This window comes from Gopherus flavomarginatus, chromosome 6 (genome assembly GCF_025201925.1).
Source record: "Gopherus flavomarginatus isolate rGopFla2 chromosome 6, rGopFla2.mat.asm, whole genome shotgun sequence".
NCBI classification, from domain to species: Eukaryota; Metazoa; Chordata; order Testudines; family Testudinidae; genus Gopherus; species Gopherus flavomarginatus.
This window is the reverse complement of record NC_066622.1, coordinates 29,962,996-30,238,719: the sequence shown is the minus strand read 5'-3', so window position 1 is coordinate 30,238,719 and position 275,724 is coordinate 29,962,996. Positions and strand designations below refer to the sequence as shown.

Below are 275,724 nucleotides of genomic sequence, written 5' to 3'. Positions count from 1 at the left end.
GTGGGGCAGGGAGCGGTTCCCCTGCTGCGCCCCCTCTTACTTGCTGCAGGCGGCCCTCTCCACGCCCCCCTGCCTCAGGTCCCTCAGCCTAAATGCCAACGATGACCGGGGCAGCCGAAGATCCGGTTGCCACTGAAGGACCTGAAACGTTGCCCCCCAAATGCTAACGGTCGCCTAATGGGTTGCTCTGGCCCTGCTTTTGGTTAATGTTACTTGTGTTGAGTGTTTGGTCACCGTTTTAAGCTTTTTTCGTGAAGACTAAAGCAAAATAGGCATTAAACACCTCAGCCTTCCTGATAGGGTCAGTTACTGGCTCTCCTTACCTGCTAAGCAGACGGCCTACACGTTCCTTCATCTTTCTCATGCTCCAAATTTATTTAAGGAACCTCTTCTTATTGCTTTTATGTCCCTTTCCAGCTGTAACTCATTTTGTGCCTTTGACTTTCTGAATTTGTCTTTACACGTTTGTGCTGTTTGTTGTACTCCACCGTAGCCATTTGTCCATTTCTACATTTTGTAGAATTCCTTTTTGCTTTTTCAGGTGATGTAAAGAACTCCTGAAGGAGCCATTGTGGCCTTTGACTATTGTTCTCATCTTTCCTTTGCACTGGATAGTTTGCTGTTGTGCCTTTAATATTGCATCCTTGAGAAACTGCCAGATCTCCTGAACTCTTATCCCATAGATTTTCTTCCCACAGGACTTTATCTACCAGTCCTTGGAGTTTTGTGAAGTCCATGTTCCTTATTTTGCTGCTCTTACCTCTTCCTTTCCTTAGAGGTTTGAACTCATTTCCTGATCACTTTAACCCAAACTGCCTTCTACTTCTAGGTTTGCTACCACTTCCTGCCTGTTGGTGTGACTCGAGTCTACAATGGCTGTCCTGGTTACTTCCTCCTCTTTCTCAAACCAGAGCTGCCTAGATGATCTGATGGACCCTTCTGAATTCTTCAGAAATGGACCCAGCTGTGAAATTGACCCTGAGCTGGTCTCTTGCTCAAAGCAGAACAGCAGGTGTAATTCCAGCCATCAGCTCAGGGAGATCCTTCCCCCACGGGCAGGATCAAGGTCTTGGAGTGATGAGCAGTGACTGGCAGCAGGGGAGAATAGTGGGGGCTTTGATGGTAGCTAAGCTGTGTGTGTCCTCACCTGCCACTGAGCCACAACACTGACTTGTCCTCAAACGGGTAATTTGATCAGAGTTCCATGATTTTTCTTCCCCTGATACTGTTCAAATGTAACTCCTCCCAAAGCCATGCAGGGAACTCTGTATTGCAGCCCCCAGGGCTGGTAAGAGCCGAGATTGTGCCTCTTGCAGTAAGGAGGATTTGGGGGCACCTGCTGGATTATTGGGCTCTGTGGTGCATGGAGGGGATGGACACCTGAGGTTCCAGAGAGTCATCTTGCTCCACTGCACCCCCAAGGGATGGTGCTGCCTGCCACAGCTTGGAGGCCAGGTGGGAGTAGCATTGTGGGGGTGCACCCTGCTGGTAAAGGGGAGAGAGTGACTTAAGTCAGTGCAGCAGCTGTCCCCCGGGAGGATCCCCACAGCAATGATGGTGATGTCCAAGCTGAGGCTGTAGAGGGTGGTGTAGGAGCAGGTGCCATCTGGCTGGACTGGACGCAGTTCTAGCCCTGTGCTGTGCAGGAAGGCAAAAAGCAGTGGAATCTCACGCACCCGGCAGCCAGGGCCCTGCAGGGTGGAGAACTGAGGGCTAGCAGCGTGGGGGGTTCTCCCCAACTAATTTGCCACTGTGACGTGCAGTGAATGGGCTGGAGGCAGGGCACCCTGCACAGGAATCGGCTCAATACTGGTCACCCTTCCACTTGCCTGAGGGATCAGGTTACGATTGGACACTTACCTCTGGCTGCAATTGGGCTGGTACCAGGTCTTGCCCTCCAGGGATCAGACAGTACTGCCCCACACCCTGCAGCAATCAAGGCATTTCTCCCACTTCCCATGTGACAGAGTGGCAGCTGGGAAGCATCAGGAAGGGTGGTGCTTCCCCACTGCTCTGTGACTATCTGTCTGGCAGGTTGGAGGGGCCCAGGAACTCAGTGAGGGCGAAGGACTTAGGGTGCAGCACCCAGTTCTGCCACATGAGATCTGGGGGCACAGAGGGGAGGCTGGGAGAGGGGTTCTCAAGCACAGAGGAATTAACTGGGGCTTTTGGTCTTTGCAGAGGGATCTTCAGGAAGCTGGAGGCCTATGGGGGTCAGAAGGACTAGAAGGGAGAAGAGTAGGGACTGGAGGGATGGTCTCCACATGGAGGGGGCTTTGGAACTCAGGGGGTGATAGGAATGGGGGGGGACCAGATGTCTGAGGTCTGCAGAGGGAACGTAAGGGGAGGTTATAGACAAGTGCATCCTCAAGACATTCAGGGAGGCAAGGGGCAAAGCTAGGAACAAATCTAGGAATTCTGGTGTGTGTCGTCCCGCCCTGAACCACTTGATACCACTCCTGGGAATCAAACCCAGGAGTTCTAACTTGCAGCCCCCTGCTCTAACCACTCCACCCCACTCCCCTCCCAGAGCCAAGATAGCACCCAGGAGTCCTGGACCATCATTGGCAGTCAGGGGAAGGATCCAGTGGATTTACCAGGTAGCAGTCCTGCTGGTGGATCAGCAGCATCTGAGTGGAAGATACATCTGCAGACACACAAACGGGATCACCTGATTGGTTACCATGAGGTGGGCGAGCGGCAGCCAATGAGAGGGGAGTGTCACTCATTCCAGTGCTCCCCCCCCCCCGCCAGAAGGGGGCAGGGCAGAGCGGGGCAGAAGGAGGGCAAGGGAAGGACGGGGGTACAAAGGGAGAAGCAGTGGGTCACTGGGAGGTGTACAGGGGAGGGGGGAATCAATGTAAGGGTAGGTGGTTGGGGGGCTCTGTGGGGTGCAATGGGGGGAGGGTATCATTCTGGTGCTGCCCCCAGGGGGAAGGGACTAGAGGGTGGCACTGTAGGGTGTGTTCCAGGTGAGAGGGGAACAGCGGGTGTCACCCACAGGGGATGCTGGGAGCCTGTGCTGGCCTCAGCCCAGGCCAGTCGCAGCTGGCCCCCCTCAGGCCCTGGGATCTCAGGGTCTCAGTCCAGTCACAGCAGCCAGAGCAGTGTGACCCCCGCCTGGGCAAGGGCTTGCTCCCTGCAGCTGGAGGGAGACAACACAACAGTACTACACAGCAACATAACGATCTCCTGCACTACCACACTGCTACACAACATGCCAAAGCTATACAACCCCTAAACAACAAAGCACTACTACACAACTCTGCATACGACAACACCAGAACCTACTACAGTACTCCTACACAACATAAACCTATGCAATGCACCACACAGTGCAACATAACTACACACCACAACCACCACACAGCCCTGCTACATGACTACACAACACTATTATACCAAATGACACAATACACAACACAACAGTGCTGCACCATAACCCCCACACAACATCACAGTACTGCTATACATCCTCCTCCTCATGGGTTGAGGGCCTGCTCCCTGCAGCTGCAGAATGACAATGTAACACTGCTACACAACAACGCACCACAAAGCTCCTACATAACACAATACAGCACAGCTACATAAACATACAACTACTCAGCACCCACCCACACCCAATCAGCACATCTCTGCTACACAACACCACAATACCTCCACCAGCTGGAGAGAGAAAACACTGCAACAACACAAACACACCAGAACTCCCTACACAACACAACATCCCTGCCCTCCCCTAACACACACACACACACTTGGGCCTGACTCACAGCCCCGGGCTCCCCACTCACTGGAGACTGAGGCACCATGTTTTCTGAAGTGACTGAGATTTCAAACCTTTCTCACTAATGATCCCTCTGCCTTCCCACACAGGCCCTGGGTCTGGGACCCTTAAAACACAGCAACTGCTCAACTAAATGAGCCCATGTAGGGGGGCAGGAGGAGGGATTGGGGTCCTGAGGATAAATTGGGTCTAAAGCTGAGGCGTTGTCATGGTTGGGGGGCAGGGCTGTGTGGTGGGATGGAGGGGCAGAGTCAGAGGGAGCCCAGGGCTGGGCTAGCAGGGGGCTGCTTGTATCATGATGTAGCACAGAGCCCTCTGGTGCTGGGTACAATGAGCCAGGGGTGGGGCCCTGCACGGCTGAAATCTGTCAGGTGATTTGCTGTTTGCAAGCTCAGCGCCTGCACCTGTTCAAGGCCGTGGAGGACAGGGGACTGGGTGGGGTGGACTCGATGTCTCTGATCAGGTCCTGCCTCGCTAGCTAGACAGGCCACAGGGTCAGGGTTCAGTAGGGAGCATGAGAACGTAACACAAAAATGGCCGTACTGTGTCAGACCAAAGGTCCATCCAGCTCAGTATCCTGTCTGCCGCCAGTGGCCAAGAGGGGCGGGCACTCTCCCCTCACAGTCAGTGCTGGCCCTAGCCCTACTGCAGCCCCAAAAGGTGCTGAGCTGCCTCACCTCTCCAGTGCAGCGTTACCTGGAGGTCATGACTGTTCCTTTCCCCTGGACTCGGTGCAGACCCAGGCATCCGGGCCAGATTCCAGCATGGCCAGGCCAGGCCAGACCCGGACGGAGGTTCACTGTGCTGTGGCTTCCAGAAGCGTCTTTGCTCCTGAGGTCCCTGGAGTCTGGGGGACTGTTACTTTCCATGGGGAGAGGGGGAGAGGGTGGTCACCAGGGGCTGGTGCTTCTCGCTAAATATTGTAGATCAGATGAGTGATGGGAATTTATGGAACAATGCCCCATTGTCCCCAAATCTGTCCCCCTCCCGTGGTGCAGACCCTGAGGACACAGGAGCAGGTTTGAGGCTGCTTGGATGTCTGAAGTCCAACCCCCACACCTCGGATTCCCTCCCTCCCCCCACATCTGCTCCCCATCCCCGGATCTCACACCTGCAGTTCTTCTGCTCTGTGGTTTCCGTCACTCTTCTGCCTGCCTCTGCCCATATAACGCCCCCCCACAGGATGCCTGGGCAGGCACTGAGCAGCTACTGCCATGGGGCCTGAAGTCCTGCGTCCCTGCCTCCTGCTGCTGTGGATCTGGGTCTGTGCCCTCCCAGCTGGCTCTGTCCTGCCCTCTGAAATCAGCAAGGTAAGGGATGGAGGATGCACCTAGAGGGAGCAGTTTTGGGGTGGAGTGGGCCTGAACGCCAGAGAAGAACAGAGAAGACACCGAATGTCTCTGCCAAGAGCCACTAGCTACTGTGCTGAGACCCAGTGTCTTGGTGCATGTGTGGAGAATCCAGGGTCGGGGATTGGAACCAGCACCTGTGAGAGGGGAAGGTCATGTAGCCAGTCCCCACCACCATAGGGCAGTCTGTGCCTCACGCTCCTTGCACACTCCCCCATGCTCCACGTGTTCCCACACCCCTGACACTTAAACTGCGCACAGACACGAATGCCCACCCACCCAGACGGGCATGTCCCCCCCATCAGTCCCAGACAGCAGGCTCCACCCTACACCCCAAAGCTGGAATAGCTGAGGGCTGGGGATTGAGGGCCATGAGCAGAGCTGTGAGGGGGCGCAGAGCCCAGGGTTGGGCTAACGAGGCTGTGAGTGTGGATTGGGGGGCACCAGAAGGGCTGTGGGTGGGGGAGTCCAGTGGTAGGATAGCAGGGGGCTGTGGGTGCCGATTGGGGGCACCAGGGCTGTGGGCAGGGGAGCCCTAGGCAGGAGTAGCAGGGGGCTGTGGGTGAGGATGGGGGGGCACTAGCAGGGCTGTGGGTAGCTGGGGGCTGGGAGTGGGGCTTGAGGCAGGGGCACTGGCTGCTGGGACGCCCCTTCGCTCCCCACCATCCTGCCTTGTCCATTTCAGGCTGAAATGACTCGAATGTTCAAGGATTTTATGATTCAGTTCAACAGAACCTACAGGAGCCCTGCAGGTGACAGACAGGAGTGATTGGGGGGAGGGGGCTGTTGGTGTGGAGGGCAGGCGGCTCTCCCTGGGGGCTGTTACCATGGGGAGAACGTGGGGGCGGCAGGGAATGGATGGGGCTGAGGAGGGGGTGGACAGACCAGACCAACCCCCTTCTCCCCGCCTCTGTGACCAGCCACCTCTGAGCCCGACCTGCCCGCTGCTGGTCGAGTCACCTTCCCTGGGACCAGCATGCTCCCCTCCCCCTAGGTCCCGGGGGGGGGAGGGGCTCCGCTGCTGTTTCGCTCTTTCTGTCATTGGTGGTTTCACACCCAGACCCCAGGGCTCGGCTCTGTAGCTGGCAACGGAAAGAGGCGTGGGGAGGGTGGAAAATCCCCGCCCCAATTTGTTCTGGGGGATGGGGTAGGCAGGGTGTCTGATGCCACTGGCTGGGGGTGTCGTGCCCCCCCAGTGCCCGTGATCCCCCCATCTCCCTCCAGAGCAGCGCAGACGCTTCAGGATCTTCACACGGAGCCTGCTCGCGGCGCGGTGGCTGCAGGAGACGGAGCTGGGCACGGGGCAGTATGGGGTGACCCGCTTCAGCGACTGGACAGGTGGGGAGTGACCCCCAACGCCCAGCACCTTTGAGCACCGCATCCCTCTCCCCTGCAACTCTGCATCCCTCCCTTCCCCTACTGCTCTGCACCCCCTCCCATGCACCCCATCCTTCCCCTTCCCTCACTGCCCTGCGCCCCTCCCATGCAACCCCCTTCCCCTGTCCCCACTGCCCTGCACCCCTCCCGTGCAACCCCCTTCTCCTGCCCCCACTGCTCTGCACTCCCTCCCGTGCACCCCTCCTTTCCTGGCCCCCACCACTCTTCACCCCTTCTTACCCACCCTGCACCCCTTCCATGCATCCCCTCCAGTGCACCCCTCCTTTTCCACTCCCACTGCTCTGCACCCTTCCCTTCCCCTTCACCCACTGCTCTGCATTCCCTCCTGTGCACCCCTCCTTTCCCAGCCCCCACCACTCTTCAACCCCCTACCCACCCTGCATCCCTCCCATGCACCCTCTCTGCCCCCCCATTCTGCCCTCCCTTCCCCTGCCCCCTCCTTCCCTGCCCCACAGCTCTGAACCCCTCTCTTCTCCACCCACTGCTCTGCACCCCTTTTCCTGCCCTGACTGTTCTGCACGCCACTTCACCCGCTCCCACCGCTCTGTGCCCCTCCCATGCACCTTCTCCCTTCCCCACCCCCACCACTATGCACTTCCTTCCCCTGCCCCCAACTGTCACGGAGTCCCTGGGCGATGCTCTGGAACTGCTCCCCACAAAGCCAGTCAGGACTTTGGGGAGCCTCCTCTCCCTTGGAGCAGACTATCTTTAGGGCAGGAAGCTCACACGTAGCATTCAGCATGTGCCCCTCCGTGTGCTTCCCACAGAGAGTCCACCCAGTCGGGGTGCTGGGGAAGCCACAAGGTCCTGCACCCCCACCTTGCAGTCAGACGTGACTCTCAGCCAGCCACTAAAACAGAGGTTTACTTAGATGATAGGAACACAGTCCAGCACAGGTCTTGCCAGTACAGACAACAAGACCCCCCATTAGTTAGGTCCATCTAGGGCCCCAGGCAGGCCACAGCCCTGCTGGGAGGCCTGAGCCTCCTTGGGGCTCCTCTCCATTTTCCAGCCAGCTACCGAGAACTACCAACCCCCCCATCCTGCCCCTCCTCTCTGGGCTTTGTCTCTTTCCGGGGCCAGGAGGTCACCTGATCTCTCTGTCTCCAACACCTTTAGCATCCCCTTGCAGAGGGGGGAAGGCCTGGCCATTAGTTGCTAGGCGACAGAGGGTCGGCCAGAGCTGAGGCCCCCCCACAGTATTCAGAGGGACCATTAAAACCAGTCCCACTTCGTCACACCTCTCCCCCCTTCGAGACCGAACTGAGCAGGGTCACTTCAGCCAGTGACCTGGGGAAGTTTGAATCTACCCACGTTCCCAGGGATGCCCCAGCCTCCCCTTCCCCCTTCTGGGGGAAGAGTTACACCAGGCCCTTCCAGTTTCCTGCCCCCCTTTAGGTCAGGGTTGCTCAATGGCACCCGTAGTCTGCAGGTGGGAAGGCTTACGTGGCCCATGTCCTTTCCCCACCCCAATACCCCTGGGGTTCAAGCTGGGCTGGGGTCTTCTCCCAGCGTTCCAGTCTGGGGGGCTCTGATTCGGGCTCTCTTGGTTCAGAGACTCCCTTTTGACCCTGGCCCCGCTCTGGAAAGGCTCCTCTGTGCTAGGCAAGGGTTCTACAGCCATTTTCCCCTTGTCCCGGGCCTTCCTCACCCTGTGGCAGGGGTCACAGGATCGGCAGTACTGCCGAACATTAGTAAAGACTCCAGGCCAGTAAAAGTTCGGTAGCAGCCTCTGCTGGGTACGCCAGGCTCCCTGGTGCCCTGAGAGGGGGATGTCATGGGCCCGGCACAGCAGCTGGCGGAGATACTTCCGGGATACCACCAGCTGCCTCCTGATCCCCCCCGACTCCATTTGCCCCAGGGGAGCCCATTCTCAGTACAGGAACCCCTTCTCCCACAGGAACCTTTTCTGGCAACCTCCCCCCATGGTCTGTACCACATTGAGGTTGGCCAGGTCCCTTATCTTCCGCAAGGAGGGATCTTTCTGCAACTCGGCCTGAAACTCTCAGCACTGGGGCAGCGATGGACACCTGCTCTCTCTCACCGTCTGAAGCTGCAGTCTCCTTGAGCTGTGTTTCTGGGCGTTCCCTCCCCACCAGGGCAGGGTTCTGCTCCTCGGGCAAGGTACTCTTCTCGAGGTCAGGGCGCAGTGTCCCGTGCAGGCTTGGGCTATGGGTCACGACCAGGGCACCCTGGAAGTTGCTTGGCCAGTTCTGCATGCCCCCCATTAACACCTCAGTGGGTAAATGGGGGTGCACCCCCATTTTCTTGGGGCCCTCCTTGTCCCACCATTTCAAGTGTATTCTTGCCATGGGCACCTTGCATGGGGTTCCACCCACCCCCGTCAGGGTCAGATAGGTGTTGGGCATCACCTGATCTGGAGCTACCACCTCGGGATGGGCCGGCGTTACCTCAGCAGCCATGTCCCAGTATCCATAGACTTTCCTTCCATCCACCGCCAAGGCACTCATTTCGCAGGGCCCTGCGCCCACCCTGTAAATGGAAAACCTGATGTCCGGAGCATCCAGCTCTGCAGAGGAGGTGGCTTGGGGCCCTCCTCCCTCCTGAACAGTTGATAAGCTGCCAGCACCCCTTTCCTGGGAAGCCTGCTCCTGGTCCAGTTGGGCCGCTACCCTGTTAACCCTCTGTGGGTCCAGTTTGCTTGGTCTGTACCTGAGCCTGGGGCACTGGGTCTGTATGTGGCCTCTTTGATAGCAGCCCATGTCCCATTGGTCCCCCCGAACTGGTCGGTTGGCCCTGACGCCAGATATTCCCCTTAGGAGGGGGTTCTCCACGTTTTCCTTATGGGAGGTCCCAGGATCACACTCTTTCTGCATCATGGCAGGCCTGTTTCTTTGGGACTCCTCCCTGCCACCCCTGACTGGCTCTTCACAAACTCATCGGCCAGCCGCCCTGCATGTCGCGGGTTCTCTGGCTTTTGGTCCCTCAACCACAGCCTCAGGTCAGATGGGCACCGCTCATACAGTTGCTCCAGTACCAGCAGTTTAACCAGGTCCCCCTTCGTTTGGGCCCCATTGGCCCACTTGCCAGCTAGTTGCAGATATGAGACCTCAGGGGTTTTATCCTGACCCCGGAACCTTTCCCAGTACATATCAGGAGTCAGCCCAAACTCGCGCAGCAGGGCCTTTTTGAATAGTTCGTAGTCCCCTTTTTCCGCCTCTTCCAGTTGGCCGTACAATGCCACGGCTTTGGAGTCCAGTAAGGGAGTCAGATCCCGGAGCCTGTCCACAGGATCTACCTGGTGCAGCTCGCAGGCCGTCTCAAAGACATCCAGGATGTCATCCATGTCCTCCCCCTCCTTACGCTGGGCCAGGATGCACTTATCAAAGCTCTGCGCAGAACTGGTCCCCCCCTCACTCACTGCAGCCGGGTGCCCGCTGCCCCTCAGCCTCGCCAGTTCCAGCTCATGATGACGCAGTCTCTCTTTCTCCTCCCAGTCATGTTCCCTCTGTCTCTCACGATCCTCCAGCTCTGAGTTTTAGCTCTTTCTCCCATTCCAGCCGCTTCCACTCTACGGATGCCCAGCGTTGCTGGGACGATCCCCTGCTGGCTGGCGAGCTTCGCCTCTGCTGGCCAGGGGTGTCACAGTGCCCTCGGTATTCACTGGGCTCCTCCCCGCCCTTCCCCTAGGCATAGGGAAGCCCTCAGCCGCCGGCTGACCACTCCCAGCTGGGACAGACACTGGTGCCTGTGCTGCATCAGCCAGGCTGCTTCCCTCAGAGACAGGGATCAGTTCATTCAAGCAGTCTCCCTCCTCCAGCTGGGCAATCAGCTGGTCTTTGGTGATCCTCCCTCTGCGCAGCCCCCTCTGCTTGCACAGCTCCACCAGGTCGCACTTAAGCTGCTTGGCATACATCTTCCTGCTGGCCACTCACAGGCCTGGGTGCTCACTGCTCCCCACGGTTTCCAGGGAGACCCCTAGTGTGCCAGTCCTTCTTGAGGTCACCACCTCTCTGCCAGGGTTGAGCTGCAGACTCCTCCACCCCTGGGACCGCTCGCTATAATCCCCCAGGAGACCCTGTTACTGCAAAGTCCTTCTCACTAGTCACACACTCCCAGGGGTTAATCACCCCTAAAATCATCCCTTCGTTTTACTGTTCCCCAGTCACTTACTGCAGGAAGCTCTGTCCACAGAGTGCAGTAGATCCCACCACTGCTACCAGTTGTCACGGAGTCCCTGGGCAATGCTCTGGAACTGCTCCCCACAAAGCCAGTCAGGACTTTGGGGAGCCTCCTCTCCCTTGGAGCAGACTATCTTTAGGGCAGGAAGCTCACACATAGCATTCAGCATGTGCCCCTCCGTGTGCTTCCCACAGTGAGTCCACCCAGTCGGGGTGCTGGGGAAGCCACAGGGTCCTGCACCCCCACCTTGCAGTCAGATGTGACTCTCAGCCAGCCAGTAAAACAGAGGTTTATTTAGATGACAGGAACACAGTCCACAACAGGTCTTGCCAGTACAGATAACAAAACCTCCAATTAGTTAGGTCCATCTGGGGCCCCAGGGAGGCCACAGCCCCGCCGCTCCCCTCCATTTTCCAGCCAGGTTCCAAAAACTACCAAAACCCTGCTCCTGCCCCTCCTCTCTGGGCTGTCTCTCTTTCCCAGGCCAGAAGGTCACCTGATCTCCGTCTCCAACACCTTTAGCATCCCCTTGCAGGGGGGAAGGACCTGGCCGTTAGTTGCTAGGCGATAGAGGGTCGGCCAGAGCTGAGGCCCCCCCCCCCACAGTATTCAGAGGGACCATTAAAACCAGTCCCACTTCATCACACCAACCACTTCGCCCCCTCCTTTCCCCACCCCCACTGCTCTGCACTCCGTCCCTTCCCTGCCCCCACTACTCTGCACCCCTCACTCACCCCTCCAGTACTCCCTCAGTGCCATCTCCCTCTGGTTCCCCAGATGAGGAGTTCTGGGGGATGGTCCGGAGCTCCCCACCCCCCACCATGCACCAGGCCCCCCGGCTCCCAAGGAAGAAGCTACCCCCGTCCTGTGACTGGAGAAAGGCAGGAGCCGTGACCGCCGTGAAGGACCAGGTAGCTGTGGGAGCGATGGGTTGGGAACCCCCCCAGATGGGCAGTTAGTTGGGGCAGGACAGGGGGAGCCATGGGGCAGCTCAGTAACTACAAAATCTTTCCAACCCCCCCTCCCCACTGCTAACCCCAGCCACTGCCCCCTCCCTCAGTGGGGCATTGGGGTCAGCGCTGAGGCTGGGGAGAGCGCCCGCTCCTGCCCTGCAGCACAGCGCCCCCTAGCGCCATGCTGGGTCTCACTCCTGTCTCCACAGGGCGAAAAGTGCTACTCCTGCTGGGCCTTCGCTGCCGTCGCCAACATCGAGTCCCTCTGGAACATCCACTTCCACCAGCCCCGGAACCTCTCGGTGCAAGGTAGGGGCTGGGGGGAGCCCTGCTCCCTGGACTGGAACAGGGTGGGGCACCCCAGCGCTGCCCTGCTGTGTGCAGCAGCCCCACAGGCTGGGGTGAATGGGGCATAGAGGAGGGGGCGCCTGGGGCTTTTCTAAGCTCTGTCCCCTTCCCAGCCAAGGGGGGGGGAGAGGGAGAGAGTAAAGTATCCCCTTCACTTCCGGTCCCAAACAAGACATTACACAAAGTAAAACTATTTCCCCCTGCTTATTCCCCACCCCCACCCCCCAGTTCCTCACATCATCTTGTCAATTGCTGGAAATAGGCCATTTTCATTACCACTACAAACAGTTCGTTTTCTCTCCTGCTGATAATAGCTCACCTTAATTGATCACTCCCCTTACAGTGTGTATGGTAACGCCCATTGTTTCATGTCCTCTGTGTATATATAGATCTTCCTACTGTATTTTCCACTGAATGCATCCGATGAAGTGGGCTGTAGCCCACGAAAGCTTATGCTCAGATAAATTTGTTAGTCTCTAAGGTACCACAAATACTCCTGTTCTTTTTGTCCCAAACTGGGAGTTTGTAACCCTTGACCGGCCTGGGAGCAGGCTGGGTGTGTGGGGCATACGGGACCCTGTTTCCATGCATGGGGGTTCACATATTTGCACCCCATTAGCACTCACTGGGGTGGGGGGACAGTTCCACCACCGACTTGCCTCCTGGTAGGCTAGGATCCGATGACCAACCTCCCCCACCACCAGTCTATTATCAGCTGAGCCCTGCCTGTGGAACTCTCCCCGACCAGATGTTAAAGGAGGGGGTGGCAGGTGCTGAGTCTCTCCATCCAGGAGTGGGTTGATCACCCCGGTGGGAGCCACTGTGGGACATCTCGTCTGTCGGATGAGCCAGTGCCCACTGGTGTCTTTCCTGGTCAGTGTGTGCCACCCAGCAGGAGCAGGATCCCAGGGTGTGACTGGGGAGAGAGGGAGCTGGCTTGGTGCTCACTCACTTCTTCCCTTGCAGAGGTGTTGGACTGCAGCTGGTGCGGAGCGGGGTGCAAAGGGGGCTACGTGTGGGATGCTTTCACTACGATACTACAAAGGCGTACGTAGGCACTGGAGGGACATGGGGTCCTTTGCCCTGCAGACAACAAAGCCCCCTCAGCCCCTAGGACTGTCCCCTATTCACCCCTCACAACTGTTTACTGTGAGAATACTTTAGTGCATGAAGACTCACTCTGACTCATACTGCCCCCCACATCATGCCAGGCACTGCACAGATCCCGACCCAGATTGGGGCCCGTCACCACAGGTGCTGCACAGACCCCTTGACTGAGATTGGGGCCCTCAGCCCAGTCTGCAGCTCCCATCACCGGATGCTGCGCAGTCCCTGAGTTTGGGGTCCCCATCACGCCAAGTGCTGCATGGACCCTGACCCAGACAGGGAGCAATCTTCTCAATACTGTATACAGAAAGGAGACCCCTCTTCACTCCTAGACCCTGCTCTGGGCACACTCTGTGACAGGTTGAATTTGCGGGGACAGGGTTTACTCTGACTCTTGAGTCCAGAATGGGGGAAGGATGGAGCAGGGACTGAGGTGCTCTGGGCCCATCCCAGACTTTCACATACACTCACTCCCAGGTGGTCTGACCAGCGAGGATGCCTACCCCTACACAGGGAGACAGGAAACATGCGGCAACCTCAGTGAGCCGGCAGCCTATATCCAGGGCTTCCAGACACTACCTGGAGATGAGGAGGGTGAGTCCTGGGGGCAGAGGGGATGGGGTGGGGCCAGCGGGGAGTGTGCCATCCAGGGGGGAGTGGTGGGGGCAAAGGGAGCAAGTGAGAGCCAGTAGAACAGAATTAGGGGGTGACAAAGAGGGCTGGGGGGAGAGGGGGGAAGCAGGGCCAGGGTGGGGACAGAGCTGGGATCAAGACCTGGTCAGTTTCCAGGCAGCTGTGCACGGGCAGGAGGGTGCAAGGAGTGATGTGTGTAAAACCACCAAGGGGCTGGTTAGTTTCATGCTTCCCCCTGGGAGAGCTCTGAGCAGCAGAAGGGGAATGTGAGGGGTGCAGGGGGCCCAGAGGACACAGGGTGTGGCAAGGGCCAACGTAGCCAGTGTGTGGGGACAGCAGCAGGCTGGTAGGGCCAGTCCTGGGTCAGGGGTGTTTGTTCCTCAGTCCTCCTCCTCACCCAGCACATTTGGGTTTCCTCTTGTAGAAATAGCTGCACACATCGCAACCAAGGGCCCAATCACAGTTACCCTGAACTCAGCTGCCATGAAGGTACGTGCCTCCCAATTAGCAATGCAGGAGAAGCCCTCTGGCTACTCAGCCCATCCCATGATGACCCACCCACTAAGCCCCCCCCCCCCCCCCACTCACTTTCTGCTCTATTTTGTGCCTCTGCAGCATTATAAAAAGGGCATCTCCCAGCCCTTGGTGAAGAGCTGCAGTCCAGACCATGTGGATCATGTTGTCCTGCTGGTTGGCTACGGGCACGGTGAGTGTGGATGAGCGGTGCTAGGGCTTGGATTTGGGTGAGATGGGGTTAAATGAGCTGGGGGTTTGGTAGGGGGCTCAGCTGCCAGAAGCACTAAGAGGACTGTGCCTTTCTCTTCACCAACTCATTACAGCAGAGAAAAGGCGGTACTGGATCATCAAGAACTCCTGGGGGGAAGGCTGGGGAGAGAAGGTGAGTGGGGAGTGTATGGGGCTGCCCCATGGCAGTGCTGGCTGTGTGGGTGTGGGCTGGTTTTGTCTGAAGGAGGCAGCCTGCGATCCTAGAGACAACCTCTGGGTGGGGTGCAGGGACTGTTTATACAGGGATTCCCCCTGCCTAATGCTAAGGCACACCACTGCTGGGGTGAGGTGTGGGCTTTTATTATACCAGGGGTGGCCAACCTGAGTCTGAGCAGGAGCCAGAATTTATCAGTGTACATTGCCAAAGAGTGACAGTAATATCAGCAGCCCCCAATCAGCTTCCCCTCCACCCCATTTCCGTGCCTCCCACTCACCGGCAGCCCCACCGCCCAGCGCCTCCCCGCACCTCCTGATTAGCTATTTTGTGGCACGCAGGAGGCTCTGGGGATGAGGGGAGGAGTGAGGGCACTGCAGGTTGAGGGCAGGGGTGGAAAGGGGTGGAGTAGGGGCAGGGCCTGTGGCAGAGCCAGGGGTTGAGCAGTGAGCACCCCCCCACCCCCCCGCCACATTGGAAAGTTGGGGCCTGTAGCTCCAGCCCCGGAGTCGGTGCCTATACAAGGAGCCGCATATTAACTTCTGCAGAGCTGCATGTGGCTCCGGAGCCCCAGGTTGGCCACCCCTGTATTATACATTCCCTGGCCAGGTTCAGACCCCATTCCAGTTTGACACAAAGGCGGAGTGAGGGTACGTCTACACTTAAACCGCTACCATGAAGCAGCTGCACCGCCACCTCCACCAATGGCAGGGGTTCTCCTGTCCCTAAGTTCATCCACCTCCCTGAGAGGCAGGAGCTGGGCTGACGGAAGAATTCTTCCATCCACCTAGCGCAGGCTACTGTGGGGCCAGGTCAGCACTGCTACGTCTCCTGGAGTGTGTGGATTTTTACACCCCCGAGAGATAGAGCTATGGCAATGTCAGTTCCCAGTGTAGAGCAGCCCTGGATGAGGAAAGGCTGGCCGGTACCATCTGTCCCTAACACCGTGTCCCCTCGGCAGGGCTATTACCGTCTCTATCGTGGCAGGAACGCCTGTGGCATCACCATGTTCCCTATAACAGCCACTGTCACCCGTGTTGGGGCCCCGGGACATGAAGTCCACTGCCCTACCTGAAGGGGGTGCCGCTGCTGCAGAGAGCCTGTGGACTCCCCGCCAAGAGCCCTAACACCACCAAGACAGAAATAACTGGGGCCCCGGGCCTTCGTTGTGTGATGGGGGAATGAATTCGATACTCAGACTGCAATAGCTCCATCCCCACAGGTACCCAGAGCTGGGCTCGCCCCTTCCAGCAACACTGCCTCTATGTGAATGCTCCTTCCCTTCGCTGCAGCAGCGAAACGGGGCCGTGACACTGCCATTAAACTGCTTTTATGTGCTGTGTGTGGCCCCTTTGATTGGGGGAGGTTGTTTAATTGTTAACCTGAGTGTACCTCCCCCGCGCTACGCACTCCACACACCAGCACGCTCAGTATAGTAACAGTGCTGGCTTTATTGGGATGCTCTAATCACAGCTCAGGGGGTTTCCAGCTGCTGTCCCCAGGGCCATGGATGGGGGAGAAACACCTCTTCCCCCAGCAGCTCTTGATACCAAACCGGGCATAAGTCCTCCCCGCACCCCCTCTGATGGAAGGAGCTGGCCTGATCCCAGACAATGCCGCTGAGTCTGCACCCAAGGATGGGGGTGGGAACAGCAGCCCTGACACTCCCCTCTACATGGTCCCAAGTCAGCAGTGTGCACCCTGGGGGCAGCTGGTGGTTCACTGCACAGCAGGGGGCCTCAGCTCCCAGTCCTGGCTCTGATCCAGTGAGGGCTCCTATGGGATCTACTGCAGCTCTGGTCTCTATCGCCCCCCAGAGGCGGTTCAGGCAGCAGCCAGGCCCTCACTCACTGGCATGTTGATATGGGCAGTCAGCAAGGGCATTCTCTGGCCTTCCCGCAGTACAAACACCTGTAAGAGAGAAGACAGAGAGCCCAGCGCTGAGATGCAGCCACCTCTGGGGTGGGGCGCAGGGACTCTTTATACACGGATACCTCCCTTGGCACTGATATGCAGCCACCTCTGGGTCCTACCCCTACCCACGCACCCACACCAGGAGGGAGGTGGGAACATTTTAAAGGATCAGGCTTCTCTCTGGGGTGCGATGTCCCTGTACAAACCTTGATGACATCCGAGATCCCCTTGTTGCTCAGACACTCCACAAAGGTTTCAATGGGGTAGTTCAGTCCCGGGATCAGCATGGGGGCCTGCAGGGAGAGAAAGCTGAGTCAGTGAGAGTGCAAGGGTCTGTAGGGGTGGTCAGAGGTGTTTGGGGTGTGGGGGTACCTTGAAGAAGGCTCTCTTCATGGCATAGAGGCTCTGGTCATAGAGGAAGCTCACCAGCAGGTTGATGGAGGGGCGCCCAGCTGATGTGTTCTGAATGTGGAGGGTCAATTTGAAGGTGGGGCCGATGCCCTGGACCTGGGGAAGGGGGTGCAGGGTAGATCCTGAGCACAGGTTCAGTGCAAAGGGGAGAGGAGTCCTTAATCTCACAGCCAATCTAGCCAGCCTGGGGTTTGAGGAGGGGGGGGGGGGGGGTTTCTCCATCACAGGAGCCACAAGAAGGGACCCCTGGAAATCTGAAGAGATGATTGAATCCCAAATAACTCCCCCTCCGTTCCTGAGTTCAGCCCAGATCTGCTCACTGAACTAGACACATCCTCTCTGGCTTGGAAGCCTCCAAGCAATGGAGAGTTCCCTGCCCCCTGTTGTTCGAAGGGCAAATCCCTCTCCCTGTTAAACGCTGGCTGTGGCTGACAGTGGCTTCTGGCTCTTGTTCAGACTTTGTCTTCGACCTTCGTGAACCCCCTGCTCCCACAAATCCCCTCACCATGCAGAGAGACTGGGACAAGCCCCCTCAGGACCTCTCAGAGGAACTCTTCCACTAGGGCTCCCTGAGGCCCAGGGTTTCCATTGTTCATGGGGCTCCTCGCTGACCCCTCCCCAGTGGGTCAGTATCCTTGTGGAAGAGCAGCCCCCCAGGTGCATGCAGCATCCTATAATGGCCTCACAGGCGCTGCCTGCTCTGCTCCCAGCACCTCAGCCCTGTGCAGCAGAGAAATCAGATGCTTCTCTCCCACCAGTGACCCTGCCAAAGCAGGCAGCTTAGTCTGGTGGTTAGACCACGTGCTTCAAGCCTAGAGCCCTGCGGCGGGAGTGGGATCCCAGAGGGTCCCCCTGACATAACAGCAGGAGCGGCAGAAAAATTTAAGAAACAATGCGGGAGTAGCATTAAAAAAATAGTCTTTCCACATCACAAACCACAAGAATGCCCCGGCCAGCAGGTACCGCTCTCTGGCCGTCCAGCACTCCAGCTCTGAAGGCAGCAGAAGCGCAGAACTATGGGTGACAATGGGAAATCTCGCTGCCTGTGCCTGGGGATGGCTTCCTGTCCCCTTTGCATGATGATGCAGGGGCTTTCCAGCCATTTGCAGGGAGGGTTAGAGGTTTCTAATTCCTGTGTGTGGGGAAGGGAAGATGCAGCTGAGAGGGTCAGGGGGTTCCCATCCCATCGCACGGGGGTACATGGAGTGGATGGGTGCTGGTGGGGAGACATTTGCTGAAAGCAGCACATTCAGACATTGCTGGGGCAATTTCAGAGCCCTGCAATGGGACTGGGATCCCACGGGTCCTGCTGCCATAATAGCAGGAGCAGGATACAAAAATCTGCCCAGCCCTACACCCACTAGACCCATTCCCCTCCTAGAGCTGTGGAGAACCCAAGAGTCCTGGCTCCCTGCCTCCGCCTGTGCAATCTTTAATTTTCTCACCCCGTCTCCTACCTCCCTCCAAATGCCCCATACTCTTCTCATTCCAAGGGTCTGATGTCCCCATGAGCCACTCACCACTGCATTCATCTTAAGGGGCTCCTGCAGTGTGGATGTGACGGGCGCCAGGCTGGACTCCAGCGCCTTGACATAGGCCCGGGCTGCCATGAGCCGCAGCCGGTACAGGTCCATCTGGAACACACGGTGCATGGCTGGCGAGGGGTGAAGGGACAGCGAGGACAGAGTCAGCCTGGGGCCAGCAGCCAGACAACATGGGGGATCTCTACCAATCACAACGGATTTTGGCTTTATGCCTTATCTGCAGCACAGGGCCCTTTAGTGTGGCATCGCAGCACCAGGGTCAGCACTGAAGCCCTGCACTGCTCCCTGGAGCACTGGGGCACACTGATTGTGAGAAGAGAGTGTTCCCCACTGAATCCCCACCCTGCTCCCTGCAGCACGGCGCCCCCTGGGGCATTGGGGAAGCACTGACTGTGAGAAGAGTCCCCCTCCACTGAGCCCTCACCCTGCTCCCTGCAGCACAGCACCCCCTGGGGCATTGGGGCAGCATTGATTGTGAGAAGAGTCCCCCCCCACTGAGCCCTCACCCTGCTCCCTGCAGCACAGCACTCCCTCGGGCATTAGGCCAGCACTGACTGCAAGACGAGAGTGCCCCTCACTCAGCTGCCACCCTGCTCCCTGCAGCACAGCGCCCCCTCGGGCAATGAGACGGTACTGACTGTGAGAAGAGAGTTTCCCCCACTGAGTCCTCAGCCTGCTCCCTAGAGCACAGCATCCCCAGTGGCTGGCCAGTGCATTTGCACTGACATGCTGAGTTGGTAAGTAAATCCCAGTCCAGTGGCTTCTCTCTTTCTCATGGTTGATGCTCAGAGTGGGACTGGTGGCTCAAAGGCTGGGTGTATGGGCAGAGACCCATGGCTGGGGGGGGGCATGGGAAATGGTGGGAGATGCCCCATCTCACCTCCCAGCCCCAATCTCTACTCCCCCTCCTCATTCCCCTACACCTCCAGTTGCTCCATCCTCAATCTGCCCCAAGCAGTCCCCCTCCTCAACCCACCATTCCTGCCCTACTCACCCACGGCATTCTCACGCTCCCGCAGCGTCTGGTCCACGTACAGCCTGGTCTTCTTGGGCACGCTGAGTCGGATACTCTGGGCCACGGGAGGCCCCAGCGACGTGTCCTTCTCCTCAAACACGGCTGTGCGCTTCAGGATCTTGATGATCAGCCCCCCACCTGGGGGATGGGACCACCAGGAGAGAGTACAAATGGGCACAAAGGTCCTGAATTCCTTCTCCCTGGATCAGACCTGTAGGCCCATCTCCCACGGTGTACTGTCTCCAATAGTGGCCGGTCTCCTTAATGCCCCTTGCTGCACTGCACTGTCCCACAGGAGATGAATTCCTTCTTGACCCACCAGCTGAAGTCCAGCTGATGCCTAGATGTCTGAGGGTCGAATTTCTAACGTAGGGTCAGGGTGTCCTTACAGATGGGGCTGGGCAGGGAGAGCACACAGCCGGCAGCATCCGCTTCAGGGTGCATTCAGTATTGCACAGAAGCAATTGCATGGAACTAAAGGGTGCCCACCCGGCATGCCCCTTGCCTACCTTTAGTCGTCATAATCAGGGTGTTGTCCTCACGCCCATAACGGCCAAAGCAAATGCTGGTGACCACGTCCTGTGGCAGAATGGGGGGGGGGGGGGAGTAATGGGGCATCAGGCAGCTCGGCCAGTGCCCTGGCTCCCCCATAACCACCAGACCCACAATCCTGACTCCTAGCCTCCTCACTCTAACCCGCTAGACCCCACTCCCTTCTCAGAACCAGGGAAAGAACTCAAGAGGCCTGGCTCCCAGCCCCCTGCTCTAACCCATGAGACTCTACTCTCCTCCCAGAGCTGGGATAGAACCCAGGAATCCTGCATTAACCCTGGCACTGGCTTTGCTTGGTGGGGAGTTACCTGGGTGCGGATGACGTCCACAAGGTTTTTGTCCCGGTACATGTGCACCACCTGGTTGGCCAGACCTACCATCACGGCCTGGAAGCCGCGTGATTTCTGGTCTAGGAGGCTCATGGTCATCAGTGGGGCTGGCAGATAGACTGTCCACAGCTTCTTCCCCTGTAAGAGAAAGAGATCTGGCACTCAGATGTAGCCATCTCTGGGGTGAGGTGCAAGGCTGTTTATCTGCCTTTGAGGTGGGGCAGGGGGACTATTTATACAAGGATCTGTTGTGTGGCATCCCTGTGACACTGGGCCCCTTAGCAGACCAGACCTAGAATGGAGCCATGGAGAACTCTCGCTGGTCCCCCCAGGGAGAGGCGCCTTGGTAACAGGTGGTGTAGGGAGCAGATCTGGGGGCACATAGGTTCCAAGACCTGCCCTGCTGCCCCAGTGCCCCGTAGCGGGTGCCCTCACCCACTCCCACCTTCTGCGTATAGCCTTGCAGGGTTTCATCAGAGCAGCCGGCCACGATGTTCTTGTGTACGCGCACCAGCCCCACGGGCTGGGCACTCAGCTCGATGCAGTACTTGGGCCGCTTGGACTCCCTGGAGTGGGAAGGGAGGGCAGACAGGTCAGTGCCAGCCCCCCATAGTGCTTGCTGCCCCACCCAGCTCCCTCCTCGCACCCTGCCTTGTGGGCTCCCGTCACCCTCCCCCACCCCCTGTGCCCAGGGAATGGACACAGACAGGCCTCACCTGTAGGAATGTTACAGCAAGACCAAACCTTCAGGCACTGGGGCATGGGCTGAGCCCTTGCACGGAGGGAATCACCCCTATGGGAGAGTGCTACAAAGAGGTGCATTATGGGCAACTGGCACATGTTGGGCCACATATGGGTATCTGTTGGGCAGTGGGGCAGCAGAGAGGCAGAGTATTGGGATGGGCCCATAGGTCTGATCGGAGAGGGAAGGGAATACCAAGCTGGAAAGGACCATAGGTCTGATCGAGGGCGGGAGGGGGAGACATACCCGGTTCCTTATCTTATGTTCCTCAGCATTCCCCTTTGCCCCATTCCAGCCCCAGGCATCCCTCACGGCTGGCTGTCACCTGCGCAGGATGTAGATGCTCCCGTCCCGGCAGGCCACTGTGATCCGGTACTCCACATCGAACTGCCCCATCACGTCCAGGAAGGCTGGCACGCTCGGCAATGTCATCTGCAACAGCAAATGGAGAGCTGGGGCAGCCCCACACCCATGGGAACAAGCTATATATGAGCAGGGGTCCCTCGCCTGGTGCTGAGATGCAGCCACTTCTGGAGTGGGATGCAGGGACTGTATACAGCGACCCCCTCACCCGGCACCCCACTCACCTTGGCCAGGATAGTGAAGGCCTCAGGGTCCAGGATGAGGACATCAGCGCTCTCCGTCCCGATCACCAGGCAGCTGACTGCGTCTTCATCCGCCATGTTCTTCTTCAGCGTGCTCATGCAGGTGATGACAGTCTGGACAGGGAGATGGGCATAAGAGGAGCATGGACCTCCCCCTTCCCCAGTCCCCCTTTCTATTCAGGGAGGGCAGTGCCAGTCTCCCCAGGGCATGCTCGGAAGTAAGGGTACCTGCATGGCCCTGCTGGGACCCACTAGACATCGGTGAGGAACTGGCAATGCTAGAATACCCCCTTTTTCTAACCCCCATCACACCAAATCCCCTACTCTTGGAGAGTCCACCGGGGAGTTTCCCCCAGACCCAGGGCAGGGCAGGGACCCACCTGGCGCTTGATCGGTTGCCCCTTATGTAGGTTCACAAAATTCTCCATTTCTGGTACATCTTGGGCCAGGAACCTGGGGGTGGGGAAGACAGAGAAGGGGACTGTGGGATAGTGACACAGCCTGCTCTGGCCCACAGTGTCCTCCTACCCCTTAGAACAGGAGCTCTGCTGCTGAGAGCCTTCCAAGCTTTGGGAAAACGTCCTCGCTCCCGGGCTATGCTCCCCACACCACCTGCCTCCCCGACTGCCGAGATCCCTCCCCGATCCCCACCCCTGAGCTTGTGCTCCCCACACGACCTGCCTCCCCCACTGCCAAGATCCCTCCCTGACCCCCACCTCCCCGGCTTGTGCTCCCACACCACCTGCCTCCCCCACTGCCAACATCCCTCCCCGATACCCAGCCCCCAGTCTTGTGCTCCCCACACTACCTGCCTCCTCCGCTGCTGAGATCTCTCCCTGATCCCCACCCCCCGAGCTTGTGCTCTCCACACCATCCACCTCCCCTACTGCCGAGATCCCTCCCTGACCCCCACCCCCACAAGCTTGTGCTTCCCACACTGCCCGCCTCCTCCAGTGCTGAGATCCCTCCCTGATACCCACCCCCTGGCTTGTGCTCCCCACGCCTCCTGTCCCCCCGCTGCCAAGGTCCCTCCCTGATCCCCAACCCCCAGCCTGTGCTCCCTACACCATCTGCCTTCCCCACTGCCAGGATCCATCCCTGACCCCTTCTCACACACTCCCTTGGCCACCAGCCTCAATCTCCCTGCTCCAATCCCCTAAAAAAGCCAAGTTCCTAGAGCTCCCAGCCCACGCTTTTGGTGCTAGCCAGGAAATCGCTGGAGAGTGAGGTGCTCATGCCACTCCTTGCCCTCAGTGGTACCATATGGCCTTACCTCACTGATCGTACTGACAGGGGGATCTCCGCCTTCTCCCTGACACACACCAGGAGAGGAAGATGTTGAACAAAGAGGAAGACATTGGACAGAAACTCAGTACAATACATTCACCTTCACAGACCCTGCCATCCACAACCCAGAACAGAACCCAGGAGTCCTAATTTCCCACCCCCTCTACTGTAACTACTAGATCCCACTCCCCTCCCAGAGCTGGGGATAGAACCCGAGAGTCCTGGCTCTCAGCATGTCCGGCTCTACCCTCAAGGATCTCCCCCAGAGTCCACACCCAGGGATCGAATGTTAAATGCCTCTGGCATTAGCTCCCAGCCCTTGCTAAGCCAAGGACCAGGATAGAGTTTCAGGGATGTGTGTGGTGATGAGACAGTCCATGGAGGGAGGGAAGAGCCACTCACCGGATCCCCTCCAGCATTTCCTTCAGAGTCAGGGGGTCGATCATGTCCTGGAACGAGATGCAGATGGAGAGAGATGGGAAGGCACATGACTATAAGCTGGGAATAGAAGCCAGGAGTCCTGGCTCCAAGCCCCTCCATTTTAATCACTAGACCCCACTCCCAGAGCTGAGTCTGATGTGGAGTGCCAGGGAGGGGTGGGCCCATTGGTTTGAGGTAGGGGGCAGGGGTGTGGACAGGTACCCTGGGCTGGCCAAGCCACTCCACACCTGCTCACCTCTTTGGCCTGCTCCCAGACATCCTGCTCCAGGGGGTTGGCATCCAGAGGGGGCAGGGTGAATTTGAAGTAGGGCCGCAGGTTCTTGTAGACATAGACGAATGGGCCAGAGGCCACAGCCACGGCAGGCGTGCGTGGCTCATTCTGGTCCATCAGGAAGGTGGAGACGGCAGATGGCAGGTCCAACAAGGTGCTCTCACTGGCCAGCCCCGTGCCCTGGTACACTTTCAGCCTCATGGTGTGCCCAGCCATGCCCAGGTCACCCACCACCAGCTGGGGGGGTAGACAGAGACAGAAGAGCAGTGCTGGGGGGTCCTCACCTCCCACCCCAAGGCAGCTTCCACCTGCTGGGCTGGGCACAGGCACCCTCACTCCATTCTGCCCAGAGGTACAACCGGCCCAGAATGCTCACTCCCACCCCGAGACAACCCCTACCCTGAACAACCCCCTGCCCTCACCCCACCCCAAGATACACACACCACATCCAGATGCTGTTTGCCCCTGGCGGAGTAGCCAAAGCCAGGGTGAAATGTAGGGGATATCAGGCCCAAGGGGCTGCTCTGGGGGCGGGATGGGACCAGGCCAGCCTTCCTCACCTTGTACTCTCCATCGCCATGCAGGTCAGCCAGGGCTGGAATACAAGAGAGATGTGGAGTCAGCATCCCTGACAAGCTCCCCCCACACTAAGCAGGTCCAGCCATGCCCGGTATTTATATGAGAGACCAGGAGGACGCTCTGCCCTCCCAGTAAATGCTGACCGCAGTGCTCCAGCATGGTGTCAGGGGTCACTGTACTGCAGTACGTGTGTGGGGGGTGGGGGGATTAGTAGGAGGCGTTCTCTCCTCGCAGATGCGCTGCCTCATTCCATACCATCTGAGGAGGCTTGTGCTCCAGAGCCATGTAATAATTTGAAGGACTTTGAGATGAAAGCAGCTCTGGAAACATGGGGTGTAAGAGTATGACTGGGAGTCACCACTCCTGGGTTCTATCCCCAGCTCTGGGAGTGGAGTGGGGACTAGTGGTTAGAGCAGAGGGGCTGGGAGCCAGGACTCCTGGGTTCTATCCCCAGCTCTGTAAGGCAGACTAACTAACCACTATGCTCAGTAACCACAGGGCTGTGTCTATCACTGCTGTGCGTCCAGTTCCCCTCTGAGATGTTCTCAGCAGGGTCTCATAAAAGTCCATAGTGGCATGAAAGGTTGGGGGAGATGCCCTAGGGAAACCCCTGTAATGGGTGGTCCCCCACAGGCCCTAGCTAGCATGAGCCCAGCAGTATTAGTCATTATCCCTAGCAGCACAGCTCCTATCTAGCTCCCCCTCCCAGGGACGTTAGTGGTGGACATGATGAAGGCAAGGTGCCATAGAAGGGATTAGAGAGACAAGGAATTGGACCAACTTCTGTTAGTGAGAGAGACAAGTTTTCAAGCTACACAGAGCTTTTCCTCAGGTGTGGAGAAAGTACTCTGAAAGTCTCTCTCTCTCTCACCGGCAGAAGTTGGTCCAATAAAAAATATTCCCTCCCCCACCTTGTCTCGCTAATATCCCAGGACTGACACAGCTACAACTACACTGCAGACAACAATTAGAAGGGATTACAGAGGGCCCTGGAATCCGGGGCTGCTTGCTACGCACTGCAGTTAGTTATTTAATGGCGATCCGAGGCAGGCTGGGAACTAAGCTTCTAACCTCAGCTTTGGGAGGGGAGTGGGGTCCAGGAGGTTAGAGCTGGGGCCTAGGACTCCTGGGTTTATCCCCAGTTCTGGGAGGAGATAATGAACACAGTTATAAAGTTTTCTTCCCAGCACTATCAGGAATGCAATAGCTGCTTTCTAGTGGGTTCTCCTTGGAGGACCTAGAGATGTGGAGCTAGGGTTCTGTCACTGAAGGGCGGGAGGGAGAACGGGAGGGAGAACACCTTCCTGCCAACCAGGCATTAGGCCTCATAGTTAAATAAGAGTCAGACTGTCCCCTTCATTGCCTTTCCCTGCGTTTTTAAGTTCCACGTCCTGTTTGCTGTGGCTGTGCATCTCACACACTCACCTTGAGAGACAAGAGACTATGGAGAGAACAAGAGCTCCCGTCCCCGTGAGTGTTAACAAAAGCGGGTGGGTGGGAGGGTTAATTTTGTATTCCCAGGGTTGGGATGCCATGGCTCTGTACACAACTATGCTTTGCCATACGCCAGCACCACATGTGCTTAAGTGATCTTGAGAAGAGCTTCCTTTGCGAGGTACCTCACTAAGTTATTGATGGAGAATGTGGGGGGCAGATAAGGGAAGGAACTTATCTAAGCACCTACAGAGACAACACAGCAAGGGCAGGAACAGAATTGGATTCTCAGCACCCCACTGCCCACACATCATAACCACTGGAATAGAAACAAAAAGTCCTGATTACCAGCCCCCCTTCAATCTAACCACTAGCCCTCACTCACTTCGCAGAGCCAGAACTCCTGGCCCTTTCCCCCCTCCCTCCTCGCCTCTAACCACTCAATGGGCCTCACCCAGGAGAATCCCACTAGACCATTCCCCAGCTCTCTCAGCTCAGGGCACTTTTTGGGAGGATCCTGGACTTACCGATGCATGAGGAGAAGGTGTAGAGATTGGCCATGGGGTCGTAATGGGCATCCAGCCATTTGGAGTTGGCTTCGTTACTGGAGAGGGACATGGACAGGGTGGGGACACAAAGAGACAGGCAGACAGAGCAACAGTGAGAAACTGGGATATATTTCAATCAATCAACACATGGAACAGAAATTCCAGCTGTCCCAAACCTGCCCCATCTGCTCTAACCACTAGACCCCACTCCCCTTCTAGAGCTGGGATAGAACCCAGGAGTCCTGGCTCCCAGCCCTTCCCCTACTCTAACCACTGGACCCCACTCCCCTCCTAGAACTGGGATAGAACCCAGGAATCCTGGCTCCTAGCCCCTCCCCCCGCTGGGAAGAGGATCCCAGTCATTGCCACCCCCAGTTAACCAGGCCCAGGAAAGAGGGGTTTAGGAATCACTAACACCGCCCCTCCACCCACACACCTCTCGCTGCTGCAGGAGGAGGCGGCCGCCATGTCTTTCTACAGGACTGGCAAGATCCGTTGCTACGGCAACCCAATGGCTGTGGACGGGAGTAACGAGAAGACAGTCCCCTAGCCAGATACGGTGTCGCGCTCAAAAGGGTCCTTCCGGGGGAGACTAAGCCTAGCAACTCAGGGTTCCGGAAGGGTGAGGACTGTCTCCGCCCCGCCTCCCACCCCCAGTGAATCTGGGGCGCGCGGCGCCAAGGGGTGGAAGCAGAGCAGCTCCTGCAAGGGAGAAGTCACTCCAAGAACCTGACTTCCTCCTGGATCCAGCCTCCAAGGGAGATGGTTCCCCTAGGAGCCCTGCTGGGACCCCCAGTACAGGCACCAGTACCAGTGTCCACAGGAGGGGAAAGGCCCTGTATCCCATACCCCTGCACCAGCCAGTCCCACCCAAGCTCTGGGCCCACATCAGAGCCAGCAGCACCTTCCCCTGCCCTTAAGCCAGCTGGGCCACTCTCCTTTGAAAATGAGAGACTGAAATGCACTGGTTTGGGTCCTGGAGATCCAGGCTGAGCTGAGTCCCCGGCCCAGATGCTTCATATGGTTCTGCAGGAAGAAGATCACCCCCTGTGACATGATAGGAAAGGGAATGAACAGGGGGATTCAGATTCCATGGCCAAAACAGATGACCTCACCCATTCAGCCCAACCCCTCCAGCACACACTGGCTGTATCATTTCTCCCAGTTTCTGGATTCAAGTAAGATGGCTCATTAAAGGCTCCAAGCGATGGTGAACCCCTCCTCGGGGAAGCCCTTCGAATGGCTGTGGAAATTGCATATGAGGTCAAGGTTAAATTGATCTAAATTCAACTTCCAGCCATTGGGTCTTGCTATGTCTTTGCAGCTGTGGTGAAATGTCTCCACTACCTGCTCTCTTTTCCAAGTGCAAGTACCTGCACCCAGTGATCAAGTCAGCTCTCACCCTTCGCTTTGATCAGCTGAATAGACTGAACCCAGCATGCAACCCTGGCTCATTTTTGTGGCCCTCCTTTGAACGTTCCACACCCTGCTGGAAGTGTGTATGCCCGAACTGGACGCAGCACTCGAGCAGCAGTCACACTGACACTGGGGGCACAGGCAAGCCCATTCCCTGCTACCCGCTATCCCGGCTCATACACCCAAGGGTCACGTTAGCCCTTTTGGCCACAGTGCTGCACTGAGAGCTCATATTGAGGCAATTATTTTTTATGCCAGCTACATCCTTTTCTGAGTCACTGCCTGAACCTGCACTGTTGGCTCCCAGACATATTACCTTGAATTTGTTGAAATTTCTCAGAGTTCTCTGGGAATGCAGTGGGGTCTAGTGGTTAGAGCAGGGGGAACTGGGAGCCAGGACTCATAGGTTCTATGCCCAACTCTGGCAAGGAAGTTGTTTTGGTGCCCTGTGCTGGTGGAAGAGAATGGGAGCCAGGACTCCTGGTAGAAGTTGGGGGTGAGGGGTGTCAGACATTAAGGTCCATTAAACCTACTGCCATTTTGCTGAGGCTGTGGTGAGCCCCATAATGTTCATGTGGGACGAGCTCCCCCACCCTTGTTTGACACATCGGACGCAGCAGAAAGAGACGAGAGGCAGGTACAAAAGCTGAGTGTATTGAGTCCCCTGTGCAGTGGGGGGGTTGGGTCTCCCTGTTCTCAGCCCTGGCTTGCCCAGAAGTGGGCATCGGCATCCGACAGCTCCAGCAGATGGCGCTCCAAGAGCTCAGCATCCTCAGGGAATCGCTCGGAGAAGGAGCGGATCAGTCCAGCTGCAGTACCCTCGTACTGCACCAGCGTCACATCCTCGCCTGCGGAGGAGGGGGGAGACAGGGTCATGGCATTGCCCTCATCACAGCCCCCCACCTCACCGCCATCCCCCTCCTTTCTCTCTCTCACTCACACACACACACACACACACACACAGGTCATGTCTCATGTCCTTGCCTGCAGAGGGAGAGGGGATGAGACGGGGTCACCGTGTTGTCACCACACCCTGCTCCATCACAGCCCTCTGTATTGCACCCACCCCTTGCTCCTGTACCCTTCCACCTGCCCCTACACCTTGTTCCCCATGTCAATCACTCCTCATGGGCTCCAATCTTAGCCCACCACACTTTCTTGGCACCCTCTCCACCCCGCACCAAGGCCCCACAGGTCTGAACTCCCAGCTGGCTTAGGACTGGGGTAAACCAGAGCTCAGTTACCCTAGGGGGGCAGCTGGGTTGGGAGTTGTGGGGCAGAACTGTACCCGCCACGCGAGTGTCACCCCAGAGCAGAGTGCATGAGGGAATCGGGGGGACCCCATACACTCCAGGCAGTGTTACCCCGTAGTGAGGTAGATAGAAGGCTGGGCAGTGCCAGGGGATTCCATACCTTCCAGGCGGGTGTTGGCCTGCACAAACATCTTGCGTGCCTCCTTGCGTAGCAGCACAGTGTCACGCAGGCTCAGGAAACGCTCAGGCCCCTCATCTGTCACGGCTGAGAAACCCCCGTAGAGCGCTCGGCCCCCCGCCACATCCGCCGTCGACTTCAGCACCTGCAGCACAAAGGGGGCTGAGACCCAGCCAAGCCCCCCCTGGCAGAACCGCCCCATGCCCCCACAACACAGCCATGGCCCCACCACCCCCACTATGGTCCCCCTCACAAAAACAAGCACTGCCTCACGGAGCCTCATTGTTGAGTAGCACAGCACCCCCATTGGGGCCAGCACTGACTGTGAGAGGAGAGCGCCCGCTACTGAGCCCCCAGCTTTCTCGCTGCAGCCCTGCCCCGCCTCACCTGCAGCCTGCGCAGGAACCGCTCAATGGCCGGCTTCCCCACGGGCAGGATCTTGCTGCGGTCAAGAGTGATGAGTGCATCGGGTTTGCCATCAGCGCCTGTGGTGTGCTGCAGCGACACCAGCCCCTCGCCCGCCTCCAGCAGCACCCGCAGGATCACGAAGCGTGCCTGCATGTGAGCCTGGGGGAGAGCAGCAAGGTGCAGTGATGAGCCCAGGAGTCCTGGCTCCCAGCCCCCCTCCCTCTAATCCACTAGATCCCATTCCCCTCCCAGGGCTGGGATAGAACCCTGGCTCCCCCTACACACTACAGCCCTGCCACCCCCACCCCCTCAGAGAAGTTAAAGGCTGCCCTGCCTCCTTTCAAAGGGCCAGTGCCCTGTCCTCCTCTCCCCCAACTCACCTGGTGCCAGGTGCCGGTCTCAGGGGTGTAGAACTCCAGCCCTAGCAGCCCGGCCCGCACCATGTTCAGCCAGTTGATGTAGATCACGTCTTCCGCATCCTCGCCTTCCAGCTCAAAAATCCTGTGGGGGGCAGGAGGGAGTGAGGGAGGCCCACTGGGGAACCCCCAACCTCCCATTCCCCCACTGGGGGGATTGTTGCTGAATTCCTGGACCAACTGTCCCAAACTCTGCAGGGTACCCCCTCCTTCCCCCCAGCCATGACCCCTCAAAACTCCGCAAGGTTCCATCTGTGATCCACCCCCGATGAGCCCCCTGAAAATATACCAGATCCCACACCGTAGACATGGGAACAGGTGATGTGTCTGGATGTGGGGGGCCTGGATACAAAGGCCAGGGGGGGACGACACTTGCTGACAGTGGGGGGCAGCAACAAGTGCAAGGACACCCCCCCCGAGGTATCTGCAGGAGAGCAGCATTATCCTGAGCCGCATACCCGGCCATCCTCCAGCCTCCCCACACTGTCTCTCAGTCCCCAGTGACAGCCCCCACCCACCACCCTGTCCATACCCAGGTAATATAACCCTTCCCACGACAGCCACCCCCACCACCCAGGTGACCCTCCCCATCCGCCTGCTATCCCCAGCCCTGGCGATAGGCCTTGTCCCCCTCACCCAGGCCCCTCACCGGAGCACGTCCTTGTTGAAGCAGAGGTAGAGCCCCACGCACTCGGCCCGACACTCCTCGTAGCTCGATGCGATGGTGGAGAACTTGCTGTCCCACGTCTCGCCACCCTGGTACCAGCTCTGGATCTGTGGGAGGGGAAAAAGTTAGGGGGCAGAGCCGGCACCTGAGGGAACCCCATAGGCAATGTGAGGGGCAGGGCTGGGGGGCTGGGACTGATATCCAATGGGACCCTATAGGTAATGTGGGGAGGAGGGGTCTGGGGAAGACACGCATGGGGACATTATAGGGGTTGGGGAGCAGGGCTGGCAGGTGGGGGGCACCCCAAGGTGATCACAGATATTCAGTGTAAGCTGGCTTTGCCACTTCCCTTCCCCCATTAAGATCATTGCTCTCCCCACCCTCCTCCATTACCATCATTTCCCCTCCCAGCCCTCTTACCAGTTCCCCCGTCTCCGGGTTGATCACAGCCTCTCTGTCAAAGTTGCAGGTGCCCTTCTCCTCCTGTGGAACAGGGGAGATGTCAGCATCCACCCTCAGCCAGCACTGCCGCGCCGCAGCAGCCGAGCTAGTCCATGGGAAGAAGCATCATCCCAAACACTGTGTACAGGGCTCCCTGCCTGCAGCAGAGATGCAGCCTCCTCAGGGGTGGACCACAGGGGCTGTTTATACAGGGATCCTTTCCCCCTCCCCCCATCCCCTGCCAAGGGGGTGCTTACCTGCACAAAGAGCTTCCCACTGCCGTGCCCCAGCAGCTCGTGAAGCCCGACCTGCACCTCAAATGATGGCCCCTTCCACTTAATGTACAGGTCCTGCAAGAGACCCACAGCCTCAGCCAGCTATGGTGTGCGGTGCCCCTTCCTCCCAACCCACAACCCATGCTACCTCAGCCTTGGTCTTCTCCCAAACCCTCCCAGCTCTGCCAGTGCCCCTCAATCCTGACCCACTGCCCCCCTGCTATCCCAGCCCTGAGTTCCCCTGACCCCCACAGCCCTGCCAGTGCCCCTCAATCCTGACCCATTGCCCTCCTGCTATCCCAGCCCTGGGTTCCCCTGACCCCCACAGCCCTGCCAGTGCCCCTCAATCCTGACCCACTGCCCCCCTGCTATCCCAGCCCTGGGTTCCTCTGACCCCCACAGCTCTGCCAGTGCCCCTCAATCCTGACCCACTGCCCCCCTGCTATCCCAGCTACAGGCTCCTGACCAGCTCTCCCAGCGCCCCTCAGTCCCAACCCAGAACCGCTGCTATCCCAGCCTTGGGTTCCTCTGACCCCCACAGCTCCACCAATGCCCCTCAACCCTGACCCACAGCTCCAGGCTCCCGCACACCTTGTCCTCCTCAGTGAGGAAGGTCAGTTTGTCCTTCTGGGTGGCATAGCCCACTGACAGCATGTTGCCCAGGGACACATTCTTGAAACCTTCCGTCTGGCGGATGTCGTCATCTGGAGAGGTGGGGGAAGCAGACACTCGGCTCAGCCCCCCTCCATCTACCCCACACTGTGGCCCCAAACCTTCTCCCTGCAGCACAGCCCCTCTTAGCACTGCACTAGGGTCAGCAGCGACTAGGAGAGGGGAGAAGCAGCAATGAGTCCTGTGGCACCTTATAGACTAACAGACATATTGGAGCATGAGCTTTCGTGGGTGAATATCCACTTCGTCGGATGCACTAGGAGAGGGGAGAGTTACACTCCCAGCCAGGAGAGGATGAACTGCAGTGATCTGACCTCTCCAGGAGATGAACCTCCCTAGAAGCTGCTGTAGATTGTTCCAGGGAAAGCTGCCAGGGAAGATGTCATTATTTACAAACACTTTGGCTTGGAGAGCTTTAGAGGACTGTCACATGGAGGAAGGAGGACTTTTATACCAGCCAAAGGATGGTCTGCGACTCTCTGGGCATTTCTGGGACAAGTCGCAGTGAAACTGCAGCAAAATGTCGACTTGCTTTAATCAAATTTGTAAACCATTGCAGGAAGAGTTGGAGGATCAGGGACTATCTACGTTGCTGGCATTACAAGATAAGATAATCGCTGCAGCAAACGGGGAGCAAACAGAAACAACTGAAGAGGAGACAATTCAGACACAGAGTGCTGAAATATTTAAATGGCTTGAAATACAGTCTTAGGAAAGCATGAATGAAATTAACAAGTCAAACCCCTGTGGAAAATCTGCCACCCCCAGCCCAGAAAATAGAACCAAGTCTAAGGAAAGATTTTAAAAAAACAGGGCAGACTGGGAATGCCAACCAAGAGGACAGGCTAAGCCTAAACAGTCTGGCTTATCAAACTGAAAGTGGAATTCAAAAGGGGTACGCTGAGGAAGAGACAACGGAAGCTGTGATCAAGGCAGTTTGCCCAGGACTAAGCTTTAAGAGTTACTTGGAGGGAAAAACTAATCAGAGCCTGTCAAAACTGGTATATTAAGGTCCTATTACCAGGAAAAAGATGCAACTGAACTTCCCCGGCAGCTCTCAAGAGCAGCACAAGATGACACATCTCAGGATTTGCTACTCCCAGCCCTTGATCTGAGACAGAAAATATTGTCTGCCTCACAAGAAGCTGATTCTCACTGAAAATATGATGATGTGCTACAGACATGACTTTACTGGAAACCATGCTACCTGGTATTACTTGAAAAATCCAAAAGCAGGTAGATCAAGAACCACATGAAGAGATGGGACATTGGAGGAGCAGAGCACGTAATCAGTCTTGCAAGAAATTGGTTTTATGGGCCACAGATGAAGACAGACAGACATTGTCCCTAGAGTCTGTCCATGCGACAAGCAAAAGAACCCTCACTAGCCTACCAGAGCACCATTAACTCACAGTTACAACAGAACCACCTGGGCTTGTATCAAGAGACTTCTTGCATCTAGACAGAAGCAAAGAAGGATATGAATATATCTTAGTCATGAGGGATCACTTCACTACATATGTCCAAGCCTACCCTCCCACCACTGAGTCAGGAAACACCATGGCAGACTAGATCTTCGGTGACTTCGTTTTAAAATTTGGTTTTCCCAAAAGGATCCAAGAGGCAAAGTTTGAAAGTCATTTATTCCAAAGGCTACAGCACTACAGTAAAACAAACTTCTTACACAACTCCAAAGCATCCATGGGGCAAAGGACATGTGGAAAGGCTGAATCAGGCTCGGCTGGGTAGGTTGAAAACCTTGCCGGGAGAACAAAAGTCAAATTGGTAGGATTCCCTTAATAAGTGATTTTTGCCTATAACTGTACATGAAATGAGCTACTCCGTTCTCATCCTTCTGTTTATTATAGGGAAGTTCAGCATATTTGCCCATTGACATTGCACTTGGTTGACCAATAAACTCTCAGTCTGCACCTGGGAACTGTAAAGATTATGTTGAGAAATGGAAACAGCAGACAAAAGAAGCTTACAAGCCAGCATCAACATGTTCTCAAAAATCTGCTACTCACGAAAGGAATCACTGTGATTAGAAAGCGCACGGTGCTGCCCTCTTGCCAGGCATACCAGTACTCGTCCAGAGTCTCCCAAAGAGAAGGGGACCAGACAAATTAAGATTGTAGAGGGAAGATAAAAAATCATGTAGTACTTCACAGGGAAGGGGACAGTCTAGTCCAGAGGTAGTCAGTTATATTTTGGTCAAGGTCCAAATTTCTTGGTCAAGGTATAGTCAAGATCCAGACTCCAGGGAAAATAATAAAACCCAACAACAATAATAGTGATAATAAGTAACTAAAAAGATGTTGGGGTCCATTCAAAAGCATCTGGCGATCTGGACTGGGCCTGTGATCCACCTGTTGACTACCCCGGTCTAGTCTATGAAGCACAAGCAGAAGACAGGAAAGGAAGTGTTGGCAGTGAAGAACCCTATCTTCTACTTCCCTGTGACTTCCCCTTGGATGTAACACCACTACAGAAGACACACAGGACAAGGCAAACTAACACCGAGGGAAATTAAGATGAGGACAGGAATTCGGACTCCAGGGACTCTGAAAGTGAGAGTGAAGATGAACTACATTGCTGATGGTATCCGATGCTGCCCACGGCACAGAGACTCTGAATCCACAAATATTTCTTCCCCAGCTTTGAAATGAGGATCCCGTTGACCCTGTACGTTTGGAAACTGCTAGTTACAATGATGGGACACTTGCAACAGCCGCTGAACAATGGGATTATCAAAATGTGACCATGGAACCTGAAACCAGCAGTGCCCCGGAGGACAGATCGCTGACACACAAGGTCAGCTGACTAGGAAAAGAGCCTCGCAGATGCCGATATAGGAACAGCTAGGGCACCTACTTATCAATGTCTAAATCCAACTATTGGACCGGTGAATGCACCAGGAGGGTGTCCTCGTGTTTGTCACATGCCATACCCAGTACCTATTCCTTCACCTTATCCGGCATTCTATCCAAGACTGACGTAGGGGATATTGACTCACACTGTGGATGTTGATCTACAGCGTTTCATGGCTCTGGATAGTTTGTAATTCTGTTAATTTAGTGTGTTTGCCTATGTAGCTTGCCATATGCCCAGTGACTTGGAGTTACACGGTGATGCCACCGATCACACAGGAACTGTTATTCCATAAGATATGAACATCTTTGGGGGCTGAAGGAAGGACGACCAGCAAGTGTGAAAAATTGGGACAGGGAGTGGGGAGTAATAGGCGCCTATATAAGACAAAGCCCCAAATACCAGGACTGTCCCTATGAAATCAGGACATCTGGTCACCCTAATTGAAGGTGTTCAGAACTGACTATTCCGTTGGACAGCGGAACTAAAATTGCTGCAGAAACTTTCTGCTGAATGTGAAATAAATGGGAGAGAGCTGCAGAAGGTCTCACCGTCAATCCCAGAACTTGTGACTGACGAGAGGCTCAAATGACAATGACAGTGATGTGCTGGGACTATTGCTAATAACTCAAACGGATGGACTGGGTTCTATTTTGCTCGGGAAGACATTACATGAACTGGAGGGAGTGCAGTACTCCAAAGGGAATGACAGGGTTAGAGTTGCCTGTGCCATGTCCCTTTAAAGACTGAAGGTCTGCCAAGGGGGTCCAAAGAGGAAGCTCTGGTTACAGCAGCAGCAGCATCTGTGCTCTGAAAGTACTGAGCAGTAATGGGGCTTGTGCAACGTGTGTGGCTGTGTCTGGGTTTTGATACAAAGCTTAATAAAACTCCAGTTTTAAAGCTGTCCCTGGACTGGAGTGTAACAAAAGCACCTATTGTACCCTCTACCCTGCTCGCTGCAGCACAGTGCCCCCTAGTGCTGCATTGGGGTCAGAACTGATTGCAAGGGGAAAACACCCCCTACTGAATCCTCTCTGTGCACAGTGCCCCATAGGGCCTTGCTAGGGCATTGAGGCCAGCACTCACCATGAGGCGAGAGCATGTCAAGGGGACAGACCAGTGGGCCTTACATGTGGTCCGGTCTCCCACCCCAGTGACTGGGACGCAGATGCACGGGATTGTGGATAGTGCCAGGGTGGAAGAGGATTGTGGATAGCTCCTGGGAGGCATCTGGAATTCTGGGAAGGGATGCAGGAAGGGAGGATTGTGGGTAGCCCCCGGGGAAGTGCAGAGCACTGTGGGCAGGGCTGCAGGCACAGAGGATTGTGGGTAGTGCTCACAGTTGGGGATGTTGATGCCTGCCGGGATCCCACTGCCTGCGAATGTCAGCACGTCCAGTGAGGTGAAGTCCGGCGTGAGGAAGGTGTCCTTCTCGAAGGCACGGGGCCAGGGCAGCTCCAACAGCAGCTGCTCAGCCGACTCCACCAGCTGCGCAAACTTGGCGCTCATGGCCTTGTTCACGACAGCCACAAATCCTAGGAGGGGGAGAGCGGGTGCTGTGGACGGGGCTGGCTAGTACTGCCCCGCCCCTGCCAGCCAGCCACCCTCTGCCCACCACCACCATACCCCCCCCCAAGCCCTCTGCAGAACGCAACCCCACACAAAACACCTCAACAGTCACACAGAACTACACCCCTCCCCTACAACTCCCACAAAGCAATTACAATATATGACCACCATCTCCAAAACACAGCTAGAGTATACAATTGCAAGGGACACACAGCCACACCCCCCACTGAAAGAATGACACTACACGACCACACAACCAACTCCCCCCAGCAGTCAGCCACACCCTAACAGTTACAGTACAAAAGCATACCCAGAAAAACAAACCCACACACACAGCCAACCCATCCCCTCCCTCCCACTACTCCAACCCCACCTGGTCCCCCAGGGTCCTTTGAGGCTGGGATCTGAGGGCCTCATGTTTTACCTTCAAATTCCCCCCGGGAGCCATAGGGGTCTCGGTAGCTTTCAATAAAGCCGATGTAACTGGGGAAGGAGAGAGCACATTAAATGGCCTGGCCTGCCTGGACTGGGGGGGCTCTAAGAGACAAGCCTCTTGGTTCACTGATCCCAGGAGGCGAATGTCCCTATCAACAAACTCCCTTCTCTCCCAGCCCCTGCCCTCCTCCCCCCGGGCTGGCACCTGACTTCTCTCAAAACCCCTGGCTGCCAACCCTCCCTGCTCTAACCCACCAAACCCCACTTCCTTGCCACACCTGGGGACAGCTGGTTCCCCGCCCCTACCTTTCGACAATAGGCCCCTTGTCACGGATCCAGCAGCGGGAACCTTCCTTGTGGGCCGCAATGGAGCCCTGGGTGAAGCTACGGATGTAATGCTCCAGCATGTGCTCCTGGTTGGTGTTGGCAGCATGAGTCTGGGAGAGAAGAGGGGCAGACACCTAGATCATCAACGACTATTTATCTGGCTTCAGCCCTTCGTCTCCCCACCCCCCAATAAATTCCTCTGCCCCCATCACCATCTCAACCCCAGAAAGTGAGAACCCAGGAGTCCAGGTTCTCAGTCCTTTGTCCCTAAGACTATCTTCTCTCTCTGGATATAAAACTAAGGTTTCCACTTGGTGGCAGAGTTAGGGTTTAAAACATAAGCCATTGGGAGAGACCTCCTTCCCCCCCACAACAGAGCCCTTCACAGCTCAGTGCACACACAGGGGGCGGCAGGGGGACACATGCCTTGGTGCGCTGTAGGTTCTCCACCACTCTCTCCAGCAGGGGTGTGTAGTCCCCACGGGTCACACGGAACGTGCAGCCCTCAAACTCAAAGCTGCGTAGCTTGGGGGCCAGTTCCTGGTCGACGGGTGCATCTGGGGAGAGACCCAGAGAGACAGATAATTCAATGGGAGAAGGGAAAGAGTGGGGAGCACAGGCTGGGAGCTAAGCATGGGGGTGGGATCCAGGCAGCAGTGAGGGGAGACTACAGGCTGGGGGATTGGGGAGAGATCCAGGCAGAGTGGGGAGCACAGGTCAGAGGAACTCAGGGAGGTGGGCACTGGGGGGAGCACAGATCAGGGGGATCCAAGCAGTGAGGGGCAGAGAAGGGGGAGTCTTACCAGTGCCCAGCACTGATGCCAGCCGCACCTCATAGCATGTCTGCCCTGCCTTGTCCTTCTCCTTGAAGAGCCGTGTGTTGTAGGCACTGATGTTCTGAGAGAGAAGCGGAGATGGTGTTGGAGGGGGTAGGAGATTTACCCCATCTGACCCCCCACTTCAGTGACACCCTACAACCCCATGTAGAGGCACTGGAATCAGTGTGGGGGATGGGAAACCTGGAGGGCGCAGACCCCAGGTCATCTGATGCTGGGCACTGCCCTATGGGCACAAGGGCCGTAGCAATGCAGAGGCAGCAGACACACCCCACGGAGGTGGTCAGGCTTGGGGCTGCCCTGTGCGGGGCTGTCCGGGGGGACCCGGTGAGATGTCCCATGTCAGCGCGCCAGCAAGTACCTGAGAATCGAGAAATTTCTGGGCTAGCTGGGCATCCTCCAAACAGCAGTTCCCAGAGAAATAGGTGGTGATGCCCTGAGGGGGAGGGCATGGTGTTACAGAGAGACTGCTAATCCCCCCTCCCCGCCACCGAGACCATTCACTCACCCCCTCTCCGCTGCCAGCCACGCCCACTGACCCCCATCTCCCTGCCATCAGCCACGCCCACTGAGACACCCCCCATCCCCCTGCCACCAGCCATGCCCACTGACCCCTCCATCACCCTGGTGTCAGCCATGCCCACTGAGACCCCCCTGTCTCCCTACTGTTAACCACGTCCACGGAGACATAGCCCCCTGCCACCAGTCAAGCCCACTGATCCCGTCTCCCTGCCATCAGCCACGCCCACTGACCGGCCATCTCCCTGCCACCAGTCATGCCCATTGACCCCGTCTCCCTACCACCAGCCACACCCCCTAACCCCTTATCTCCTCCGGCAGCCAGGGCAGATAGAAATTCATTTTTTAAATAATTTTTTAATTTATATCCAATTTTTGATCATGATATCCATTTTTCTTTCCAAAGAAAATAAGAACATAACAATAGCCCTCCTGGGTCAGACCAAAGGTCCATCTAGCCCAGTATCCTGTCTGCCGACAGTGGCCAATGCCAGGTGCCCCAGAGGGAATGAACAGAACAGGTTATCATCAAGTGATAACCTGTTGCCCATTCCCAGCTTCTGGCAAAAAGAGTCTAGGGATACCATCCCTGCCCATCCTGGCTAACAGCCATTGATGGACCTTATCCTCCATGAACTTATCTAGTTCTTTTTTTAAACCCTGTTATAGTCTTGGCCTTCACAACATCCTCTGCAAAGAGTTCCACAGTTTGACTGTGCATTGTGTGAAAAAATACTTCCTTTTGTTTGTTTTAAACCTGCTGCCTATTCATTTCATTTAGCGACCTCTAGTTTGTGTTATGAGAAGTAGTAAACAACACTTACTTCGGGCTTGGCTACACTCGAAACTCCAAAGCGCTGCCATGGCAGCGCTTTGAAGTGTGTGTGTGGCCGCAGCGCCAGCGCTGAGAGAGCTCTCCCAGCGCTGCACGTACTCCACCTCCCCATGGGGATTAGCTTGCAGCGCTGGGAGCCGCACTCCCAGCGCTGGGGTAGTGTTTACACTGGCGCTTTACAGCGCTGTATCTTGCAGCGCTCAGGAGGGTGTTTTTTTCCACACCCCGAGCGAGAAAGTTGCAGTGCTGTAAAGCGCCAGTGTAGCCAAGGCCTTTCTCCCAGTCATGATTTTATAGCCCTCTATCATAGCACCCTTAGTCGTCTCTTTTCCAAGCTGAAAAGTCCCAGGCTTATTAATCTCTCCTCACAGTGAAGCTGTTCCGTACCTCTAATAATTTTTGTTGCCCTTTTCTGAAACGTTTCCAATTCCAATATATCTTTTCTGAGATGGGGCAACCACATCTGCACACAGTATTTAAGATGTGGGCGTACTATGGATTTATATAGAGGCAATATAATATTTTCTGTCTTATTTTCTATCACTTTCTTAATTATTCCCAACATTGTTTGCTTTTTTGATTGCTGCTGCACAGTGAGTGGATGTTTTCAGAGAACTATCCACAATGACTCCAAGATCTCTTTCTTGAGTGGTAACAGCTAATTTATACTCCATTATTTTATATAATTGGGATAATGTTTTCCAATGTGCATTACTTTGCATTTATCAACATTGAATTGCATCTGCCATTTTGTTGCCCAGTCACCCAGTTTTGTGAGATCCTTCTGTAGCTCTTCACCGTCTGCTTGAGACTTAACTATCTTGAGTAGTTTTGTATCATCTGCAAATTTTGCTACCTCACTATTTAATCCTTTTTCCAGATCATTTATGAATATGTTGAATAGTACTGGTCCCAATACAGCCCCCAGGGGACACCACTATTTACCTCTCCCCAGTCTGAAAACTGATCATTTATTCCTACCCTTTGTTTCCTATCTTTTAACCAGTTACCAATCCATGAGAGGACCTTCCCTCTTATCCCATGACAACTTACTTTGCTTAAGAGCCTTTGGTAAGGAACTTCGTCAAAGACTTTTTGAAAATCTAAGTACACTGTATCCACTGGATCCCCCTTGTCCATGTGCTCATTGACCCCCTCAAAGAATTCTATTAGATTGGTGAGGCACGATTTCCTTTTACAAAAACCATGCTGACTCTTCCCCAACAAATTATGCTCATCTATGTGTCTGACAATTTTGTTCTTCACTATAGTTTCAACTAGGGCTGTCAAGTGATTAAAAAATTAACTGCAATTAATCGTGCTGTTAAACAATAATAGAATACCATTAATGTAAATATTTTTGGACTTTTCTACATTTTAAAATATATTGATTTCAATTACAACACAAAATACAAAGTTTACAGTGCCCACTTAATTTTTTATTACAAATATTTGCACTGTAAAAACACAAAAGAAATAGTATTTTTCAATGCACTTAATACAAGAACTGTAGTGTAATCTCTATCATGAAAGTTGAACTGACAAATGTAGAGTTATGTACAAAAAACCTGCATTCAAAAATAAAACCAATGGAAAACTTTCAAGCCTACAAGTTCAATCAGTCCTACTTCTCGTTCAATCATTTGAAAAAATTCGTTTACATTTGCAGAAGATAATGCTGCCAGCTTCTTGTTTACAATGTCACCTGAAAGTGAGAACAGGCGTTCATATGGCACTGTTGTAGTTGGCGTTGCAAGATATTTACATGCCAGATGTGCTAAAGATTCATATGTCCCTTGATGCTTCAACCATCATTCCATGCTGATGACGAGTTCTGCTCGATAATGATCCAAAGCAATATGGATTGATGCAAGTTCATTTTCACCATCTGAGTCAGATGTCACCAGCAGAAGGTTGATTTTCTTTTTTGGTGGTTCGGGTTCTATAGTTTCCACATCAGAGTGTTGCTCTTTTAAGACTTCTGAAAGCATGCTCCACACCCTGTCCCTCTCAGATTTTGGAAGGCACTTTAGTTTCTTAAATCTTGGGTCAAGTGCTATAGCTATCTTTAGAAATTTCACATTGGTATCTTTTTCCATTTTGTCAAAGTGTTCTTAAAACAAACAACATGTGCTGGGTCATCATCCAAGACTGCTATAACATGAAATATATGGCAGAATGCGGTTCAAACAGAGCAGGCGACATACAATTCTCCCCCAAGGAGTTCAGTCACAAATTTAATTAACGCATTATTTTTTAATAAGCGTCATCACATGGAAGCATGTCCTCTGGAACGACGGCTGAAGCATGAAGAGGTATATGAATCTTTAGCGCACCTGGCACGCAAGTACTTTGTGACATCATCTACAACAGTGCCATGTGAACCCCTGTTCTCACTTTCAGGTGACATTGTAATTAAGAAGTGGGCAGCATTATCTCCCATAAATGTAAACACACTTGTTTCTCTTACCGACTGGCTGAACAAGAAGTAGGACTGAGTGGACTTGTAGGCTCTAAAGCAGTGATAAGCAAACTACAGCCTGGGGGCCGGAGCCATTTTAAGGCGGCCCGTGAGCTGCATCAGTGGCTCGGCCCCGTTCCAGCTGGGGTGCTCGGTCATGGCCTCACCATGCAGCTTGGTCTTGCTCCGGTCGGGGCCACACCACGCTGCTCCCAGAAGCTGCAGCATGGCCCTGCTCCAGCTCCGCACAGGAGCTGGAGAAGGGACTTGCCACTACTTCTGGGAGCCACTTGTGGTAAGCACCACTTGGAGCCTGCACTCCCTGAGCATCTCCCCACGCCCCAACCCCCTGCCCCAGCCCTGGTCCCCTTTCCACTCTCCAAACCCCTTGATCCCAGCTCGGAGCACTCTCCTGCACCCCAAACCTCTCATCCAGCCCCACCCCAGAGCCAGCACCCCCAATTTTATGAGCAGTCCTGGCCCGCCATACAACTTCTATTCCCCAATGTGGCCCTTGTGCCACAAAGTTTGCCTACCCGGTTCTAAAGTTTTAAACATTGTTTTGGTTTTGAGTGGAGTTATGTCACAAAAAACCCTACATTTGTAAGTTGCACTTTCATGATAAAGAGATTGCACTCACTACTTGTATGAGATGAATTGAAAAAATACTATTTCTTTTATCATTTTTACAGTGCAAAAATTTGTAATAAAAAATAATATAAAGTGAGCACTGTACACTCTGTATTCTGCGTTGTAATTTAAATTGATATATTTGAAAATGTAGAAAAGCATCCAAAAATATTTAAATACATTCCAATTGGTATTTCTGCTGTTTAACAGGGCGAGTAACGGCGAGTAATTTTTTTGAATTAATCGCGTAAGTTAACTGATCATATTAGCTATCCCCCAGTCATTTGATTTAAATGATACAAAGTACAGTTAATAGTTCTGCTATTTCACATTTGGGTTCCTTCAGAACTCTTGGTTGAATACCAGCTGGTCCTGGTGACTTATTACTGTTCAGCTTATCAATTTGTTCCAAAACCTCCTCTAAGGACACCTCAATCTGTGACAGTTCCTCGGCTTTGTCACCTAAAAAGAATGGCTCAGGTTCGGGAATTTCCCTCACATTCTCAGCCGTGAAGACCAATGCAAAGAATTCATTTAGTTTCTCTGCAATGACCTTATTATCCTTGAGTGCTCCTTTAGCAGCTCGATTGTCCAGTGGCCCCACTGGTTGTTTAGCAGGCTTTTTGCTTCTGATGTACTTAAAAAAAAACCATGCTATTAACTTTTTGATTCTTTGGCTAACTGTTCTTCAATGTGTTTCAAATTCAGTTTGAACTCCTGACAGGCTCTGGCAAGGCCAAAACTTACTGCAAACCATTAGAAACACTGAAAGAAATACACAATAATAGGATATGCTGCATGGATGAGCCTTCCTCAGATCTTTAAGGGGGGACGTGCACGGCTTGTGTAATTATATGAGCAATTGGGGCTAAACCATCTTCAACGGCTGAGGATGAGTCAAGCTTTATACATGTCACAACGGTCTGCGTGTCCTGAGGCTGGAGCAGAGAGAGACCTGGGCACACCATTAGTTTGACAATGAGCAAACTCTGCTATCTGCATTACCTCAAACCACAGCTCTTTCAGTTTCTATTCTGCACAAAAGCTTCCACCTTAATTTAGTGCTCTAGTTCAGCGTTTTTCAAAGTTCGAGCTGGGTCACAGAATGGAAGGCACTGGGTCGTTCTGGTCAGCACTGCCGACCAGGACATTAAAAGTCCTGCCAGCGGTGCTGCCCAGCTAAGACAGGCTAGTGTAGGGGTTCTCAAACTGGGGGTCAGCACCCCTCAGGGGATCAGGAGGTTAGTATATGGGGGGTCGCAAGCTGTCAACCTCCACCCCAAACCCTACTTTACCTCCAGCATTTATAATGCTGTTAAATATATAAAAACATGTTTTTAATTTATAAGGGGGGGGGCACACTCAGAGGCTTGCTATGTGAAAGGGGTCACCAGTACAAAAGCTTCAGACCCACTGGGCTAGTGCTTACCCGTTCTGACACTGCGCTGTGCCCCAGAAGTGGCAAGCAGGGGGTCCGGCTTCTAGGCAGGGGGGCTCCGGGGCTCCATGCACTGCCCCTGCCCTGAGCACCGGCTCCACACTTCCACTGGCCAGTTCCCAGCCAATGGGAGCTGGGGGAGGGGTGGTGCCTGTAGGCAAGAGCTGCGCAGAGCCACTTGCGTACCTCTGCCTAAGAGCTGGACTTGCTGCTGGCCGCTTCAGGTGCAGCATGGTCCGCAGTGTGAAGACTGGCGGGAAGCCTGCCTCTCCACCCCAGCTGCGTTGCTGATCGGGAGCCACCAGAGGTAAATCTGTGGCCCAATCCCCTGCCCCAGCCCTGAGCCCCCCACCCAACCTGGAACCCCTTCCTGCACCCTAAACCCCTAATCCCTGGCCCCACCCTACAGCCTGCACCCCCAGTCCAGATCCATGACACCCCCGCATCCCAACCCCTGCCCTGAGCTCCCCCAAACCCAGAGCTCTTCCAGCACCCCAAACTCCTCATCCACAGCCCCAGCCCAGAGCCTGCATCCCCAGCCCAGATCCCTAACTCTCTCCTGCACCCCAAGCCCTGCTCCAGCCCACAGCCCCTTCCCACACCCTGAACCCCTCATTCCCAGCCCCACCTCACAGCCCTCACCTACACACCCCAACCCTCTGTCCCAGCCCTGAACCCCTCCCACACCCCAAAGCCCTCATCCCCAGCTCCACTGGGTCACAGGCATCAACAATTTTCTTTAATTGGGTCCCCAGAAAAAAGTTTGAAAACCACTGCTCTAGTTCAACCAGGAATTAATTCAGGCCAGTCCTGTGGCCTATGTTATACAGGAGATCAGACTAGATGACTGCAGTGGTTCCTTGTAGCCTTAGAATTCATGAATCTATAAATCAACCTGTTTGGTGATACTGGTGGTAGAATCTCTGTGCCTAATCGGGTAAAGAATGTCAGTGAATCCAAACGGCAAAAATTAAGATGTTTGTACACTAATATGAGGAGCCTAGGGAACAAAATGGAGGAACTAGAGCTACTGGTGCAGAAAGTGAAACCGGATATTATAAGGATAACAGAAACATGGTGGAATAGTAGTCATGACTGAAGTACAGGTATTGAAGGCTACCTGCTGTTTAGGAAAGACAGAAATAAAGGCAAAGGTGGTGGAGTAGCATTGTGTATCAATGATGACGTTAACTGTAAAGAAATAAGTGATGGAAGAGTCAGAGAGACAGAGACAGAGTCTGTCTGGGCAAAAATCACATTGGGAAAGAAAGCTACTACAGCCTCCCCTGAGATAGTGCTTGGGGTGTGCTACAGACCGACGGGATCTGATTTGGATATGGATAGAGACCTCTTCAATGTTTTTAATGAAGTAAACACTAATGGGAATTGTGTGATCATGGGAGACTAACTTCCCAGATATAGACTGGAGGACAAGTGCTAGTAACAACAATAGGGCTCAGATTTTTCTGGATGCAATAGCTGATGGATTTCTTCTCCAGGTAGTTGAAGAACCAACAAGAGGGGATGCCATTTTAGATTTGGTTTTGGTGAGTAGGGGGGACATCATAGAAGAAATGGTTGTAGGGGACAACCTTGGTTCGAGTGATCGTGAGCTAATTCAGTTCAAACTAGATCGAAGGATAAACAAAAATAGAACAGGGACTAGGGTTTTGATTTCAAAAGGGCTAACTTTAAAGAATTAAGGAAATTAGTTAGGGAAGCGGATTGGACTGAAGAACTTGTGGATCTAAAGGCGGAGGAGGCCTGGAATTACTTCAAGTCAAAGTTGCAGAAACTATCAGAAGCCTGCATCCCAAGAAAGGGGGAAAAAATCATAGGCAGGAATTGCAGACCAAGCTGGACGAGCAAGCATCTCAGAGAGGTGATTAAGAAAAAGCAGAAAGCCTACAAGGAGTGGAAGATGGGAGTGATCAGCAAGGAAAGCTACCTTATTGAGGTCAGAACATGTGAGGATAAAGTGAGAAAGGCCAAAAGCCATGTAGAGTTGGACCTTGCAAAGGGAATTAAAACCAATAGCAAAAGGTTCTATAGTCATATAAATAAGAAGAAAACAAAGAAAGAAGAAGTGGAACCGCTAAACACTGAGGATGGAGTGGAGGTTAAGGATAATCTAGGCATGGCCCAATATCTAAAATACTTTGCCTCAGTCTTTAATGAGGCTAATAAGGAGCTGAAGGATAATGGCAGGATGACTAATGGGAATGAGGCTATGGAGGTAGATATTACCACATCTGAGGTAGAAGGCAAACTCGAACAGCTTAATGGGACAAAATCGGAGGGCCCAGATAATCTTCATCCAAGAATATTAAAGGAACTGGCACATGAAATTGCAAGCCTATTAGCAAGAATTTTTAATGAATCAGTAAACTCAGGGGTTGTACCGTATAACTGGAGAATTGCTAACATAGTTCCTATTTTTAAGAAAGGGAAAAAAGGTGATCCGAGTAACTATAGGCCTGTTAGTTTGACATATGTAGTATGTAAGGTCTTGGAAAAAAATTTCAAGGAGGAAGTAGCTAAGGACATTGAGGTCAATTGTAATTGAGACAAAATACAACATGGTTTTACAAAAGGTAGATCGTGCCAAACCAACCTGATCTCCTTCTTTGAGCAGGTAACAGATTTTTTAGACAAAGGAAACGTAGTGGGTCTAATTTACCTCGATTTCAGTAAGGCATTTGACACGGTTCCACATGGGGAATTATTAGTTACATTGGAAAAGATGGGGATCAATAAGAATATTGAAATGTGGATAAGGAACTGGTTAAAGGGGATACTACAACGGGTCGTACTAAAAGGTGAACTATCAGGCTGGAAGGAGGTTACTAGTGGAGTTCCTCAGGGATCAGTTTTGGGACCAATCTTATTTAACCTTTTTATTACTGGCTTTGGCACAAAAAGCGGGAATGTCCTAATAAAGTTTGCGGATGACACAAAGCTGAGAGGTATTGCTAACACAGAGAAGGACTGGAATATCATACAGGAAGATCTGGATGACCTTGTAAACTGAAGTAATAGTAATAGGATGAAATTTAATTGTGAAAAGTGCAAGGTCATGCATTTAGGGATTAATAATAAGAATTTTAGTTATAAATTGGGGACACATCAGTTGGAAGTAACAGAAGAGGAGGACGACCTCGGAGTATTAGTTGATCACAGGATGACTATGAGCCGCCAATGTGATATGGCCATTAAAAAAGTTAATGCGGTTTTAGAATGCATCAGGCGAGGTATTTCCAGCAAAGATAAGGAGGTGTTAGTACCGTTATGCAAGGCACTGGTGAGACCTCATCTGGAATACTGTGTGCAGTCTGGTCTCCCATGTTTAAGAAGGATGAATTCAAACTGGAACAGGCATAGAGAAGGGCTATTAGGATGATCCGAGGAATGGAAAACCTGCCTTATGAAAGGAGACTCAAAGAGCTTGGCTTGTTTAGCCTAACCAAAATAAGGTTGAGGGAGGATATGATTGCTCTTTATAAATATATCAGAGGGATAAATATTAGGGAGGGAGAGGAATTATTTAAGCTTAGTACCAATGTGGACACAAGAACAAATGGATATAAACTGGACACTAGGAAGTTTAGACTTAAAATTAGACAAAGGTTTCTAACCATTAGAGGAGTGAAGTTCTGGAACAGCCTTCCAAGGGGAGTAGTGGGGGCAAAAGACATCTGGCTTCAAGACTAAGCTTGATAAGTTTATGGAGGGGATGGTATGATGGGATAGCCTAATTTTGGCAATTAATTTGGCAACTGATCTTTGATTATCAGCAGGTAAATATGCCCAGTGGTCTGTGATGGGATGTTAGATGGGGTGGGATCTGAGTTACTATAGATAATTCTTTCCTGGGTGCTGGCTGTGAGTCTTGCCCACATGCTCAGGGTTTAATTGATCACCATATTTGGGGTCGAGAAGGAATTTTCCTCCAGAGCAGATTGGCAGAGGCCCTGGAGGTTTTTCGCCTTTCTCTACAGCGTGGGGCACGGGTCACTTGCTGGAGGATTCTCTGCAGCTTGAGGTCTTCAAACCACAATTTGAGGACTTCAATAACTCAGACATAGGTTAGGTGGTTGTTACAAGAGTGGGTGGGTGATATTCTGTGGCCTGCATTGTGCAAGAGGTCAGACTAGATGATCATAATGGTCCCTTCTGACCTTAAAGTCTATGAATGATTTATAATAACCAATGAGAATAAACCTCTCTTTAGGAAAACAACTAAAAAGTACAAAGGCAAAACAAGATGACAATAGATTATTTAAATCAAGGTTTCCTACTGGCTGATTTAAATCATTATTCAAGTCAGTGGTTTAATCACGGATTTAAATCAATCTATCCTGGTTGCTCCCAACCCTCACCCCTCCTCCAGACCAGAATAATCATGTGTGTGTGTGTATGTATGGAGCATTACCTTCTCTCTAAGCCCCAACTGTCTCTGCTGTGGGTCCAGCGAGAACATCAGCTCCCCACACCTATCCCACAGTGCCTTCATCTCCTCCGGCTGCTCTTGGAATGCCTGGCTCTGCCAGATCAGCTGCTGGAGCTTGTCCTAGGGGGAAAGTGGGTACATGGACTGAGCTGTGATGGAGGGGGGAATAAGAGGGCTGGAGCCATGGGGTGAGGGAGGGCCAAACAGCCTTCCTCCATGGAACATTCAACTCAATCAGGGACCTGCCCTATAGCCAATGAGAGGGAAGGCATCTGGCACAGAGCTCTTGGCAAGAGGATGATGCTGTGACTAGGGAGCAGTGTCTCCCCATGGAAACTCCAAAACATGTTCCATCCCCATGACTCTGGCATGTGGTCCCTCCCTCCACCCCTTGCGTCCACAGACTCACCTTGGGCAAGTTGGGCACAAACTTGGTGTCCCCAAAAGATTTGTAGTTCCCCATGTTGGAGAAGATGCCAGCAGCATAAACGAGGACCGCCTAGGTGGGAAGAGGAATGATCAGGGTCCAGCCAGGCACTCCAGTGCCAGGGAGAACCCAGGAGTCCTGGCTCCCACCCTCCCTTCCCCACACTCTAACCTACTAACACACAATCCCTTCCCAGAGCCAAAGAAACCCAGGAGACCAACCTCCCAGCCCCTCCCCAGTGCTCTAACCCACTAGACCCCACTTCTCTTCTAGAGCTGGAGACAGAACCCAGCTATCTGGGTATGGTGGTACCTGGTACTCCTGGTCAGTGAGGCCAGTGGAGCGTGCCAATTCCCCCAGCTGGTCAGGGTCCTGGGCGCGGAAGAGGCGGGAGAGCAGCACATAGATGGCTGGTGCCTCAGGTGAAGTCTGGAGCAGCACAACCAGCCCCCCATACCAACAAGCACGTGACAGGTAGTGGGCGTAGAGCCGCTCGCTCCGCAGCAGCAGCCGGAAGGCCTCGCTGCAGTCCAGGAGCACCAGCCCCACATCATTGGGCAGCACGTACTGCGAGTCCACCATCTTGCTGGCCAGCCTGTGGAGAGAGCATGGGTGCCCCTCAGTCCCAACCCACAGCCCGTGTTCTAACCACAAGACCTCACTCCCCTCCCACTTCCATATTCATCCCTAGGCTGATTATTCCCCCGCATCCCATAACAGCTACAGCAGAAGGTCAGCAAGGACAGGCAAGGCTATTGCCCCACAGCTGAGCCAAAGTGGCATGTGAACAACCAGGGACACAGCCACATGCACAACCACATACTCATCACAACCACACACTCATGCAATGGCCTATCTGACTGACCAACGCAACCACACAATTGCCCTCCCAAGCACAACTGTACAGTGACACATCCACCCCAAGATGCAGCACCCGAGGAGGCTAGGTAAGGGATCCTGTATAAACTGCCCCCATGCCTCACCCTAGAGGCAGCTGCATCTAAGCATCACTCCGCCACCCGATGACAGTGCCGTCATTGCACGGGGCACCCTTATACTGCAGCAACATCTGCACCCACAAGTGCCTGCACACCCTAGTGCACGTCCTCCCACTCCCCCTGTGCCCAGCCCCCAGCTCACACCTGGTGCCTCCGCAGTCTGGGCAAGGCCTATGCCCCCTGCACCGCGGGGGGGCCTTCACCACCCCCCAGAACTCCCACTGCTCTGAGGATTCCCCCCGAGACTCCCATGCACGCCCCTCCCCCGGGCAGGGTGCGCGAGACCCGCCCTGCACCCAACTCACGCTACGGCACGCGCCCAGAGCCCCCACCTGCCGCCACTTCCGGCTTGCAGACCCACCCCCAGCGGCTTTCCATTCATAACCTCGGCCCTCACCCACCCACCAATCCGTGCGCTCTGCGGGGAGACGGACACTCTTTCCAGCCAATCGAGCTTCGGGATGGGGGAGGACTTCGCTTTCCGAGCTCCTCCGCTGCCACACGCGTTACGGTAAAGCGCTGGTCGGTGATCTGCCGCCTCAGGTGCTGTTGTCATGTAACTAACGGGAGGGGAAAGGTCTCAAATCCCATTGCCCACCCCCGAACCTGCCAGTCCACCTGCCCTAGGGCTGGATCGGGGTTGGTTCCCTGAGAGGGGAAAGGCCCCGGCTCCCATTCCCGGACAAACCGGATTGGACCCTGCTTTATTTTCCCAGAAGGTCAGGGCTGCCCCCGGGGGGGGCAAGTGGGGCAATTTGGGAGCCCCACGAGAATATAGTATTGCAACTTTTTTTTTATGGAAGTGGCCCCCGAAATTGCTTTGCCTCAGGCTCCCTGAATCCTCTGGGCAGCCCTGCAGAAGATCAGAAGGGGGTCAGCCTGATGTTTAAGTGCAAGTGACTTTTCCAATTTTCCAGAAAGCTAGCAACCAAACCATGCAGCGAGAGTCTATGGACGGCCTGTGTCTGCTGGCAGTTTTACAGGATTATGATTATTTATTATGAGTGTTACCACAACCACAATGCCTAGGAGCCCGGTTCTCAGACAGGACCCCATTGTGCTAGGCATTGTACAAATGCAGAACACACAGACCTGGCTCCGGAGAGTGGCCCTACAATCTAAGTACAAGCCAGGAGACAACAGAGGGATAGAGAGACAGAGATGGGGGAGCACAAGGTAACAGTGAGACAATAGTGGTCAGCATGAGAGGCTGTCTGGTCTCAGCACACCAGCAGCCTCACCCCTGTCAAGTTGTTTCTAGGTGTCACCGCTAGTGCAGCTACCTCTGGTTGGGGAGTCATCCAAGCCACTCCTCTTCTTGTCTTCGCTGGTTCATTAGTTTCCTCTTCTTTCTAGTTTATATTGCTTGATAACTGAATCCAAGGTCCAGTGTAATCCCATCACATCTTTGGTCCCAGAAAGGGCTCTATATGGCATGTGCATCTGGCTGCAGGTTCACGTTGGCAATGTCAGCAACAACTTTGGATAACAGGAGCTGCTGCCGCTGCAACTCCTGAACTGTCCCAGCCCAAGCCCAAAGCAAAGGAAAGTGGCTCTTAGCTCCATTTCTGGTCATCCAGCCCCAGTGATGGAGCTCTCAGGACTTGATGCTCTGGGGACTTATGTGAAGCTGGTCCAGTGTACTCATCAAAACACAACACAAATTCCTGCAGGCATGTCTGCCACTGTTCTGTTCACCTGCTCCATCAGTGCCTGTACCAAGAGCAATATCAACCAGGCCTTTTCCTCTCCAAAAATTCATTTTCAGCATAATGCTGCTACCAATACCAAGATAGAGCTTAGCTTCTACTCCTTGGGATATCATGCACTGTATCATATCCCCTTTATATATAATATAAGTTTGAGTTATAAAATAATCCATAGCTCTTATATAGCACTTTCAGTCAGTGGATCTCAAAGCACTGTACAAAAGAGGTCAGTATCATTATCCCTGTTTTACAGATGGAGAAACTGAGGCACAGAGCAAGGATGGGTCTGTGACAGAGCAAGGATCAGAACTCAGGTTTCTTAAATTGCAGTCTAGTGCTCTAGCCAGTGTTCCACCCTGACTTTCAGGGCTGCAGGGAACCTCTATGCAAATATCATAATTAATCTAATTAACATCTCTTCTCCTCTTCCAGAGCCAGGAATAGAACCCAAGAGTCCTGATGACCATCCCCTGCCCACCCCCCAACACACTATACCTAGGGCTGTGAGTCTGTCACAGATTCTGAGACCTTCTGGGATCTCTGTGACTTCTGCAGCAGCTGGTGTGGCTGGCCTGGGGGCCACCCAAGAAGCTCAGGCAGTCTGTGGGCCAGCCACACCAGCCACTGCTGGGGCAGTCTCGAGCCACTGCACACCCACCCCCGAATAGCAGTGGGGGTCCCAGCTGCATGCCGCTGTCCCCCCCACAAGCACCAACGTGTTCTTGAGCTGCCACCCCCAGAGCACCCAAGATTTACTCAGGGATATGTAGTACAAGTCAAGGACAGGTCACAGGCCATGAATTCTTGCTTACTGCCTGTGACTTGTCCATGACTTTTACTAAAAATACCCATGACTAAAACTTAACCTTAACTATACCCCATTCTCCTCCCAGAGCCAGGGACAGAACTCATGTGAGGGGAGTGGAATCTAGTGGTTAGAGCAGGAGAGGCTGGGAGCCAGGACTGAATATGGCAACCCCAGAAGAGAAAGCGATTGTAGAGAGTGATCTTTTTAAACCTGGAAACAAGAATCAGAAATGGAAATAGATAATTATGTTAAAGAGCTGAGAACACATGCATCCATATGTAACTCTGGAGACACTAAAGATTCCCTAAGTAGAGACAGGATCATTTGTGGGACACATGATTCCAGTGTACTGGAAAGATTGTGGAAAGGAACAGCTCTAACCCTAGAGAAACGCCTCCAAACAGCAAGGGCAAATAAACTGTCTGGGGAAGGAGCAAGACAGTGACAGTCACTGGTGCAGACCAAGTACACAGGCTCAAGCTAAAGGAACCAGGGAAGCAGGACAGAGACACAGAGCCAAGAAAGCAGCCATCATGGTCCAGTGAGTGGCTTGAAAGGCAGAAAGGAAAATGCCCAGCCTATGGACAATGGTGCAAGGGATGTGGAATATAGAACCTCTTTATCTCTCAATGCCAGTATGTGTAGTGACTGAGGATGTGGAGACTTCCAGTGAGGAAGAGGAGATCTACAGTATGACTTTAGCAGGTCCAGAGACACTCACTCAATGTCCATGCACTGCACATGCCATATTTGCAACTATGCTCTTGGATCGACAACCAGTTGGACTCCAGTTGGACTGCAGAGCCAGCTGCAATGTAATCCCAGTAACAATGAAGAGTACCAATATTAAACTGGAGGAATGTGACTAAGTGCTGGAAATATACATTCTGAGGCTAGTGGACAAATGCAGGTGCTTGCTAAGAAATCCATGAGACAAGAGACATTGCTTGGAGCTCACAGTAGTTGATATACAGAAGCATCACCCGCTGCTGGGCAGTACAAGCCATGGATCTGATAATAGCACAACATGGGAATACCTTCAATGTGAGAGAGGAGGGAGAACAGTCACTGGGAGCCCTATCCAGCACTATATCAGAATATCTATATAATAAGATTCCACAATTGTCATGTGTGTGTGTATCACTTGGAGGCCTAGACTGTCTGTGGAGTCAGCGTGAAGGGATGGAAGCAGCTACAAGCAGGCTGTGTGCTCTTTGGGTTCAGAATATCACCAGGTTTGATCATCACTGGTTTTCAGTTTGTCACCATCCATTTGTTAAGTTCTCAGCCATTTTGACTTTACAAATTACACCTGTATTGTGTACAGCTACAGTAAGGCATGCATCCATGCCAGGCCAAGAGTTCTGGATCATTGTCAGATCAGAGGTAACTCAATCAATCACCACCTTTGCTCTACAGCTAACTTGCATGCAACAGTTTCATTGGTCGTATGAGGGAGATGGCACAGATGATACCATCTTGGTCCTCTGCAACACCTATGTGACAGCATGGGCTTTCGGCAATTAGGAAAGACATATCTCAGGGAGATGGACACCAAGTGGGCAAGCTGAAAATAGAAACAGACCCTCATGTGCAGCTTGTGAGACAACCAAAATGCAGAGACCACCTTCTGTAGGTGAAAGAGACAAACTTCCAAGCTACATTTGCATTTGTGTATCTCAACACTTGTCTCTCTCACCAACAGAATTGGGTCCAATAAAAGATATGACCTCACCCACCTTGTTTCTTTAATCTTCTGGGCCCAACACAGCTACACGAACACTGCAAACAACACTGCATGGGATGTCACAAATAGGTTCTGCTGTAAAAGCAGCAAAGAATCCTGTAGCACCTTATAGACTAACAGGCGTTTTGGAGCATGAGCTTTCGTGGGTGAATATCCACTTCGTCAGATGCATGTAGTGGAAATTTCCAGGGGCAGGTATATATATATGCAGGCAAGCTAGAGATAATGAGGTAGTTCAATCAGGGAGGATGAGGCCCTGTTCTAGCAGTTGAGGTGTGAAAACCAAGGGAGGAGAAACTGGTTTTGTAATTGGCAAGCCATTTACAGTCTTTGTTTAATCCTGAGCTGATGGTGTCAAATTTGCAGATGAACTGAAGCTCAGCAGTTTCTTTTTGAAGTTTGGTCCTGAAGTTTTTTTGCTGCAGGATGGCCACCTTAAGGTCTGCTATAGTGTGGCCAGGTTCTGCTGTGTTGAGCTAAATAAGCTCTCCAGCCACCTTGCCGCACCTTTTGGCAGATACTGCAGGGTCTGAAGGCCATTGGCGTCAGCCCCAGAGGTGTTCCACCATACACAGATAAAGATGAATGAATCACTGGCCTGGAAGTTGCTGGTTGCCTAGGGACCAGAGATCATGACTCGATTACATTCAAAATGGGCAAACAGAAAATAGTCCCAACCAGGAACATAAACTTGATTCTTCAGAAGGGCTAATTTCCCAAAGTTGAGGAACATTATATGTGAAATTGATTGGAAGGAAAAATTCAGATGACAAAAATGCAAATGAAAACTGGAAGTTCTTTAAGAAAACAGATCTTTTAGAAAAACATCCAGTCTTGATTTTAAAATCGTCAGTGATGGAGAATCCACCACAGCCCTTAGTAAATTGTCCTAATGGCTAATTACTCTCACCATTAAATATTTATGCCTGATTTCCAGTCTGAATTAGTCTAGCTTCAACTTCCAGTCACTGGATCATGTTCCCTTTCTCTGCTAGATTGAAGAGCCCATTATTAAATATTTATTCTACATGTAGGTGACTGAGATCAAGTCACCCTTCAACCTTTGCTTTGTTAAGCTAAACAGATTCAGGTCTTGGAGTCTCTCACTGTAAGGAATGTTTTCTAATCCTTAAATCATTCTTGTGACTTCTCTGAACCCTCTTCTATTTATCAACATCCTTCTTGAATTGTGGGCACCAGAACTGGACACAGGATTCCAGCAGGAATCTCACCACTGTCCAATACAGAGGTAAAAGAACCACTTTACTCCTAGTCGAGATGCCCCTGTTTATGCATCCCAAGATCAGATTAGCTATTTTGACCACAGCATCACACCGGTAGCTCATGTGAGGCTGATTACACACCACGACCCCCAAATCTTTTGCAGAGTCACTGCTTGCCAGGATAAGAGTCCCCCATCCTGTAAGCATGCTCTTTGTTCCCAGATGTATACATTGACATTGAGCTGTACTGAAACACAATTTGCTTGCTTGCGCCCAGTTTACCAAGCAGTCCAGATCACTCAGAATCAGTGACTTGTCCTCTTCATTACTTATCACTCCCCCAATATGTGTGTCATCTGCAAACTTGATCAAGTCTAGGAACGAGGGCTGCAGGCCACGCCTACAGAATGGGGACTATATCCTGGAACGATTTAGGGGTCTCAGTGTACCCGCAACTCCACATGAGCTCCCAGGGCCATGCTGTGGCAAAAAGGGCCAGTGCGACCCTTGGCTCTGTAGACCAGGGCATAGTGACTAGGAGCAGGGAGGGAATTTTACCTTTGCATACGGCACTAGGGAGATCAGTGCTGGAATGATGCGTCCAGCTCATGAGGAGCCACGTTTTAAAAAGGGTGTTGAACAATTGGAGAGAGTGCAGAGAAGAGTCACAAAAATGATCAAGGGGCTGGAGAAAGTGTCTTAGAGTGTGACTTAAAGAACTCCATCTGTGGAGCTTCTCAAAGAGAAAGTAGAGAGGTGACTTGATGATGATGTCACAAGGAGACAATTCTTATTACTAAAGGGTTCTTTAGGCTCCTGAAGAAAGGCAGGAAAAGAACCAACAGCTGGAAGCTGAAGCCAGCTACACTTCCCCCTCCCAACACCCCCAGGGATGCACTGCCCCCATCCCAAGGGACGGCCCTGGGTTGGGCTGGTGGCCATTCAGTCCTCAGCTTCTCTATTGGGCCTGCCCACAAAGGAGAGGGTCCTGCTCATCTGAACCAGCCAGTCCCGCACCCTGGGGCCAGACTGAAGCCGGTACCCCCTTTAGGGGCAAGCTCCCGTGTCCCATTTCCAGACAAAGCCGGTGCCCCAGTTTACTTCACAAGTCATTGCTCAGAGAGGCTGAGCTCTGTGTTATCCAGCTTTTAAAATGCAAATAAAGGCCTGGCTGGGGGACCTGGTTGGAATGGGGCGAGGGGCTGACCATAATGGGGGCAAGGGACCCAGCTGGGAATACAGCTTGGTCTACAGAAGCAACAAAGGGTGTGGCCTTGCTTTGCATGCCCAATAATCAGAATCCCAGACAGTGCTCTTTGGGTCTGGGACTGTCTCTCACCATGTGTCTGTGCAGCTCCCAGCCTGAGGGTGCCCTTATCTCTGCTGGGGTCTGTGCAGTGTGATGGGGTCCCAATCTCAGCCAAGGTCTGTGCAGCACCTGGCACAACGAGGCCCTGATCTCAGTCAGGGTCTGTGCAGCATCTGGCACGACGGAGCCCTGATTTGAGTCAGGGTCTGTGCCGCACCTAGTGCGATGAGGCCCTGATCTCAGTCAGGGTCTGTGCAGCACCAGGCACCATGGGCACCGATCTGAGTCAGCGTCTGTGCCGCACCTAGCGCGATGAGGCCCTGATCTGAGTCAGGGTCTGTGCAGCACCCGGCACGATGGGCCCTGACCTGAGTCAGGGTCTGTGCAGCACCTGGTGCGATGAGGCCCTGAACTGAGTCAGGGTCTGTGCAGCACCCGGCGCCATGGGCCCCGATCTGAGTCAGGGTCTGTGCCGCACCTAGCGCGATGAGGCCCTGATCTGAGTCAGGGTCTGTGCCGCACCTAGCGTGATGAGGCCCTGATCTGAGTCAGGGTCTGTGCAGCACCCGGCACAATGGGCCCTGATCTGAGTCAGGGTCTGTGCAGCACCCAGCACGATGGGCCCTGATCTGAGTCAGGGTCTGTGCAGCACGCGGTGCGATGGGCCCTGATCTGAGTCAGGGTCTGTGCAGCACCTAGCGCGATGAGGCCCTGATCTGAGTCAGGGTCTGTGCAGCACCCGGCACGATGGGCCCTGATCTGAGTCAGGGTCTGTGCAGCACCTGGTGCGATGAGGCCCTGATCTGAGTCAGGGTCTGTGCAGCACCCAGCACCATGGGCCCCGATCTGAGTCAGGGTCTGTGCCGCACCTAGCGCGATGAGGCCCTGATCTGAGTCAGGGTCTGTGCAGCACCTAGCGCGATGAGGCCCTGATCTGAGTCAGGGTCTGTGCAGCACCCGGCGCCATGGGCCCTGATCTGAGTCAGGGTCTGTACAGCACCTGGCGCAATGGGGCCCTGATCTCAGTCAGGTTCTGTGCAGCATCTGGCGCAACAGGGATGGTTTGAGCCACTAGCTGTCACAGAATAAATGTAACTCCCCTCCGCATCTCAGGGACTGAGCCCAGGATCCCTGTCTGAGCTAAAGAACCGGCTGTGGCAGCTCCAAGGCTACAGGCCACTCATAAACCTTTTGATGGCTCTGACCACTAGGAAGAGCCAGAGAGCCACACACAGGATTAGCGTGGGACACACCAGTGACAGCAAGAGTCAATTGTCCCCAAGAACCTCTTGTTCCATATCCTGCTCCATTTCAAGGCCAGAAACGGTTGTTCCGACTCCTGCTCACCCAGGCTGACAATGCCCCCCAGCCACTGAGTGATGGAGCATCAACCAGCTCTTCCCCATCTGCCCCTCTGTTCCAGGCCAATCGTGACCAGCATCGGCTCCCGGCTCTGGGGTTCTGGCTCGGCCTTTGTCTGTGGGATGGAGGAACCCTTGCTCCCAGAAGGGGAGGGGCAGAGAGACTGGGATTGAGCCCCTTTGGGATCCTCCTTCAGAGGAGCTCTTCCAAGGGGCTCCCTGAGTCCAGACTAGCCTTGTTCTCATAGGTCCTCTCTGACATGTCGTGCCCCACAACTGCAGTGTGCAGAGGGGACCTCCCTCTCCCCACTGGTTATACACCCAGGGCTGCCTTAGTTCTCAGCCCCTGCATCCTGCAGGGAGCGCCTGGCCAGCTGGTTTCCTCCAGTACTCCTGGGTCCTTGCTAGGGCAGCTGCATCTAGAGGGCTGCCCACGTGAGCCACGTTCACTAGCAGGAGCTGGGCTGACATCACTGCCCCAGCCTGCCTCTCAGGACCCTTGGGCACTAGACTTAGGGACTCTGAGGAGCTGGGGCACCCATTCTTGGGGCTCCCATTTCTCCTTACCTGTGGGACTTCTTGCAGCAGGGGGATTGGCTGGGATAATAGCCTGCAGGGGGCATGCCATTGCCCCTGCTGGGGCAGGGACGGATACTGGGCTGGATGCGGGAGGAGACAGGGACCTGCACAGCAGGGCAGGGCAGTTGGGTCCATCTGTCCATCTGGGGGCAGGCAGGAAGTGACACACGGACACACCCCTGTTTAGTCTTTGTAGATAGTTTCCTCCTCCCCAGGTTTTTTGCTGTTTTATTGGTCACTCACACTCAGTCCATGGGCACCCCCGCGCACCTGCCCCAGCCCCTACTCTGTCCAAAGAGCCATGCCATGTCCCCCCGCTCAGGCCACAGGCTTCACTTCGCCACACGCACACACATGCTTCGGCCACAGGCTCCTTCTCCACTTATGCTCCTGCCTGGCTCCCCATTCAGTTCACAGCCCCTGCCAGGTACGCTGGCTCAGTCCATGGGCCCCGCCCCTGCTGAGTCCCCGGGCCCCACCCCACCCCATCTGCTTAGTCCACATTCCCCTGCTGAGTCCCCAGGCTCAGTCCATGGGGCCCTGGAAGATGAGACGCACAAATCCCCGCTCGCCTGTGAGCCAGGTGCCGCAGAAGGGGCAGGCAGCATGGAAGGCATGGGTGCCGTGGGGCAGCGGGATCTGGGCCCAGTACTGCACAGTCTTCTGGGAGCAGACGTGGCCGCAGGGGCAGAAGGCATGGGTGGGCCGGCCTGCGTCCAAGTACAACCCGGCCTCGCAGCCCAGCCAGAGCGGCACGTAGGGCCCAGCTCGGCGGCACATGGGGCACTCCCGCTCCATCCCCCCCTTCTCCTTGCGAAAGCCCCAGTTGTGGTAGCCATGGACGTGGCCGCAGTTGACATAGACCCAGGGCTGCTGTTTGTCCACTACTCCACGCTGGGCCAGGCTGGGGAAGGCCAGCGTGTTGAAGCCCACGGGGCACTGGGGGCGGGCAGCATTGGTCTCCTGGCGCAGTGCCTCCAGCTGCTTGAGGGTGGGCGTCAGCAGCAGCCCCGCTGTGGTCCGCCACAGCAGTGTGGCCCCGCACAGGTCGATGAGCGAGCCGTCCTGCAGCACGTTGGACTCGGTCTGCACCTGCAGGACATAGAAATCGGGGTCGGGGAGCCAGGGGCGTAAGAGCATCAGTTCTAAGGGGGGGAGATTAAGCTGTGGGGGCTGGGGAGGGGAAAGGGGGAAGTCAGGCCGGAGGGGACGGACCAAAGGAGGGAGATATCTGCTCCAGACAGGTGGGGCAGGGTCAAGCTGGAGGGGCATTGGGGGAAAGATCACCAGACTGGGGGCATGTGGGGGAGGGGGCTCAGGCTGGGGGAGGACACAAGGCCAGGGGGCATGACACATGAGAGGGCAAGAGCACCAGGCCAAAGGGCTGGGGGTTTGTTCCAAACCAGGGGCATCCCTCTGGGCACTGAGTCCATCCGGGATTGGCAGGGGGGAGGTTTCCTCTATGACCACCAAGGGGACCAGGGCCTCCCACAGACCTATAGTCAGGTCCCTGCAACCCCCTAGCTGGGTGTGGGGGCACCTCCTGGACAGGAGGAACCTCTTGGAGGGGTGGGGCAGGGGCCCCCCTATGGCAGTGAACAGGGGCCCCCAGCAGAGTGTTGGGGGCCCCAGGTACCAGCTTCCCCCAGTGCAGGTTGGAGCTCCCTGGGCAGTGCAGGGAATGGAGGACCCCTAGGAGGGATGACATGGGCCCCACGTACCAGCTTCCCCCGCTGTTGCGCGGAGCGGCTGTCGCGCAGGGCGTACACATTCCCACACACCGAGATCTCACGCCAGACCCCGGGTGCTGAGTCCTCATTGAAGCCCCCTATGGGGTGCATCACCAGCACCCCATTGGTCGTCAGCCCATCCATCAGCCCGTCCGGCGTCCTCCACTTGGCCGCCCTCTCCTGCCAATGAGAGCAGCCAGGGGTCATGGCAACATGGGGGAGGGGCTCCTTACAGCTCCTCCCCTGAGTCCCCCCATCTGGACCCAGCTCCTTGTTCCCCCCCCAAGTGGGCCATCTGCCCCATTCTCCTCCATGCCCAACACTTGCACCCAGCACCCCCCAAGACCCAGAGGCTCCCAGTACCTTCACCAGGGCCAAATAACCCTGTTACTCATGGGTCCCAGCCCCCCGCATTATTCCCAGTGATCCAGGGTGACGGCGCCCCTTACAGTCCATTCCCCAGGGCTTGAGCCTTGCTGTCCCCCGTGCTTGGACTCCCATCATACCCAGGAGAAGACCCTCAGCCACAGGGCACCAGCCTGGACCAGCACCCTGCCCAGCGATGACCCATGGCTCCTGCTCCTCCTCCAGTATTTCCTTGGGGTTCACAGCCACTGAGCACAGGGACCTCAGGCACCTGTTTCCCTGAACAAGTGCCCTGAGAACCAGCTGCCTTGGGGCTGGATTGAAGCCAGCACCATCTAGAGGGAAAGGCCCTGTGTCCCATTCCCTGACCCCCGAGCCAGGCAGTGCCCCTGCTCTGGGGCTGGATTGCAGCCAGCGCCCCTGAGAGGGGAGGTCCCCTCTCGACACTGTCAGGACTCACTCACTCCAAGGAAGATGTTGCGTGAGGAGTCGAAGCCTGCGGCATAGATCCGGGCGGTGTAGGGAGGGCTGCGCTCGCAGATGATGCGGCAGGCATAGCGTGAGATAGTGCTTTGGGCCGACTGCCCCTCACTGGCGCAGCTGCCCCCAGGTGCCGTGTCCGTCACCACAAAGTCAATCATGTTCTCCGTGGAGCGGCCAATCTGTACAGACACTAGTACTGAGCGACCAGCTTCCTCCTGCCCCCTCCAGGCTGAGATGCAGCTACGTCTGGGGTGGGATGTGGGGGCTGCTTATACAGGGATCTCTCACCTAATACTGACATGCAGACACCTCTGGAGGAGGGTGTGAGGGCTGTTTATACAGAGATCCCCCTCACCTGGCACTGAGATGCGGCCACCTCTGGGGTGGGCATGGGGGCTGCACAGCAATAATGCCCAACAGTCTAGGAGAGGACGTGAGTGAGAACTGCAGGTGGAGGCTTCAGTGAGGCAAAATGAGATCCACAGAGTCTGAGCCAGACAAGGGCTTTGATGGGCACAAAGTGGAGGCTCTAGCCAAGCCTTGGCTCCTATCCTGTACTGCCTGCTGTTGCCACAAGGGGGCACCCTGACCCCAGCCTGGGTTAAGCAGTGGTGGAAGGCGCAGTGGCTGAGCTAAGATGTCATGGGCAAGTGGCCATGGGGAGGAGAGGGGGGAAGCCACAGTGCATTGTGGGTAGCTGCGGTGCAGTACCTGGAACATGTCCGTATCACAGTCATGAGTATATTCCACAATCACGGAGTGGCTGCGGGACAGCGTGTAGGAGATGCTGTGCTGGCCCTTGTTACTGAGTGCCTGGGGGAGCAGAGAGCATTACCTGAGCCAGATGGCCCCAGCACCACCCCCATGCCCCATTCCCTGTCCCCCCAAGTCAGATCAGAGCTGGAGCCCCCTAGCAGGGAAAGGGCCTGTATCCCATTCCCTGTCTCCCCCTCCCCACCCCTCCCGAGCCAGCCAGTGTCCCCTGCCCTGGCGCCCCCCAGTGCTGTGTCTATATGCAGTATCTCCCCTTGGTGGTCAAAGCAGGCAGCAGCACTGCCTGGGAGACTGCTGGAAGCCATGGCCATGGGGCAGTGGTTGCAGGGGCATGGCTCACCTTGGAGACAAGGGGGGTGGAGATGTGGTGTATCACGTCTGGCTTCACCCCATTGGCCTTTGGCCTCTTGAAGAGTGCGATGCGGCTGCGGCGTCGGCCCTTGTCCCCACTGGCCAGGGAGCCATTGTATCTGTGTGTGTGGGGAGGTTAGTCCCATAGAGACACTGTCCCACACCACCCTCCCCACCTGAGCCAGCACAAGGCCCAGCCCCGACCCTGCCAGACACTCCTCTCTGGGCCCAGGATGGCAACACAAGCAAGAGAAACCAGGTGTCATGGCAGTGCCAAACCCCTCCCCTGGGGCCAGCACAGCAACATCAATGAGCAAAGAATTCTGAGATAGCCGGGAATGGGTCTGGGAGCCCAGCCCTGCCTGCTCCCTGACTGGCACCTTAGCAGCATACAAAGTGTTAAACAGTGCTTCTAAGGAAGTCAGCAGTCCTAGCACCACCAAACACATGTGGTGCTGGGTGTTGCACAGACATACAGTGAGAGAGAGTCTCTGCCCCAAAGAGCTCACAGTCTGAATAGCCAAGGAGTGGGAGGGAAACTGAGGCTCCAAAAGGGGATGAGACTTGCCCAAGGTCAGTGGCAGACCCAGGAATAGAACCCAGGTATCCTGAGTTCTGTCCAGGCAAGGTGCCCACTTCAGCTGGATCTGTGTTACCAGAGGGTTCTTGTTTGCCTCATCCCTCCATAATAAACCAGCCCCAGCATCCCCAAGTGACCCTAGAATAACAAACCATCGTGCACACCGAGCACCCCTGGAGATGCTACAACAAGCTGGCCTGCACAGCCCCAATGCTCCTAGAGACTCTAGACTAACAAATCAACCTGCATATCCCCATGGCTCCCCCCCATCAGACCTCATCCCTGATCCCCACTCACCCCAGCACAATGAGCTCTCCATACTTCACAGCCTCTTTGTGCAGCAGGGAGCCCTCTCCAGCAGAGGGGAAGATCCGGGAGCCCTTGGGGCAGGATCGCCGCAGATCCAGGGACTGGGAGCTGACGGCCTCGGGGCTGCCCTCCAGCACCATCCTGCAGAGAGAGAAGAGGGGATGAAGTGGTAATTAATGCAACCTGGGGCTTGGATCCCATCTCTCTACCCTTCTGTCCATCCACCCCCCTACACCCCCATCTAGTTGTTGTTCCAATGGTTAATTACCTTCACTGTTAAACATTTGCACTTTATTTCTGCTTTGAATTTGTCTAGCTTCAACTTCCAGCCCTTGGTTCTTGTTAGATTGTTGGCTGCGAGGCTGAAGAGCTGTCTATTATCACATTGCTGTTCCTCACCTAGGTACTTCTAGACTGGGGTCGTCACCCCTTAACCTTGTCTTTGTTAAGCTAAACAGATTCTGCTTATGGAGTCACTCACTACAAGGCCTGTTTTCCAGCCCTTTATTCATTCTGGGTGGCTCTTCTCTGAGCCCTCTCCAATTTATCAGCATCCCTGATATGGGCATCAGGATTCCAGCAGCAGCCACACCAGCGCCACACATGGAGGTAACAGAACCTCCCTTTGCCTATTTCCCTCTCTCTCTGTTTACACATCCCAGCATCCCCTTAGCCCTTGTGAACACAGCTCATGTTCAGCTGATTATCCACTATATTTGGATGGGTGGATGGTGTGTGTCTGTGGGGAGGAAGGAAGTGGGTCCCAACCACAAGGCAGGTAAAGTGTTAACCTCCCCGCCCCTTTCTCCTCCCACTTCCCCTATGTCCAACAGGAACACAGAAAGCTGGGCAGCTCAGGACTCTGCCCCCTCCCTTGTCCATCCCCACCCTGACATTGCCATGACAATGACCCTAACACTTAACCTCTTGTCACTATGGCAACACTCCTGAGCGCTCCCAACCCCATGTTACCATGGCAACACTCCTGATTTCTGACATCCACCTGGCATCATGGTGAGGCTCCAGACCATAACAACCCCATTGTTTCCATGGCAACATTCCTGAACTGGAATCCCTGTCATCACAGTGACATTTTAGATCTTTAATAACTCTCTTGTTACCAGGAAAACACTTTCCCTTCAGTTGGTCCCCCCCCCCCTCAGGCCGGGTCAGAGCCTGCCCCCTAGAAGGGAAAGACCCCACATCCTATTCCCCCTCGCCCCCATACCAGCTGATCCTGGAGGCCAAAACCCTCCCTGCTCTGAGTTGCCCCTATGGATTGCCACGGGTTGCCCATGTGCAGAGGCCTGTGCAGCCCCCAGATGCTGGCCCTCTGACCTTCCCCTGCGATGGGATCCATGGCACACAAGGCCAGCTGTGCCAGGCAGTGAAGCCTAAGCAAGGCAGGAGAACCTGGGGAAGGAACGAGGATAGAGAGTTTTCTCATCCCCTCAGAGCAGCATAGGATGCAGGGGACGCAGAAGGAATTGCTGGTCTGTGGGGTTCCCTGAGATGTAGGGGCAGCTGTGGGCATTGAGGCTCGGGATGTGGGTAGCTGCGGGGACTCATCGGGTACCATAATGCAGTGCCTCCTAACCGTCATCCCACCCAGCCCAGGGACAGGAGAGGCCCAATGGCTGGGAGGGAGGGCGAGAGTCTACGGACTGGTTTCTTCAGTCTGTACATAGTTGTATGAGGAGAGGAAACATCCGTTTCTAATATCTCAGCTGTAACATCAACCATCCACACACACACCTGACATGACACACAGACACCCCCGTCACTACACACAGACACACCTGAAATGACACAAAGACACCCCTGGCATCACACACAGACACCCCATCACCATACACAGATACCCCGTCACTACACACAGACACACCTGAAATGGTGACGCAGACACATACCCCTGACACTACACAACTGAAACGGCAGACATAGACACACCTGGCAACACCACCTCTGCCACCACACATACCCATCCCTTACACACATGCAGGATAAACATCCTTCACCCCACCCCCTTTGGAAAGCAAGAAGCCAAACAACCCTCACCAAAACAACACAACAATTCCTGGTCTCATCACAGGGAGAGACATCTTAACTCCACAACACAACCCTATCCCAACACACACACAGGGCTGCAAGGGGCTCCCCACAGGTGCACAAGGACAACACAACCTCTTTTCCCCAAACACAAACAGACAGGGAAGGGGTAAGGGCTGTCTTCCCACCCAACACAACTCCCAAACACACACAAACGGCAGGGGATCCCCTTCCAACACAACGCCACCACAACTCCCTCCCAGCACACACAGGAAGGGTGAGCAGGCGCTTCCCTTCCCACCAACACAACCCACATGGAGAAGAGCAAGGGGCTCCCCTCCCAGGCACCGCCCCCCAGCAACACAACCGGCTCCCCAAACACACACAGGCAGGGAGGGAGCGGTGGCTGCTGCAGCTGTTGGCAGCAATTGCCTGGGAGCCAAGTGAACCCTGCACCTCCTCCAGCCAGACACAGACTGCAGCCCCGGTGTGGGTGCGCAGAGAGCCACAGATGGGTGTGTGTGTCAGGGGTGAGATAGGAGGGAGGGGAGCCGGGATCAGGGGCTGGGGATTAAGTGACTGGGGGCTGCTGGGAGGCGAGAGGGGGTGTAGCTGTGGAGGTGTCCCTATCTGACACACTGTGTACAAGAAACAACCCCCTCCCCTCCAGCCAACAAACGCGCGTGTGAGTGAGACAAGGAGGGGAACTGATGGTGCAGTCAGATCTCAAGGAGAGAGAGAGAAACCGATGGAGTGTGTGGGGATAGATAGATAGATAGATGGCTGTGGAGGGAGGGATGGATACAGGGCTGTGGAGGGAGGGATGGAAGGATGGTTACAGGACTAGGAAGGGAAGGATGGTTACAGGGTTGGGGAGGGAGGGATGGTCACAGGACTGAGTGACACTGAGGTTCTCATCTCCAGCCGCCCCTCTGCTTCTGTCTCCCCATATTTAATAACCCAGGCAGCCCCTCGCTTACCCCTCGGCGCGGCCCCAGCTCCCCCGCAGCCTGGCTCAGCAGCCGCCTGCGTCGCGCCGCCAGGATGAATAGCCCTGCATTGCTGCTGTCTCCGCCGGCAGTGCTGGAGCGGAACTGCCCTCCCCCCGGGGCGGGGTGTGAGCGGGGGAGGCCCCGAGACCACCACGGCCGCCCCCGCCCCTCCCTGCCCTGCTCCCGGCTCCCCCCCACTGCATCGCAGACAGGGATCCCCCCAGCCACGCGTGCACCCCCTGCCCGCAGCCGCTGCGTCACTCGTGGCGGGATGGGGCGAGGCCCTTTTATTACTATGCAGGTGCGAGAAGGGATGGAAAAGGCTAGAACTAGGGGGGAAGGAGGGGATCGGAGCCGGAGAGGGGAGGCTGAGCCGATCGGAGGAAGCAGCGCCGGATGAGGGCACTGAAGCTGGATTACAGTTGGATCGGGGGCTGAGCTGATCCGGAGGAGGGAAGCTGGGGGTGGGGGTTACAGCTGTATTGAGGGAACTGAATTAGGGGACTGAGCTGATCAGAGCTGGATGAGCGGAGCAGAGCTGGACTCAGGGGCAAGGCGCTTGTTGTGGGTTGGGGGGCATGAGAGTCTGCATTGGTCCCCCCTTCCGTGGGGGGCGGTATAGGGACCCTCCCCCACACACTAGGAATTCCCCTTGGACTTCGAACTGGGTTTCTGCCCTATCTCCACTATGGGGGCCTGGGGAGACATTGAGGGGCCATTGGCCTCTGCAAACTCTTAATTGTGCCTCAAAATTTCCTTGGCCTCTTGTATCCTTCTTTGCCCCTTAGGAGCAGGACAGTGAAGGCTGGTTCAGGGGCCAGGGCACTGGCCTGGGGTCACTTCCTTTCCCCACCAGCCTCCTGGTGTCCCCTTGGCCAAGTCACTTTTTTTGCCAGATCTATTCTGGGTTGGTTGAATGATTGGTTCCCCTCCCACACCACCCCCATCTTCCTCTGAAGCATCAGGGCTGGCCACAGCTGGAAACAGGACACTGGAGGGTGAGGAAAAGTGGATGCTGGGCTCTGAGCCTGTTCACAGAACCTTTTCTCTAGCTGCCAAGCGGGTACTTGCTGCCCAGTTGTTCAGGGTTCAGCTGATCACCGGGCTGGAGGATGGGAAGGAATTTCCCCCCGGGTCAGATTGGCAGGGACCTTGGGCGGATTTCACCTCCCTGTGCAGCACGGGGCACAGGTCACCTGCTGGGGTCCCCTGGGCATGACTCACCTCAGCAATTCCCTGCCACTGCAGGAGACCCGGCATTGAGGGCCCCTCAGCCTCACAACAGGTTAGTCTCTGAAGACTGAAACGCTTTGGTTTAACTAAGGGCTTGGGGCTCAATAGAGCGGGAATTAGGTGAGCTTTCAGGCCTGTGTTGACAGGGGAGATCGGGCTGGATGATCTGTCAGTCCCTGCTGGCCTTAAGCGCTAGGAATCTAGAGCCTCGCGGGTATGTCTGTACAGCAAGCAGACGCCCAGGGGCCGCAGGCCTGTAAACTTGCTGGGCAGACATTCCGGCTCCAGCTGGAGCCAGGGGAGCCTCCCCCTCCTGGGGTCCCAGAGCATCGGCTTCAGCCCAAACCTGAATGTTTACACAGCAATTTTACAGCTCTGCAACCAGAGCCCCAGTAGCCCAAGCCAGCTGATGTGGGCCAGGCCAGGGTGTGTAGGGTGGGCCTCACTTCCCTCTCTGTGCAGTGGGCTCACAGCGCTGCCCTGCCTCCTAGGGGAAGGGGGGAGAGAGGTGCTGAGTCCCTGCCGTGACGGGGGCAATCCAGACAGCCTGACCTCTCCCCCCTTGACCCAGTGACTGCCCCAAGAAGCAGCCCCCTGTCATGAGCCGCCAGGAGTCCCCGGGCTGTCGCTGCGTGGGTGGCTCTAACTGCAAGGTTGGTACTGAAAGCAGCTTTTCCCGCGGAGGGAGAGGCAGCGGGGACCCCGCTTTGTCCCCGCCCACACACTTTTTGAGTCTCCCCAGCAGGGGGCAGCAGCGCTTCGGACACAGACACACCCCGCCCCCGACGCGGTCCCAGCCCAGGACGTTACATCAGCGGGGCTGGTTTCCTGCGCTGGGAGCCGGGACACTGGGCTGGTACAGCGGTTCCGTGGCTCAGACGGCGCAGGGCAGCGAGAGGCGAAGCCCCCATGGACAGCCAAGGCCGCAGGGTGGTGGTGTGCGACAATGGCACGGGGGTGAGTGTGCAGCCCCAGCCCCAGCCCCGCCCCTGGCTGGGTGCACGGGCGGCCGTGAGCCGCGGCTCGGGACCTAGACCCAGCCCAGCCCCGCTGCCCCCGCGTTTCGGGGTGGGGATCGGGCCCCGGGAGGAGCAGGGGGATCGGGCCTTCCCACTGGCACCGGCAAGAAGCAATTGGCTTAAAGGGTTTTGCAGCCGCCGGAAGAGCCTCGCCCAGCTCCGCTCCCCGAGGTGCGGGGTCCCGGGTCTCCAGTGAGGGAGGTGGAGGAGCAGGTGGAGTAACTATGGGCCAGGGTGGCCTGTGGGGGCGGTGATTGTTCTGGCTTGGCCGGCAGTTCTCCTGGCCGGACAGGGTTCGCCCGGCGGTGCTGGCCTGGGTGCGGAAGGGGCCCAGCGACTCCTCCAGCATCGGCGCTTCCGGCTTGCCAAGTTCTGTTTCTTATTTGCATTACGGTGGGAACTGCACTCCCAGCCTGAAATCAAGGGCCCTTGTGCCAGATCTACTGACCAAGCTTAGAGCCCCCTTGTGCCCGGTGCTGCCCAGGCACTCAGTGAGAGACAGTCCTTGTCCTGCAGAGCTCGCCATCTAAATAGACAAAGGGTAGGAAGGGAAACTGAGGCAGGAAAAGGGACTTGCTGGGTGTCACAAAGCAGCTCAGTGGCAGAGCCGCGAATAGAACCCAGGAATCTCAGCTGTCATCCCACCCTGACTCATCCCCTCTGCTGAATTGCTTTGTGTAGGGGGAACTTTGTGTATTCAGTATAAGCAAGGCACCTGCATTGGAGAGAGCAGAGCATTAGTACTGCTAGACAAGGCAGTGGTAAGACCACATCAGGGATACTGTGGTGCGGTTCCGTTCACCCGGGAAACTGGCTCCTAGGCTGATCAGAGGAATGAGGAGCCGCTCTTAGGGGAGGAGCCTGAAAGAGCTGAGTCTCTTCAGCCTAGGCAGAGAAGGGATCTGGGTGCTCCCTCTAAATACATGGCAGGAACCCCCAAGGGAGAAGAGCTATTGAAGTTTTAAGTTGGCACAAGAACAAATGGGGTTAAACTGGCTAGGGATCAGCTGAGGCTAGAAGGTTTGTGCCTCTCACAGGAGGGAGGTTCTGGAATACCTCCCCCAGCAGTGGGGGGGGGGGGCAAACACCCCTCCTGGAGCGAGATTCTCAGGGCAGGATGGAGGGGGGGTGATGACCTCTTTGGCTAGCAAGTCTCCTTCCAGTCCCGTCTATCCCTGTAGAAGAGTGGGCTCACCCTGGTACTCCCCCTTGTGGACAACTGAGGGGTAACAGCTCTTTACTTCCTACTTCCCCTGCCCAAGCTTTGGTGGAGTTTCCTCTTCTCACCTCTCAGCTGGCTCACACCTCGGTTCTACCCTTTTTGGGTACCAAAAGCAGTCCTCATCCTTATGCTGAATCTTTGGCACTCAACTCCAGGCCCTGTGGTCCCTACAGCCCTGTACACCAGCCTCTCATCCAGTCACCTTTATCCCCTTCTCAGAGGCCTCACACTATCTCCCCCAGGGGCTGGTTGGAGGGCCCAGGCCCACCCTCTATGTGCTGGGTTCAGTCCAGCACATAGCACATACAGCCAAGCTCTGTGCTATCAGATGCCTTGTCATCATCTCCTCGGTCTCTATCCTACCCCTTAGCCTTTCTTCAGGCCCCATCCCCAGCTCCCCTCTGGGCTCCTTAACAAGCTCTCAGGGCTGCTCCCAGAGATCTGGGCCCTACCCTTAGGTCAGGTCAGCCACATGAACTCATAGACTCATAGGTCAGAAGGGACCAATCTGATCATCTAGTCTGACCTCCTGCCCAAGGCAGGCCACAGAACCCCACCCATCCAATTTTATAACAACCCCTATCCCAGGACCGAGTTATTGAAATCCTCAAAAATGGTTTGAAGACCTCAAGCTGCAGAGAAACCACCAGCAAGCGACCCGTGCCCCACGCTGCAGGGGAAGGCGAAAAACCTCCAGGGCACCTGCCAATCCGCCCTGGAGGAAAATTCCTTCCCGACCCCAAATATGGCGATCAGCTAAACCCTGAGCATGTGGGCAAGAGTCACCAGCTAGCACCCAAGAAGGAATTCTCTGCAGCAACTCAGTACCCATCACATCCAACATCTCCCCGCAGACCATTGAGCAGACCTGTGTGGTGGTAATTCAAGATCAATTGTCCAAATTAACGATCCTATCATAACATCCCCTCCATATACTTATCAAGCTTTGTCTTAAAGCCAGGAAAGTCTTTTGCCCCTACTACTTCCCTCGGAAGGCTATTCCAGAACTTCACTCCCCTAATGGTCAGAAACCTTCGTCTAATTTCAAGTCTAAACTTCCTAATATCCAGTTTATACCCATTCGTCCTCGTGCCTACATTAGTACTAAACTTAAATAATTCCTCTCCCTCCCTAACGTTAACCCCCTTGATATATTTATATAGAGCGAGCATATCCCCCCTCAGGCTTCTTTTGGCCAGGCTAAACAAGCCAAGCTCTTGAACTTGCATGAATCTGGTGCCCTCCAGGCACCCCTATCCCCAATCAGATCCTTACTAGGCTGCTCAAGGCACTCTTTCTTCTCTCCCCCACCCCCACCAGGATGTAGAGTTCTTCCCCCTTTTTTTTAGCTCCACCCCCCCCTTCCTCTTTTCATAGCTCCATCGGCTCCTCCCCAGCTGAACTTGATCTTCACTGAGGCCTGGCCCACCTTCCAGGTCCAGCCAGCTGTGTTAATTGGGCTCTCAGGCCCACGTTAACCCTTTCATCACCTGTGTGGGGCAGACCCCCACTTCCATAGGCATTCCTCTGCCTGTCTGTGAAGAAGCCTCTGTGTGTGATATACATTACAGCAAACATCAGAAGAGCCTTTTCTTCAATATTTCCAAGCGAGAAACTCCTTTTAATCTGCTTCATTGGAGAGCTTTGCCATGAGGTCAAGGCTGAGAGAAGGCAATGCTGGTTCACACAAGGCGTATTTAACCTGTGGGACTCACTGCCACAGGACATTGTTGAGGCTGAAAACTCAGCAAAGTCCAAGAAGGGATTGGTCATTTCTGTGGAGAAGCAGAATCTGCAGAGTTGGAATTGTTGATGCTGACAAAAATCCCGGCAGGGGATGAAACCTCAGGCTCCAGGGCTTGAGCTAATCTCTACCCATTAGTGAGAGAGCAGGGGGAGGCTAATGTGAGGCCATTCCCCATTGCCTACTGCAGGAGTCTTACATCTTCCATGTGAGTTCAGCAGGTTAACAGCTATGCTGTGTGTTCGACAGGGAACTCCGGCGCTGCGCGCTGGGTCTATCCAAGTGTTTGTCGGAAGTGTCTGCAACCTGGCTGTTCTCAGCAGGGCCCCGATCTCAGCTCCCTGCAGCACCCAACACAAGGGGTCCCAATTCAGCCAGGGGGGAAGGGCTCTGTGCAGCATTTGGCACAATGGGGCCCTGATCTCAGTTGGAGTCTGTGCAGTGCCTGGCAGGATGGCAGCCCTGCCCACACTTGCTGACTTGCGGGTTAAACAGGAGACAGGCCTGCATCGTGCCAAAGTGGAAGGTAAATTGGAAATGAAACATGAAGCAAAACCCCCTTTGCAGGGAGGACGCCAGGAGAGCACCTGTAAAAGGAATCAGAAGTGAGATTCCTCTCTAAGGGCTGTTGCTCAGAGGCTTTGGCCATGCAGAGTCTGTAGCCAGAAGGGGAGATTGCCCAGAAATACAGGGTGCTGCCAGGAGCGATAGGGCCAGAGGGGATATGCCTGTCTCCTGCAGGCTGGGTCTGCGGGTGCCTCTCCGCTGATGCGACTGCATATGTTGTGCTAGCAGAAGCAGGCTCAGCTCTTGCATTTCCTCTTTCTCTACATCCGCTCGCTTGCTGCAGGTTTCACACTCCCACAGCAGGCAGGACCAGTCTGCCAGTGCTTCTGCTATGATTGCTTGGGCCTGCTTTTCAACATGAGGCAGAATTAACCTGCAAGGTGTGTCCAGTGGCAGAGGGCTCCACAGGTTAATGGGAGTGAGGAAGGCCTAGGGGACACTCTTGCCTAATCTGGGAAGCCAAGGAGCATTGGGTGAAACTTACACTGCTCAGAGGGAGTAATGGGTCCATTGCCTGCCACCCTGGAGGGCCCAGTCCCCTGGGGCAGATGAGAGGATCAGGCCCAGTGCTTTTACACAAACTCTAACTTGCAGAGCTCGCTGTCATTGGGTGTTCAGGAGGCCTGTCTTGGAGAGGTGACAGGGCACTGAGATGGGTAATGAGGTCATCCACAGATCGGAACAAAATTAAGTAGTGTGGTTGAGTGGATAGTGGGGATGGGACTGGGACTCAGGACTCGAATTGTAGCTATGCCACCATCTTCCTGTGTGACCTTGGGTGGGAGCTTTCCCCTCTTTGGGCCTCAGTTTCCCCCGTCTGTTCAGACAGAGCTCTTCGGGGCAGGGACTTTCTCTCACTGTATGTCTAGGTAGTACCTGGCACGATGGGGGCTCTGCTCTCACTTCTGAAGCACAGAATGCGGTGAGCGCCCCTAAAGGACTCGCACACTATTTAAAAGGATATTGTCTTAGGCCATTACAGCAGGGGTTCTCAAACTTTTACTTTTGCAGGCCACCCCAACATGCTATAAAAACTCCACAGCCCTCCTGGGCCACAACAACTGTTTTCTGCAGGGCTGGCATTAAGGGGTAGCAAGCAGGGCCATTGCCTGGGGCTCCACTCCACAGGGGCCACCGCAAAACTAAGTTGCTCAGACTCTGGCTTCAGCCCTGTGTGGTGGGGCTCGGGGCCCCAGGCTGCAGTACCATGCGGCAGAGCTTTGACTTTCTGCCCTGGGCCCTAGCGAGTCTAATGCCAGCCCTGCTTGGCAGCCCCCTTGAAACCTGCTTGTGGCCCCCCAGGGGGCCCTGGACCCCTAGTTGAGAACCACTGCTTTACAGGGCCTCTAGGCACTACCCTAATACTCCTAATAGCAGGGCATACACATCTCCCTGCATGGGGATACTGGTGGATCCTCTCCCTTGCCATGGCGGTGGGGGGGGAATGGGGAGCAAGGGAGTGATGAGTGTCTACAAAAGCAGAAGTGTCACTTCCTCTAGACTCTGCACCCGAGGCTACTTCCCTTCATGGCTGGGGGGGAGGGAGGTGGGCCTAGTGACCCTGTATGCATGTAGCACCTCCTGCTGGCGCTTGGGATGCAGACAGAGAGGGTCAGGCCAGGCCAGGGGGCATTGGACATAGTTCTTTGCCGCAATTTGGCTCCCTCCCCCTGGGGGAGGTGTGTCTGTAGCTCAGGGCTGTGCCAAGAGGATTTGGGGCTGAGGGGAGAAATTCTGTAGGGATTTAAAGAGTGATACTTCCAGTGACCACCTTGCCTGGTATCCTTCTGCTCCCTACCCCCGATCATCCTGGTGGGCCCAGCTAGCCTGGGACCCCCCCACCCCACCTCAGAACACCCTCTAGGTATTGCAAGGGTAACGGTAGCAGCCAGGTGGCCGCAGCATGTCACTCCCTTAAGCCAGCTGGATGGAGGAATGGAGCAGTTCTCCCCCCAGCCTGGCCTGTCCCCAGGTCGGCAGGATCTTGTGTGGCTAGGCGGAGATGGGGGGGGATTGTCACCTGATTCATTTCCCTCTCTCTCTCTCTCTCTCTCTCTCTCTCCCTCCCCCCCTCCAGTTCGTTAAGTGCGGCTTTGCCGGCTCCAACTTCCCTGAGCACATCTTTCCTGCCCTGGTCGGGCGCCCCATCATCCGCTCCACCGCCCGCGTGGGCAACATCGAGATCAAGGTCAGGCTCTGGCAGGGGGGGCATGTCCCACAAGGGTCAGGTAAGGGGAGGGGGGTTTTGAAGGGGAGCCTTTCCTTGGAGGGAGGGGCCCTGGCCTCTGGTGGTGGCTTACGCAAAGTGCTGGTGTCTCAAATCTGCCCTCTGCCCATCCCAGGACCTGATGGTAGGGGATGAGGCCAGTGAGCTGCGCTCCATGCTGGAGGTGAACTACCCCATGGAGAATGGCATTGTGCGCAACTGGGACGACATGAAATACCTGTGGGACTACACCTTTGGGCCCGAGAAACTCAATGTTGACCCCCGCAGCTGCAAGATCCTGCTCACTGAGCCCCCCATGAACCCCACCAAGAATCGCGAGAAGATCATTGAGGTCAGGCTGGGCTTTGGGGCGGGACTGAGGGGCATCAGCACAACCTGAGTGGAGGAGGGGCTGTGAGGTGGGACTGAGGGGGATCAGCACAGCTCGAGGGGGGGGAGGGGGCTGTGGGGCAGGACTGAAGGGCATCAGTACAGCCTGGGGGGTGGGGCTGCGGGGCATCAGCACAGCCAGGGGATGGGGACCTGCAGGTTGGGATTGAGGGGCATCAGTACAGCCCAGAGGGGATGGGGCTGCAGGGTGGGATTGAGAGGCATCAGCACAGCCCGGGGGGATTGAGGGGCACTGGCAGAGCTTGAGGGACGTTGGTGGGGAGCCCAGGGCTGAGTCGCAGGGGCAGGAGTTTGGGGCTGAAGGGAAGTGGCGGGGCTGTGCCCATGATTTCTCCTCTCCCCCCAGGTGATGTTTGAGACATACCAGTTTGAAGGCGTGTATATCGCCATCCAGGCCGTGCTGACTCTCTACGCCCAGGGTGAGAGGGCGCTGGGGCTAGAGTGGGGGTGGGGGGCATGAAGGGGAATGGAAGGGATGGAGAAAGTGAGGTATGGGAGGGCCAGAGGGGGAGGGTGCGAGAGGTCTGGGGAGAGGAGGGCAGAGTCAGGGGCAGTAGAGAGAATGCAGGGGAAGGTATTACAGTGGTGAAATCTACCCTGCCATATGGCAGGTGAGTGAACTAGTTGCTCGGGTTGCTGGCCTGGGGAACTTACTGCCAGTGGATGCCCTGGAGGCTGAAAGCTGAGCAGGGTTTGGGGTGGGAAGTGCAGGGAATGACCAGGGGGCCCTGCTTTGGGAGGGCGGGCAGGGGAGACATCCCCTCTGGGCATGTTATTTCCTGTTTCACCACTAAGGGGCCATTTTCACCTTTCCTCTGAAGTGGCCAGTCCTGGTGCCTTTGGAGGTGGGATTCCAGGGTAGATGGGCGTATTGCCTCTCATCACAGTAACCTCTCCTTCCCATTTCAGGCCTGCTGACTGGGGTGGTGGTGGACTCTGGGGACGGTGTGACCCACATCTGCCCTGTCTACGAGGGCTTCTCCCTGCCCCACCTCACCCGGCGGTTGGACATTGCAGGACGGGACATCACCCGCTACCTCATCAAGGTGAGAGCCGGATGAGGGTGTGTCATAGATTTGCTAGCTGCCCGTTGGACTGCTGTGAGGGGAATCCACGCCCCAGCGTTCCTGGATGTCTTACACCTCATAGACTCATAGACTTTAGAGTCAGAAGGGACCAATATGATCATCTAGTCTGACCTCCTGTGCAAAGCAGGCCACAGAATCCTAACCATCCACTTCTATAACAAACACCTAACCTATGTCTGAGTTATTAAAGTCTTCAAATTGTGGTTTGACGACCTCAGGCTGCAGAGAATCCACCAGCAAGTGACCCATGCCCCACGCTGCAGGGGAAGGCGAAAAACCTCCAGGGCCTCTGCCAATCTGCCCCGGAGGAAAATTCCTTCCCGACCCCAAATATGGCCATCAGCTAAACCCTGAGCATGTGGGCAAGACTCACCAGCCAGCACTCAGGAAAGAATTCTCTGCAGTAACTCACATCCCATCCCATCTAACATCCCATCACAGACCACTGGGCATACTTACCTGCTGATAATCAAAGATCAATTGCCAAAATTAAGCTATCCCATCATACCATCCCTTCCATAAACTTATCAAGCTTAGTCTTAAAGCCAGATATGTCTTTTGCCCCCACTATCACCTTGGAAAGCTGTTCCAGAAATTCACTCCTGTAATGGTTAGAAACTTTCATCTAATTTCAAGTCTAAACTTCCTAGTCTCCAGTTTATACCCATTTGTTCTTGTGTCTACATTGGTACTAAGCTTAAATAATTCCTCTCCCTCCCTAATATTAATCCCTCTGATATATTTATAAAGAGCAAGCATATCCCCCTCAGCCTTCTTTTCGTTAGGCTAAACAAGCCAAGCTCTTTGAGTCTCCTTTCACAAGACAGGTTTTGCATGCCTCGGATCATCCTAGTAGCCCGTCTCTGAACCTGTTCCAGTTTGAATTCATCCTTCTTAAACATGGGAGACCAGAACTGCACACAGTATTCCAGATGAGGTCTCACCAGTGCCTTATATAACGGTACTAACACCTCCTTATCTTTGCTGGAAATATCTCGCCTGATGCATCCTAAAACTGCATTAGCTTTTTTAAAGGCCATATCACATTGGTGGCTCATAGTCATCCTGTGATCAACCAATACTCCAAGGTCCTTCTCCTCCTCTGTTGCTTCCAACTGATGTGTCCCCAATTTATAACCAAAATTCGTATTATTAATCCCTAAATGCATGACCTTGCACTTTTCACAATTAAATTTCATCCTATTACTATTACTTCAGTTTACAAGGTCATCCAGATCTTCCTGTATGATATCTCGGTCCTTCTCTGTGTTAGCAATACCCCCCAGCTTTGTGTCATCCACAAACTTTATTAGCACATTCCCGCTTTTTGTGCCAAGGTCAGTAATAAAAAGGTTAAATAAGATTGGTCCCAAAACTGATCCTTGAGGAACTCCACTAGTAACCTCCTTCCAGCCTGACAGTTCCCCCTTCAGTACAACCCATTGTAGTCTCCCCTTTAACCAGTTCCTTATCCACCTTTCAATTTTCATATTGATCCCCATTTTTTCCAATTTAACTAATAATTCCCGATGTGGAACCGTGTCAAATGTCTTACTGAAATCAAGGTAAATTAGATCTACTGCATTTCCTTTGTCTAAATAATCTGTCACCTTCTCAAAGGAGATCAGGTTGGTTTGGCTCCTGGAACCTAAATGGAGTCCAGCCCCTGTCCCGAGGTGTGAGCTTTCCAGGCCCAGCTCAGCTCTCGCAGGAGCCCCATGGCAGCTGTGAAGCAGATATCACACCTGGCCCTCACCCCAAGACTCACCTGCTGCTCTTTTACCTCATCACACGCAGCAGAGAGAGCTCAGATCCTGCAGACCCGACCTCCTGCCTGCAGCACCTGCCGCTAGCTCCCCTTCCCCGGGGAGGCCTCCACCCAGCTGGGCTCAGGCAGGCCCCTGCCTCAAGGCTACTCTGTCAAAAATGGCCCAAACCTCCCAAGCGCTCAGCTCCTCCCCTTTATAACCTAACCCTGCAGCCTCCTCTGACAGGTGACTCCCTCATCAGCTGCACCAGGTGAATCTGGCCCAGTGACCTCGCTGCCCAGGCCACCTCCCCCCGCTACCCAGCTCTCCTGGGGGGGGTGCGGGAAGTCCGCTGTCTAGGACGAGTCGATTGCTGTGGCCGAGTGCCTCCCGTCGACGCTGCTCTGTGTTACCCCTTTGCCCCGGCCTTTGGACTCTCCGCCCACCGTGTGGGCGAACACGGTGCCGCGCAAGTGAAAGGCTGCACCTCAAAGAGAGCGTCCTGCATGGGAAGGAGCCAGGTAGCCAGTACCTGCCCCCACTAGGAGTGCCTAGATCATCCCCAGATCCTCACAGGAGGCCAGAGTGAGGGGTGGCACCTTTATGGGAGGGGGAGGGGCCTCAGCAGCTCCTGTGACTATGGTCTCCCCCTCTGGCAGTTGCTGGTACTGTAAGTTCCCCCGATGACTCTGTCTCCCCCTCCTGGCAGCTCCTGTTGCTGCGGGGTTATGCCTTTAACCACTCTGCGGATTTTGAGACGGTGCGGATGATGAAGGAGAAGCTTTGCTACGTGGGGTACAACATTGAGCAGGAGCAGAAGCTGGCTCAGGAGACCACAGTGCTGGTGCAGTCCTACACGGTAAGGGAGCTGCCAGGGGTGTGTTTCTGCTTGGTGGATGGGTGGGTCACTCCTTCCCCATTGAGAGACCCTTGCTGGGATGGTGGGGACCTTAGCATAGTGAGGCTGGGAGTTAACACCCCATTGGGATGCCTGGGGCAATTCGCCCACTTCAAGCAATCAGCTCAGGCTCTCCACAGACTCAGACAGTGTTGCTGATGGGCTCTCCTTCTGCTCCCCCCCAGCTGCCGGATGGGCAAGTGATCAAGGTGGGGGGTGAGCGATTTGAGGCACCTGAGGCCCTATTCCAACCCCACCTCATCAATGTGGAGGGTGTAGGTGTGGCTGAGCTGCTCTTCAACACCATCCAGGCAGCTGATATCGACACCAGGTGAGCAAGGGGGAGGGAGGTGGAGCCTGGAGCCCTTCCCCTGACACTGGGCCGCTGCAGGGGAGCTGCCGCCCTAGAAGGCAAGACCATTGGTGGGGATTTTTGTTGTGTGTGTGTGTGTGTGTGTGTGTGTGTGTGAGAGAGAGAGAGAGAGATGGTAGGGGAGGTGACGGTATTATTGGGGATTGAGAGGTTGTTGGCGGATCCCAGGGGGCTGATTGGAGGGGTTTGCTGGGGAGATCCTAGGGTGTTGGGAGGTGAGTGGAGGCAATCACTGGGGTAAGCCTGTTGGGGGGGGGATCCTGGTGGAAGTTGTTTGGGGGTTGAGTGGAAAGCTGGGAGGGTGAGTGGAGATCCTAGGGGTGCAGTGGGGCTGAGCCTTGAGGACCCCTCCCATGGGGTGTTGTCTGTCTCACTCCATCTCTCTCCCCAGGGCAGAGTTCTACAAACACATTGTACTGTCAGGCGGTTCCACCATGTACCCGGGCCTGCCTTCCCGGCTGGAGCGTGAGATCAAACAGCTCTACCTGGAGCGGGTGCTCAAGGGCGATGTGGAGAAGCTGTCGGTGAGTGGGCACCTTGTGGGGTGCATGTGCACTGCCCCACTAGACCCTAGCTCTTGCAATAGGCATGGGGCCTACAGTGTCCTCCCTGGGTGGTACAGGCCAGCTCAGCTCCCCTGTGCCATCCACAATCCATTGCAGCTGACCTGTGTGGGGGGCCAAGGAGGCCCCTGCTGTGTGAGGGGGATTTGCCCAGGGCTGATGCAGGGGTTCAGAAAAAGCTCTTCTGGCCTGAAAATCCAGGGGTGAAATCCCGATCCCATTGACCCTATGCCTGAGACCACTTGGGCTCATCTCATAGCCAATGGGGCAGAGTCTCTTCTCCTGGCTCTGGGTTTGAATCCTGGGGATCCCGTTTTTAATAAATGGTCTTCTCTCCCCCTGCAGAAATTCAAGATCCGGATTGAGGACCCACCGCGGCGGAAGCACATGGTGTTCCTGGGAGGCGCTGTGCTGGCCGACATCATGAAGGACAAGGATACCTTCTGGCTGCAGCGAGCCGAGTACCTGGAAAAGGGGACACGCATCCTGGAGAAGCTGGGGGTCACTGTGCGATAGGGATGCCCCCATCTCCTCCCCCCCCCCCCCCCGCCACTAGCTCAGCTGCCCCATCTCTTCATTAACCCTTTCCTCCCTGTCAATATCACCTTGATTCTGCCTTTCTAATGGACCAACCAATCACAGGGCTTCTTTTGGGAACTTTTTTTCTCGAGGGGGAGGGAATAATCATGGTACCAGGGGACTGGGTCCGGGTGGGGTGGGGTGGGAAAGGGAGGAGGTGTCTCTCTCATAGGCCCAGGGCACTCTTGGTCCTCATTCCTGAGCTCTGCCCTGGCCGTGCCAGTGACGTCTTTCCTCCCCCTAGGGGCCAAGCAGGCCCCTGCAGCAGTCTGCTAGAGACAGGAGGGGGTGGGGTTCACACAAAGTTGTTTCGGGCTGGATCTCAGGGAGATGCCCCTGCTGGGGAGGGATCAGTGAGGCCAGGTAGTCCCCCACTCCCAAGCCTGGCTAACACCCTGGGAATGTGCTGTAGGGACCAGGGGGAGGGGCTAGCTCACTCCCCCCCCCAATCCCTGTGGGATTGGCCCTGGGGAAGTAAATAAGGGAGTGTTGGGGGGGAAATTTGAGGGAGGAACAAAGGGATCAATGACACCCCCCAGCATCAATGACACAACAAACTGGATTGGGATGGGGGAGGGGGTGTAGCCAGGGTCAGGGGGTGGGGCCCCAACTAGCCCCACCCTTTCCCAAGCACATGGCTGGCCCTAAGGGGTTATTCACAAGCTTTGCAGGAGCCTGACTGCATTGTGGGAGGGGGCACTTCTTTCCATGGCCCCCTCTCTCCACACTGCAATGCTGGGGTGCAGACATGGGGGAGTGTTTGCTGGGCCTGGGGCAGGATTCCCATGCAACGCATTCTCTGTATTAAACGTGTTGGAGGAAAATCACCCCTGCACACGCACAAACCTGTAAATGGGTTTTTTACCCAGATTTTTAAATTGTTTTTGCTTTTTAGTGTCTCTCTGTCTCCTGTCTCTGCTGGGGAGGGAGGGGTGAGGAAAAGCGTATGTCCCAGCTCTGGTTCAACCACAGGCTGGCTCAGATAGGGGGCCTTTCCCCTCTGTGGGGTGCTGGTCCCTGTTCTGTGGCCCGTAAGTGGATTGACTGCGGGGGAGGGTCCCAGCCCAGCTCCTAGTAGGGCCAAGCAGCGATGTAACCGTGAGCGGGCAGGAGTCAGGCCTCAGGGTGGCTCCCCTGCTTCCTCCATACACATAATGGGAGATTCTCTAGGCTGGGGGGTGCTGTGATGACACAGAGTCCCTAGGGCTGCCAGGCGTGGGGCACGGGGGCATGTCCAGGTCTGGAACCCTGAGCCCCCCATAATTGTTTCCTGGGCAAGGGGACCTTTTTAAGTGTGTGACTGGGGGTGTGGGGAGGGAGGGATGTTTTTCTGATTACTGCCAGCCACAGCCATTGGGTTGCCATGGCAACAGATGCCTGCTGCAGCTGGGGTGAAAGTGACTGATGGAGGGGCCCTCAATTTATGTAGGAAGTGCCCAGGCCCTCAGGTCCCCCTGTCTTGCTCTGCACACAGGGCCCCTGTGATGAAACGGGGAACGGCATGTGTGTAAATAGACTCCTGGAGCCTATCCCCAGCTCTGGGTGGGGTCTGGTGGTTAGAGCAGAGAAGATGGGACTCCTGGGGTCTATCCCAATCGAGCTTTGGGTGGGGAGTGGGATCTGGTGGTTAGAGTAGTGGCGCCGGGATTCCTGGGGTCTATCCTGATCGAGCTCTGGGTGGGGAGTGGGGTCTGAGGGTTAGAGAAAAGGACCTGGGGCTCCTGGGGTCTATCCCCAGCTGTGGGAGATGCTCACCCAGCCCCCAGTGTGGCCCTTCATCTAAAGGGTCAATCTGAGCATTACCTGTCCCGTCCCCCCCGTCCTGTGCTGTGGCTCAGGTCCATGGGGTCTATCGGGGCTGTGAGGTCCTGGGTTGGCAAGGCCATGGGGACGACAAATGCCAGGAATAATCCTTGTTGCTACACGGGAATCCTGCCTGCCATTACAGACCATAGGGCCTGGGCAGTGTCAGCCCCAGGCTGCCAGGGGGCAGCACAGGCCTTCAAGACTAACTATGTCGGAGTGATTTACATGTACATTTCCCTGCCTGCCCCATGGTAAACCTGGAGTCACTGAGTGCAGAGGTTGCCAGCTCTGACCGTTAGACCCCACTGCCCTCTCAGAGCAGGGGACAGAAGCCAGGAGCCCTGACTCTCAGTTCCTCACATTGCCACGAGGTGGTGCTCAACCCACATCACTGCGCTAGGATCCCTCTATCCCAGCACAGAGGCCCCTTAGTTGGGGAGCCCCTGTCCCCGCCCACCCCGGAGCCTGGAACCAGGGCAGAATCACCCCCCTCCCTCAGTACAGAGCCTCCCCCCGCCTGGGAGAGTCCAGAGAGGGAAGGAAAATGGGGGAGGGGCTGGCCCCCTCCCTCCCCTCCTTCCTTCCTTCCTTCCTACAGGGATTGGGGCCGGGCGGGGGGGGTCAGTGTCTCCCCCAGCAGATCCAGCGGGGCCCAGCTCCATCAGCCACAGGCCAGTGTTTCTGGAGTCTCTTAAAACAACTAAGCAGAAACCGGGGCGGGTGGGGTGATTAGAACGGGGGGGGGGCTGTGGGGGCAGGAAAGCTCCCATAGCATCTGCCTGGGATGCTCCCTCAGCGCCCCGCGGGGCCGCTAGCACGGGGTGTGGGTACTATCTACAGGGCGGGTACTCCTGCCCCAACAGGGACAAGGCTAAGACCCAGAAAACTCACCTCTCGGCGGGCGCTGGATCGGAGCCAGGGTGCGGGGGGGGGAGGGGCTGTGCCCCACCCCCCCACCTCCCTGACCCAGCCATTCCCCCCAGCTGGGGCTGGAGGGGAGCGGAGCTGGCGCCCCCTAGTGGGGAGAGGCCCCGCGTCCCCCCCGCCCCCCCTCCTGGTTCCCACACACAAGGAATTCCATGCATTTCCGCGCTGCGTCTCCATCCGACCTGCAGCCCCCGCGGCTGGGCCCACTGTACCGTCCCCTGCTCGGCTCACACCACACACACCGAAACACACAACCCCCCCGCCACAAAGCCCGCCAAACACACACAACACCCCCGCCCCCCGGTGCAGAGATGCTCACCACGACCCCAACACGCACACCTGGTTCACAGCAGAGACAGCTGGGATCCCTGCCCCCTAGTCGAGGCTGCAGGCCGGGATTCCTGTTTTGCAGAGCTCCGACCCTTCCCTGTGTCCCCTCGCCTGGCCATGGGAGGGGTGCTCCAGAGCCTAGCGAACCTGAGCTGCTGGCCTCGGCCTCCCCAGGAATGGAGTCCCCTAGGGACTGCCAGTTGGCTTAGCAGACAGGGTGAGCAGGTAGGAGTGCGTGGAACAGCACGTGTGCAAATGCCCAGGGGTGTTCCCACAAGTGAGTGCACATGTGCAAATGCTCAGGTGTGCATGCACATGCATGGCACACACATTTGTGAGTGTGGGAGCAGCGAAGACAATGTGGTGGCACGGATGTGTGGCAGCATGGGAGGATGCATGTGTATGTGCAGGTGTGCAATGGGATGATGCTCACCCCAATGTGTGTATGATGAAGTGAGGAACACGTGCATGAACAGGAGGGTATGTATGCACATGCACAGGAACATGCATGCACGGGAGGGTGTGTGTACAGACAGGTGTGCGTGCCCAGGAATGTGTGTACACACGGGGGTATGCTTTCATGGAAAGGTGAGAAGGGACAAGAAACAGAGCTTGCACAGGAGAGCTTTTGTGTGTGTGTGTGTGTGTGTGTGTGTGTATGCCAGGGCCGCCCGGAGGGGGGGGGAGTGGGGTAATTTGCCCCAGGCCCTGGGCCCTGCAGGGGCTCCCAGGAGAGTTTTTTGGGGCCCCTGGAGCAGGGTCCTTCACTTGCTCCAGGGGCCCCGGAAAACTCTCGCGGGGCCTGGGCCCCCGGAGCTTCTGCTCCTGGTCTTCGCCAGCGGGGGAGGTCCTTCCACTCTGGGGCAGAAGGACCCCCGCTGTCGAATTACCGCCAAAGTGGGACCCGCTGCCGAAGTGCAGCTGGATCTTCGGCGGTAAGTTGGCAGCGGGGGGCCCTTCCATTCCAGGACCTGCCGCCAAAGTGCCCTGAAGACCCGTGGCGGGGCCCCCCGCTGCCGAATTACCGCCAAAGACCCAGCTGAACTACAGCGGCGGGTCCCTCTTCTGCGGTAATTCAGCCGCGGGGGGCCCCCCGCCATGGGTCTTCGGGGGCTTTGGCTGCGGGTCCCGGATCGGAATGACCCTCCGCCTCCGAATTACTGCCGAAGCGGGAGCCCCTCGCCGCTGAAGACATCAGGCCCCCAGAATCCTCTGGGCGGCCCTCATGTATGCATGCACAGCATGAACACACAAGTGTGCACATGTGCATGCATGTCAAACTAAGCTGCACATGGGGGTACTCACGTGTGGGAAAGTGAGGGCTAGGAACAATTCTGGTCCCTCTATGTCCCCACCCCCCACGCTCTCTCTTTCTCCCATGCAATGTGCACCTTTGTGTGCACTCACTCTCCTGTGCATGCACACCCATGTGCACACTGACTTCCCCCATCTGGGACCAGCTCCCCGTGGGAATCGCCCTGAACAGCATGAGGGCCTGGAGAGGATGGCGGGGAGGAAACTCACACTGAGCCTCTCCCCGCTCCCAGCAGGGCATGGGGGCGGGGGGAGTGAGGAGCCAAATTCCAGCCCAGTGTTCCAGCCTCCAGGTTTCTGGAACAAAGGGCTGAACTAGGTCCGGGTAGCAGTGTATGCAGAGTGTGTGTGTGTGTGTTGTGTGCATATGCACGTGTCTTTGTATGAGTGTGTCAGTGTGAGCCGCAGCATATGGTCACTGTACACACCCATTCTCTGCAGATTCACTGTCTGTCCCTTTCAGCAACTACTAAAGAAAGGCAGGGTGGTGGGGTGGGGAGTCTGGACTCCTGGGTTCTAGCCCCAGCCCTAGAAAAGTGGGGGTCTAGTGGTTAGAGCAAGGGGGCTGGGAGACAGGACTCTGGAATCTATCCCCAGCCCTAGGAGGGGAATGGGGTCTAGTGGTTAGAGTGGGGGGGGGGGCTGGGAGCCAGGACTCCAGGGATCTATCCCAGTTCTCGGAAAGGAGTGGGATTTGCATTTCTCATCCAGCTGCACACAAGGGAAGGTCTCACACACACATACCCTGCCTCCATCCTCTGGGTCAGGCCATCCAGGATCCCCCCAGCTGCCCCTCCCAGCTTGTATCCCCCTCTCCCTGGGCCTGGGACCAATTCTTTGCCTTACAAGGGCAGGGGCGGGCACTGTCCCATCCTGCCCCTCCCCACCGAGGGGAAAAGAAGGGCAGGGGCTCCGTGCGGAGGCGCAGAGCCGAGCAGGCAGCCGTGGGCGCCAGGACGATGCTGCGTCTCTGGCTGCTCCTCACTGGGTTGGTGGGGCCAGCGCGGGGCACCTGGCCAGGGCCCGAGGCTGCCTGGCCGGGGCCCGAGGCTGCCTGTGGTCCTGAGGGCTGCTACGTTGTCTTCTTCCAGCGCCGCAGCTTCCTGGAGTCCTGGCGGAGCTGCCGGGAGCGTGGCGGGAACCTGGCCACGCTCAAGCGCCATGAGGAGGCCGCCCAGGTAGCAGAGCTTCTGCAGGCCACGGGCCCAGGTACAGGGCAGCAGCGGCTCTTCTGGATCGGGTTGCAGCGCCAGCCACGCCAGTGCTTCCCCCAGCGCCCACTGCGTGGTTTCACCTGGACCACCGGCGACCAAGACACGCTCTACACCAACTGGGCGCAGGCTGAGCCGGCTGGGGGCACCGCTTGCTCGGCCTCGCGCTGCGTTGTGCTGAGCTACGGCCCGGCCATGCAGGAGAATTTCCAGTGGCTGGAGGGTTCATGCACCCTGCCCGTGGACGGCTTCTTGTGCCGCTTCAGCTTTGCCGGCATGTGCCACGGGCTGGCCACGGAGGAGACAGGGCCCGTGAGCTACACGACGCCCTTCGGCCAGGTCAGCAGCACCCTGAGCCACATCCCCTTTGGCACGGTGGCGTCCGTGGCCTGTGGCGGCGCAGCCCCTGTCTCGGTGCTGTGCATGCAGCGGGACGACGGCTCCGTGGGCTGGTCCAAGGAGGAGCCCCTGTGCGGGGAGGAGCAGGGGGACTGGTGTGAGGGTGACAATGGGGGCTGCCAGCAGCTGTGTGTGGATGAGGGTCCCAGCTACTCCTGCGAGTGCCACGCTGGCCACGCCTTGCTGCCCGACGGGCGCTCCTGTGCCCCAGCCGATGGCTGCCAGAATCACCCCTGCCAGTTTGAGTGCGTGCCAGGAGAGGACGGAGGGTACCGGTGCTTGTGCCCCGTGGGCTACATTTTAGCCAGCGATGGGCACGCGTGCGAGGACACGGATGAGTGTGCCACGGGCCCATGTGAGCAGCTGTGTGACAACTTCCCTGGCGGCTTCCAGTGCCGCTGCCAGCTGGGCTATGAGGACGACGGGGCCAGGGGCTGCGCCGACCTGGATGAATGCAGCTCCGCCCCGTGCGAGCACCAGTGCGAGAACACTGAGGGCTCCTATCTGTGTCTGTGCCACCTGGGCTTCAGCCCGGCCGAGGAGGCACCGCAGCACTGTGTCGACAACGATGAGTGCCAGATCCCCGGCGTCTGCCAGCAGATGTGCGTCAACTATGTGGGCGGCTTCGAGTGCTACTGCACCGAGGGCTACGAGCTGGAGGCTGACGGCATCAGCTGTGCCCCTCTGGCAGAGCCCCCCGTGCTGGCCACCAGGCAGCAGACCTTCTACCCACACTTCAGGGACCAGCAGGAGTGGGGGGCGGAGGTGCTGCAGGTTTTGGGGACGGACGAGCCTTTCAGCCTGACCCAGGAGTTCCCCGACCCCACTGCTTCCCCCTCTGATCTCTCTCCTGCAGCCCCACACCCCAGCACTGGCCATGCAGCCCCTCGCCCCTCCACTATCCCACCAGCATCCACCACCAGCCCCCTAATCCCTTCCACAACCACTGGTCCCCCAGACCCCACCATCAGCCCCCCAATATCTTCCACAACCACTGGTCCCCCAGACCTCACCACTGGCCCCCCAATCCTCAGTAGCACCACCCTGATCCCTCCCACATCCACTGCTCCCCCAGAGCCCACCAATGGCCCCACAGTTCCTCACACCAGCCCTGCTATCACTCCCACAATTGGTCCCCCAACCCCCAGCCCCAGCCCCCCAAGCTCCAAATCTCCAAGATCCCCTGGTGCTCCTGCCTCACCTTACAGTGTGGGGGAGGGGGACCCTGCTGCAGATAGGGCCAGGGCGCCACTGCCCCCTTCGGAAGACCCCAGCACCTCTCCAGGTGGGGAGCGGGCACGGAGGAAGCGAGATGACCGGTGGCTGCTGGTGGCATTGCTGGTGCCCCTCTGTGTCTTCCTGGTGATCATGGTGGCGTTGGGCATCGTGTACTGTACCCGCTGTGGCGCCAGGGCCAAGAGCCGCAGTGTCACACAGTGCTACCGCTGGGTCACCAGTGCGGGCGGCAAGGGTCCCCTCCACCCCCCTGCAGGGGCCCATCTGACCACCTGCCGGACCAGCGTCTGAGACTGTGGGGGCCCAGAACACAAAGGAACCAGGACTCGCCCCCCCATCAGCTGGGAGATGAGACCCCCCTGGCTGGGATGCCAGGACTGGCCTGCCACCCTCCCCAGCTGAGACCCAAGAGCCACCCCGTAGCCCCTGGCTGGGACATGGAGGCCGACGCCCTGACTGGAGCAAGGGCCCTGCAGCCACCCTGCCCCCTGGCTGGGACATGGACCCCCATTTATTTCCCAACTCCCCAGCTGGAGCATGGTCCCCCCACAACTGTCCTGCCTCCATCAGCCTGGAATTGCGCAGTGGCTGTCCTGGAGATGGAATTACCCTCACCCCAGGGCTGGCACTAGGTCTAGGACTGGGCCCCACGATCCAAGGCAGAGACATGGATCCCCTACACCCTGCCTGGGAAACTGCCCCCCCCCCCCATATCAGGGGTGGGTTTCTCCTTATCTTGCTCCTTGGACTTCTGCTGAATGGACACAGGAGCCGCCTCCACTGCTCTGGGGCCCCCTCTGATTGTGGGGAACCTCTGATGGGACCCACTGCTACCCCCACCCAAGAAAAGCTTCAAGAAACTGACAGGGATGGAGAAGTGCCTGCAGGACTTGAGAGACCTCTGGAACTGGGGGTCACAGAGCCAAGAGGGGAGGGAAGTGGGGGCCTGGAGCTAGGGGAAAGGGGAGTCATGGGGGGCTCAGGATAGGGGTTGTGGGAGGTCTCAGGGAGAGAATGTGGGGGGCCTCTGAGGGCGTGGAGGTTCAGGGGGCCTCCAGATGCTGTTCCATTCTTAACGTGTGTTGCTCTCACAATAAAGGGGTGGAGCCCGCACTGCCTGCAGCTGGACAGCTTTACTGGGGTGGGGGCTGGGAGTCAGGACTCCTGAGTTCTGTTCCCAAACAGTTTTACTGAGAGGGAGGGAGTCAATCCCTGACTCCATGATGGAAACCTTGGAATTGGCATTGTGTGAGAAATCTGTGGGGTCATTGGCTACTGAGCCCCACACTCAGCCCCCTGGAGATCCAGGACTCCTGGGTCGATACTAGCCCTGGGAGGGGAGTGGGGACTGGTGGGTTAGAGTGGGGGGGGAGGCCACTACTCATGGGTCTCCCTGGGAGCAGGCAGGGATGTTTGAATCTGCTGTTGCCTCTGTAATTAAAGCCCCTGGTGGCAGGAAGCTCCCTGTACCAACTCCCCTCTCCCCTGGGGCTTTCCCACCAAGTGAGCGATGGTCCCCCAGAGTCTGTGTCCCACTGGGGTGGGCTGAGACATGGCTCCCCCACTTAACCCTTCACTAAAGCCAGGAGCATGCCACTCCCCTGTCCTGTGGTAAGCTGGGCTGTCTTCAGCTCTTACACTAAGCGGGGGCAGGTCTGTGGAGACCTCCAGGAGGTTGTGAGAAGAGGTTGAGGCTCACTTCCCGCCCTAAAGGATCCTGCAATGAGCAGTTACCCAGTCGCTGCGCCTCACTCCAGAGGTGGCTGCATCTCTGCGCTGGGTGAGGGATCCCTGCCCCATGCTCAGCCCCAGCAGTGGCTTAATCTCAGTGCCAGGTGAGGCGTCCCTGCATAAACAACCCCCAATGCGCCACCCCAGAGGTGGCTGCATCTCAGAGGCAGGGAAGTGATTTCTCTGTGTACAATGTGTACAAACCATTAGTAAATATTGTAAACTGAGTCTGGCTATGGATTAAATGTTCTACAGCTTCTTAGGTGGGGAAATACGCCTTGTTATCCCAGCCTTGGGCTGCTCCCTCCCCCTCTGCCAGTCCTGACCCACAGCCCTCTGCTATCCAGGCCTGGGCTTCCTCAGCTCCAGCCCACTGTGCAGTGAAGGGTTAATACTGCAGGGGCCCAGAGAGCCCCCCACCCCAGCCGGATGGGGGAAGGTTTCCTGGGCTCCCTGCCCCAGAGCCGCCCGACCTGTTAGCACAAACTGGAAACAGACTCTGGCCTGACGCAAACACTTGGCAAACAATGGCCCCTAGGCACCTTGGGGGGGGGGCGGAATGGGAGGGGTGCTGGGAGCATGGGGGGGGGGCCGGGAGAGGAAGGGGGCAGGGGGGAAGGGAAGGAGATTTTGGCTCCTTCAGCTGATTGAGTTTCCCAATGTCTGTGCCCAATTGAACTCCAGCTCCCCCACGTGCCAAGACACACGGACACCCAGAGACATTTCCGTACACTGACCTCCCCAAGACATGCTCACATGCAATATACCAACATGCACCCACACACACCCAGAGACACGTGCACCCCACCCTGGAGACACATGTGTGCACATGCTGGTGCGAGCATTCACACACAGACATGCACATACAAACATGCACACATGCCAGCGTGAACACACATGCACTCAGACATGTGCTTTTCCCCCCTCGAGACACATGCACACACACACACTGGTGCAAGCACACACACACACACACACACACACCCCGCAAGGTGAACACCTTCACACCTGAGCTGTACATGTGTTCACGCACCCTCCCCCCTGCTGATGGTTCCCCCCATGGATTTCCCTGGGTCGGGCCTGAGCAAACGCTATAAATGTGACAGTGAGCAGGCTAGGCGGTGTGTGCGTGTGTGTGCGCATTGTGTGTCTGTGCAAGTGTTAGTGTAAGTGTGTGCTTGCCCTGCCCCCTGCTGGCTGGATCAGGGAGCTGCACAGGCCCTGGGCCCTGCTGGGGGGAGCCGGCATCCCCCAGCTATGGTCAACTAAGGGAGTTTGCAGCCTTCAGGTGCCGACAACATGGCACCCTCACATGTACCCCCTCCTGACACAGCCTGCATGTGGGACAGGCCTGGGATAGCAGGGGGCTGTGGGTCAGGCATAGGGGGCACTGGCAGAGGCAGAGTTGTGGGGTGGGGGCAGGACTGACTCTGCATGTTTATGGGGGGTGTATCTGGGGGCAAGCAGGTTGAACCCCAACATACTGTCCCCCCACCCCCTTTCCCCCAGTTCCCTGCGTTTGTCCCCCACCGCCCAAGATGGACAGGAATGTGCCGAGGAGAGGGGGGAGTGTTGAGAAGGGTTAATTAGAGCCAGACGGGCGGAGAAGCCAGAAGAATCCCGGCTCTGTGGGGCCTAATGAAGAGCAGATGGGGCTGTGTGGTTGGGACTGGGACCCCTCCATGGCCTAACTCCCCTCCCCCCTATAACATGGCCCCCCATTGTCCCAAAGACCCCTCCTGGCCTCCCCCACAGCACAGCCCCCGCCCTTAGCCTGGCACAGCCCCACTATCCACTCCTACAGTCCCCTGCCTCCCCCATCGACCATGACACCCCCACTCTGCCCTCACCATTCACCCAGCACAGAGCCAATACTTGCCCCCAGGGCCCCCACCCTCCAACACCATGGCCCCCCACAGCACTGCCCTCCTTCAGTACAGGCCCCCATTCCTTGATACCCTTTCTATGGCTCCTTATAATCCCTGCCCCCAGTTACCCCCAGCCCATTGTCCCTAATCCTTGTCATCCCCCCTGTGGTGACCCCAAATCTTTCCCTCACCGAGACCCGCAGGGTCCCCCCCCCAAGCACTTGCAGAGAGTGACCCATACCGCTGCTCTGCTCTTGGGGGACAGGGTGTCCTTCACCAGCAGCGGGTTTAAAGGGGTTCTGTCCCTGTTCACCATGGTGGGGAGCTGCTTGCCCGGTGGCCTGGCAGAAACGTGTGCGGGAGGATATCCTCATAGGAACATAAAGGGCCGGGTTGATGCTCGTGCGGGCACATCATGAGCACGAGGGGCTGGGCAGACGACCGTGTGAGCGGGTGCGTCGTGAGCATGAGGGGTTGGTTGGATGTCCATGAGGGCGGGTGGATCGTGTGCACAAAGGGCCGGGCAGACGCCCGTGCAGGTGGGTGCATCGTGTGCAGAAGGGGCTGGTCAGACGTCCGTGCGAGGGGGTGTGTCATGAGCACACGGGGCCAGGTGGATGCCTGTGTGAGCGGGTGCGTTGTGAGCACGAGGGGCCGGGCAGACGCCTGTGATGGCAGGTGTGTCGTGAGCACGAGGGGCTGGGCAGACGCCTGTGATGGCAGGTGTGTCGTGAGCACGAGGGGCCGGGCAGATGCCTGTGAGGGCAGGTGTGTCGTGAGCATGAGAGGCCAGGTGGACGCCCATGTGGGCAAGTGGGCATGTCAGGAGGAGCAGGGCCGTAAGTGTGACCATGCAGAGATCTCACACACGTGCAGAAGCCTGAGGACCCATGTGGTCCCCAAGAACTTGTTCTGAACATGTGACCTGGCTCACCCCAAGTCACTCGTGACCCCTGGCTGAGGGGTGCAATAAGCCAGCCTGCAGCCCCCCAGTGCCCCTCCCCCACTGCATGGACACACAGACTGCCTGGGCTGCTCTTCTGCAGAAGCCTGAGGCCTGCCCCAGCAGTGGGGGTGGGGAGCAGTGATCCAGGTCGGGCAGGGGGCAGAGCTGAAGGGGGGGCTGGGAAAGGAAGTGCTGGGACCACCCAATGAGTCCCAGCCATGACTCAGCAGTGGGAGCCAGAAAGAGGCACAGAGGAACTGGGGAAACCTCCCCCCCAGCTCTGCCAATGCCCCTCACTCCTGACCTTCAGCCCCCTGCTATCCCAGCCCTGGGCTCCCCCCTAGCTCGGCAAGTGCCCCTCAGTCCTGACCCAGAGCCCCCGGATATCGCAGTCCTGCCCACCTAGCTCTGCCAGTGCCCCTCACTCCTGACCCACAACCCCCTGCTACCCCAGCCCTGAGCTGCCCACCTGAGGCAGAGACCCAGGTAGGGTAGCCTGGCCCATCCCTGCGCCACAGGGTGGATGGTCCCTGGAAATCAGCCAGGCCCAGGCCTCAGGCTTCTGCAGAGGAGCTGCCCAGGCAGTCTGTTTGTCTTGGCTGGAGCTACAGCCCCCTCTCCCCCCCAAGCTTCCTGCCACCTCCCCCACAGAGCGGAGATATGGGGGAGGCACAGGCTCATCTTACAGGATCCCAGAGTGGAGATAGCAGGGGTGTGTGGATTGGGATTGAGGGTCATCAGCACCACTGGGGGAGGGGGACCCCAAGAGCTGTCTGAGTATGGGGGTACAGGAGCCCTTGCTGTGCCCATCACTCTTGTCCCAGCTCAGCACCACTGCCGGGGAAGCATGCAGGGTGAGTGTGTGTTTGTGAGTTCATAGGGTGTGTGTGTGTGTGTGTGCTGGTTCTGTGTGTGAGCCTGATGGGAAAAGCAGGTTGGTTCGGTGTGAGCGTGCCCAGCCAGGTGCAGGGGAGTGTGTATGTGAGTGCAGTGAGTGTGCACAGCCAGGTGCGGGGGAGTGTGTGTGTGTGTCAGCGCAGTGTGAGTGTGCACAGCCAGATGCATGGGAATGTCGGTGTGTGTCAGTGCAGTGTGAGTGTGCACAGCCAGGTGCGTGGAAATGTCCATGTGTGTCAGTGTAGTGTAAGTGTGCACAGTCAGGTGTGGGAGAGAGTATGTATGTGTCTGTCAGTGCAGTGTGAGTGTGCAGGTGGTTAGTGCCTGTGCACAAGTGTGGGTGTGCACCTAGCTGGCTGTGCGAGGCACACACAACTGGTCAGAGTTTGGCTAGCCAGCAGGGGGCTGTGGTGGTAGGAGGGATGCAGGCGGTGGGGGAGGGAATCAGGGGCTGGTTCACGCCTGTGAGGGCATGTGGGAGTGAGTGTGAAAACAGGCCCTGGACACAACAGAAGGGAAGCTGAGTGACCCCAGCTCTACCCTCCCCTCCCTTATCCCCAGCTCTGGGAGGGGAGTGGGATCTAGTGCGTTAGAGGGGGAGGTCTGAGACCCAGGACTCCTGGGTTCCCTCTGGCTCAGGGAGGGTCTATCTTTTGTCTCAGCCATGGCTCAGTGACAGGATCGCTGGTGGGGCAGGAGCAGGCACTGCCTCCTTAGGATGAGGGGGATTAATGAGCATCCAGCCCCCATCCCATCATAGGGACTGCAACTTACCCGCTATGGGGGAGGAAGGGTGCAGTGGGTACTGGGGGAGGTGATAGTATGCATGGAGGGGAGATGGGGGCTGACAGAGGGGAAGAGAAGCCCAAAGTGAGGCTGAGAAGGGCTGGGCACGCTGCCAGCTCCCACTTTGTACTGTCCCGTTTGACTGCGTTTAACCCCCTCGGCTCAGAGCTAAGGACGCTTCTGCTAGCCCTCCGTCAGGCTTTGTTTTTGTAGGGTCTCTCAGAGATCAGCGTGTCATGGTGGGATATCTGAGGGGCAGTAGAGCTGTGGGGGAGCCCAGGGCTGGGACAACAGGGGGCTGGCGGTTGGGACTGAGGGGCAGCACTGAGCTGGGGATTGAGCCCCTGCTCAGGAGAAAGCGCTGGCTCTGCAAGGAGCAAGACCTATTCTCTGCTAAACCCATTTCCTGTCACAGCCCTAGGGGACCCGCTCCAGTGCCTGGTGGAGCCATCAGCAGCCAGAGGGGGGCACGAGCGCCATGTGGCACTGTGCCCCCACTGCTGCCCCAGATCCCAGCAGCCGTGCAGCCATCCTGTCCCCTAACAGCTCGCCCCACCCCTGCACTGCCCACACGCTGCTCACAGGGGGTCGCCCAACCGAGCTGGAACAGAACCCAGGAGCCCTGACTCCCAGCCTCCCCCCCACTGCCTCTCACTCCAGCCCTGCAGCCCAACCCTGCCTCTGTCCTGTCTCTGTCCCTTCTCTGTGGGAGGGATGCAGCTGTGATGGTCGGAGGAAGGAGGAGGCTCTGGGGAAGCCCCCCCCTTGTCTATCTCCGGGTGGGGGGGGGGGAATATTTGAGGCTTGACAGTCTGGGAGGAGCCAGGCTAGGACCTGCACGTCACCAGGAAAGTATCTGAGCAAAGAGCCAAAGGATGGGATGGGAGAGCAGGGCCAAGCTTTGCATGGGACATTGGGGCCTTTCCCCTCCAGGGGGTGCCAGCTCCCATCTGACCCCAGGATTTGTGTGTGTGTGGGGGAGACTGGCTCCCAGGGGATGGGGAATGGGATATGGGGCTTTCTCCCTCTTGGGGTGCTGACTCCAATCTACCCTCCTCTTAGAGGAGAGCCCCTGGGGCAGGGCGGTGTGGTGGGGGCAAGAGGCCTGTGAGTGGCTACAGGTGAGACCCAGAGGTGCTGGAACTAGGGGTGCTGCAGCACCCCCTGGCTTGAAGCGGTTTCCATCATACCCAGGGGTTAGTTTGGTTCAATGGCTCTCAGCTCCCCCACTGTACAAATTGTTCCAGTGCCCTTGGTGAGACCTGGGGGAAACTCCCCCTGGGAGCCAGGCAGACCTGGAGACTGAATGTGTCTGTTTGTCCCCTTTGAACGTGCCCTGTTCTTGTATGACACAGCCCTGGTTCTGCTCAGCTATCCCAGCACCTCCAGGCCCAGAGACCTGCTCCCAGCCTTCACGGGGTTGGCGTGCAAGGGATACAGCATGTTCCCCACAACTAGTGCACTGGGCAGGCTAGTGCAGGTGAGAGTGCGTATCGATGAGCGGCTCTGTGTCCATGTTGGTGTACATGTATGCACGGGTGTGTATGAGCAAACACTGCATTAAACATCCCCTCCCTGCCTGTAGCTGGTCACACTCACATGCGTTGCCATGCTAACCAGGCCGACGAGTTGAAAGGGGCACTCGCAGCCTTGCCTCTCCCACATAGAGCCAGCACCGACCTGGCCCGGACTCCTGGGTTCTAACCCAGCTCTAGGAGGGGTGGAGTGTTAAGGGGAGAGGTGGTTCAGGACACCCCAGCACCCCAGGGAAAGTGAGTCATCACAGCAGGAATGTGATGGGCTCACGCGTTCCTCGCTCACACCCACCCCACCCGACACAAGCCGGCTGGACCCACAACAACATCTGGATCTGCTCAGCAGCTGGAGCGCCCATGGGGGGGCGGCAGCAGCAGTGAGAGCAAGGATGGGATTGTGCCAGGCTTTGCTGGGCCTGGAGCTCCCTTCCTCTAACCCAAGCTGGGTCAGTGCCCCCCAGAACATACTGGGTGCCACTAACTGGGACTCTCCTCCATATGGACCCCTTCAGAGCTGACTGGGAGTGAAATAGAGTCTAATATCACAGAGCAGGGACTGGAACCCAGAAGTCCTGCTCTAACCACTGGACCTACTCCCCTCCCAGAGCCAGGCATAGAACCCAGGAGTCCTGGTTCCCTTGAAGTACTAGGCCCCACCGTTTTCTTCCTGCAGTCCAGTGGTTTGGTCCCTAAGCCCTGTGCAGTGTGGGACAGACCCTGCTTAGCAGCTGGGAGAGCGTGGTCCAGGCTCGATTCCCAGCCCCCTGGGGTCCGAGTTCCCAGGGAATGTGGCCCCAGCAGGAAAGGAAAGCAAGCAACCTCTTCCCAGAGTGGATAAATATAGCTCAGGGGTGGGCAGGGGGTCACAGACAGGAAGGAACAGGGTGGCAGCTTCCGGCCAGCCCTCTCCGTCCTTGAGTGACCCACAGCGACACCGACACAACCCCATGATTCCTCCTCCCACACAGGCACCCAGCATCTGGGCTGCCAGGAGCTTGCTGAAACAGAGGGGGGATACAGCAGAGACAGGAACCGAGACTCCCTCCACCCCCGCAATAAACCCTTTGGGGCCCAAACCAGACAGTCCTTCCATCCTGTCCCACAACAGCTCACTCCCCCCCCACAGAGTGAAAGGACCTGTGTCCCATTCCCCACAGATGTAGGGGGCTGTCTCCTTGGCGGGGGCAAAGTTGTGGTGGGACCGAGGGATGGGAGAAGCAGGGAGTGAGAGGTGAGGACACAGAGTTCCTCCCCCACACTGCTACCACTCACCAGACCACCCACCCCTCCCCATAGCCTGGTGGGGGAGAGACATACAGAGCATCTTCCCCCACAGCCCACATACCCCACTGGCAGGAAACCTGCCCCCCCCCAGCACACCTGCAGGAACCCCACATCCCTAACCACACAGAAGACCCTCTAATACTCATACCTCCTCCCTCAATCTAATGTGCCCCCTCCCCACCCTGCAGGAACCCCCTCCACCCAAAGTGTCCTAGTCTCACCTGCTCAGAGCAACACCCCCACAGCCCTCCCCACCCCTCAGTCACCCTCTCCCTACTCTCCAGCCATGCAGGGCCCACTCCAGGAGGCACAAAGGTGGCTACTGCCCCTGTGGAGGGCAGATCCTGCATTGCTAGGGACCAGGCTGTGACCTGGCAAACTTGCCTCTTATGGGGCAAATGACCCCATGTGCCATTTCCCACCCCCCCGAGCTAGCCAGCCAGTCCTGTTCCCCCTTCTGTCCCCCAGCTTGGGCTGGATGGGAGCTGGTGCCAGAGGGGAAAGGCTCCACAGTGCAGGGTGAGTGCAGCAATCAGGGGTGGGGAAGAGCTCCACACTCTCTCACACCCCACATGAGCTCACAGCAGCCCCAGCTGCTCCCGGCCCCGCTGGCCCATGGACAGGCTGACGCAAGGGCAGGGAATTGGGGCCGGAGCATGAGGGTGGGTGGGACGGGGACAGGGGTCAGTGCCCAGGGATAGAACTGGGCCAGTCACGGGGCGTCAGCTGCTGTAGCCGGTGCTGCCAAAGATCCTGCAGCCTGGCCCAATGCACAGCTCTGCCGATGCTCTTCCAGCCCAGCTTGCAGCCCCTCTGTATCCCAGCCCCGGGCTCCCCTCCAGCTCCACCAGAGCCCCTCAATCCCAGCCCCGGGCTCCCCCCCAGATCCACCAGAGCCCCTCAATCCCAGCTCCGGGCTCCCCTCCAGCTCCACCAGAGCCCCTCAATCCCAGCCCCGGGCTCCCCCCCAGATCCACCAGAGCCCCTCAATCCCAGCTCCGGGCTCCCCTCCAGCTCCACCAGAGCCCCTCAATCCCAGCCCCGGGCTCCCCCCCAGATCCACCAGAGCCCCTCAATCCCAGCCCTGGGCTCCCCTCTCAGCTCTACCAGAGCCCCTCAATCCCAACCCCAGGCTCCCTCCTCAGCTCCTCCAGAGCCCCTCAATCCCAGCCCCGGGCTCCCCCCTCAGCTCTACCAGAGCCCCTCAATCCCAGCCCCGGGCTCCCCCCTCAGCTCCTCCAGAGACCCTCAATCCCAGCCCCAGGCTCCCCCCCCAGCTCCGCCACAGCCCCTCAATCTCAGCCTCGGGCTCCCCCCCAGATCCACCAGAGCCCCTCAACTCCTGCCCCGGTCCCCCCCTCGGTTCCGCCAGAGCCCCTCAATCGCAGCCCCGGGCTCCTCCCCCCCGGCTCCACCAGAGCCCCTCAATCCCAGCCCACAGCCTCTGGGGTCCCAGACCTGGGCTGTCTCCCCAACACTCCAAATTCATAACTGAGTTACAATCTCACTGATTCAGGATACGGGTGGAGTGATGTTGCCCCCTGCAGGCGTGATCGTAGCACTACACCTGGACTCTATTCAGTTAGTTCAATGATGAATTTAACATTTCAATTAATGTCTTTTGGGTGCCGGTTCCCACCGGCTGCCTCAGGAGGGCAGGGAATGAGATATGGGCCTTTTCCTTCGGGGGAGCACCAGCTCCAATCCAGCCCCAGGGAAGGGGACTGGGTGACTGGCTCAGGGGCACAGACCACGACCATGTCTTTCTGACACCAAACCACTCCAGGACTCCTTCAGGCCCTGCTCTTCACACAGTGGATCTCCTCAGTAGAACAATGTTGGGAGCGGGGGCACACACAGAGGCTGATTTTGTAGTGATACAGTTATCCCAGGACAGCCCCTCAGGTGGATCCTGTTATCCCAGGATAAAGGTGCTTTAACCCCACTTATCTTATTCTCTTGTGTACAGCTATCCTGTATCCTGGTACAGCTGCACCCTCAGCAGGGGCAGGAAGTATCCTAGTGCTGAAATGAGACCGGGAGTGCTCCAGCCGGACCACGTGTGTGCGCTGACTGGCTTCTACGCTGCCGTACCTATCCCCAGGACCTTAGGGAAGCCATAAAAAGGTTCCTTCCTTGGACAGCAGCTGTGGGCTTTTGCGAAGTGCTGCCCCAGGCGTATTCCACTAGAGGTGCCCCTGTGCCACAGTCCTCCCAGAACAGATATTTTTGCCAGCAGCACCCCTCTGGTCCACACCTGCACCCCAGCTACCCCATGCCCCGTTTCGAGGCCACAGGAGGTGGAGTGGACCAGTGCCTTCACCATCTGGGCTCCCAGAGCAGACAGCAGGCTCCACAGCAGAGGGGAAGGGGGGCAGGATGTAGAACAGACACAGGGCCAACACATTGCAAAGAATCCCTGCTACTGCAGATAACTGCCCTATCTTCTCAAGTGCTTGTCCCAATGCATGCTACATTCCAGGGACCTCCCAAGCAGGGCTCTGAGCCCTGCCTGCCACCGACAGGAGAATCACCTGCCCAATCTGCAGTACCTGGGAAGGGTATGCATAGAGCCCCATGTGGTGGCTCAGCTCCGGGAAAGCTCCTCAGGTGGCCCACAAAGGACACCTTGAGCCCTTGTCAAATGAGCTCTAACCATGCTTGGAGGATCTTGTGTGGCAGCCTCAAAACACGTCAGATGCAGCTCAGACCCCATTCCCCCAGTCAACGAGACAGACTGGCTCAGGGAAGCCCTTATGGTTTTTTGTCTGGAGGGAAAAGGCTAAAGGTCTCCAAACCCATGACGTGTGTAACTTGGCCTCACCCGTTTGCGTGACATTTCAGATACCACACAGCATTACAAGACTCACCACCGCAGAACAGCCCCTCACAGCGAGGCCCTGCATGGCAGCACACTCTGCCTCAGTTTCCCCACAACAATCTTCAGCCTACTCCAGCCATACGGATGACAGGCTGCAGTGACGTGACCTTCCACTAACTCATTAAGAGACATCCATCCTGTTCTGGGACTCAACATCCAAAACAACCCCCCGACCCCCAATGAGCCTTTGCCCCAGTTCCCAACTGGATCCACTCCTTCCTTCTCAAGGGATCTGTCCTCTTTCCTCTAATTCACATACACTTCTGCCCACCTGCTGTGCTCAGCTTCCAGGCCAGCCATGCTTCCCATCTGCCCCCATAGCCCCTCTTGGGGTCCTCCCCAAGCAGCCACACCCAGACACCTTGCCACCGCCGCCACCTTACGCTCCACTCTGCTCTGCTGGGCTTCCTTCGTCTTAAGTCCCACACACAGCAGGCTGCAGGTAACAACAGGACTGACTGGCCCAAAGCCTCCTGGGCCTTAAAGGGGCAGGTCCTCGTGTGCCACTTGGGTAAATGGATGGCGTGAGTTGGATTGATGGCATTCAGACACAATTCTGGGTATGAACTTAGGGTGTGACCTGAGCCAGTCCTTGTCTGGGAACAAAACTGTATAAGGAGGGTCAGCTGTAAAAGCCCGTAGTTCCCCCACCATTCCTGCTGGTATTATCGCTTCAGGACAGGGGGCTTTCCTGGGTAAGTGAAGAAAAGAGCATGGTTCAAAGAGTGACTTAATCAGACCTGTTCACACTGCACTGAGGTCCCAGACTGGGGCAGGTTCCACTCCAGGTGCAAATACTCTCAGGGAAATGGGGAGTTGGTATAGTGGGAGAATACCAACAAAATGTCTACATGGCGGTGGGGGGGCACTGATCGCTGCCCAGGGCACCTTGAGAGAGCAGCATCAGAGACCCAAGTTCTTCAGCAGTCGTACAGAGTGCAGACTGTCAGGTACCTGAGACTGCCCGGGTACAAGCTTGAGCTGGTCCCACCAAGCCACAGATCCTTTCCACTCGGAGCTGCCCACTTTCCTCATGGAATCAGCCTGTGGAACTCATTGTCGGGGATGTTGTGAAGGCCAAAAAGATATCTAGGTTCAAAAAGAAATAGGTACGTTCATGGAGGATAGGTCTATCAGTGGCTATTAGCCAAGAAGGTCAGGAACACAGCCCCATCACATGGGTGTCTCTAACCTTCTGTTTGCCAGAAGCTGGACTAGGCGACAGCGGATGGATCACTTGATAATTGCCGTTCTTTTCATTCCTACTGACACATCCGGCACTGGTCCCTATCAGAGACAGGCTACTGGGCGAGGTGGACCATTGGTCTGCCCCAGTGTGGCCCATTCTTATGCAGTCCTTTCTACTGCTGAGCAAGAGAGTTTGTGTCCCTGATTGTGCATTGCCTATTCTTTCTAGTCCTGACACTCAGCCAAGAACCAAGTGTTCAGGTGGAGGGAGGACAGCTTGGGGGAACGAGCCCTTCTCTTGTTCTGTGAGAGGAGCCCTGGCAGCAGAAGGAATGGGATGGGACAACAAGTGGACAAACCAAGAGGATCTAGGAACCACTACTGCCTTGGCCGTCTGGGTGCCAGTAGGAGAACTATCACGTTGTCTTGTTTGCTGTGTCCTAGTACTATGGGAAGCTACGGGGTGGGTGGATTGACATCTGTTGTGGACAAGGGGATGGAAAAGAGAGGAGCTCCCTAACCCTGCTTGTTTATAGCGTGGTCATATTGTCTGTGGTGATGGGAACGGACTGGTTGGAATGGCCGGTCTGGAGAACATGGCCGTCTTGTGCCCTGATCTGAGTTCCAGCAGAGCAACTCTTCTTGCCCTGAACTACATGGTGGTCCAGGTGAGCTCCTCAATTGAGCACAGATGCCTCCAGCAATATAGTTCCTGTCGGAAGGGCTGGGGCGAAGGAGACTCCTACCCAAACTGCAGCCGAGTGCTTCCCCAGCTGGGAGAGGAGGGAACCCTGGGTGTGAGTGTTCCCGTCCAGTCTGGGCTGCGGGCTGTCCCCAGCTGAGCTTGCATGCAGTGTAGATACAGTTTGGCAGGCGGCGTCACAAAAGCGCAAGAGGCTGCGTGGCCCAGCAAAGTCCCGTCATTGTGGAGCAAAGATGATGGACGTATCAGTCATGGGCCAAGTCCGCGCCAGCAGCCCTAGAATCCACCTAGCATGGCTTGGCGGGGGCTGAGGACTTCGGCCAGCCTTCCGGCAGCATCCCTGCCTTGTGCCAGGCCCCGCAGTAGCTCATGAGAGACTCCTCAGCCCGGCAATAGAAGTGTTCAGATACAGCCTAGAGGGAAAGGATCTGACTCCAAATATTTCCTTATCCCGAGCAGGAGGGTGGGGGCCTGGCCTACCCCTCAGAGAGCTCAGCACCCAAGGACGTGTCCCCTAGATGGGCCCCCGGGGTCTCATCTGGGCCACTGTGGGGCACTGTGTGGATTAGAAGGACCCCGGGGACGGAGTAACAGGGGGTATGGGGAGCATGAGTCCCTGTCCCGGGAGCGCTGGGATACCCAAGAGAACCGCTCTGAACTCATGTCTGGGGCTGGGCTCTAGGACAGCGGAGTGATGACTCAGGGCCCTTCGGCTAGGAGTCAGCCGATGACTCATGACTTGTCTGTCTCCAAAGGGGGGGCAGTGCTCAGGCCAGGGGGACCTGGCCCCACAGCTTGTGCCAGCTCCATGCAGTTAGTGGGGCCCATCCCTCCAGTCTGGCTGCCTCCCCCATCCCCACACTCCTCCTCATCCCCCGGAGCCCTACTTCCCCCCAAAAGCCTCACATTCTGCCAGACTCCAGGCCAGTGCCCCACTCAGTGCAGGCAGCTGCTGCCTGTGATGTGCTAAGCAGCAGCAGCAGGGGCCACCAGTGTCCCCCCTGTGCCTGCCCCGCCACATGGACCTAATTTCCCTCCCACTGGGTTCTGCCCCGGGTGCTACGCCCGTCCCTGAGGCTGTGGCATTGCTGCAAGGCCCTCGCCCGACAGCGGGGAGCTGGGCGCAGAGCCTCGGTGTCCAGCCAAAGACAGAGCTGGGCACGGCACCTTGGGGGAAAACCGCAGTGAAACCCTCCAGGGCGCCCGCTTCACAGCTTGTGTTGGCCGAGCTCATCGTCCCGGCCAGGGCTCCTGGCATTCCTCTTTCCCCTGTCCCCAGCTGCCGGGGTGCCACCCTCCATCCCCCTCTTGTTCACAGATTCCCTGCTCCTCCCCCAAGCTCCTCATTGCCAAGGGCTATCTGCTCTCCCTCCCCCATACCAGGGGCACCCATTCCCCCCCACCATGGGCTCTGTCAGTTCCCCCTCCCCCATACCAGCCCCCCCCCATCATGGACTCTGTCAGCCCCCTTCCCCCATACCAGGGGCCCCCATTATCCCCCCCACCAAGGGGTCTGGCTGTCCGCCTTCCCCTCACACCAGAGCCCCCTTATTTCCACCCATGCCAGAGGCACTTCTGTCCCCGCTCCTCTCCCACCATTTTAATTTCTTCTCTGTCTGTCCAGGAGCTCAGCCACACAGGTTGTCAATGTCTCAAACTCCACCTGGAGGCTGGGCAGAGCTGAGAAGCTGTGGGGTGTTGTGCTGGAAGGTGTTAATCGTTGTCAGCAGCAGAGGGGCTTGAAGCTGTGGCTTTGCTATTGGATGCCAAGGTTCCAGGGGCCTCCCATTTTCCCCTTTTGGTTTCTCTGATTTTCATCAACATCCATCAGCTCTGGCCCATTGCTGCCTAGAACGTTCCTGGAAACATTGGAATTGATTGTATGCAGTGTTCAACAGTTATCTTGTTACAGATAGAGACAGCTAAACAGATTGCACGTTGTTCGGCCAACAAAGCAGACCCTACGATAATATGAACAGGAGAGTTTTGTGTTCCAGAGCATTGTATTTATCAAAAACATATATTTAGAGTTTCAGAAAATAAATTAAAAAAAAACCAAACAGACTCGAGTTAAAAACAAAGAATGTCACTCTTTGAACAAAGTAATTTTTTTTTACAAATAGTAAATAAAGTAGGTCCTACAATAATATTGATACAAGAGCATTTTGTTACATAACTCCTTTTCTTGTAATATATGAACTTCGTAAATTTGAGGCCTCAGACAAACAGACATGTTGCTTTTGGGAGAATAAAAAATGAAAGAATTTTTCCCCAAAGAAATATTTAATTAAGTAGGCCCTACAAAAATAGCATCAGCAGAAGAGGTTTTTGTGCCAGCAAATCCCCCTGGTGTATGTACATTGATCCTCTGTGTCACTAGAGAAAGAATCTCTCTCTCTTGCTCTCTTTTGGCATTTAACTGACATTTATCCTAATCAGGAGTGATTGTCACAAGCTGATACTCCCTGCCCCACCCCCAGAGAGTGAGGAAAAGGCTCCCCCAGAATCCCTTCCCCCTGAGAGTAGAATAGGGAGGGGATACTTGGGACAGACATCCCTTCCACACTGCTGCAGGTCTTATTCACCCTGTTTTACAGAAGGGGAAACTGAGGCACCAAAGAGGGACGTGGTCATAAAGCCAGTCACAGCAAAGCTTGGACTAGAACCCAGGAGACCTCACTCCCTGCCCCGCTGCTCTAATCTATTAGACCCCACTCCCCTCCTAGAGCTGGGACAGAACCAGGCATCCCAGGTCAGAGGGGTTCGTCCAGGTCGATAGCCCCTTCGCGGAGCAGCCTGTGTGTGGGTCCCGGCCCGGGTCCCATCTCCTTGGGGTGGCGGTGCTGTGCTGGCTGCTCCTGGGGCTGGTGATGTCCCTCAGGGTGCAGAGGGAGACTGTTGTCTGTGGGGTGCCCCCGCAGCTGCTCCGCCATCCCCTGGGCTCCCAGCGCAGGTGTGGTGGAGTGGCACTCACTGCAGGGGGCCTGGGTTTTCTCTGGCTGTGGGTCCTGGAAGGCACAGCAAGTCAGGGACTGAGTGGGCATGTGGGGGGGAGGAGGGAGGAGGGACTAAGAGTTGCAGGAATCAGTTGGGATGGGGGCAGGGACTGAGTGGGCACTGAGGCAGATGGGGATGACATGGGGGATAGGGACTGAGCAGGTGCAAGGGGTGATGAGGGGGACTGTGCAGGCAGCGGGGAGAGGTGACCAAGGGGATAGGGATGGAGCGGAGAGTAGACAGGGGAGGGTTGGGGAGGGGGCAGGGACTGGGTGGGTAGCAGGGAGGGGAGGGGGCAGGGACTGGGTGAGCAGCAGGGAGTCCCCGTCAATGAATCCCCCCAGAGCACCTCCCCACATACCTGGCACGGGCTGCCAGGGGGCTGCCCTGACGGGCTCTGGTGCTGCCAGCTCAGGGCTTTCTGGACATCGGGGCGCAGCTCCCTCAGCTCCTCTTCATGGAAATGCCCCAACAGTGCCAGGCTGGCCTGGAGAGTGGTCAGGTAATAGCCCCCTGGGGGAAGATGGGGCGGAGATTGTCAGGCCAGAAGGGCCCATGGGGATTCTCTAGGCTGCCCCCCTCTCTGCACAGGGCTGCCCTGAATTGATTCCTGGAGGAACTAGCGCAGACCTCAGAAAAACAGCCCACCCTGCTTTAGACACTGCCAGCAAGGGAGAATCCACCCCTTGGGAGGCTCTGCCCCTGGTGAATTCCCCTCACTTACAAATGTCCACCTTATTGCTGGTCTGAATTTGTCCAGCTTCAGCTTCCAGCCCTTGGTGCTTGCTAGGCCTTTGGCTGCTAGACCGAAGAGCCGTCTGCTCTCCCGTTTCTGTTCCCCACGTAGGTACTTAGACTGGGATCACTCCGAGCCTTTTCGCTGTTAAAGTGAACAGATTGAACTCCTGGGGTCTCTCACTCTGAGGCACGTTCTCTGAGCCTCTAGTCATGCTCGCGGCTCTTCTCTGAGCCCGCCAATTTATCAGCATCCCTCTTAAATTGTGGGCACCAGGACTGGACGCAGGATTCCAGCAGCGGCCGCACCAGCGCCACACACGGAGGTAACAGAACCTCCCTTCTCCTAGTCAAGATTCCCCTGTTTACACACCCCAGGATCACATTAGCCCTTCTGGTCACAATCCCGCACTGGGAGCTCATGTTGAGATGATTAGGTGGGTTCCCCCTGAGACGTAAACGGACTCAGAGAATTTCCTCTCTAGGGGGCACCATCTCTGATCTGGCCCCAAGGTGAGGGGACTGGCTGGCTCAGGGGCACAAGGAAAAGGGGTAGTGGAGGGCCTAGGGGTCTCCCTTACCTTCTCCCAGGAGCTGGCTGGGCTCCATCAGCTCCATCATGTACTCAGCCTCCATGAGCAGCTGGGGCAGGTCGCACTGAGCCAGGATGAAGCTCAGAAACGGCAAGAACTCGTCCGCCCCATAGCTCCCATCTGGGGGGAAGAGGGGACAAGTGAGTGGGTGCTAGTAGGGATGTAGCAGGAACATAGGGGGGATCAGGGGGGGTCCTGGCAGTAGGGGAGGCAGGCGGCATTGGGAGCACGAGCTGAGGGAGGGGGGATCCCAGCAGCAGGAGGGTGGGGGCAGCATGGAGAGCACAGGCTGGGCAGGGATGGGGGAGGGATCCCAGAAGCCTGGGAGGCATGGGGTGGGGTGCACAGGCAGGGGGATTGGGGAGGGAGGGGTGGGGGGGCACCAGGATGGCTATGTGAGGTGGGGGAGGGGCACAGAGGTCGGTTCTGGGGGTGGGCAGGTATGAGGATGGGGGGAGGATCAGGATGTTGTGGGAATGAGTAGGTTGGAAATGAGGGAGGGGGGCCAGGCTGGATGATATGGGCATGGTGCTGGGGAACAAGGGGCCATATTAGGGTTGCCCGAACTTGGTGACAGATCTATGGCTGCAGAGATGCCCTCTTAGGCCTGGGTGCTGGGCAAGGAAGAGCAGGGGGTTGGGGGAGGGCAGGGGGGCCATGCAGGCTAGGCTGGTCGGGAAGGCTGTGTGGGGGCTCCCCATGGCTCTGCATACACTTTTGCAGCCCTGCAGGAGCAGCATCACATGGGCAAGGGAGGGGAGGGAGGAAGGAATGAAGGGATCCATACCCGGGGCTGCCCCCATGGCTCGGTAGACACCCTTGCAGGCCTGCAGCAGAAGTGTCACCTGGGTGCTGGGCGAATAGGCACGCAGAAGCTGCAGCAGTTTGCGCCGTGCCCGCTGGGTGTCATGGGGGCTAGGCAGGGTCGCCCGTGCTGGGAAGGCACCAGGGCCCTGCTCCCGCACCAGCCGCAGGTTCTCCCGGAGCTGGCCCAGGGACCCATCTGCCACGCGTAGCCTGCGCAGATGGGTCGCCAGCACTGGTTTGAGAGGCTTCAGCACACAACGATGTAGGGCCCGTTCCAGCACAGCGTCTGTGGGGTAGGAGTGGGTTACGTGGGCTAGGGACAGAGCCAGGAGTCCTGGCTCCCAGCCCCACTGCTCTAACCCACTAGGCTCCACTCCCCTCCCTGAGCTGGGAATAGAACCCAGGTGTCCTGGTTCCTCCCCTGCCCCCAGCTCTAACCCACTAGATTGCGTTCCCCTTCCTGAGCTGGGAATAGAACCCAGGCATCCTGGCTCACCCTCGCCCCAACCCCCTAGACTCCACCCTTTTCTTATAACCCAGGAGTCCTGGCTCCCAGCCACCCCTGCTCTAACCACTACACCCCACTCGCCTCCCAGAGCCAGGGACAGAACCCAGCCCCACAGCTGTAACCCAGTAGACCTCATATCCATCCCAGAGCTGGGAATAGAACCCAGAGATCCTGGATCCCTCCCCCCAGCCCCACTCACCCAGCCTGTGGTCAGGCAGCAGCGTGGGGCTCGGCAGCTCCAGGGCTGGGCTCTGCAGCAGCTGAGTCTTGGTGTGGGTCAGGAAGGTCCGGATGGGGCTCAGCAGCTCATGGCTGGACTGCCACTCCCCCCCGCCACCCCTCACTAAGGTCAGGAAATCCTGGACGCTGGCTCCCAGCCTGGTGCTCCGGTCCCGCGCCAGCCGCTCCACGGCCCGTGCCAGCTGTTTCTCAGGGGCCAGCACTGCCAGGACGGCATCGCTCATGGAGCGCAAAGGGGTACGGGGGCGGCGCTGGGCAGGAGGTGAGGGGGCTCGTGGACCCCCACTCCCCTCGCTCTCTGAGCCACTGGGGGACCCGCTGTCCAGCTCCTGCAGGGATGGGAGGCTGACCCCAGCTGGCTTGGGATTAAGGGGCTCCCCAGCCCTCTGGGGCACCCGATACCCTGATATGCTGAGGAGTGAGTTCTGGCCCGGCTCTCGGCGCGGGGTGGGGGGCATCCCTGTCTGGCTGGAAGGGATGGGGGGCGGTGGCTTGGGGGGTGGTGAGAGAGGGCTGGAGGTCTCAGTGGACACCCGCACTTTAATGCTGCGCTTGAAGTCGTCCCGCCGCAAGCCCCCATCCCTGCTCTGGAACAGGGGGTTCAGGAAGCCCAGAGCCCCATTGCCCAGGCCACAGTCCAGCTCCCTTGGGCTCCGTGTGGGGATCGCACCCAGCTGGCCAGCTGCAGGGGCAGCATCCCCACAGAGTGGGGGCTCAGGCGGCTCCGGGGGGTCCTTGGCATTGAGAGAAGAGCTCCAGAACTCTGGGGGGGTGGAGGAAACGAGGGGTCAGCACTGAGGAGAGGACATGGGGCCTTTCCCCTCTAGGGGTCACTGGCTCTGATCCAGCCCCAACATGGGGCACCTGGCTGGCTTGGAGCGGGGATACGAGCCTTTCCCCTTTAGGGAGTGCCGGCTCCAATCTGGCCCCAGGCCAGGGGGAGGGGAACCAGAGAAGAAAGGGAGGGGAGGGATTTCCCAGCTACCTGGGAGGTTCAGGAAGGAGGTGCAGGGTGATGGGGAAGGGGAGTGGCTGTAGGGATGGGGGCAATGGGGTGGAAATGGGGCACAGAGAGAGGACGGGCAGGGAGGGACCAGGGGGATTGAAGCGAGAGGAAGGATCAGGGAGAGGAGTGTAGGGACCACTGCGATGTGTGTGTGGAGGGGGGCTGAGGAAGGGGTCCAGGGGGAAGGGCTGTGGGGGGGTATCACTCACCAAGCCCCAGGTGGGAAATGGCCTCCAGTTCCTTGTGCGACACGGCCTGCTGGATGGGTTGGGGCAGGCGTAGGGCAAGCGGGAGAACCTCCCTAGGGGGACAGTGCATCAGACTCTAACAGCAGTCCCAGGGCTCCCTCCTCCCTCAGGGACATTCCCCTAATTCCCTTCTGTCCCACCCCTACCCCCAAGGGCACTCCCCCAATTCCCTTCTGTCCCGCCCCCTCCCCCAGGAGCACTCCCCCAATTCCCTTATGCCCCTCCCCCTTGGGCACTCCCCCCAATTCCCTTCTGTCTTGCCCCCCAGGGGCACTCCCCCAATTCCCTTCTGACCCCCCTCCCCCAGGAGCACTCCCCCCAATTCCCTTCTGCCCCTCCCCCTCCCCCAGGAGCACTCCCCCAATCATCTTCTGTCCTTTGCCCTCTCCCCCAATTCCCTTCTGTCCCACCCTCTCCCCCAGGGCTGCCCCAACGCCCTCTGTCCTATAACCCCTCCGCTGTCCCCCACTGCCCCGGACACTTCAGGATCTCAGTCTACTGGGAGCAAGGGAGAGCTGGAGCTTGGGGGCTCAGATTTTGGGGTGCCCCTTGTCCTCCCACTCACCGGCTCAGGCAGTAGAAGGCCACCAGATGCAGCAGGTCTGGGAAGCTCCAGGATGAGCCCTCTAGAGAGATGCCTGCAAAGAGAAGGACCCTCAGACCCTGCGGTGCTAGGAGGCGCTGTCCCCTGGCAGTTAGTACTTGCCTACTGGCCAAGTGCAGCGCTAGGGGGCACCATGCTGCAGGGAGCTGGGGGGCTCAGTAGGGCCCCAGACACAGGGCTGTGTGTAGGCGTGGCGCTCCCTGGGGGGCACAGGGCAGTGCAGATGCACTCCTACCTGCTGCTCTCTCCTGCAGGGAGTAGCTAGCGACGAAGGCCGGGGCCAAGTCATCTAGGAGGCGCAAGCAGAGCACCCGGCATCGGCGTGTGTTTGATTGGCGCACCAGGAATGTCTGGGGCAAGAATGGGGCACCCGTCACCAGGGGCTACGCAAGGGCTGGGGACTTGGAACATTTCCCGATATTCACCCCCTTCCCTGCTCAGCCCCATGGACCCATCCAGTGTAGGATTCCCCCCCTTCATCCGCCCCATGGACCCATCTAGCATGGGTTCTCCCCATTAGACCCATGGACCCATCTAGCATGGGTTCCCCTCCCATTAGACCCAGGGACCCAACAAGCATGGGCTCCCCTCATTAGACCCATCTAGCATGGGTTCCCCCCCATCCGCCCCATGGACCCATCTAGCATGGGTTCCCCCCATTAGACCCATAGACCCAACCAGCCTAAGTTTTGTCCCCCATCCCTAGTCAGAACAATGGACCTATCCAGCCCAGTATCATTCCCCTCCCCAGATGAGCCGCAGGGGCTCATCCTGCATGATACCCACCCCCCATCAGCCCAATGGACCCATCTCTCCCAGTATCCAGCCCAGCAGGGCAGAGGCACCCCTGAGCCCTCACCCCTGGGGGCTCACGCTGCAGGATGTGCAGGGCGGTGGCAGAGTTGAGGCTCAGCTGCAGCCAGACAGACTGGGTGAGGAGCAGACGATCCAGGAGGCTGACGTTGTTCAGAGACCCCCGCGCTGGCCTGGGCTGGGGGAAGGCGTGTGGGTCTGGGACATCGTACACAGGGCCACACCCCAGACTGAGGAGGGAGACAGAGCTGTGAGGAGGGCAGGGGGCCCTTAGCACTAAGGGCCAGAGCATGGAACCCAGGAGTCCGGGTTCCCAGCCCCACCTGTTTTAACCCACTACCTCCCCCCCGGGACAGAACTCAGGAGTCCTGGCTCCCCCCACCTCCATGTCCCCAGGCCCCTCTGCCATACCCGTCCGGCTGGTCCGGGGGCTCCATCTCGGCTGGGTGACCAGGTTGGGGAGACGGCCTCCCTCTGCCAGAAACAGGAGCTGCTGTTAACCCTTAGCGGACCCTCCCCCCCGCTTCCCCGGTGCCAACTCCTCTGGGCCCCCCAGGGGCGGCTGAGTGCGGGGTAGCCCGGCCCAGCCTGACGCCAGCCCTGAAACGCTACCAGGAAGCTGCAGGACGAGCAGGAAAGGGCACGACTCAGACCCACGTGGCCCTTGCTGGGAATATGCTTCTCCCCAGGGCAAGGAGCCCTGGCGAGGCGCTGAGATGCAGCCGGCTCTGGGGTGGTGCGCGGGGGCTGTTTGTACCGGGCGGGGATTGCTACACAGGGCGGGCTGCGGCAGCGGCTACACAGTGCCCCGGCTCCGCGGGACAGGGGAGCGGTTCGTGCCGGGACCAGGAATGCGCGCGGCGGCTCTGACTCACCGTCACACCCAGCCCTGGCACAGGGCTGGGCCGGGCTGAGCCAGCCCCAGGCAGGGACAGACGGGCTCCCCGCCGCGGCGCAGTCACGTTTCCAAGGCAAGGCTCTCGGGGCTGGCACAGCCCATGCGGGGGCGCAGATCTAATCAGCCAGCAACCCAGCCCCCGGGGCAGGGGGAACCGAGGGGGACAGACACCAGCCTCCGAGCTTGCCCATTTTGTACAGGGGTAAACTGAGGCACGGAGAAGGGTGCTGCTCAAGCGAGATGCGGATAGATCCCAGGAGGAGTGGTTCTCAGTCCCTCTGCTCTACCCCACTAGACCCCTATCCCTGAGCTAAGAATAGAACCCAGGCGTCCTAGCTCCTAGCCCCCTGCTCTCACTCACTAGACCCCTCTCTTCCCAGAGCCAGGCCTAGAACCCAGGAGGCCTGGCACCCAGCACCCTGCTCTAAGCACTAGAGACCCTATTCCTCTTCCAGATGGGAGAGAAAGGTCAATCTCAGGGCTGCAGGCCAGGTGTGTAATTACGTGTGTATAATCACAGGGAAATGGAGGGGGGGAATTAGCAAGAAATGGAAAATCCAGCAGAACCAAACCAGATCCCAGCTCCCCTCCCCGATCTCAGCTCCCTCCCAGATCCCACCCTCCATCTCAGCCCCCCTACTCCCAGATCCTGAGCTATAAATAGCTGCTGGGCTGCTCCCTCCCTCCCAGGAGTGAAGTTTTGATGTGAACGGAGCTGACATCACGGCTCGGCCTGTGGGAGTCCCCAGTGCCCCCCTCCCACTCCCCCAGTGCCCCATCCCAATGCCCCCCACCGCAAGCCCTTACCTGGCAGTGCCCCCTTCCCACTACCCCTTCGCTGCCTGCAGCGTTGTTATTAATTCATTATTCCCTTCACTCTCACGTTGCACTCAGATGCACTGGGCTCTGAGCATGTCTGGGCCGCCAGCCAAACCTGGCAGCTGCCTAGCCATCCCCAGACACCAAGGGTCCTGGGCACCATCCCCCAGGGACTTGCTTTATCCTGGGTTGTATATCTGTCCCCAGCCCCCACCCAAGAGCCTGCCCAGATGCCCTATCCCCTCACCCTGACATCAGGGAGGCTTTCAATACAGGGAGGAAAACTGAGGCACAAACAGGGAAGGAGACTCTGCCACAGTCAGACAGCCAACTGTGAAGAGAACCTAGGGGTCCTGGCTTCCAGCCAGAACCCCCCTCCCCAAGCCAATGGACCCCACAGTCCTTCCAAAACTGAGGATAGAACCCAGGAGTCCTGGATCCCAGACCCCAATCAGCTGGGCATGTAGAGAAGAGAGCTGAGCCATGGGGAGGGTAGTGGGGTGTTGCAATCCAGATCAGTTCTCTGCACAACTCTGGGGTGGCAGGCTAAAGCCCCGATGTGGGGAGGGGCTAGTACAGACCCGCTGTGGGCAGTTGGCAGGAGGGTTTGAAAGTCCACTACAGGGCAGAACCAAGGAGACTGGGGTGAGATTCCCAGGTTTGTGATAGATCCGCCCACTCACCCTAAGGCCCTTGTAGTCTCTCCAGAGCCTGTGAAGTTGGGGTGCAGCTCTGGCTGGGCTCATGCAGAAGGGAAGGGAAGGGATCCCCCGTTCATCTTCCCCCTTGCTCTGCTGAGGAGAGATGGAGGGGTGCAGGCAGCTGCGCTTCTTGGTGTGCTGGGAGAGGCGTTGGAGAATGGGCACGGCCCAGACATCAGGCCCCCAGGCTGTCAGCCACATGAGCAGATCCCAGCAGTATGGTCTGGCCAGGGCCTGCGGGGGGGGGGGGGGAGGGCCTGTCTTTCCCGAGGGGAAGGAAAGCTGGAGAAGGGGCAACAGTGCAGGCTGGGAGAGTTGTGGGGGAGGGGGTGTCACAAAGGTGCTGCCACTTGAGGGAAAGAAGCCAGGGTGTGTGTCCCAGAATCAGAGCTGGTTGGAGTTAGGGGGTGCCCTGATGCTGCAGTGACCCCCCCCAAAGGGGTTGTGGCCAGCTGTTCTGGCGGGGCTCAGAGACAAGGGACGGCGCACACAGCTTGGAGGAGGCTTAGAGCTGGGAACCCTCTGTGCCCCAGCAAGGGGACACCCCTCTCACCCCCCATCTCCATCCCACCCTTGAGCCGGAACGAAGCTGGCGTTCCCTAGAAGAGAAAAGCCCCATGTCTCACTCCCCATTCCCCAGCATACACTGAAATGAATCAAAGGGCCAAGATTTTGTATGTTTCACTTGGTTTTTGATGTGAACGCTTCCAGGGGGCTGGCCAAGGCCCAGGGCTTTTCCTGCTGAAGCCCCAGGAACCAGCACCCCTATTTCCCTGGGGGGGCACAATGGCCCCAGGCACCGGGGTTTACGTGCCAGCCCCCCAAGATTGCTACAAATACCAGAGTCCTAGCGAGGGAAGCGAGCGGTGAAGCCTCGTGCTGGCCTGTCTGCAGGGATCTGAGGCGGGAGCGCTGGCCATGGGAACACCCCGCCGGGCAGGGCCCCAGCGTCCTCTCCATCTGAGTCCTAGTGCAAGGGGAGAGCAAGTCCAGCCACTCGGTGTGCCGGGGAGGGTCCGTGGGCCGTTGGTTTCCAGGAGGAGGCCTGTGCCAAGCCGCAGGGCTGAGCCACGAGAGGGCCCGCTCAGGCCTTGCGCACCGAGTACTTGCCCTTCTGCAGCTGCGAGACGTAGATTTTGGTCTTGGTGCCATCCTCCCGGCGCAGCCAGACCTCCCCAGTGCTGACAGCCGTGATCACTGCCCTGCGGCGGAAAGCAGAGGGCACAGTCAGTCCCCCCGCCCTGCCCTGGGACTGGATTGGAGCCAGCACTCCCTACGGGGAAAGGCCCTGTATCCCATACCCTGCCCCCTGAGCCAGCCAGACCCTCTGCCCTGGGGCTGGATTGGACCCAGCACCACCCTAGAGAAAATGGCCCCCTACCACATTCCCTGCCCCTGAGCCAGCCAATCCCCCGCCTTGGGGCTGGATTGGAGCCAGCACCCCTTGTAGAGAGAACAGCCCCCTAATCCCACTTCATGCCCTCTGAGCCAGCCCCCTCCATAGAGAGAACGGCCCCCTATCCCATTCCCTGCCCCCTGAGCCAGCCCCCCGCCATAGAGAGAACAGCCCCCTATCCCATTCCCTGCCCCCCGAGCCAGCCAGTTTCCTGCCTTGGGGCTGGATCGGAGCCAGCACCCCCCATAGAGAGAACAGCCTGCTATCCCATTCCCTGCCCCGAGCCAGCACCCCCATAGAAAGAATGGCCCCCTATGCCATCCCTTGCCCCCCAAGCCAGCCAGTCCCCCGCCTTGGGGCTGGATCGGAGCCAGCACCCCCCATAGAGAGAACAACCCGCTATCCCATTCCCTGCCCCCGAGCCAGCCAGTCCCCCACCTTGGGGCTGGATCAGAGCTAGCGCCTCCTCGAGGGAAAAGGCCCCGTGCCCCATTCCCTCCAGCCAGCCAGTCCCTGGCCACTCACTGCGCGGGCGCCTCGTCCCCGACCTCCAGGATGACGCTCTGCCCTTTGCTGTAGATCTCACCCTCGTAATGCAGCCGCCCGTCCTCGCAGCGGGCTGAGAACTGGGCCCCCGGCTTCTCCACCTTCACCAGCACTGGGCGGAAGGAGGTGGTCAATGCTAGGGGGGCAGGCACAGCCCCACATACTGGGGAGTGGGACCTGCCCTGAGGATGGGCCCTACTGGCAGCTGCAGGGCCAGGTTAGCTAATGTCCTGGCTGAGGCAGTGGGGGAGACCAGAGTTGGCAAGGGGGATCTGTGCAGGGTGGTGGTGAGCAGCAAGATGGCAGGCAAGGAGCCATGAAGGGGCAGGAGGGGACCGACTGGGATTCAGGGGGGCCCAGGTCAGAGCCAGCACCCAGGTCAGAGCCAGCGCCCTTAGATGGAAAGACCCTGCACCCCACTTCCTGAACACCTAGCCAGCCACTTCCCTGCCCTGGGGCCCGACTGGAGCTGGTGCCCCTAGAGAGGAAATGCCCCATATCTTATCCCTTCCCCAGCTCTTACCATCTGATTTTCTCTTCTGGGGCGACACGGCTGCTTTAGCCTGTAGGGAGAGACGACAATTAAAGGGGCTTACACAGGAAGCGCGCTCCACCCCCTCTGCTGCTCACAGAGCTATGCAGACCCCACCCATGCTGATCCCCCAGGAAGGATGGCAGCATTAGCCTGTGAGACAGATGGGGAAACTGAGGCACAGGGTAAGGGACTCACTCAGCATCAGTGAACAGAACCAGGGAGTCCTGACTCTCAGCCCCCACTCTCCGCCCAGAGCTGGGGATAGAACCAAAGAGTCTTGGTTCCCAGCCCCACCCTCCCCATCACTCTAGCCCACTAGACCCCCCCACTCTACTCCCAGAGCCATGGACAGATCCCAGGAATCCTGGCTCCCAGCTCCTGGCCCAGCTATGCAACTGGTGACTTTTTAAAGGGCATATTAAGAATATATATGAAAATAATCTCATTTCCATATGTTTGATCCCAAACGGCAGAGCTAGGAAGGGGGATTATTATTGTGCAGAACAACTAAAAGTGTGTAGGAAGAGTGGTTATTAAGGGACCCAGGCAGCCTGTGGGACAGCCAGGGGACATGTGTTTGTGGGAGGGGCTTAAGGGACCCAAGCATTGTGTGGGGTGGCCAGGGGTATGTGAGGCAGTGGGGGTTATTAAGGGACTCAGAGGTCCTGCAGTGTCGCTGAAGGATGGGCGGAGGGGGATGGGTTTCAGGGACTCAGGCATTGCGGGGGTGGCCAGTGGTGTGCGAGGGAATGGGGGTTATTAAGGGACCCAGGTGTCCTGTGGGTCAGCCTCACCTTTTTGATGGCCGTCCAGTCTTCCAGGATGTCGATGTCCCGCAGCATGTAGACGATGTAGGGGCGTGAGGGGCACGTTAAGGGCATGTAGCCATACGCAGCCATGGTGATCATTTAGCCCCATTCCCTCCCACACCAACTTGGGGAGGGGGCAGCATCAGGATGGGCGGCAGGAACAGTAGCAGCCAGCCAGGCAGGAGCCAACAGCACTCCCTGCCACAGGGCACCACAGAGAGGGGAGCCCCGGGCCAGACATCCCAGCCCTTCCTTTCCCCAACATCACTACTGGGACTGGAAGGGTCGGGGCCAGGGCTGATGGGACGTCTGGCGGGATGGGTCTGTTCTGGGGGAGGAGATACCAGCATGGCCAGTGGGGGGATACTAGCAGAGTGTGTGTGGGGGGGGACCCCAGCATGGTCCCTGCCCCATGCCCCGCAGAGGGAGGCGATACCAGCGTAAGGATATCAGACACAAGTGGCGCTTTCTTCCTCTTGGCGGGCCGGAAGGGATCCCACTTCTTGAGGCTGTTTTTGGGGCGCAGCTTGTCGTCCCACCACTCTAACCCAGGAGGAGAGGACAACGGTCAGAGAGGACAGTCCCTCCCACCAGGCTGGGGGAGGGGTCTGCTTGGCAACAGCCTGCTCTCTCCCCCCCTCCACACCACAGGGATGCCTCTGGGGGGCAAAGGGGACTCAGTCCTCTCTCTCCACTGGGGCTGCCAGTGCAGGGGACATTAGTGCCCTCTGGGGACAGGGATGAGGGGAGTGTTTTGTGCCAGGAGTGAGGGGGCAGTGATCCTGGGGACTGGGCTGAGACCCAGCAAATTCACCTCACACATGGAACAAAGGAACAGCTAGAAAGCGAGAACAACACTAGGATACTGGGCAGGATGGACCCGTTGGTCTGATCTATGGGCTGCAGGGACCTTGGACAGGGCTGCCTTTGTAATGGGGATGCAGGGGTGTGTGACACTGAGGACTGGGGGGAGGGACCCTATGGGGGGCAGAAGCAGTGTGGCAGGGGACATCAAGCTGGGGATGATTGTGGGAGCACACTGAAGTGAAAGCAGGTTAGAGGCACCCTGGATGGCCAGGAGGCAGAGAGATGTGGAGAACGGCAGTGGGGGGAGGAGTTAGGGGAGGCCCCGGGGCTCACTGACCTGAGGTGATGTCGATGCTCTGCCGATCATCCTCCAGGCGCTGGATTCGCTCCAGCAGCTCGCTTTGCATGTTGTCGTAGAGCAGCAGCTTCTCACTCTGTGTGGACAGGACGGAGTTGGGGGGTGCAGCCAGGATGGGCCCACCCCCTTAGCACAGAGAACACTAGGGAGGCCCTGGAGGTGCAGCCAGACCCGATCTCATCCCCACGTTGTGGGCTCCCACCTGGCTCGTTTGGTCCCATTCCTGGCCCCCCTGCAGTAGCTGGTGTCACCCACAGGTGCTCCCTGGGAATGCTGGGGGTGCAGAAGTCAGCCACAGGGCTCAGACAGAATGCGGCATCTGGATGTGGGACATGGATGGAGGGTCTGTGGCAGCAGGGCAGTCCATGGGGCACCTCAGGGGCAAGATCAGGGGGCTCTGGCAGGGAGCCCCGTGGACTGGGGAAGGGTAGATGGGGGCCTGCAGGGGACCACAGCAGTGGGATTGGGGGGGCTGGTAGGAGTAGAGGGGGGTCATGGGGGCCCTCACCTCCAGGTGCTGGCGTGCTCCCTGCAGCTCACACTCGTGCTTGTTCCTGACCACCTCCAGGCACAGCCCCTTGTAGATGCCTGCAAGAGGGGGGACCAGTGACCCCTGCCCACCCACCAGCCCCTCTGCCTCCATGTCCAGCCACAGCCCTGCAAGATGCCCACCTTGGCTAACTCCAAGCTTCCCAGGAGGCTCCAGGTCCAAGTCCCTGCCCTCCTACCACCACCAGTCTGGGTCCCGCCAGCCTCATGCCATCACTCCCACGACCCAGTGAAATTCCTGCCCTCTGGGCCCACCCCTTCCTCCCACAGGTGGGCCTTGCCCCCACCTGCCTGAATCTCTACCCCTGAGCCCCCTCCCAGGGCCTGCCTGCCAGCACCCTCCTCTGAATTCCCATCCCACCAGGCCTGAGTCCCCCACATGCTTCTCCTGAACCCCCTCTCCCCTGCTTCCTCCTCCACAGGCTCCCCCACCTGCCACCCATCCTCCCCTCTCCTGAGCCCTTCCCTCCCCCAACCTCTGGGCATACTGGATCTGGGCCCTGTCATTTCCGCTCCAAGCCCAACTGCCCCCAGCTTCTGAGCCTTCAACCCTTGCTGCTCCCTTAGAGCTGGTCACTGCCCTCTGAGGCCTGCCTGGACGAGGACAGCCCAGGGGACACAGCCACCCTCTCCCCATGCCCTGGTACTGAGCCCTGGCACCCCAACTCCTTAGTGGTGCGACCAGTCCCCTGTGGGGCAGCAGGGAATACAGTGAACACATGGGCAGGGCCAGGAGCTCACCAGCCACCTCGATGCGGATCTTCATGTTGTTCTGCAGGACACCCAGGGGGTCGAGGTACTCAACCGCCCGCCCCGACGCCACATCCTCCAGCTTGGCCTTCACCTGGTTCAGCCGCTCCTTGAATAGCCTGAAGGGTGCACCAGCAGAGACTGAGCACAGCCCTGTCCACTCCACCCAGTCCTGCCCATCATGGTCCTGCTCTGCCCACCCCACCCAGCACAGCATAGGCCTGTCCAGCACCATCCAGCCCACCATGTCAGCCAGAACTGAGGCAGCCATCTCTGGAGTGGGGTGCAGGGGCAGTTTATTCCAGGATCCCTCGTCTGGCACTGAGATAAAGGCACGTCAAGGGTGGGGAAGCCAACAAGGGACTCACTTTTCCTTGAGCTCAGAGAACTGCTTCTCCAGGTCACACATCTCATCCAGGCACTCGCTGCGGCGCCGCTCACAGTCCTCCTCGTCCATCTCTGTAGGGCACAGCACATGTACCTTCCAGCCCATGCTCACCCATGGGCATAGTGCCACACACAGACCACCCACGGAACTGAAGCACACAGAGTCAGGACACTCACCCAGGGGCACACACACAGCTTGGGGTAAATAGAACCCAGGAGCCCTGGTTCATAGGCCCGTCTCCCTATAGCCCACTAGACCCCACTCTCCTTCCAGAGCTGGGAACAGAACCCAGGAGTCTGGGGAGAGGACACCAACTTGGCTGGGCCATGGCTCTTACCCAGGAAGCAGGGCCACCCCCAAGTACCGCTCTGTGATGAAGTGCCAAGCCCCTCCCCATATCCCCTTCCACACCCCAGTACCTGAGCTTTCTTCCTCTGATTCAGAGGGGCTGGCACTATGCTCCTCCTCGCTCTCCTCCTCTTCGCCATTCAGCTCAGGTGCCGAGTCCCCATCCCCCTCCATCTCCTCCGCCTCCTTCGGCGCCGGGTGCACCGGCATGGGCACTCTGGGTGATCAATGGCAGGGATTATTGCCAGGTGATCTGGGAGGGTCCTACTTCACTGCACCCCCCCACTGCCCTCCTCCATCACATGCAGAGCAGGGGGGCCTGGACAGGGACAGCTGCCCCCCAACCCATGGGACCCCCTGTGTGCCCAGAGCATAGATCTGGACGGGCAGCTCCAACCTCCAAGCCCTGCCAATGTGTAGCCCTCAGCCTCAAGGCCACCTCAACTAGTGGACCCCAGTCTCCATAGCCCACTGAGCCCCCAAGGCTTCCTACTGGCCAAGGAAGTAGCTGTCTTCTCCAAAGGGAATAACAATGAGACCCAACAACTGGTTCCACCTGTGGGTCCTGAATACATATCACATGGGGCTAGATCAGAGCCAATGCCTCCTAGAGGAGGCTGGCCCTGTGTCTTATTCCCCCTCCCCCCCCACATCCTCAGCCAGTCAGTCCTCCTGCCATGGGGCCAGACCAGAGCCAATGACTCCTTGTTCTCACTGCATTGTGATGTGCAGCCACCTTGGAGGGAGTCCCGCAAAGCCACCCAGTCACTCTGTCAGGGAGCGAGGTGCTATCAGCTGGTAGCTGCTATTGCAGTGGTGTTGTGACATGTGATATGACTGCAGAGATGGGTGCTAGCCTCATTGGAGCCAGCACGGTGACCCCCGTGTTCCACTGCCGTGAGCCTGGAGCTCCCTCCTCGCCAACACAGCAGGGATCTGACCTCCAACAGCAGGTCCCAGTCCAGGCCCATGGGGCACCGAAGCTAGCAGGCTGGGAATACAGGCAGACAGTAACAGAACCCAGGAGTCCTCGCTCCCAGCCCTCTGCTCGCTCTGTAACCGTGGTCTGACCCAGCTCCCAGCTGGCTTTATTGGTGCACGTGCAATGCTGGGGGACGCTCTCTTCCCCCCACCCCTTGATGGGGATGGGATATCTCATCTTCTGCTCACTTGAGAGCACTGAGGAACATACCAATGCTATAACTTCCCCCCCCAGTTGACATAGTCTGCTCTATTCCCGTTTTGCGGAAGGTACCACTGAACCCCTCACACAGCAGGAGAGCACAAATCACCCCTCCCCCCACGAGATGTCTTGGTCTCTCCCAGTTCCTTTGAGTTTGCTTTGGAAGGTGCCATTCAGGTTCTCATGATGGGGGACAGCAGGATATAGGGCGCCCCTTCCCAGCCTACAATGGTCTGCACCCCCAGTTCGTTTCAAACGGGGAATGGATCACTGAGTACCCACAATACGGGGCCGCAACCCTCCCCTTTGAGTTGCAATGGTCTGGGCCGGCCGCCACTGTAAGTTCTCCCCCTGGGGTTGCAATGGGCCGGCCTGCTCTCCCTTGATCTCAATGGGGATGGAACCAACAAGCTCCAGAAGCAGGGGAGGCAGCGAATTCCCCCCTTGGGCTGCATTGCTGTAGCCCGGCTTCCATTGATCTCAGCTGGGAATACACCACCCAGCACCCCATGGAGGGAGGCTAGGACGAATCCTTCTCCCGCTGCTCTGAGCCCCACGTACCTCGGGGAGCCCAGGCCGGCGGCCTCCCTCCCGTAAGCGCTTCGCTTCTCCGTACCCGGAAGCTCCACAACTACTGGCCCCGCCCCATCCTCTGACAGCCAATCAGGGAGACCAGTTAACCAGAGCGCCGTTGCCTCTATGGTTCCCTGCTGCCCACTGCGCTGGGCCTTATGGGCTAGTGGAGGATGGGGCATGTTCCCATGGCAACAGGAGGCACACAGCCTAACGTGAGGTGAGCGACATTCACCCAAAGTTGGGCTAAGGGGAATCCCCTGAACTGGTGTTGCCATGGCACCTAGTCTTGTGGTTGCTATGGCACCTGCTTGTGACACATCACCATGGCACCCAGTTGGGTTGTTGCCATGGTACCATGGGACCTGCTGACTCCTGGACAATGTCATCAGAACCTGGTGCAGCACCATTGCTGCATTGCCAGAGCACCAGTCGTGGCACTGCCATAACATTTGGCACCCAGTCCCAGTGCAGCCTTAGCACAGTACCTCTGGCCCTTTGCCATGGTGCCCAACTGCAATGCTGTCATGGCACCCATGGGACTGCCCCCATCACCCAAGTATCTGGAGAGAAGCCAGGGCTGTGTGGCTTTCAGCTCCCCTCTCCCCATCCTGGGCAGGATGCGGTGCATTCGCAGGAGGGTCCCTGCTTTGGCACACTGAGAAGTCAGCACCACCCACCAGTGCCATATCTAGTGAGCCAAGCCCTGTGCGGGATAGACACGTTCCAGCCACTGCCCCCAGCACCACAGAAAGGACCCACAGCAGGACACAGCCATGAGGAGATGCCCCGGCCTCCACAGTGTTTATTGTTCTAACCCAAGGCTCACACTCAGGGGGACTGAATGCCAGGCCATTTCCTACAGTGGGGTAAGACCACTCTGCCAGTCCCATCCAAGCAGCACTGAGCATCTTCATAAATTAAGCCTCATGCCCCCTGCTCTCAGGAGGTAGGTCAGTGCGTTAATTCCCACCTTACAAAGGGGAAAAATTAGGTGCAGAAAGGGGAGGGGACTTGGTGGAGGGCAAATAGAATCAGTGACAAAACTGGGAACGGAACCCAGGGGTCCTGAATTTCAGCCCTCATTCTTTAATCATTAGACTCTCCTCTCCTCTCCTAGCAAGGGAAAGATCCCACAAGTCCTGACTCTCCACCCCACTTCTTTAATCCCTATACTAGCTCCCACCCCATAACCACCTACATAAAGGGAGAGGGGGCTGCTGAGTCCAGAACAGCCCCTTTCTCCCTGATCAAGGAAGGAAAGAATCATAAGGGAGGTGCGGAGGGAGGAAACAGCTGTCCTCTGCCCACACAGGCAGCACGCCGGGGGGAGGTCCTAGGTTCTGACAGCCTCTTGTTCAATAGGAAACTGGGGGAGGAGAATGCTGAAGTATTCTGGGGGACGGGGATACAGGAATCCATGACCCCAGCAACAGGTTGGGGCAGGTGAAGGATCCAGTGTGATATGGCTGGAAAGATTCCCCCCTAACTATAAACCTCTGTCCAATGTGGAGTTAATGACTCAATGGAAAGGAGGGGGCATTCCAAGCCCAGATTGGGCAGGGCCCCCCCAAAACACTATGACACCAAAGCGACAGATGAAGGATCACGGGGAAGGCAGGTCTGAGGAGCTGTGCCGGAGATGGCAGGACCATCAGCACCGGCTCGGTGAACCAGGATACTTCAGCTTCAGCTCCTGCTTGAACTGGCGGAAGAGCACCTTGTTGCGCTGATTCTCGGCATCCTTCTGTGCATGGAACTCGCTCGGCACCTTGAAGCCCTTGTGCACCAGGAAAGCATTGTTCAGCACTGAGAAACTGTACCCGGCCACATGGAGCTCACATGCCTGTGAAAGGGGACACGAGAGCTGTGAAGGAGAGACCAGGGTAACCCCCACCAGACTCCAAAGTGTCTCACACTCTGTTACATTGAGGGCTGAAAAGCAGCCATCTCCAGAGTGGAGTGTGGGGGTTGTTTATACAAGAATCCCTCATCCAGCGCTGAGATGCAACCAACTCTGCGGTGCTGGGGCTATGCAGCTGCCTCTGGGGTGGGGCACTAGAGCTGTTTTATACCGGGATCCCTCACTCAGTACTCCGATGCAGTGTGGGATGTGGGGGCTATTTTACAGCTTCACCAAACACTACAGTTCAGGACAGGAAGTGGAAATTCTCCACTGGATGGGAGCTGTAGGAAAAGGGACAAATGGTCATTAGTAAGCACAAGGGGCCAAGGCCCATTTTACATCTCATTGGACAGATGCCACATCAGGGTGTACAACACCCCCTGGTGCAGCCCTGGGTATTGGGAACAGCACTGACTGCAGGGTGAGATCACCTCTTACTGAATCCCCCACCCTGCTCCCTGCAGCACAATGTCCCCTACATCGCGGTGCTGCCCCTTCCCACTAGCCACCTAGTACTCTTGAGCTAGGCCTGGATCAGGGCCAAAGCCCCCTTGCAGGGAAGGAAATATTCACTCCTCACACCCTGCCCATGTGTCTCACGGGGCCATGTTTGGGTGCTCTCTATGAGGCTCAGTGAGCATGGCCTGAGGTGCTCAGTGATCACCAGATCACCTGGCTGAGACTTCCCAGACCTGTTTCACCCGCGGGTCACACACGCTCCATCTCTTGGGGTGGCTGGGCATATATCTGCAGCTGGCTCCCATGGCACAAATGCCTCCCCAGCCGGTGAGGTAGGTACCTGGCTGATGCGGTTGAACCCATACTGCTTGAATCTTTCATCATACGGTGGCACAGAGTTGGCACTGATGTAGAAGGGTTCCCAGGGGTCCCTCCACTCCACGGTGTAGGCAATATTCAGGGAACTGCCCAGAGGCAGGTTCAGCCAGCGTGAGTAGTTGGTGGGGGCCTGGCAGCGTGGGCAGAGCTCCTCGTAGAATGGCCGGATCTCCCCTACCTGATACAGCTGCAGCAGCTCGGCCTTGGCACCTGGGAGGCGCCGGGTGTGCCGGATCTCAAAGGCGGGCACCACAAAGACATCTGGTGGCCCCTCAGCACCCAAGGCTGCAGCCAGTGCCAGGAAGGCCTCACGCAGCCCCTCGCTGGGCAGCATGTCCACGTCCAGCACGAGCGTGTAGTGCCCAGTGGCTGCGCCCCGGGCCACATTGCGCAGCAGGTTGTTGGGGTATGAAGCATTGGCGCCCAGGGCATAATTACGCCGGCCCGCCCCAGCCCGTGCCAGCTTGACAAAGACATCCCCACAGGCCTTGAGCCGGGCAAACTCCGCCCGGTCCTCCAGCTCGGGGAAGGCGGCCAGGTCCCCCGAATGGCACACCAGGTGGGCACTCACCAGCTGCCGCACTGGCCCGCACAGCGCCCCCAAGGCGTAGAGCATCAGCGTGGCCAGGCGCACCTCGGCGGGGCCCGGCGCAAAAAGCGCCACGGAGACCGGGCCCTGCCAGCGCCCCACCAGCTCCTGCAGCTGGTGCAGGTTGCTCAGGCTGGTGTGGGTGGCGAGCACCAGGTCGGGCGTTCGCCCCGCCCGCTCCGGGGGCCCCAGCATGTCCGTGTAGATCCGGTACTGCCCGCTGGCATCCAGCCGCCCGCCGCTGGCCAGGGCGCGCTTCAGCTGCTCCTTCTGCTGCTCGCTGGGCCGGCCGGGCGCCTCCCCCCGCCGCCCCCCGAACAGCTCCGAGTAGCGGGAGCGCTGCTGCCGGCCGTGGAGCCCCGAGAGCAGGGACAGGTAGAGCAGCTGCAGCAGGGCCGCCAGCGCCAGCGCCCACAGCAGCACCTTGAAGAAGGAGCATCTGGCGGGGCCCTGCATGCCGGCCGCGGCCGGGGCTCCCCGCTCAGGCCCGGCGCGCTGCGCCCATGCTCGCCGGCGGGGACCGGCGCAGGCAGCGGGCGGCTGCAGCTCCCAGCCCTTCCATGCAGCCGGCCGGGTGCTGGGAACGGAGGCGCCCGTCGCTGCGGCAGCGCGCCACCTGCCCTAGGGAGGAGCCACTGCAGGCCGACTCGCCACTGCGCCCCGCCCGCCGGGGACACGGGGGCGCCTCGGGGGTGTCGGGAGGTGGTTTTTGGACCATTGCACGGGACGGGCTCACGCGCCCCTGGCTGCATCCGGAGCCCAGCTCGGATGAGGCAAGGGGGGGACAGGGAGGGGGGGTGTCCAAACAAGGGGGTGTATGCAAAAGGCATTGCAGGGGGAATCAACCCTCCCCGCACACAGACCCTTCCTGTGCTGTGCACGCTTGTCCTCGCGCACATACACTCAGGGGTATGGCTGGGATGGCAGAATGAGCCCAACATGACAGACGAGGTGGCCGAGTGGTTAAGGCGATGGACTGCTAATCCATTGTGCTCTGCACGCGTGGGTTCGAATCCCACCCTCGTCGGTCCCTTTTTGGGAAGAAGAGGAGGGTTAGCAGTGCATTATTTTCTGGACTGGTTCTGGAAGAAAGGTGGGGGTGGGGGCTGTTCGTAGCCTTAAGGGTATGAGAGCAGCGTCTGCTATTCAACTTGAGTCTCATAATTCCTCCATTCATGCAATAAGGTCTTCTCAGCCCCTGGGGTTAAGGCTGGTGGGAAGGGCTGTGTGCAGTAAAATCTCCCCTCAGTATCAGGGGGCCCAACGGGTGGATTTGAGGTGGGCGAAATGACACAATGGAATCCCAATAACCCACAGTACATTGAATGGGGGAGTCGTCTACTGAGTGGTGGTCTGGGAAGTGTATACGACCCCCCAATACACTGCCCTAGGATATGAAAGTGAGCTAGCTATTCGTGGGGGGCAGGTCGGGCAGCCAAGAACCCCTGCTTAGATGCAGGCAGACGGCAGGGGATCTGTCATTCACTGGAGGGGCCGAATTGGACACCCCTGGATGGGATGGGTGTGCCTCCTGAGTGGGGGGGGAGGGAGAAATCCCCACTCAGGACTCGTTTTCCAGAGGGGGCTGCAGCACATGGATGAAAGGATCAGCCTGAGGGAAGGGAGCCCCCAAGAGCCAGAGGGGTTGGTTTTGGACAGGAAAGCTGGGATTTGGGGCTGTCATTAATGTGGCACTGAATGACTAGTGTCCAAGTCCCTAAGTCTCAGCGCAGCACCCACACATCAGCTGTGTGCTTTAGTCCCCTTGAAGTAGAGGCAATTTAAGCATAATTGGGCCTCAATGTGTCCTCCCCCTGGACAGATGTGGAAACTGAGGCAGATTGCTGGGGGGGGACTCACTTAAACAATCAGTCGCTGAATAGGGACTGGAACCCAGTGAGTCCTAGCTCTCAGCCCCTCTGCTTTAACCACTAGCCCCCACTCTGCTCCAAGATCTGGGAACAGAAGTCAGGAATCTATTTTCCATGTCAGAGTTTGTGGTTATGTTAAGTACCGCATGCCAGGGGGCACATCCCTCCCATGGACTCCCTCTGAAGCACCTGGCATTGGCCACTGTTGGCAGACAGGATACTGGGCTAGATGGACCATTGGTCTGACCCGGTATGGCCGTTCTTATGTGATGCTTTGCTTCAGGCAGTGCCATCATAGAACTACACCATTCCCCATCACCTCCAGTCCACTCTCAATTCATCACAGATCCTGGAGAGGGACCAGACCAGCAGCCCCAGCATGGGATATCCCCTCTTTCCTGCAGGAGCCCCATCTGAGGGAAGAAGGTTGGGGCTTGGGGTCTGTTGAGGGGTATGGGGCTGGTGTGGGGGTGGTATGAGCCCCAGTGCTGCAAGGAACAGGGCTGAGACCCAACAGACTCACTCTCCCAACAGGGTGGGCCGGATGAAACTCAGATTGTCTGGAGGTTGTCAGGAGGTTTAGTCCAGCAAACAGCAGAAGATTGGCAATGAATTGGGCTGAACAGAATAGGGGCCTTGGGCAGTATGAACTAAGAGGAGCCCAAGGGTACAGCTGGCATTGAGGTAGCTCCACCTGTGAATATTTGTTGCTTCATTCATAGGTTCATAAGAGTTTAAGGCCCAAAAGGGCCAGCTGATCATCTAGCCTGACCTGCTGTATGGCCCAGGCCAGAGATTGTCACTGGGACCCCTGCCCTGAGCCCGGTCACTTGGGTTTAACTACAACATCTTCCCCAAATGCAGTCAGTCTGGATTTGAAGACTCCAGGAGCTGGAGAATCCACTACTTCCCTTGGCAATTTGTGCTGCTGGTTAATCACCCGTTCAGTTAAAAACTGGTGCCTTATTTATCCTTGGAACACGTCTGGCTTCAGCTGTCACCCCTTGGTGCTTGTTCTGCCTTTCTCCACTAGCTTAGAGAGCCCATCAGTATTAGGTGTCTTCTCCCCAGGAAGGTACTGAGACACCTAGATCAAGCCACCTCTTGATCTTCTCTTTGAGAAGCCAAATGGATTGAGCTCCTTACATCTCTCGCTACAGCATTTTTTCCATTCACTTGTGTTGCTCTTTTCTGCGACCTCTCCAATTTTTCAACAGCTTTTTTATAATGTGGCCCCCAAAGCGCCATTAGACGCATAGACTTTAAGGTCAGAAGAGACCATTATGATAATCTAATCTGACCTGCACAATGCAGGCCGCAGAATCTCACCCACCCACTCCTATAACAAACCTCTAACCTATGTCTGAGTTACTGAAGTCCTCAAATTGTGGTCTGAAGACCTCAAGCTGCAGAGAATCCTCCAGCAAGTGACCCATGCCCCACGCTGCAGAGGAAGGCGAAAAATCTCCAGGGCCTCTGCCAATCTGTCCTGGAGGAAAATTCCTTCCCAACCCCAAATATGGCGATCAGTTAAACCCTGAGCATGTGGGCAAGACTCACCAGCCAGCACCCAGGAAAGAATTCTCCATAGTAACTCAGATCCCACCCCATCTAACATCCTGATTAGTACTTGGCATTTGGTCCCCAGAAAGGTATTTACAGACTGTAATCCAGTCACCTCTCCTTTTTGGTAAGATGAATAGATGGAGCTTTTTAAGTGTCTCTCTCTAATGATTTTTCACACGCCTAGGTGACGTAGCTGGGTCCATCTAATTTTCTAGTGGAGACCAGCCCTTAGAGTAAACAGGCCCAAGACACTAGCCCGGCATCTATAAAAGTGATTCTCCAAACCATCTTCAAGCACTGGCAGAGCCTGTCAAGCATCCTATCTCCAATTGTGCCTGATCTCTGATACTGGGGGTGGGGGTGGAGGGGTGAATGATGCATCAGGGGGAAAAAATTCCCTTCTTGACACCTGCAGGGGACCAGCTGAAGCCCAGAAGTATGAGATTTGATTAGTCAGTGTCGGGGCTGTGGGTCTATGGAGCCATGTAGGTAGCTGGGCAGGTCTCTGATTGGAGCTGACGAGAGCCAGAACTGCTCCTTGGGAGGAGGGATTACCCTGGGGACTAGCTAACCCTTCCACTAGATGGCGGGTGTGTATAATGTAAATAACTCACATGGAACAGCCCTGGATCTGCATGGCCCGGACAGCTGCTCCTCCCCAGCGTAGGGGGTGGGGGCAGCAGTGGTGCTGGGAGAAGGGGGAGATTTTTACACATATAATGACACCCCCCCCCGCAGTAGCTCAGGCAAAACCAGCAGCTCAAATTCCATTTCACTTCCCAGCAAAGCTGCTGCACAGGATGGCACATATCCACACCCAGCCCCACGTCGCTATGGGATGGGAGTTTGTGGGGTGGGGACTGTGCACCTACAGAATACTGCCCGCTTAGCCTTGGTTTCCCAGCCATCCCACAATTGCTCTCAGCAGCAAATGGGGAGTTAACACAAAGAGGCCAAGACAAATCCTTCTAAAAAAAACTCAGAATACTTTTATTGAAAAAATGAAAATCAAACTTATTAAAAAGAGCCAAAAGCAGGCAATGAAATACAATAAAACAGCCCCCCACCCCCAGCCCCACGCACACAATAAAGCCAAAGGAGAAAAATGCCACCATGTCCTTCTCTCTTTCACGGGGATTTCTATAGCTCCTGCCACCATGATATCTGGGTGCTTCGCAAAATGAACTGAATATGTCTTCGTGCACTAGGGAGGCCAGGGCAGTGCTAATGTCTCCATTGTACAGATGGGGAAACTGAAGCACAGAGAGGCTAAGGGACATGCTCAAGGTCACACAGGGAATCCAGGGCACAGCAGGGAACCAAAGCCAGGTCTGCTGAGTCGCCAGACCTGCCCACGAGCTCTTCCAGTAGCACAAAACTGCCTACTAGCAGCTGGGCCATGGCTACTGAGGCCTGCTAGAGGAATCACTCCTTTGGCTCGCGGATCTAACCACCATAAGGTCCTAAAGGTGGAGAGAAGAATCTGGGGGAGACACAAAGGGATGGAGGTTCCAGTGGAGAAATTAACCCTTGACACACTAGAGAGTTAATAACAAAAGAGGTTTCTTTTCCCTTCTCAGGGCACTGCCGGGAGGGGATGTGCCAGCCCTGGGGGTGCTAATGGAGACCTGGCTGGCAGGCTCAAGAACTGGGGCCAGCAGGGGTTGAGGAGGGAAGCCCCTTATCCAGTCCATGAGATTATTGTCCTTCAGCACCTTCCACTAAGGGACAGAATGTGCATCAGTTTCCCCTAAAGTGACCGGCTCTCAGCCCCTCCCCAAGCCAAGAGTAGAACCCAGGAGTCCTGGCTCTCAGCCGCACCAACTCTAACTACTATCATTTATCTAGCACCTAAGGCAGGGTGGGGGTTCTCAAACTGGGGGTCGTCGTGAGGTTATTACATGGGGGCGGGTCGTGAGCTCTCAGCCTCCACCTCCAGCATCTATAATGGTGTTAACTACATAAAGTGTTTTTAATGTATAAGGGGTGGGGGGTCGCACTCAGCAGCTTGCTGTGTGAAAGGGAAGTTTAAGAACCACTAACCTAGTACACACTAGGCACTTCAGAGCACAGACAAGACCTTGCCCCAAAGCATTTACAATCAAGTGGCCAGCTCGCGCCTCCCAGAGCTGGGGACATAACCCAGGTGTCCTTGCTCCCATCTTCTGTCCTACCCATTAGGCAATATTCCTTCTCAAGGGCAGTAGCCGCTGTCCAGGAGCTAGGACCCATGTGGGGGTCAGGAGAGAGGAGATATTTAACCCTTTAGAGCCCAGCCAACGTTCTGGCTTGGATGTGCATTTCTACAGCAGAGGCAAAGCCCCAGCAACTCTTGCGGTCCTCCCCTTCCTCAGCCCCAGGGCGAAGGGGCAGGAGTTGGAGACAGAACCCAGGAGTTCTGGGCTCTGTCTGACTCTCCAGGCAAAGTGGTATGCTGTGGTGTCCCTTTGTGTAGCCCATGACACCGCGCATGGGGCTCAGCCCCGCACCTGGGCTCAGGAGCCAGCCAAAATCAGCCCAGGAGCCCCACAGATAAATACATTAAAACCCCAGATACTTCTTTACATTAACCCTTTCCTTCCCCACCACACCAGTCTATAGACATTCCCTTTGTTGGAATTCATATAGAACAGTGGTGGGGAGCAGAATGGGGCTGGGGCGGGGACAACCCCTGATGGCAACCCCTTGCAACAGGAGACTAGGGGGGTAGGACACTAATCTTTACACCCATCAGGCTGAGATGATGCCCATGGAAAAAAAGGAGGAAGTCAAGAGGTACCAGCCCCCCTCCTATGCAAAGCCTCTCCATCCCTCCCATTGTAAGCCCTCCAGTTTGATGGGGTGCACTCAGACGAGCTGCTGAAGATGAAGGGATGGATCTGAGGGGAGCTCACAGCAGGGCCTTGAGGAGGAAGGAGAGCACAGCCCCACACGACAGCCCTAGTGCCAAGAAAAAGGTCATGATGGCTCCAGCCAGCTCGCTCTCCTGTGGCAGCACTTGCCTATGGGGTGAGAGAGGAGAGTGGCAGGGAGGACACAGCTGAGAACCACACACACCACTCCCTAACATGCAGAGAAACCCAGCACTGAGATGCAGCCACTTCTCGGATGGGCTGTGAGAGCTGTTTACATCAGGCTCCCCCTCCTGGTGCTGAGATGCCACTATAAGTGCACTGGGAGAGCGCCCCCTACAGACCTCCCCCTGCAGTGCAGCACAGAGCCCCCTGGCAGCACCCTGTGGTCTTGGGAGAGCACCCTCTAGAGACCCCCCACCCTGCTCCCAGCAGTGCAGCGCAGCGCCCCCTAGCAGCACCCTGGGGCATTGCGGTCAGCACTGACTGCATTGGGAGAACACTCCATACTGAGCCCCCCTGCCTGCCACTCACTTGGGGGCGAGACACATGGTGAGCGAGACGAAGTAGCCATTGGAGAGCGAGAAAGGCAGCATGAAGAGGATGAACCAGGCATCATGGTGGAAGAGCACGGGCAGGCGGGTGCGGGGCTCGGCCTGGCACAGCATCAGCAGGGGCACAAACAGGAAGCGCAGGCCCACCAGCGGGAGCAGTAGCCATAGTCTCTTCTCTGGCTGGAGAGCAGCAGGGGGAGGAAAACCCTGCAATCATGGGCTAATTCCCCACGCAGACCAGTGCAGGATTGGGCCTCCCCATCTATTCCCCCCAATATCACCCAATCCATAAAGCCCTCCCTTTGCCCCAGGGGCTCACCGCCCATGGAGGCTGCTGATTCCCGCCCTCCCTGCCAATGAGTGCAGAGCTTGGCCAGGGGCTGGGTGTCCCCCCACTCACCCAGAGGCAGTATAAGGTGATGCTGCGGCCCAGCCAGTCCATCATGTTGAACAATAGGAAGCAGCAAACAGGGGTGAAGAACTCACCTATGGGGGAGGGGAAGAGTTGGGGAACAGGACATGAGGCTTTCACCTCTATGGGGCGCCTGCTCCAAACCAGCCTGGGGCATCAGCAACCACAGCACCACCCACAGCCAGGGATTCACTCCAGGAGTCCCGGCTCCCAGCCCCCCATGTTCTAACCATGGGACCCCACTCCCTATACTCACTCCATTGCTTGCTCTCTGAGGTGCTGGTGACGGTGGCAGTGATGGCAGGGAACACGGACAGGGTGACAGTGAAAACCATGACAATGCAGAGTGCCAGCAACCAGATCTGTGGGGGGGGTGGGAAGACAGTCAGAGCCAGCTGGGCCCCACCTCCAACAGCTCCAGAACCCCTCACTGAGACACAGCTGCCTCCAGGGGGTAAGGCAGGGGCTGTTTACCCAGGGATCCCTCACCTGGTGCTGAGATGCAGCCACTTCTGGGGTGGGCAGTGGAGGCTGTTTATACTGGGACCCCTCACCTGGTGCTGAGATGCAGCCACCTCTGGGATGGGGCACTGGGGCTGTTTATAGCGTACCATAGGGACTCTTCCTCCCACCCCCTTTACCTTTCGGAGCACATTGAACACTGAAGGTCTCTCTGGTCCCGGCCCCCTGTTTTGGGCACTGGTGGCTGTCCCATTGTGCAGGGCGAAGGCTCCCTTCCCGGAGCTCTCCACACTGATCTCCTCCAATGTCCTGAGCGTCCCGTTGGCCATTCCCAGCATTGGCTTCTCCGGGCCCTGTGGCTCCTCCCCAGGCCTCTCCGACTGGTCCCCACTCTGTTCCTCTGGGGACACAGGGAAGGAAGGCAGTGATCAGAGATCCCGGAGGTCTTCAGCCAGCCTGGGCATAGCCAGCGGTTTAGACGCCACCCACAGCAGTGTGAGGGCGCATGGGTGTACTGGGGGTGTGAAACCTCACACGGTGTGCAACAGGGTCTGTGTGCACAGTGTCAGCCTAGCACATGGGCACATGAGGAGCAGGGCAAGATGGGTGACCACAGCACATGGGCGTGAGTGGCCTCACCTGCCCACTCCCACCCTGCCCACCAATGAGCCCTCTCCTATGCTGGGGGCAGCGAGGTGTCCCCCTGCACCAAAGGGCCCCACAACTCCCCAGGACCTTGTGTACCGGGGCCCAGCAGGCCAGCCTTGGTCTCCAGCTCATTGTGTGGGTCACGCTGCCAACTCCGCTCCAGGTAGTGACGGAAGAAGGCCTGCAAGGGGCGACAGGACAGGAGGGGGGCTGTGGAAGGGGCACACATCTGACCCAGGGCATCACATCGATGTCCCTTCAATCCCCTATTACTAATACACAGTCCCCCTGGCTGCTACACACTGACCCCCCTCCCCCAAACAGTCCTATCACTCAGCCCCCCCCAGCCCTAAACTCCTCCACATGGGTCCAGTCAACCCGCTAGCTGGGGACACTCCTGGGACACTGCTTTTATAGGCCCCCAAACCTCTGAGGCCTGCCAACCCCCCCCCCCCCCCACACACACTGCTTGCATCCCCAGTCAGCTTGGAGCCAGCGCCCCCCAGAGGGGAAGTCCCTATGCCCCATTCCCCACCCCGGCGGTGCAGCATCTCACCATACGGGGCAGCACCAGATAGCAGACAATGGACGTCAGGGTCCCGACACAAGGGGTGATGAAGTAGCTCAGGGCAGACGTCTGCGCATCCGCACCACCTGAAACAGCCAGCACAGCACGTGGAGCAACAGCGCGTGGACAGCACGACCGGGTGCCAACCCCAATGTCCCAGTGCAGCACTAGGGGATGCTGTGCTGCAGGGATGGGGGGGAATCAGTAGGGGGCGCTCTCCCCTCACAGTCAGTGCTAGGGGTGGGGCTCAGTGGGGGGAGCAGGAGAGGGGCTGCAGGTGGCAAGGCAGGTCCCTGTCATACTCACTAGCCATGGAGAGCAGCATGGCACTGGTGGCAAAGGTCCCGGCCATGCCCTGGCCGCTCAGGAAGAGAGTGCTGTAGCCCTGGGGCAGGATGCCCAGCTGCCCGAACAGGCTGCCTTGCAAGACTGCGCAGAATGCTGGGTAGAGACACAGTAGGTCAGAACTGCCCCCACCACCCAGGGACCCCCAGTGCCATGGGAGGGGGAGGGGATGCTGAGCCCAGCACAGGGGCCTGGCCAGGGAAATCAGAGCAGCTGCCATGGGGGCATCAGGCCCAGCAGCCCCCTCCCCGCCAGTCCCCTGGGAGTTAACCCTTAGCTTCCCTCTCAAACAAAAAAATACACCATGCCCTCACTGCCCCCTCCTCCACACAGTCATCAGTCGCGCCTCAAACGTGGGTGCACGACCCCATCACGGACCCCGCAGCCCTGTTCTGGCTCCACTCCCCCTGCATTCAGTGGACTGAGGGTCACTGTATTTGGCCCCGTGGGGGCACTATGGAAGGGGAATCTTTGCAGACCCGCTCCCCACCCTCCCAAGCCAGCCAGCCAGCCAGCCCCTGGCCTTGGGGCCCCCGAGAGGGGAAAGCCCCTATGTCCCATGACCCGGCCCCACTCACAGTTAATGAACCATACAGAGCTTATGGTGATGGAGAAGAAGCTGTGGGGGGGCATTTCCACCCTGACCAGCCCGGCCGTGAGGATGAAGAGGAGGAGGATGCCACTCATGCTGCCGAGTACCCGCACCTTGTCCGGGATGCTGCAGGGGGAGGGCGAGCAGGTCAGAGCCCGAGGGTCTCACCCATCACTCCAGGGCTGACTCAGCGTTGGGCCGCTGGTGCCTTATCACCCCATCAGCCCCGACTGCAGGGGGGTCAGCTCAATGGGACTACAGCGGTGTGCGGGGGGAGACGGACCCTCTGACTTGTCTGCTAGACTCTGCAGTGGGGGTGGGGCACTGGCGCTGTTTATAAAGGGACCCCACCCACCCCGGTGCTTAGGTTGTCAGGATTAGAAGTCCCTGGAACTGCAGGGGGCTGCAGGTCAGAGCTGGGGGTGAGTGGGGGAGCCCCAGGCTGCGATTGCGGGTGGTGTGGCTGTGGGTCAGGACTGAGAGGCACCAGCAGAGCTGCAGGGTTGGTTGGGGAGCCCCGGGCTGGAATCACAGTGGGCTGGGGTCAGGACTGAGAGGCACTGGCAGAGCTGGGGGGTGGGTGGGGGAGTCCCGGGCTGAGATCGCAGGGCTGGGGTCAGGACCGAGAGGCCCCAGCAGAGGTGGGAGCTGAGTGGGTGGGCTGGGCTGGGATCGCAGGGCTGGGGTCAGGACCAGGAGGCCCCGGCAGAGGTGGGAGCCCTGGGCTGGGATCGCAGGGGGCTGTGGGTCAGGACTGAGAGGCACTGGCAGAGCTGGAGGGTTGGAGGGGGGTTCCCTGGGCTGGGATCGCAGGGGGCTGTGGGTCAGGACTGAGAGGCACTGGCAGAGTTGGCGGGGGCGGGCTGGGATCGCAGGACTGGGGTCAGGATTGAGACCCCAGCAGAGCTGAGGGGTGGGGGGCCCTGGGCTGGGATCAGGACTGAGAGGCACTGGTAGAGTTGGTGGAGGGGCAGGCTGGGATCAGGACTGAGAGACACTGGCAGAAGTGGGAGCCCCGGGCTGGGATCAGGACTGAGAGGCACTGGCATGACCGAGGTTTCTCACCATTGGTAGAGGAAGGAGTTGAGCAGGGTGAAGAGCAGCAGCGGGAGCTGTGAGAGCAGCGTCAGCCAGTTGTTGAAGTTGAACTCATCGCGGGCTGGGTCCTGCTGCGTCCCAGAGCTGTTCCCCTCAAGGCCCACGGTTGAGCTGGTCCCCACAATGAGCCGGGCCTGGAAATACTGTGGGGGAGAGACGAGGTGAGATGGGGCTGGAGCCATGCTGCCCATACACCCCCAGGGGCACCTCCCCCACTGAGCCCCCCACCCCTGCGCCCCAGCAAGACCCCCACATGCAGGGCTGCACCCCTGTCCTGGGTTCTGCTGCGGAACTATGAACCCCCTGCCCCCCCAGGGCTCCCTCTCCCTTAGCCCATCACCCCACTTCCCCTCCTCCTCCGCACCGTACCTGCCCCTTGCCTACCCCAGCCCCCTAAGCCCTTTCCCCAGCACTCCACCTTCCCTTGCCTGCCCCCAGAGCCCCATGGCACTCAGGGGCGGTACCGGGATGGCTGTGATGAAGAAGTTCCAGGGCAGGAGGGTGCCCAGACCCAAGATGAAGAAGATGATTCCCACAGCATGAAACCTGAGGGAGAGACACCATCATGATGGGAACAAGGCTTTCCCGCTCTAGGGGTCACTGGCTCTGACCTCACACCAGGCTGGAGGGGGGCAGGGGAGGACTGGCATCTAGGGCATTTCCCTTCTGTGGGCACAGAGGGGCTCAGTCTTGGGAGCACATTCAGCCCGCAGTCAGCCAGCTGGGGCTCCCTCCAGGGGGCCTGGGCTGAGGCCCAGCAAACTTGCTTCAGATGGGGCCCCGATTGGGGATGGTTTCCATTTAGGACCCAGCTATGTGGGGTGCAGGGACTAGAACCCTTATATTCCTCCCCCCTCTAATCCAAGTTACTTGCCAGCCACCTGACTGGCATGGAGCCAGCCCCTCCCCCATTCTCTGGCACCCTCCCCACCTTCCCTTGCCCCTCACATCTGGACAGGTAAATCTCTTTCTCAACTTGGAGAGCTGCAATTCTTCACCCACTCCTCCCCTAAGCTGCACCCAGAGTTGGATGGGGTGGGGACTACACACTGCCTCATGTCAGAGATAGGGATAGAACCCAGAGCCCCCTGGCTGGCTGCCTCCCAGCCCTCCCCCAACCCACCAGACCCCACTCCCCTCCCCGAGCTGGGGATAGAACCCAGAGGCCTGGCTCCCAGCCCTCTCCCCACCCCTCTGCTCTAACCCACCAGACCCCACTTCCCTCCCAGAGCTGGGGATAGAACTCAGAGTCCTGGCTCCCAGCCCCATCTGCTCGAACCATTAATCCCACTCCCCTTGCTCTGCAGTCATTTCTCATTAGCTCCAGGGAGCACTGACTGCATAGCTAATGGGAGTCCCTGCCCTGGGGGCCTGCAGGGATGGGTGGGGTGGTGGTGTTAGGCTCCCACGGGGGAGGGAGGAAAGGCATGGTCTGGGGCTCAACCCCTCCTCCTGCCCCCACAGGAAGTGTGAGTGCCTTGGTTTGACTAAGGGATTATCGAGTGGGCAGGGTGCTCAGCAGAACCTCCCCCTGCCCCCATCTCCCAGCCTGTTCCTTTACTCTCAGGGTGTCCATGGGGCAGCCCCTTTCCCTCCCCAGCCCACACATGAACCTGGCACAGAACCCAGGTGTCCTGTCTCCCAGCCTCCCCAACCCAAGCCCCATAGGACACAGCCCCTGGGGGATGGTGGTCCCAGAGCAGAGCCCCATAGAGGGTGCCCAGGGTCTGTTGTTTGCAAAAGGGGGCTGCCACTCACTGGTCCTTGGGTGTGTCCTGACGAGCCATCTGGGTGCTGGGGAGGGGATGTTTCCGGGCCTTGTGGGGAGGGAGGAGGCAGTGGACAGCCCTGCCTGGTTCCCTGCAGCACCTAAAACAAAACACTCTTATTAACAGGGAGGGAGCAGCCCTCAACTCAGGAAGGAGCCCTGGGGGATGGAAAAACACAACCCATGGAGCGGGGATGGGCTTAAGGAAAAACCTGCTCATACAGGGGCCTCGCAGGGAGGCTCCCAGCTCCGCTGTGGAAGGCAGGTGAAGACGGAGGCCAGGTAACTCCAGGAACAGAAAACAGCCCTTGGGTCCCCACATACCCTCCCAAAGCCAGGATAGACCCCAGGGCTGGGACAGAACCCAGGCCCCTGCCCCTAACTCACTAGACCTCACTCCGCTCCTCAAGCCGGGAATAACGCCCAGGAGTTCTGGCTCCTGAGTGCCCCCTACTGAGCAACCTGCAGCACAGCACCCCCCAGCTCCGCACTGGGGCATCGAGATAGCACAGACTGTGCTGGGAGAACACCCCCTACCAGCCCTCATGCACTCCCTGTGGTACAGCACCCCCAACACTGACACTGAGGGGAGAATACCCCCTACTGAGACCCTGCCCTGCTCTCTATAGTACAGTGCCCCCTAGTACCAAACAGAGAAATTGAGCCAGCAGTGACTGAGGGGAGAGAGGCCAATGCAGCACCCTAGCACCAGGCCTGCTTGTGAGATACTCCACTGCTCAGTGGGGTGAGCATACTGTGGGTCAATGGCGAGGGGGGAGTGACTGAGTGCCTCCCAGCACTGGCAGCAGTTCCAGCCCAGGCTTTATTCTATACAGAGCTCCTATTACCTACCAGGAATCGGCAGGGTATTCCCCTGGCAAACAGCCACAAGCCCCTTCCCTAGCCTAAGGGCCCTGCCTTTGCTTGAGGCATCTGAAGCACAAAAGAAATGTCCCAGCCTTGTCCCGGGTTGTGTCTGTGGTGGTAGTGGTGGGGATGAGGCTACAAGCAGCTTTCGCGGCTGTCAGCAGGTTGGGGGTGACCTGGGTTTCCCTTTGACCAGCTAAACCAAAATATCACTCCAGCTTGCACCATCTAAACTGAGGGCTTTAACAGGAGACTCGTCTGCACTTTGAAATTTATCAAAATCTCTTTGGGACTGCTCAGCCAATGGTCAAATTAGAGACATCAGACCAAACTGGAGAATTCCGTAGGGAGGGTTGGGTGCCTGACACTTCCCATTATAGGACGCTATTATTACGTCCTTAACTTTGCTAGACTTTAACCAGACAGGCTGAAATTTCACAAATGGGGCATCAGGCCAAATTTTTTTGGAAAATTTCAGTCAAAACAGTTCTGCCATCTCCAAGAACGAGGTTAGGGAACAATGCATAGTTTTGCCCATGTTAATTATATATATATTTTTTCTGGAGACCTTTACTTTGGCTCCAGCACCCCCATGCTTTGCAGCAGGGACTCTGGCAGTGTGGGCTGTGCCTTTTACAAACCCCATGAAAATCCATCCACCCAAATTTGAAAATCTTGCAGTTCACATGTGCTCAGTAGAGACTCCTTAAAGCTTAACTAACATTTCTAATGAAATTTCTGACGAAGTGGGTATTCACCCACGAAAGCTCATGCTCCAAAACGTCTGTTAGTCTATAAGGTGCCACAGGATTCTTTGCTGCTTTTACAGATCCAGACTAACACGGCTACCCCTCTGATACTTAACATTTCTAAGAATCCATCCTCACTGGGCATGCTCCATCTTCACAGAGGGCTTGAGTATTCTCCCTCCAGCTCAGGTCTATGGGGCAAAACCAGACCTTTTCCTAGAAGGGCTGCCCTGAGCCAAGCATGGACCTGAGAGCCTCTCTCTCTTTTGCTGTCAATGAGCCCCTTACTGGCACCCAGGCAGAGCAGAAGAGTAAATCATCCAATTCAAATACAGAGGGGACAAGATCCAGATCAGGGGGAGGGAAAGGAGTAGACTGTGACAAGGAGCTGGAGATTGAGATCAGAGGTCTGCGGAGTGGAGATTGGGACTGACTAGGTGAGGCGAATGGGAGTGGGACAGGTTGGAGGGGAGGGGACAGAAGGGGCCAAGCTTGGGGACAAGGGGCAAGAGCCTAGACCACATTCCTCACTAGAGCTTGGAATAGAACTTGCGAGTCCGGGGTCTGCTGACAGCTGTGGAATGGGGAGACAGCTGTAAAACACTGGCAAAGCATCCCACTCCCCTGGGCCATGTAAAAGAGACCAGGTATCGATTACTCAATGAGCTCAAGGGTCAGAGACTCCCTGCTGATGACTCATGTGGGTGGCAATAGGGTGCCACATGATAAAATCTGCGCTTTTTTTTTTAAAACCTAGCAAATTGCATACAACAAAACTATGTGAAAAGAACATTAGCAGGGTTGGAAAGTCAAGCACTCAGAAGTTAGGAAGTGCCAGAATTAAGGTTGCCTGTGCAGCCTCAATTCAGCCCCTTGTGTGTACTGCATCCGATAGTCTTAAACCACAGTCTGTTTGTCCACTCAAGCCCCTGCCTCATTGAGCGCACAGGCCGGTCCTGCTCTGGGGATGAATTAGAGGTGTGCAGTGAAGGAGGCTGTTGTTTGTGGGACCCTGTCTCCTTTGTTGTAGTGGCTGGCAGGTGAGCAGTGCAGGAGGCAGGGGGCTGCACGCAGAGGGAGGTGGGACTCATGATTCAAGTAGGTGAATGCGGCTGTGGAGCACTGGCGTCTACCCCTGCCTCTGCCACGGAGTTCCTGTGTGCCGCTGGGCAAGTCACTTTATCCAGACTTTAGCGGTCACTAATGGTGTGTGTTCCTCGTTCTCTGGGTGTCCGGCTTGAGAGCCTGGGGTCTGATCTGTAGAGCACTCACCACGGCAATTGAAATCAGAGGGAGCTGGGCTTTGAACATATGTTGTGCTATGTAATGCTAATAGCACTGAAGAAACAGATTGTAGCTGACTCAGACTGGGGACCCAAAACTAGTGGATATACTTGACCTTAAGCTCTTAGTGCCTCACCTGTAACATAGGGGTAATACCCGCCTCTTGCTTATAGAAGTGTTGAGAAGATAAATTCATTGCTATTTGCAAAGCTCTCAGGTACTTTAGTGCTGAGCACTCTAGAAAGGCCTAGGAGGAAATCAGTAATTCTGTATTCAGGGCAGGGGCTTGGTGGTGTACCCCGGAAGAAGGCCTGGGCACCCACTGAACAATGAGGAGGAAACAAAATATTGAAGAGCTGCTTGTTCGAACGGCCAGAGCTCACCTGAGCACTGAATGAAGCAGGGTCCTGTGGGAAAATAAATAGCATGCGGTCATGGAATTAAACCCTGTAACATAATGCAGCCACACAGGAGGGCTGGATGCTTTCACTCATAGGGTTTGTGTTGCTTTGATGCTGTGGGTCTTGTTAAAGTGATGTGCCTCGTGTGGACGCAGCTGTCCTGGTACAGAAGTGTATCTAGCACCCACATGGTGTCCCATTTTTGAACAATGACATTGATTGAAATTAAATTTAAGTAGCATTTTCTGCAGTTTCTCTCCAGGAAGAAGAAAAATACCAGAACTTCACCCCCTCACACTCTCCCAAGTCATGGCCCTATACCAGGGGTAGGCAACCTATGGCACGTGTGCTGAAGGTAGCACTCAAGCTGATTTTCAGTGGCACTCACACTGCCCAGGTCCTGGCCACCGGTCTGGGGGACTTTGCATTTTAATTTAATTTTAAATGAAGCTTCTTAAACTTTTTAAAAACCTTATTTACTTTACATACAACAATTGTTTAGTTATATATTATAGACTTATAGAAAGAGACCTTCTAAAAACGTTAAAATGTATTACAGGCACGCGAAACCTTAGAGTGAATAAATGAAGACTGCACAGCACTTCTGAGAGGTTGCTGACCTCTGCCCTATACCATCACGCACACACTCTGTAGCTACACACCAACACTCCCATCTTCACCTACATGCTATGACACCCCTCATTGCCCCCCCAACCTCCCCACAAGAGGGGAAACAAACCTCCACCACAATCCAGCCATCCCTCGCTGCAGAGACCCCTGAATGTGATCCTCCAACTGCAGACCCCCCTACGTCCAATCCAGTGACCCCCAGCACCGCCACTACCCTGTCTCCGGCTCAAATGCTTCTGCCCCCTTACAAAGCCCCCAAGATCACGCCTGGAATGTGTCCTCCTGCCCCCCCGCAGGGCTGCCCAGTGCAATCACACGTGGAAACGGAATCGCTACATTGCGGGAGGCAGCGACATTGTAGCTGGCGGGGAGGGGGTCTGCACCGGTATGTTCCCTTCGCACCAGCCCCGCCAGCGGCCCCCGAGGCCGGCCGGGCCCCCGCCCGGGGAGTGGGACGCCCCCGGGGTGGGAGAGAGAACCGATCAGCTGGCTGAGGCTCCAGGGCCCTGCAAGGCCGATGCGGTTTCACCTGCTAGCGCGGCCCGGTCTCCATGCGGCGGCGGCGGCGGGTCTGCGCCGGGAACAGCCCAGCAGCGCATTCATCCGCCGGGGCCTCCTCGCCCCGCCCCGGGGCCCCCCAGAGAAGGGGACGGACCCCCGCAGCCCTTCCCGCCTGGCGGGGGCGCCACTGACACCCCCGGGACACGCAGCAGCGGGGGGCGGGGCGCGGCAGGTTCAGCCTGGGCTAGTCCCGCTCCCCCGCGGATCGCCCCGGCTCCTCCAAGGCGCGTCCCAAAGGGTCACGGGGCGCGCGGAAGCACCCCCCCTCCACGGGTAAATCTGACGCTGCCCGTCCCGACTCAGGGGAGAGAGAGAGGGAGCTGAAGTGGAAGAAAATCGGGTTTAGCAACGTGGTCCTCGGATCGTGGAGAAGGGAGACAGGTCCCTGCTCTGGGGTGCTGCCCCCACCCCGTGCCCGGCTCGCAGGGGGGTCCCTGCTCTGGGGTACCGCCCCCAACCCATGCCGATCGCAGGGGGGTCCCTGCTCTGGGGCGCTGCCCCCACCCCGTGCCCGGATCGCAAGGGGGTTCCTTTTCTGGGGCGCTGCCCCCACCCCGTGCCCGGATCGCAGGGGGGTCCCTGCTCCGGGGCGCTGCCCCCCGTCGCCCGGATGGCATGGGGGGTCCCTGCTCTGGGGCGCTGCCCCCACCCCGGTCCCGGATCGCAGGGGGGGTCCCTGCTCTGGGGCGCTGCCCCTCCTCGCCCGGATCGCAGGGGGGGTCCCTGCTCTGGGGCGCTGCCCCCAACCCGTGCCCGGATCGCAGGGGGGGTCCCTGCTCTGGGGCGCTGTCCCCCTACGCCCGGATTGCGGCGGGGCTCTGGGCACCCCTCCCCGCCTCCGCCCGTGGTGCACAGAGAGGCCCTGTTCCTGGGAGGCGAGCAGACCGTCTCAGGAGCTGGGCAGTGCCAGGTGCTCACTCACCTTCTCTTGTTGCACTTGGAAATTCCCGCTCCCGCCAAAACATGGAAATCGGGGCGGGTCCAGGCTGCATTCTCCAATCACAGCCTGCCTACCCCTGCGACCCCTCCTTCTCCAGTCACATCCCACTCCCCTGCAAAGCCCTTCCCACTATATCTCCCCTGAACGCCCCCTTTCCAGTCACACGCTGCTCCCCCTGTGGCCCAGGCTCCGGCTGGGACTCTGGGCAACTGGGTCCCTGCCTGGCTCCACCATTCCACCTGATTGTTGACCTCAGGCAATTTCCTTCCCCCCTCCGTGCCTCAGTCCCACCCTTGTCTATCCAGACTGTGAGCTCTTTGGGGCCAGGTCTGTGTCTCTGATGTGCCCATGGGGCCCCAGGTTTTGCTGGGGGTTGCTCTGTGCAGCACCTAGCACAATCTTAGAAATGTAGGGCTGGAAGAGGCCATGAGAAGTCAGGTAGTCCAGCCCCCTGCGCTGCAGCAGGCCCCAGGGAACCCTGACTGTCGCTCATATCTGCTTGTTCAACCAGGTCTTAAAAATCTCTAGAGATGGGGATGCCACAACCTCCCCGGGGGACCTGTTCCAGGGCTTAACTAGTCTTGGGTTAGCAGGTTTCCCCAAATGTCAAACCTCAATCTCCCTTTCTGCAAACTAAGCCAATTAGTTGTCCCATCCTCAGTGCCCATGGAGAACAATTGAACACTATCTATAGCAATTTATCTCCAATTTGTCCACATCTTTCCTGCTGCACCCAGAACTGGACACTGTTCTCCAGCTGAGACCTCCCCAGTGTCCAGCAGAGTGGGGCAGTTACTGCCCATGTGCTACATAAAACACTCCTGTTAATACATCAGGGTTGGGGCAACACCCTCAAACACCCCCCCCCCCGTGGCACAACACAGCCTTGCAGAGGCACTGCCCTCTATTGCGCCCCTCCCACCTCTGCTCAGAAGCCACTCTCCCATGGAATGTTTTAAACAGGGGTTCCCTTGGGAGGGGTCTCATTTCTTACAGTATATCAAATTAGTCCTTTGCCACTCAGGTCCCAGCCTTGTTTCTGGGCTCCCACAGCCCTCCTTGGGGTCTGACTGATCATTCAGGCCAGCTGCAGCCTTCAATCATCCTCTTTGTACAGCCTCTTTTAATCCTGTCCTTTCCCGCAGGGCTGGGAGAGGTCACAAGCAAGCAGGTATCTCCTAGGGATGTCTCTTTCCAGCTGTCTGTTTCTGCGCCCACACACAGCCCCTGGGCTCTCCAGTGACTCTTCCTTTTTATCTCCAGGCCTGCAGTGATTTTTTTTAAACTATCTGTGTATTTAGGTTGGAAGTTTTAACAGGCCTACAAATCCTTGCCATGTAAGTATCAGAAACCAAACAATCATTACAACAGTTAGCTTTTGTTAAGAGACAGTGTACAGGACTGTAGTCATCAGATCTTTCTATTTAACAGTGGGTTACCATATTATAGAGTGGCTTTGCTACCACACCTGGGATATGTCCCTTCTAGTGATAAACAAAGTGAAATCTCTGTGCACACATATTTAACTGACCAGGCATGTCTATCAAATGTTAATAGTCACAACATTTGGACCAGCATGCTGAGGTTTCTTTTGCAGGTAACTTTTGCAGGTGACTTTGTCTGAGCATTGAATAAAAAGTAGCCAAATATCTATCTGTTCTCTTTTGCTGGGTATGTATTTGGTGTGTTAATTTCCCTCTAACCTCAACCTCCCATATTGTTTGATAAGTTCCTGGAGGACAGGTCCATCACTGGCTATTAGCCAAGATGGTCAGGGATGGAGCCAGGTGTCCTTAAACCTCCAGAAGCTGGGATGGGGGATGGATCACTTGATAATTGCCCTGTTCTGGTCATTCTCTCTGAAGCATCTGGCATCAGCCAGTGTAAGGAGACAGGATAATGGACTAGATCAGTGGCTCTCAACCTTTCCAGACTACTGTGCCCCTTTCAGGAATCTAATTGGTCTTGCATACCCCTAAGTTTCACCTCATTTTAAAACTACTTGCTTACAAAATCAGACAAGGGTCACAGCACACGATGATTGAAAAACAGCTGACTTTCTCCTTTTTACCATATCATTATAAAATTAATCAACTGGAATATAAATATTGTACTTACATTTCAGTGTACAGTACACAGCAGCAGTTCTCAAATTTTAGTAACCTGAGGCCCCACATTTTAATTTAAAATTTTTCATGAGCCTCCTGCTCAGCCCCAGGCCCCAGGCCCCACCCCTGCCCCCTAAGGCCCCATCCCTGCCCCTCCTCTTCCCTGCCTCTTTCTGCCTCCTCCTCCAAGCCTGCCCATCCCCACTCCTCCCCCTCCCTCCCAGCACCTCCTGCATGCTGCTGAACAACTGTTTCCTGGTGTGCAGGAGGCAGGGGGAGGAAGGAAGAGGAGTTGAACAGTGAGGCTGGCGGACCCCTTGGAGTACCCTCACAGACCACCAGGGGTCAGTGGACCCCAATTTGAGAAATGCTGGTATATAGAGCACTATAAACAAGTCACTCTCTGTATGGAAGTTTAATTTGTACTGCTAGTACTTTTTATGTAGCCCGTTGTAAAACTCGGCAAATAGCTAGATGAGTTTCTGTACCCCCCGGAAGACCTCTGCTCCCCCCAGGGGTACACATACCCCTGGTTGAGAACTACTGAGCTAGATGGATCATCGGTCTGTCCCAGCGTGGCTGTTCTTATGTTCTTAATCATTCCTCTGTGATTCGGCGAATTTGCTTTTTCCAGTTAGAGGCCACCAATAACCGAGGATCTAGGACAGGGGTCGGCAACCTTTCAGAAGTGCTGTGCCAAGTCTTCATTTATTCACTCTGATTTAAGGTTTTGTGTGCCAGTAATACATTTTAATGCTTTTAGAAGGTGTCTTTCTATAAGTCTATAATATATAACTAAACTATTGTTAAACATCAGAGGGGTGGCCGTGTTAGTCTGGATCTGTAAAAGTGGCAAAGAGTTCCATAGCACCTTATAGACTAACAAACGTATTGGAGCATGAGCTTTTGTGGGTGATTACCCACTTCGGAAGTCGGTATTCACCCACAAAAGCTCTTGCTCCAATACGTTTGTTAAACTATTGTTGTATGTAAAGTAAATAAGGTTTTAAAAATCTTTAAGAAGCTTCATTTAAAGTTAAATTAAAATGCAGACCCCCCCAGACTGGTGGTCAGGACCCAGGCAGTGTGAGTGCCACTGAAAATCAGCTCGTGTGCTGCCTTCGGCATGCATGCCATAGGTTGCCTACCCCTGATCTAGGAGCCGATGAGAGCTTAATTCTTCATTTCTTCTTGTGTGGCCATTTCCACTAGGAGGAGCATTACCAAACAATCGCTTGGTAATAAATACAGGCCTGAACTGATTTTAACCAAACAACCTATCAGCCAGGTGTCTAAACAGGGGAGGTGGGCTGAATGAGTCCCAGGTGGCACTGGACCCATTACTCGTAAAGGAGCCAGTCAGCTGGTGACAACATTCCAGAAAAAGATTTGCCTTTTTCAAAACAGCATCACACTGTTGGCTCTTATTTAATTTGTGATCCACTCTCACCCTCTGATCCTTTCCAACAGTACCGCTGCTTAGCTGACGAGTCCCATGTTGTAGCTGTACCTTTGCTTTTCCTGCTTACATGTGATACTTTGTACTTGTCTTTACTAGATTCCATCTTGTTGATTTCAGACCAATTCTCCAATGTCTCAAGATTATTCTGACTTCTAACCTTGGCCTTGCAGTGCTGGCAGCCCCTCCCAGCAACTTTTATAAGCATACTCTTCACTTCACCAACCAGGTCATTAATTACAATATTGAACAGTACCAAGCCCAAGACAGACCCCGGAGGGATCCTACTTGATATGGCCTTGCAGTCTGACAGTAAACCATCAAGAACTACCTTTCGCGTACGGTCTTTCAACCAGTTGTACACACCTGCCTGATAGGAATCTCATCTAGACCATATTTCCGTAGTTTGCTTATGAGAATGTCTTTACTAACACTCAGATATTGCATGTCTACTATTTTTCCCACATCCACTTGGCTTGCTATACAGCTCCTGCGCTCCACCCAAGAGGCATCTGCATCTGGGTGATGTGGGATGGGTCCCTACAGAAACAGCTCCCACATTCCACCCTAGAGGCAGCCACGTTTCAGCACTGGGTGAGGGATCCCTGTATAATCAGCCCCTCCCCACCCCCACCCCAGCCCAGGAGCAGCTACATCTCAGTGCCAGATGAGGGAATTCCGATATAAACAGCTCCTGTGCTCCACTCCAGAGATAGCTGTATCACCACAGCCACAGGTTAGCAATCCCCCACCTAATCCATGTGCTGAGGGCGGAGACTCTAACTCACTAACTTGGCATTAGGCCACCATGCCTTTGGTGCTGCTGACATGAGGGCTGATGCACAGCAGAACAGGTCTAGTTTCACCTTGCAGGGGGCAGCAGTGCTGCTAAGATGGGGTAAGGGCGAGGAGGTCTTGGTCACCACCATGCCATGCCCTGTAGCAGAGAACCAGGGAATCCTTGCTCAGGCTCACAGGATATGGGGATACCTGGCATAATAGGGGCCCTGATCTCGGGGTCTGTGCAATGCGCAGCTCCATGGGGGCTCTGGGCTCAGTTGAGGTTTGTGCAGCATCTGGCCCAACAGGGCTCTGATCTCAGTCGGGGTCTGTCCAGAGCCTGGTGCAATGGGATCCCCAATCTTGGTGGGTGTCTGTGTAGCTCCTGGCACAAAGGAGGCCACCGATCTCAAATGCAGCCCAACAATACAATTACTCACCCTCTCCCGAGGAGACAGCTTAAGAAATGCCCCACGTCACTTTTGTTAATTTCAGTTTTATTACAAAGATTTTGGCATTACAAATGCACTCACAGCGACACACACCGAAGAACGACTCCACGTTGTCCATGACCTGGTGCACAATGATCCATATATATAATATAGAGATATATGTACAGCGATGGACACAATGATCTTTTTTGTTTTGAAAAAAGAAATCCCGTCATTTTCCTTTACAAATATACATGTGTCTTACAATACTCCACATTTCGGCAATGTGCGAATTGGTAAAGAGTTAGAGGATTCAATCCTGATACTTGAGCGTAGACAACTCTACGGTTAGCGACAATGGCGCCTCTCTGGGCGTCACATCTTAACATTTGTTTATTTTTTTTATCAACACCCCAAAAAGAAAGGAAAAGGGGGGGAAAACCCATGCATCCTGATGTCTCACAGTATATCCCTGTCATGGCACAGAGACTGCGCCCAACTCAGGATCCCACTCTGGAGAAGTTAGAAAATCATTCTTGTGGTTTTTTTTAAAAAATAAAGATCTCTATATATTTATATCTATAAACATTTCTGTTTTACACTGGTATATTTCACCGTGCCCCGCCCGCCCCAGGTGGGGGAGAGGGGTGCTTTTGGTGCCAGGAATCATTCCGAGTAGCTCACTCTGGTGACAATGTTAAGCTCTGATCTGGAAAATGCTTGCAGGGGATTATTCCAGCCAGGGTGAGTTAACATTCATGGATGACATTTCAGAATGAAACAACAATTCAAATGACTCCTGCTGAACAACGATCTCACTCAACGCTGAGAGTCTCAAAACTAGACCAGGGGCTGGAATGTCAGTTCCTTCGGGTAATGACTTCTTAGGCCCAGATCCTGTCTGACATGGATAACACAGGCTGGAGAATTTCACCCCATTACCCGAGCACTGAGTCCAGTGATTTGTGGTCAGGCTAGAGAGAGTCACCCAATCTGGGTTTACAGCCCACATGATGGAGAGTCCATCACATCCCCAGGCCATTTGTCAATCACCCTCCCCACTTAAACATTTGCCTTTTATGCATTGTTCAGCTGCCCCTGTGCAAGAGACTGTGATCAAGCCAGCTTTGACAGTCTCAGCCTAGAATCCCAGCAGAAGCCTCATGGTGAAATGGACGTAGCCACAAACACTGTATTTTGCCCCGGCAGCTCTGAGAAAAATCAGAGCTGGGCCAGTTGAATCTAGGGATTTTTGTTTTTGGTCAGGAACAGAAATGCAATTGCCAAAAAAACACCTGAACAGCCATGGGCCCTTACTGCGGTAGGTTAGATACCACCTACGCTTACCATTCTCTAGGGGTTCAGAGGGGTGGGGAGGCCAAAGCCAGGCCCACCCATGCCTTGTTCCAACGCTGGGTTGAATGCACGTGGGGGGCAGGCCTTGGGGAGAGGCGACCGTAGTATTTCTTATTAAATTACATACATATACTCACTACGAGTGAATACAGTTCTATGTGTAAAGCCACGTACAATGGTCCTTTCAAGAGCTCTGGTTGGCAACTCTAGCTTCGACAGCATGATGGTGGTCTTCTCTTTTGGGGGGGGGGGTTATAAAAATGCTAGTTCTTCACCCAAAGCTCACCCCAGGGATGCCCAGCCTGGCGCCCCCTCTGGATGTGCACGGAGTCAGGTCTCAGCTTGAGTATAGGTGAAAGAAGCTCCTCAAAATATGACAATATGCCATACTTGGTGAAGTAAGTCACAGACTTATTTCAGAACGAAGGGTCACTTTCGCTTCCATCTGTGGGGAGACACAAAGCAAAGGGGATCGGGGGTTAGAGGGCACGGGGCATCCCAGCCAGCACCCACCACAAAGACAGACCGTGCTCTCCCCAACCACTGTCAGGCCTGACGGAGCCAGGACCAGCCTCCTCATGGATCTCCACTAGAGGGCGACCTGCTCCACAACTTTCCTCCCAGGATAGCTCCCTGGGAGAGGTTATTCTCCCCTACTTTCACAGGGGGGAAACTCACACATGCAGCGTGACAGAATCGGGAGTAGAACCCAAGAGTCCTGATCCTATACTCTAACCACTAGTCCATGTTCACTCAGTACTGGGAGCAGAACTCAAGGGTCCTGGCTTCCAGCTTGCCTGCTCTAACTCACTAGATCCCACTCCCCTCCCGAGCTGGGATACACCAGGAGTCCTGGCTCCCAGCCTCCTGCTCTAACGGCTAGTCCCCTCTGAGCTAGGATAGAACCCAGGAGTCCTGGCTCCCAGCCTTCTGCTCTAACTGTTAGTTCCCTCTGAGCTGGAATAGAACCCAGGAGTCCTGGCTCCCAGCCTCCTGCTCTAATGGCTAGTCCCCTCCGAGCTGGGGGAGAACCCAGGAGTCCTGGCTCCCAACCCTTCTGCTCTAACAGTTAGTTCGCTCCGAGTTGGGGGAGAACCCAGGAGTCCTGGCTCCCAACCCTTCTGCTGTAACCCACTAGAGTCAGGCCCTCACTCTCTAAATCCCTTGCCAGCCCAGTTGCTCATGTGCTGTCCCCAGGTGGAAGCACCATGCAATGTTGGCCTTGGGATGAATGCCCCAGGTTAGTGCTCAGGACACCTGGGTTCAGTTCCCAGCTCCATGGCTGCCTCCCCATGTGACACTGGGCAAGTCACTGACTCTTTTGGGGCCTCACTTTCCATCTGTAAAATGGGTAGGATAATCCTGCCTATGTTTAGAGCTTGTGAACTTGTTGGGACAGGGACTGTGTCTGTGCAGTGCCCAGGCTCACGGAGACCCTGATCTCGATCAGGATTGGTTCAGTGCCTGGTGTGACCGGCTCCCGATCTCATTCTAGCTGCCTTACATAGTGTCCTGGTAGCAGTTTTGGAAATGGCCACCCAGCTGAACTGGAGCCGTGGCAAGTGTAACCGGGGAGGGGCAGGCTACGTTTTGGAGGTCAGGGGGCAGCATGCGTGTGCCTTAACTGATGGCAGATGTGCTGCAGTGCAGGGTTGCCCCCCTGGAAGAGTGATGTGCCCCATGGTGGGGGCAAATGGGTGGCCAACAGGGGATCCCTACAATCCATATCCATGCAGCCTGAGCTCCTGCACTGACCCCCCACCCCCAGCTGGCACTTCCTCTGCCCCTTACCTTCATGGAAGCTGTCTTGCAGGTGGCTCTGGAGTTGATACAACTCATCTAACCCATCACAGGGCGACCTTGAGGCACATGTCTCAAAGACTGTTTCATAGGAGGCCAGTTCTTCCAGAAAGCACTGCTCTTCTGGAGACAGGTCCGTGGAGGGCGAGGGAGCCAAGGTCCCACTGCCGCTCTCTTCGGCGTCCAAGCTTAGTGGACTACTGACGTTCCCACCACAGAAGTGGTGGTGGAGGGGGCACCGGACACCGGCGCCACTCTTCTCGAACAGAGAGGTGGACAGGTCCTGGAGAAGGTTCTCCACGGAGTCCTCTTCCAGGAGGCTCTCCTCGGGGCAGGAGAGGAAGGAGAAGTCAATGCTCCTCCAGCTCTTGAGGGGCTGGAAGTCCAGGCAGGGGCTGGGCATGCCGGCCGGCAGGGAGGAGCTGCGGCTGATCTGGTCTTGCTTTGCCTGGAGGGAGAGCTCCGTGGAGTGGAAGGAGCTGAAGTCTTCAGCCAAGCTGCTGATGTGCCTGGCCAGCAGGTCAATCTCAGTCTTTTCTTTTTCAGAATATCTGAAGAAGGTCTGTTTGATGGGTGAGGCCTCCGGGGTGAGCACCCCCTCGGGCACCATGGGCACATCAATATAGAGGGGGGCTCTGACCTCCGGCAGCGTCATGACGGTGCAATCCCCATTACCGGGGCTGTCAGGAGTGGGCGGCAACTTCTCATAGAGAGCACTGCAGTTCTCTGGAGGGTAGAGGAGCTCGGAGGAAGTGGTGGTGGGAGGGGAGGTGGCTGTGGTGGAAGGGTAGGACTCCTGGGTCCCGAACATGAAGGTGCAGCCCTGGTGGGGCGTGTAGGGAGGCGTGCAGACAAAGTCCTTGGCGGAGCCACCTGGGTTGTCCCTCTGGAAGGCTGGCTCGTAGGCAGTGGGGAAGAACACGTAGTTGAACTCGGTGTCTTTGCCTGGCTGGCCCTGGGTGGCACTGGGGGCCTCCTCCACGGAGGAGAGATTGCCCGGCTCCATGGCCATCGATGCTCCCTCGTGGCTCAGGCTGGTGCCCTCTGCATACTCCAGGCTGGCAAAATCGAAGGAGGGCACTGGGGCGGCACCGGTGGGTGTGCTGGACAGGGGTGTGAAGACCTGGTCAGGGCTGGAGAGCTGCGTCGGGGACAGCAGCCCCTCAGAGTAGGGCGGCGCGGCACTTAGCACGTAGGCCACCTGCGGCTCCTCCGAGGCCAGCTGCTGACGCAGGCACCAGGCTTCTGAGTCACTGGCAACCAAAGGGAGGCAGGGTTAGTGCTGGAGCTGGCAGGAGTGATCCCCCCCAGCCCGGGGCTCTCCAGTACATCCACCTGTTGCACCAGACACACAGACCGGGCTCTGGACAGGGAGTCAGGACACCTAGGTTCTATTCCTAGCCCCCGACCCTGGGCAGGCCTCTTCCTCTGTCTGGGCCTCAGTTTCCCTTCACACCAGCTGTCTATTTAGACTGCAAGCTCTTTGGGTCAGGGACCGTCTCTAGTGCTGGGTCTGATCTCTGTCAGGGGCTATGCAACACCCGGCCCGATGGAGTCCCTGACCCTGCCTCGGGCTCCTGGGTTTTAGCCCAGACCAAATTAGGACCTGATCCCAGAAGCTGCTGAGAGCCCAGGACCTTCAGTCTGGCTTGGGGCCCTGTAACCCAGGAAGAGGCTGGTTGCATGTAGATACCTGATGATGTAGTTGTGGCAGGTGATGGGGATCTCAGCACTCTCCATGCGTGCCAGGGAGTAGATCCAAACCCAGTTGACACCATTCTTGGTCTGGAGTCGGACTACCATTTCCACCTGGGGCTCACCAGCATCGCCCACTGCAGGAGGAGAAAGAGGGCAGGGGGGTTAGTGTCATGGATTCTCAGGAGCCCAGCCCAGCCCTCAGTCGCTTGTGGGGAGTGGAGGGGATACTCACACAGGCGGCAATGCTGGGCTGAGGCATGGCTCAAGTCCTCTGGGTGCATCAGGCTGTACCACGACCGGCATAGGAGCTCACTCTTCTCAAAGCCCAGATGGAAGATCACACTGCGGGGGAGCCAAGCAGAGGAGATCATTGAGCATGCACAAGGAGTGGAGAACGACCCACAGAGCAGCACCGAGCTGGGACTCAGAACACCTGGCTTCTACTTCTGGCACTGGGAAGGGAGTTGGGTCTAGCGGGTTAGAGGTGGAGCCAGGACTCCTGGTTCTCCTCCCCGCTCTCCCATTCCACTGGAGCCCGTCCTTCCCATTCTTGCTGCCTCTGTTTCCCCTCCTGATCTTTGAACAGACGGAACAGGGATTGCCTCTCATTCTGCATCTGTGGATCTCCTGACATGATCAGGGTCCCTGACCTGGATCAGGGGCCCATCTATCCTGGTACCCCATCTTTTATAGCTGCCCAGAGCAGGGTTAAAGGTACCCCAAAGATATGGGGTAACCACTCCCTGATTTTATTCCTAACCCCCTCACACAACTTATGCCCTAAATCAGGACATGCCAGAAGGTCCATCCTCCCCCTGTGCTGAAAGCTGAGCCCCTCCTCACCTCTCTGAGATGTCCAGGATGGCCAAGTCCTTGGTGTGCCGGCTCTCAAAGGAGGCCAGGAAGAGTGAATTGTGGCTGAGCCGTGGCTTGGGCTCTAGCGGGGTGCAGAAGGCCATGAAGACGGGGTTGGTGGACCAGTAGGAGCCGGGCGGTGGCTGATGGAAGCGGCCTCGGATTAGCACCAACTTGTTCCCCGCACTCTGGCGCCGCACGGTCTTGGAGGTGTTGAAGTGGCACCGGAACAATCGGTCTGGAAATCAGCAAGGGGAGAAGAAGGTGAGTGTGTGTGGCAAATGTAGGGAGCCTGGGCACGCAGGGAGGGAGAAGAAGTTAATGCACTGGGGAGTGTCACCTCCAGGAATATTAGATTAGTACAGGAATGAATCGATCCTCACATGCCCATCTCTAGCTATCCACCCAGCCTTATATAAACCCATCCACCCATCGAGCCACCCATCCATCTCCCCCTCTCAGATTTCCATAGAGGCTGCACTCTCTCCCATTTCTCTGTCTATTTGCATACTCTGCATGGATGTCTCTACCCTCTGTCCCTCCTTGGCTGGCCACTCAGATGCTCCTCTCTGCTCTTTCTCAGTTTTCATGCTCTTCCCAAGTGGCATTGGATGCAGAATAATTTCAATGCAAGCCCCACTCACACAGGGACCCACCTGTATCAGTCGGGGAGGGCAGCGCCAGCTGATTCCTCATCACAAAGTGGTCGGTGGGGTCAATGATGTCATAAACACTGTCTCCTTGGGCTACCAGGTCCACCTGGGGGTGAGGTAATGGCGAGATGTTAGCTCATGCTGCCGTGCAACACAAGGAACAGGCTGCTCGGAGCTGAAGCCCTAGGGTTGGCAACACACATCACTGTGCCAGGATTTCTACGTGGTCATATAACACAGATCGGCATTTGGCAGGTAGCTGTGTATTTATGCTCCACAAGCTATCAGTGTCTGTGTTAGAAACACTGCTTAACAACAAGCACAGGGGAAATACACAGTGAGAACCTCACTGGTTAACTCTAGAAACAGTCATTCCTCTACCTATCCATCCCCATATCTATCTATTGATCCATTGATCTCCACATGCATCCCTCTAGCTATTCATCCATCCCCATACACATCCCCTCTCTCCCCCAGCTCTGTAGTATGTACAGGAGCGGAAGAGTCGGTGTGTGGATAACCACCACCAGCCACCGGCTCGCCGGAGCCCTCACCATCGAATGTCCCAGGTGCTCGGCTACGTTCTCCGAGACGTAGATCAGCTTCCCTTCACCGGTGAACGCCAGGAGGAAGCCTGGGAGCGTCTGCAAGAACTCTTCCAGGTCCTGGGATGACAGCAGGCTCTCCAGCCCTCCTAGGGCACCTGTTGTGGAAGAGGAGGGGGAATCAGGATACAAAGCCATTTCCATGCATTGCAGCCCGGCAGTACCATGGACAGCGACTCGCTGCAGCCACTGACTGGGGAGTCTGCACCTTCAGAGCCGTGGACAGCCACCTGGACGCAGTGCCCAAGGCCATGTAGCTTCAGCACCACGGACAGTGCCACGAGCCTTTTACCCCTACCCCAGCCACACTGGCTGGATGCGCCCCATAGCCAGACACCCACCGGGCACTGGTGTCTAACAGGTGTCTGTCCGGGCACATTGGCTCCTCACTTCTCCCTGCCCAGTGCCAGCCAGACAACGTGCCTCTCTCGCTCTCTCACACACACACTCTTGGGGCTGGTTACCTTTGGCGAAGAAGATGGACTTGCGGGTGTAGATACACGCCAGCGACATGATGTGCAGGTAGGAGAGCCGAACTTTGTCCCCTTCCGGGATGGGCAGCAGCTCCTTGAGATTGCGAATCTCGGCGTTGATCTGGTCCCGCCGCGCCTTGGAGGCGCCCTTGGTGGAGCGGTACATCTGGGCTTCTCCACGCTCGGCAGCGGTCGGTCGATCGGTCTGTCTGGCTGGCTGTATGGCTCCCAGATTCCTCCCGGCAGATCTGGTTGAGAGCCTCAGCCTGCATCCCGGCTTTTATAGGCTGCTGGGAGTGTGGGCACTGGCATGGCAAGGAAAGTGGGGCGGGAAGATTTGCTCAGATCAATGGAGAGACATGGCTAGGAAGCTGCTCCCCCCTCCCCTCTCCCCCTTCCTTCTATGTGCTGGGGAGCCACACGTCACCCTCTCCTCAGTGACGTGCTCAAGTGAGGGAGGGGGAGTGGAGGAGGCAGGCACAGAAACACACTGCACCGAATTAGGAGAAAAGCAGCCAGAGAGAGACTTGACTGTTGGAATCACATCTAGCTCCAGGCTGAGTCTGCCCCTGCTCCTTCCCAGAGTCAAACATTAACTCTTACACTGACTTCTTGGTGAAGTGTTCTGTAGGGGAATCTAATTTAATCCTATCAATCTATCCATCCCCCTTCCATCTATCTACCCCTCTATCTATCCATCCATCCCCTTCCATCTATCTACCCCCAATCCATCCATTCATCCCCCTTTCATCTATCTACCCCTCAATCCATCCATCCATCCCCTTCCATCTACCCTTCTCTCCATCCACCCCTTCCATCTATCTACCCCCTATCCATCCACCCCTTCCATCTATCCACCCTTCTCTCCATTCATCCCCCTTCCATCTATCTACCCCTCTATCCATCCATCCATCCATCCTCCTTCCATCTATCTACCCCTTATCCATCCGTCCATCCTCCTTCCATCTATCTACGCTTCTCTCCATCCAGCCCTGCCATCTATCTACCCCTCTATCCATCCACACTTTCCATCTACCCCTCTATCTATCCATCCATCCCCTTCCATCTATCTGCCCCTCTATCCATCCACCCCTTCCATCTATCTACCCCTCTATCCCTCTTCCATCTATCTACCCCCTATAAATCCACCCCTTCCATCTATCTACCCCTCTATGGATCCATCCATCCACCCTTCTATATATCCATTCCCCTTCCATCTATCTACATAAGAATGGCCATACTGGGTCAGATAAACAGTGGCCAATGCCAGGTGCCCCAGAGGGAATTAACAGACAGGTAATCATCAAGGCATCCATCCCCTGCTGCCCATTCCCAGCTTCTGGCAACAAATACTAGGGACACCATCCCCTGCCCATCCTTGCTAATAGCCATTGATGGACCTTATCCTCCATGAACTTATCTAGTTCTTTTTTGAATCCTGATATAGTCTTGGCCTTCACAACATCCTCTGCAAAGAGTTCCACAGGTTGACTGTGTGTTGTGTGAAAAAAATACTTCCTTTGTTTTAAACCTGCTGCCTATTCATTTTTATTTGGTGACCTCTAGTTTGCTTGTTATGAGAAGGAGTAAATAACACTTTCTCCACACCAGTCAGGATTTTATAGACCTCAGTCATAGCACCCTTAGTGGTCTCTTTTCCAAGCTGACAAGTCCCTGGATTATTAAGCTCTCCTCATATGGAAGCCATTCCGCACCTCTAACACTTTTTGTTGCACTTTTCTGAAACTTTTCCAATTCTAGTATATCTTTTTTGAGATGGGACGATCACATCTGCACACAGTATTCAAGATGTGGGCATACCATGGATTTATATAGAGGCAATATGATATTTTCTGTCTTATTATCTATCCCCTTCTTAATGATTCCCAACTTTCTGTTCACTTTTTTGACTGCTGCTGCACATTGAGTGGATGTTTTCAGAGAACTCTCCACAATGACACTAAGATCTCTTTCTTGAGTGGTAACAGCTAATTTATACCCCATCATTTTATATGTATAGTTGGGATTATGTTTTCCAATGTGCATTACTTTACATTTATCAACATTGAATTTCATCTGCCATTTTGTTGCCCAGTGAGCCAGTTTTGTGAGATTATTTTGTAGCTCTTTGCAGTCTGCCTGGGACTTAAGTAGTTTTTTATCTGCCCCTCTATCCATCCATCCCCTTCCATCTACCTACCCCCTATATATCCATCCATTCTGATTCCATCTACCTGTTTATCCATCCATCCCCTTCCATCTATCTACCTCTCTATCCATCCATCTCCCTTCTACCTATCTACCCGTCTATCCACCCATCCATCCCCCTTTCATCTATTTACCCCTCTATACCCATCTCCATTCCATCTAGTAGATCCCCACTCTATCTACCCCCTTAGCTATCCATCCCTATGCCATCCACCCAGCCCCATACCAGCCACCCATCTATCTAGCCATCCATCCATCCATACATTGCTATCTAATCTAAAATATGCAAACATTGTCTCGAGGGATATGTTTGATACATTCTTTTAAAAAATATCTTTTTGGTCTGTAAACAACTAACTCCATTTGATGACTGCAATGGTTTTCCTTTTCTTTGCCTTTCCATACAGAGGGCTTGTATTAAGCCCCCCCTCCACCCTGTCCAGGTAGCATGTATCTTCAGAAGTTAAGAGCATTTCCACAGGGCGATGCTGGGCGAGTTTGGAGGGTTGCTTTTGCTAATCTTAGTGCCATTAAAATAATGTTTTTCCAAATGGGATAAAAATAAAGCCAACTTCTGAAAAGTCCAAAGAAGACCCACACCACTCTGTGTGTGTGTGTGTGTCGCATTGTTAGGAGAGCAATTGTGTCAAATGCAAAGCGACAGAGCTGAAGTGCCACGCTCAATGGAGTAACCTAAATTGGGTAGCTAAGTTTTGCATAATCTCGTCTTCCATATTAGGAAAGAAAGTACTGAGCTGACTAACCCTTCGCTGCCCAGAAAGCCTTTGCACCTGTTTTGGAAATCTATTACAGCTAATTGCACACTTCTTTGATTTCTAATGCTGCAGAGAACTGGGACATCCATAGCACCCACATGAGGGCTGCTGTCTATGGGTCGTTTTACACTGCTTTCCTTATTTAGGCAGTTTAAGGAATGATACAACTTTCCAAAGTCACCTTTTAAGGGCTAGGCCTTGGCTCTAGTTTCTCAAATGACCTGTTCACTGCAAAGTACAACAGCAAGTCTCAGCAAATTCCCTGTGCAGGGATGGGGCCCTCTGGCAATTCGAGCCTATTGCAGAATTTCTCCACTCTTCTGTTTTGTAAGATGATAGTTTAGTTAAACCTGGCATTTCCAGAGCTGCCAACAGAACCCAGGAGTCCTGGGGCTCCCAGCCCACCCTGCTGTAATCCACTAGAGCAAGGGAAGGGGTGTCTATTGGGATAGAGCAGGGGAAGCTGGGAGTCAGGATTCCTGAGTTCTATCCCTGGATTTGAGAGGGGAGAGGGGGTCTAATGGGTTAGAGCAGGGGGGCTGGCAGCCAGGATGCCTGCGTTCTATCCCTGGTTCTGCAAGCCAGGATGCTGGAACAATTTGTATAGTGGGGGTGCTGAGAGACATTGAATCAAACTGTAAACCCTGGCTATAATGGAGACCACTTCAAGCCAAGGGGTGAGGCAGCTCCCCTAGTTCCAGCATCTATGTCTGTGAGCAGTGTGGGATCTAGTGGTCGAGGGGGGGGTGTCTGGGAGTCAACTTCCTTGGGTGTATTATAGGACGCCATTGATCTGAGTTGTGGGAAGACAGCCACCAGCTTTCTATCCTTTAGGAATGCAATGCTATAAATAGACACAATGGGAGCTTTTTTATGTTTTTGGCTCGCAGCACCGACGTCAGCCTGTTATCTAGGGCTGTGCCCTAGCAGCATAACCCAGCTCAGCTCAGAGCTGAGTGGGCGCATCATGAATTAGAAAAAAGTCTTTGGATTGTGGGGGTGGACCCACAGCCTTAGCTCCTATAAAAGGAAAGAGCTGAGCACTGGGAGAGGCAGCCTGCGCCCTGCCAATGCCGCATGGCTGCTTTCAGCCTAGGCTGAGAAAATCTATTTTGGGGAGTCTCTGACTTTAGGAGAAGGCACAAGAAGGATGCGTGGCAAGTAAACAGCACCTTTCACCCAGTGCCTTGGTAAATGAAATGACCCAGGGATAGAACCCAGGCGTCCTGACACCCCCAGCTTCCCTGATCTAATGCCCTAGACCTCACTCCCCACCCAGAAGTCCCGACCCCCCTAGCTCCCTGCTCTATATACCCGACATGACCCCTACTGGAATTGAAGCACAGGGCACTAGAGGTTAACCTCTTGTCTTCTTACTATGCAGGGTGTGGGCAAGGGGAAGAATGGCATGTGCCAGCTGGTTCCAGCCCAGTCCCTCCAGAGGGTGAGTGAGTGGCTCAGGAGCACTGGCTAGGAGCTCCAGGTGATGATGTGCTGTGGGGCAAGCCCAGGGCACCCAGCCCAGGGCCAGCTGTGGTGCTGATATGGCCCCATGTCTCTTGGTCGAGCTGCAGGACCAGATCTTGAGCTGGGGGATCGGTGTGGTTCCCTTGGGGTCATCACTTTGCACCAGCAGGGTTGGGCCTGTGGTAGGCAGTGAGCTATTGGATGGGGGCTGGCCCAAGAGGACCTTAAAGCTCTGCTGACACCAGAGCAGCATTCGGCATCCCGGGAAAGGTCTCCAACCAGGGGCAGTGCCAAAGCAAGACCCCAAGACCACCTGCCCAGAATTTGGGCTCTGTGGCCTGTTCAGCCTCTCTGCTCATCTCCCACAGCCCACCTCCCCTCAGCCAGCCACTCCTGCCTGCCCAGGAACTTGATCAGAGCTGGTGACCCTAGAGGGAAAAGGCCCTATGTCCCATTCACGGAACCTCATGCCCAGCCAGTGCCCCCAGTCTGCAGCCAGATCGCAGCCAGCGCTGCCTAGAGGGGAAGGCCATGTACCTCATTCTCTCTCTTTTCTTTTTGCTATGGAAAGGGCAGGCTCCACACACCATCGTCCACGGAGTCTCAGGGCCAGGATTCCTTTCCAGGAGCCATTTTACCCCTAAAGGAAGAGCCCCAACCCCACCAGTGTCCCTTTTAACCCTGTGCCCTCTAAGTCTAAACACAGGACCCCACCTAACCCTGCTGGGAGCCCCCCACCCACATGAGCTGCTGTGTTTGCAGGCTCTCTCCCCCCTGCCCCCCAGCCCCCCTCTGCCTGCTGCCTCCCACTGGATGGGGTGCAGTGCTATTGCCCTGCAGCCTTGACCTGAAAAGGCCCCCCTCTTCCCAATGAGCTGAAAACCACAGCCCATCTTCTCTCTGTACTCATCTCTAGTATGTGTGAGGTGCGGGGGGGGGCGGGGGGTGGCACGGCCCTGCGGGCAGGTGGAAAGGGGGCTTCGCTAGCTCTGCTCCTCAGCTGTGGCTGGAATCTGGGAGCCAGATGACTCAGAGTGCATCACTGCTGCGTCACCTCCTGGTGGAGAGAGGGGACCAAGGGTGGGGTTGCTGATCCCAAGCCCATCTGTTCTGGGAGCCTGCTGGGCCCTTTCATCCCCCTCCCCCCTCGGTGTTTCATTCAGTATCTGAATCAAGCAACTAAAAAGAGAAACCTGGAGGCTAAAAATAGCTCTGGAGTCCGTGTGATTTAGAGAGTGGCTCAGCAACTCAGCCCCGTAACAGCCAGTCCCTGCCAGAGCCAGGCTGGGGGAGGGATTAGGCAGTGCCAGCCAGCTGGCAACAGGACACGGGGACATTGCCTTCTCTCCCAGCCAGACACCAGAGCTCACACCAAGGGGAGTTCAGCATGGTCAGGCATGGACCTCGTGCACTGACATGGAATGACTAACAGTGACACACGCTCCACTAGGAACCAACTCACCAACATGTAGTAGCACACACTGACACACAAGCTGTCATGCACTGACATACAACACATGCTGAGAGTCACTGGCTTGTGAGTCATCACACAGACACATACCCATATGCCGGCCATTACATGCCACCACACAGGCACAGGCAGGATGCTATCCCCACACCCACACATGCTTGTAGCACCATAGAAATGACAGGCCCTGTATCCCACACCCCCGCCGACCCCCCCGAGCCAGCCAGACCCCCCTTCCTGGGTCTGGATCAGAGCTGGTGCCCCCTAGTGGGGAAAGGCCCCATATCCCATTGCCTGCCCCCGAGCCAGCCAGTCCCTGGCCGGATCTGGGCTGGCACCCCTAGAGGGGAAAGGGCCCATGTCTAGGCCTTGGCTAGCTCTACCTGGGAGCTGCCCTCATTTCCGGACTCCTTTTATCAGGCGCTGGTGAATGTCCTGATGCTGCTCCAGTGCTGAGGACGATTTTCCAGGTAACTGTTTCTAAATGCAGCTTGCAAGTGTCCCGTCCGAGTCAGAACCCAGGGAGAGGACAGATTGGTGGGAGCGCATGTTAGTTGAGCAAGGGCGTAGACACAATGGCAGTGAGTGGATGCTGTGAAGAGGGCATGTGGAGGGGGGACAGTGAATGTATGGAAAGGAGCCATTGTGTTAACCTGCTTAAATAAAATCACTTCCTGCCATTTTCCACCTGTTGCTTTTGATAACACACCATGAGCGATTTCTACTCCCCTGTCCAGCCTGCCAATCTCCCATCTCACTCAGAACCCCTGCATGATATGGGGGGCTGGCTGGCTGGCTCAGGGGAATAGGTTCACTCCCCTCTGGGGGCACTGGCTCCAATCAGCCCCAGGGATGGGGACAGGCTGGCTCAGGGGGGACAGAGAATGGGGTACAGGGTCACTCCCCTCTGGGGGCACTGGATCCAATCAGCCAGGGATGGGGACAGGCTGGCTCAGGGAGGACAAAGAATGGGGTACAGGCTCACTCCCCTCTAGGGGGCACCTGATCCAATTGGGCCCCAGGGAGGGGACTGGCTGGCTTGGGGGTTTAGGAATGAGCTCTGGGGCCTGTCCTTCCTAGAGCACCGTGACTGTGTGCTTTCTATTAGTGGTTTCAGTGGGTTCTGTTTCCAGTTCTGGGGCAGGGGGCTAGTGGGTTAGACTGGGGGTGCTGAAGAGTGGGGATCACACACCCCTGCCTTAGTCTGGCTGCTGTTGCTCTGTGGCTCCCAGAAGGGCTGAAGGAAGGTGCCCCCCCATTGCCATCGGCATCTTTACCCCACCAAAAAAGGCTCTTTGCTCCTATTTTTAGCCCCATTCCCAGGTTTTATATAGCTCTGAACATTCACGTCCCCCCATGTCCCCCGCTGGCGCGGGAGGGGAGAGTGAGAAAAATATCTACCAAGGTCCCTTCTTCATCGAAAATATCTCAGCAGTTGCCATGGAGACCCACCCACAGCTTCACCTCCCAGCACAAGAGGCTTCACAATACAGAGGGGCTGGAGGCTTTTTATAGACCCAATGTGCGAAAGGAGAGGGGGGCCAGAGCCAGCGGGATTGGCTAGTGCCCCCCCCCAGCGTGGGAAGTTCAGACCCAGCCACCCCCAACATCTACCTGTCAATACAAATGCAGAATAGGGTTTCAGGATTTGAATGGGCTAGTTCTTCATTCCCACCAAGCCCAAGCCCAATCTGGCCCCCAACCCCTTTCTCTAACCCACTAGCCCCATTCTTCTGCCAGTCTTGGAACAGAAACCAGGTGTTGTGGCTCCCAGCCCCTACTTCTCTCCCAGAACTGGGAACACAATATAGGACTTTACACCTTCCCAGGAATGATGCGCCGTTAGAGTCTGCTTGAGCAGGGAGAGCAACACTGGACAAGGTAGGCTCACGTGGTTGACCCAGGAAACTGGGGAAGAGGAAGCGAATACTGCCTCCAATGCCATATTGTTCTAGGGCTGCCCTCTTGTAGGCAGCCTTCCCTGTCAAACTCCTTCGCCACTGCTGGGAGCTATTAAACATCTGCCACCCCACACCCCAGAGGCAGCAGCACCTCAGCACTGGGCAAGGGATTCCCATATAAACAGCCGTCACACCCCACCCCAGCGAGGGCTATATCTCAGCACTGGTTGAGGCAGCCTTGTAGAAACAGCTCCCACACCCTAGCCCAGAGGGGGCTGCATCTTAGCCCCAGGTGAAGCGTAGCTGTAGAAACAGCCCATGTCCCACCCCAGAGGGCACTGCATCTGAGCACCTGGGTGAGGAGTCTCTGTATAAACAGCCGTCACACTCCAGAGGCAGCTGCATTTCAGTGCTGGAGGAAACAACTCATTCATAGGCTGGTCAGGAGCTTTGAGACCCGAATTGGGAGGAATTCTGATTAAAAAGCCAGCAGTTCACAGAACTATTTTTGAAAACACAAGGAGTAAATAAAAGGCAAAATAGCAAAGGATGAAATGAGTCTATTTTAAAATCCCCACGCCCAATTTCCTGCGACTCCTGGGGCGAGGACATCGTGCTGGACCCAACCTGCACTTTTATAGACATAATCAAGCCAGAATGCAACCTACAGATGTCTAAATGTGTGTGACAAACACTCCGATGCAGCAATGAGGAGAGCCACGCATCTCCAAGCTGTTATATAACAGGCTCCCAGCACCTGCCAATCCCAGAGCACTATGCTTATATATGTATTTGAAGACCCCTCATTCAGCACTGAGATGCAGCCACTTCTGGGGTGGGGTCCAGAGGCTGTTTATACAGGGATTCCTCACTCGGAGCTGAGATGCAACCACTCTTGAGGTGGAATGCAGGGCTGTTTACACAGGGATCCTTGCAGCTGCTTTTGGGGTGTGACAAAGCATTTGGCCGACTGCTGCATAGAAATGCTCTACCATGGTTTATAAAAAGAGGAGGAGAATTGCAGGGTATTGTGGCCAGCCCTGACTGTGAGCTCCTCATCCCACTCCTTGCACACAGCACCCCCTAGGGCAGGACTGGGGCACTAGGGTCAGCCCTGACTGCAAGAGGAGAGCTCCAGCAATGAGTTACGTCAGAGCTCAGCACCCGCAGGGCTGCTCCTTGCTTCAGATCCAGAGTGACCAAGAGAGAAGCAGAACCACGCTATAGCAACAGAGAGGGGGAGGGAGGGAGGGTTTTTTGGGAGGGATGGACAGAGGAGTGTGAGCTGGAGGGTTGGCTCAGTCTCTCCCCCCGTCCCCCACTCTCAGTCCCTTTCCAGCCTGCGGCCACGGCTGAGGGATGCAGGGACAGGAGGGGGAGAATCCGCTTTTTGCTGCCAAAATAGGAAAAAGGCAGAGATGCAACTGTGACGTCACTGCTCCCCACCTGCATCACATCACCTAGGCAACAGCGTACAGGGGGATTGTTCACTGCAACAACAGAGCAAGGTGTGACAGTGGCCCCCCTCCCTCTCTCCTGCCCCTGCAGACTCCTCCCCCTCCACCCCTCAGACCTCTGCAACCCCACCCCTACAGACTCCTCCACCCCACTCCCATTGACCCCACTGACACCTCCCCACTGATCCCCTATCCAGAGACCCCCCTCCGTCACACAAACCCCTCCCTCCACCCCACTGCCCCCAGACCTACAACCCACCCCCCAGACCCCCTCCCTCACACAAACCCCTCCTGACACCCCACTGCTGCCAGAGCTACAACCCACTCTCCAGACCCCCTCCCTTACACAAACCCCTCCTGACACCCCACTGCTGCCAGACCTACAACCCACCCCCAGACCCCCTCCCTCACACAAACCCCTCCCACCACCCCACCCCAGACCCCCTTCCTCACACAAACCCCTCCCTCTTCCCCACTGCTCCAGACCTACAACTCACCCCCCAGACCCCCTCCCTCACACAAACCCCTCCTGACACCCCACTGCCCCCCACAGACCTCTATAACTCATTCCCAGGCCCCCTCCCTCACACAAACCCCTCCCACCACCCCATCCCAGACCCCTCCTTCACACAAACCCCCTCCCTCTACCCCACTGCCCCAGATCTACAACTCACTCCCAGACCCCCTCCCTCACACAAACCCCTCCTGCCACCCCACTGCCCCTCAGACCTCTACACCCCATCCCTCAGACCCCCTCCCTCACACAAACCCCTCCCAACACCCCACTGCCCCCTACAGACCTCTACATCCCACCCCACAGACCTCCTCCCTCACACAAACCCTTCCTGCCACTTCACTGCCCCCTAGACCTCTACACCCCACCTACAGGTCCCCTCTCTCTCAGAAACCCCTCCCAACACCTCACTGTCCCCCACAGACCTCTACACTCCACCCCCACAAACCCCTCCCTCCACTCCACTGTCCCCCACAGACCTCTACACTCCACTCCCCAGACCCCCTCCCTCATACAAATCCTTCCCGACACCCCACTGCCAGGGGCAGGTTTCCATTCTGGGATGCAGTTGGGGCCAGTTCCTCAGAGCAGGTGCTGGGGGTGAGATTTGGCTTGGCAGCACAGAGGGTAGGGGTAGATGGGGACAGAGACCATGCCCCAACCATGCCAGGACCTATGCACCAGAGTCATGCCCAGCAAAATGGGAAGGTGGGGGGAGGCATGAGTAACAGCTCTAGATCTGTCCCTGTAGGTTTGGGTGTGTAGGGGCATTCATGTGCAGGGCAGTGCCAGTTCTTCCTGGGGAGATGCTTGTGGATGGGAGATCCATGTGTGTGTGTGGTGTGGTGGTGTGGATCTGTGTATTTGGGGGTAGGTGTGCATGCTTGGGGGTGATCTATATCTGGGTGGGTTGTGTGCATGAGAGTGATTTGTGTGCATGGAAGAGATGCACGTCTCTAGGACTGCATGTGAATGGGGCACTGCATGTCTCACAGGGCTGCGTGTTCATGGGGGCAATACGTGTCTTTGGGGCGTTCCGTGGGCATGGGGGGTGTCCATGTCTCTGGGTTGGGTGGGGGCGATGTGTATGTGTGTGTAAATGGGCACAGCCCCCCATGTGGGATTGACCTCCCACCCCACCTTTCTGCAGCAGCCTCCTCTCCATCCCTCGCCCACGCAGCCCTAGCAACAGGAACCTGTCTCCTAGAGACTCTCTTACGTTACTACGGCAGCAGCAGCATCAACAAGCAAGGAACCATCATTCCCTGGGAGTGGGATGCTTTCGGGGGGAATGAACAGGGAGTAGTCACCCCCAGGGAAAAGATGGGGGGAAATTTCTTCCCATCTCTCTCAGTCCCTCTCCATCCCCCAACTAAACATTTCCCCTCACTCCTTGACCCCAACTCCTTCCTCTCTCCTACCGATCCAGCCCCAGGACAGAGGGATTGGGACATGGGGCCTTTCCCCTCGGTGGCTTGCTCTGATCCAACCATGCAGCCCCCACATGGAACAAGTTTGCCAGGTCTCAACCCCATTCCTAGCCAGGTGTCAAACAAACTCCATCCCTTTGGGCACTAACTCGGCCCAGGTAGAGGGTCCAGGGCCAGCGGAGCTGAGCTCCTTGGGGAGGGGGACAGGGTGTGCATGGGGCAGGGAGGCTTCTTGACATCAGCCCCATATCTGCCCCAGAGGACTCCATTCCTGAGGTGTTGAGCTGCCCCTCCCCAGAATTGAGGGGCCTGAGGACCCAGGATCAGGCCAGGTGGGAAGTATTGGCTGCAGAGACACAGAGAGGTGGAACCTCGCTCTGCCAAGGGCTGGGCAGGGAGCTGAGATGGCTGGCTGGGCCAGGGTTGCCACCCACAGCCAGAGAATGAATGGGAAGGGATGAGACTGGCCAGAAAACCCCAGCCACACCCCCACATACAAACTGTACCCCCTGCACTCCATCCGCACTCCCCAGAGAACCCCTATCCAGACCCTCCACATTGCTTTACCTCACACTTGCACTCCCCCACTGCACCCCATCCACATCTCATGCCACCCATTGCACCCCATCCACACACACCCCAGAATCTGCCACACTGCTCCATCTCACACCTGCACCCCATCCACATCCCACACCATCCACTGCACCCCATCCACACACCCCAGAACCCCTATCCAGACCCCCCACATTGCTCCACCTCACACCTGCACCCCCCACTGCACACCGATCCACACCTTGAACCCCTCTATACAGCCACATACCCCCCATACCACATCCTTCATACACACACTGCACCTCATCCCCATACTCACCACACTGCACCCCTCAAACCTGAATCCCTATCCACATACCCCCCCACTACACCTGCACCCCCATGCACACACTGCATCCTATCCACACACCACACCTGTATCACGTACCCCACACCTGCCCCCCAGTCACACATCCTTTCTTGGTGTCTAGCTCAAGGCAGCGTAACCCTGTGGCTGGCTCAAACAAAGGCCAATGGCTGCTCCATTAGCTGGGCAGGTGGGGGCTGTTGGCCAGCATGGGGTGTGGGCTGGGATGGCCCTGGCAGAGCCCCAAATGGGGCCCCCATGCAGCAGTAAATTAGCCACCATCTCCCCAAGCCCCGCTCCATGCCAGCAGCAACGCAAATCGTGGATAAACTCTGCCACCTGCTGGGGACAACAGGAAACAGCAACTTTTCTCTCATTCCCCCCAGCTCCCTGCACTTCAATCCCAATCTGTCACCCTTGGCAGTCCTGGGCCTGGGCTCCCCTACCCCCACTCCTATTGATACCACTTAATGCTGATAACTCACGGTCAATCGAGAGTGCGTGGAGGTGCCCGCGGCAGGCTGTTTGCCCCAGCAAGCACATCATGTCCCAGCTCCAGGTAATTCTAGTCTGTCTGTTCACCTGCTTATTAGTTTCAAATAGAGATTTGATTCCCCTTTGTCTCACCTTAAAATCTTGTGACATGATGCTATAGATACCACCCAGCTGCTGTGCCCGAGCCCAGAGGCAATTGCATCTCAGCACCAGGCGAGGGATCCTGGTATAAACAGTCCCCTTGCCCCACCCCAGAGGGGACCAGGCCTCAGGATCCTTGTATAAAGAGTCCCATACCCCACCCCTAAGTTCCTTTCCTGAGTTAAACAGAGTAAACTGAGACCATAGGGAGGGACAAGGTACTTATGTTTCCTGTCCAAAATACATTCTGCTGGATTTATGATCCTTGATGACTGTTTGTCCTTGTTTTGTTCATTCCCCCAGCTGGGTTTGGTGTCCCTGAAATACATCCAATATATAAAACACAATGGCTTCTCTACCACTTTCCAATCAACCTGGGCTTTGACAGAACCGCAGATGGGTCGGTCCCCCGGATGTCTCAGCACACGGCACCAGCCCCTTCTCTAGAATTGCAACTGGCATTAATAATAAAGCAGCTAGTTTCCAGCCCTTGGGGTTACAAATATAATCTCCAAAGAGCTGTCCCACACGTAACCCATGCAGCACTAGCTGCCTGAACTAGAAATGAGGGAATAGCTCTGTATCCTGTTCCCTGACCCCCATCCTCTCCCCGAGCCAGCCAGTCTGACTGCTTTGGGGCTGGATCCGAGCTCTCGCCCCCTAGAAGGGAAAGGCCCCATATCCCAGGTCCCCACCCCTGCACACACAGACACAGGCTGCTTTTAGTTTGGTGGTCACAGTGGGTTTTTATTGGGTTGGGATTTTAATTGCATCAAAGCAATTCAGCACATTTTAAAGAAGGCTTGGATATGAGGGGTGGGGCCTGTGGCAGGGGGTGGGGCTAATTCCTGGTCTCCATAAAGGCAAGTCCGTAGGACAAAGATGGCCAGGATAGGGGAACAGGGGTAGGGGAACGGATGGATAGACTGACATGCTGCTCCTGAGGGGATGCCCCTAGCTCCCCATACCCAGAGTGGGGCTTTGACCCTGGAGGCCAGGAACATGGGATCTGGACTTGCTGGCCCTGCAGTCCCCTAAGGAGGTTGGTGTCCTGGAGATCATTTCTTCTTGGTGACTGCTTCCAATGCCATTGCCTGGGCTTCTGCTGCCGCCACCGCCAAGGCCTCCTCGCGCTGCTGCCGGAACACGGCATATTCCTCCGCACTGAGGCTGGTGGGGGGAGAAGAAAGGGGTCAGACCTGCCTGACATGGGAGACCTGGCTCCCAGCCCCATCTAGCACACTAGACCACACCCAGCCCCACCTGCTCTAACCACTAGATTCCACTCCCTGCCCAGACCTGGGGCTAGAACCCAGGAGTCCTGACTCCCAAAGCCAGGCACAGAACCCAGCTATCCTGACTGCCAACTCCCTCGACTCACCCAGAGCTGGGAACCCAGGGCTCCTGGCTCCTACCCCTGCCAGGGCTCTGTGTGGGTACTCACTCTCTCACCACCTTGATGCCCAGGGTTCTGGCACTGCCAATGAGGGATTTCACCACCTTCTCCAGACTCGTGTCCCGCACCACAAAGTTGGAGTTCTTGGACTTCACCAGAGCGATTTCGTACAGATGCTTCAGGGTCACCATGCCCGCTACCTCATGCCCTGTTCAGTCAGAGACCTTTTAGCTCCACCCATGGGGCCCATCACAGCCCCCCTGTGGGCCCCTTGCATTGTGACCCACAGCTCCCCTACCCCATGTGGACCCCTGTGTCCCAACCGCAGCACCCCTCAACGGACCACAGGGCCCCACCAGCCAACCTGCAGCCCTCCTGCAAGGCCCCTCCATCCTGACCTGCAGCTCCCCGTGTGCCATGGTCAGATGCAGTCCAGAGCTCTAATGCTGGAAGCAGCCACCAGGGGACCCACACGCTCTTTCTATGGGGTGCACTTGCTGCAGGGCATCTCCAAGAGGGTATGTAGAGGGGTGAATCCTGGGGGCCCAACTTTCCCCCCAACACCTGTTCACAGGGCATCAGGGCCAGTAGGGAAGTGGAGGGAGGCCCTGGGTGCTGCTCAGCATGTGCTAGCTGGGGTTCGACATAGAGGGCAGTGTGGGCACCCCCAGAGCCCAGGGTGACTGCCCCCCGCCATCGGTGAGACCCCTGCCCTGACCACCCTGTGTGGCCCTGCTCCCGTATTGCGTGAGCCCCTCCCCACCAGTCTGGGCCTCTCCCCTCCCTGCTCTGTGTCTCCCAAGATTGCGCCACCCCCGTTCACCTCCTCACCAGTCTGTGCTGCCCCCTTGTCGATGCCAGCGGCTGCCTTGAGGAAATAGGAGGCCGTGGGCTGGTTGATCTGGATCTCGTAGGTTCTGTCTGGCTGCAACACATCAAGGTGCTGGGGCTAAACTGGGGTCCTGCTTGAGGAGACGTAGCCCAGACCCCTCTTTATCCCAAAGGGAGACCCCCCAGTAACCTGCCACACACAGATCCTGCCCCACTGCAGAGGGGTGTGCTCTGGACCAGTGGCAGTGATGGGGTAGAGCAGGCTAGGGCAGTGTGTGTGGTGGTGCCTTCCCTTGATATCAATGCACATGGGCAGCAGGGTGTGGGGTTCCTGGGGTGTGTGCACTGGGCGGAGGTTGTGCTGTGCATATCTCTGGGTGTGCTGGGTGTGTCTCACCTTGACATCAATGCGCACAGGCAGCGGCACCCCCTCCTTGATGTCCTTGGTTCGTTCATTGAAGTCCTTGCAGAACTGCCCGATAGGGATGCCCCTCTGGGGAGACAAGCAGGGACTCTGTCAGGGGATTTGGATCCCCCACCCACCTGCCCCATATCCCCTAGAATCTCTTGCAGATCCACGTGTGACCCAACCCGAAACCACAGCTGGTGCTCCCCAGAGGGGCAAGGCCCTGTATCCCATTCCCCACACCTGAATCAGCCAGTCCCCTGCCCTGGGGTCACATTTCAATGGTACATGCGCCCCCACTCCCCTTTCCTTGTTTGATGGCCCCTGGGTGAGGCTACTAGAGTCCAGATCCAGGGTGTAAGGCTGGGCTCTGGATCTGGTGGGACGAGTTGTGCAATGTGAAGCTATCACTAATGATTGGGCCAACTAAAGCTGAATGAGAGCAGTGCTCGCTGCCTCCAGGAGCAGTTGTGAGCTCCCCAGGGAACCCAGACATCACACCGACCACTCACACATCCCACCCAGATGGACCCCCAGACATGCGCAGCATAATCCCTGCCCAGCACACACACCCCGGCACATCTCGAGAAACACACAGCACAACCCCCGCCCAGCACACACACCCCAGCACACCTCGAGAAACACACAGCACAACCCCCGCCCAGCACACACACCCCAGCACACCTTGAGAAACACACAGCACAACCCCCGCTCAGCACACACACCCCAGCAATGCTCCCCCCACAGCACAACCCCCGCCCAGCGTGCACATCCCAGCAATCCCACACCCCGAGAGATGCACAGCACAACCCCCACCCAGCAAACACACACCAGCACACCTCAAGAAACACACAGCACAACCCCCGCCCAACGCGCACACACCCTAGCACACCTCGAGAAACACACAGCACAACCCCCGCCCAGCACACACACCCCAGCACACCTTGAGAAACACACAGCACAACCCCCGCTCAGCACACACACCCCAGCAATGCTCCCCCCACAGCACAACCCCCACCCAGTGTGCACACCCCAGCAATCCCACACCCCGAGAGATGCACAACACAACCCCCACCCAGCACACACACACCAGCACACCTCAAGAAACACACAGCACAACCCCCACCCAGAGTGCACACCCCAGGAACCCCACACCCCGACACACACAGCACAACCCCTACCCAGCGCATAAACCCCAGCAACCCCACACCCTGACACATGCATAGTATAATCGGTGCCCAGGGCATACACCCCAGCTCAACCCAAGACATGCACAGCACAACCCCCATCCAGTGCATACACCCCAGCAACCCCATACCCCAAGAAACACACAGCACAACCCCCGCCCAACGCACACACCCCAGGAACCCCACACCTGGAGACATGCACAGCACAACCCCCACCCCGTGTGTACACTCCAGCAACCCCACACCCTGAGAAACACACAGCACAACCCCCGCCCAGTGCACACACCCCAGCAACCCCACCCCAGTGAATCCCACACGGGCAGAGACATATGCAGAGACCCCAATGAGCCCTTCTGGCCTCAGAGTCTATGAACCACACATAGCAGAACCTGCTCTCTCCAGCCGGGGGCAGCACACACACTAGCCCATGCCCCAGGCCCATGCTATTGGGCCCCTCTGTTCATTGCTCTGGTTACTGCGCTATGATTGACAGGAGGATACCAGGGTGGCATCTCCTTCCCCGTCCATCACTGCCTGAGCTATCAGGGCAGGCTGGCTACTGCAGGGATCTGCACCAGGATGGGCTGTGGTGCTTCCGGGCCCCAAATGCTGTAAATGTAGACTTGTAACCCTGCCCCCGGCCCAGGAATGGACAGTCCTGCCCCAGAAGGGACTGAACTGCTGGTCCCAGGAGAATCACTGGGACTGTACAGGGGCAGCAAGAATGCCACACACACCCCTCCCAGAACTAGGGACAGACCCCAGGCCCTGATTTCCAGCTCCCCCTCCCCCTCCCCCCCCAATCAAACCACTAGACCCCACTGTCCTCAAGCGCTGGGAAGAGAACCCAGGAGTCCTGGCTCCCAGCCCCATCTCTGACCACTAGACCCCCCTCCCCTCCCGGACCCCACCCCTCAGCCGGAGCCCCCTCCCCAGCCCGCCATCTCCCCGCCCCCCGGAGCACCGAGAGCAGCCCAGGCTCCCCGCCCCATCCGGCGGCACAAGGACCCCGCGGAGAGCCGGGAACCCGCCCCCCTGCGCTCACGCACGCGCGCTGCTGCCGCTCCAGCACATGGGACCTGCAGGTAATGGGGGCGGGGAACAGGCTGCCCTGCCCCCGAGCTCCACGCGAAACATCCACTCCCTTAGCATCACATCAGGGAACTGAGGTCGGCGGCAACAAACAGCAAGGCACCAAGCGCCTGCCTCAGGGTTGGTGTGTAGGGGCTATTTATACAGGGATCCCTCACCCAGCACTGAGATGCAGCTGGTTCTGGGCTGGGGCACCGGGGAAGGGGGGGGGGCTGTTTATATAAGGATCCCTCACCTGGTGCTGAGATGCAGCTGGCTCTGGGGCATGGGACTGTTTATATCTAATCAACAGTAACGAAATGCCACGTCAAGGTGGCTGAAGCCGCTATTTGTGGCTGCAGTGTCTTGGGGGAGTGTGAGCATGGCCAGTGTGTATGTTCGTAGTGTTTGCTATGGGGCAGGGCAGGTGGCCGGCTCCCCCTATACTGGCTGCTCTCCCCTGAGAAGGTGCCATGGTGAAGGACCAGAGTGGCAGGGGCTGGCTGCCTTGCTGGCCTGTTAAGAATGAGGGGACAGGGCTGCCAGCAACACTGATAGTTGCTGGGATCAGCAACCAAATACCTTGCTGCTCAACTCCGCCCCACACACAGGTGCTGCTGTTGGAGCCAGTGGTTAGAGCTGAGAGCCAGGACTCCTTGGTTCTACACTCAGCTCTGGGAGGAGAGTGAGTCTAGTGGTTAGAGCAGCAGGCTGGGAGCCAGGAGGTCTAGCCCCAGCACTGCCACTGACTTCATGTGCCCCTGGGTAAGTCCCTCTCGCTCAGTGCCTCAGTTTCCCTGTGTGGGACAGGACTGGGCTGACCCAGTTTCAGGGTCCACAACAGGTACGAGAGCCAGCACAGTTAGAATGCTCCCATCACCCTGCCTTCCCAGCTGTGCTCCTCAGATAACACCCTACAGGCACCTCCTCCACTGAGGGCGTTCTGTGCTAGAGGGGTCCTGGTGGGACTGGTGCAAGGGCCAGGAGTGAAGTACAGGGGAATACAGGGGTGCTGGCTCCATTCCTGAGGGCAGCAAAATGGGAAGTGCGTTCAGCCTGTAGGGGGCAGAGGGGAGCACAGTCCCCATCCCCTGCCCACAGCACTAACCACAGGGGCATTTCGAGTGACCCATTCTGTAGGCCCAGCATTAGCCCCAGGATGGTGTGTGCACGTCCAGAGGCCACGGCCTGTCCTTGGTCCCCCATGGCCCAATTGTCCATAGCCAGGTCCCCTCTGACCTGTCCTCGATCCCTGTGGGCTCAGCATTAGCCCCGGGATGGTGCATCCCAAGTCTGCAGCCTGGTCTCTCGTGGCCCATCCTGCCCCAGGCAAGTGTGACTCACCACGGCTGTCCTTTCCCCACAGGTGCTGCCAGCTGGCCACCCCCTGTGACCACGCTCCCCCCGCTCCATGGTACTACCGCCCCCTGCCAGCAAGCCACATGCCTGCATGTCAGCGGTGGTGATCGTCTCCACCATGGCAGCGGTGGACGTGTACCTGATGGAGCTGAGCGCTGGAGTGCAGCGGGCCAGCGTGCTGGCCCTGACCCTGGCAGGTGATCTATGCTTCCTCTTGGTGCTGCGTTATGTGGGGGCATAGGCGGATGCCGAGGCGGTCCCCGCGGCATGGCTACACCATGGCACTCTGGTTCCTCTGTGTCTTCACCCTGGAGATCAAGCTATACTTCATCTACCAGGGGTACCGGGCCGACTGGCGCGCCCCTGATCCGCTGGCCCGCCGTACCCTGACCCTGCTGCTCTCCATCTGCATCCCCTCCCTTTACGTGATCCTGGTGGCCACTGAGTACCTGCAGCATGTGGCCACCTTCCGGCGCAAGGAGGTCCTGCATGGTCGGCTCCTCTGGGTGGTGGTGGACCTGCTGGAGATGCAGGCCAGCCTGTGGGAGCCTCAGTGGCAGAGGCTGCCACTGTGGGCTGAGGGCCTGACTTTCTTCTACTGCTACATCCTGCTGTTGGTGGTGCCTTGCATGGCACTGGGCGGCATGGACCTGCCTGCCCCACCCCGCCTCCCACTTTACCTGCTTCTCAGCCTGCTGGCCGTCAACATGGCCACATTGGCCATCCGGGCTGCTGACCTGCTTCTCTACCGCGACCAGCGGGTCTCTGCCATCTTCATGGCCAAGAACCTACTGGCCATCGCGCTCAAGGGGTCCACGGCCCTGCAGTACTACAGAGCCGGGGCTGCCGGGCTGGGGGAGCTTCCCCCTGGGGACATGCCATGTCATGCGCCCCGGCGTGGGGGCACGGACAGCACCTCTGGGCCCCGGTTCACCCTCCGGGAGTTCTGAGTGCGCAGGGACACTGCAACACCCACACCCTGAGCTGGAGGGACACTGGCTGTGAGCAGGGGGCCAGATCCCCAGCTGGTATCTTCCAGCAAAGCTGCCCTGATATAAACCAGCTCCCAGGCTCCTTCACATGCAGAGAGGGGCTGAGATCACAAAGCACTATTCACTAAGGGACAGGACTAGCACAGAAAGGGGCTGAGGAACACCAGGCATAGCAGGGGGTTCTGGGTCGGGAGTGAGGGGCACTGGCAGAGCTGGGGTGGGAGGCAGGATCTATCACTGCCTTTTGGGCTCCACCCCTCACTGCAGCACATTGATGACCACTGTGTACACTTATCACCCCTGTGTTGAGCTAGACTGAGACACATGGGCCCACACCCAGCCAGGCCCATAGTAAGGGACTGGAGTGTGGCGAGCCCAGGCTGGAGCACCGGAAGGGCCCAATGGGTGGTGCCAGCTCTGGCCCTGGCATTCAGAGAGGTAGGGGGCACATGCCCGGGCCTCGATGCTCCATGCAGGACAGAGACGAAATAAAGAAGAGCTAACACAGACCAGATCTTGGATCCCAGTGTGCACGGAGTCCTGTGGCTGGTGCACCACGGCCTTCATTCTCCACCTGGTGCCCTCACGGAAGCGCCAGCCCCTGCCCTTGGCGAAGGCCGGGCTGGGGAGGGATGGAGCCCTGAGTACCCCTTCTATCAGCCGGCGGGAGCCAGGATCCTGGGTTCTGTCCCAGCTCAGTCAGTCACTGACTCAGTGTGTGACCTCAGAGAAATGTTTTGTCCCTCTCCGGGCCCTCAGTTTCCCCATCATAGAGTTCAGGGCATTCCCATCCCAGTGGCAGGTGGTTAGTGAGTGACTACAGAAAACGTGCTGTGAAATCCCCTACAAGGGGCTGTGGCCTCCTCTCATCACTGGGGAGAGGCTCACGCATTGGCTCCTTTAGAGCCAGGCCTACCCTAGCAGCTCCTGGCTCTGTGCTTGGGCTACCCAGTCCCCTCCAGCTTGAGAGAAGGGGCTTTAACACGGACCCTTCCCTGCACCCATTCTGCAGCCACTCACCTGCCCCAGCACCAGAACATGGCCACCTCTGGGGTGGGCACAGGGGCTGTTTATACAGGGCTTCCTCCCCAGCACCCCTTGGAGGGGAAAGGGCCAGTGCCCCATTCCCTGGCCCTGCTATCCCAGTGGTGGGGATGGGGTAAGGATACAGAAGCAGAATGAGCCCCATACTGTCTTTCCCAAAGGGCACTGTCCCTGATCTGGCCCCAAACCAGGGGGACTGGCTGGCTCATGAGGAGGGGACTCAGGGTTATCAGCTCATATTTACAGCAAAAGCCTTTTGTGGGTTTTGCAGCAACCCTCGGCCCCTTCTCCAGAGCTGAGACAACCCCAGCCTAGGGGCCAGGATTCAGTGGGGTCACCCGATGGCCCTATTACGGCAGGGCACCACATGGGGCAGCAGCCCAGCAGGACTCTCCATACTCCCAGCAGAGGTGAGGCCAAGTGCCCTGCTGCTGGGACAGATGCCCACTACCCACCGGCTGGGCCCCACCAGGCCAGGAGGCAGGATGGTCTCCAGGAAGGGTGGGAGGGTGCACTGGGCTGGGACTCAGGACACCGGGGTGCAATCCCCACCACGATTCCCTGCATGACCATGGATGAGTCGTGGCTGCTCTGTGGGCCTCAGCTAAAAGCCACCCTACCTCTACCCAGGAGCTCTTTGGGACAGGTCTCTTGGTATGGGTCTGTGCAGGCCCCAGCATGACGAGGGCTGATCTCAGTGGAGCGGGGGAGAGAGTGTGAGTGTCCATGTCCGTCCCAGTAGAACGGTTCTGGGCTCTACCTTTGTATAAGCAGCAGCTATAGATGGGGGCTCAGTGTGAGCCCGGGGCAGGCGGGGCCATTCCAGCCCAGTCCCTCTCTAGCCATTGTCTGAACAGCCCAGAGCGGGTTGCAGCAGCAGACATGACAACACACAGGCGCATCGCTGGGCAGCGCTCACTCTAAGCGGTGGGATCAGGAGTGCGGCAGGAGCTTGTGCAGTCACATGTCAAGGCCAGAAGGGCCCATTCAAATCCTCTAGTCTGACCCCCAGCTGGATAATCCCCCCAGGGATCCTGCAGCCTGCACAGAACTGCTCGTTGAGCTGGAGTGGAGCTTTTAGAGAAAGTCTCCAGGGCTGCATTGAGACTCCAAGCAACAGACTCCCTTCCCACTCTGACCCCATTCCTGGGGCACTTGTCAGAAGGGCAGATCTGCCTCCCTCTTAAACAATGGCCCATGAATGCATCCAGGCATTGCCCCAGGCCCTTGACTCTCGCTTAGCTCCCAGCTCCAGAACCGCCCCCACCCTGTGCAGAAGGGCTGAGAGGCTGGGGATCAAGCCCCTTGGAACTTCGTCTGGGAAAAGCTAACTCCATGTAGTTCCCGCAGCCTCTCCCCGCAAGACATTCTCCAGCCGTTGGGTCACTGTGGGGCTCTTTTCTGCACCCTCTCTGATTTTTCAACACATGGCAATGCATGTGGACGCACCACACGGACTAGTACGGGGCTCACCAGTACAGAGGCAAAATTTCCTCCCTGCTCATACTCACTAATCCTGTTTACACAGTCAAAGGGATCACTAGCCAGTTTCTAGCCCCTTTCATAGGGGTGCATTGATTTTGTCCAGCCCTAGGTGTTTCATCAGAATGCCGTGAGGTACCAAGTCAGATGCCTTGCAGAGTCCCAATCAATTGTATCAATGCAGTTACCGTCAGCAACTAAGCTGTGATCTCATGCAAACACGATGCCAGACCCATCTGACAGACGGACTCCCCAGAAAGTCATCACTGGCATCGGTTACAACACTCGTTCCTTGCAGCACAGGTCTGAGGCGCTGCCCCATTTGGGGAGAGCAACGAAGGCCTCCGAGATGCCCGTCTCTCCCACAGCTAAAGCCACCAGTGCCAGCTGCCCCCGGGAGCTACTCCCAGCCTGAACCGATCCTTTCCACAGGCATTCGAACGAAAGACTCATAGACTCATAGACTGGAAGGGACCTCGAGAGGTCATCGAGTCCAGTCCCCTGCCATCATGGCAGGACCAAATACTGTCTAGACCATCCCTGATAGACATTTATCTAACCTACTCTTAAATATCTCCAGAGATGGAGATTCCACAACTTCCCTAGGCAATCTATTCCAGTGTTTAACTACCCTGACAGTTAGGAACTTTTTCCTAATGTCCAACCTAAATCTCCCTTGCTGCAGTTTAAGCCCATTGCTTCTTGTTCTATCATTGGAGGCTAAGGTGAACAAGTTTTCTCCCTCCTCCTGATGACACCCTTTTAGATACCTGAAAACTGCTATCATGTCCCCTCTCAGTCTTCTCTTTTCCAAACTAAACAAACCCAATTCCTTCAGCCTTCCTTCATAGGTCATGTTCTCAAGACCTTTAATCATTCTTGTTGCTCTTCTCTGGACCCTCTCCAAACCCTTGTGATTCCTGAGCGCCTCATGCCCAGCCTGGCTGCCCTGATTGGGACCGGAACCCCAACACGAAGTTCAATAGAGCAATATCTCTCTGCCCCTCACCCCAAGGGGAAAGAAGCTTCAACTGCAGAGAGGTTAAGAGCCAGTAGAGTGACAGGGCCCCATAAGAGAGACAATCCTAAAGGGCTCCGTGCCCCCATGTGTCTCCCAAACAGGCCTGGAGAGGCTGGATCTCTTCCTTCCCACAAACACTGCGCCTCTCATAACAAGCATAAGAGGAAATCCTCCTTCCATAAGCTGGGATGCTGCCCTGACATCTGCATCCAGCCAGCAAATGGGAGAGGGCTAAAGACCCCATACCGTAGGATCTGAACCACAGAGCCAACAGCCTTGAGCAGGCCAGAGTGAGAGCAGCTAACCCTGTTCCCACCTTGTGAGGAGCCGCAGGGGCAGCAGGAACCTGGGGGAGGGGATTACTTTGGAGCATCACTGTCCCAGAAGCACCTGCTGCCCCTGCAGTGAACCTCATTAGCCTACACCACTTGTTAAACACACCAACCATCCACAGTATAACAGGCCTCCCCGCCCCGATCACACAGCCAGTGAGAGGTCTAGCCTACCTGCCCGAGGACAGGGCCCAGGGGAGGCCCCGGCATGGCCTGCCCTGCCCGGATGATCATTCGGATGACACTCCCGGGATCGACCTTCTTCACAGCTTTGGCAGCACGGGAGATTTTTGACATGCTGAGTCTCAGCTGCGAGATGAGTCCAGGGGAGAGGGGAGGTCACAGGGGGCAGAATCCAGCCTCAGGGGAGAGTTTTGGGGAGCTGGCAGGCTCTCTCTAGCACCCACCATGCTGGCACTAGGAAGGGCTCCTTTGCCACCCAAGAGATGCCACAGGCCTGGGGAAACTGTCGTTTGTGCCATATTACAGTTAGAAACCACTGTTCCCTGAGGATCCTAGCGCTCCCCATCTCTATTGTACAGCCATACAGCTCAACCCCCCAAATACCCATGGCTTCTGTACCCCCCGATCCCTTGTACATCCCCTAACCATACCCCTCAGTCCCCCACGATCCCCTGTACACACCCTAACCACACCCCTCAGTCCCCCACGATCCCCTGTACATACCATAATCATATATCTCAGTCCCCCCTGATCCCCTGTACATCCCCTAACCAAACCCCTCAGTCCCCCCCGATCCCCTGTACATCCCCTAACCAAACCCCTCAGTCCCCCCAATCCCCTGTACATCCCCTAACCATACCCCCCAGTCCCCCCGATCCCCTGTACATCCCCTAACCATACCCCTCAGTCCCCTCCGATCCCCTGTACATCCCCTAACCATACCCCTCAATCCCCCCCGATCCCCTGTACATCCCCTTCAGTCCCCTCCAGGATCCCCTGTACATCCCCTAACCATACCCCTCAGTCCTCCCACGATCTGCTGTGTACACACCCTAACCATACACCTCAGTCCCCCCCACGACCCCCTGTACATCCCCTAACCATACCCCTCAGTCCCCCCCACGATCCCCTGTACACACCCTAACCATACCCCTCAGTCCGCCCCACGATCCCCTGTGCACACCCTAACCATACCCCTCAGTCCCCCCCACGATCCCCTGTGCACACCCTAACCATACCCCTCAGTCCCCCCCGATCTCCTGTACACACCCTAACCATACCCCTCAGTCCCCCCCACGATCCCCTGTGCACACCCTAACCATACCCCTCAGTCCCCCCCACGATCCCCTGTACATCCCCTAACCATACCCCTCAGTCCCCCCCACGATCTCCTGTACACACCCTAACCATACCCCTCAGTCCCCCCCCACGATCCCCTGTACACCTAACCATACCCCTCAGTCCCCCCCGATCTCCTGTACACCCCTAACCATACCCCTCAGTCCCCCCCACGATCCCCTGTGCACACCCTAACCATACCCCTCAGTCCCCCCCGATCTCCTGTACACCCCTAACCATACCCCTCAGTCCCCCCCATCTCCTGTACACCCCTAACCATACCCCTCAGTCCCCCCACGATCCCCTGTGCACACCCTAACCATACCCCTCAGTCCCCCCCGATCTCCTGTACACCCCTAACCATACCCCTCAGTCCCCCCCACGATCCCCTGTGCACACCCTAACCATACCCCTCAGTCCCCCCCGATCTCCTGTACACCCCTAACCATACCCCTCAGTCCCCCCCCACGATCCCCTGTACACCCCTAACCATACCCCTCAGTCCCCCCCACGATCCCCTGTGCACCCCTAACCATACCCCTCAGTCCCCCCCCATCTCCTGTACACCCCTAATCATACCCCTCAGTCCCCCCCGATCTCCTGTACACACCCCAACCATACACCTCAGCCCCATCCCCCGCACCCCCCCACGCCCTCACCATACAGCTCAACCTCCTGTGTGTCCCACCACCGCATGGCCCCTGCCTGGCTCCTGCCCTGTGCTCCCACCCATGGCCACTCCCCAAACCTCAGCCTCCCTTCCCCATTGCCCAACGCGCCCCAGAACTCACCCCGCGACTCAGCCCCTAATAACAACTCCACTCGCCGCTCTCAGCCCAGCCTGGGCGCAGACATATTGGGGCAGGAGACTCGGCGAACGGCATGCCGGGAGCTGTAGTTCCCCTTGGCCCTGCCCTGTGCATACCTAAGTATATGCTGGGAGTTGTAGTTCTCACTAGCTCTTCCTGTGCAATCCCAAGAGCGAGCTGGGGGTTATGGGTCCCCCTCCATGTGCATGCTGGGAACTGAAGTCTCCCGCTCCGACATGTGCTGATACAGGTGCATGCTGGGATTGGTAGTTCCCATCCCAAACGAGAGCGAGAGACACACACAGTGCTTTGTTTTATGCTAGAGAGCAGTTTGATCCGTTCACACTTGCTAGTGCTTTTCAGTAAGCCAGGGTGTTGCCAGTTACTTCTCTCACCTTCTTCGGGCTTTGTAGCAAACACGGAGCTCGATCCCCAAAGGGCGGATTCCCTGTACACACTATACTGAGGCAGTCACCAGCAACGCCAACCCTAAACACTCAGGAGTCTGGCCCGAAAACCCAGAAGAAGATCTTAAAAATCACGAGATCGATTTTTCATGTATATACATATGTGGGGAGTGGTATTTTTATTTGCCTTCTGATTTCTGAACCTTTATGGGGCACTTGGGGACAAGCATTTTTCCACAGTCAGGAGAGCTGACTTTTAATTGCTTATTTTAATTAAAGTTAAGATTCTTCTGTAATGCCAAAAGTCTGGGTGCTGGGGTTTTAAAGGAAAAAGGAAATATCACGAAACTCACAAAATCAGCAACGTGGGGGTCTCTCTTCCACATATAGAAACTCTGGAATATTGATTGGACTTCCTTAAAGTAACTAGGAAGGCTGCTTGGCAAACAAACCTTACCCACATTGTCCCTCCTCTCCCCCCAAAAAACCCACACACCCTTTGTGTTGTTGAAATGTGCAGATTTCAGGTTTTCTCCCTGAAATGTTTTGACAGAATGGTTTTTTGAAAGAGGAGGGAATGGGATATTTGTTCAGTCACAAAGCCATTTTTTTTGCTGGAAAAACATTGTTCTGGAAATCTTCCACCAGCTTCAGGGACTTTCATAGGAAAGTCTGAGTGGTCCAGAGCAGCAGGAGAGCAAATGGCAAAACACAAATTGTTTTAGCATTGCAAGTTCTAAGGTGCTGCCTGGAGCCACATTGCTCAGCTCCTGGTAGGCTTTTATTGCACCTTAGAGGAAAATTTACTGTGTTTCCATCCAGTGGCACTGAGACTTCTCCCACTAGCACTGGTTTCATTCTGGTGTAACCATGCAGATATTGATGCGGTCACTCCTGATTTACATGGCTGCCAAGGGACAGGAGAACCAGGCTCAATGCCACTGGGTGGGTTAAAGGGCCAGATCCTTAGCAGGCATAAATCCTCTAGCTCTTTTTACACTAGCTGAGGATCTGGCCCCAAACATTTTGCAAACCCAGCTGTCGTTTAGGTCGCCCCATCCAGCTTTGGCCACAGGGGCAAGACGAGAGAGGGTGCTGCGGGTGCTCGGCAGGAGTAGCGTAATGCATCCTAAGCTCTGAGGTACTTAGGCAGATACTCCCCAAAGCTCCCGCTTCTCCACTCTGGCCCACTTCCGCAGGCAGTGGTGCCAAGTCTGAGCCCTCCCTCCTACTTCCCACTCCAAGCTCTGGGGCCTACGGGGCTCCCAGAAGACGCCTGCCAGGCCTGACTCCTGATACCTGTGGGAGCGTTGGCATCAGCAATTTTCATACACATGCTGTGTAACACACACACACTGAGGTGGGCAAGGGGAGTTCAGCCATCAAAACCACACCATCTTGTTTAAAAAAAACAGGATTTTTCAGGATCTGACTCATACATTTTTTGATCTCTTGAGGTTGGTAATACTGCCCCCTCCCCCTCCCCCTCCCTGCATCCACAGTGCCCCCAATGGCTGCCACAGACCCTAATGCCAGGCCTGCCTGGCACTGATTGACTGGTCATTAGCTGTGACACCCCCCCATCATAGTGATCTTGTGGCCTGGAAGGATCCCTACAGACACACAAGAGTCCCACATGGCCCCAGACACTGCTTCATTCCCAGACACGGGGCAGGGCCACTCATACAGGGGCCAGGGGATTCTAAGACCAGGGCTGAGCCATTTTCTGTGCCCACTGCATGGCCCTTCTTCCCCTCCCCTCCCCTCCCCTCGTGGGCACTTTCTGCTAGCCCTGCCCTCTCTTGTGCTAAGTAGGGGGTGGGCCCCACCCAGGACCAGCGCTAGGGTTTTGAGCGCCCTAGGCAGACGGCAATTTAGCCGCCCCATGCGCTGGTCCCGCAGCTACGGTGGAGCTGCCGCAGTGGTGTCTGCGGGAGGTCCACCGGAGCCGCGCAAGCAGCTGACCGTCCGCAGGCACGACTGCGGCAGCTCCATGGGAGCTGTGTGCCGCCCCCTCCAGACACCCTGGGCTGCTGACTGCCGCGGCGGCGTGCTGACCCAGGGGACACCCTGGACTGCCAGCTGCCGCGGCGGCGCCCTGACCCAGGGGACACCCTGGACTGCCGGCTGCCAGGGCAGCGCCCTGACCCAGGGGACACCCTGGGCTGCCGGCTGCCGGGGCGGCGCCCTGACCCGAGGGACACCCTGGACTGCCGGCTGCCGGCGGCGCCCTGATCCAAGGGACACCCTGGACTGCCGGCTGCCGCGGCAGTGCCCTGACCCGGGGGACACCCTGGACTGCCGGCTGCCGGTGGCGCCCTGACCCAAGGGACACCCTGGGCTGCCGGCTGCCAGGGCGGCGCCCTGACCCAAGGGACACCCTGGGCTGCCGGCTGCCGCGGCAGTGCCCTGACCCGGGGGACACCCTGGGATGCCGGCTGCCGCCTGCCGCTGTGGCACCCTGACCCAGGGGGCACCCTGGGCTGCCGGCTGCCGGGGCGGCGCCCTGACCCAAGGGACCCCCTGGACTGCCGGCTGCCGCGGAGGTGCCCTGACCCAAGGGACCCCCTGGATTGCGGGCTGCCGTGGAGGCGCCCTGACCCGGGGGACACCCCGGGCTGCCAGATGCTGCCGGCAGCTCAGACTCCCTCTCTGTCCCAGCAGCAGCGGCTGCTCAACCATTTAAAAAAAAATTGGGGGGCGCTTTTTGGCCCCCTCAAATCTCGGTGCCCTAGGCCCTAGTCTGCCTAAATGGTTGCACCGGCCCTGGCCCCACCTGAGGATCATGGGATCCATGCCCACCAGCACCATGGGGCTGGGCTGGGTCTCCCCTGACAGTGTCTCTCCCTCAGCAGCCAGGTTGCTGAGCTGCACTGGCACCGATGCTGCCCTGCCCCAGGGTCCAGATTCCCAACCCCCCCAGTACAGATGGGCACTGGCCTGATCCCTAGCAGTCAGGGCCCTGTCTCTCCCTCCCCATTCAATCACTCCCGACTAATCAGCTTGTCTCACTCAGTGCCCACAGTCCCCAGTGCATTCTGTCTCCCCTGCTCTTCTGACCCAGCCCCTGACTGCGAAAGATTCCCCACCCTCCCACAATGGGGCATTATAAACTCCCTGCCCACCTTGGGCCCCTTTGCCCCCCATGGCCTCTCCACTCAGTTCCCTTCTGGGAGAGTTTATTGTCTGATGTGCCACCCACACACTCCGAGGACTCTGGACAATCAGCCCTGCACTCTGGGGGGAGGGGCAGCAGTCCCAGGACAGGGTCACACACTGCACACTGGAGCGCAGGGAGCCCTCAGTTCATGTGTCTCTCCCACCCTGGTGGCTGGCTTCACAGCTCTGTCTCTGGTCTTTCTGTGCCCTCCAAGGCCATGCACGGTGAATCTCCCCTCGCAGATCGCCCCCGTCTCACTGGGACCCGCAGGCGCTGGATCCCTCCCTCAGTCGTAGAAGTCGTCTTGGTCGTCAAGGCTCCGGTCCTTCCTCAGTGACGTTTCCAGGCCTGCTCCCAGCTCCTCTGAGTCACCTCAGAACCCTGTGCAGGTAAAGTGGGGTAAGCAGGTGTGGCCATGAATCCTGGGTTCTAGTCCCAGCTCTGGAGGGCAAACAGATTTAGTGGTCTTAGGCAGGGGGAGCTGGGAGCCAGGACTCCTGGGTTCTATTCCCAGCTCTATATTAACCTGTCTCTCTCTGTGGACACATCCTCACCTGTGACACTGCGAGCTTCAGGCCCCTGCGGTGGTGTCCTGGGGGAGGAAGCACAAACATAGATGGGTCAGGGAACTCCCAGCTGGGGGCACCTCTACAGGCCCCAAGGGGACCATTCTGAAGGCAGATGGATCCCAGCCTCAGTGGCCCATCCAGCCCCTTCCCCCGGCTCAGGGAGGGGCCTGTGCTATACCAAGGACCACGGGAATGAGAGACCAACCTGCCTCCCCCTTTGGGGACTGCCTGCTCCCCATCCCCTCCACAGCGAAGGCTACCCCATGACAGGTTCTCGTGCCCTGGCCCTTTAAATGAGACAAATGCCCTGACCATATGGTCCCCCCTTTCACCCAGTTCATGAATCAATTGCTTCCCCTTCCCAAGCAGACAGCAAATTCTCATGGGGTTAATTAGTTCCCCCGGGCGGGGGAGTGGGGGAGTCTGCCCTCCTAGGGACTGGGTGGAGACCTGGCAAACTTACCTCATGCATAGGAGGATCCAGACAGAAGCCACTGCCCCCTTGAGGGGAAAGGCCCCAGATCCCATTCCCTGTCCCTGAGGCAGCCAGTCTCCCCCACTGTGATGGAGTGCACCCCTGTATTCAGATCCTACACACTAGTGCACTAATATTTGTACATGGATTGCCATGTGAGGTATCATTTGAAAACTCATAGCTAGCTGATCAGTAATATCTGGGTGAAATGCATGTAGTAACATTATGTGTACAGTTATGAACATAAGCTGAAATCATGTCTGAAGTGTGTTCCCAGATAAGTCTGGGGAGTGGCTAAAACAATTTCTCAAAGACAAAGGCTATGGGTACATTACAGCTTGTGTCGGCATAACTCATGTCACTCAGGGGGTCGCTCAGCTTCTCCTGCAGACATAGCTACTGCCGCTCAGGCTACACTGGAGAGCTTACAGCCATCGGTGCAGCTGCACTGCTGTAAACTCTCTAGTGTAGCTATGCCCAAAGTGCAAGCCGACGCCCCAGCCAGACGGCAGCAAGGCTGATGGGTTATCACAGGAAAGGGAGACAGGACAAAGAGATCTGCATCTTAAGAAACAGCCTCAGGTCTCCTTCCTCCACTAGACCCCCCCATCCCTTGGTTCACAGCTGGAAATGCTTTTCAAAGCAGGACTGAAACTATAAAAAGGAGGGACAACCTCCCCCCCAAGACCACCTTCCCTGCCTATCTCATTCTCCACCTTTGGGAAGACAAAGGAAACAGCTACTGGACACTGGGGGAGAGGTTGGCAACCCTCCAAGGGGTCCTGACCGGAAGAGTTCAGTCAGCAATGCTTTTGGAAGCATGTGGTGAGAAACTTTGCTTTCTCTAGTTGGTTAAGTCGGCACTAGAAAGCGTTTTATCTTTATTTTTCTTGTAAACATTTCTGACTCCTATGCCTCATTGCTCATACTCACTTGAAATCTCTTTGTAGTTAATAAACATGTTTTATTGTTTTATCTAATCCAGTGTGTTTAAGTTGAAGTGTCTGGGTAATGCCATACAGGATGGCAAGTTGTGTGTATATTACTCTCTTAAAGGAATAACGGACTTAATATATTTGGACTGTCCAAGAGAGGGCTGGGCAGTACAGGACATACATTTCGGGGGGCGGAATCTGGGACCAGGAGTGTATTGGGGTCACCTGGTAGAGGTAGCTGAGGCTGGTAAAAGCCATAGTGCAACCCAAGCGTGGCTGGCAGGCTGCAGTTACACACAGACAGTCAGGGTATGATCTGCATGCTGGAAGGCTGTTTGTGAGCAGCCCAGATGGGAGCCGCTGCGACAACGTATTGTAAGAGACCCAAGGTTGCCTGGCAACCCCTCACTGGTCTGGACTGCTCGCCAGTATGTCACACCCACCCTGGGGCGAGATCAGAGCGGGTGCCATCTAGAAGGGAAAGGCCCCATCACCAACCATGGAACTCGATTCCCTGGAAAGACTCCAGCTCGTCCTTCTGAGAGGAGGGAAGAGCTGGACTGGACTTTGTCTACAGAACCTGCTCTGTCTTTTGCCCATTGCACCTTGGCCACCGGGTGGTGCTGGTGGGTTGCGCCTCAACCACCTTGACTTTCCTTGACCCGTCCTCCAAGCGAGGGCTCCTCTGGCTGCCTCCCCTCCACTCATGGCTCTCCAACGTTCTCCTCTTCATCCTGCAAAGGGCAGACCATGGCGGGGGCTCAGCAGCCAGCTCCTGCCGAGAGCCTAAGCAGTTACTCTGCCCTGTTCAGGTGCTGATCCCACACCCGTCACCACAGTATCAGGGCTGCTCCCAGCCATGCACTGAGGTTGGTACCCATGCGATGCATTCCCTCTCCTCCCCTCCCCGGGCAGGTGAAATGTGTGTGCAGTGCCTGGATTGTTCTGGTGGTGTGTGGTGTAAATGTCATGCTGCTCTGCATTTATATCAGAGCAGGTTGACGATGCTTAGTCCCTTGGGGGGCAACTTGTTCCTTAGTCCCCCATTACTTATCCACTTAGTGCCAAGGGCAGAACCCTGGAATCACCTGCTCTAACCCACCAGACCCCACTCCTCTCCTAGAGCTGGGGGCAGAACCCAGGAGCCCTGGCTCCCAGCCCCCCTGCTTTAACCACTAGACCCCTCTTCTTGTACTGTACTAGAAATCATGTTCAGCTGAGCTGGGGGCAGGGTTGGCCTGGCTTTGCTCACTGCAGAGACCTTTCTGTCTAGCCCCTCCCCTGTGGATGCCTGCTGCAAATTCACACTGAGGGGCCTCCCCAGGGACTGTAGGCCATACAGGGCCTCTGACGCATGGGGGAGCATGAGCCAGACTGCACACCCAGTTTGCAGCCACAGGCATCTCCCCTGGCGGAGAAATCTGTATCGCTGCCATTCAGCCTTTGGCGAGTAGAGGGCACTCTGGGATCAGGGTGTTTTCATTAGCCTGGGCTGGGAAAGGGAAGGAAATTCTCTGCCTCTGCTCCAGCCTCTTTATACCTGTGTGTAGCCTGTTGCACTGACTGCAAGGGGAGAGTGCTCCCTACAGAGTCCCAACCCCACCCCCCGCAGCATAGCGCCCCCTGGGGTTCAGCACAGACTCCAAGGGGATAGCACCCCTATGGCGCACCTGTCCTGCTCCCTGCAGCACTGCGCCCCCTAGTGCCACACTCAGACACGTGGAACACAGATTCATGGTCGATCCCTACCTTGGTTCTGTTGCATTTCCTTGGGGAGCCAAAGCAGCTTCTATGTCTTCATCCCCTTCACTCTCTGCTTCCTCCTTTTCCTCCTCCTCCTCCTCCCCCCAGGTTGAAAGCTGTCCTAGATCTGTAGTAGGAGATGCAGAAGGTGAAATTCTCAGGTGGGGTGGCAGGGGCTGGACAGGGGGCAGCGTCGGGACAAAGGAGGGGTGGGGATATAAGGCTGAGGGACCTTAGACCTGATCTGGGGGAAATACCAGGCTGGCTGGGCCCAGGTTTGCCAGACGTCTAGTTTTCAATTACAATTCCCAGTTGAAAAGAGATCCTGGCAGCTCTGGTCAGCACTGACTGGACCATTAAAAGTCCAGTCAGTGGCGCAGCAGGGCTAAGGCAAGCTCCCTGTCTGCCCTGGCTCTGTGCACCTCCTGGAAGCAGCCAGCATTTCCCTCTGGCTCCTAAGTGGAGGTGCAGCCACAGGGCCTTCGCGCTCTGCCCCTGCCCTGAGTGCCAGCTCTGTAGTCCCATTGACCCAGAACAGCAGCCAATGGGAGTTGGGGGTGGGGAGGGTGTGTGCCTGCAGACAGGGGCAGCATGCAGTTCCCCTGGGCCACACCTCTGCCTAGAAGCTGGAGAAAAATGCTCGCTGCTTCTGGGAGCCACCTGAGGTAAGTACTGCCCGGAGCCTGCACCTTGCATCCCCTGCACACCTCAATCCCCTGCCCCAGCCCTGAGGCCCCTCCTGCACCTAAACTCCCTTCTGAAGCCCGCACCCCAAACCCTCTCCTGCACCCCAAACCCCTGCTCCAGCCCTGAGCCCCCTCCTGTACCCCAGCCCCTTGCCCATCTTGGTGAAAATGTGCAAGTGAGCGAGGGTGGCGGAAAGCAAGCGATGGAGGCCCGGGGGAATGGAGTGAGCAGGGGTGGGGCCTCGGAGAAGGCGCGGGGCAGGGACGGAGAAAGGGCGGGGCAGGGACGGGGAAAGGGTATTTGGTTTTCTGCAATCGAAAAGTGGGCAACCCTAGCCCAGGGATCAGACTGAGGGGGGATACCAGGCTGGCTGGGCCCAGAGGTCGGACCGAGGTGGGATACCAGGCTGGCTGGGCCCAGAGGTCAGACCGAGCGGGGATACCAGGCTGGCTGGGCCCAGGGGTCGGACCGAGGGGGGGATACCAGGCTGGCCGGGCCCGGGGGTTGGACCGAGCGGGGATACCAGGCTGGCCGGGCCCAGAGGGTCGGACCGAGGGGGGACACCAGGCTGGCTGGGCCCAGAGGTCGGACCGAGGGGGGATACCAGGCTGGCTGGGCCCAGAGGTCTGACTGAGGGGGGATACCAGGCTGGATGGGCCCAGAGGTCGGACCGAGGGGGGATACCAGGCTGGCTGGGCCCAGAGGTCTGACTGAGCGGGGATACCAGGCTGGATGGGCCCAGAGGTCGGACCGAGGGGGGGATAACAGGCTGGCCAGGCCCAGGGGTCAGATCAAGCGGGGATACCAGGCTGGCCGGGCCCAGGGGTCAGATCAAGTGGGGAAACCAGGCTGGCTGGGCCCGGGGGTTGAACCGAGCGGCGATACCAGGCTGGCCGGGCCCAGGGGTCGGACCGAGGGGGGATACCAGGCTGGCCGGGCCCAGGGGTCGGACCGAGGGGGGATACCAGGCTGGCCGGGCCCAGAGGGTCGGACCGAGGGGGGATACCAGGCTGGCCGGGCCCAGGGGTCGGACCGAGGGGGGATACCAGGCTGGCTGGGCCCAGGGGTCAGACCGAGGGGGGATACCAGGCTGGCCGGGCCCAGGGGTCGGACCGAGGGGGGATACCAGGCTGGCCGGGCCCAGGGGTCGGACCGAGGGGGGATACCAGGCTGGCTGGGCCCAGGGGTCGGACCGAGGGGGGATACCAGGCTGGCCGGGCCCAGGGGTCGGACCAAGGGGGGGATACCAGGCTGGCTGGGCCCGGGGGTCGGACTGAGCAGCGATATCAGGCTGGCTGGGCCCAGGGGTCGGACCGAGGGGGATACCAGGCTGGCCAGGCCTAGGGGTCAGATCAAGCAGGGATACCAGGCTGGCTGGGCCCAGAGGTCGGACCAAGGGGGGATACCAGGCTGGCTGGGCCCAGGGGTCGGACCAAGGGGGGAATACCTGGCTGGCCGGGCCCAGAGGTCGGACCGAGGGGGATACCAGGCTGGGTGGGCCTTGGGGTCAGATCAAGCAGGGATACCAGGCTGGCCGGGCCCAGGTGTCGGACCGAGCGGGGATACCAGGCTGGCCGGGCCCAGGTGTCGGACCGAGCGGGGATACCAGGCTGGCCGGGCCCAGGTGTCGGACCGAGGGGGGATACCAGGCTGGCCGGGCCCAGGTGTCGGACCAAGGGGGGACACCAGGCTGGCCGGGCCCAGAGGTCGGACCAAGGGGGGATACCAGGCTGGCCGGGCCCAGGGGTCGGACCAAGGGGGGATACCAGGCTGGCCGGGCCCAGGGGTCGGACCAAGGGGGGATACCAGGCTGGCCGGGCCCAGGTGTCGGACCGAGGGGGGATACCAGGCTGGCCAGGCCCAGGTGTCGGACCGAGGGGGGACACCAGGCTGGCGGGGCCCAGGGGTCGGACCAAGGGGGGATACCAGGCTGGCCGGGCCCAGGGGTCGGACCAAGGGGGGATACCAGGCTGGCCGGGCCCAGAGGTCGGACCGAGGGGGGATACCTGGCTGGCCGGGCCCAGAGGTCAGACCGAGGGGTATACCAGGCTGGCCGGGCCCAGAGGTCGGACCGAGGGGGGGATACCAGGCTGGCTGGGCCCAGGGGTCAGACCGAGGGGGGGATACCAGGCTGGCTGGGCCCAGGGGTCAGACCGAGCAGGGATACCAGGCTGGTTGGGCCCAGGGGTCAGACCGAGCAGGGATACCTGGCTGGCCGGGCCCAGAGGTCAGACCGAGGGGGGGATACCAGGCTGGCTGGGCCCAGGGGTCAGACCGAGCAGGGATACCAGGCTGGTTGGGCCCAGGGGTCAGATCAAGCGGGGATACCAGGCTGGCCGGTCCCAGGGGTCGGACTGAGGGGGATACCAGCCATTGGGTCTGACTGGTGGTGGCTGGGCTGGAATTCTGGTCTGGATGGGCTGTGAGTTTAACTCAGGGATGCAGAGTGGGGGGATACCAGCCTCCTCACTCACCCTGTGGGGACTCTGGGTTGTGGCTGTCCCAGGCAGGAGTCTCTCTGCCATGGCCCCTAAAATGAGATGGGGAGACAGGTTAAAGGGGAGGATTCACTGGGACTCATGGCCCGAGGGCAGGCGGGGAGGGCAGGTAAGAAGAGGACTCACCTGCTCTGCTCAACAGTGCCTGGGCCCTCCTGAGCACCGGCTCCCAGGGCGCCCAGCACCAAGTCACTTTCTGCATCCTCCTCCTGTACACGGCCTTCTGTGCCCCCCACCGCCGGGCCCTCACTGCCCTCCTCCTCCTCTTCTCCCTCCTGACCCCCTTGCCGCCCCTCCAGGCCTTCCTCCTCCTCGCTGCCCTCCTCCTCCTCGCCCTGCTGCAGGCCCCCCCACCTCATCAGGCCCTCCTCCTCCTCGCTGTCCTCCTCCTCACCCTGCTCCTGTTCCCCCCACCCTACCAGACCTTCCTCCTCCTCCTCCTCACTCTCCTCCTCGTCCCCATCCTGGTCCCCCAGCCATTTTGGCAGGCCTTCCTCCTCCTCGCTGCCCTCCTCCTCCTCCTCACCCTGCTTCAGGCCCCCCCACCCCACCAGGCCCTCCTCCTCCTCACTGCCCTGCTCACTCTCCTCCTCCTCGGCCCCATCCTGGCCCCCTAGCAGTTTTGGCAGGCCTTCCTCCCTCTCGCTGCCCTCCTCCTCCTCACCCTGCTTCAGGCCCCCCGACCCTACCAGACCTTCCTCCTCCTCCTCCTCCTCACTCTCCTCCTCGGCCCCATCCTGGCCCTCCAGCCCTTTTGGCAGGCCTTCCTCCTCCTTGCTGCCCTCCTCCTCCTCACTCTGCTTCTGGCCCCCTAACCCTACCAGACCTTCCTCCTCCTCCTCAGTCCCATCCTGGCCCCCTAGCCCCTTTGACGGGCCTTCCTCTTCCTTGCTGCCCTCCTCCTCCTCAGTCCTCTGTCCACCTGCTAGGCCTTCCTCACCCTCCATCTCCTCATCCTCACCACCCTCTTGGCCCTTTTGCCCCCATACCAGGCCTTCCTCCTCCTTGTTCCCCTGATTCCCTGCCACACCTTCCTCTTCCTGGCCCCTCCTCTCCACCAGGCCTTCGTCATCCTCCCCCGCATTTGCTGATGCCTGGACATGCTCCAAAGTGGAGCCTTCCTTGCTCCCCCTCCCCTCTGCCTCCTCCTCCTCACCTGCCCCTCCAGAGACTTCCTCCCCATTGCCCTCCTCATCCTTCTCCCCTGCCTCCTGGCCCCCCTGCCTCCCCATCAGGCCTTCGTTCCCCTCCTCATCTTCCTCCCTCTCTTGGCCCTCCACCTCCCCTGCCTGACCTTCCTCTTCCTCCTCCTCCTCCTCCTCCTTCTGTGTCTGCCTCATGGCTGAGCATCCCTCTCCTCCCTCCAGCTGCCCTACCCCCTGGATGGGAACCTGCCCTCCCTCTCCCTTCAGCTGCACCCCTTCTCCGCAATCCCTGTTCCCCCCAGGCTGTCTCACTCTTACACTCAGCCTCCATCTTCGCTTCCCCTGAGACTCTTCTGGCCTGTCATCCCCTGCCTGCTCCCCCCATGGCTCTTGGCACCAGCTCTTGCTCCCCCCATGATCCAGGGCTGTGGTGTCTCCTCCTGGATTCTCTTTGCACCACAGTCTTGGGACCCTAGGGATGAGAGACAGAGTCTGAGCACAGGATGAGACCGCTGGGCACAAGTCCTGTAGTCCACCCCAGAGGCACCTGCATCTTAGCATAGAGTGAGGGATCCCTGTACAAAAAGCCCCAGTGCCCCACCGCAGAGATGTCTGCAATTTCAGCACCAGGCAAGGGATCCCTGTATAAACAGCCCCAGTGCCCCACCCTAGAGCCAGCTGCATCTCAGTACAGGGCAAGGGATCCCTGTATAAACAGCCCCCGCACCTCACCCCAAAGGTGGCTGCATATTGGGATGGGTGATGCACCATCCCTTGGGGTTCTCTTCAATGGCTGGGAACCTTGGGGGGATTCCAGGGAGGTACCTGTCCAAGGACTTCTCACTGGCTGTCTCTGTGCTGTCCTGCTCCCAGGCTCCTCTCCACAGCAGCCTCCTGGAGGCCCTGTTAGCTGTCCGGTGTCGGTGCCTCACCCCAGAGCTGGCAGCGTCCTCAGTGTGTATCCCAGCTCCTGCATGTGCCCTGGTCTGCATGGGCTGGGGGCGAGTCCCTGGAAGGGATGGTAGCGCAACTGATACAGGCTACAGCTGCCAGGCTGGGCATGGCTAGGGCCAGGGCTGCCCAGCGAAGTGCCCAGTCCCTTCCCAGATCCATGCCACAGGATTGCAGCAGAGCCAGCAACTGTGCCAGGCCCTGGAGGGAGGAAAAGGCCCCAAGCAGCTCACTTGTAGCACAGAGCCTCCCCCGGCATCTGCAGCCCCCCTCCAGTGCCCCCCCAAGTCCCCTCCCCAAGCCTTACCACCCCACAGAGCCCCGTAAGCCGCCCTGTCACTGATCTGCAAGGCTTCATTGCCCTGGCCTTTACTCAGTCTCCTGGGAGGACCCCTATTTCTCTGCCAGTCCCAAGCTTATCCTTTCCCAGGGCGAGTGCCACAGCTCTCCGACTCCTTTGGACTCCAGGCCCCTGTTTGTCACTGTGTGCGCTGAGCTCAGATCCCGTAAATGCTTCCACCTCCCTCCTGCCTTGCCATCTGAAGCGGGTCCCCCTGCAGACAGACTCTGCTGTCTCACTCCCTCACCAGGTCCCAGAGCCTTGGGTTGTACAGTCAAATGGTAGGGGCCCATACTGAGGCCTAGGGATGGTTCCAAAAGGCCTTACTGCTTATGTGTGAACTGCCCCCTTAGGCTCGTCGCAGGGGAAGGGTCTGGGGTGTTCAGCAGACCCAGGGGGATGTATAGGGGGTTGCCACTCTGATGGGAGATATTGCCACAAAGGGGGTAAAGGGGCAGGTGTCACTGCGCTGGATGCTTTGTCAGAGCTGGGGGGGCCAGACCAGTTCTGTAGAATCTGCTTACGTGAGCTCAGGCTGTGGTTAGCGGACTGGGAGCTGTGTCGCATGGGTCATTCGGCAGATGAGATCATAGAAAGTAGGTCTGGCTCGGAGTAAAAAACAATGGTGGGGACTGGCCCAAGTTGGGGCTGCACAAGCGGGTCACTTGTGGACTTAGGGCAAACCTGAACTGGGGAGAATGGTTGACTGCTGATGAAGCTGGCTCCTGCTGTGGGATCCTAAAGTCCTGAGATGCAAGGCTGTAGCTGAATAGGGCATGAGTGGGCAGGCAAGCTGCTCCTGGGTCAGGACAATGGGGTGTAACAGGATGGGGCCTGCACCTCCAGGGGGAAGATCAGGCCTGGATAGACCTGAGACTCATCAGGAGAACGCCTCTGGGCTAACCCATATGGAGGGTGATGTGCCCGTGGCAGGTCTCAGCCCTCAGGTCCAGCGGGCTTGCTCTTGGGACAGATGGTGCCTCAGCCCCAGAGAGATGGATGGGAGGAGGGCCCAAGGGGTGGGAGACATGGTGCCAAGGGAACTCTCCCCTGCTCCAATGGAGCAACCTGGATCAGTTTGGACCCAACGAGTATCTAACCCCAAAGGGGGCTGGTCCCTGGTTAAGGTGCCTGCAGTGAAGACACATTGAAACGGGGTACCAAGGAGGAGCCCTGAGTGGGGTGTATAAACCCTGCTCTGCCATAGTCGGTAAGGGCAGGCTAGCTCCCCGCAGCTGTGGCTAACTGGCTGACCAGCGAGGCTTGGGACAAGAGGTTGCTGCCCAGGCTAGTGGGAGGGTGGTTTGCCTGCGAGGCTCAGGGCTTCCCAGTGTCAAACTGGAGGGGCAGCAGGAGCTGGGGGAGGCTGCTGCAGGAGACCTGCCAGGCCGAAGAGGGCTCCCCTTCCCCTTCACAAGCTGGCAGAAGGCTGGCTCCTGGGTGGAATATGGCAGAAGGATTTTCAGGTAGCGGGAGCCACCTCCGAAAGGCCAGGGGCCTGGGGGCAGGTCAGAGGGCTGAGTTTCTGCCCCACACAGGATTCCAGCAAATCTAGCTGCTTCGGCCCCCTGCCTTTCCCAGGCTGAGCTGATCCTGGCATGCAGGCGACTAATGCTGCCTGGAGGCGGGAAGCCCCTGCTAGAGTCTCCATTCAGGTGGACTCGCTGCAGAGAGCGGGGAGAAGGGGCCTTTGGGCTCTAGCCGCCCCCTCAGAGACCGAGAGCTGCAGAGCTCGCCCTTGTGAAATGCCATGCCTAGGGCTTGGCAAAGAGGTAGGGATCCTCCCAGGAGACTGGATGAAGGCTGGGGGATTGAACCCTTGCAGATTGGACCTCACCCCTGCTCCACAGAGCACCTCACCCTCCAGAGACACATTAGCCCCCCAGCTACCCCACTTCCCATTCTCAGCTCCTAATGCCCCCTTCTTCCCACACCCTCATTGCCTTCCAGTGCTGTATGGACATGGCTGGGTGATGGCACCCAGTGGCCCATACTCCAGGATGTGCTGCACCCTCCATGTGCCCATCCCCGCTCTGCTCTCCTCTGGACTCCCCACTTCTCAGGCCAGGACCCTGGGCCTCCCCACCAGGAGCAGATCTCATCTTGCTGGGGTGCCAGGGGGGCGCCTGGAGCACTATCACCCAGGAGAGTCCTGTCGTCACCCACACGGGCTCTCCAGGCGCACCCTTTGATTCAGCTGTGTTGGGAAAGCCAAGCTGATGTGGGGGGAGAAGCAGGGATGACTCCTGATGGGGCATAGCAGCCAGCATCCTGTAGCCATGGTCCTTGGCGATGGACCCTCTGTGGAGCCAGGGTGTGCCATGGGGGACCCCTGTGGGCCTGGCTGCTAGGGGGCAGAGAAGAAAGAGGCATCAGCAGGGACAGGAGGACTCAGGAGTCCAGGTAGGCTTCCAGGCTGAGCAGCACAGAACAGGGACAGGGCTACCTCCTTACCCTCCATGGACCCAGCCCCACCTGCCCATGTGGATGCAAGGAAGGCAGCAGGCTCTGGGGACTGTGTCGGGGAGACAGGATGAGGCCCCCAGGTCTGATACTGCAGGTGGTTCATCCACTGTGTGGGGCCAGGGAGGTGTCTCCCAGAGTGTGAGCGCAGAGGCAGGTCCAATGTCCAGGAGGACACCCAGTCCTGGGGAGAGGGGGAAGAGAAATCAACTGAGTATGTGGATGATTCCAGAACCCATCATGCTTCAAGGCAGAGCACATGCTAAGCAGGGTTAGGCCAGGCCAGTGCTTTGGGGGGTGAGGGAGAGAACCCAAAAAGTGTGGGGAGAGAGAAGGGCTGCAGGAAGGGAGGGGCACTCTTCCCTCACAGTCAGTGCTGGTCCCAATGCCCCAACACTCTGGTGCCAACTCCCTCTCGCCCAGGAGGTTTAGTGTGACTAGGCTGTGCCTACCTGGTGCTGAGGGACCCGACTAGGGCTCCCCGCCTCCATCCTTGGGTGAAGAAGCAGCCGCTGCAGAAATTCGCCATAGTCCACCTGAGATGAGCAAGATAGGGATGCGACCCTCTGCCCTTAGTCCCACCACAGGCCCCATCTGGATCCCCCAGGGCTGAATTCCTTCCTGGGTGTCTCAGCATCCTCTCCTGCCCCACGGAATTACTGATTTCCACCCACTCTCTGCACTGGTGGTGCTAAACCATCCTCTTTCTGGTGGATAGAACCCAGGAGTTCATCCCCCCACCCACACACCCACACTGTCTAACCACTAGGCACCACTCCCCTCTGAGAACACAGGCTTGAAGCCAGTCTAATTCTCTTGGGGTGCTGTCCCGTCGCAGTCTGACTCTCCCCAGATGGGGCTCTCTGTGATCACCAGATGTCCTGGTGCTGAGCCCATCTCACCTTCCTCCTCCTTACAGCATCTGTCCTGGCCCAGAGCAGCTCCAGCTGGGTCTCCAGGTGACCAAAGTCCCGCAGCAGTTGGCGGTTCCGGTCTCGCGCCTGGCGTTCCCGCACACACAGCTCCTGCCATACCTGGCGCAGCTCAGCTGCCTGTGCTCCAGGGCTGTGGGGTGAGGCAGGGATGAGTCAGCTCCTACCTGGGCTGTTCCCTGATACACAGCACCCACAGGGGCCCCGAGGGCCTGTTTGCCCCACCCTGGGAGCAGGGGGCTCTGCCCCAGCGGGGGTCACCCCTGCACTCACCTTGTCAGCTCCACCCCATCCTGCCAGCAGTACCCCTAATCAGCTCCACCCCTCACCCTCACAGGCAGCAACACCCCAGTTCCTGCTGCTGAGTGTGTCGGATGGGAGTGAGGGATGGATGGATAGACGGCAGCGGGGGTGAGCATGCAGTCTGGGTGGTTGGTGGGTGTGCATGGAGAATGGAGGGAGTCGTAGGTTCATTCATAAATCTTAAGGCCAGAAGGGTCCTTTAGAGCCCCTAGGCTGACCTCCTGGATGGCCCAGGCCAAGGAGTGTCACCCTGATGCCCAGGCACTCGTGTCACTCAAGACTGTGCTGGTCCTTGGGGGATGGGGGTGGCAGGGGGCAGCAGTGCTGGGCTCTGCTGGGTGGGAAGGGTGGCAGCTGCAGCAGAGGGGAAGAGCTGTGCTGGTCTCTATGGGGGGCTGGGCTGTGGAGGAGGGGGATAGTTCCCGTCTCTGTGGAGGGATGGTGAAGGGGGGCTGTGCTGGTCCCTGTGGGGGTAGGCAGTTGTGCTGTGGAGAAGGGAGGCTGTTCTGGTCCCTGTGGAGGGATGGTGAAGGGGGGCTGTGCTGGTCTGTGTGGCACTGGTGGGGTTGTTCCAGTTGCAGTGGGGGTGGGAGTGGTGGCTGTGCAGATCTCTCTGTGGAGGTGCGGGGGGAGCTGTGCTGGTTCCTATGGGAATGGGGGGGTTGGGCTGTGGCAGATGGGGCTGTGCTGGTTCCTATGGGAGTGGGCGGGAGCTATGCTGGTTCTAGGGTGACCAGACAGCAAGTGTGAAAAATTGTGACGGGGGTGGGGGGTAATAGGAATTTATGTAAGAAAAACACCCAAAAATCGAGACTGCCCCTATAAAATCGGGACATCTGGTCACCCTAGCTGGTTCCTTTGAGGGTGGGGGCCATGCTGTGACAGTTAGGGCTGTGCTGGGTCCTATGGGGGTGGGGAGGAGCTGTGCTAGTCCCTATGTGGAGAGATGGGGGCAGTGCCCATACCTCCTCCAATGCTGCTTGTGGCTCTGTCCCAGGCCAGGCATCCCGGACATGCTCCCTGTAATCAGCTTGTGGGGGGCCACAAGGCTCCGCTGGGAGGAGTTGCTGTGTCCGTCTGACCCACAGCCCAGTGTCTAACTGAGCCAATCAAGGGAGGCCCCAGGGGATTAGTGAGAAAATCCCATTGCAAAGTCGGTTGCCCCCGCCCCTGCAGAGTCTCAGCACCAGCTGTGGGGGGGAGGGCAGGGGGCTGAGGAGCCCTGGGCCCAGTGCATGGACCCTTCCCTTGCTCCCCTCCCCCAGCACCATTCAGGAGTCCCTTGCTCCCTCCCCCCACATCTCTGCATGGCAAGGTTAATCTCTGCAGCTGTAATTAGCTGGGCCCGCCTGCCAGTATAGGGCCCAGGGGACGCCAGGGCCTAGAATAGCTGCAGCCTGTGCCCAGCCAGGACTCCCACGCTGAGCAGGGCTGGGCTGGGGCCCCACAGGCATGGGACACAGTCAGGGCTGACCTCAATGCCATAGCGTGGTGCTAGAGGGTGCTGTGGGGTGGGGCTCAGTAGCGGGCCAGTCTCCCCTCCCAGTCAGTGCTGGTCCTAATGCCCCAATGCAGCTCTGAAATCTTCTCCCCCTTAGGGTTTAAATTAAATTCACTGTCCTTCCCCACTCCCTGTCACAAACGCACGTTTGGCTGTTAAACAGCCAGCCCCCTGCGCTCTACTCCAGAGGTGGCTGCATCTCAGGGCTGGATGAGGGATCCTTGTATAGAGAGCCCCTGTGCCCCACCCCAGAGGCGGCTGCATCTCAGTATGTGAGCTATGCACAGTAGTAGCATTTATATTTATGAAATCCTATTGTCACCGGGAGGCATTTATTGTGCTGAAATTGTGGGAAATCTGGGCAGATCTAATCTTTTTGCAGAAATCAGCTGCCTGAGGGCTGGGCTATGGAGCTTAGCTGTGTCCCATATTCTCTGGGGGTGGCTGTGTGGTTCTGAGGCTGTGTATGCTTCTCTGCACTGGCGGGATGAGCCTGAAGCTTGGGAGGGTAAGAAATATGGGATGATCATAAGCGTCAGCCCTGTGTCTCCATGGCTCAGGCCCGTGACTAGGCACTTGCCTAAATCCCCAAGTGCTGAGGGAGAGAAGATTACTTTTTAATCTGCATCAGTGCGCAGATTTTAGCATTATATATCTCAGCCAGAACTGGTTCAGTTAGACTCTGGACACAGAGGGGCTGGTGTGCTGCCAATGTTATCAGTCCAATACTATCCTCCACCCTGCCACTCATCCGCCCGGGTGTCCCCTCCCCTGAGTCACTCATCCGCCCTGGTATCCCCTCTTCCCTGCCGCCCATCCACCCTGGTATCCCCTTCTCCCTATCACCTGTCCACCCTGATACCCAGTCCTCCCTGTCACCCGTCCGCCCTGGTATCCCCTCCTCCCTGTCACCCATCCGCCCTGGTATCCCCTCTTCCCTGCTGCCCATCCACCCTGGTATCCCCTCCCCCACTGCCGCCCATCCACCCTCGTATCCCCTCCTCCCTGTCGCCCATCCTCCCTGGTATCCCCTCCCTCTTGCCGCTCATCTGTCCTGGTATCCCCTCTTCCCTGCCGCCCATCCACCCTGGTATCCCCTCCTCCCTATCACCTGTCCACCCTGATACCCAGTCCTCCCTGTCACCCGTCCGCCCTGGTATCCCCTCCTCCCTGTCACCCATCCGCCCTGGTATCCCCTCTTCCCTGCTGCCCATCCACCCTGGTATCCCCTCCCCCACTGCCGCCCATCCACCCTCGTATCCCCTCCTCCCTGTCGCCCATCCTCCCTGGTATCCCCTCCCTCTTGCCGCTCATCTGTCCTGGTATCCCCTCTTCCCTGCCGCCCATCCACCCTGGTATCCCCTCCTCCCTATCACCTGTCTACCCTGGTACCCACTCCTCCCTATCACCTGTCTGCCCTGGTATCCCCTCCTCCCTGTCACCCATCCGCCCTGGTATCCCCTTTTCCCTGCCACCCATCCACCCTGGTATCCCCTCCCCCCCACCACCCATCCACCCTGGTATCCCCTCCTTCCTATCAACTGTCCACCCTGGTACCCCCTCCTCCCTATCACTCGTCTGCCCTGGTACCTCCCTGTCACCCGTCCGCCCTGGTATCCCCTCCCCCCTGCCGCCCATCTGTCCTGGTATTCCCTCTTCCTTGCCGTCCATCCATCCTGGTATCCCCTCCTCCCTGCCACCCATTCACCCTCGTATCCTCTCCCACCTGCTGCCCATCCACTCTGGTATCCCCTTCTCCCTGTCACCTGTCTTCCCTGGTATCCCCTCCGCCCTGCCACCCTTGCCCATCCAGACAGGTCTTGCCCACCTTGCACATGGGACTGCCCCCATCAGCTTCCAGTCGTGCAGAAGCAAGGTCAGAGATGTGTGTTCCTCGAGGGGCTGTAAATGGACCCCAATGATCCAGCCAGCCCTCATCCTCCTGGCCCAACGGTGCCCCACCACCACCACCATTGGGGTGTCCAGATCTCTGCAGGTCACTCATCCCACTCCCTGGAACTATCGGCTGCCATGTCTTCACACTGCCATCTGTGCTGGCATGTTCAGTGTGGGATTGCTGGGGGGGAGGGGAGAGAGACAGCCTCTGCTCACGTACCAGCCCCCCATTGCCTACTCTCCTGAGCTAGCTAGTCCTGTTGCCCTGGGTCTGGTGCCCTCGAGAGGGGAAAAGTCCCAGATCCCACTCCCTGGGCTGGGTACGGCCTATGATGCAGGATGGTCCTTCGCCCTCTGCCAGGGACGTGTGAAGCCAGCTGCTGCCACTGCCATCTCTCACCTCTCTCACCATTATGGCACAAGGGGGCAATTACTTGCTGCCCCCCTTGTCCTCCACTCTATGACCCCCAACCCCATTCTGCATAAGAAGGTCTAGGACAGGGGGGCACAAGATCCTTGGGGCATGCAGTCTGACCACTAGATGTCCCCCTCACCCTGTGCCAACATGCCCATTGCCTAGGCCTGCTGGGGGCATCTGTGCAGCTGCACCTCCCCTCTCCTTGCTACCCGCAGATGCCTCTGCCCTTGCCCCCCACTGACCCCTTCTCTACATGGCAGATCTCTGTGGCCCAGGCCCCAGGGCTTATGGGCAGGGGGATCCCTGTTCTGCTTGGAGCCAGGCTGAGACCTAGCAAACCCAGCTTTGGAAGGGGCGCAAGAGTGGGGGACTGGGAATGAGGCACCTGGTCCCCTCTACCTGACAACACTCCTGCAGTGAGTCCAGCATCCTTCAGTGCCAGCAAGCCAGTCACCATCCTCAAGAACCAGCCCTCAGTTCCTCCCCAGACACATCTGCATTGGTCCCTAGAGTCACGTTCAAGGTATGTGTGCCTGACTGCCCCCCCCCTCAGGCTCTGGCCACATGGAAGATAACAACCTCCTACTGCTGCCAGTTATGGGCTCCAGTGTTTGCTGAGTGTCAGGGGTCACACCCTGTAGTACCCATGGGGCAATGACCCACAGAGAGACACGCACCAGAACTACCCACCTGCCCATCATGAGCCACAGACACCAGAGCAGACCATGCAGCTCACAGAGTCCTTTATTGGGGCAGGTTCCCATCCCCCTGACAGTTGCTCAGTATCAGCCTCTTCCTGGGAACCCATTACCCAGGGAATGGCTCATGACGCAGGAGGAGCCAGGCCGTGCCCCCCTTGGGATCCCAGGGAGGGACTCACTCTCTGCTGGGACATGGTCACCTTGCCACACCACACTACACTGGCAAGGGGTGTGTGCGTGTGTGTGTGATTGCACAGGGGGCCAGCTGCGAGTGATTGTGTGTGTGACACTATGCATCTGTGCAAAGTGTTTAATTTGGGCCAGGGCTTATCAGGGCAGAGCCCCAGCACCTCTGGGCTTGGCAGTTCATAGCCTCAGCACCTCTGGGCTTGCTGCATCAATGAAAAAAAAAATTGCTTGAGCCCCGGCACCTCTTTCATTACAGATTAAGCACTGTGTGCAAGGTGTGTGGGTAAACACAAGTGGGGGTGGGGACTGATAGGATGTATGCACTATGTGTGATGGGGCTTGTGCTCGGCGAGCGATGGGGGTTGTCTGTGTGCGATAGGGTGTGTGGTGTTGTGTGCCTGAACAGGGGAGGTTCTCTCCTGCATCCCCGGTGCTAGTGTGAGGGGCCCTGCTCTGTTACCTGGGGCAGGGGGTCAAGTCCCGCCTCCCCAGAGTTTAGCTGGTCCCTGTGTCTCCCATGCAGTCCTGTGTCCCCATGTGAGTGGCAGCACTAGTGGGAGGTATGGGCCAGTGCTGGGTGGGGGAGCACTAGCGGAGAAAGGCTAGATTTGGAGGGGAGGGCCAGCATCTTGGCCCCAAACCAGAGACGCTGCTGTTCCGTACTGAGCTGCTGTGCGTCCCTCCCAGGCTCCCAGATGCCTCAGTCTCCAGGCTGTGATTGGTGGATTTCCAAATCCAGGTCATGTGCAAACCATCCAGAACCTGCAAACGGACCCATCGCAGGCTCAGGAAGGGGGGACTGGAGCTTCCCAGTGCAGATCAGGCCTCAGTGGCATTCAGTTCAGATCCAGCCCTCCCAAAGGGAGGTGGATGCAGGAGGAGGGAGTGGGGCTGTTGTGCAGGATGGGGACTGTCACAGGGAGGGAGAAAGGGGCCAGCAAAGGGATCTCCCCATGGCTGATCTGAGGGCAAGGGGCACAGAAAACCAGGTCCATGATGCCTGCACAGCCCCACGCCCAGGTGTGAGTCTCTAATCTGGATTAAGGTCCCAGCCCCTGTTCAGGCTGCCTTGGGCATTGTGGGGTGGCGGAGTGGGAGGGCCCTGGCTGGGCGCGGGACTCCCCGGGGGGGCAGCGGGCGGTGGAGCATGGCCCTGCGGCGGGTACGCAGGCTCTGCTTGCGCAGCATATAGCGGGAGTACTGCACTTCAGGCATGGCCAGCTTGAGGCAGCGCTCGTCAAGGGGGGCACCTGACCCAGGCACGGGTGGAGGCAGGTCATAGCCCACGATGTCCACATTGGAGCTGGGCTGCCAGGGCCGCAGCTCCTTGTTCTTGATCTGCGTGGCGGGGCGCAGCTGGGGCCGCCCCCCGAAGCAACGGCGCAGCAGCTGTTCGCAGGCCCGGCGCAGCGCCCGCACCTCCTCCGCCACGCACTCCCGCCCCGCCTGCGCCACCTTGCGCCAGAAGGTGGCATTAAAGTGGTCATAGAGCCGGGCGTCCAGCCCGTTCCAGGCGCGGATGCGGGCGGCCAGCGCCTCTGAGCTGATGTTGCCCTTGGACCGGGGACCGCGCATGTTGAGCTTGACGTAGAGCACATCCTCCAGGTCCCAGGAGAGCAGGCGGCGCAGCAGCACCAGCGACTCATCAAAGTACTCGGCGATCATCACCAACGAGAAGACCTCCTCCATCTGGCGAATGAAGTTGGACAGGTAGGTGGGGTCGGCAGGGCTGTGGTCGTTGTCCCCTCCAAGGTCATAGAGCAGAGTGTTGTGGGCGTACATGGAGAACTTGTCCTGGGGGCGGTAGAAGGCCAGCGGGTTGGCCAGGAAGGCTTCCATGGAGCCGTTGGGCACCCGCTTGAAGGCTGAGCAGTACTGGTTGTAGTAGGTGAAGAGTGACTCGAACATGGCAACGGGCTCACGCAGGATGGTGACGTAGAGCGTGTCGTTGGGCATGAGGCGGCGCAGCTCCTGGTGTTGGAAGCGCAGGTGGCTGGCGATGATGCGGGGGGGCAGAGTGTGCGGGTGCACGAAGCGGGCGGAGAAGTTTCGGGGGTAGCAGAACTGGTGGTCGCAGGCGTGGTGGGGCAGCGCCACCGTCACGTTGTGCTGCTCAGCGAAGCGGAAAAGGATGTTCTGCACTGTGGTGCCCGCTGTCTTGTGGGTCTTCAGAAAGGCCACCGAGGTGTGCTTGGGGCGGGATGATGGGGCTGGGGGGCAGCCCGGGGAGGAAGGCTTGGGGGACCTGCTTGGGAGAGGGGGGGTCAGCGTGAGGGGCATGGCCAGCTCAGCACTCCCCTGAACCCCTGCCCTGATCAGCCCAATGGGCCCATCCATTTCCTCCTCATGTCCCAGCCCCACATGCCCATCTGCCCCTGTCCCTAGCCCCATGACCACTAGCTCTGCCCCTGTATCATCCCACCCTGCCTACTATCCATGCCCCACTCCACCCACCCCTGCCCCCACAGCCCCACTCAACATGCCTCCTGTCTCATCCTCTAGCTAGGCCACCTCCGTGCTCCAACCCTTCTTCTAACCACTCCCACATGATCCCCATCCTCCAGCCTTCCCCCTCCTTTGCTCTGTACCAGTTGAGGTGCACGCTCTGGTGGATGAGCAGACTCAGGGTGCTGAGCGCCAGCAGCAGCAGCAGCAGGGCCTTCTTGCGGGACATCATCTTGAGGGCGCAGTGCAAAGGAGGGAGGGCGTAGGGCATGGTGGGCACTGGCTCCTCTCTACCTGAGCACCATCCAGACAGGCACCTCTCTCGTCATGGAGCCACAGGGCGGGCAGCTGGGCCAGCCTCACGTCGGGGAGGCCTGGGGGAAGAGGGACAGGTGAAATGTTAGCATGCCCACTTCTCACACTCATGCCCCCACCCTGCCCCTTTGCACCACTCACAACCAACCCATGCCCCTTTTCACAGGCATGCCTGGTCCCCTTTGCACACCACTGCCTCACACTCCTGCACTCACACTGACCCTCCCGCCCACCTGTTAATTCGTCCTGGGACACAGGATGTTACAGGCTGTAGTCCCCATCTCATAAACAGGACCGATGTTCTTGGGCCCTAGACGTGCTGGGCCCTGCGTGGAGCTGCGTTCAAATGCATGTTGTTCAAACGAGCCCAGCTCAGCGCGTGAGCCAGGTCGCTCTGTATGACAGCCCTGTCCCCAGCATTATTTACTGCTCTGCCAATCTGTGAGCCATGGGCATGTGTTACCAGCACTGAGCTGGTATTTCCTTCCAGACTATTGCATAGCGCCAGGCCTAGAACCCATTCCTGCAGACTCCACTAGAAGCAGTCCCACTGGCTGACAATCCCCCTTGACGATCCCCATCGAGCTCTATCAGTTAGACAGTTTTTAATCTAGTTAATAGGGGCTCATGACTGCGCTCTTCAGGATCCAAGACACATTTCAGGGCAGACTCCAGAGGGAGCAAAAGTCCACTGAGTTTATTGAGGCAGCTCCCCACATCCTCCCTGGGCAGGGGATTCCAACGATCCCCACGAGGCCCCACAAACCTGGCCCAGGCAGCACGGACAGCCTGATACTCATTTTGGACTAAAGCAAAGAAATAATCCCAAACCCAAACTCAACAGTTCTGTGCCAGACCCAGCATCTTCTGGAGGGCTCTGGCAGTCAGCAGTCTCAGCAGAGGGGCTGAGCTGGGCCTTTCCCCAGGAATCAAAGCAAAGGAAAGGAGATCTGTTCTCCACCCTGATTAGCCAGCTACTGAGCTGTTCTCCAGTGCTCTCCCCTCGTAACTTTACCGGACAGCGCCTGTCTGTGTAATGGGGCAGGTCTTAGTGGGTCCATAGCACCCCATTAACCCTTGCTGGCTGAGGCCACATCTACTCTACAAACTTTGGCTGGCGCAAGTTGCATCGGTGCACAGTCACCAAAGCGTGTATATTGCTCGTGTGTATGCACACTTGGCTGATTGTGTTGGAGCTGCGTGTGCCCACCAAGAGTACTTGTGCCAATGCAAAGTGTAGTGCACCACGGGCAGGTACCCCAGTGCTCCATGCGCTGCCGTCCCATGCAATGCCCTTGAGGAAATTTTCAGAATGTGCTGTGGGATAGAAGTGACTTACTCAGGGATCTCTGGGAGATGGGGGTCTAGTTCCAGCATGCAATTTCCTCCATCCCATAATACCATCCATATCCCATAATTTTTGCACCTTTTATTTTTTTTTAATCCCACAAACCCATGTGAACTTCTCCATGTCCACCATCTCTGATGGAAGCATGGAGCCCTCACAGCTCTGCACTGTTCTCATGAACACTGTAAATACGGGACTCATAGTCCTCCTGTATTTGCAGACCTGCAGGAAGTACCTCAACATTGGGAAACATATGGATTTATTTGAGGACAGTTAGCTGAAGGACACAGCAAAGAACAATTCCAGGTTGTTGGTAGCATTCACGGAGCAACTGCAGATGGTGGAGCACCACTTCTGGGCCTGAGAAATGAGCCCAGACACATTTGATCACATCATAATGCAGGTCTGAGATGACGACCAGTGGCTGCAAAAGTTTTGGCAGTGAAAGGCCACATTCCTGGATCTGAGTGCCGAGCCTGCCCCAGTCCTCTAGCACATGGACAGCAGAGTAAGAGCTGCATGGACAGTAGAGAAGCCAGTGCTGATTGCACTTTGGAAGCTTGCAATGCCAGATTGCTACTGATCAGTGGGAAATCATTCTGAAGTTGAAAAATCCACTGTGGAGGCCATTGTCTTGCAAGAGTACAGGGCCGTTAATCAACTCCTGCTAGGCAGGCCTGTGACTAGGTATTGTGCAGATAGCAACTGGATTTGCAGCAATGGGGTTCCAGAACTATGGTGGCATGATAGACAGCACGCATATCCCTATTTTGGCCCCAGCCTGCCTTGCCACGGAGTACATCAACAGAAAAGGCTACATTTCCATGGTTATGCAAACGTTGGTGGATTCCCCAGGGATGCTTCACTGATATCAGGGTGGGCTGGTCAGGGGAGGTGCATGAAACGCGCATCCTTAAAAACACAGGCCTATTCAAAAAGCTGCAAGCAGGGACCTTCTGTCCTGACCGGGGGATTACTGATATGGAAATGCCAGTGGTGATTTGGGCAGATCCAGCCTACCCCTTGCTCCCCCGGCTCATGAAGCCGTATGCTGGCCACTTCGCCAACACCATAGAAAGATTCAGCTACCGCCTCAGCAGGTGCAGAATGACAATTGAATGTGCTTTTGGTAGATTGAAGGGATGCTGGTGATGTTTACTCACTAGATTGGCTCTCCGTGAGAAAAATATTCCATGTGGAACTGTGTGGTTGAGGGAGGCTTTGAAAGAGCCCTTTAATGGTCAGCCACAGGAATGTTCTGTGCTGGGCCAGGAGCTTTGGGTGCTGCTGGGAATTGGGTAGTGCTTGCTGCACATCTAGAAATATGACTGTTTTTCTGAGCCTATGAGTTGTGTGATGCTTGCTGTACATTGACAAGTACAGTGTGCTGTGAGTACCACCGTGTGCTCTGCAGTACGTGCTGGGAACTAATAAAGAGAATTTTATTCTCCATAAATAGAAATTTGTTGAGTGGCAAAAACACTGCAGAAAAACAGCCTCCAAAAACACAAGTATCAGAGGGGTAGCCGTGTTAGTCTGGATCTGTAAAAGCAGCAAAGAATCCTGTGGCACCTTATAGACTAACAGACGTTTTGGAGCATGAGCTTTCGTGGGTGAATACCCACTTCGTCAGATGCATGTAGTGGAAATTTCCAGGGGCAGGTATATATATGCAGGCAAGCTAGAGATAATGAGGTAGTTCAATCAGGGAGGACAAGGCCTTGTTCTAGCAGTTGAGGTGTGAAAACCAAGGGAGGAGAACTGGTTTTTTAGTTGGCAAGCCATTCACAGTCTTTGTTTAATCCTGAGCCGATGGTGTCAAATTTGCAGATGAACTGAAGCTCAGCAGTTTCTCTTTGAAGTCTGGTCCTGAAGTTTTTTTGCTGCAGGATGGCCACCTTAAGGTCTGCTATAGTGTGGCCAGGGAGGTTGAAGTGTTCTCCTACAGGTTTTTGTATATTGCCATTCCTAATATCTGATTTGTGTCCGTTTATCCTTTTCTTTAGCGACTGTCCAGTTTGGCCGATGTACATAGCAGAGGGGCATTGCTGGCATATGATGGCGTATATTACATTGGTAGACATGCAGGTGAATGAACCAGCGATGGTGTGGCTGATCTGGTTAGGTTCTGTGATGGTGTCGCTGTTGTAGATATGTGGGCAGAGTTGGCATCGAGGTTTGTTGCATGGATTGGTTCCTGAGCTAGAGTTCCTATGGTGCAGTGTGCAGTTACTGGTGAGAATATGTTTCAGGTTGGCAGGTTGCCTGTGGGCGAGGACTGGCCTGCCACCCAAGGCCTGTGAAAGTGTGGGATCATTGTCCAGGATGGGTTGTAGATCCCTGATGATGCGCTGGAGAGGTTTTAGCTGGGGACTGTATGTGATGGCCAGTGGAGTCCTGTTGGTTTCTTTCTTGGGTTTGTCTTGCAGTAGGAGGCTTCTGGGTACACGTCTGGCTCTGTTGATCTGTTTCTTTATTTCCTCGTGCGGGTATTGTAGTTTTGAGAATGCTTGGTGGAGATTTTGTAGGTGTTGGTCTCTGTCTGAGGGGTTAGAGCAGATGCGGTTGTACCTCAGTGCTTGGCTGTAGACAATGGATCATGTGATGTGCCCGGGATGGAAGCTGGAGGCATGATGGTAGGCATAGCGGTCGGTAGGTTTTCGGTATAGGGTGGTGGTAATGTGACCATCACTTATTTGTACCGTGGTGTCTAGGAAGTGGACCTCCCGTGTAGATTGTTCCAGTCTGAGGTTGATGGTGGGGTGGAAGCTGTTGAAATCATGGTGGAATTTTTCCAGAGACCTTCCCATGGGTCCAGATGATGAAGATGTCATCAATGTAGTGTAAGTAGAGAAGGGGCATGAATGGACGAGAGCTGAGGAAGCGTTGTTCCAGGTCGGCCGTAAAAATATTGGCATATTGTGGGGCCATGCGGGTGCCCATAGCGGTGCCACTGATCTGGAGATATATATTGTCATCAAATTTGAAATAGTTGTGTGTGAGGATAAAGGCACAGAGCTCAGCAGCCAGTTGTGCTGTGGCATCATCAGGGATACTGTTCCTGACAGCTTGTATTCCATCTGTGTGTGGGATGTTCGTGTAGAGAGCCTCTACATCCATGGTGGCTAGGATGGTGTTTTCTGGAAGGTCACCAATGCATTGTAGTTTCCTCAGGAAATCAGTGGTGTCACGGAGATAACTGGGAGTGCTGGTGGCATAGGGTCTGAGTAGAGAGTCCACATATCCAGACAGTCCTTCAGTGAGAGTGCCAATGCCCGAGATGATGGGGCGTCCAGGATTTCCGGGTTTGTGGATCTTGGGTAGTAGATAGAATAACCCTGGTCGGGGCTCTAAGGGTATGTTGATTTGTTCCGGTGTTACTGTAGAGAGTGTCCTGAGTAGATGCTGCAGTTTCTTAGTGTATTCCTCAGTGGGATCTGAGGGAAGTGGCCTGTAGAATTTGGTGTTGAAGAGTTGTCTGGCAGCCTCCTTTTGGTAGTCAGACCTGTCCATGATGACAACAGCACCTCCTTTATTAGCCTCTTTGATGATAATGTCTGGGTGGTTTCTGAGGCTGTGGATGGCATTGCGTTCTGCAACAAACCTCGATGCCAACTCTGCCCACATATCTACACCAGCGACACCATCACAGGACCTAACCAGATCAGCCACACCATCACTGGTTCATTCACCTGCATGTCCACCAATGTAATATACGCCATCATATGCCAGCAATGCCCCTCTGCTATGTACATCGGCCAAACTGGACAGTTGCTAAGGAAAAGGATAAACGGACACAAATCAGATATTAGGAATGGCAATATACAAAAACCTGTAGGAGAACACTTCAACCTCCCTGGCCACACTATAGCAGACCTTAAGGTGGCCATCCTGCAGCAAAAAAACTTCAGGACCAGACTTCAAAGAGAAACTGCTGAGCTTCAGTTTATCTGCAAATTTGACACCATCAGCTCAGGATTGAACAAAGACTGTGAATGGCTTGCCAACTAAAAAACCAGTTTCTCCTCCCTTGATTTTCACACCTCAACTGCTAGAACAGGGCCTCATCCTCCCTGATTGAACTACCTCATTATCTCTAGCTTGCCTGCATATATATACCTGCCCCTGGAAATTTCCACTATATGCATCTGACGAAGTGGGTATTCACCCACGAAAGCTCATGCTCCAAAACGTCTGTTAGTCTATAAGGTGCCACAGGATTCTTTGCTGCTTTTCCAAAAAGACAGGCATCGCAATACAGACTTTAAACATAAATTAATGGAATGGGACTTTGCAATTGAAAAGGCAGCAAATATTTCTGTCCTTTTCAGTGCACAAAAGTAGCCCACCATGGCTACATATACACCAACCGTGGTCTCACAGATCAGGGTGTGTGAAGGTGTGGTTTCCCCTGCTGTCCCCTGGCCTGCAGCGGTAGGTGTAAGGGAGCGGCCCGTGATGCCAAGTGATATGTTGTGGGGGCATTGGGAGCAGCTAGCACGGAGTTCTCCAAGGACTGCAATGGGTGAAGAGTCTGGGATTTTTGGACCTGAAGGTCAAAAAGGTCTGCAGCATCTGTGTTTTCTGCCTGAGATGACATAGTACATGTCCCGTTCCATCTCTCCTTTTCCACGTTGTCTGCCATGTTGGCCCTCTACTCCAGGCCCTTTGTTCATGGTCCAATGCAGCACTGGCTGGCAGGAGCTTGCTGAACATGTCCTCCCTAGTCCTCTTCTTTCTCCTCCTTACCAGGGTCAGGTGTTCTGCAGGTGTGTGTGTGGTGGGCACCCTCAAGTCCACAACGGCAGCAGCTGCTGGTAGAAAGACAGATGTATCACTGACTTTATCATCACAGTGGAAAGGGAAAGTTACATTTCAAAACTCCCTTGCCTTAGTCTCATAAGAACTTTGAATAAGACATGCTTGTTGACATGCCAGCTTTGGGGTGCCCCTGCACAGCACCACTCTTCAGCCCCAGCCGCACAGGTGGCCAACCAGGGGTGAATGGAGGGGAAGGAATTTTGGTTGCATACAACAGCAAGCCACATTTCAGTCCCTATTCCTTGATTACGGGTATAGGGCAGTGGCACTCAGTATGGGCACTTCATTCCACAGGTGGTGGTGATTTTAGCTGATATCTCACGCCTGAGGGTAGCAAAGCCACAGAGAGCTCAGCTGCTGCTGGTTTCAGAAACTGAGATGGATGGGCCTATTGGTTGGTGTGGTGGAAGTTGGGCGAGGAACTAAAGCCAGCGGTCAGAGCCAGAATCAGAAGTCAAGAGCCAGGTTGGAGCAGGGCTGGAGCCAGAGCAGGGCTGGAGCAGTCTAAGGCCTGTGGAGTCTGTCACCACTCTCAGGCAGAGGAGAGTTCCAAGCCATGAAGTGACGAGGGGAGCATGAGCAGCTGTTTCTCCTGTGAGGGTTATATACCTGCTCTGAGAGCCACCAGACCAGCTCCTGGCTTGTGGATTGGCTGCAGCCTAGCTAAGGCATGACTCAACACTGAATGTGGCTTAATCAGGCTCTAATTCATCACCTCACATCACTCCCCACTCACCGAGGCATACACTTCCCAGTCCACAAGGTACACAAGTCATCATCAGAGGAGCTTAGAATCCAGAATCTGTCTCACCAGGTATCTTCATGCCCCCGAACCATGATGAGGGATGGGGGTGGGTTGTGCATCAAGGAAAAGAGTTGGCCAGCTATTTCTTTAACAAGGAAACATGGAATGCTGGATGTATCTTCACGGCACAGGGCAAATGTTGCTTGAAGGCCACCAGGTTGATCTGTTGGATGATCAAAATGGTCCAAGGTAATGGTGGTCTAGTTTCCTTGAGGAGGTATCCAAGTGTTGAATCAAGAGCCATATCTTGTTTTCGACCGACAAGGGAGGAGGGTCCTGTTGATGGAGGTCAGTGTATCATTTGTACTCATCCTTGGCTGAGTTTAAGTGTGATTTTAATTCCTCTTGAAAGTGGTGAAAGTGTTGAACCAAATCAGAGGCCATGGGAACATGGGAGATTGGCGGGACGGATGGATGGAATCGAGGGTGGAAGCCATAATCGGCCTAGAAGGGGTTTTGGCAGGTTGATCTGTGATTGGAGTTACTGTGAGCAAATTCAATAAAAGGTAAAAGTTGGAACCAAACATCTTGATAGTAGCTGACAAAGCAACAGAGTTATTGTTCTGGAATTTGATATAACTATTCCAATTGTGCATCCGTCTGGCGGTGGTAAGCAGAGGAAATGCACAAAGTGACTTCAGGACTTCAGCCAATTCTCCCCAAAAAGGGAAGACAAATTGTGGCCCACATTCTAATGTCATGTTGGTTGGTAATCCATGGAGTGTGACGGTGTTGTTGAAAGATAAATAAGCAGTTACTTTTGCAATGGGGATCGTCTGATAAGGTGCAATGTGTGCCCTTTTGTTGAGGAAGTCGATGATGACCAGTATAGCTGTGCAGCCATATGAGTTGGGGATATCTGTGATGAAGTTAATTAAGATAGATGCCCAGGGTTGGGGTGAGGCCAAAAGTGGGATCAGGGCACCTAGACATTTGGCATGTGGTCTTCATCTGGCTGGATGTCTCATAGGAAGCCATGTAAGATTTGACAGATGAGAATAGTTTACCACCAAAAATTGTGAGAAATCAGCTTCACCGTCTTCCTGTTTCTGAAGTGGCCTGCAAGCAAGGAATCGTGGCATAGTAAGAGTATAGCTAGATGGGTGGTCCATCAGGAACATAAATGCAATCCTTGAACCAGAGTACCTTGTTTTTCACTGTGATGTTTGGGTCAGAACTGGCTGACATCCATCCACTGCAAGTGGATCATTGGGCAGCGAGGCCTTTACAGTGGCCAAAAGATCAGTGCTGGTCAGCATATTTACAAAACGGCAGGGCTTCAATATAGTGGTAGGCTTGGGAGGTTTAACCTCCTTATCTATGTACCCTCCCTTGTGAGATAACACCTCGTGTTTACCATTCCAGGTTCTCAGCTGGTAGGTCAGGATGAAGTTGAATCTAGAGAAGAAGAGTGATCAACATAGGTTGGTTGAGGGCTGCAGAGAGAGATGTTCCAAATTTTTATGATCTGTGAACACCTGGACTGAAAGTCGTGCCCCTTCTAGATGACAGTGCCACTCTTGAAATACAGCCTTGATTGCCCCTCTCCTTATTATAGATTTTATGATGTTGTTCCTCAGGTGTCAATTTCATAGAAGAGAAGGCACAATGGGTAAGGTCATTCAAGGGCCCGTGTTGCTGTGATAGCACTGCTTCAGTCATGTGATCAGAGGCATTGGCTTTGATGTCAAAAGGTTTTGATGGATTCAGGTGTATTAGGATGGGGGTAGAAGTACACACTTCCTTCAGATGATCAAAGACCAGTTGGGCTTCTGGTGTCCAGGGGAGAGTTCTTCCACAGCAGCTGACTAATTGGAAATACCACTTGTGAGAATCCTTGAATGAATAATCTATAGAAACTGGCAAATCCTAGGAAGCACTGGATATCATGGATGCTCTTGGGTGTAGCCCAAGTTGAAATTGCAGAGAGTTTTCTGTGAGCCATACTTATTCCGTTAGGAAAAACAGTATAACCCAAGAATTCCACAGAGTTGCCATTGAATTCACATTTCTCAGATTTCCCATACAGACTGTTTGCTTGCAAATGTTTGAGTACTAACCAGGCATGCTGGTCATGCAGGGTTTGGTCCTCTGAAAAAATGAGAATGTTGTCTGGGTAGATTACAACAAATTTGTGCAGAACAACCCTGAAGATATCATTAACAAAGTGCTGGAATGTGGCAGGGGCATTACAGAGACCAAAAGGCAGGACAAGGTACACAAAATGTCCATACCACGTATGAAAGGCTGTTTACCATTCATTGTCCTCTTGGGTGCAGACCAGGTTATAGGTGCTGGGTAGCCAAGCCTACCATCTCCTGTAGTTCACTGATCAACAACAAAGGATATTTATTCTTGATGGTGATATTGTTCAGCACTGAATAGTCTACCCAAAGGCACAGGGTACCATCCTTTTGCTTGACAACTGGGGCTGGGGACTTGGCAGTGGACACAGAAAGACAGATACAATTATTTACTAGATTTTCATTGAGGTGTTCCTAGAGGGCCTTGAGTTCAGGTTCTGACAAAGCGTAAATTTGCCTGAAGGGGATTTTGGCCCCTGGCAAGAGTTCTATGGGGTAGTCGTGAGGCCTATGTGGGGCTAGGGCATTAATGTTTATTTTATTAACTATGTCCACAAAGTTCTAGTATTTCACAGGAATTGGAGAGTTATCCTCATTCAGAGCCTGCTGTGAGCATAAAATGGTGGCCTTGCCCAGATCGTGTCTAGTGTCTTCAACACCAGGCTGGACTAGACACTGATGCTGACAAAAATCAGACCTCAACTGCACTTCTCGTGCTCTCCAGGAAATGTCTGGATTGTGGAAGGAGAGCCAGGGGATGCCAAGCATGATCGAGAAGTGGGGTGAGTCAATCAGGTTAAATTGCAGGGTTTTCTGGTGGCCTTGAATCACAGCCCAAAGGGGTGCAGTCTCCTAGACGACCAGGCCCAGGGACAGCAAGCTGAATTGCCTCCACCACGGGGGAGCTTTCTTTACACTGGCAGTGGATTATTTTAGTAAAGCCAGTGTCCATAAAATTACTAGACATTCCTGAGTCCTGCTTGTTTCGGGCATAGCCAGGGCCCAAAGCCGGCACTCGATCTGGAGGTGGGATTGGCCATTGTCCGCAGTGGTTAGGGTACACATAGGAAGCAGAGGGGGTCTGCTCAGGGAACCTGATGTTGCCGTTCTGTCCAGCCACATCCCCTCTAGTGAGATTGATCCCTCCCGTCTTCCTGGACCAGCCATAGAACAGGACTTGAGGGGGCAGCTGGTGACAAAGTAGCCTCGTTCCCCACAGTACAGGCAGAGGCCATTCAACCAATGATATTTCTTCTCTTGATCTGAGTCGGCTACATGTCATGTCAACCTGCATTGGTTTGGGTCCAGCAATTGCCTGGGAAGGTGAGCAGTGGGAATAGGGCTGGTTAGGCAGGGACGGGTGTATGCCTTCCTTTTTTCCTGACTCACTCAAACAGTTGATTGTCAATCTGGATACACAACTCAACTCAGGGGTGCAAATGCACTGGGGGGGAATCAAGTTCATCTTTAATCTCATCACTGAGGCCTAGGTAGTATTGGTAAATCTGCACCACTTCATTCCCAGACGTGTCAGTGACCAGGTGTCAGAAATGGGTGGCATAGGCTGTGATGGGTCGGGGGCCTTGTCTGAGTAACTACAGGGCAATTTTGGCAGTGGATACGGGCTGTGTCATCAAATGTGAATGAAAAGACATCAACGAGTTCATCAAAGTCATGGAGAATCGAATCTCCCCACTCCAGGAGTGTGATGCCCAGTCTAATGCTTTGTCTGTCAATAAGCTGATGATCCCTACCTTGGTTTGGTCATTCAGGCGACTGCCCCACCCCTATGAGAGATTAGGCTAGGGCAGGCCAGAGCGGCTGCACCAAGAGGCAGCCAATCAGGGAAGGCCTGTGGGAGAGCCAATGAAGGCTGAACAAGTGATGGCCAATCAGGGCAGGGCTCAGCCCTATATAAAGGCTGCCCATGAGAGGAGCAGGCAGTCTCTCCCAGACTTCCAACAGGGAAGGTCTGTCTCCTGAGCTAGGAGATCAGCACCTGGGACAGCGCAGCGCAGCGCAGCGCAGCGCAGTGCAGTGCAGTGCAGCGCAGCCTCAGGGGAGGTGAAGGGAACTCCAGCCTGCTACCTGCCAGGCTGCAGGCCCTGAGGGAAGGGCCTACAGGGTGCAAAAGGGTAGAGCGGAAGTGACCCAGGGAGAGCAGACAGCAAGCGAGGGGAGAGGAGGGCAGGAAGGCTGCCGCTAGAGAATCCCTGGGTTGGGACCCAGAGTAGTGGGTGGGTCTGGGTCCCTCCCTTCCCCCTTATATTGGAAGTGCCATAATGGACTGCACCATACCCTGGAAAGAAGGGGTTAGACTTTGAGAGTGGCTGGCCACTGCGGCAGGTGAAAGACCGCCGTTAGCCCTGCCTCTTTCCCCCACCCCCCGGAAGCGGGTGAGAATGGACTAGGGAGCACTGCCAGAGGGCAGTGTCCTGAAGGGGACGCCATGAGCGGAAGGGAGCAACGCGGGTCCAGGTGCCAATGGAGGGCGAGAGACAAACGGGACGTCACCAGGAGAGGGTGCTCCCCATGGACTGAGCTAATTCCCGGAGCGACCAGCGGGAGGTGCCGGCGGTGGTGAGTCCCAGCGCCGTCACAAGGTACATATAGTAGAACAGGAGCAGCAGGCAACATTGTTGAGAAGCCCTGGAAACAAATGACAGTTCCCATCAAACTGCTCTGATAGCAGGATCTTTGGGCATACATCTTGGGCTGGCTCAGCTAATGATGGGGGGGGTCCAGGACCACTGGAACCTGCAACTGCAGGAAGATATTTTCTCATTGTAGCTGGACCACTTGGTTCTGGAGACCTTGAACTAACTCCGCAATCTCTGAGCACTCCTGCCACTGAGATGTCATTTTGACTGCAAGGAGCTTCTGTGGGCATAGGAGAGGCCAGGCACCATCTTTAAATTTAATCACTGTAAGGAAAAATGCATGTATACACGTACCCAAGGTCCCTTCCCCTGGATTGGGCTTGTGTGTGGCCAGTTGGTGGGACTGGCTAGACTGTGGTGGAGTCTCTAACAGGTCCTGGCTCGTGGCATGACTGGAGCCCCCCTGCTATGTCCACCTCTCGTCTTCCTCCTTCCCACTGTTCCTAGCAGGAGTCTCTGTCTCAGGCTCCTCCAAGGTACCCACAGTGATCTGGAGGGTGCTGGTGGGGTCTCCGTGAGGTATGTCATGCAGCTTGTTGGAAAAGCAGCAGGACTGCGCCTCAGCAGCAGATCGATTGTTGTGCTTCCTGGCCTTGTGTATGCTTGCTTCAGTTGATTTTCACATGGCACTGCTGCTGATCCTTGTCATATCCCTTTGCCTGCAGCCTCTGTTTGATCTTTTCAGAGATGTCCACTATTCTACAGCTAATCCATAGCTGTGCCTGCACAGTCTCTTCTCCCCATGGGCCCAGGAGATCCAATCCCTCCTATCTATTCCGGGCAGGGCGTGTCTGGTGCATGGAACCAGCATGGTCAGTAGGGCAGCTGCACACAACAAGGGAGAGCTGCTAGGTGTGCTTGCCAAGCTGGGCAATCAGGAAAAAGCATTTCCAAAATACAAGGGTGGGTGGCTTAAGGTGGGTCGCTGTTGCGGGGTGCCTACCTCAGCTAGAGACAAATTTCACTATAGACATATTCACAACTAGACCGACACAAGGCAGCTTACATCAGCCTAACTTTGCAGTGTAGACCAGGCCTCAGGGTGAGGCTGGCCAGACCCTATCACAGGGCTGCAGTGTTTTTGTATTACAGCAGAGCAGCAGCTTTGCTATAGTTAAGAGCAACTTTCTGTTTTAAGCTTGACTGTTCTAAGTGCTCAAAAATCTGTACAGTTACTTGGGTTGCCTTTAAATTTGGTGCGTCTTATGGAGGTTCAGGGTTGGGTCAGTGATTGAAATTGGAGGCCATTTGGCCAATGGGTTCCTGAGATACAGCCCCTCCCCAAACAATGTTTCTTAAAGTTGACCCATTCTGGCCACATATTTTTGCCCACTAGGGTGACCAGCTATCCCGATTTTTTTTTTTTTTTTTTTTTTTTTTTTTTAAGGGACAGTCCCGATTGTTGGGTCTTTTTCTTATATAGGCTCCTATTACCCCTCCCATCCCTGTCCTGAAATTTCACATTTGCTGTCTGGTCACCCTATTGCACATAGATAGAGATCAACCAGGGCTCATGCTCTCCAACACTTGAGGGTTACCCAACAGACTGCATGACGGAAAGTCAAATTACAACATTGTTTGAAAAAAGAGTTTGCTTCTCCAGTTAGGCATGCTCCAAGCATTTCCAAGGTGCAGGGAGGCGCCCCACGGATTACACTAAGCATGTGCAGACAGGAATTGACAGGGTTTTTAGCTAGATGGCTCAAGCAGATAAGCAGCGATCCTTTGAACTTGACTCACTGTGACACAGATATGCCAAGGCATGTCTTGGCAGATATAAATTTTTTATTAAAGCTAATGTTAAAAGATCATATAGTACACAGGTTAAGAAAAGAGTGTCTGTACATCTGGGTATAGCGTTTAGATTATTCACAAATACAAAGTTTGTTTTTAAAGTCATAAGATACATATAGCGCATAATCAGCTCTAACCCAAATTTAGGTGAATAAATTAAACAATATAGTTTAGATATTAGCATCCAAGTATTCAGGTACATTACTCATAAAAACTGACACAGAGTTGGTTGTGGAAAGCGCATATAGCTATGAATGAAGATTGTCCCTCAGTAATTGAGAATTGAGAGTAGGTTGTCCATTAGAAAATACAATTCATCAGGGGAGTATTTCAGTTACTTTCCCTACTGCGCTTCACATCAGCACTGCAACTCATCCCTCCTGGTATTGCTGATGTCCGGTGATGTGTTCTATGTAGATGTCTCTCGACCACCTGATGGCGTCTGACACCATGAGTTACCGCATCAGCCAAGCGTAGCATTCACCGATTCCACATTATCTCAACAGACACTTGTTACTGGGGTCCCATGCGCCCAGGGCTCCGAAGATCAGCGTGTGAGTTTCAACCTTGTAGCCCCTAGCTCTCAAAGTGTCAGCCAGAGGGGCATATTTCTCCAGCTTTTGAGATCAGGCACTACAGAAGGCCAGGGTCCTCTTTTCAAAGGGAACTGTGATGTCCACCATGATGATCTGTATGATCTACATCTGCATCCAATCATCTTATCGACAGTTGACTGAAGGGGTCATATGTGGTCTCTGGCAAAAGCTAGTAACTAGCTGGTTGTCAAGGTTATTGTGGGATGTTTGTATGGGAAACATTTTTAGAGTTATGTAACTTGTAGAATATTGGTTTCCAAAACTGGGGGAGGTGAAACATGTCTCCTGAGGCGGGGTGAGTCTCCCAGCTGACTCAGTCAACACTGAGACTAATTGACATTCTTCGACTCAGCGCAGCCCTTTTTTATAGTCTGGGGCTGATGCAGACTTGAGCATTGACAAAGGCCTGGGACTGTAGAGAAGGAAATAACACAAATTGTTATCCATTTGGAGGCCACATTCTGCCAGTCGGAGTGTCTCATGAAAAGTGAGTCCCAGCTTCCTGGACTGGACAAGCGCTATGAAGACTGACCATTGAGTAAGAAATACCTTGTTAGACAGGAAAGTCACTTATTAATAAGACTAGGCTAGAGATTGTGCTTTTATATGTTTCTTTTACCTTATGTTTCCAAATCCTTTTACTCACTTTTATTTGAATCTTTAACTCAAGCTATGTGTAGTGGTGGGGCGGCAGTCCCTCCCATCTGGGTCAGAGGGAGGACACACCTTCTCACTTCATCGATCCACCTAGCATCAAGGCAATTAGTGTAGTGTTAGCATCCCTATCGGTTTGACAGGCTGTGCAGTCCAACTGTCTAGGGCCCTTGGACCCTCCAAGCAGGGGCTGCTCCCACCTTAGTCTATGGCCTCGGAGCCCTTGGGGCAGGGGCCCAGGCCAACACTGGCGTTAAGTAGCTCCAAGCCCTCCAGCCCAGGGCGGGGCAACACGAGTACTCAATTAACTCTGGCCTCTTAGTTCAGAGACAGAGCAAATCCACTAGGCAATCAGCTCTGGTCAGAGCAAATCCAGTGGTCAATTAATTCTAGGCTCTTGTAGCAGAGCCAGAGAAAACCCCAGGGGCTAGGCATTCTAGGTCCAGCGGACAACCGACGGGCACAGGCCACTTGGCCTGGAGAGGGGAGGTTGTCACCCAGGGGTGGGGTGGCAGGTGAGCTCTGGGTCCACCCTCCTCCACCCACGGCCCTAACAGTGGTGGAGTGGTCCGCCACTAGGTCAGCGGGGTCCCAACCACAACACGCTGGCCGTGCCTCAGGCAAAGCTGCAGCCAGACTAGGGTCGGCTGCCCCTGGGCCACTTCCTCCCATCCACTCGGGGTGTACCTGGAACATGCTAGCATCCATCTCTTCGGGGTAGGCGCAGCTCTGAGCAGCTGTGGGCAACGGAGGCCCTGGCAGCTCCCAGCCACAGTGGGGGAAACCTGCAGCTCCAAGCCATTGCAGGCAGTGGGGGGACCCCAGAGCTCCAAGCTGCCATTTCTGGAGCTTCAAACTGGGGCCCCACAGCTCCAGGCCACTGTGGGCATGCGGGGGGACCCAGGAACTCCCAGCCACAATGGCGCTGGGTGCTGCATCTCCTCCCCCTATCCACACCTTGCAGCACAGCTGGGGCTCAGCCCCATTTTCATAGAATCATAGGATTGGAAGGGACCTGGAGAGGTCATCTAGTCCAGTGGTTTTCAAACTGTGGGTCGAAACCCAGTACTGGGTCACAGAATGTAAGGCACTGGGTCGCGGCGACTCTGGTCAGCACCACCAACTGGGCTGTTAAAAGTCCTATCGGCGGTGCTTCCCAGCTAATGCAGACTAGTCCCCACCTGTTCTAACACTGCGCTGCGCCCTGGAAGCAGCCAGCAGTAGGTCCAGCTCCTAGATGCAGGGGCCAAGGGGCTCTGCATGCTGCCCCCGCCCCGAGCACTGGCTCCGCACTCCCATTGGCCGGGAATCGCAAGGAGCCGCTTGTGTATCTCCACCTAAGAGCCAGACCTGCTGCTGACTGTTTCTGGGGCGCAGCACAGTCCACAGTGCCAGGACAGACAGGAAGCCTGCTTTAGCACCCTTGCTGCACGGCTGACTGGGAGCCACCCAAGGTAAGCCTGCACCCCAATTCTCTGCCCCGGCCCTGAGCCTCCACAAACCTGGGGCCCCTTTCTGCACCCCAAACTCCTCATCCCAAGCCCAGAGTCTTCACCCCCAGCCCAGAGTCCTGACACCCTCCTGCACCCCAACTCCTGCCCCAGCCCAGAGCCCCTTCCCACACCCTGAACCTCTCACTCCCAACCCCACCCTGCAGCCCTCACCCCTGCACCCCAACTCTCTGACCAGCCCTGAGCTCCTCTCAAACCCCTCATCCCCAACTCTGTTGGGTCGTGGGAATCAACAATTTTCTTCAACTGGGTCTCCAGAAAAAAAGTTTGAAAACCACTGATCTAGTCCAGTCCCCTGCACTCATGGCAGGAATAAGTATTATCAAGACCAGGGGTCGGCAACCTCTGGCATGCGGCTCACCAGGGTAAGCACCCAGCAGGCCGGGACAGTTTGTTTACCTGTCGCGTCGGCAGGTTCGGCCGATTGTGGCTCCCATTGACCGTGGTTCACCATCCTAGGCCAATGGGGGCTACGGGAAGCGGTGCGGGTGAAGGATGTGCTGGCCGCAGCTTCCCACTTGCCTACCCTGGCGAGCTTACCTGTGCTCACCCTAGCGAGCTGCGTGCCAGAGGTTGCCGACCCCTGATCTAGACAATCCCTGACAGGTGTCTGTCTAACCTGCTCTTAAAAATCTCCAGTGATGGAGATTCCACAACCTCCCTAGGCAATTTATTCCTGTGCTTAACCACCCTGACAGTTAGGAATTTTTTCCTAATGTCCAACCTAAAGCACCCTTGCTGCAGTTTAAGCCCATTGCTTGTTGTCCTATCCTCAGAGGTTAAGAGGAACAATTTTTCTCCTTCCTTTGTAATAACCTTTTAGGTACTTGAAAACTGTTATGTTCCCACTCAGTCTTCTCTTCTCTGGACTAAACAAACCCAATTTCTTCAATCTTCCCTCATAGGTCACATTTTCGAGACGTTTAATCATTTTTGTTGTTCTTCTCTGGACTCTCTCCAATTTGTCCACATTTCCTGAAATGTGGCACCCAGAACTGGACACAATATTCCAGCTGAGGCCTAATCAGCGCAGAGTAGAGCAGAAGAATTACTTCTTGTGTCTTGCTTACAACACTCCTGCTAGTATATCCCAGAACGATGTTCACTTTTTTTTGCAACAGTGTTACATTGTTGACTCATATTTAGCTTGTGGTCCACTATGACCCCCAGATCCCTTTCTGCAGTACTCTCGCCTGGGCAGCATTTCCCATTTTGTATGTGTGCAACAGATTGTTCCTTCCTAAGTGGAGCACTTTGCATTTGTCCTTATTGAATTTCATCCTATTTACTTCAGACCATTTCTTCAGTTTGTCCAAATCATTTTGAATTTTAATCCTACCCTTCAAAGCACTTCCAACCTCTCTCAGCTTGGTATCATCCACAAACCTTATAGGTGTACTCTCTATGCCATTATCTAAATCATTGATGAAGATATTGAACAGAACTGGACCCAGAACTGATTCCTGCAGGACCCCACTTGTTATGCCCTTCCAGCATGACTGTGAACCACTGATAACTACTCTCTAGGAACAATTTTCCAACCAGTTATGCACCCACCTTATAGTAGCTCCATCTAGTTTGCATTTCCCTAGTTTGTTTATGAGAAGGTCATGCAAGACAGTATCAAAAGCTTTACTAAAATCAAGATATACTAGGTCTACCGCTTCCCTCCCATTCACAAGGCTTGTTACCCTGTCAAAGAAAGCTATCAGGTTGGTTTGACATGATTTGTTCTTGACAAATCCATGTTGACTGATACTTATCACTTTATTATCTTCTAGATGTTTGCAAATCGATTGCTTAATTATATGCTCCATTATCTTTCCAGGTAAAGAAGTTAAGCTGACTACTCTGTAATTCCCCGGGTTGTCCTTATTTCCCTTTTTATAGATGGGCACAATATTTGCCCTTTTCTGGTCTTATGAAATCTCTCTCATCTTCCATGACTTTTCAAAGATAATCGTTAATGACTCAGATCTCTCCTCAGTCAGCTCCTTGAGTGTTCTAGGATGCATTTCATCAGGCCCTGGTGACTTGAAGACATCGAACTTGTCTAAGTAAATTTTAACTTGTTCGTTCCCTATTTTAGCCTCTGATCCTACCTCATTTTCACTGGCATTCACTATGTTAGGCTTCCAATCACCACCAATCTTCTCGGTGAAAACCAAAACAAAGGCGTCATTAAGCACCTCTCCCATTTCCACATTTTCTGTTATTATTTCTTCCCCCGCCTCTCATTGAGTAACGGGCCTACCCTGTCCTTGGTCTTCCTCATGCTGCTAATGTATTTGTAGAATGTTTTCTTGTTACCCTTTATGTCTTAGTTAGTTTGATCTTGTTTTGTGCCTGGGCCTTTCTAATTTTGTCTCTACCTACTTGTGTTATTCGTTTATATTCATCCTTCGTAATTTGACCTAGTTTCCACTTCTTCTTGTAGGACTCTTTTTTTGGATTTTAGATCATTGAAGATCTCTTGGTTAAACCAGGGTCATCCCTTGCCATACTTCCTATTTTTCCTATGCAGTGGGATAGTTTGCTCTTGTGCCCTTAATAATGTCTCTGAAAAACTGTCAACTGTCTTCAACTGTTTTTCCCCTTAGACTTGCTTCCCATGGGCTCTTACCTACCAACTCCCTGAGTTTGCTAAAGTCTGCCTTCTTGAAATTCATTGTCTTTCTTTCTGAGAACCATGAACTCTACCATTTCATGATCACTTTCACCCAAGCTGCCTTCCACTTTCAAATTCTCAACCAGTTCCTCCCTGTTTGTCAAAATCAAATCTAGAACAGCCTCTCCCCTAGTAGCTTTCTCCACCTTCTGAAATAAAAAAAATTGTCTCCAATACATTCCAAGAACATGTTGGATCATCTGTGCCCTGCTGTGTTATTTTCCCCACAGATGTCTGAGTAGTTGAAGTCCTCCATCATCACCAAGTCCTGTGCTTTGGATGATTTTGTTAGTTTTTTTTAAAAAGCCTCACCCATCTCTTCTTCCTGCTCAGGTGGTCTGTAGTAGAACCCTACCATGACATCACCCTTGGTTTTTTCACCTTTTTATTCTTACCTGGTCACAGTTATGTTGTCTCAGTTATTTTCAGTATGTCAGGGACAGGTCACAGGCTTCCATGAATTTCTGTTTGTTGTCCCTGACTTTTACTGAAAATAATCAATATTAAATCTTGGAGGAGGAATCTGCAGTGAAAGTATTTTTGTGAAAAGAAAATTAGACATGTGAATGCTTGCTGGCAAAGGAGGGGCATTTTATGGGAGGAAGGGGTGGGAGGGGGTTGTGGCTGCACTGAGGGAGGGGGATGGATGGAGCTGGGTGGTAGAGGAAGTGAGAAGGCTTGGGAGACCATTTGAGGGACACTGGGAAGGGGACTTGGTGGTGAGTGAGGGGGGTTGGGGAGAATAGGGACGGGGTGTCTGTCAGCCCCACATTCTCCCATTCTATGGGTATGCTAGGATTGGAGGGGTCTGAGCTCCTTTCTTTACCTTCACGTGTTGTGCCAGAACCTAGGGGGCCCCTGCCCCTCTTCGTGTCAGGGGTCTAAGCCCTTTCCCTACTCCTCCATCTGAGCTGGGACCTGGGGATCTCTGTCTTCTAGGGATGTCTGAGCCACATTCCCTGCGCCCCTGTGTGTGCCAGGATCTGGGATTCCCTGCCCATCTATGGGGTTCTGACCCCCTGCTTCATGGTCCTCACGTGTGTGCTGGGTTCTGGAGGGATCACCTATTGAGCAAGGCCTCAGAACCACTCTCTGCGCTCCCCTTCCTCAATGTGATCTGGGGAAGCCTCACCTCTCTGGGTGGGCTGCTTAGAACGGACAATATTAAAGTAATAACTTCAAACTATCCCAGCGCAAAGGAAAGATAGGAAGAATAGTAAGAGGCCCATAGGACTGGATAAGGAGCCCTTTAATGACCTGAAGGAATCTTACAAAGAGTGGACAAATAGCTGAGCAGGACTACAGAAGAGTAGTATGCGCATGTAGGAACAAAATCAGAAAGGGTTACGTACACAATGAGTTGCACTTAGCAAGGGCCATAAAAGGCAATAAAAAGAGGTTCTTTAACTGTATTAAGAGAAAGATGAAGGAAAGTTCAGGTCCTTTTCTGAGCAGGTAAGAAGAGCTAATAAGTGATGACTCCAGAAAACTGAGGTGCTTAATGCCTGTTATGCTTCAGTCTTCACTGAAAAGGTTAATGGTGACCAGATACTCAACACAATTAATATTAACAACACAGAGGAAATAAGAAAAGAACTGGGGTAAAATATTTAGATAAGGTAGATGTATTCAAGGCGGCAGCACCTGATGACATTCATCCAAGGGTTCTTAAGGAACTAGCTAAAGTAACCTCAGAACCATTGGCAATTATCTTTGGGAACTCATAGAGGACAGGTGAGGTCCCAGAAAACTGGAGAAGGGCAAACTCAGTGCCTGTCTTTAAAAAGGGGGAATGAAGAGGACACGGGGAATTATAGACCAGTCAGCCTAATGCTGATAGCTGGAAAGACACTGGAACAGATTATTAAACAATCAATTTGTAAGCACCTGCAGGGTAATAGAGTTTTTAGGAATAGCCAGCATGGATTTGTCAAGAGCAAATCATGCCAAACCAACCTAATTTCATTCTTTGACTGGGTTAAAGGCCCAGTGGATGGGGGGAAGCAACAGACATATCTTGATTTTTAGTACGACATTTGACAAAGTCCCACATGACATTCTCATAAGCAAACTAGGAAAAGAAGGCCCTGGAAGAAGGCTCAACCCCAGAGGCGTTGTGGGGAAAGAGCCTGAGAAGGCAGGCTAGGGAGTAGTCCAGGGAAAGAGCATCATGGAGGGGGCCCTTGTAGACCTTGGCTGTTGGTTACAGAGCCCCAGGGTAGGGGTGGGGCTGGGTTTCCCAACCAGCCACTGGGTACACATACGGGACCATTGGAGGCAAAGTCGGACAGCTGGTCTGGTGAGACTTTGATACCCTGGGGAGGACACTATCTAGTAACCTAGAGGAGGGCTGAGTTGTGAAGAAAGGACACTGCAGCAATGGAATGACCATCAGCAGCGGGTAGCGTACAGGAAGGAAGCTGCTCCGCTATGCCTGGCCAGGAGGAGGTGCTCTTGCAGTGAGTGAACCCTGTTACAGAGTGTCATGTGCAAGACACGGGAGGGAATTGTCCTGCTCTACTCAGCACTGGTGAGGCCCCAGGGTTTGCATATGAGGCTGTTCAAAGAGGCTGGTGATCAAGAGTTCCATGTGCCTAGTGGTGGTAGGACATAATGGGCTTCATCTGCAACAAGGGAGATGAACACTTGTTGGGGTCGTTTAGGTTTACTTGGCCCTGCCTCAGCACAGGAAGCTGGACTTGTCCTTTGCAGATCCCTTCCAGCCCGAAGGTTCCAATGCTAGGGATGGAGCATGTCCCGAGAACATGCTGCTGACACTGGGTGGGACACTGAGAACAGGAGAGAGATAGCTCAGTGGTTTGAGCATTGGCTTGCTATCCCAGGATTGTGAGTTCAGTGCTTGATGGGATCATTTAGGGATCTGGGGCAAAATCAGTACTTGGTCCTGTTAGTGAAGGCAGGGGGCTGGACTCAATGCCCTTTTGGGGTCTCTTCCAGTTCTATGAGATAGGTATATCTCCATTTATTATTATAGAAGCTCTCCAGGCCCAGGGACAGAAACACCCACTGACTGGTTTGGAGCAGGTCAGGTCTCCAAGCAAGCTCCTCTCCATTCAGCATTCTCTTTCAGCTGAGAACAGCTCATTGAGATGAATGGGGCCACTTTTCACCTCTGAGTCTGCCCTGAGGCTGATGGATAGCTAGAGTCCCTCCCCTCCACTCTCCCTCTGCTCTGTTAGTCTCATGGTGCATGCCGGCTCTGCTCTAACTAATGCTATGTGTATGCTACAGCCTATGTCAGCATGACTTATGTCACTCAGAGGTGTGAATAATCCCCCCAAGAGACATGAGTTACGCCAACATAAGCACTCCTATGCACAGTGCTAAGCTGGCAAGTGAGCTGCTCTCACAGACACAGCTTCAGCCATTCACGGTAGAGAAGACGCTCTCCCGTCAGCACAGAGCCTCTTCGCTAGACATGCGGCAGTGGCCCAGCTGTACATGTAGCCCTGCCATGGGAAGTCCTCCTGTCTAAAGGATGCCTCTTTTAAGTGCTCTGCACCTGCTTACATGGATTGTCTTGAAATTTGCTCATGGGAGCATAGGGTAGGGTTAGCAACCCAGACCTAGGGTTCTTTGAGCCACGGGTTCCTGAGATACAGCCTGCCTGAAGGAAAACTCAGCAGCATTTCATTATGTTAATAGGTTCAGTTTGAGAGCCACCCTGGGCAGACATCTCAGAAGGAAGTGGAAAGGGAAAATCTACCTCGGTCAAGATTTTTATTTATTGATTGTGGAGAATTGTAATCTGAAGACAGCAGAGAATTCAGGAGATGCTGAAACTCTTTCTGAAGAGAGATTCAATTGCACACGTGACTGCTCAGGGAGATGGTACTGGGGTGCAACAGGGAGTGCTCACAGGTGAAGAGGGGCTGGGGTCTGCAGCAAGGAATAGGAGCGTTATGGGAAGGGGTGGTTGGGAAGAGTGGTTGGGTGCTCAGATGAGGTGGAAGGGGAGAAGACAGGAGGGGTTAGGGAATGTCGGGGTAACAGAGGAAGTTGGGGGTTGAGGTGTGTGGGGGGCTGTCAGCTCTGAGGTCACCCAGAAAGCAGGTGGGTGGGCTAGGATCTGGGGGAGCCCTCACCCTCTGCAGGGATCTGAGCCCTTCCCCCTGCCCAGTGTGTTCTGGGATCTGGGGGACCCTGCTCCCCTCTTGGGGTGCCTGAGGCCTTCTACCTGCCCTCCATGTTAGCTGGGATCTGCAGGGGGAAGGGGACTGAAGTTAATGCTCTGGCTACACAGCCAAGGGAGTTTGTGGCCCTCAGTTAGCTGCTGCCTGGGATGTGCATATGCAGAAGATTAGGGCAGGAGCCAGCAAGGAGCAACTTCCTACACATAAACACCTTCTGCAGTGCTATGGAGTAATGGGGCAGAAGGGAATTGTGGGTGGGAGGCAGTGCTGTAGGGTTGGGAGGAGCGGGACACTGGTCATCTCTTGCCTGATTAAACTTATTATAATCACCAACCCTCCTGCTAAGTCCGCTTGTACTGAGCAGGCTGCAAACTCCACTGAGCACTAGGCTGGGGTTGCTGGCTGCCTGCTCCCGACCCCGGGAAGAGGGTAGGGCTGCCACCTTTATAATATTTAAAAACCAGATACTCCAGCAGAAATGCTGGACCCTCCCCTGTCCTGTCCCTTCCCCCCACTCCCCTCTGCCCCCCTGGGACTTGCCTGCAGAGCCACGGCTGGGAGCTGCAGCTGCCCCACGCAGGTAAGAGGTGGCCCTAGCTGAGTAGGGACTCGTGCATGTGATGACCGGGCATCTGCTGTGGCCACAGTAACCTGACTTTTGGTGTCCAGTCAGTAGATTGATTGGACACTGGCAGATCCTCTTCTTGACTGGACTTTCCAGTCGAAAACCAGGCACCTGGCCACACTAGGAGGGAGGGCACAGGTGGGAGTGGGGGAGGGGGGCAGGGCACAGGACAACTGGGCCACAGCTGAGGGGGTCAAATATTTTCACACAGAGCACCATTGTGCAATGCAGCCATCGTGCCAGTGGGCACTTGGCATGGGGAGTGAGGGATGGTACCGTGTGCGGGGGGGGGGGGCAGCTGACTCCAGGCTGGGCAGGGGGTCCCAGCAGTGCACGTCTCTCACTGGAGATAGCTGCTTCTGGCCCAATCACCCCAGTTCCTACCTGCTCCCTATCTTGAGCCCAGGCACCACAGTGACCACTCCAGTCCCCGCTCCCACCTCTGCCCCCAGCAGCTGTGGAACCTGCTCGGTCTGAGGCACCAGCTGAGCCCTGGCAGCGCTAGCCCCGAGGCCGGAGGAAATCGGGCGCAGTGCAGTTTGTGACAGGGGCGGTATATGGGAGATTTTGTGCAGCTGCAGATGAGTCCAGTTCATGGGGAATGTCAGTAACGCTGTGTAACAAAACTGCCAAGGTTTGGGGGCATAGCCCAGAGATGAGATTTCTCTCCCCAGCCCTGTTAGCCGTGACACATGGCAAACATCTCAAAGCACCACCAGCAGCCCGACTGCACTACACCACAATGTACAAGAGGGAGAGGAGCACTGAGGCATCAGATGGTGACTGTGTAACCTATGGGAAAGCTCGCTGATCTGGGACTATCCCTACCTCTGCCACTGGCTTGCTGAGTGATCTTGGGCAAGTCACTTCACTTCTGTGTCTGTTTCCCACCTGTGAAGTGGAGATTATGATGTAAATATCCACTGATGAAAAAGCCCTTTAGAAAATCTAGGTCTCTTAATGATTACCTAGCCACAGGAGCAGATCAGCTGCAAACCTAGGTGATAGCTACAGCTGTCTGATGACCACTTGCTCCTAGCAAAAAACATTTCCTTCTGTTTAAAAACCTAGGAAATTAAATGGCAAAGCACTTTAATGCAGAGTTATTGCCTGAGGACAGCTCATGCCCATCCAGAACATTGAGTTCAGCAAAACTCAATCATGTGAAAACCTGGAAATACAGAGTTAAGGTAAATACCCCCAGTCTTATATGTTCCCTCTTTGTGCAATGCCCCATAACACACACCCTCGCACTCTGCCTTTTCACTGTGAGGCACAGGCATTAGCTGCACTTGTCCTATGCTATTCCCCCGACAGAGTACCACATCTGCAAACTCTACCAGCCACTCCACACCCTTGTAGAACGTCGTCACAGCTGCACACAGGATACCGCCAAACCCTGTACTATCCCTACCCTTCATTAAATCCTCCTACTACGCTCCGATCCCACTCACCCCCCAGTGCCCTGCTACTGACACAACCTATACAATTCTGTACTGTAACGATGCAGACTGAAACCTCTTCCCTTTGAGAACACACATTGGGGACTCACACCCAGATCTCCTCATATCATAGAACTCTTCCCAGCTGCTCCAACTCATTCCGCCCCCAATACGGCAACACCTAACACAGTGAGGGCAGCTGGAGTGCATGCAGATAATTCCCAATGGCTAAGAGCTCCAGGGGGCAGAGTTAAGACTGAGTGGGTGTTTATCTTAACTCGGAATTTCCTGGTTTTCAGATGTTTGTTGCTGAACCCAACGTTCTAGAAGGACCCGTGCTATCAGTGGGCAACGTTACCCCTGCATTAAAGAAGTGTTTTGCCATTTCAGTGCTAATAACTTCAATCAGGATGTCACATGGGACTAAGCCAAATGTCTTACTTAACCCTACTGTGTCAACATCTTTATCAACCAGACTTGCAATCTCATCTAAAAACAATACCACATTTGTTTGACGAGATGTGTGTTCTATAAAACCATGCTGATTGGCATACATTATGTCCTTTACTGGTTGTGTCCCATCTCAATGGTCCATGATTTTGCCTGAGATCAATGTCGGACCGACAGACTTATAATTACCTGGGTTGTCCTGCTAACCCTTTTCAAATATTGGCACAACATTAGTTCTCTGGAACTTCTCCACTGTTCCAGGATTTGTTAAAAAGCAAAGTTCAGAGATCACTCTTGGGTGCAAGTTACCAAGTCTAAAAATGTTGAATAGTTGTGATTTAACATTCTTATTTTCATTACTGCATGAATAACTGTTCTTTATACCTGGCCTTGCATTCAGAAAACCCATAGCCTTTAATGAATATATAAACTGTGTTCATACAGAGACTCCTTACCCAGCACTGAGATGTGCCCACTTCTCAGGTGGAGTGTGGGGGCTGTTTTATACAGGGATCCTTCACTTGGTGCTGAGATGCAGCTGCCTCTGGGGTGGGGGGCAGGGGCTATTTATACAGGGATCCCTCACCCTGTGCTGAGATTTAGCTGCCTCTAGGCTGCAAGACTGTTTAATGTGCAAATTGTCCATCACCTAGAGTTTTTCAATCCAGACCAGGGGTGGGTCTCTAGGCTCTGCTCCAGCACAGACAGAAGTGATGGAAGGGAAGTAGGAATCCTTGGGTGTGGCCTGAATGATGCAGGAGGTCAGATGGGAAGATCAGAACAGGCCGTTTTGGCATTAGACTCTACAAGCAAGATCCTCGATTGGTGTAAACTGTCATAGCTTGGTTGAAATCAGTGGAGCCAGGACAATTTACTCCAGCAGATGATCTGTCCCTGTGAACAGCTGCGCACCACTGCCTTGTGATAATTTAGAACAGGAAGCGAAGGTGACTCCTGTATCCAAAGGAAGCTACAGGGCATGGGGGATTACCTTTTGCTGATAACATCGTGATGGGAGTCACCATGGCCTTCTAGTGCTTTTCCCAAGGGTATGAGTGATGTTCTTCCTTGGAAAAATGCTGCACCGTTGTTTGGTTTGTGATGCACCTTGTTTTTTGGGGAGCTGCAAACAGCAGGGGAGCTTCCTCCCTGTCCAACTCTCTGTCCCTATGGACAATTCTGGGGACAGAGTTGTTCCCTGGGACCCAAGACTTCGGGTTGAGCTGAGATCCCTGACAGGCAGGGGCATTGCCCGTGTGTAGGTTGAGACCGCATCTGTCCCAGGACTGGGTTATAGAGTGTAAATATTACACTCTGACAGTGCCTCACCTCTTCCTCTCCAGAGGGGAGCCTATGCAGAGCCCACAAGAAGATTTGCCAACTCCATCTCCCCAAATTCCCTGATGCACGTTCAATCCCTTCAAACTTCCTGGCTCACGGGTCCATCCCAGCGCAGTGCTAGGGCAGGGAAGTGGGAACCCAATGCATCTCCACTGGCACAGAGCTGCCAGTGCCCCAGACATGCCACTCACATAATCCAGGCCAGACGTGAGTGGTGCTGCCCAGCTCCTCCAGCAGTCAGTCAGCCCCCGCCAGTCAGTCGGCCCTGTGTCCCTGTGGGATGAGCTGCCCGCCATGACTGCCAGGCTGTCGATAAATCCATTCCCATTTCTCATTGCCCAGGGGTACGAAGAGCAGGTGGATGAGTCGCTGACACCAGCTGAACTGATTCCCAGGCCAGACCCCCAGGGCGCGCGCCAGGCTCTGCAGAGCCAGCTTGCTCGGCTGTTAAAGTCCCTGCTTGCTTGGCAGAGAGTGGGCCAGCTGGTTGATTAGTGCCTCAGCCCAGGGCCTGGGGCAAAGCGTGGGAAGTGAGAAGGGAGCTACAGAACTGCACAAAGGGCCACGGGAACTGGCTTAGTGGGTGCTGGCCCTAACTCTGGGAGGGGAATAAGGACTCCAGGTTCTATCCCTGGCTCTTGCAGGAGAGGGGGATGTAGTGGTTGAAGCAGGGGCTGAGGTTCTGTCAGCCAGGATTCCTGGCTGGATTCCCAGGTCCAGAAGGGCTCCCATTCCTCTGGCTATAACCTCTTACCTCCACCCCCACCCCCGGGCTCCCATTCCCCTCAGATCGCTTGGTTCATCAGGAATGAGTGGGCCTCACTCTGAACTGATTCTACCCGCCCAGGTGATGTGCAGGAGGGCAGCAGCTTTTCAGACGGAAACACAATGAGGCTGCTGAGTTGGTTTCTGGTGCAGCGAGAGATAGATTTACTGTAGTGCAGCCTTTCCTCTGCCAGCTCAGACAACGGCTAGAGTTACAGGTATTAGCAAAGCTGGGACACTGCGTAGGTGACCTCAATTCAGATCCCTCTTAACTACAGACCTGCTATAGCACGAGGGTGGGGAATAGAACCCAGGAGTCCTTGCTCCCAGCTCCTCTGCTTTAACCCACTAGACCCCACTCCCCTCAAAGTTGGTAACAGAACCTAGGAAAACTGCGCCCCCCCCCCACTCCCTGCTCTAGCTACTAGACTCCCTTCCCAGAGCTAGGCTAGAACCCAGGAGTCCTGGCTCCCAGCTCAGGCTGAATACCCCCTGGTGTGGCCATAGTGGATCAAAACCTACCCCAGGCTCCTGTGATGGTGCTGGGCTCAGAATCTCTGTGTTCTGGATCAGGATCCCGGAGTTGGGGGCCCCGCCCCAGCAAGAAGTGGCTGGGCTGCTGAGGGCATATTTATATAGTGGCCACGCCAGGAAGCCGTGCCAGGCTGTGACACTGCTCAGGAACACGCAGATCTCCAGATACCTGAGCAGGGACTGGCAAAGGCTATGGAAAAGTCCTTGGCGTACACGGTCACGTCCCCAAGGACAGGGCTGCTTGGAGGAGGTGGGTTGGATCAGTGTGATCCCAGAGCAGGGGCATGTGTGGGGATAGAGGTCTGTGTGCAGAGGGGCCTCCCACCTGGCCCCTCAGGGATGTTTTCAGGGAGAGCCCCCCCCCAATATCTCCTCCCCCATGGGACTCACCTGCCCCAGAGGGACCCCTCTAGTGGGCAGGTGGGGACTCAGCCCTGGGGCCTGTGCAGACCTCTCCCAGCTGGGGCTGCAAGCACAGGTGTTGAACTAGCTACTGGTTTGCATGGGTGTCAGGAACAGCATGTTCCAGTGGGCAGAGCACTGGGCTGGGAGCCAGGACTCCTGGGTTCTAGTCCCACCTCTGAGAGAGTGGTGAGGCCTAGAGGGTTAGAGCAGGGGGCTGGGAGCCAGGAATCCTAGTTTCTATTCTCTGCTCTGCCACTGACCTACTCTAAGATGTTGGGCAAATTCCTGTGCCTCTTGCCCTTTCTCCATTGAGACTATGAGCTGTTCTGTGCAGGGTTTGTCTCCCACTGTGTGCACCACACCTACCATGATGGGGTGGGAGCACCTGATCTCTGCTGGTTTGTGCAGAGCCTGGGAGGAGGGTGTCTGCGCAGCACCTGGCATGATTAGGGTCCCTCATCTCTGTTGTGAGGTAAGTGTGTGCAGCAGCTGCCTTGAGGGGGCCCCAGCCTTGGGTTTTGGGATGCTACAATAGTACCCAGGCTGAGTCCCACCTGGCTGATGGGAGCTGTCCCCAGGCCCAGCTTGTTCGGGGTCCCCTCCCAGATCTCTGTAGCCACAGATCTGAGTCTCCCAGAAGCTAATATCCTTATTTGCAGTGGACTTGCTATGGCTGGAGTGCACAGCCCGGGCCAGGCACCTGGCATTGCACTGAACCACTGGGACCTGAGTTAGGGAATTGCTTCTACACCAATTGTGGATGGGTTTCTGCTAGAGTTGCCAACCCTCCAGGATAGTCCTGGAGCCTCCAGGAGTTAAAGATTATGTCATGTGAGGAAACCTGCAGGAAAATGTCCAACCAAAATTGGCAACCCTACTTTCTGCACAGGTCCACCACTGGATCTGGTGCAAGAGACACCATTGTCCCAGCGCTGCATCCAGCCAGGCCCGCTGGACTTCAGCTGGCAGGGGGCCTGGTGCAAAGTGGAGGGGGCGAGGCCTTTCAACGACCCCACCCACTGACTCAGCGGGATGGTGGGGGCAGATGGTGCTTTCAGCTCAAGGAGGGTACTGAGTAGAGGACCCCACACACAGGGCCCTCCTGAGGAGGGATCCAGGGAGCCCCAGGCAGCACCCTCGCAAAAGAGGGATCTGGAAACCCCAAGCGCTGACCAGATGGATGAGTGGATGTGGGGGCTCTGGAAAGAACCTTGAGCCACACTCCACCTCCCCATGCTCCGTCTGGCCAGTCTTGGGTGCAGTGTCCCACCCTGTGCTCCCAGCCAGACTCACCCCAGCCCAGAGGGGGGCTGCCTCAAGGGTTCATGGAGCAGTTCAGTTCCCACAGCCCAGATGGCTCTTGGCCTCTCTGCTGAGGGAGTGTCAAGCTCAGGGGAACATCTCCCAGACTCAGATCCCCACACAGGTGGGAAGGACTTTTAACACCTGCCAGGCTGGGCTGGACTCCTCCTGGGCATGTCCTGGCCCTGGAGAGGGGCCACTCCAATCAGCACTGGGAATTTTCATGCTTTTTTTATAGAATGAAATTTGAAGTTTTTTATTGTTTTTGATTGGGGGGAAATGGAAACACATTACATTGGTCACTTTGAAGGGAAGCCAACTTTTTTTGTGGGGGGAACAAACAAAAATGGCATCAATTTTTATTTTTCTCTCCTCTTGTTTTTTTAAACCTTCTCTTTCCCCCACTGGAAATAGAGGGTGGGGGTGGGGCTAAAGAAAGCGAATGAGGAAAAGGCCCCCAAAAGAGAACCAACATTTAAAAATGACTTTTTTTTCGTCTGTCAAAAACTGAAATGAAACCACCATTTTTAATTATTTTTTGTTTTGAAAATGTTTGTCAAATTTCTACCAGTCAAAAATGTTCCATTTGCACAGCCAGGCATTTTCCTTAAATACTTTTCAATGTACAATTTTGGATCATGTCTGGTGTGTGGTGCACCAGAACAGAACTATCCCCTATAACGATTTTTGGGGCGGGTGGCTCCCTAGGCTGGCTGGCTTGAGAGATGATGGCTATGTATGTACCCCTCTGTCTGTTGGAATAGAATATTTTGGTTGCAAAGTCTAGCCCTTGCAGGTCTGGAGAAGCCAGAGATGAGTTTGCCCCTTGGTGCACTCACAGTTGTGACCCCTGGGGTAGGGGCTGGCTCCCGTTCCTGGCTCAGGGAACAGAGTGCTGTTAGAGTGGCAGCTGTACATAGATTTGGCATGTCCAGTGTGGGAGGAACTGGGGCAAAGTGAGATGTGGGTGTCTCATAGTAGAGGGCTGTGTTCTGATCCTAGCTCTGCCTGAATGGACCTTGTGCAGTTTCTCAGTTAAAGGAAGGGTTATACTGGATCCTACAGGGGAAAGGCCCCATTACCCCCCACCCCCGAGCCAGCCTGTCTCCCTGTTCTGGGGCTGGATTGGAGCCAGTGTCCCCTAGAGGGAAAGGCCCTGAGTCCATTCGACACATAACTTTACGGCACAAAGATTCTTCTCATCTTGAAATGCTCTTTTGAATGAACAGAGCTGAGAGAGATCCCAGGGGCCAGCTGTGGGTGGGAGCAGGAGCAGGCAGAGGATGGTGGTAACAAGGACCCCCCCACACACACACACACAACCCTCCCTATGTGCAACCTTCTCCAGCCCCACACAGTCTCCCTTAACCAGCATTCTGGCCCGGCCCAGAAGAAGAGGATGCGTCGGGCACACAGCTATTGATGGCAGCCCCAATCAATAAGACAAATGGGTCGGTGCTGCGTGCTGGGCTGTGGACAAGGGGCTAGTGATGAGCAATGGTGTATACTGCACAGCCTGTCCCAGGCCAGGGACAGAACTCGAGAGTCCTGATGCTCAGCAGCCCCCCCCCCCCCCCGCCAGGGGATGAAAGCTTGTTTATTGCTACCAAGATTAGTTCTCCTCCCTGGTTTGTCAGTGTGGATGCCCATGTGACTCAGTAAAGGGAGAAACAAACCCAAGGGGGTAGGAAGTGCTGAATAGAGAGTCCCAGCCCCCACCCAACACCCTCTAGTAACAAATCCACCTGTGCAGCCCCAGCACCCCCAAGAGACCCTGTAAGAACAAAGCAGTGCCGCCAACCTGCACTGTCCGGCTCCCCATTCCCTGAAGTGTCTCAGTGGCCCTGGTTCCCTCTGTGCCCTGTCTACGAGGTGCCGCTGTCCCCCTTGCTCACAGAACTCATCCCCCTGGCCAGGGGCCAATCTTCTGGCATCCCGGTGTGAGGCCCTGGAGTAACCGTTACTCAATAAGGGAGTGCAGCAGCCTGGCAGATATTGTTGTAGATTCTATAGTCATTCAGCACCTGCCCCTTTTTCAGCTCCGAGCGCCAGCCTCCTGTGGCAGTGAGTTCCACAGGCTGTTAGGCTGATTCATACTGACTCTGCTCACGCACAGGCAGCAGTGCTAGTAAGGACAGCCTGGGGGCTACTCCCGACTACACTTGGCACCTTCTGACCCTGGGAGCAGAGAATAGCCGCAGCATAGGGCATTCTAGCCATGTCCCCAACCCATCCTCTAGGGAGCAGGAAAGGCACTGAGCCCCACCCTGAGCAGGGAGACCACCTCTGTCCCCCTCCCCCATAAGGTCTGCGATGGAGAGGAGTGTTTGGAGACAGACAGCTGGATACACACACACCTCCACACACCCCTCTATGTGTGTTAATATAATCTACACACCCACACAACCCTCTGCACCTTCCACCGGACTGTTAATGGGGACGACTGAAAAGCAGAACCAGGCTGTGTGTGTGTGTCTTTGCACTGCTCGCCCATGTGCACAGCTCCACAGATTAGATAGATGAGAGAGCGCAAGAAGGATTTTGGCTCATGGAGAGATACAGGCCCTAATCCTTTGCGCTCTCTCTTCACATGCACCCATCTATCTAGCCATCTAACTGCCAACCCTAATCCTGCTTTATCTATCTAGCCATCTAGCCCCATCTAAAATCGCTGTACATCTACTAATGTCTCCATCCTCTCAGTATGTAGCAGCATTTGTACGCAAGGTGCTGCCATGCTCTGCCGTGTCTCTGGAAATGCAGACTCCCTGGTCAGTATGTCCCGGTCCTGCCTGCCTCCAGATCAGCAACCCCCACCCTACCCCTCAGCTGGGTCAGGCGTTGCTGGCACACCACATTATTTGGGGGTTGATTTGCTCCTTAACCTGCACAGGCTAACAATGGAAATAACCTCCAGCCCCGTGTGTGTGTGTGTGTGTGTGTGTGTGTGTGTGTGTGTGTGTGTGTGTGTGTGTGTGTGTGTGTGTGTGTGTGTGTGTTCACAGACACATGCACACAGAACAGGCATGTGTGCACTTGGGGACAAACATACACAGGTTCACACACAAACACAACACACAGATGCACATACATGTATGCAGGTATGGAGAGACTCCTATGCAGATGCGTGCACACCTCTGAAGCACAAGCCGTCTTGATTTAACTCATGGTGTCGTTTCTCCTTTTATTCCTAATGCTCCATCTCAGAGGGGGTCTATCCTGCCAGTAAACACTAGGCACAGTCCCACATCCAGGGCCCTTCCTGAGGACACTGGAGAGTGGGGGGACGGTGATAGAGAGATAGATATGCGTGGGGGGCCCATGGTGATAGATATGGGGGGGGGGGTGATAGAGAGATAGATATGCGTGGGGGGGCATGGTGATAGATATGGGGGGTATGGTGATAGATATGAGGAGGGAGTGGGGGTATGTCTGGCAGTTGACAGGCCTAATTTTCAAAGGTCCTGAGCATCTCCGCTCCAGGGAAGCTGCAGCTGCTCAGCTATCCGGAATCCCTCTCCCATCTTTCTCTCTGGTGCTGCTGTTGTTTCCAGCAGGAGGTTAGTTTGGGTGGCGTGATGGATGGGGCAGAGATCAGCTGTATGGTGCACCAAGACTGGCACCCGCAGATGCCTGGGGGACTCTCATTTGCGCACACACAGTGTGGGGATAAGTATCTCCCTCTGGGCATGGCCGTTCACCGCTGCCACATTTCATGCCTGGGTGCCAAGGGATGGGAACTCCCCAGCATTTCACCCCCTTCCCCCAGGGCAGTGACTCCCCTCCCCGAGAAACATCACATCATACTGCACAAAATAGCCCCAATCAGCCAGGCAGGGGCAGGGGGGGCTGGAAGAGATTATTAAAACCAGCAGTGCTGTTAGTGGGGTTCAAAGCAGCCCCCCATGGCGAGACCCCCAGGCAATGCAAGCGGTTGGGGGGTGGGGAGAAGGATCCCCCAGGCCAGGCTGAAAGCCACACGGTGCCTCGCTGGGGCACGGCCGAAATCCCCCGGCCAGGGCTCCATACTCACCCCGTGCTGGGAGTGCGGGGAGCCGGCGGGGCTCAGTCCATCACCGGGCCGGGCGAGCGCAGGCGGCGAGGGGCGAGGAAATGTCCCGGGCGCGCCGCGGCAGCATCGCTCCCCGGGCGGGCCGGATCCCCGCGCTAGCGGCCGGCCGGGGTTCGCCCCATCGCCATGTTGCCGGCTGAGTGCGGGCAGCGGAGCCGGGGAAATTGGAAACGCGAGCGAGGGAGGGAGCCGGAGCCGCGTCCTTTGTGGGGTCAGGTGGCGGCTTCCTCCCCGCACCGAGCCCCGCACGCAGCACGCGTGCTTTGCACACACTGCTACACACACTCACTCACATACATACATACACACACTGCACTGTGCACACAGCTACACATACACACACTGCTACTCACACTCACTCGCATACACACACACACTGCTACACACACTCACATACATACACACACACTGCACTGTGCACACAGCTACACACACACGCGCACACACACTGCTACTCACACAGAGCTACACTGTGCACACAGCTACACACACTGCTAGACATACACTGCACTGTGCACACAGCCCCCAGCCACCCTCCCACTGCACTGTGCACACAGCTACACACACACACACTGCACGGTGCACACAGCTACACACTCCTCTACACACACACACACACACACACACTGCACTGTGCACACTGCTACACACACACTGCACTGTGCACACTGCTACACACAAAGAACTACACATACACTGCACGGTGCACACAGCTACACACACCTCTACACACACACACACACACACACTGCACTGTGCACACTGCTACACACACACTGCACTGTGCTCATAGCTACAGACACAGCTACACACACACACACACACACACTGCACTGTGCACACAGCTACACATACACACACTGCACTGTGCACAGAGCTACACACACTGCACTGTGCTCATAGCTACAGACACAGCTACACACACACACACACTGCACTGTGCACACAGCTACACATACACACACTGCACTGTGCACACAGCTACACACACTGCTACACACAAAGAGCTACACATACACTGCATGGTGCACACAGCTACACACATCTCCACACACACACACACTTCACTGTGCACACTGCTACACATACACACTGCACTGTGCACACAGCTACACACACAGAGCTACGCACACATACACACTGCACTGTGCACACAGCTACACACCCTGCTACACACACACACACTGCACTGTGCACACAGCTACAAACACACACAGCTACACACACAGAGCTACACACACACACTGCACTGTGCACACAGCTACATACAGCTACACACACACACTGTACAGTGCCCACAGCTACACACACAGAGCTACACATGCACTGCACACTGCTGCATACAGCTACAAACACACTGCACATTGCTACACACACAGCTATACACACTGCTACACATACACACACTGCGCACAGCTACACAGTGACCACACACTGCACATTGCTACACACACACTGTCACACATACATACATACATCTACACCCCCCTCTACATACAGAGAGATACACCCTACTATACACATACTGCACACTCCTACATATAGTTATGCACACACTGTACACAGCTGCACACTGCTATACACACATCTACATACACTGCACACCTCTACACACACCCAGCTGCACACTGCATACAACTACACACACTGCACACACAGCTGCACATACACTGCACATAGCTAAACACATGTATGGTGAATTGGAAAGGTTGTAAAGACAGGAACTATCTGGTCACCCTTGCATTCTTCTCTTTATTTCGCTGCATCCACTGGAGGGGTACATGATCGGTCAGAAGGGTAAACCATCGTCCCAGTAGGTAATAAGGAAGCATTCTTATGGCCATTTCACAGCAAGGCACTCTCTCTCAACCACAGCATACTTCTGCTCTCTCGGAAGGAGTTTCCTGCTGAGGTAGAGGATTGGGTGTTCTTCGTCTCCAACCGTCTGTGATAGGACAGCTCCCAATCCTATTTCAGATGCATCGGTTTGTAAAGTGAACTCTTCGTTGAAGTCTGGGGCTATAAGCCCGAGGTTACTGCAGAGGGCTGATCGTAGATCCGTGAATGCGGTCTCTGCAGTGTCAGTCCACTTCACCATATCCGGACCCTGGGCTTTTATCAGGTCTGTCCGGGGACTCGCTCTGGTTAGCAAAATGGGGACTAAATTGCCCGTAGTATCCCACCACCCCCAGGAATGCCTGGACTTGCTTTTTCCGATTTGGCCAGGGCCAATTTTGGATAGCTTCCAGTTTGTTCAGTTGGGGCTTGACCATGCCCCTTCCTACAATGTAGCCAATGTGTGTAGCCTCAGCTAGCCCTACAGCACACTTGGCTGGATTGGCTGTGAGGCCAGCCTGTCTTAGCATGTCCAGAATCGTGTCCACCTTTTCCAAATGGGTTTCCCAGCCAGGGGTGTGGATATTCATTATCATCCAGGTACGCCACTGCATAACTGGTATGGGGCCGTAGGAGCTTGTCCATAAGACGCTGGAAGATGGCAGGTGCCCCATGCAGTCCAAAAGGAAGAACAGTATATTGAAACAGATCCTCTGGTGTAGAGAATGCCGTCTTTTCTTTTGCATCTTTGGCAAAGGGAATCTTCCAGTATCCCTTTGTTAAATCAAGGGTGGTCAAAAATCGGGCATTGCCCAGGCGATCAACTAACTCATCGATGCGAGGTATGGGGTATGCATCAAATCTGGATATCTCGTTCAGTTGGTGGAAGTCATTACAAAATCTAATGGTGCCATCGGGTTTGGGCACCAACACAATCAGGCTCGACCATTAACTGTGGGATTCTTCAATGACTCCTAGTTCCAACATCCTTTTTACCTCTGCCTTGATCTCCTCCCTTTTTGACACTGGGACCTGGTAGGGCCTTAAAGTTACCTTTGCCCCAGGGTCTGTGATAAAGTGGTGATATGCTTTGGTGGTCTGGCCTGGTTTGGTTGAAAACACGTCCTGGTACCGGTTGATCATCTCAGTTACCTCCTTTTTCTGGTTCAATGTCAGATCAGGGGATAACCTACATGAGCAGATCAGGGTATCTCCCTGGACTGGGGCCTCTTGGGCCACCACACATGCCTCTCACTGGTTCCAAGGTTTCAGGAGGTTAATGTGATAAATTTGTTCTTGTTTCTGGTGTCCTGGCTGCCGTACCTTGTAGGTTACTTCCCCCACAGGTTCAACCACCTCATAGGGCCCCTGCCATTGGGCCAGAAGTTTGCTTTCTGCAGTGCGTACCAACACCATCACCCGATCCCCTGGTTGGAACTCTTGGACTTTTGCCTGGTGATTGTAGTGGGTTCGCTGGGCCTCCTGCGCCTTTTCCAAATGTTCCCATACAATAGGGGTGACCCGGGCAATCCGGTCTCGCATCTTTAATACATGTTCAATTATACTTCTCTCCTCATTGGGTTCCTCTTCCCAGATCTCTTTGGCGATATCTAATATGCCACGAGAATGGCGCCCATATAATAATTCAAAGGGTGAATACCCAGTTGAGGCCTGAGGTACCTCCTGGATGGCGAACATAAGATAAGGTAATAAGGTGTCCCAATCCTTCCCGTCCCAACTTACCACCTTCCTTATCATAGCCTTGAGGGTTCGGTTAAAACTTTCTACCAGCCCATCAGTCTGCGGATGATAGACTGAAGTTCTCAGGGTATGTATATGGAGCAGTGTACAGAGGTCCTTCATTAGCTTTGACATGAATGGGGTTCCTTGGTCTGTTAATATCTCTTTCGATAGCCCCACTCAGGCAAAGATCCCCACCAATTCTTTGCTTATCATTTCAGAGGCTGGGTTCCACAGGGGGATGGCTTCTGGGTAGCGAGTAGCATAGTCCAAGACAACAAGTATATATTGTTGGCCCTGAGCCATCTTCTCCTGGGGTCCCACTAGGTCCATCGCTATTTGCTCGAAGGGGACCTCTATGATGGGAAGGGGTACTAAAGGTGCCCTCAAGTGAGGACAGGGACTGTGCAGCTGACACTCCTGGCAGGAGGCACAATACCTCTGCACTTCTTCATGTACCCCAGGCCAGAAGAACCATCGTAGGACTCATGCCAGGGTCTTCTCTACCCCTAAATGCCCCCCAAAAAGATGACCCTGGGCAAGGTTTAATACAGCGTTCTGGTGTTTTCAAGGTACTAGGAGCTGCTGTACCTTCTGCCCCTGTACTGGTGCAACCCAGTACAAGAGATTCTTCTTCATTATGAAGTAGGGCCCTGGTCCCTGGGTTTTTCCTTCCATGGGGACCCCATCTATTTCGGTCACCTCCTTCCTAATGTTGTCGTACCTTGGATCTTCAGCCTGATCCCGTCCAAAATTTTCTCTCAGGCCTGGTCTGTCTACTGTGGATGCCTCACTAACTTTAGGGTTCCCCTCTTTTTCCAATCCTCCTACTGGGAGTAAGTCTCCAAACCCTCGGAAGTCCCTCCCTACGAGCACTGGGTATGAGAGTTTAGGGACTACACCTGCTGCTACCTCAGTAGTGCTCTTCTGGATTTCAATTTTTACTGGGATGGTCAGGTAGTAACTAACTGTCCCATGGACGCATGTTATCCCCATACATTTAGCCAGCAGTAGCTGATTATGCTTCACGAACTTCCCTGAGATAAGCATGATAGCACTCCCTGAATCAACCAGTGCTGGGTTCTCTACTCCATTTAGTTTCGTTGGTCTGGTGTACATATGTGGGGTTAGTGAGACCCCCACAAGGTGGATTAGGGAGTATGGGTCTGCCCAGTTCCCCAGGTTACATTGCATAGGCTCCTCAGCATTGGGACACTGTGCGGCTATGTATCCCCACATCCCGCAGGCATAACATCTGTATGGAGCCCTAGGCATTCCCCGGTCTCTTGGTTTGGGCAGTCTAACACCTCTTCTCCTTCAGTTCTCCGACTCTTTGTGGCCTCTGGTGGGCCTTCAGCCCTTCTCTTTTTCCACCTGGGCCCTCCTGGTGGCCCAGTCGCCCGAGCTCTAGGAATTAGTGCTGCTCGTTTAACTCGGGGTGCCTCTTCCTTAACTGGTTAGGTCAGCTCCCTCGCTGTCCTTCACCTCTCTACCAGGGCAACAACCTCGTCATAGGTGAAGGCTTACCCAGGCACGAAGGTCTGGCGGTAGCCCCCTCATGTATCGGTCAATGACCAGAACCTCTAGTATCTCTTCCGGAGTCCAGGACTCAGTTTCCGGACTCCAGGACTTGCGTGTGAGATGGATGAGGTAACACAATTGGGACCATGGGGTTTTGTTTTCCTGGAACCTCCACCCGTGATACCGCTGAGCCCGCACTGCTGGCGTTACCCCAGATCTGGCCAGGATCTCTGCTTTCAGCTGGGGGTAGTCTGCTGCAGCCTCTTCAGGTAGATTATAGTAGGCTTTCTGGGCCACCCCACGCAGGAATGGGGCAAGGATGCCAGACCACTGATCTCCAGGCCAAGCCTCCCGTAGGGCTGTCCTCTGAAAGGCCAGAAGGTTTGCCTCCTCATCATCCACCCATGTCATTTTCTGCAGCCAATTGCTGGCCTGTATGAGCCGCGTCCCATCATGGCCGTGGTTCAGCTCTGTAAGGGTTTTTACCTGTGTCATAAACAAATAGTTAAGGGTTAATGTCTTTTTTACCTGTAAAGGGTTAACAAGCTCAGTGAACCTGGCTGACACCTGACCAAAGGACCAATCGGGAGACAAGATACTTTCAAATCTGGGTGGAGGGAAGTCTTTGATTTGTGCTGTTTTGTTCTGTTCTTTGTTCTCTCTTGGGATTAAGAGGAGCCAGACATGTAACCAGATTTCTCCAATCTTACTGAAACAGTCTCTCAGGTTCCATATAGTAAGTAATAGATAGAAAGCAGATTAGATTTAAGTTTGTTTTCTATATTTTCAAATGTGTATTTTGCTGGAAGGATATTTCACTTCTGTTTGCTGTAACTTATACTTAGGCTGGGAGGGGGAGTCCCTCTGGTCTAGGTGAAGCCGAGACCCTGTAAACATTTTTCCATCTTGATTTTACAGAGATAATTTTTACTTTTTCTTTCTTTAATTAAAAGCTTTTCTTTTAAGAACCTGAATGATTGTTTTTATTCCTGTGTAAGACCCAAGGGGACTGGGTCTGAACTCACCAGGGATTGGTGGGGGGAAAGGTTAATTTCTTTCTGTGTTAGGATCCAAGGAGTTGGGATCAGTGTCTCTCTCTCAGGGAGAGTCTGGGAGGGGGAGAGAAGGGGGGGAGGTGAATTTCCTCTCTGTTTTAAGATTCAAGGAGTTTGAATCGCAGTGATCTCCCAGTATCTTTCAGGGTAACCCAGGGAGGGGAAAGTCTTGGAGGAGAAAAGTAGGGGGGATGGTTCATTTCCCCTTGTTTTAAGACCCAGGAAAGGTTTTAGGGGGACAAGGAGTGCACTAGACACTGAAATCTCTAGTTGGTGGCAGTGCTATAAGATCTAAGCTAGGAATTAAGCTTAGAAGGGACATGCAGGTCCCCACTTTCTGAATGCTAAAGTTCAAAATGGGAAAGAGACCCTGACAACCTGGTTTACCAGTTCCCGCAACGTAGCACAGTACTGAGCAGCCTGGCCCACCAGCAGGCGATTAGTCTCTTGCTGCAGCCGCACTGCCTCCTGTTGGGTGGCTGCCTGGACACGGGTAGCCTCCTGCTGTGCCGCTGTAGCTTGTATCAATGCCCGTAATATGTCATCCATTGTGGTAAAAAAAATAAATAAACCTGCTCCCTTTTTTCAAAATCACCCTCCTTCTGCTGTGTTGTGCACACCAAATCCCACCGTTAACACCAGTTGTGATAAAGTTCCTCCTCTACCTTGGTGGGTCCTGCGCTTATTGGTGGATTTTGCTAGCCTCAGAGATCTTCCTGTGTTGGATCAGGAGTCAGGAGGTTTTGGGGGGAACCCGGGCCTGCCCTCTACCCTGGGTTCCATACCAGGGCCCTGTGGACTGCAGCTGTGTATAGTGCCTCCTGTAACAGCTGCACGACAGCTGCATTTCCCTGGGCTACTTCCTCAGGGCCTCCTCCCAACACCTTCTTTGTCCTCACCGCAGGACCTTCCTCCTGATGTCTGTTAATGCTTGTACTCCTCAGTCCTCCAGCCGCACGTCCTCTCACTCCCAGCTCCTTACACACACACCACTAACTGGAGTGAGAGCCTTTTTATACCAGGTGTCCTGATTAGCCTTATTAATTCTAGTAACTTCCCAATTGGCTACAGGTGTCCTAATTAGCCTGCCTGCCTTAATTAGTTCTAGAAAGTTCCTGAGTGTTATCTTACCCAGGGAGAAGGGACCTGCTTAACCCAGGGCTGCCCAGAGGATTCCGGGGGCCTGGGGCCATCGGCGGCAGGCGGCTCCGGTGGACCTCCTGCAGAGGGTCCGCTGGTCCAGCAGCTCCGGTGGAGCATCCGCAGGCACGCCTGCGGGAGGTCCACCGGCGCCACGGGACCAGCGGACCCTCCGCAGCCATGCCTGCGGGAGGTCCACCGGAGCCACGGGACCAGCGGACCCTCCGCAGCCATGCCTGCAGGAGGTCCACCGGAGCCATGGGACCGGCAAGCGGCAAGGGGCCCCCCGCGCGGCGAAATGTCTAGAGCTGGCCCTGTTCGGTGGTGGGGGGCCCATCCGTTCTGGGACCCGCAGCTGAAGTGCCCCGAAGACCCGCGGCGGGGGCGACCCGCGGCGGGGGCCCCCCGCCACCGAATTACCGCCGAAGCGGGACCCACTGCCGAAGTGCAGCCCGCTCTTTGGCGGTAATTCGGTGGCGGGGGGCCCCCGCCACGGGTCTTCAAGGCACTTTGGCGGCGGGTCCCTGAACGGAAGGGCCCCCCGCCACTGAATTACCGCCGAAGACCGGGTTGCACTTCAGCGGCAGGTCCCGCTTCGGTGGTAATGCGATGGCGAGAGGTCCTTCCGCCCCGGAGCGGAAGGACCCCCCCGCCAGCGAAGACCGGGAGCGGAAGAAGCTCCGGGGCCCGGCCCCGCAAGAGTTTTCTGAGGCCCCAGAGCGAGTGAAGGACCCCGCTCCAGGGGCCCCGAAAAACTCTCATGGGGCCCCTGCGGAGCCCAGGGCCTGGGGCAAATTGCCCCTCTTGCCCCCCCTCTGGGCGGCCCTGGCTTAACCTGGAGCGAATGTATCTACCTTTGACCACTCTCTTGTAGCCATCTGGCCTGACCCTGTCACAACACATACTGCACATCACTGCACGGTTACACACATGGCTACACACTTCCATACTTGAATACATGCTGCACACAGCTACACACACACACTTCACATTATTACACCCCCCCACACCACTACACTCAGACTGCACACCCCTACACCCCTCACTAACCATACACTGCACCAGCTACACACACTGCTACACCCCACACTACACACACAGAGCACACCGTTACAAACACATCACTACACACACGGCACATAGACATACACAACTACACACACACGTCACAGAGCTACACATGCACATTGCACACACTTGCACACCTACTCACCATTACACACAGACAGTAGACCTACACACACACCAGGACAGCTGCCTACACACATCCACCTACCCACACGTACACCCCTCTGTCATGCACACTCCCTGCTGCTCCACATTGCACTGTAGCTGGAATTCATTAAGAGGAGAGAGGAGCACACAGACACGCCCCCCCCCGCCCCTGCTATGCACACAACCAGCTCGGTGGAGGACAGTGCATACACACGCGCACACACACACACGGAGTCACATCCTCAGCACAGCCATCATCACCATCATCACATGCACATCAGTGCACAGCAAGCGTCACACATTCTGTCACCATCCCAAACACACACTGGGGCCTGCACACACAGTCAGCCATACACACTTCAACACACACACTCTGTCATGTATGCACTCACACAACAGTCCATTTGCTCCTGCACATGCACAATCACAGCACCCTTGCTCATGCAAACGCACACACCCCGTGCACCCTCACCCCCTGTTGTGCACCTTACAGGGCTGCTTCTGCAGCATGGGGGAAGGGTACCCGGGGACGGTGCCAGGTGGGGGCAGTGGGGTGTCTCACATTACCACCTGGTCCACAAAGCCGTCATTGTGGCTGGAAACTCCTGCTGTAGGGGGGCAGCTGGGAACTGATACCAGATCTGGGGCTGAGGACAATGGGGTGTGTGTTTGGAAGAGGGAGTGAGGGGCCACCTCCCTGAGAGGACAAGGGGTAAATCCACCTTTTATCCTGGCAGGCAAACTTGGCACCCCCTGCCCTGCAGGGACCTCTCCAGGGGTCTGAGCCTCCACACCCTGCTTATATCGAGGGGGCCAATTATTTGTGCCCAGGAGGACAGTGAGCTGGCCCGAAATCTGGCAGAATCACCACACACATGGGGCTGTCTCTGCAGGATCCCTGGGGCTGGGCTGAGTCTGCTATACAGGGGTGGGTATGTTAGGGGGCGGGGGTCTAAGGCAGGACGGCAGAGTGAGCTAGTAATCTGGGATCAGCCTCTTGAGGGTCACACAGCCCCGCACACTCACGCACCCCATGGGGGAAACTGAAGCACAGAGGGAGGAATGGACTTATCTATGTTCACATGGCAGGACAGCAAATAGAACCCAGGAGTCCTGGCTCCCTTTCCATCCCCAATGCTCTAACCTCTGATCCCACTCCCCTTCCCCCAGGATAGAACCCAGGAGTCCTGACTCCCAACCCCCCTGCTCCAGCTCCTAGACCCCACTGGACTCAGGGGCCCTGGTTTCCCAGAGCTGGAGTCTGGGGGCGGGGAGTGTTGCACAGCAGCCTCAGAGAGGAGGCCAGTATAAATAGCTACTTGTTCTGCAGCAGAAGCTGGGAGCAGACAGTGACTCATCTTGGGAAGGCGCATGTGGGAACTGGTGCTTGGGGAGGGGCTCCTGCTGCAGTCAGCCCCATGGGGGCTGGGGCTGTCTCAGCCAGTCCTCCTGCCCAGGGGCTGAACTGGGGCAAGGGCTCTCTAGAGTGGAGAGGGCCTGGAGCCCATCTGTTCCTCGCCCACCCTGAACCAGCCCCCTCCCCCCCGGGGCTGGACTGGAGTTCGCACCCCCCCCCCAGGGGAAAGGGCCTGGACTGGAGCAAATTCCCCGCCCCAGAGCCAGATCAGAGCTGGTGCCCCTGGAGGCAAAAGGCCCTGGATCCCCTTCTCCAGGGTCCAAGGGATGTCTGTCTGGCAGACGCTCTCGATTATGGTTTGAGTTAAGGCTGTTCCTGTCACTCAGCAGATCAGCAAAGGGGCCAGCAGCCAGCAAGCCCTCCCTCTGGCCGCCTTGCCATGCTCAGGGGGAGCCGAGCACCCTCCCATGTGGCTGGTCCCATGCACCCAACAGAGAGTTAAGCGGTGCCCCTCCAGGCCAGCAGCAGATGAGGTCTGGGGCCCTGGGGGGTGATTCCTGGGCACCCCAGGGATTGGGGCGATCTGCTCACATACAGACTGTGTGACCTTCTTCTGCATGCGACCCATGAGTTTTGGCACCGATCCCCAGCCACCCATGTCATCCCCAGAAGCAGCTGTCCTGGACCGGTCTCCAGGGAGGACACAGTGCAGCATCCACACATCCTGCCTCCTACCCCACCCCCGCTTTCCCAGCCCCACTGCAGCCTGCCCAGCTGTGCCACCCTGCATGCATGTGAGCTCGTGACGTGCTGGCTGGGCCTCCCACTGGGATCGAGCAGCCCTGGCAGCTCCCCTTTCACCCTGCACCCCCAGATGGGACAGGCGAGCTCTTCCCACCGTGCACAGCACAAGCGATGCTGGAGTGGCATCCCCAGGGATCTCCGTGGCTGTTGCAGTGTTTTCTGCAACTTGGCCTCCTGCCTCATGCCATGGCAGCGAGTGGGGGTGGGAGACCGGACTGCTGGGTTCTATTCTGTTCTCAGCCATTCGCTCCATGTTCCTCCGATGAAGGCAGCCCAGCAGGGGATTTGAGGAGCTATTATGATACCAGACACCTCCGTGCTCTTGGGGAACCAGGGTGCAGTATCCAGCATGACTCATGAAAGACACCTCCCCCCAAGCCTCTGCTTAAACCAAAACCCATCAGAGGAAAAAACTTCAGAGAGCAGTGAAGGGCGGATGGGAGACACACCAAGACCCCTCCTGACAAGGGGGACAAGATTAAGACATTGCCATTAGCATACGGAAAAGAGAGCAGAGACAACTCCCCTAGCCTCATCTGCATGAAAGATGGGACAGGGAGACATCTCCATTTACACACAGAATGGAGAACAAAGAACTGCAGTGAACTCTGGGACCGGAAAAAGCAGGGAAGCACTGCATCCTGGGAATCTCTGCTCCAGATGCTAATGAACCTAGGCCTGCACACACCCAGCTCAGCAGTTATCAGACTAACTCTAGTAATGAATCCTTAACTGATATCCAAATGCTGAAGCAGCTTGGTTGCACTATGAGCTCGCTGGAAGAAAACACCACCCATAGCCAAGAGTGATCAGCTCCTATTGTCTAGCCTAAAAAAACCCTTGAGTCATCAGCTTACCTATAAACAAATCTAGTGTTCTCCCATGAACTATTGTATTTTCTCTACAAAAGTCTCAACTCACCCTCTAGTGAGGGTTCTGATGGTCCAATCCAAACTATCTAAGTTGGATCTAAGCATCAGAACCCTCACTAGAGGGTGAGTTCCACTGGGACTCCATCTTCTCCTGACTGATAGTGCTGGGGGCTCTGCCTGTCTCCAGCATTCAGGACCCTCCACTACCACCATCACTTGGGAACCCCAACCAGTTGAAGCCTCATGGAGTGGGTGAGATCCCCCTCCTTCTCTCTCTCTGTTTTCCTTTCTATCTTAGGTATTAACCTTTAATACTGTAGGTGATGTTGGTCTAGCCCTCCCTGTGTAGTTATCACTATTATTCAATAAATAACTTTTATGGTTAACTTGGGTGCTTCTCTCTCTCTTGCTGAACTTTACGCTTTTGTGTTTTTAGCTTCCCCCATTGGCTCTACAGCAACGCTCCTTTTCCCTGAGCTAAAGATCCCTGCAGCGCCCAAAACACTGTGGGGTTTGCTCATCAGGTAGGTTACTGCCAGTGCAATTGTGATGTGAGAGTGGGGATAGGGACGTGCTGAATCTGGGACGCATAAGGGTAACAGCGTGAAAGTGCTGCTTGACCCAGTCCATGGAGCCCAGGGGCATATAAGGAGAGGGAGCTCGAAAGTGCTGCTTCCTCCAGCCCAGTGAGTCAGACTTGCTCTGTTAATGTATGTGTGGGTGTGTTCATCCAGTTGGAACCCAGCCCTAGGGAACCCAAGTCCTGCGGGATAGCTCCATTGGGAGGGGACTTGCAGCAGGGAGAAGCAGAGCTCCCTAAGGAAACACACGTGACACAAGCAGTATATTGATAGAATTACAGACCCCCCTGCCCTGAAGAGTAACCTGAAAAAATGAGCAAACCCCAAAGTAACGGGCCAATCTGGTAACAATTAGGAAGAATCAAGGGTTCAAGGATTTTGTTTTCCCCTTCTCCAGGGGCTCAGGTCACCGCCTGCCCCACTCCATGGGGCTGGGGCGGGGTGGGCTCAGCACACACTGGTTCTTCCTGGTGGGAGGAAGGGGGAGAAGCCTGTGCCCTCTTGTGTCAAGAGGGGAAGTGCAGGCCAGAGCTGGGCAGTCGGGCAGACCACAGGGTGTGTCTGTGCCCCACAGCCCAGGGCCGCCCACTGGGGGGGCAGGTGGGGCTATTTGCCCCAGGCCCCACAGGGGTCCCCACAAGAGTTTTTCGGGGGCCCTGGAGCAGGGTCCTTCATTCACTCCGGGGGCCCCGGAAAACTCTCGCGGGGTCTGGGCCCCCGGAGCTTCTTCTGCTCCCGGTATTCGCCGGTGGGGGGTCCTTACCGCCGAAGTGGGACCCACCGCTGAAGTGCAGCCGGGTCTTCGGAGGTAATTCGGCGGCAGGGGGGCCCTTCCGTTCCGGGATCCGCCGCCGAATTGCCCCGAGGACCTGCGGCAGGAGCCCCCTGCCACTGAATTACCGGCGAAGACCCGGCTGCACTTTGGCAGCGGGTCCCACTTCGGCGGTAATTCGGTGGCAGGGGGCCCCTGCCGCGGATCTTTGGGGCACTTCGGCGGCGGGTCCTGGAGTAGAAGGACCCCCCGCAGCCGAATTACCGCCAAAGCGGGGGCCCCCCGCCACCAAAGACCCCAGGCCCCCAGAATCCTCTGGTCAGCCCTGCCACAGCCTTGACAGAGACGTCCCTCCATGCCAGTCCTTCCCCTGGCCTAGGCTTTCTGTGCCACGGAGGGGGCTCTCATTCTGGCCTGATCCCATCCCATCCCTTCCCTGGATGCCCCAAGACAGTCTTGCCCTTCCCTGCTCCCATTGCTCCACTCACCACATAATCGAGATCTCAAAGAACATTTCAAGGTCATGTTCCGTTCCCAGGTTTGGGAGGGGTCTAGTGGCTTACAGCTCGGGGGCTGGAAGCCAGGACTCCTGGGTTCTGTTCCCAGTTCTGGGAGGGACATGGGGGTCTAGTGGGTTACAGCAGGTGGGCTGGGAGCTGCTGATCTGGCACTTTTGAAGTGAATGAGTGATTGCACCTGTACTATGACCCTGCTAGACTTGAAAGGTTCCTGTGGCTTTGGGTCCAGTATTGAGGTACAGTGAATGAGGAGCAGTGGTAGGTGGGGTGGGGGCAGAGTGTCCATGGCTGGGATAGAAGGAGGCTGCTGGTTGAGATTGAGGGGCACCAGCAAAGCTGGGATAGGGGAAGCCAAGGCTGGGATGACAGGGGTGCTGTTGATACAGCGACCCCTCTCCCAGTGCTGAAATGCAGGCACCTCTGGGGTTGGGGGTGAGGATCCCTCTCCTGGCACTGAGATGCAGATACTTATTGGATGGGGTATGAGGGGACAGCTGTTTATACTGGGACTCCTTGTTCAGTGCTGAGATTCAGTGGCCTCTGGGGTGGTGTGCAGGGGCTGTCTATAGAGGGACCTCTCTGGCTGAGAGCTTTAGGGCAGTGGGCTGAGCTGCGGGCAGTGGGCATGTGTAAGAACAGACAGGCAGAAGCAGACACAGACAGATGGACTCAGATGTGGGGGCCTCCATATATCCCCAATGGGTTGAAGTGGGGGAGGGCTTGTCTCTGAGCTGGAAACTGCTGGCCCATGGAGGGGCGGGGGGTGTTGAAGACCCATGGGGGAGTGATTACAGGGTTAAATATTTACAGAGTCTCCTTCCCCATGGCTGGGGTTGGGGTGGGCTGGCAGGGTCTGGCCCCTTCCAGGCCAGGGGGGCTGTGCCCCTCTGGCCCCTCTAACAAGAGAGTGAGGGGCCCCCACAAAGGGGTTTCTCTGCCCCCTGGGCTAGGAACCATGATGATTAATGTCTACACGCTTGCCCTTGCATCCTGCCCATGACTGGCAGGATAGAGCATGGACACCCCCCCCACCCCTTGATGCATCCACCAAGTTCCAGAGGGAGCCGCCAAATGATATGAGGGAAGGGGCCACCCTCAGCATTAGGGAGCCAGTCCTTGAGGGTCACTGTGAGGTCTGGGTCTATCCCTCCAGAGGGACAGTGGGGCACCACAACATTCCCTCCCACACTGCAGCATCCCACAGGGAGTCTGCATGTCATTCCCATGTCACTGTCTGAGAGATCGGCACAGATCCACACCAGGGAACAACCAGGGGTCCTGGCTCCCAACCCCAACCCCAACCCCCACCCCCCAAGTGCTTAACCAATAGAGAACACTCCCCTCCCAGTGATAGGGATAGAAGCCTGGAGTCCTGACTTCCAGCCATACCTGTTAGACCCCACTCACCTTTTAGTCAGTGCAAGGGACAGGCTAATGTCACCTGCTGGGACAGAGACAAAAGGCTCACTGCCATGGGACATGCCAATGCTGTGCATGTACTGCCCTCTGGTGGGGATTCTGAGACTGCAGGAGTAGTGACATAAAAACCTGCTCCATATGTGCCAGAAGTTGGAGATACCAGATGGGAGAAGTAATATTTTTTATTGGACCAACTTCTGTTGGAGGGAGAGAGATGCTTTTGAGCCACATAGAGGTCTTCTTCAGGTCCAGGAAAGGTAGTAGAACAGATTGTTTAGCATAATGAGTTAGCACATATTCTAAGGGACCATTCAAGGTAGAGGGGCCTGTTAATACCTCTGCGGTCATAGGACAAAAAGGGGGGTTAGTGGGTGACAGATTGTTGTAATCAGCCATAAATCCAGTGTCTCTGTTCAGTCCGTGATTTTTAGGCCTTGTCTACACTACAGAGTTTTGTTGATGCAAGTTATGCTGACGATCAAAACCCAGTATAATTACATCGCTCTGCATATTCACACAACGCTCCTTCTGTTGGCAGAGGGCTTTGTCCACAGCTGATGTTCTAGCATCAACGGAGAGAGCAGTGCACTGTGGGTAGCTATCCCACTGTGCTACTCACCACCTTCTGCAGCTAGGAGTTGCGGGAAGGCAGAATGGATCGCAGTACATCATGGGTAAGGCTTCGTGTTTGTCACGGAAAGTCACGGATTCCGTGGTTTTCCGTGACGTTTGTGACTTCTGCAGTGGCCCATATGGCTGGCCTGGGAGCCACCTGAGCAGCTCAGGCAGCCCCTGGGTTAGTTACACTGGCTGCTGCTGGGGCAGTCTTGGGGCCCCCCTGCTGCTCCCCAGCCAGGGCCGGCTCTAGCCATTTCGCCACCTCAAGCACGGCGGCACGCCGCGGGGGGCGCTCTGCTGCTCGCCGGTCCCGCAGGACCAGCGGACCCTCCACAGGCACGCCTGCGGGAGGTCCACCGGAGCCACCTGCCACCCTCCCAGCAACCGGCAGAGCACCCCCTGTGGCATACCGCCCCAAGCACGCGCTTGGCGCGCTGGGGCCTGGAGCCGGCCCTGCCTCAAGCAGCAGGAGTTGGGAAGGTGCTCAGGGCTAGGGGTTGGGGTGCTGGGCAGTGCTTACCTAGGGCAGGCTCCCCGGAAGGGTGACAGGACCTCCATCCTTCAGCTCCCAGCAACACATGCTGCCTCTGCCTGCAGGCACTGCCCCCACAGCTCCCACTGGCTGCTGTTCCCAGCCAATGGGAGCTGCAGAACTGGGCCTTGGGGTGGAGCTAGGAGCTGGAGGTCAGGGCTTCCCAGGAGCTGGGTCGGGAACCTGACACAGCCCCCACAACCCGCCCCCCCAGCACCCACGGCACCCCCTGCGCTGTGCCTCCCCAAACACCCGCAGTGCCCTCCCAGGCCATGCCCCGCTGAGCAGCCATGGCACCCCCTCAGGCCGTGCCCCTGCCAGTACCCACAGTGTACCTGGGGTCCCCCTTCAGCACCCCCAGCGTCCCCCAGGACCACCCCTCTAGCACCCATGGCACCCCCTGGGCTGCTCCCTGGAACTGCTACCCCCAAGTTTTAGTCAGGGATATATGATAAAAGTCATGGAAAGGTAATAGGCCATGAATTTTTGTTTACTGCCTGTGACCTGTCCACATCTTTTACTAAAAATACCCATGACTAAAACATAACCTTAATTGTGGGTGCGGGCTCAACGTTCCGTGATGCAGTTTTTCCATCCCATCATTCCATGGGCTTTCAACTGTGCTTCGTGGCATTTCTCAAGGGCCCCTGTTTATTAAGTGCCGACCATCTCTGCCTGAATGGATGGATCCTGAACTGTTCTCTGCTATTGTGGTCACATTGTGGATGGTCATGCAGTATATCGTGAGCTCCCAATCTGAACACGAAACAGAGGTGCCTGACCTGCTGTCATAAACAGATAGCTAAGGGTTAATGTCTCTTTCACCTGAAGCACCTGACCAGAGGACCAATCAGGAAACCGGATTTTTTCAACTCTGGGTGGAGGGAATTGGGTGTCTGAGTCTTTTGTCTGTCTGCCTGCTTTCTCTGAGCTTTGGAGAAGCAGTTTCTACTTTCTAGTCTTCTGTTTCTAAGTGTAAGGACAAAGAGATCAGATAGTAAGTTATATGGTTTCTTTTCTTTGGTATTTGCATGAATATAAGTGCTGGAGTGCTTTGATTTGTATTCTTTTTGAATAAGGCTGTTTATTCAATATTCTTTTAAGCAATTGACCCTGTATTGTATCATCTTAATACAGAGAGACCATTTGTATGTATTTTTTCTTTCTTTTTATATAACGCTTTCTTTTAAGACCTGTTGGAGTTTTTCTTTACTTCAGGAAAATTGAGTCTGTACTCACCAGGGAATTGGTGGGAGGAAGAAATCAGGGGAGATCTGTGTGTTGGATTTGCTAGCCTGATTTTGCATTCCCTCTGGGTGAAGAGGAAAGTACTCTTTTTGTTTCCAGGATTGGGAACAGAGAGGGGGAGTCACTCTGTGTAGTTTCACAGAGCTTGTGTCTGTGTATCTCTCCAGGAGCACCTGGAGGGGGGAAGGGAAAAAGGATTATTTCCCTTGGTTGTGAGACTCAAGGGATTTGGGTCTTGGGGTCCCAGGGAAGGTTTTTCAGGGGGACCAGAGTGCCCCAAAACACTCTAATTTTTTGGGTGGTGGCAGCAGGTACCAGGTCCAAGCTGGTAACTAAGCTTGGAGGTTTTCATGCTAACCCCCATATTTTGGACGCTAAGGTCCAAATCTGGGACTAAGGTTATGACACCTGCTGTGTGCTCTGGAAAGAAACACCACCAGATTATCTTGGCATTCACGGAGCAGTTCCACATGGTGGACCATCACTTTTGGGCTCAGGAAACAAGCACTGAGTGGCGGGATTGCATCGTTATGCAGGTCTGGGATGACAAGTGGCTGCAGAACTTTCAGATGTGCAAAGCCACCTTCCTGAAACCATGTGAAGAGCTCGCCCCAGCACTGCGGTGCAAGGACACCAAAATGAGAGCTGCCTTCTCAGTGGAGAAGCATGTGGCAATCACTGTGAGGAACCTGGCAACTCCAGACTGCTACTGGTCAGTTGTGAATCAGTTTGGAGTTAGGCAGTCCACTGTTGGGGCTGATTTAATGCAAGTGTGCAGGGCCACTAATCACATCCTGCTATAGAGGACTGTGACTCTTGACAATGTGAGAGAAATAGTTGATGGCTTTCGGGCAATGAGATTCCCTAACTGCGGCGGGGTGATAGATGGTATGCATATCCCAATTTTGGCCCCGGATCATTTTGTGATGGAGTACATCAATAGAACAGGATACTTCTCTATAGTATTTCAGGGACTTGTGGATCACCATGGCCATATCATTGACATCAATGTGGGGTGGTCTGGGAAGGTGCATGATGCATGCATCTTCAGGAACAGTGGCCTGTACAGAAAGCTGCAAGTTGGGACTTTCTTTCCAGATCGAAAGATTCCAATGGGGGATGTTAAAATGCCCATAGTTATCTTGGGAGATCCAGTGTACCCCTTACTTCCATGGCTCATGAAGCCTTACATAGGAAACCTGGACAGCAGCAAGGAGTGCTTCAACAATTGGCTGAGCAAGTGCAGAAAACCGTAAAATGTGCCTTTGGCAGATTAAAAGCATGCTAGCGCTGCCTTTATGGCAGGTTAGACCTAAATGAGGAAAATATTCCCACGGTCGCAGCAGCCTGTTGCGTGCTCCATAATATTTGTGAGGCTAGAGTTAAAAGTTTCACCCAGGGTGGAACATAGAAGCAGTTCACATGGCAGCTGATTTTGAGCAGCCAGATACCAGGGCTATTGAGGGGCACAAGGGAGGGCTATTCAAATCAGGGAGGCTTTGAGGCACCATTTTAACAATGAGCTCCAGTAATCATCCAGAAACATGTCTTTCTACACAGCACTCTGCCATACTTTGTTAATTTGCCGCCATGCATGAAAATGTTGATTATTTCTGACCGTGATTTGTTCTCAGCAAATGATTAAATTGCCAATGTGTATTAATTCCAGCAGCAACCACCATGTGTAGCAGACCAATAAAGATTGGCTATCTTTCAGAGAATATGTTTTTATTACATACCAATTAACAACACACACAAAAGGTTTGGTGAGAAGGGAGAGAACAATGAAGGGCAGTGTAGGCTCTTATAGCTGTGTGTAAGTCCAGCAATCACTCTGGAAACTTTCCCAAGGAGTAGAATGAAGGGGTACCGAGACGGGCCAGGAAGTTACAAGGAATGTGTGGGATGAATTTGGGAAGGGCATGGAAAACAGTTCTGTATTGGCTGCAGGAGCTGCCGAGTACACATGAATTCTGCCTGCAGCATGATTAGGGACTTCAATATCTCTGTTTGCTCCTCCATTACTTTTATCATCCACTCCTGGCCCATTAAAATTCACTTCTGGCTCTCCTTTCTGTCCTGCCTATTTCATAATTTTCTTTTAAAGTGTCTCTCCATGCCCTGCATTCTTGTTTTCTAGCCTCTGAGGATTGGAGCAACCCTTGAAACATGTCCTCCTTGCTCTTCTTTGGTCACTTCCTTGTTTGGTGAAGGCGCTCCACCGATGCGTAGGTGTATTGGGGTTCCCAGGATGCAACCTGAACTGTGGGACTGGTAAGCCCTCTGTTTCACCAGCCTGGGCTCCCTCTTACACTGTGATGCTGTTGGAAAGCTGCAAACCTCTGGCAGGTACTGCTCTTACACAGACATCCACAGGCAGGGACACACCCAACTGAGTTACATTAAATGCTTCTCCCAGCCACTCGCGAACCAACAATAGAGAGGCTCCTGTCAATTCCCCTCAGCTCCCCACCCTTGCACCCTAGTACTGTACCCTCTTGCCCTGGTCAGAAGCCTGAGCAGTGTAAGTTTATTACTCAGTCTGCCCCTCCCTCAATGTGGAGAGGATGCACACTCGCCTTTGTTCACTGAGCTGAGATTTCCCAAGCACTTCAGCCAAAACACACTGGTTTAGATGAAATATAAAACAGGTGTATTAACCACAGAAAGATGGATTATAAGTGATTATATGTGGTAGGCATAAGTGGTCAAAGGTAGTTACCAAAGAAAATAAAAGAGAAGGGCACAAGCTAAATCTTAAACCTTATTACACTAGCAGTATTTAAATCGGGCTGTTTTCTCACCCACTGGATGTTACATCTCCTAATACACAGGCTTCGTCCTTAAGCCTGGACCAGTTCCAAGCTGGCCTCGCCAACTCTTCAGAACTACAATTCCCAGAATGCAAAGCTAAGGGGGGAGGTCAGCTCCTATATACCTCAGAACTACAACTCCCAGTGGAAAGCGCGGTAACTGGTTTCCTTACTGGTCGCTTCATTACATGCGCTCTTACGTGCCCTACTGGGGACGTTTCCAGGACTACAATACCCAGAAGGCAGCGCGTGAGGAACCTTCCTCCCTCATTGGTTGTGCGTATTGATGTCATCACGCTGCATGCGCAGCCGAGGCACTCATTACTCGAAGGTAGCGCTTCTGTTTAGCTGTGGGGCGCCCGCCGCGTGCCTGCGTGGTGACGTAGGTGCGGCGCCTACGGCGGCTGTTCAGGGTCGGACCGGGCGGGAAGATGGCGACCGAGCACCCTGAGCCGCCGAAGGGGGAGCTGCCGCTGCCGGCCTACGGGGCATGGGCGCCCGCCGAGCTGCAAGCGAAGCTGGCCGAGATCGGAGCCCCGGTGCAAGGTGGAGCCCGGCCGTGGGGAGTTGGGGGGGCGGCTCCCTCCAGGGGCTTCCGGGGCCCATGTGGGGGTGGCGGCGAGCCCCGCTGGAGGAGGGGGACCCCACAGCTGCTGGGGGGATAGAGTGGGGTGGCGCCCGCCAGGGGGTGCCTGGGGCCCGTGGGCGGCGGGCGTGCTTGGGGCTGTAGCGGGGGGTAGGGACTGTTCCGGCCCACGGGCCCTAGCTGCCATTCGCAGGCAGCCCAGAGGCGTGGGGTAGGTTTGGGGGCGGACGGGAGCCCCTGGGTGGGGAAAGGCAGCTGGTGGTGGCTCAGGCTCGGTTTTGGCTTGTGGGCTCTGACCCTTCATGTGTGTTTTCCAGGCAGCCGTGAGGAGCTGGTGGAGAGGCTGCAGACGTACACGCTGCAGGTGAGGAATAACCTCTCTCCGTGCCCGCACACACTGCTCACATGAGGCAAGGGACTTGCTCTGCTATCAGAAACAGCCTCCCCAGGGCCCTGACACCAGTGGTGAAAGTAAGCTGGTACAGGCCGCCACTGCATACCGGTAAGAGCCGGTACACAGCTGACCGTACCGGCAGGGCTGCTGGTGAGGGGAGCCAAAAGGGGCAGCTTCCCTGGGGCCTGGCAATTTAAAGGGCCCAGGGCTCCTGGCTGCTGCTACTGTGCGGCTGGAGCCCTGGGCCCTTTAAGTCGCTGCCACTACCCCAGGGCTCTGGCGATGATTTAAAGGGCCTGAGGCTCCGGTTGCTGCAGTGGTAGTGGCAGTGCTGGCCGGGAGCCCCGGCCATTTAAATTGCTGCTGACCGCCCTGAGTACTGTTAAGTCCCTTAAGTTACTTTCACTCCTGCCTGCCACCCACATCCCAATTTCTCTATATAAAAGGGATCTGTACAGAGGCCTGAACCTGGAGCCGCCAACCTGCAGTGGGAAACTTTACTGCCTGGCATGTATTGTAGTGTCACACCTCCAGCACGTATGATAGAGCACGCAGTAAGGGGCTCCCACATTTATTGCCCCTAGAGCCACATGCACACCTTGCCAGCTACACAGTGTGAGCAGTAACCAGACTCAACAGCCTTGTGACTAGGAGCCAGCAGATTACAAGCCTGGATTCACTGGTGTTAGAGTAAATGAGCAGTGTTAGAAGATGAAGGCTGGTGTAGTGGTTAGGGCACTAGCTGGGATTCAGGAGACCTGGGTTCTAGTCCCTGCTCTGCCACAGACTCCCCCAGGAAACCTTGCGTGAGTCACCCAGCCTTTTTAGGTCTCAGTTTGGCATCTGTATAATGGGGATAGTAGTGCTGCCGGACCTGTAAGGATAAACAAATTAACAGCTGGGAGGCGCTCAGATACTATGTTAACATAACAAGAGGTACCACTCAGCGTGAACAGTAAGCTGGGTTGTGACCATCCTCTGATTGACCCATCTTGGGTGCCAGTGACCTGTGGAAGGAAACATGTGATCTTAATCTTAAGACTGGAACATGTGAGAGCTACTGCTGTGTTAGGCGGGATGTGGGGGCACCAGGGACATAGCCAGCGCTGTTTGGATGCCAGTAGGGAGCTCTGTCCTAGTGAGAGTCATTGAGGTTTCATCTGGGCTCCTGTATTCCTTCCTGTCCCAAAATACAGCAGGGTCTGACTAGCCTGCCCGCCCGCTCAACAGCAGAAGGATAACGACAAGTGCTCTGCTGAGGCCTCACTTCTCTACCCCACTATGTCTTCTGGTGTTCATAGTAATTAGGGCAATTATAGTGCTGCCTGGGGGGAAGCTAGTGCGTGGAATGCTGGGGGTGGCCTTACTTCTATCCCCATCTCTGAGCCACATGCCCTGTGGGCATCAATATCCCTGTCCTGCTTTCTGTCTTGGCTATGGAGACTCTGGTATTGTGTTGTGGGGGCGTATGCGCAGCACCCCCAGGCTCCATCTTGCTTGGAGAACTCCACACTAAGGTCATTCCTTGCCGTGGTGGTAAATTGGCCTCCCTAGCACCTGCAGTTCCTCTCCTGACCCAGCGCAAACCAGTGGGAGTCTCAGAGAGAGGCTCCCCAGTGCATAGGCTTTTAACTGCTTTGCAGCCGCATTTACTGTGTCCTCTCTCTGCAGACTGGCATCGTGCTGAGCAGGCCGTCTCTTAGGGGAGATGATGGTGACAAGCCCACCCCACCCCCGATACCTGGACAGGTAAGTGAGGGGGTGGGGGTTGGGGAGGAGGAATCCTGGCCTGGCTAGGTCACAGGGGCTTCCCTAGGGGCTGACTGGCCTGCTGTAGCTCTCCTAAGTTGGGAGGAGGCTGTCCAGCTTCTCAGAGTGACTGACATCCATTGGTACTTCCAGCCAGGAGCTATTGCTAACCTCAGCATCCTGAAGAGCAGTGCTGTTCTACCTTCCTAAGTCCCTTCAACTGTGTCTGAGATCCACGAGCCGCCTCCTCTACCTATGCTGAGCATGCTCAGCGTTGCTTTGTGGCTCTTGGGCTGTTACTGCTGCCTCTGCGGTGGGGCACAGCATCTCAGTGCTGGGCGATGGCTCTTGGTATAAATAACCCATGAATTGCTTTGTGATCCTGCACACTCTGGGTTGGTCCTTACCTCCTCATCTTTTCTCTCAATCACAGCTCCCTGGGATCCCTTTGCCCCCTCCCCCCATGGGGATGCCACCCATGCAGCCCCCGCCACCCCCTCCTCCTCCCCCTGGCATCAGCCTCAACTTCCCCATGGGCGTAGGGCCCCCTCCGCCACCCCCAGGCATGGGGCCCCCCCTCCGCATGCAGAGCGTGGACCCCTCGGCTCTGTCAGAGGAAGATCGTTTGAAGCTGGCGCAGCAGCAGGCAGCCATGCTAATGCAGCAAGAAGAGAGGGCGAAGCAGGTAAGGGCTGTGCTGCAGGCAGAGGTACTCTCCCTCAGTGCTGGCCCCAGGGTGGCACTAAGGGGTGCTGTGCTGTAGGGGCTCAGTCTTTGTGCTCTCCTCTGTCTGTGAGTGATGACCCTGGTGTGATGTGAGGCGGTGCTATGCTGCAGGGATCTGTAGGGGCCCTCTCCCCGGGCAGTGAGTGCTGACCCGAATGCCCCAGTGTGGTTAGCGCTGTGCTGCGGGGTATCTGCCAGATGACATACAATGAACATTCAAACACTTGGTTTGCCAAGAGTCTGGGCTTTTTAATCCTGGGATCCTGGCCATTTGGCCTCCTCAAATCCCCCCTTCCCAAATGCAATTTGAGTTGTGTATTGGATTTGTCACGTCCTGCCCTAAACCACTATGAAGTGCTAATGCTGAGCAGCCTCTGTGCTGAACCCCAGAGGTGGCCAAATCTCAGCACTAGATGAAGGATCCCTGTTTATATAGTCCCATGCCTCACTTCGGAGGCAGCTGTTTCTCAGTGCTAGATGAAGGAAAGTTCACTTTTAAATTCTAGCTTGTACAATCTGTTCTATCTGCCCATAGCCAGGAAATAGGGAAAGACATGTGGGTGAAACCGACCAGGTAGCAGAGCAGTGAGGTTTGTATGTCGCATCTGGGACTGAAGGAGCCTGATCTGGTTCCTTCCCCCATCAAGTTGCAGAAGAGACACTGCTCTCTCCTCTCTGATATTGAACTGAATTGGATCCAGTTGCTGTCCTGGCAGAGAACAGATGTTGTGATCCATTCAGCTCCCTGTCCGCCCTCCTACCAAGATCCGCACAACCCTGCTGACCCATTCCCAGATTGCTGCGTCGATTGCTGGCCCTTCCCAAAGCCCTGAGCAGGCAGGGGATGGGTGCCACCTGCCTGGTCCCTGAGCTCCTGGCCAGGGAGCCTAGTCCCCAGCCCCTCCTCCACTGTCCCCCCTCCCCCACAGCCACGCTGGCCACACTCTGGCCCACTGCTCCTGCTGGGTGACGTGGGGAGCATAGATGGCTCTGGCCAGCTGTCACGGCTGCAAGTTTCTGCTGGTAATAAGGGGGCAGGGAGCGGGAGGGGGTTGGGTAAAGGGGCGGGGGGTCCTTGGGGGCAGTCAGGGAGGAGGGGATGGTTGGATGGGGTGGAGGTTCTGTAGGGGCGCTCAGGGAATGGTGAACAGGAAGGGTTGTGAGTGGGAGTCCCAGGGGACCTGTCAGGGTGGGGGCGTTGATAGGGGTCAGGAGAGCACTTGGCACAGGGAGCCGGGGGGGGGGGGGAGGTTGGATAAGGGGGTGGGATCCCAGGGTGCAGTTAGGGGAGGGTCGTCCCAGGAGGGGGCAGTCGGGATGAGGAGCAGAGGGTGGTTGGATAGGAGGTGGGAGTCCCAGGGGGGCTGTCAAGGTGCAGGGGTGTGGATAGGGGTTGGGACAGTCAGGGGACAGGGAGCAGGAGGGTTGGTTGGGGGTGGGGGTCCTGGGAGGGGGCGGTCAGGGGACAAGGAGCGGGGGGGGGTTGGATGGGTTGGGAGTTCTGAGGGGGGTGGATAGGGGGTGGGGGCCAGGCTGTTTGGGGAGGCACAGCCTTCCCTACCCTGTGCTACATACAGTTGCGCAACCCTGATGTGGCCCTTAGGCCAAAAAGTTTGCCCACCCCTGGCCTACAGTCTCCCCCAATAACCTTCAGTGCCAGTGTCCCTATGCAGCACCACCCCCCCAGCCACGATTCTGCTCTCTCCCCACAAATCTCTAGCTCCCGTGGGCCCTTCGAGTCCAGAATCTGCCCCCTCTGTCACCAGTGGGCCTATCTGGCCTGATATCTCCACCACTAGAGGGCTCATGGCCTCATGTCTCCTGGCATCCCTCTCCATGATTATGGAGTGAGCATCGAACACTCCTGCATGGCAGGGGTGTTGCCTCTTCCATCCCATCCCGCACAAACATCCTGTGGGGAAGGCTGGGTTGCGAGCAGGGCTGCTGATCTTCAGCTCCCACCCAACACTGACCTCTCCATGTGTTCTCCTTTTCTCAGGCTGCAGTCTTACTGGAACAGGAGCGACAGAAAGAGATGGCCAAGCTGGCCCCCCCGGTGCCCAGACCTCCTCTGGATGTGGGGCCTGTCAGACCCATAGGACCAAGGCCCCCAATGGTGCCACGAGGTGAGATTATTTCCCCAACTGGGGTATGGAATCAGGTGTCTTTCGCCTCTAGCAGGCTCTGGCTCTGATCCAACCTCTGGCTGCTGCCTCTACTTTGGAAGTAGGGGGTCAGGAAGCAACAGGGAGCTGGTTACTTCAGATCCATTCCTTATGGGGACTCACCTCTTTGTGTGTGTCTCTCCTGCCCATCTAGGTAGTGCCCCTGTGGGACCGCCGCTGCCCGGAGTTCCTATTGGTGCCCCTGGCCCAAGGCCGCGAGGGCCGCCGCCGCCTCCTGGGGAAGAAGGCCGAGAGGTAAGCATGCAGAAAGTGGTGGCTGGAGGGTGGCCTGTTGCAGGTGGGGCAGCTTTCTGAGATGTGGTGGAGGTACAGAGGAGAATTCCTATCCCCCCCTCCACAGGGTGGGTTCTATACCTGACTCTGGGAGGGGAATGGGGTCTGGGTGGGGTGCTAGGAGCCAGGACTCCTGGGTTGTTCCTGTCCAAGCCAGCCTGTGGGTCCTGTTGTGGAACGTCCCCCTGTTTAGTGATCGTCTCTGTTTGTAGACAGACGATTCCACCATTGGCCCCAAGATCCCTCAGGCTCTGGAGAAGATTCTGCAACTCAAGGAGATCCGGCAGGAGGAGCTCATAACCGTGCCTGGCACCACAGGTAACAGGCTCCTTCCATTCTGTTCGTGTGGTTTGGGGCAGGAGCCCTGGCTGCAGGTGGAGCCCTGACCTCTCCCAGCAGGAGGTGCTGTAGGGAGCAAGGGCAGGAGTTCTGGAGGGTCAGGATGGACACCTGGGTTTTATCCCCAGCTCTGGGTGGGGAGGAGAGTCCAGTGTGTTACAGCTGGTGGGTGACTGGGAGTCAGGGCTCCTGGATTCTACTTCTGGCTCATGTGGGAGTGCAGCCTAGAAGTTAGAGCTGGGAACTGCATGCCAGTGATCTGTGCCCCATCATTCTAAATCCTCTTGCTTCCCCTGCCCTGCTTTTTGGTTTTGCCCTGGCATTGTTGACTGCTTTGGAACTTGCCCAAGAGCTGGGTGCTGTCTGAAGGCAGGGGGAATCCTTCCTTCTAGGCACACCCCAGTTAACCTCCCTTTGCAGTGTCCGTACCCCAGAAGACAGGATTGGCAGGCATCTCGTAGGGAACCCATCTCCTGTTCCTTGGTAATGCTCCTCACAAAGCAGAGGCAACTAACCTGCTTGGGTTGTGTTTCTTCTATATGCTGCAACCCCCCACTAAGCCAACTCTTGCACTGGGACAAATGGGGGCTGGTTGGCATGTGTCTATGGGGGGTGCAGGAGAAGTGGCCTCCCTTGTAATGTGGCTGGTCACTCCTGCTCCCAGCGTGCAGTTCTGAGGGATTGGCAGGGCTGTCCCCTCCTTCTCTTCCCCCAAAGCTTGCTGCAATGCATCTGACACCCCCTCTCCCTCCCACTCCCTCCATCCCTTGCTGATTCTCCCTGTATTTCAGTAGATGATGATATGGAGACAGATTTGAAGGCACTGATCAGCATGTCTGCTTCAGAGACCGAGGAGGACATGGCTCTGTCAAAGAAAGAGGTGAGCAGGCTGTGTGCCACGAATTAGTCCCCAGCTCATCAAGTGGCTTAGAGAGGGGAAGTTGGGAGCCAAGACTCCTGGGTTCTCTCCTCACTTCTGGGAGGAGAGCAGGGGGTCCTGGGAGCCTGGACTCCTGGGTTCTATTCCCAGTCTGTTGGCTTGCTGTGTAAGGACTGGTCAACCCCTTCATTTCTCTCTGCTTTGGTTTTCCCTTCCATTGAATGAGGCTTGTCTACCTTCAGGAGCAGAGAGCTCTGTTAGAAGCTGAGATGGGCACTTCCCCCGTGTCTAACCTCAGCCTGGCTAGTGACAGGTAGATTTAAAGTGACTGCATCAGCTGAGCACAGGCCTTGATGTTGAGGCTGAAAACATTGCCTTGGACTGTAATAGATTCCCATGAACCATGTTTCCAATTAGGGTGTTTGAATCTTCCCTGGCTGCCAGCGTGGGGAGGGATGGGAGTGAAATTGACTCTGAGTTGCATGTGAAACTCACAAGAACCTCCCTGCAACAGGGATGCTAGGAGTGAAAGGAGGTGGGAGATCTTTCCTTTTACATTCAGGGGGCTCTAGACTGGAAACATTTCACAGCAGCTGGGAACTGCCACATAAAGCTGAGGCCCTGGCCATGTGTGGCAAGTCTCATGAGCTGCTGTGCTGAGCCCAGCATCCTGCAAGATGACTGTCAGGATCATTTCGTGCTGTCATCAAGTTCCTCCTCCAGAATTCTTCTTCAAGTCTGCCATATATGGTGCAGCTCTGTCATGTGCGGTGGAAGAGCTGCCACTTACAGGATGGAGTGTGACCTGCGTCTCAGCGCTGGGGAGGGTTCTCTGTATAAACAGCCCCTCCCCCTCGCTCTACCCCAGAGGTGTCTGCATCTGAGCACCAGCGGAGGGCCCTATAGTTATTAACACACTTCTCTCGGCAGAGGAACCGTAAGCGCCGTAACCGGAAGAAGAAGAAGAAGGCACGTGTGGCAGCACAGGGCACAGAGGGCAAAGGGGAAAAGGAGTCTCAGCGCACTGAGACCAAAGACACTGAGTCAGTGGTGGAGATTGAGTACGTCACTGAGGAGCCGGAGATTTATGACCCCAACTTCATCTTCTTCAAGAGGATCTTCGATGCCTTCAAGGTGAGCCAGGCTCAGGGTGCAGCCCTGGGGTTTTGGCGCTACACAGCTAAAGGAGCCTCTAGTGGTTAAAGTGCTGGCATCTGGCTGAGGAGTGGGGTCTAGTGGTTAGAGCATAGAAGGGTGCCAGGACTCCTGGGAGGGCAGTGGGGTCTAGTGGTTAGAAGAGTGGGGCTGGAAGTCAGGACTTCTGAGTTCTAGCCCTAGCTCTTTGAGACCCTTCTCTTGAGTGGGGCATGGGGAGGCTTCGGGCTGCACTGAGCCCCAAATCCTGTGATGATCTGTTCGCAATGGGGCAGGAGAAGTAGTTGCAAGCTCCATCCGCCATGGCTCTGGGGTCAGTGCTTCCCGCCTCATCAGGATACAGATCAGCGTCTGCCCTCCAGCTCATGTTCCCTGCAGCCTGAGAGGGGGCACAGGCTGGGTTCTCGTGCCTGCTGCTGAGTTGGCTGACCCCTGGATGGTGCTGAGAGGAGAGGGAACTTCCCCTCCATAATTCAGAAGTCCCTCCTCTTACTTAAGGGCTTGGCTTGTAGATCTTCATTCCCTGGGGCAGCAGCACCCCCACATGGCCTGTATCCCCCATCTGTTCTCTTTGGGGTTCTGTTAGCTCCTCTGAGGAGATGGGAAAGGAGCATCCTTCACTCTGTCCCCCGAGTCTTGTGCCTCCCCCGCTGTGGGGCTCCCAGCTGCTCCTTGGGGAACAATTGCTCAGGCTCATGTGCTCCTGCTTAAATCCCCCCCCCGGGGATGGAGTCTCTGGCCTCTGCACCTTCTCACCCTCCCTTACCCCCACAGCTGACGGATGATGTAAAGAAAGATAAAGAGAAGGAGCCCGACAAGGCAGACAAGCCAGAGAGTGCAGCCGCACCCAAGAAGAAGGGCTTCGAGGAGGACCGGAAGGGCAGCGACGATGACAGTTCTGATGATGAACAGGTGGGCTGGGGGCAGGGCCAGGCAGCTAGCCAGTGGAACTCCCTGCCACCACCATGTCTAGAGCGCAGGAGAGACTTGGGGGCGGGGGCAGGTATTGCTAGGGATCAGTTAGGTTGGCATCTGCACTGACCCCAGTTGGTGCTGTGGTCCCGAGGCTACAAAGCTGGGCTAGTGCTGCAGGGAGGTGCTTTATTGGGAGTGGGAGATTTTTCATCTGCATCTTGCACTGGCCACTATTAGCGTGTGTTGGGGCTTTACTGGGTCCATTGGTCTGATCAGATGGAAGTGATGTTGTGAGGGACTCTGTCTGGATGAGCCTATTGTGTTTCTTCCTTGGGTCTAGGAGAAGAAACCTGAGGCCCCAAAACTGTCCAAGAAGAAGCTGAGACGCATGAATCGTTTCACGGTGGCAGAGCTCAAGCAGGTGAGATGGTTGGTCACCCCCAGTGCCATGTGGGTGTCTGTCACAGCTTCTCTGAAGGGGCACCCCCTGGGGAACAGAGCTGGCCCTGCTCAAGACGCTGTAGAGAGGGATGGGACTGAACGGCCCCTCCCCTCTCAGCCCCTGGTTCAGGGTACAGGGGACTCTGCATTGGGGTTGGTGCCCTCTGGGCTTAGGGCCCAGCTTGGCCAGTTGGGTTGGTACTACTTAGGCAGCAAGAGTGCAACTGACCCAGCTGGGTGTTGGGCCGTGGTTTTTCTCACAGGGAACACTACCAGCAAGGGGTCACCCAGGATGAATTTGCCTCAGGTCCCATTGGGACCCTTCGGCCTCTGCTGGCTGGCTGGCAATGGGAGGAAGGAAGAGAGAAGGTTCTGGTGCTCTAAAGGTTAAGCTGTTGGCCTGGGGTAGAGATGATGGGAGGGTGGTGAATTCTGGCACTTGGAGGGTTAAGCCTGTGCTGTCCTGTCCCCAGCTTGTGGCGCGCCCGGACGTGGTGGAAATGCATGATGTGACAGCCCAGGACCCCAAGCTGCTGGTTCATCTCAAGGCCACTCGCAACTCTGTGCCAGTGCCCCGGCACTGGTGCTTCAAGCGCAAGTACTTGCAGGGCAAGCGGGGCATTGAGAAGCCGCCTTTTGAGCTGCCTGACTTCATCAAGCGCACGGGCATCCAGGAGATGCGAGAGGCGTTGCAGGAAAAGGTACCCATATGTGCACCACACTCCAGAGGTAGCTGCATCTTGGTGCCAGTCGAGGGGTCCCTGTGTAAACAGTCCCTACCTCAGCTCCTCCTCTGATCTGGGTTGTTGTGTGGTGACTTGGAGGGGCTGGTGCTATATTACCCTCCCTGGGATGACTGCAAGATTTGGTCCTGTTATCCATTGCCATATTTCCATGCCACGCACGCACCTCCCCTCCCACCCCCGTTCCCCACCCTGTTGGTAGATCAGGTCTGCCTCCTGGAGAGGGGTTTACCTCCTGGGCCCTGCAGGGGGTGGCAGGAGGCTGTTTGGTGGCACTGTCTGTCCCTGCAGGGCCCATGGCGTGGTTGAGGTGTGCTCACAGTCTCCTTTCTCCCACCTCCACAGGAGGAACAGAAAACCATGAAGTCAAAGATGCGGGAGAAGGTTCGCCCCAAGATGGGCAAGATCGACATTGACTACCAGAAGCTGCATGACGCCTTCTTCAAGTGGCAGACCAAGCCCAAGCTCACCATCCATGGAGACCTCTACTACGAGGTGGGTGTGGGGCCCGGGGAAGCCCTGTCCCTGCAGGAACCCCTCAGATGGGGCAGTGGCTCCGGCTGGGGTCCAGGTCCAGAGTGTGCCCCATGACTCAGGAGGGCAGTCTCCATCTCTGGCAGACAGCTGGGGATTATGGGCTGGGAAGGAAAACCTATCCTGGCCTGGCTCTCTCTCAACCTGGGTTTTTCGTTGCTGGGACCCTCTCCCCAGCTGGGTGCTAGGCTGTGATCAGCCCACTAGCATTGGGGCACCCCCTCGCGATTGCTCTGACCCCAAGACTCTCCTCTCCACCAGGGCAAGGAGTTTGAGACGCGGCTGAAAGAGAAGAAGCCAGGGGACCTGTCAGACGAGCTGCGCATTGCCTTGGGGATGCCCGTTGGCCCAGTAAGTGCTCTTGGAAGCCGCCTGTCAGACGAGGGTAGCTGGTGTGACCCTCACCTGCTGGTCCTACGGCCAGCCTTTGGGAGGCAGCTAGTCATGGCCACTGCATGGCTGGGCACCTCGAGGCTAGAACAGCAGAGCAGCTCTAGGGTGGGATTGCAGGGCACTGGCAGAGCTATGGTGGTGGGGAGGCAGGTAGTAGGAGGCTGTAGGTTGGGACTGACGGGTGCTTGTGAATGAGAGATGAGGTTGTCGGTCCCCTCCCTCTGTCACTTCCTTGCTGATGGTCCTGGGGGCTGGTTAGCCAGGGCTGGGCAAGCAAGTCTGTCATTGGCTAACACCATGTCTCTACTGGTTCCAGAATGCTCACAAAGTGCCACCCCCGTGGCTGATCGCCATGCAGCGCTACGGCCCACCTCCCTCCTACCCTAACCTGAAGATCCCAGGCCTCAATTCCCCCATCCCAGAGGTGAGTGGCTGAGTCTGTCCTGCGGGACGCTGGGGAATGATCCCTCGTCCCATCGTGTGCTCTTCGGGTGTCTGCAGGGCTCTCGAATGGCTGGGAGGCCAGTGGCACTGTCACTGGTGCCAGGGTGCCTGTTGGAGTGGTCCTAGTCCAAGAAGCCCCTCCCCATTTGGCCCTTTCTTTCACTGGGGGAAAAGGGGACTCTTAACTCGGGGCAGTGCAGCTGAGGCTCAGCCTGCCAATACAGAGTGACACTATCCCTGAGACTCCCCTTTTCCTAGCAAAGACCAGGTTGGAGCACTGGCCTCTTTCCTGCTTCCCACTCCTGAGTCCCCCTGCCCCCCCCCCCCCCCCCCCCCCCCCCCAGATCGCTTTCATCTAGCACTCACCGCTTCTTGTTCCTGTGTTCCCCACTCCACGTGGTTATATGCTTGTCTTCCTCCTGCCCCACTCGCACCATCCACAGACCTGTATTAACCATCCTGCAATGAAATCTACCCCTTCTGCATAGAAACCAGCACAGTCACAAGGGGTGAGAGGAGCACTGGCACAGCTTCCCAGCTGTGAGGCTAAGGCCCACAGATGGGAGGTGACTTAGCCAGAGTCAGTGGCTGGGCCAGGACCAGAGCCCAGGAGTCCTGGCTTCCAGTCGCCCCCTGCTCTAACCAATTGGACTCCACTGTTCTCTGGAGCCTGAATAACTCTTTCCTCTTGTCCCAGGGCTGCTCGTTTGGGTACCATGCTGGAGGCTGGGGGAAACCTCCCGTTGATGAGACTGGGAAGCCCCTGTATGGAGACGTCTTTGGGACCAATGCTTCTGAATTCCAGGTAGGTATCCAAGTGATCACGGCCCTGGAGAGACTGGGTGGGGGTGGGAATAGCCATTGCTTGGGGGATTGTGGTCACATGCCATTCCTATACTTTCTGGGCGCAATGGGGTGAGCTAGGGGCCACCCACTGGCTGGCATTCTCCCTCTTTGGTACTGCTAACCAGGCTGGGGCTCTTCCAGGTGGTGGGAACCAAGACGAATACACAACCTGCACTGACCCATTACCTCCCTGCTGAGTGTCAGTAGGACCCCTGGAACTGCTCCTCCGTGGGGCTGATGACCTGAGGCAGAGCTGAGGGGATAGCAAGGCTGGTGCTTGGGAAAATATTGGATCCCTGAACATTGGAGACTGAACCCCTGTTCCTACTTGTCCTGGGGCTGGAATGGTGCCCCCTAGAGGAGGAAAGCCCATTTCCCTACTCCTCTGAGCCAGCCTGTCTCCCTGCTCGGCAGCTGAATCGGAGCAGAACTCTCCAGTGGGGAGAGGCCCCATCCTCACATCTTCCTCCGTCTAACCCGTCTCCCCTCATTTCAGACCAAGGCAGAAGAGGAGGAAATTGACCGGACACCCTGGGGAGAGCTGGAGCCATCAGACGAGGAATCCTCAGAGGAGGAAGAGGAGGAGGAAAGTGATGAGGAGAAGCCAGATGAGACGGGCTTCATCACCCCGGCTGACAGGTCGGTGCCTATCGGGGTGGGGGCTACCCTGGCATGGGCTATGGTGGTGCTGGGGCTGGCGTGGGGTTGTGGCAGGTGGGGGCATGGTCAGTGAGGGCCATGTGGGGCTCCTCCATTCCAGCCAGGCCATGTGGCCTAGGTGCTGTCTCTAACCATTTGCCCTTCTTCCCCAGTGGCCTGATCACGCCAGGTGGCTTCTCCTCTGTCCCTGCCGGCATGGAGACTCCTGAGCTCATTGAGCTGAGGAAGAAGAAGATAGAGGAGGCCATGGATGGGTAAGTCAGGCCTCTGCCTTGCTTGTGCCACTCTGCTCCCCCAGAGACAGCGCGAGGAGCAGGACTCGAGAGAATCCCATGGAACCCTAGGGGGCACCGTAGTGTGGCTCTAATGCCCCCATGTGCTGTACTGGCATTAGGGAGGGGGGTGGGGCTCGGTGAGGGCTGCAGAGCCTAGCATGAGCCAGGGCATGATGCTGGTGATGCTGTTGTTTTGGAGGCTCTCGGTCACTTACCTTCCCAGTTGGGGCTCTCTTGGCCCAGTCTCAGCCCTGCTGTTCCCATTCTGCTTCCCAAATCCCACCTGCTGTTTCATTAGGGCCAGACACTCTCTTCTCCACTTCCTATCCCAATCTGCTATCCAGCAGAGGTAGCTGCATCTCTGTCCCCTTTGTGCTGATCCTGTGTCTGCCCCCCTTACCCACAGCAGCGAGACACCCCAGCTCTTCACGGTGCTGCCAGAGAAGCGAACCGCCACGGTTGGGGGTGCCATGATGGGTTCCACTCACATCTATGACATGTCCACGGTGAGTGACTTAGGGCAGCCAGCCAGGTGAACTCTGGGACCTGAACCAGCGACCAACGGCTTGGTGGGATGGGGACCTGGACTGCCAGAACCCACCTATGCTCTCTGGGTCCCTGGAGCAATTGTGGTGACAAGGCTTCCTTGCAGGGGAGAGGGGTGGGGTGGGGCTGCTTGTCCTTGGCATGAACACTGGTCTGTGTTCACTAGTGATCTGGAGCAGGGAGTGGGCCAGCTGGGAAGGGGAGTCGGGTACTGAGGGCAGTGGGGCTTGAGGAGTGGGCAGCATTGGAGTAGAGAGCTGGAAAGCCATGGTGCAGGGAGAGGGGCAGGACTCAGCTGGATGGGCTATGGAAAGGGGCTGAGCAGCATGGAGGGCAGAAGGTGGCCCTTGGCTGCTGAAGGGCCAGGCTAGAACTGTGTAATTCAATGAGACCGCCCAAGTCCAGCTCAAGTACAAGGCCCTGGCCTTCCCCACTGCAGTTAGCCTGTGGGACTCTCTCTGCCCACAGGGTCTCATGGTGGCTGGAAGCCAAGCAGGGTCTGGGTGTTTCTGTGGGAACCCTGGGCATTTGAGGTGAGAGCTCTGAATGCTCCACCTGGGGGAGATTGTCCCCCCAATAAGAGAAACCAGGCTAGTGTGGCCCCTGGCTGCTGTTCCCTGGGGGCAAGGGCTCCCCCCTCCCATGCATAGTGCTGGCATCTCACCCTTCTCCTCACCTGCAGGTGATGAGCCGGAAGGGGCCGGTGCCAGAGATCCAGGGAGTGGAGGTGGCGCTGGCTCCTGAGGAGTTGGAGCTTGATCCGATGGCCATGACGCAGAAGTACGAAGAGCACGTGCGGGAGCAGCAGGCCCAGGTGGAGAAGGAGGACTTCAGTGACATGGTGGCTGAGCACGCAGCTAAGCAGAAGGTAGGAGGGGGGGGCAGGGCTGGGGGAAGGGGCCTGGAGTGGGACATAGGAGCTGGCTCCCCATAGAGGGTTCAGCCCCATCTGGCCCCACAGGGGTAGGGGGATTGGATTGGCTCGCGGTCAGTGAATGAGATACAGAGCCTGTCCCCTCCAGGGGGTGCCAGAGCTCCTGTCCAGCTTCAGGGTCGGGGAAGAAACTGGGCCAGGGAGGAGGTCATGAGTCTCTTTTTTGCTGGATGAACTTTTCTCTCTCTCTCTCTCTTCCCCCTGCAGCAGAAGAAGCGGAAAGCACAGCCCCAAGACACACGTGGGGGCGGCAAGAAGTACAAAGAGTTCAAATTCTAGCCCCATCCCCTTGGTTTGCATCCCTTCTGTTTTTAACTTGTTCCTGTCCCTGTGCTGTGGGGAGAGCCACACTTGCTGGTGCCCCCTGCTGCTTAGTCCCCTCCAACTGTTGTGTGGTTTTTTTGTAAATAAAATCCTGGGTGTTGGGGCAATGCCCCTGCCTGGGTTCTCAGTCTGGCCCATTGGATCTTGTCTCTAAGAGGCGAGTACTGCCTCCTCCCTTTGCTGTCTCATGATCCTCATCAACCACTGCACCTTCCCATCTTCGGCCAAATGCTGTGGGGCAAGTGGAGACAAGGGGGCCATGCAAGGTGGGCTCCTGGGAATCTTGCTTCTCAGGCAATAAGCCACGCTGTGGAGACTCGAATGTAAAACTTCTGTTGCTTGGGTGCCAGGCCTTGGAGTACAGTGATCTCTGTGCACTCTGCTTGCTGTTCCCTGCTGGCTCTTGTGTGTGGCTCTGCCAGGCAGGTGAGATTTCCAGGTCTATTGTAAAAAGCCGGTGTGAGCAAAGGGATAGTTGCTTTGTAGAGCTGTGCGGAGTGATCTTCCCTGGCAGGCCCTCCTCTGTTGTAGTAAAACTGCTGTGAGCTGGGTCACTGCCCTCACCCCAGGGCTGCAGCCCCTACTGTAGTGTCTTGGGGCAGCTGCATATGAAGCAGCACTGCTGCCTAGCCATCTCAGAGTGCTTGCCAGTCATCCCTGTGCAGCAGGCAGTAACTTGCCATTGCTCTGTGTGACCATGGGCCAGGGTGAGGATAGAATCCAGGAGTCCTGCTAGACAAGCAAGGAGCTAGAAACATCAGGCTGTAGCCTTTGTGCCACAGCTGCAGGCTGATGGCCCAGCTGGCCCCCTTAGCAGACACCAGCTGTCCTGGAGCTTGGGGTAGTGTTGGCTGTGGCTATTTGAGAGGGGAGACTTTTTTCCTTGGCCTCAGCACAGGTGATCTGTGCCCTTGCCCCTGCTGGGAAACCAGTTCTTGTTTCACCCTAGAGTGTTCCAAACCATGGGCCCCTTCAGCTGGCATTCTTCACCCCTGGCCTTCTCTGTAGTGCCTGGGTAGGTGGGATCCAAACTCCAGCTCCTTTCTGCCCTGATGCCTGCCCTTTGCTTCCTGCTGTTGGTCCCAGCAGCGTGGCATGGCAGTGCCTGTGACCCTGGCGCACACACTGCAGAGCAGTGGGCACAGCACAGCTCTGGCACAGGAGTGGGATTCTGCTCTGGTTAGACAGGTGCTTTTGGGCACAGGGAGGGATGGCAGGGGAACTGGGCTTCCTACTGTCCTATCACCTTGACAGTGGGGAGGGAAGTTTTGGGACTGCCTTGCTCGGCAGCTGGGAGTGTCTCTAAAGCTGCTCAAGGAAAAGGGTGCTGCCCTCCCCCAATTCCCAGCAAGCATGCGGGTCTTTGCTGTGTCCCTGGGAGAGGGAACTGCTAGTAGCTCCCTCACGAGTTGAGAACAGAGCAAGGAGGGGTGGATAGGTCTTGCTGTCGGGTACTGGGCTGGCACTTGGGCAGATATGGTACTGAAGCAGCTGTGGGCATTCTTTCCCTGGGGAGAGGCCCCCACCCTTTTGCAGTAACCAACCTTGCCAGCTGCAGCCTGGGGCTTGCCCCCTGGGGAAAGCAGCTATATAGTCCAGCCTTGGTGCTTGCCTGGCCAGAGCTCTGCTAGCCAGGTCATTTACATGACCTCCTAGAGCTGGGGAAGGGAAAGCTGAGGCCAGGTAAACACCTTGACCTAGCACTGCCCTGTGGTGCTAGCTGGGACCTGTGCAGCAGGCTGGCTGCACAGTAAGGGATCAGATTGGGTTCCTATGACCCTTCTGTCATGCCTTCTGTTCTGCCCCTGCAAATGGGGAAACAGCTGGAAGAGCTGGAGCTAGATGTCTGAACTCTTGCCCCCACTGTAGTCCAGCGGCTGCTCCCTTGTCAGTCTCTGGTCCTGCAGTCACTGTGGGAAGCTCTTGGGCTGGGGCTAGTGCTTGGAGCCCAAGCTGCTGCATGGCAGTGGACAGGGCTGCTGGAACAATTTGTACAGTGGGGGTGCTGAGAGCCACTGAACCAAACTAAACCTTGTATATAATGGAAACCACTTCCAGCCAGGGGGTGCAGCAGCACCCCTAGTTCCAGCACCTATGGCAGTGGGAGAAAAGAAGTGAGCCAGCACCATCATTTGGGCTGCTTTCCTGCCCTACCTCCCCACCACCATTCCCTTACTGGCATAGAGGGGGCCTAGAGCCGGGCTGAGTGACTCCCAAGCTGGGGAGGGCTCTCCTCAAGCCAGCGTGGGCCCAGCCCCCTGCACTAGCATAAGTGGGGCAGTGGAGGGTGCCAGTAGGGGGCAGGATGGGACTAGGGCAGAGAAATGTGTGCTTGGCCAGGGGCTCTGCCTAGCTGGAGGTTTAGTGGGAGGGAGAACTGAGGGAAGGGGGGCTGGGGTAGTAGG

The 275,724-nt window shown here is 56.0% G+C and overlaps 15 protein-coding genes and 1 non-coding gene across 30 annotated transcripts; 6 read left to right on the top strand and 10 right to left on the bottom strand.

Annotated features, from left to right (window-relative positions):
- Window positions 1-4,942: 4,942 nt before the first annotated feature.
- On the top strand, window positions 4,943-16,000 carry CTSW (cathepsin W). 2 transcript variants are annotated; one of them, XM_050960475.1, is made up of 11 exons: window positions 4,946-5,097; window positions 5,822-5,888; window positions 6,361-6,474; window positions 11,455-11,588; window positions 11,840-11,939; window positions 12,945-13,025; window positions 13,563-13,679; window positions 14,143-14,207; window positions 14,334-14,424; window positions 14,558-14,616; window positions 15,620-16,000. In XM_050960475.1, the coding sequence occupies exons 1-11, from the start codon at window positions 5,002-5,004 to the stop codon at window positions 15,731-15,733; spliced, it is 1,038 nt and encodes a 345-aa protein (XP_050816432.1). In that variant the 5' UTR covers window positions 4,946-5,001; the 3' UTR covers window positions 15,734-16,000. The 2 variants fall into 2 exon arrangements, with proteins under 2 accessions (XP_050816431.1, XP_050816432.1); XM_050960474.1 differs by lacking the exon at window positions 15,620-16,000 and having other exon boundaries at window positions 4,943-5,097; window positions 14,558-15,608.
- An 89-nt stretch (window positions 16,001-16,089) lies between these two features.
- BBS1 (Bardet-Biedl syndrome 1) lies at window positions 16,090-27,165 on the bottom strand. 2 transcript variants are annotated; one of them, XM_050960469.1, is made up of 17 exons: window positions 26,767-27,165; window positions 26,310-26,386; window positions 24,330-24,364; window positions 23,734-24,006; window positions 23,460-23,506; window positions 23,044-23,082; window positions 22,151-22,223; window positions 21,753-21,884; window positions 21,491-21,597; window positions 20,869-20,989; window positions 20,403-20,561; window positions 20,052-20,121; window positions 19,522-19,680; window positions 18,504-18,637; window positions 16,999-17,079; window positions 16,779-16,865; window positions 16,090-16,569 (listed from the first exon to the last, which is right to left on the bottom strand). In XM_050960469.1, the coding sequence occupies exons 1-17, from the start codon at window positions 26,796-26,798 to the stop codon at window positions 16,483-16,485; spliced, it is 1,713 nt and encodes a 570-aa protein (XP_050816426.1). In that variant the 5' UTR covers window positions 26,799-27,165; the 3' UTR covers window positions 16,090-16,482. The 2 variants fall into 2 exon arrangements, with proteins under 2 accessions (XP_050816426.1, XP_050816425.1); XM_050960468.1 differs by having other exon boundaries at window positions 16,945-17,079; window positions 26,767-27,162.
- A 1,214-nt stretch (window positions 27,166-28,379) lies between these two features.
- On the bottom strand, window positions 28,380-50,223 carry DPP3 (dipeptidyl peptidase 3). Of its 3 annotated transcripts, none has more exons than XM_050960464.1 (18): window positions 50,185-50,223; window positions 49,167-49,449; window positions 48,837-48,926; window positions 48,410-48,547; window positions 38,456-38,530; window positions 38,062-38,155; window positions 37,685-37,815; window positions 37,238-37,368; window positions 36,921-36,979; window positions 36,268-36,462; window positions 31,976-32,088; window positions 31,367-31,459; window positions 31,089-31,151; window positions 30,651-30,775; window positions 29,966-30,086; window positions 29,565-29,744; window positions 29,160-29,322; window positions 28,380-28,594 (listed from the first exon to the last, which is right to left on the bottom strand). In XM_050960464.1, exons 2-18 carry the CDS (start codon window positions 49,434-49,436, stop codon window positions 28,443-28,445), a joined length of 2,193 nt encoding a protein of 730 aa, XP_050816421.1. In that variant the 5' UTR covers window positions 49,437-49,449; window positions 50,185-50,223; the 3' UTR covers window positions 28,380-28,442. The 3 variants fall into 3 exon arrangements, with proteins under 3 accessions (XP_050816421.1, XP_050816419.1, XP_050816418.1); XM_050960462.1 differs by having other exon boundaries at window positions 50,158-50,198; XM_050960461.1 differs by lacking the exon at window positions 50,185-50,223 and adding an exon at window positions 49,997-50,108.
- Window positions 50,224-58,699: 8,476 nt separating this feature from the next.
- On the bottom strand, window positions 58,700-66,299 carry PELI3 (pellino E3 ubiquitin protein ligase family member 3). 2 transcript variants are annotated; one of them, XM_050960470.1, is made up of 7 exons: window positions 66,211-66,299; window positions 63,170-63,322; window positions 62,282-62,411; window positions 61,879-61,980; window positions 61,149-61,346; window positions 60,310-60,498; window positions 58,701-59,680 (listed from the first exon to the last, which is right to left on the bottom strand). In XM_050960470.1, exons 2-7 carry the CDS (start codon window positions 63,319-63,321, stop codon window positions 59,114-59,116), a joined length of 1,338 nt encoding a protein of 445 aa, XP_050816427.1. In that variant the 5' UTR covers window position 63,322; window positions 66,211-66,299; the 3' UTR covers window positions 58,701-59,113. The 2 variants fall into 2 exon arrangements, with proteins under 2 accessions (XP_050816428.1, XP_050816427.1); XM_050960471.1 differs by lacking the exon at window positions 61,149-61,346 and having other exon boundaries at window positions 58,700-59,680.
- A 1,945-nt stretch (window positions 66,300-68,244) lies between these two features.
- LOC127054376 (actin-related protein 2-B-like) lies at window positions 68,245-80,772 on the top strand. Its single transcript, XM_050960473.1, has 9 exons — window positions 68,245-68,412; window positions 74,085-74,195; window positions 74,350-74,565; window positions 74,971-75,043; window positions 75,534-75,670; window positions 78,170-78,319; window positions 78,544-78,689; window positions 79,123-79,255; window positions 79,640-80,772. Exons 1-9 carry the CDS (start codon window positions 68,365-68,367, stop codon window positions 79,808-79,810), a joined length of 1,185 nt encoding a protein of 394 aa, XP_050816430.1. The 5' UTR covers window positions 68,245-68,364; the 3' UTR covers window positions 79,811-80,772.
- A 4,425-nt stretch (window positions 80,773-85,197) lies between these two features.
- CD248 (CD248 molecule) lies at window positions 85,198-88,032 on the top strand. The gene has a single exon (XM_050960694.1). It carries the CDS (start codon window positions 85,210-85,212, stop codon window positions 87,385-87,387), a length of 2,178 nt encoding a protein of 725 aa, XP_050816651.1. The 5' UTR covers window positions 85,198-85,209; the 3' UTR covers window positions 87,388-88,032.
- Window positions 88,033-99,776: 11,744 nt separating this feature from the next.
- Window positions 99,777-112,462, bottom strand: RIN1 (Ras and Rab interactor 1). Of its 6 annotated transcripts, none has more exons than XM_050960819.1 (11): window positions 111,172-112,462; window positions 109,878-109,940; window positions 109,513-109,696; window positions 108,889-109,003; window positions 108,615-108,687; window positions 108,011-108,102; window positions 106,755-107,558; window positions 106,028-106,333; window positions 105,229-105,360; window positions 104,274-104,425; window positions 102,900-103,923 (listed from the first exon to the last, which is right to left on the bottom strand). In XM_050960819.1, exons 2-11 carry the CDS (start codon window positions 109,901-109,903, stop codon window positions 103,669-103,671), a joined length of 2,139 nt encoding a protein of 712 aa, XP_050816776.1. In that variant the 5' UTR covers window positions 109,904-109,940; window positions 111,172-112,462; the 3' UTR covers window positions 102,900-103,668. The 6 variants fall into 6 exon arrangements, 5 of the variants coding, with proteins under 5 accessions (XP_050816779.1, XP_050816778.1, XP_050816776.1 ...); XM_050960820.1 differs by having other exon boundaries at window positions 111,867-112,462; XR_007775273.1 differs by lacking the exons at window positions 102,900-103,923; window positions 109,878-109,940; window positions 111,172-112,462 and adding exons at window positions 99,777-100,113; window positions 102,579-102,774 and having other exon boundaries at window positions 109,513-109,851.
- Window positions 112,463-112,554: 92 nt separating this feature from the next.
- On the bottom strand, window positions 112,555-120,593 carry BRMS1 (BRMS1 transcriptional repressor and anoikis regulator). Its single transcript, XM_050960823.1, has 11 exons — window positions 120,115-120,593; window positions 118,442-118,587; window positions 118,003-118,093; window positions 117,626-117,753; window positions 116,844-116,923; window positions 116,315-116,411; window positions 115,621-115,713; window positions 115,156-115,220; window positions 114,350-114,389; window positions 113,806-113,938; window positions 112,555-113,086 (listed from the first exon to the last, which is right to left on the bottom strand). The coding sequence occupies exons 1-11, from the start codon at window positions 120,576-120,578 to the stop codon at window positions 112,969-112,971; spliced, it is 1,455 nt and encodes a 484-aa protein (XP_050816780.1). The 5' UTR covers window positions 120,579-120,593; the 3' UTR covers window positions 112,555-112,968.
- Window positions 120,594-120,893: 300 nt separating this feature from the next.
- Window positions 120,894-124,032, bottom strand: B4GAT1 (beta-1,4-glucuronyltransferase 1). Its single transcript, XM_050960824.1, has 2 exons — window positions 122,832-124,032; window positions 120,894-121,972 (listed from the first exon to the last, which is right to left on the bottom strand). Exons 1-2 carry the CDS (start codon window positions 123,912-123,914, stop codon window positions 121,781-121,783), a joined length of 1,275 nt encoding a protein of 424 aa, XP_050816781.1. The 5' UTR covers window positions 123,915-124,032; the 3' UTR covers window positions 120,894-121,780.
- A 371-nt stretch (window positions 124,033-124,403) lies between these two features.
- On the top strand, window positions 124,404-124,485 carry TRNAS-GCU (transfer RNA serine (anticodon GCU)). Its single transcript has one exon. It is a non-coding gene; the product is annotated as a tRNA-Ser (tRNA).
- A 3,376-nt stretch (window positions 124,486-127,861) lies between these two features.
- Window positions 127,862-140,732, bottom strand: SLC29A2 (solute carrier family 29 member 2). 3 transcript variants are annotated; one of them, XM_050957653.1, is made up of 13 exons: window positions 140,655-140,732; window positions 136,185-136,295; window positions 134,891-134,972; window positions 134,394-134,569; window positions 133,315-133,454; window positions 132,698-132,832; window positions 132,380-132,477; window positions 131,920-132,004; window positions 131,355-131,575; window positions 130,970-131,075; window positions 130,702-130,787; window positions 130,282-130,481; window positions 129,695-129,897 (listed from the first exon to the last, which is right to left on the bottom strand). In XM_050957653.1, exons 1-13 carry the CDS (start codon window positions 140,726-140,728, stop codon window positions 129,786-129,788), a joined length of 1,626 nt encoding a protein of 541 aa, XP_050813610.1. In that variant the 5' UTR covers window positions 140,729-140,732; the 3' UTR covers window positions 129,695-129,785. The 3 variants fall into 3 exon arrangements, with proteins under 3 accessions (XP_050813612.1, XP_050813610.1, XP_050813611.1); XM_050957654.1 differs by lacking the exon at window positions 140,655-140,732 and adding an exon at window positions 139,478-139,796; XM_050957655.1 differs by lacking the exon at window positions 130,282-130,481 and having other exon boundaries at window positions 127,862-129,897.
- Window positions 140,733-146,507: 5,775 nt separating this feature from the next.
- Window positions 146,508-154,070, bottom strand: NPAS4 (neuronal PAS domain protein 4). Its single transcript, XM_050957213.1, has 8 exons — window positions 153,836-154,070; window positions 153,321-153,469; window positions 152,770-152,872; window positions 152,102-152,351; window positions 151,491-151,600; window positions 151,254-151,392; window positions 149,552-150,813; window positions 146,508-148,205 (listed from the first exon to the last, which is right to left on the bottom strand). The coding sequence occupies exons 1-8, from the start codon at window positions 154,008-154,010 to the stop codon at window positions 148,177-148,179; spliced, it is 2,217 nt and encodes a 738-aa protein (XP_050813170.1). The 5' UTR covers window positions 154,011-154,070; the 3' UTR covers window positions 146,508-148,176.
- A 13,249-nt stretch (window positions 154,071-167,319) lies between these two features.
- Window positions 167,320-179,920, bottom strand: MRPL11 (mitochondrial ribosomal protein L11). Its single transcript, XM_050957216.1, has 6 exons — window positions 179,814-179,920; window positions 177,895-178,029; window positions 169,224-169,319; window positions 168,827-168,920; window positions 168,044-168,203; window positions 167,320-167,769 (listed from the first exon to the last, which is right to left on the bottom strand). Exons 2-6 carry the CDS (start codon window positions 178,015-178,017, stop codon window positions 167,658-167,660), a joined length of 585 nt encoding a protein of 194 aa, XP_050813173.1. The 5' UTR covers window positions 178,018-178,029; window positions 179,814-179,920; the 3' UTR covers window positions 167,320-167,657.
- On the top strand, window positions 171,693-176,810 carry LOC127053124 (transmembrane protein 121-like). Its single transcript, XM_050957215.1, is given in 2 exon segments — window positions 171,693-173,101; window positions 173,103-176,810. Coding segments are annotated over 2 exon segments (897 nt in total). The 5' UTR covers window positions 171,693-172,901; the 3' UTR covers window positions 173,800-176,810.
- Window positions 179,921-200,993: 21,073 nt separating the features above from the next.
- Window positions 200,994-237,971, bottom strand: GAL3ST3 (galactose-3-O-sulfotransferase 3). 2 transcript variants are annotated; one of them, XM_050960692.1, is made up of 3 exons: window positions 237,897-237,971; window positions 203,733-203,963; window positions 200,994-203,392 (listed from the first exon to the last, which is right to left on the bottom strand). In XM_050960692.1, exons 2-3 carry the CDS (start codon window positions 203,858-203,860, stop codon window positions 202,204-202,206), a joined length of 1,317 nt encoding a protein of 438 aa, XP_050816649.1. In that variant the 5' UTR covers window positions 203,861-203,963; window positions 237,897-237,971; the 3' UTR covers window positions 200,994-202,203. The 2 variants fall into 2 exon arrangements, with proteins under 2 accessions (XP_050816649.1, XP_050816650.1); XM_050960693.1 differs by having other exon boundaries at window positions 200,994-203,389.
- A 20,341-nt stretch (window positions 237,972-258,312) lies between these two features.
- SF3B2 (splicing factor 3b subunit 2) lies at window positions 258,313-273,422 on the top strand. 2 transcript variants are annotated; one of them, XM_050959182.1, is made up of 21 exons: window positions 258,313-258,522; window positions 258,880-258,926; window positions 260,628-260,705; window positions 261,139-261,390; window positions 263,431-263,557; window positions 263,751-263,851; window positions 264,103-264,208; window positions 265,021-265,109; window positions 266,040-266,243; window positions 267,039-267,176; window positions 267,520-267,600; window positions 268,094-268,321; window positions 268,709-268,858; window positions 269,159-269,248; window positions 269,607-269,714; window positions 270,432-270,539; window positions 271,077-271,219; window positions 271,393-271,494; window positions 271,922-272,021; window positions 272,744-272,929; window positions 273,203-273,422. In XM_050959182.1, the coding sequence occupies exons 1-21, from the start codon at window positions 258,408-258,410 to the stop codon at window positions 273,272-273,274; spliced, it is 2,625 nt and encodes an 874-aa protein (XP_050815139.1). In that variant the 5' UTR covers window positions 258,313-258,407; the 3' UTR covers window positions 273,275-273,422. The 2 variants fall into 2 exon arrangements, with proteins under 2 accessions (XP_050815139.1, XP_050815141.1); XM_050959184.1 differs by having other exon boundaries at window positions 258,314-258,522; window positions 265,024-265,109.
- Window positions 273,423-275,724: the final 2,302 nt, after the last annotated feature.

Coding starts and splice junctions, on each gene's coding strand:
- SLC29A2 (XM_050957653.1), bottom strand. CDS start 140,728: ATGAATGCGCTGCTGGGCTGTTCCCGGCGCAGACCCGCCGCCGCCGCC. Junction 134,973..136,184: donor CAGGACACACCCAAGGACCA/GTGAGTGGCAGC, acceptor TCTCTCCCTCAG/GTTTCATGCTGTGGGAATCA. Junction 134,570..134,890: donor TCTTCATCACAGCCATCCCG/GTACCGCCCCTG, acceptor TCTCCCCCACAG/TATTTCCAGGCCCGGCTCAT.
- RIN1 (XM_050960818.1), bottom strand. CDS start 109,758: ATGCTCTGGCCCTTAGTGCTAAGGGCCCCCTGCCCTCCTCACAGCTCT. Junction 106,334..106,754: donor GCTGCCTGACCACAGGCTGG/GTGAGTGGGGCT, acceptor CCTACCCCACAG/ACGCTGTGCTGGAACGGGCC. Junction 105,361..106,027: donor AGCCATGGGGGCAGCCCCGG/GTATGGATCCCT, acceptor TCTTCCCCCCAG/ATGGGAGCTATGGGGCGGAC.
- CTSW (XM_050960474.1), top strand. CDS start 5,002: ATGGGGCCTGAAGTCCTGCGTCCCTGCCTCCTGCTGCTGTGGATCTGG. Junction 5,889..6,360: donor AACCTACAGGAGCCCTGCAG/GTGACAGACAGG, acceptor ATCTCCCTCCAG/AGCAGCGCAGACGCTTCAGG. Junction 11,589..11,839: donor TGACCGCCGTGAAGGACCAG/GTAGCTGTGGGA, acceptor CTGTCTCCACAG/GGCGAAAAGTGCTACTCCTG.
- CD248 (XM_050960694.1), top strand. CDS start 85,210: ATGCTGCGTCTCTGGCTGCTCCTCACTGGGTTGGTGGGGCCAGCGCGG.
- BBS1 (XM_050960468.1), bottom strand. CDS start 26,798: ATGGCGGCCGCCTCCTCCTGCAGCAGCGAGAG. Junction 22,224..23,043: donor CTGTCAGTACGATCAGTGAG/GTAAGGCCATAT, acceptor CCCCACCCCCAG/GTTCCTGGCCCAAGATGTAC. Junction 19,681..20,051: donor CCTGATTATGACGACTAAAG/GTAGGCAAGGGG, acceptor CCCATCCCCCAG/GTGGGGGGCTGATCATCAAG.
- PELI3 (XM_050960470.1), bottom strand. CDS start 63,321: ATGGTGCTGGAGGGCAGCCCCGAGGCCGTCAGCTCCCAGTCCCTGGAT. Junction 61,347..61,878: donor GTGATACGGACATGTTCCAG/GTACTGCACCGC, acceptor GTGTCTGTACAG/ATTGGCCGCTCCACGGAGAA. Junction 60,499..61,148: donor CACGCAACATCTTCCTTGGA/GTGAGTGAGTCC, acceptor TCTCATTGGCAG/GAGAGGGCGGCCAAGTGGAG.
- B4GAT1 (XM_050960824.1), bottom strand. CDS start 123,914: ATGCAGGGCCCCGCCAGATGCTCCTTCTTCAAGGTGCTGCTGTGGGCG. Junction 121,973..122,831: donor GGTTCAACCGCATCAGCCAG/GTACCTACCTCA, acceptor CCCCTTTCACAG/GCATGTGAGCTCCATGTGGC.
- BRMS1 (XM_050960823.1), bottom strand. CDS start 120,578: ATGTTATGGCAGTGCCACGACTGGTGCTCTGGCAATGCAGCAATGGTG. Junction 117,754..118,002: donor TTCTCTGAGCTCAAGGAAAA/GTGAGTCCCTTG, acceptor TGCACCCTTCAG/GCTATTCAAGGAGCGGCTGA. Junction 116,924..117,625: donor GATCCGCATCGAGGTGGCTG/GTGAGCTCCTGG, acceptor CCCCTCTTGCAG/GCATCTACAAGGGGCTGTGC.
- DPP3 (XM_050960464.1), bottom strand. CDS start 49,436: ATGGTGGACTCGCAGTACGTGCTGCCCAATGATGTGGGGCTGGTGCTC. Junction 48,927..49,166: donor TCACTGACCAGGAGTACCAG/GTACCACCATAC, acceptor CTTCCCACCTAG/GCGGTCCTCGTTTATGCTGC. Junction 48,548..48,836: donor TTGTGCCCAACTTGCCCAAG/GTGAGTCTGTGG, acceptor CTTTCCCCCTAG/GACAAGCTCCAGCAGCTGAT.
- LOC127054376 (XM_050960473.1), top strand. CDS start 68,365: ATGGACAGCCAAGGCCGCAGGGTGGTGGTGTGCGACAATGGCACGGGG. Junction 74,566..74,970: donor ATCGCGAGAAGATCATTGAG/GTCAGGCTGGGC, acceptor CTCTCCCCCCAG/GTGATGTTTGAGACATACCA. Junction 75,044..75,533: donor GCTGACTCTCTACGCCCAGG/GTGAGAGGGCGC, acceptor TTCCCATTTCAG/GCCTGCTGACTGGGGTGGTG.
- GAL3ST3 (XM_050960692.1), bottom strand. CDS start 203,860: ATGCCCTACGCCCTCCCTCCTTTGCACTGCGCCCTCAAGATGATGTCC. Junction 203,393..203,732: donor CAGAGCGTGCACCTCAACTG/GTACAGAGCAAA, acceptor CCCTCTCCCAAG/CAGGTCCCCCAAGCCTTCCT.
- MRPL11 (XM_050957216.1), bottom strand. CDS start 178,017: ATGTCAAAAATCTCCCGTGCTGCCAAAGCTGTGAAGAAGGTCGATCCC. Junction 169,320..177,894: donor TGGGCCCTGTCCTCGGGCAG/GTAGGCTAGACC, acceptor TTGTCTCCCCAG/AGGGGCATCCCTATCGGGCA. Junction 168,921..169,223: donor CTGTGCGCATTGATGTCAAG/GTGAGACACACC, acceptor GATGTGTTGCAG/CCAGACAGAACCTACGAGAT.
- NPAS4 (XM_050957213.1), bottom strand. CDS start 154,010: ATGTACCGCTCCACCAAGGGCGCCTCCAAGGCGCGGCGGGACCAGATC. Junction 151,601..152,101: donor ATCCTGGACATCTCAGAGAG/GTGAGGAGGGGC, acceptor GCTCCCCCGCAG/TGTGATCTTCCATCTGGGCT. Junction 150,814..151,253: donor TGCCACAACTACATCATCAG/GTATCTACATGC, acceptor TTTGGTTGCCAG/TGACTCAGAAGCCTGGTGCC.
- SF3B2 (XM_050959182.1), top strand. CDS start 258,408: ATGGCGACCGAGCACCCTGAGCCGCCGAAGGGGGAGCTGCCGCTGCCG. Junction 260,706..261,138: donor CACCCCCGATACCTGGACAG/GTAAGTGAGGGG, acceptor TCTCAATCACAG/CTCCCTGGGATCCCTTTGCC. Junction 272,022..272,743: donor ACATCTATGACATGTCCACG/GTGAGTGACTTA, acceptor CCTCACCTGCAG/GTGATGAGCCGGAAGGGGCC.